This window comes from Balaenoptera physalus, assembly GCF_965194825.1.
Source record: "Balaenoptera physalus genome assembly, chromosome: 6".
NCBI classification, from domain to species: Eukaryota; Metazoa; Chordata; class Mammalia; order Artiodactyla; family Balaenopteridae; genus Balaenoptera; species Balaenoptera physalus.
This window is the reverse complement of record NC_138885.1, coordinates 52,110,033-52,398,390: the sequence shown is the minus strand read 5'-3', so window position 1 is coordinate 52,398,390 and position 288,358 is coordinate 52,110,033. Positions and strand designations below refer to the sequence as shown.

The following is a 288,358-nucleotide window of genomic DNA, read 5'->3' as shown; positions in this document are numbered from 1 at the left end:
ATTATATACCTGTAACTTATATAATATTGTACAGAAACTATACTTCAATAAAAAAAGACATCCAACAACAACAACAAAAAGTATACAGCAGTTACTCTCCCAGCAATAGCATCCTGGCCTTGCCCATTACACACAGCAGCTTAGTGCTAGATCTGGTGCAGGCAGATCCTGGGAGAAGACTCAGGTGGCAGCCCAGCTCTCAGGTGGCAGCACAGCTATAACAATACCTCCACCCACAATGCCCTAACCCCCAGTCACAGCCTATTTCACACCAGCCTTGCCTTAGATATGGGTCATACACAGAGAAAAGGACATGACCTTGGGCTGCTTCTGAGCAGAACCGCACATGTATACACAGGTGGCACATAGGTCCTCTGTGAACACATGGCCCTCACTTGCTTCAGCAATCACCTCCTTTGGACCAGGGCACACACTCAAGGGCTATGGAGCATGATTGAATCTGACCATGAGGGCTTCTAATTCAATAATTGGGGGGCAGATCCCACCCCTGACAGGACAGTGATAGCAACAGAGGAGAGGAAGCCCCACCTCACATCCTGCACAGGCTCTAGATACTACAACACAAACTACACTCCCTATCAAGGGGATAACAGCCAGCACACCCTGAGGAAAGCAGTGGCTGGCATTCATGCCAAAACCAGACCTCGCACCAAAAACATTGGCCATGCAGTCTACACAGGTATGCTCCCACATAAGAAACACCCCTTCAAAACCACAATAGATAACTGTTTCTCCTAAAGTTTACAGAGACAGAGAAACTTAAGTGAAATGAAAAGGCAGAGGACCTACTCCCAATTAAAAGAACAAGAGAAATATCCTAAAAGAAGAAATAATGAAACATAGCTCACCAGTCTACTAGACCATGAGTTCAAAAAGGAGGTATTAAAAACACTAACTGAATTAAGATCATCAATATAAATGCAGATCACTGTAACAAGGGACTAGAAACCATAAAGATTAACTCAAAAATAGACAATTCAATTATAACAGAATAAATGACACAGAAGAACAATAAGTGATCTGGAAGACAGGATAATGGAAATCATCTAATCAGAACAGCAGACAGAAGAACAAATTAAAATAATGAAAGCAACATACAAGATCTATGGGATAACATAAAAAGCACAAACCTGCCCATAACAGGGTTTCTGAAGGGAGGGGGAGGGGGATCAAAAAATGTATTTCAAGAAATTATGGCTAAAAACTTCCCAAACCTAAAGAAGGAAACAGATATCCAGATACTGGAAGCACAGATATCCAATACCAAGTCATATCATAATTATAATGGAAAAATTTAAAGACAAAGGATTCTAATGGCAGCAGGAGACAAACAGAGTCAGTTACAAGGGAACTTCCATAAGATCATCAGCTGATTTCTCTGCAGAAACCTTGCAGGTCAGAAGGGAGTGGCATGATATATGCACAGTTCTGAAAAAGAAAACCTGCAACCTAGGATACTCTACCCAGCAAGATTATCACTTAGGAGAGAAAGAACTTCTCAGACAAGCAAAAACTAAAAGAATTCAGCAATACTAAACCTACCCTAAAAGAAATATTGAAGGGTCTTCTCTAAATGGAAAAGAGGCAAGAATCTATAGGAAAGAGAAAATCAGAATAGCAAAGGAAAATATACGAGAGCGTTGAAGATCACTTGAATAAGCCAATACATAGATTTAAAAATTGCATAAATAACTATAACTACAATAAACAGTAAAAAGATAAGCATGAAGTTGCAAAATAAGATATCAAAATCACAAAATGTGGGGAAAGGGGATATAAGAATGTAGATCTTTTAGAATGTGTTTGAACTTGTATGACTATCAGTTTAAAGCAAGTAGATATAGTTATGGGTTAACATACTTGACCTACACGGTAACCACAAATAAAAAACATACAACAGATTCACAAAAATCAAAAAGAAAGGAACCCAATCATACTACAAAAGAAAATCAAACCGTAATGGGAAAAACATAAAAAGTAATGAACAATGAACTACAAAAACAACTAGGAAACAAGGATTAAAATGGCAATAAGTACAAACCTATAAATAATTACTTTAAATGTCAATGGACTAAATGCTCTGATCAAAAGATAGAGTGGCATATTGGATTAAAAAACCAAAACCTTGCAATATGCTGCCTACAGGTGACTCCTTTCAGGGTGAAAGACACAGCCTGAAATTGAGGGCATGGAAAATGATATTTCATGCAAACGGAAATGACAAGGAAAGCAGGGATAGCATACTCATCTCAGACAAAATAGACTCTAAAGCAAAGGCCACAAAGACAGATAAAGAAGGGCATTATATAGTGATAAAAGGATTACATTTGTTAACACATGCACCCACGATAGGAACACCTAAATACATAAAATACTAACAGACATAAAGGGAGAAATTAACAATACTATTGATACAATAATAGGAGACTTTACACCCCACTGACAACAATGGACAGACTATCAAGACAGAAAATGAATAAGTCAACAGAAATCTTCAATAACACATGAGACAGTTGGACTTAATTGACATCTACAGGACAGTACATTCCTCCCCACCCCCAAAGAATACAAATTCTTTTCAAGCGTGCATGGAACATTCATTGTTCAAACAAACCTCAACAAATTTAAGAGGATAAAAATTATTTCAAGCATCTTTTCTGACCACAATGGTTTGAAACTAGAAATTAACCAAGGAAAAATAAGAACACATGGAGACTAAACAACATGCTACTAGAAATGACAAAACCAAAGAAGAAATCAGAAAATAAAGACAAATGAAAATGAAAACACAAATTTCCAAAATCTATGGGATGCAGCAAAAGCAATTCTAAGAAGGAGGTTCATAGTGATACATGCCTTCCTCAAGAAGCAAGAAAAATTACAAATAAGCAATCTAACCTGCCATCTAAAAGAATCAGAAAAAGAATAACAACCAAAACCAAAAGTCAGCAGAAGTAAGGAAATAATGATCAGAGAGGAAATAAGTAAAATAGAGATAAAAACCAATAGAAAAGATCAATAAAAACCAAGAGCTGGTTTTCTGAAAAGATAAAGAAAATTGACAGATCTCTAGCCAGGCTCACCAAGAAAAGAGAGAGGACACAAATAAACAAAATGAAAAATAAAAGAGAAGTAACAACAGATACCACAGAAAAATTGTGAGAATATTATGAACGGTTATATGCCAACAAATTGGACAACCTAGAAGAAATGGACAACCTTCTAGAAACATACAGCCTGTCAAGACTGGGTCAAGAAGAAACAGACAATTTGCACAGACTGATCCCTAGAAGTGAAAAATAATCTGTAATTAAAGAGCTCCCTGCAAACAAAAGTCCAGAACTAGATGGTTTCACTGGGGAATTTACCAAACATACAAAGAAGAAATTATACCTATTCTTCTCAAACTATTCCAAGTGACTGAAGAGGAGAAACAGTGCCAAACTCATTGTATGAGGCCACCATCACCCTGATACCAAAAGCAGACAGAGACACTACAAAAAAAGAAAATTACAGGCCAATATCTTTGATGAATATGGATGTAAAAATCCTCAACAAAATATCAGCAAACCAAATCCAACAGTACATAAAAAGGATCATACACCATGATCAAGTTGGATTCATTCCACAGTGACCAGTATGGCTCAATATATGCAAAAAAAAAAATCAATGTGATAACACCACATTAACAATAGGACAGACAAAAACCACATGATCATCTCAATGCAGAAAAAGCATTTGACAAAATTCAACAAACATTTATGATAAAAATGGGTATAAGGGAACATATCTCAGCATAATAAAAGCTATTTATGACAGACCTACAGCCAACATAATACTCAATGGTGAAAAGCTGAACGCCTTCCTGCTAAATTCAGGAACAGGACAAGGATGTCCACTCACCATTTCTATTCAACATACTATTGGAAGTCCTAGCCACAGCAATCAGACAAGAAATAAAGGAATCCCAATTGGAAAGGAAGAAGTAAAACTGTCACTGTTTGAAGATGACATGATACTGTATATAGAGAACCCTAAAGTCTCCACACAAAAGCTATTACAACTAATAAATGATCAGCAAGGTAGCAGGGTACAAGATTCATATACAGAAATCTGTTGCATTTCTTTACACTAATAATGAAATATCAGAAAGAGAAAGTAAAAAAAATAATACTCCTGTTTAAATTGCATTAAAAAGATAAAATGCCAGGGCTTCCCTGGTGGTGCAGTGGTTGAGAATCTGCCTGCCAATGCAGGGGACATGGGTTGGAGCCCTGGTCTGGGAGGATCCCACATGCCATGGAGCAACTAGGCCCGTGAGCCACAATTACTGAGCCTGCGCGTCTGGAGCCTGTGCTCCGCAACAAGAGAGGCTGCGATAGTGAGAGGCCCGCGCACCGCGATGAAGAGTGGTCCCCACTTGCCGCAACTAGAGAAAGCCCTCGCACAGAAACGAAGACCCAGCACAGCCATAAATAAATAAATAAAATAAAATTAAAAAAAAAAAAAAAAGATAAAATGCCTAGGAATAACCTTAACCAAGTAGGTGAAAGACCTATTCTCTGAAAACTATTGAATATTGATGAAGGAAATTAATCAAAACAGTGCAATATTGGCACAAAACAGTTATATAGATCAACGGAACAGAATAGAGAGCCCAGAAATAAACCCACGTACCTACAGTCAATTAATCTATGACAAAGGAGGCAAGAATATACAATGGAGAAAAGACAGTCTCTTCAACAAGTGGTGCTGGGAAAGCTGGACAGCTACATTTAAATCAGCAAAAGTAAAATATTCCCTCATACGCTCACACCATATACAAAAATAAACTCAACATGGTTTAAAGACCTAAATATAAGACATATAAGATATGATAGCCTAAAACTCCTAGAACATAGGCAAAACATTCTCTGACATAATTCATACCAATATTTTCTTAGATCAGTCTCCCAAGGCATAAGAAATAAAAGCAAAAATAAACAAATGTGCCCTAATCAAACTTAAAAGCTTTTGCACAGCAAAGGAAACCATCAACAAAATGAAAAGACGACTTCTTATTAAATGGGAGAAAATATTTGCAAATGATGCGACAAGGGATTTATCTCCAAAATAAGAAAACAGCTCATATAGCTCAATATCGAAAAAACAAACAACCCAATCAAAAGATGGGCAGAAGACCTAAATAAACATTTATTCCATAGAAGATCTACAGATGGCCAACAGGCACATGAAAAGATGTGAAACATCACTAATTATTAGAGAAATGCCGATCAAAACCACAATGAGTTCTCACTTCACACCTGTCAGAATGACTATCAAAACATCTATAAATAATAAATGCTAGAGAGGGCATGGAGGAAAGGGAACCCTCCTATACTGTTGGTGGGAATGTAAATTGGTGCAGTCACTATGGAAAACAGTATGGAGGTCCCTTAAAAAACTAGAGCTACCATATGATCCAACAATCCCACTCCTGGGTACACATCCAGAAAAAAATTAAAACTCTAATTCGAAAAGATGCACCCCAATGTTCATAGTATCACTATTTACAATAGCCAAGACATGGAAACAACCCAAGTGCCCATCAACAATTTGCTTAAGAAGATTCCACACACACAATAGAATATTCCCCAGCCATAAAAAGCAATGAAATATTGCCATTTGCAGCAACATGGATGGACTAGAGAATATCATAAGAAGTGAAGTAAGTCAGACAGGAAAGACAAATATTATATGATATCACTTAAAGGTGGGATCTAAAAAATACAAATGAATCTATACAAATAAACAGAAACCTGTGGTTACCAAAGGGGCAAGAGAGGGGTGGAGGGACAAATTAGGAGTATGGTATTAACAGATACAAACTACTATACATCAAATAGATAAGCAACAAGGATTTACTGTATAGCACAAGGATTTATATTCAGTATCTTGTAATAATCTGTAATGGAGTATAATCAGAAAAACAAGTTCTGGGGATGTAATGTGCAGCATGATGACTAGTTACCAGTACTGTATCGTATATTTGAAAGTTGCTAGGAGAGTAAATCTTAAAAGTTCTCATCATCAAAAAAATATAAAAGTGTGAGATGATGGATTTTAACTAAATTGTGGTAACCATTTCATAATATGTACATATCAAATTATTTTGTATACCTTAAATATGATGTTATATGTCAATTATATTTTAATGAAACTTGTGGGGGGGGGAGATAAAAACATTGAATCCAGCAACATATATTCTGAATCCAGCAATATATAAAAATTAAGTTGCATTTCAAGAATGCAAGTTTGGTTTATCATTCAAAAATCAATGTATTTCATTATATTAAAAGGGTAATAAAACACCATATGATAATTTTAGTAGGTATGGAAAACGTATTCGACCAAACTTAACACCCACGCATGATAAAAACTCTCAGAGGTGGGAATAGAAGAGAATTTCCTCAACCTGATAAATAGCATCCATAAAGAGCCTACAGTTAATATCATACTTAATGGCAAAACACTAAGTTGCTTTCCCCCTACGACTGGAAACCAGACAGGAACATACCTTTCTATCTCTTATATTTAACATTGTATAAATGGTCCCAGCCAGGCAATAAGGCAAGAAAAAATAAAAAGCACAGAGATTAGAAGGGAAGTAGTAAAACTGTATTTATTCCTAGACAACATGATAATGTAGACAGAAAATTCTAAAGCACATACAAATAGCCACTACAATAAATGAGTTTAGCCAGACCAATTTACAATAATCAATTGTATTTTTACATACTAGCAGCCCACAGTTGGAAATAGAAGTGAAAAAACAGTAAGTACCACTAACAATAGCATCAAATAGCATCACATTTGAATATTACTGATGGGAATGTAATACCCCTCAATTCTACTCTCAGGTATTTGCACAAAAGAATTGAAAACATATGCCCATATGCAAATAGCATAAAAGACATTTATACTTATATTGGCAGTAAAATAAAATTAAAAATAAACTTAAGGGATATAGAAGTATATAAAATAGAAAGTGAAAATATTGCCTCTCTCCCCAATTTCATTTTCTAGATATATCCACTGTTAATAGTTTGTCAAATCATTCTAGACTTTAATGTATACACACATACATAATACTCTTATACAACCTGTTTTATCACAGCACAATATAGCATGGATATTATTTGTGTTAATAACTTTCTTTCCAAACAGCTCTTGATGTACTGTAATTTACTTAATAGATTTAAAATTTTTTTTCAAATGTTATATATATAATTTGCATATGTATGTAATATGATGCTATATATATAATTTGTTGGAAGGATAGACGCCAAAATTTTTAACAGTAGCTATTTTTTATATAATTTTTAAAGATTACTTTCCATTTACAGTTATTTCCAAAATATTGACTATATTCCCTGTGTTGTGTAATACATCCTTGAGCCTATCTTACATCCAGTATTTTGTATCTCCCACTCCCCCACCCATATATTGCCCCGCCCCTCTCTCCCCACTGGTAACCACTAGTTCGTTCTCTATATCTGTCTGCTTTTTTTTGTTATATTCAGTAGTTTGTTGTATCTTTTGGATTCCGCACATAAGTAACATCACACAGTATTTGTCTTTCTACGTCTGACTTATTTCACTTGTCATAGTGCCCTCCAAGTCCATCCATGTTGCTGCAAATGTTAGAACTTTGTTCTTTTTTATGGCTGAGTAGTAATCCATTGTGTGTATGTATATTACATACAATGTGTGTATATATACCACATGTTCTTTATCCATTCATCTGTTGATGGACAGTTTGATTCCATATCTTGGGAATTGTAAATAGTGCTGCTATGAACACTGGGGTGCATGTATCTTTTTGAATTAGTGTTTTTGTTATTTTTGGATATATACCTAGGAGTGGAACTGCTGGTCACATGGTATTTCTATTTTTAGCTTGAGAAAACTCCGTACTGTTTTCCACAGTGGCTGTGCACCAATTTATATTCCCACCAGCAGTGTACAAATGTTTCTATTTTCCTTTTCTCCACACCCTCACCGACATTTGTTATTTGTTGTGTTCTTATTGATGATAGCCATTCTGACAGGTGTGAGATGACATCTCATTGTGGTTTTGATTTGCATTTCCCTGATGATTAGTGATGTTGAGCAGTTAATAGATTTCTTATTAGACAATTAGGTTATTAGTGTTTTACAAAGCCAAACACGCTTATATATTTTTATATACTTGTGCAAATCATTCTTTAGAAATCTTAGAAATGAAATTTTAAATTCTAATAGCTACTGGCAAATTGCCCTTCAATATTTTGCTAAGTACACACCTATGAATAGCATTATTATAATGCACAAGCAAATGTATTTATTTTTCTTCACTGCTCAACTTTGAGAAAGTTTCTCTCTTTTGCTTACAGCTGGGTTAGTTAGGGAAGGCTAATGGCACACACAATCAGCTTCTTTGTAGCTTCAAGTTCAAGATCCCAGTCTTAGAAAACTAAATATCTTTTGTAGGTGTTACTTATTGAGCATTTCTTGTTCCAAATATTCAGAAACATCTGGGGGACCATTCTTTTAAAGGTGAAATTCAAGTTTAAGACTAGAAGAATTCATTTTCTTGATTTTAATTTTATCCTCATTGTTTAAAATTTGTTCTTTTATCTACTGATTAACTTCAGACTAGTGCAATCTTTCCTTTATGCACTTACTTCACTAAGAATGGAATTCTCTCCTTTATGCACTTAGTTCACTAAGAATGGAATTCTCTTTTCTATAACTAACCATTGCTAAGAGCTAAAGCACCATTCAAAATATCCTGGCTGGAAGAGTAAGATTTTCAACCAGGTGGGAATGGTAAAAAAACAAATTAACTTATATTAATGGGTGCTAATGGGCACTTATAATGATAAGAAATTGGTTAAAACCACTCTCCATTTCCCTACTGTGTGCAGAACACTGATAGACTTTAAACAGACTGTGTACTTTATCGCCCAATTAAGCATTTGGTAAATGAGATCAGAATCTTCAGTAGACTGAAGCCCTACAAAAAAAAAAATCACTTACATGAGCTCTTTCACCTTAAGAGAAGGTAACTACTTAAAGCTCTTGCTCAGCAGGTGGTCAATGCAGGAGTCTTGTCTATCTTCTTTTGAGGGTTCAAGACCTTTATGGGGTAGCAGATGAATATTTGCTTTTGCTTGACCAAAGCCATAAGGCTGCTTGGAATGTAGGTTGGGATACTCAAGCACAGTTTTTATTATATGGTCTAAACTCTTAGAGCCCATACTCATGCATCTATTAGATTATAGCATTAAGTGATGGAAATACTACTTTACGTTCACAACTTGTGTAAGTCTTTGGGATTTGTCATACCCTTTCTTCCTCCTGACAACCCAGGAGGACCTGATGTCCAGCTTCCTCAAGGAAAAGCGCTATATTTGAATTTGAAGAACACTTAATATTAAGGGGAACTGAAGGTCACTCCAACATAATTGATTTTGACTGAGAAGTTAGAGCTCCTTGATAGACTGAAGTTTGAGGGAACTTGACTTTCTCAGTGCCTCACCTGACACAGTCAATTTAGAATTCATGCCCCCACGGCAGAACTTCCTGGTAATGTTTCAAGGTTTTATATATCAGGCTCTGTACCACTTGATAAGCCTCTGAAAGAAAAGACTCCAGGTAGTGGTGTGTAGGTATAGGTGTAGGGGAGGAGGGGCAAGCAGGAGAGGGAGAAGAGGAGGGGCACAGAGGTGGGTGGTGGTGGTGGTGCTGATTTAACAGCTCTATCAGGCAAATATCAACTACCATTAAATGTGGGCAGTAGCTCAATGCAGAAGATTCTAAATTGGGGTCAGAGACTGAAATCTAACAACAGTGCTGTGTAGTATAGAGACTTCTGAATTTGTTTTTCTTAACACAGTGAGAGACTCATCACTAAAGCATTTTCTCTTTTACACATGCAATGACTAATTTTTATTCAAAAAATTTCACTCAACGTATAATTACTGGGTCCCTGCTCTATGCCAGGCACTGAAGTATACAATGGAAGTGGTCTCTGCTCTCATAGAGCTTAGAATCTCGTGTTAGAAAGATACCTTTTTATAGTTACAAATGGAAGTGCTAAAAAAAAAAAAAAAAATTCAATCTATAAAGTAAAGGATGAGCTCCCTGGAGGAAGTGATGTTTGAGGGAGTTCTGAAGGAAGAAATAGGGTTTAATCACATACATGGGGAGTTGGAGGGGGAGGGGAGGGATTTAAACGTGAAAAATAGCCAGTGTAGCTGGGAGTGAGTGCTGGGACCAGGCTAGCCCAGTGGGCATGCAGGCCTTGCAGTCATGGTAAGGGTTTTGTTTATACTAAGAGTAGTGGAAACCGACTAGCTTTTGTAGTGAAAGAGTGAGATTAGGTTTAGCTGCACTACAGGAGACTGGATTACTACCCCGTTCACTCATTTTCTTCTCCAAACCTTTATGAAGAACCTACTGGTTAGGTACTGCAGTTAACCAAAATGTAGAGCATATAACCATGCTCTTGAAATGCTCAGTCTAATTGGAGAGACAGGCATGGGTTTGGGGGTTTTATTGCAGCTGTAAAAAAATTACCACACATTTAGGATTTAACATAATTTGTTGTCTTACTGTCCTGGAGGTCAGAACTCTGAAATGGATTTCACTGGGCTGAAATTAAGATGTTGGCAGGCTCATGGACATTCTGGAGGTTCTAGGGGAGAATTGTTAATATTTTCCCATCGTCCCACTTCTAGAGACTACATTCCTTGGTCTGCGGTTGGGCAACTCCGACCTCTGCTTCCGTGGTCACAGCTCTTCTGACTCTCCTGCCTTCCTCTTTCCCTTTTAAGAACCTTGTGATCTCACTGGGCACACCTGGATACTCTCGTGTCTCAAAATCCTTAATTAATTCCATCTGTAAAGTTCCTTTGCCATGCAAGGTTACATACTCACAGGTTTTGGGGATTAGTTCACGGCCATCTTGGGGGAGGGGCACTATACTTTCTATCACAGCATGTAATTAAGTGATGAACAAAAGGCTGACAGGGAAGGCTGAACCAAGACAAGGATGTCTCTCCAATTTGCCTTATTTTTGGTAGTTACCTAAGAGTACACTGCCATGATTCTGCAAAGGACAGTTTCATGTTTTAAAAAGGAAACATGAAGACCTATTCTGAATATTTTTATATCTTAAATGAAAATAAATCTGTACAGAATTTTTCAAATCATCACTACAAAGAAACAAGCCTAATTGTTGTGGTCTGGTAAACAGAAAATTTCATCAGGGTTTTTGTCTAGCTCCTAAGTGTAAATTGAATAGAGCACTGAGCACTTTCCAAACTTTAATGCATTTTCAAATCTGGTTTAAAAGCTGATTCATTACATCAGGAGTGCAACTTGAAATTTTGCTTTCCATTATGCTCTCAGGTGATGTGATGCCGCTTATCCGAGGACTACACTTTGAAAAAAGCAAGGACTGACATTTCTGTCAAAAATCCTCCTAACATGCACAAAGAGTGTGGAGTGCATAACTTGGGAGAGAAAACAGTCATTAGCTCAAAGAATACAGTAAGGTGTGTGCGTTTGTGTGTGTGGTGTGTGTGTGTAGATGAAATAAATTGTTAACTAGTTATACTATTTCATTTGGAGGAAGAGCTTAATATCCATGCAGTTTCTTAGGACCAAGGATCAAAAAATGGAGAAAAGTTTCTTCCTGTGAACTTACCTCACCTGAGTTAGAAAACTGGGAAGATTTCATTCCTCTAAAGACTATTAGAGGCAAACACTTTTGTCTTACCGAACCTGCCTGATATTTGAAGCCGTGGAGCCAGTGATGTGCCAGCACTGGCAGGAACAACTGATTGTGAAATATTCAGCAATTCTGTGAGCTGGCTGTGAATCCACTGGTAGCTTGATAGATTGGTAGATTGATCCCTGGTGGGAGTATTTACACCATGGAAATTGATAAGTGCTACAAACAGTGCTGGCTTGCTTTCTTGCTTTCCCTAAGGGAGCTGGTTTACCAGCATACCACTGCCACAAACCCACTATTTCTTTTAATTTGTACATTGTAGCAATGGCAGGTGATACACTGGGTCTAGACTCAGCCTTTCTCCCTAGTCTACCTGCCTGTGCACCCTGTAAATGCAACTCTATGTGTGCAAGTAGCTTCACATGGCATCCTCTAAGTCCGAACTTCTCCTAGTTTCCCAGAGCTGAGTTGTTATTTGGGCTAGAAGTGAATGTCTCAGAAGTAATTTAACGTACTTAGAATCACAAACTCCACTTGAATTTTTAGACTTCTCTTTTTTTTTAGACTTTTCTTGTGAGATGCTCCAAGGCATCTTGGAACAAGTCATTTATCTACAAATCACTTCTTTTAGAAAGAAAGTTGGGCCAGTCATGTTATTTTTTTCTGCCACTAGTGGTCTAATCTGAAGAGGAACAGCTGAGAGGGAGCATGCAAAAATTAAGCCAGTTGGGTGTGCATGGGAAAAGGGGGCCCTAGGGTGTAGCTGGAGCAGGTGAAAATAGAGTTCCAAGGATGTGGTATTTGTGTGTGTTGGGGGAGGGATTGTGAACAGGGATTAACAGGTAGGGAATGAGGTGGAGGGATAGAAGAAAAGAAACAAAGGTGATAGTTTTCCAGGAGGCCCAATATTAGTTGGTTAAGCCTCAACGTTTGTGTATTATTATTAACCAATTACTCCGGTACTAGGCAGTTTTATGAAAATTATCTAATTTGATCCTTTCTTCTCATATTTACAAGTTAGTTGAGATGGCAGCAGTATCCTTATTTACTGATGAAAAAACAAAGTTTAAGTCACAGACCTGGTATGAAGCCAAGCTCAGACAAGGAGTGGGCAAACTACAGTCTTCAGGCCAAATATGGCCCACTGTCTGTTTTTTTGAATAAAGTTTTATTGGAACACAGCCATTCCCAACTCTATACTGTTGCCTGTGGTTCCTTTTTGCCCTGTAACAGCAGTTGATTAGTTATGACAGAGAAGTCTTGACAGGAACTGTATAGCACACAAAACCAAAAAAAGCTCTGCAATCTGGCCCTTCACAGAAAAAATCTGCTGACCCCCACCTTTAGATCCCAGATCCCACTGTGCCAGCTGAGTCAGTCTGATTGATGCCAGTAGTGTACAGGACCACAAACTTGACATAATTTTAGGAGTATTACAGACCTCTGGTGCAAAAACAATACCAAAACAATACCACAGTAATAGCTAAAATTCCTACCATCAATCACTTCTGGGAATTAAAGCATGAAAGGTTTTATTTAAAATATTATCTAGGGAAAAATAGTAACTTAAGTGTTGGTTTTTAACGTTCTATGAAATAAACCTAATTGATTTATTTATTAACCAAGAGGCAGGTATGTCCTAAGTGAAGGGGCCATGAGATGGAAAGTTTTGGTGGGACAGGGGATGTCATCTAAAGCAGCATGGTGAGAGTCTTGAGATGAAAACCAAGAGAAACAAGCTCCTTGGTGGCCCAACAATCAGTGTTTATAAAAACATGAGTTAAGCATGGCCTTGGAACTTTCTAGGGTTATAGAAATATTCTGTATCTTGACCTGGATGATGGTTACATGGGTATACATATATGTTAGAAAAACCAATCGTTAAGTTGTATACTTAAGAGCTGTGCATTTTGCTATATGTTAACTAGACCTCAATTTTTTTTTAAAAAAAAGAATACAAATGAGAGAAGATTGTCATTGGTGGTCAAAGAAAGCATCTGATACATTAAGAAAACATTTAAATTAGATTTTCTTTACTGATAAATAAGCAAACCTCATCATCTGTGAGACACCATATGCCCCCACTCAGATCTCACATCTGGTTAACCAGTATGCCTAAAGTTACAAGGGTCTGGAAATTTATCACACCTGATAAAATAGAGCCTGAATAAATATATTAATATAGTTTAGTTATTGGTCTTCCAAAAAGAATAATAATATTAGCTAACATTTATTAAGTTATGTGCCAAGGAATATAGAATTTAGCATGCATGAACTCATTTCATCCTCACAATAACCCTGGAATATAGATACTATTATCATCCCATATTATAGATGAAAAAATTGAGACACAGTAAATTGTCTAAGATATACTAAATCTAGGCAGATTGGCTCCAGAATTGCACTTTTTATCACTTTGCTATATAGGCTCTCAACAAAAATGGTCATTTCCTTTGGAATCCAAATTTACATAAGGACTATAAGATTATCTTTTTATTGAGAAACATGGGTTTGCTTCTACCACCTCCAGGTCTTCATTTGGTCTCTGGATTGTACTTAGTAAATATGTAATAAATATTTGGCAATTAAATTAAAGTGCATGTAAGACATGACATCAAAAGCACAAGCAACAAACACAAAAATGACAAGTGGGACTACATTAAATTAAAAAGCCTTTGTAATTAAAGGAAATAATCAACAGAGTGAAAAGGCAACTGATAGAATGGGAGAAAATATTTGCAACCATATATTTCATAAAGAGTTAATATCCAAGATTTATAAGGAACTCCTACACCTCAATAGCAAAACAAAAAACAAATATCCCAATCAAAAAATAGGCAAAAAACTTAAATAGACATTTCTCCAAAGAAGACATATAAATAGCCAACAGGGATATGAAAAGATTCTCAGCACCAGTAATCAACAAAGAAATGAAGATCAAAACCATAATGAGATATCACTTCACACCCATTAGGATGGCCATTATAAAAAAAAAAAAAGATGTGTTGGTGACGATGTGGATAAATTGAAACCCTTGTACATTGTTGGTGGGAAGGCAAAATGGTGCAGCCACTTTGGAAAACAGTATGGAGGTTTCTCAAGAAATTAAGACTAGAACAATCATGTGATCCAGCAATCTCATTTCTGGGTACATATTGAAAAGAATTGAAATCAGGATCTCTAAGAGATATATATACTCCATGTTTGTTGTCCCATTAGTCACAATAGCCAAGCTATGAAAACATCTTAAAAGTTCATTAATGGATGAATGGATAAAGGAAATGTGGTATATTTGTAAAATAGACTATCATTCAGCCTTAAAAAAAAGAAGGCAGTCGAGCCATATGCAACAACATGGGTGAACCTGGAGGACAGTATGCTAAGTGAAATAAATCAGTCACAGAAAACCAAATATCACATGATTCCACTTTTATGAGGTATCTAAAAATAGTTAAACTCATAGAAACAGAGAGTAGAATGGTGGTTGCCAAGGTCTGGGTGTGGGGAGGGGAAAAGGGAGAGTTGCTTTACAAAGGGTATAAAGTTTTAGATATGCCAAATGAGTAAATTCTAGAGATCTGCTGTACAACATTGTGCTTATAGGTAACAATACTGTATTGTACACTTAAAAATGTGTCAAGAGGGTAGATCTCATATTGTGTTCTTACTACAATAATTAAAAAAAGAGGATCTGTCACTACTCAGTAGTGACAGATTAGATCATTCCATTTACTCAAAGCTTTATAGCTCTTCCTTTGATGTTCAACATTCCTCTAAACTACAATAGGTAAATTCTCTCTCTCTCTCTCTTTTTTTATCCCAGTCTTCCTTTTTTTAGCTCCTTGTTATACCTTATCTATAAAGGATCTCAAATTTTTAGAAAAAGTTTAACAATAAAGCACACAGGTGAATCTGGGGAATTACGGAGCCAACAGCGTTTAGTCAGCCCTTAAAAGCCTATCTCAAATGTTACCTCCTTTGTGAAGTATTCCCCAAATCTTTAGGCAGGATGAATCTCTCCTTCCTCTCTGTTCTTACAGCTCTGTGGCTATTGACTTATGTTGGCATTTATTACATGTGTAACTCCACATAGAGAGGAAGTGTATCATAACCAGTCATATCTCAGAGCCTAGCACATCTGGCATGTAGTGGATGCTCAATAAATATTTGATTTCTGAATGAAGGAAAACACTTTCAGAGGCGCTTGGAAACTTTGTGTTATTTTGTATACAAAGTAGCATCCTTAAATTGAGTGGCAACGGAAACTGACAAGTACAATAAGATTAGGCAATGGCTGATTGCTAATTAGCAGTCTGCTCTAATAGTCCTTGCATTTGTTTGGTTACTAAGCACAAATTCCTCCCCAAGAAACTCACAAGTGATTTTTGAAGTCATCGACATAATTTTTTCAATGTATTTATCCATGGATTCCCCCAAACCCCACCTCCAACCAACAGTCTTGAGGAATCCACCAATGTGTTTCTCAGTTTAATTCCTATAGTACTTGACAGATGAAAGCATTTTATAATTTGATTTCCTGTTCCATTCATCAGTCTAAATATTTGTGTTTAGGTTTGAGTTCTGGACATTTCCTTAGACCATTCTACCAAATGTCATTGAAAGAATTACTGGGCTTGTACATCTGCTACCATTCTCAAACCCCTGGCTGATCTTTTGAACTAATTACAGCCCTCTTTCCTGCAGCTTCTGAAACCTTTTCAACACATTGCTCAAGATGGTCACTACTAAATAAACAGATGACGCCTAGGCAGTGTTTAATACCCACTTAAATACCCAAGATTTAACTGCCCATACCACTGGGCTGCCTTCCAAGCCATGTTTGCACAACCATTGCGCCTCTCTCTCTCTCACTTTCATTCTTTCACATGTACCTGAACCACCTAAAAACCCTCAATCTGAAACGCTACAACAGTTATCAAGGTTTTCATTGTCCTGGGGCCTTGAAGTTTTCCCTACCCTTTCAACTGTTAGAGGTCTCAAGGCCTCGGTCTTTTGCCTGGACTTTGGGCCGCTTGCATTCCTCTCTCCCTGAGTATTATTTTTTCCTCCCAACATGACACAGGATTCAGAAGATTTGGTTCTTCCTCTCAGGCTACCAAGGTCTTACAGATTGAACTTTAGTAAGTACAATTCCCTATGCTTCTGAATCTATAGCAAAAAAAAAAAAAAAAAGTGTGAAGACTCCTAGGAACCATTAACAGAAGTACCTAGAAAGAATCACCCTCTTCATTAGCACATTATTATTATGAGTTCCAGATTTGTTGGTGGTCATGATAGGAGCTGGGTCCCCAAGGAAATAACATATTCTCAAGAGTGGGGTCTTTGATGATGGAAAATACCTAAAAGATGGACTAACTCATATCTTAAGATGTGTAACATCCCTAACTACAACTCTCCATTCTTTTACCCATGTCTAAAATCTGTGGTGACTCTATGTACAACCTGAAACTCAAGGAATAGCCATGTTTAGCTGTGGGTTGGCATGAATTAAGCTAAAATGAGTAATTTCAGGACTGTAACAACACTTCTTGACTCTCCCTTCCCAGGGCTCCTTTTCACTGAGAAACCGCTCTTCTCTTATCCCAGGTGATTAAGCGTATCAGATTGACTGAGTGATCTAAGGCACCAGACTCAAGCCCTTCTTCCCATGTGATTAACACGCAGTCAATCATTCTCTGTCCATCATGACTGGTCCACAAAGCAGGCCAGCAGAGTTCCTCTCAGACGCTTCCTAAACATGGGTGCTAAGAAAGAAGTTTCTCTAATCTGATATGGAAAGTTGTACCAGCCACTTTATAAAACTTGAATTGATGCTCGTAATGTCCACCATGCAGAGAAACCCACCAAAAAATCAAACCACTATATAGAGTAAAGCAGAACCAAGAGATAAAGAGAAAGAAATTCCTGATGACATTATCTGAGCATCTAGATCTTATCATACCTGACCCATTCTATCATTGAACTTGTCAATTACATTGGTCAATAGAATTTTTTTTTTTTTGGCTTAAAGTAGTTTGCAATGTGTTTCTGTCACCAGAAAAAACCTGATTAATATATACACATATTTGAAATATATATTATGTATGAAATATGATCTTGAAATTTGGGGAACCCAAGTTATACCCTAAAATATGCTCATTGGAGCTGCCACTATATTCCAACTTACTGCATCTAAACGACTCCCCGGAGTTCCTACCACCGAAGACCTAAAGATAAGCTAAGAAGCAAAAGCAAGAACCACCTTAATTAATTCCTATTCTGGTTAGGTAGATCCACCTGTCTCTTGAATGAAGCCTTCCTACCTCCTTTATATTATGTCTAAAGCCATCAACATCCCTATCACTAACATGGCACGTACTCTTCTACTTTATACTTAACCCGAAAAAAAAGATGTGTAAAAGTTTGCATATTAAATGTCCTGCTCTCAGCCTTTTGCCCCATTTGGATTCCTGAGCACTGGCAGCCTGTCATATACCCTTCAGGTCAAAGATTAAAAGAGTTTTCTCTAAGGAATTTGACCAGCCAAGAAGAAAAGTCTTTGAGATGATGTTGAAAGCTCTTTTAATTAAATATTTCACCCATGCACAGAGAGCTTTCAATCAGCTTTTCAGAGTACCGTTCTTATATATAATTAGCAAACAGCTGGAGAGCAATGCCAATACAAATACAGAGGTCAAAACTAACAAGAAAAAGATAAACATAGAGGAAACAAAGACTATTTTTATGAAGAAGAAAACCTAGAAAACAACACATGAGCTATAATTGATATCCAGAGGATTTGAAGACAAATGCTGCAAGCATTGAATAAGATCAGGAATGTGTGTGTGTGTGTATACATACATACATACATATATTCAGAAACAACAACAATAAAATTTCTTTGGAAATTTAGATGAGGGTAGAAATGAAGAAATAGAAAGACTCAGAAGGTGGGGCTGAGGAAACCTCTCCAAAAAGTCAGGCAATACGACACAGTATGGAAATAATGGAGAAAACATAAGACTTCAGGAAGAATCCAGATAATCCAAAATCTGCTTAACAGGTGTTACAGAAAGGGAAAACAGAGAAAATGAGGAGGGGGAATCGTCAAAAAGTAACTTGAGAAATTTTTCCTAAACTCAACATCATTTTCTAGACTAAAAGGGCTCATGAAAAGCTCAGCATGATGGAAGCAAAAAGACCCACACTGTATCAGATACCTCTGATGTAAAACATCAGATCCTCTTGTTTCAATTACTGTTATGGCAACCAGATCTGCCAGGCTCCAACGAGGTTCACATGTGTTTCACCTCAAGCCAGTACTGCATGCCTCCTGACTTCTTCGCTGAGGCTTTTCTATCGGCACTAAAGAGTGGGATGTTCCAGAACCCTGTTTGAAGCTCACACAACCTCAACTTTTTCTTACCTGGAAAACCAGTGCTAAAACATATGAAGATATATCATCATGGAATTTTAGAACGCTAGGGATTTGAAAAAAGCCTAAAAGCTTCTGGAGAGAAAAAGAAATAGATCACATGCAGAAGATCAAATATCACAACAACACTAGAAAGCTAGAAGAAAATGAAGCAAACTTTCCAAGTTCTGAGGAAAAAAATTTCCTATAACCAGAAGCAGAAAAGGCATTTGATAAAATTTAACACCTATTTATGAAAAAATTCTTAACAAACAAGGAAGTGAAGAAATATTCTGAGTCAAATAAAAAGTATTTATAAAAATATAACCTGCAAAACTACTGATCAAATATGCAGGTAAAATAAGGGCATACAACTTCACAAAAAGCAAACATATAACAAAGCAAAAAAATTTCTCACATATCTTTTCTCAAGTAGTTACCAGAGGATTTGATCCACCAAAAATGAGGTAGTAAACCAAGAAGAAAGAGAACACAGGATACAGGAAAGAGGGAATCTAAACCAATAGACAGGGAAATGTAATCTCTAGGATGATGGTAAAGGGAGATGTCAGGAAAAATGTACAAAGGACTTGGATGACAACAAGACCAAGTAAAAGCAGGTCACAAGGCTCTAGGCTCTAGAAACTTCTTCAATAAGATAGAGCTAGAATACCTGAAGTGTTCAAACATAATAAGAGGGTAAATATACAACTAGAGGAGGTTTTGGAGATAAAAAAAACAAGTAAGTTATCAACTCCAGGGAACCAAAAATGTGTGCAAGAAATAAAAATAATCATAGTATGTTATATGTTATATGGTCCAGCTATAAAAAACACTCACAAGCCAAAATAGTATAAACACTGAATATTTATCCAACCAAAATTATGGTATAATGATCTTGGGAAGATGGAGTGATGGGAAAGTTTTATGCATGGAGTAAAGCTGAAGAATGCAATAAAGAGCCAAATCTCTGTATTCTCCAGTAAAAATTCAATATTAAAAACAAAAGTCTCAAGAAACAGCAACATAAGCAAAATGGAAGTAAATATGAAAACAATCAATAGAAAGATGTGGAAGTGATTGCCTTTGGGAGTGAGCACTGGGGTCAAGGACAGGGGACTGCTATTGTTTTGTTCTGCTCTATAAAAACATTGGAAAATTGACTCTTTAATCTCTGTGCATGTATAACCTTGGATAAACATGAAAATTTGGACTTCTGCTTTTAGCCATTAGGAAGAAACAAAGTTTGGACTTACTGTCAGGCCATAGTCAACTAGATAGTTGAGCAAAATATATAAAACAATACTTCTCAGATATTAAACAACAGGAAGCACAGGCCTGTGATAGCTGAGGTATGGGAAACTAATAAAGGTGAATCCTATGAGTCCTAGGAGTTCTGCCTGGAGGTAATTTCCCAAACTCAATGCAGAAAGAGGGAAACCCAAAGACTCTAGCAATCTCACTGGGTAGAGGAGACCATTCCGAGTTCAAGGAGTCTGAGGGAGCTTGAGTATGTGGGGAAGAGTAATGGAGAGAGAAAGATAAAAGGCTTTGGAAATATTCATAGGGCCCCCTTTATTGTTTGGCTAAATATCAGTCTGTACATTCATAGGGTGAAATTCTACAAGTGTGCAAAGAAGAGCTTTTTAGGGGAGAACAACTGCCAGGGAGCTGCAAGCAGAACAACTCCAGAGTTCACACATCACTGGAAATATTTTGAGTTCACAATAGCCAGGGTAAAAAGTCCTTATTAAATAGAAAAAGCATTCAGTAGAGACCACGGAAGACTCAACCCTCAGGTGTGGTCTTAGCTAGCCATCAAGTGAAGACTACTCTAGACATGCCTTAATAAAGTCTTAAAAAATAACCCTTGAAAGAATCAAATTTATCTGCCAATAACCTAAATGATTACCAGAACAAAGCTCAACAAACACATTTTGAAGGTCAACAACAAAATTCAGCACTCAAATAACATAAAATTTACAATGTTCAGAATCCAAAAAAAAGAGAAAAAAATCACTACACATGTATAAAGAAGAGGAAATACAACCAATAACCAGGAGGAAAATCAGTCTATAGTAACAAATCTAGAAATTACAGAGATGTGGAATTAGTAGGCAGAAACTTTAAGACAACTATGATCATTATGCTTGAGAATTCAGAGGAAAATGAATACAAAGAGGAGGGAAATAGAAGATATTAAAAAAAAAAACAAAAAGGTACTTCAATAAATGAAAACTATAGGAGGTTCTAGTCTGTTCTGCCTCACAGCACCCACCCCCCTTACGCGGTCACACTAAGCTAGCGCCGGGGCCAGGGATCCGGCCGCAGCCTCCGCTGCGCCCGCCGCCTCCGCTGCGCCCGCCGCCTCCGGACCATGGACCCCCGCAAAGTGATTGAGCTTCGAGCCTTCGTGAAAATGTGCAAGCAGGACCCGAGCGTTCTGCACACTGAGGAAATGGGCTTCCTGAGGGAGTGGGTGGAGAGCATGGGGGGTAAAATACCACCTGCTACTCCTAAAACTAAATTGGAAGAAAACACCAAGGAAGAAAAAACAGATACTAAGAAGGCGGAGGAAAACATAAAGACAGAGGAACCATCAAGTGAGGAAAGTGATCTAGAAATTGACAATGAAGGTGTGATTAAACCAGACACTGATGCCCCTCAAGAAATGGGAGATGAAAATGTAGAGATAACTGAGGAGATGATGGATCAGGCAAATGATAAAAAAGTGGCTGCCACTGATGCCCTAAATGATGGTGAACTACAGAAAGCCATTGACTTGTTCACAGATGCCATCAAGCGAAATCCTCGTTTGGCCATTCTGTATGCCAAGAGAGTAAATGTCTTCATCAAATTACAGACGCCAAATGCTGCCATCCGAGACTGTGACAGAGCTATTGAAATAAATCCCGATTCTGCTCAGCCATACAAGTAGCGAAGGAAAGCACACAGACTTTTGGGCCATTGGGAAGAAGCTGCCCATGATCTTGCCCTTGCCTGTGAGCTGGATTATGATGAAGATGCTAGTGCAATGCTGAAAGAAGTTCAACCAAGGGCCCAGAAAATTGCTGAACATAGGAGAAAGTATGAGCAAAAACGTGAAGAGAGAGAGAGATCAAAGAAAGAACAGAAAGGGTCAAGAAGGCTCAGGAAGAACATGAGAGAGCCCAGAGGGAGGAAGAAGCCAGACGACAATCAGGAGCTCAGTATGGCTCTTTTCCAGGTGGCTTTCCTGCCGGAATGCCTGGTAATTTTCCATGGAGGAATGCCTGGAATGGGAGGGGGCATGCGTGGAATGGCAGGAATGCCTGGGCTCAATGAAATTCTTAGTGATCCAGAGGTTCTTGCAGCCATACAGGATCCAGAAGTTATGGTGGCCTTCCAGGATGTGGCTCAGAACCCGGCAAGTATGTCAAAATAGCAGAGCAACCCAAAGGTTGTGAATCTCATCAGTAAATTGTCGGCCAAATTTGGAGGTCAAGCATAATGCCCTTCTGACAAATAAAGCCCCTGCTGAAGGAAAAGCAACTTAGATCACCTAATGGATGTCGCAGTACAAACCAGTGTACCTCTGACTTTCTCATGAAGAAAGCTGGGGTGCTTTGAAGATAATCCCTACCCCTCTGCCCCAAATGCAGCTGAAACATTTTACAGTGGTTTGCCATTAGGGTACTCATTCAGATAATGTTTTCTTACTAGAAATTAAAAATTTTAAACAATTTTTAAACCTTAAAAATATTTAAAACAAATTAAAAGTGTGTGTTAATCCCTACATTTTTCTTTACTAATCATTTTGGTTTTTTCCTTTGAATTAATTAGGCAAGGAAGATACTTCAGTATGGAAGATTTATTGTTCAAGTTTGAGTGAAATAAAGATTTATTAGTGGGAGGCAAATGTAACATTTAAATAGATAAAGTTTGAGTTGGATATATGGTCACTGAGGCATTTTGATTTGTCTTTTTAATTGCTTTATTATTATTATTTTTAATGATTTACTTCCATGAAACTATTGGGACCACCAGTATTGCAGTAGGACCTGGGTTAGGGACTGGAAATACTTGTTAGGGCTGCAGTAATCTTAACTACATTTTATATAATGTGTTCCTTTGTGCAGATGCATTTAAATCTTACACTGTGGTGAAAGGATGATTTTTATACTGCTGCAGTAAAATTGGATTATTTAGCTCTGTTCTTGTCTGATATCTAAAATAAATGTTTCATATTTCCACATAGGGGAAATAAGGGAATACTTTTCTTTTTGTATTTCTATGTTTAAAATGTTCTTTTCAGATCAAAAAATGCCCAACTCTTTGTCTGCTTTCTACTTGTTTTCACATTTTTTCCCTCTTACTCTTCTTGGTCCTTTTTCACTAGTATCATCACTGCTATCATCATTCACAGCATAATTATGCAAACATATTTAATGATGGGTTTAATTTAATATGTAATACAAATAGTGGCTATGTAGGGTAATACCCATAATAGCTGTAGTTTCTTACTTGGCCAAGAGACTTCATATTTAAGTGTTAGATTTCCTCTTTGGTGAAATCTTAACATACCAATAGCTGTTGGAAGAAGGGATTCCCTTTGGTGTTTGGTCTCCTACTTAGGAAATACCTATTGCAGTTAGAGTTTATCTTGTAGTATTAATTTTTGGAAAAGTTTGAATTAACTGATACACAAAGAGGGGAACCTAAATTCCTAATCCAGCATGAACTAAAATAATTGATGAGATTCATGGTGGTTCTTCATTGTGGAGTTGTCAGCATTGTGAAAGATGCATTGTTCCATTCAACTCTTAAATATTGCAGCCATGTCCCCACCTCTCCTCATTCCTTCCCTCTCCTCCAAGGATAAAGAAAATGATAAATTTTCTGTTGTACATCCAATTCTTATATTAAATGAGGCTAAGTCCAGGCACTGTACCAGGAATTGCTAGGTTTCTACTTATTATCTTCCAATATAAAGTGCTAGTTTAAAAGCAATTTCAAGGGATGAGACCCTCTGTACTTTGCTTATTTGAAGAATCAATGGTAGGAGCAGTGAAATAAATTCCATGGAATACATTTCTGAAATCATAAGTAAGTTGATTCAAGTTTTTACCCTTTGCTGTACACAAGCAGCTAGAAATGCATCTGTTAAGTGAGAAAAGCTGTATGCTGACTGAGCATGCTTTTTAAACCCTTTAAAAATACTCAGCATATAAACTTGAGTTTGAGCTTGCTGGTGTTCTTTTTGTTAATATACGTTCTCCTTTCTCAAAATTTCCAGTGTGTGCTGTAATTCAGAACCAGCTGCTTCTGGATTTTTCATTTGATTTACACATTACCTAAGTACATTCTAACACTGCACTTATTACCATAAGTGGGTAAAAGTAAAACTGGTCTGAAAATGTATCCTGTGCTTTTTATACTTTTAAGTTAATACAAATACAAAGTACATCTTCATTTTTGTAGAAACTTAACATCATTTCTAAACCAGACATGTTCTTTTCTTGTGCCAATAATGCTACAGGAAGGAAAAGTAAAGGACGTTTGTTCTGCTAAAAAAAAAAAAAAAAGAAAACTATAACATCTAAAATAAAAACTTTGCTGGATAGAATTAATGGCAGATTAGAAACTGGAAAAAAAAAAAAAGAAAATATAGTGGACTTAAAGAAAATGCAATATAAATTCTCCAAAATGAAGCATAGAGAGGAAGAAGACAAGAAGAAGAACAACAACAACAACAACAAGGGTCTAACATGACATACATGTGATTGGAATCCCAGGAAGAGAGAAAACCAAAAACCAAAAACAAGGGGGTGGGGGCAGAGACATGTGAATATGTAATGGCCAAACATTTTTCCAAATGTGAAGAAGACTATAAACCTAGACACAAGAAGCTTGATGATCCCCAAGCAGGACAAATATAAGGAAAACCAAAGCACATCATAATCAAATTGCTTAAAAAAAAACAGTGATAAAGGGGAAACCATTACCCAGAGAAAAAAGTGATTATGTAAAGAGGAACAAAGATAAAAATTACAGCAAGTTTTTCATCAAAACCTATGAAATTGAGAAAACAATATAACAACATATTTAAGTTCTGGGGGAAAGTGTCAATCTAAACTTCTATACCCAGAGAAAATATCTTTCAAAAATGAAACACTTTCATGTAAGTAAAAGCTGTGTGAAGGCATTGCCAGAAGAACAAGAAAAAAATTATATCAGCTGACAACTTAAATAAGGAGGACCAAAAATGGTAAATGGATAGATAAATAGAAAAATTATTATTTTCTCACTAAAAAAATTTTAAAGATAGCTAACTGTTTAAAGTAATAATGAAAACAATGCATTTGGAGGCTTACAATGAAAAATGTTTAACAATTATGTCACAAAAGAGAGAAGAAAGGAGATAAGTTATACAGTTCTAAAGTTCTTATGTTATATGTGAAGTTTTGTGATTTAGTTTGAAGACAGGCTGTGTTAAGTTTAAAATGCATATTGTAAAGCTTAGAGCAAACACTTTAAGAGACAAAACACATGGGTATAGCTAATTAATCAGTAGTGGGAAATAAAATGAAAGACAAATAATAAGGAATTAATTGAAAAGAAGGTAGAAAATGAGAAATAAAGAACAGAGAGGACAAAAAACAAATTGCAAAATATTAGATTTAACCTCAAACGTATCAATAAATACACTAAATGTAAATAGTTTAAACTCTACAATTAAATGTCAGAGATTGTTGGACTGGATAAAATAAAGCAATATTCAACTATAGGCAGTTTTCAACAAATTATCTTATATAAAGACATCAGTGGGTTTAAAAAAAAAGCATGGAAAAGGTATATATTGCAAATAGTAACCAAAACAAAGCTGGAATGGCTAAATTAAAACCAGACAATGTAGACTTCAAGACAAGGATCATTGCAAAGGGTAAAGAGGTTTCTTTCATAATGATAAAGGGATCAATATTTCAAGGATATAGAATAATCTTAAATGTGCATACACATATAACAAAGCTTCAGAATATATGAAGCAAAAACTGAAAGAAATGAAAGGAGAAATTAAAAAACTCACAATTACAATTAGAAACTAAAAACTCCTCTCTCAGTAACTGATAGAATATGCAGATATAAAATACTTCAAAAACACCATCAAGCAAATTGACATGAATAAAACACTTTACCAAAAACTACAGAATACACATTCTCCTTATGTGCACATAGTTGATTCACCATAGTAGACCATATGCTGGGCAATAAAATGAATTTCAATACATTTAAAAATGATTGAAATCATACAAGGTATGTTCTCTGAACAAAATAGTATTAAATTAGAAATCAATAATTAAAATTCCCAAATATTTGGAAATCACACAATCCATTTATAAGTTTAAGAAGAAATCATAAGAGAAATTAGAAAATATTTTGAATGAATAAAAATGAAAATACACATATCAAAATCTGTGGGATGCAGTAGTATTTAGAGATATGCTGTCCAATATGGTTGCCACCGGCTACATATAACCATTTACATTTTAATTTTAATTACTTAAAATCAATAAAATAAAAATTCATTTTCTTGGTCACACTAGCCACATTTCAAGCACTAAATAACCACATGAGGCTACTTACTTACTAAGTAGTACAGAGAACAGTACCACCAACACAGAAATGTCTATTGGCCAGCACTGTCTTAGAGAAAATAATCAGTCATTAAACGATTATTTTGGAGAAAAAAATGTCTGAAATCAATTATCTAAACTTATCCTTTAAGAAACTAGAAAAAGTACAGCAAAGTGAACTCCAAATAAGGAGAAAGAAGGAAATAATAGAAGGTGGAAATCAATGAAATAGAAAACAAACAACAAAAAATCTCAATGAAATGAAAAGCTGGTACTTTGAAATAATCAATAAAATTGATAAACTTGTAGGTAAACGGAACAAGTAAAAGGAGAGCAGACACAAATTACCAACATCAGAAATGAAAGGGGATTTTACTATAGATTCTTTAAAAGGGAACATTATGAACAAATTTATGCCAATAGATTTGACAAATTAGAGAAAATGAAAAAATTCCTTGAAAGGCACAAATTTCCAAAACCAACTCAAGAAGAAATAGAAAAAACTTTAAATAGCCTTATATCAGTTTAAAAAATTGAATTCCAATTTAAAACCTCTCCAAACAGAAAATATTATCAAATTGAATCCAGCAATATATCAATGGGGTAACATACGATGACCAAGTGGTATTATTGCATAAACTCATTTTAGAAATGCATAACATTTTAAACATCAATTGATATAAATCATATTAACAGAATAAAAGAAAAAAACATATAATTGTATCAGTAGATGTAAAAACAAGCATTTGAAAAATCTTAATACCAATAAAAATTCAGCAATCTAGGAATAGAAACTTTTAAGCCAAATGAAAGGCATTTGCAAACAACCTACAGCTAACTTAATGGTAAGAGATTAAATATTTTTCCTCTAAGATGGGGAATAGGACAGGATATCACTCTTACTAGTTCTCTTCAATTGTTGTATGAGAGGTCCTAGCCAGTGCAACAAAACAAACAAACAAACAAATAAACAAGAGCATACATATAAGAAAAGAAAAAGTAAAACTATCTTTATTTACAGATAATATCATTGTCTATGTACACATACTAAGAAATCCACATAAAAAAAATCTCCTACAAGTAATAAGTGAATTTAGCAAGGTCTCAGGAAACAGTATTAATACACAAAATCAATTGTATTTCTTTATTCTAGCAATAAACAATTAGGATGTGAAATTCTAAAAAAAATTAAACATTTAAAATAACATACAAAACATTGAGGAGTAAATTTTTCAAGAGATATGCAAGATATCTACACTAAAAACTAAATTATCTCACTAAGAGAAATTAATAAGATCTAAATAAATGAACAGATACATTATGCACTGATAGGAAGACAATATTTTTAAGCTGCCAGTCTTCCCAAAATAGATTCAATGAAATCCCAGTGAAAATCAGAGCAGGCATTTTTGTCGAAATTGACAAGCAGATTCTAAAACTCACGTGGAAATGTGAAGGACCTAAAGTAGCCAAAAGACTATACTGTAAAAAGGAAAACAGTTTGAGGTCATACACACATCTTATTTTAAGACATTAAAAAACCATGATAAGAGAGTTTGCTGCTGGCACACGGATAGACATATAGATTATGGAACAGAAATAGCCTACAGAAATAGACTATATATATATACATATATATATATATATATATATATATACACACACACAGTCATACAATTTTGGACAAAGGTGACAAGTAATTCAATGGAGGAAAAGAAAGTTTCAACAAATGGTACTAGATTTGGGTATCTATATGCAAAAAAAAAATGAGACTTGTACCTTATATCACAGTAAAAAAAAGTAAATTGGAATGGACTATTGGCCTAAATGTGAAACCTAAAAAATGTAAAACCTATACCACTTCTAGGGGAAAATATATGAGAAAGTCTTTGCCATCTTGAAGTAGACAAAGATTTTATAACTCAGACACAAAAAGCATGATAAAAAAAAAAAGTAATAAATTGGTCTTCATCAAAATTTAAAACTTCTCTGTGAAAAAATGATCTAAAGAAAAATGATAAGATGACAAAAATTTGGAGAAAATATTCACAATACATATATCTAAGAAATAATTTACATTGAAAATACATGCCAAAATTATAAAACTCAGTAATAAGAAAAAAACCAATTAAAACTGACAAAATAGTTTAACAAAACCATCACAAAAAACATACAAGAGCCATTAAAGCGTGAAACATTAGTCACCAGGGAAATGCAAATTAAATCACAATAAGACACTTTCACTTCACTCCTACTAGGCTAGGTAAGTTAAAAAAGACTGAGAATGCCAAGTGCTGGAGAGAATGTGGGGCAACTGAAACTTGCACACTTTTTTTAGGTGGAATGCAACATGATATTGGCATTTTCTTATAAAGGTACACTTAACATATGATACACTTAACATATGATTCAGCAATTCTACTGCAGAAGAAATGACAACATATATCCACACAAAGACTTGTACATAAGTGTTCACGGTAGATTTATTCATAATAGCCAACAACCAAATGCCCAACGTCTGGTAAATGGAGAAACAAATTGTAATACATTCATAAATAGACTACTGCACAGCAATGAAAAGGATCAAACTATGGTGCACACACAACATGGATAATCTCAGAGACATTATGTTGAGAGAAAAAAAAAAACAGAAAAGAATACACACTGTAGGATTACATTCATATGAAACTCCAGAAAAGACAAATCCAATCTACGGTGACAGAAAGTAGATCAATGGTTACCTATGCTGGGATTGTGAGGTGAGGGTTGACTAGGAAAATGTACAAGGCTACCTTTTCTGATGATGGAAATGCTCTATAACTTGATTGTGATGGTGGATCCACACGTATATACACTTTTCAAAACTCATCACCTGCACAGTTAAAATGTATGCATTTTATTGTATGTAAAATGGACCTCAACAACATTGATTAAAGGACTAAGTTAAAATTGAAAGGGTGTGACAAGTGGAGAGACAGAAAAGGAAGATGAAAAACAATGTGTGAAATAAGAGGAAAAAATATGACTGGGTTAGGAAAAGGAAGAGAAAAAAGTAAATTGAAGAAAACAAAAGGGTAAAATGGAGGGGGTCTCAAATTAACTCTTATAGCATTCACTTCTCTGGGCTTGGCCCTTTACTCTTTCCCTAAATCCTCATAACACCTTGCATGTTAAAGATAATTACCCTCATTTTATTGATATGGAAACTGAGACCCTGATAGTTCAAATGTTTTTCCATATTTTCCCATTGGCTCCCGAACTCTGTCTACTCTATGTTACTAACATCCTTTGGCAGTCAGTTTTCATTGGGTGGGTTCTCCAGATGCCGAGATGGAGTTTGCATACAGAGTATTTATCAGGGATCAACCTCTGTGAGAGGCAAGAGGAAGAAGTAGGACTGGGCAGAGGGAGAAGTCAAACTATAGTGCAGGCTCAACAAAGCCTCTGCCAGCACTGGGGGAACACTGCAGAGTATAAGGACCCTCAGAGTCTGCCACGTGGCATTTGCTGTCACGCAGGTCTGTGGGAGGACACCGGCCTTTCACTGAAGTGATTCCAAGACAAGAAAGGAAGGTAAAAGGAATTATATTAATGACTATAATAACGAAAACAGTAGTGAATATGTTTTATGTGCTAGGCATGGTCCAAAGCATGTTTTAACTCATTGAAAACTCACAACAACCCTCCCCCAGGTACATACCATTTTAAATCTCCACTTACTATTTAAAAACTGAGGCAGAGAGAGATTTAGTGTCTAGTCTCAGGCTATACAGTAGAAAGTAGAGATACTAGGACAGGGTTCCATAGTCTGTCCTCAGACTGTGCTCTCCCAGCGTCAGAAAGACACCCAGCCCTTTTCGGCGACATACTCTAGATATACTTGATCAAGTGCTACCTGGAGTCTCATAGCTCCTCAAAGAAAAGCCTCTTATCAATAGCCTCAGGTCGCTCTTCCATCTGAAACAAGAACCTTCTAATTAAATACATCTTTCTCCTCAGGCAATTGGTTCCCGAGCCACTTGGCCTTGAAGGCAACATCTTTGCACATAGGAACCTCCTACAGAAAGGCTTTCAAAAGTGAGGGAAAAGTTCTAACTAAAGCAAAAAGCCACCTTGAGGAAAACCAGAGTGAATTTATTTTTAATTTGAAATGAAGGGGTTTTGGGTGCTGATACTCTGCCTCCACTAGGCCCAGATTGGTCTGTAATACAATCTGACTCTTGAATACTTAAAAATAGAGATAATTGAACGCCCCACGCTGTGATGTGAGGCCTTTAAATTCAGTGCTGAATTCAGTGGTAGGAGTGCTGATTTGCATTAACTTAGTCATGCCCACCTCATCAACTTAGGTAACTGATGTTAGGTCCCTAGAGTTTCCTAGGAACGCTTAGGTTCCTAGGAACACACTAGACCAGAAATCAGACTTAGATTTTATTCCTACTTCTGCATTTAAGTAGTTCTGTGACCTTAGACAACTCACTCAGCTTTTTGGGTTTCAATTCCTTCATCCACAGACTTTGGGGCTTGGATTGAATAATTGTTAATTCTGCAATTCTCAGAGATCAAACAGGGAACTTATAGAAGGCTTGAGTATAGGAGCTAAAAGGCTTTAATTGGAAAACTGTCCTTCCATAAAATATTTATCTGGGGCTCGCTTCATAACTACAGGGGCACAATCCCTGCTTTTACCCACAATAAGCCTCTTAAAGCAAACAGTCCTCAACATTCTTATGTTGAGATAAATGAGTAACAGACAAGCCCTATAGAGAGAGGAGTTGGCACATTGTCAAGAAGCAGCATGATTTGTGGGAAGAGTGAGAATTGGTAGAGCATTCTAGCAGAGCTCTGCCATAACTTAACTTACCTTCCTCATTGTTAGACAGGCTTCATGATAACTGTGTCCTCCCAGTAGAAAGGATCAGAGAACAAAAAGAAAGAAGGAAAAAAAGAACTCTTAGGGAGTAAATTTTGCCTATAAAATGATTTGAGCTCAAGAACAAAGAAAACAGAGTTTGCTTCAATAAGTGTAGGATGTATTTTGAATTCACTAGATTTCATTCACCTAAACAGAAGGCATGTATAGAGCATGGCTACCTTCAACTCCAAAGAAAATTAAAGGGATAAAAGGGAAAACTGGATCGGGTCTTCTATAGACCAGCTTCCCCATTTTACTGTTAGGGAAATTGATGGCCAGAGAGAGAAAGTGACTTGTCCAGATTTATGCAGAAAATTAGCTACAGGTCTATTACTAGGACATGAACCTACATTCATTTATTTATTCAACAAATATTTATTGGCCCCTAGATGGGAAAGACCCTATCCCACTCTTGTGGGGAGGCAATCAAAAATCTCATACATAAATGTAGGGTTAGAACTGTGACAAGTTACCTAAAATAAGGCATACAATGCTATGAGAACATATAATAGAATCTGGCCTGCCCATAGACCCAAGGAACTCTTCTTTGAGGTTTAAGCAGGCAAAGAGGGAGGAAAGTAAAGTGTATTCCTAATAGACACAATAGCATGAATAAAAGGCCCTGGTGCAGAAGGAAACATGGCACGTTTCAGAAGTTTAGAAAAAACAAAAAGCTGAAGCACAGAGAAGGAGGGGAAGGATGGCAAGAGAAAAGACTGGAGGGGGACTTTGAAGGTAGACCATGAAGCTATGAAGGTCATGTTCATTTATTCATTCATTTACTTATTCATTCTTATATCACTGATTTATCCATTCAACAATTTTTTTGAGCATCCATCAAGAAACAAGTATTGTTCTGAGCACCGAAGTTTGAACAATGAACATAATAAAGTCCCTGCCATCATGTGGGTTACATGGGGAGAGAGACAAACATAATAAATAAATAAATAAAAATATAATGTGTCAGGTGGTAACAGGTGCCATGAGAATAAATGAAGCAGGGAACAAATAATGGTGGTGTGAAGTGCTATTTTACAAACAGTGACAGGGAAGATTTCGTTTTTTTTGTTAAGATAAATTTTTAGCAAAAGGTAGAAGTAAAGGAGAGAACCATTTAGCTATATGAAGAAAGAGTGTTCCAAGTAGAGGAAACGGCTCAGGCAAAGGTCCTGAGGTAAGAACATACTTAGAATATTTAAAACAGCAGAGAAGCCAGTGTTCTTGGAACACAGACAGGAAAGGGAAGAGGGAGGATCTGAGACGAGATCTTAGAGGAGCAGGTTATAGGGTCTTGGAACTGAAGTAAACTCCTTGACCCTGACTCTAAATTGAATGGGAAGTCCTTGGAGCATTTTGAGCATAATAATATGATACAACTTATGTTTGAGAAGGATCACCCTGGCAGCTCTGTGGACATAGACTGTAAGAGGGTAAGGGTAAAAAAGAGAGAGAACAGCTGGGAATCTAGATTAATAATCCAGGTGAAACATGATGGTGGCTTTGATGGGGGTGGTAGTAGGAGTGGCGAGGAGAGGTCAGATTCTGGATGCGTTTCAAAGATCGAGACTACATGATATACAAGTAAATTGGATGAAGGGTGTTAGACAAAGAAAATGAGTCAAGGATAACTCCAAGGGCTTGACCTGAACCACAGGCTGAATGGAGTTGCCATTCACTGAAGAAGGGGAGGCCACCAGGCATTTTAAGTTGGGGAGGGGGGGATAGCCTGATCACACATGTGGGTCCAGAAGATCACTCAGGCTGCAGTACGGAGAATGGGTTGGAGATGAACAAGGGTGGATCTGAGGCACCTAGATAGGAGGCTAAATAGGTAGTGCAGACAAGAGAGTCATTAGTGGACCATCCATGAAATTTTTTTGCTATTTTAACAGCTTAATTTAGTAGTTATAGATGTAAATTTATGAATACTAGAAAAAATAAGACACACCAACCCTGTGACTTCAGAAAATTGCTAGGAACAGGGAAATATAGTACCTTAAGTTTGATCTAAGAAATAGATTTAGTAAATAATGGGATAGTTGGTACTTGGAAATGGAAAAAAAAATGTGATAGCGGTACTCAGACACTAAAATTTGAGGAAAATAGACTATATTACACTGCCAGTTTGATAAGCCTCATTGGTTAAGTGAGGTTTTTTTGGAGTGAGTCACACTTTGGGATATACACCCAGCACATAAGCTAAATTATCCCACACTGTCTTGGGAAATTTCCTTTACTTGAACTGCAGCCATGCTTATTCGGTGTGACTCAGTCACCTGGGTATGGCAAATGGGACCAGGAAGGAGCCAATGAGATGCTCTCTTCTGGAATTCAGATTTATGATAATGACAGCAAGCTAGTTTCTGTGGATACACTGAATGAGAATCTGTAAACCCAGGAGCTGGGGGTGGTTGTTGGCTGTTCTGTGGTCTGGAGAGGCAAAGGAAGCTGGCCTCAAAGAGAAATAAGAAGGAAGCAGATACAAAGAGAGATAAGAGACAGAGAGGACTGAAAGATTTTCAGTATCTCATTCTTGTCTTCTCCTGAGGCCCAGTAGCCTTTCTGTATTGGATGCCTGAGACATTCTTTTATAGTGATAATAAATACAACTTTTAAATTTAGCTCTTTCAATAATTTTTCATACTTGCTACCAAAGTGTTATACCTAATGGCTATTTCCACAATTTAGAAACAGAGGATAGAAGCTTTTTCTTTAGAATAAAGAACCACCTAGGGAACTCCTGGAGTTCCTGTATCCAAACTCATCACTCCAACAAAAAGAAAGTTTTAAGTTGTCCAGTTTGGGGATAGAGGATTCACATGGCTTTGAACTAGCTTACAAAACCAGTAAAAAGAATGAGTCTAACAGACAGAAGTAAGCCAACACTGGTTGAGAGAAAACTTAAGAGAAGATGCCACAGTAATTCCATTTAGGAAGAAGAAAGAATGAGAGAACCGTAGAAAGAAATCAGTGATGAGGTTTCAAAGAAATTATTTTAAAAGAGAAATTTTATCAAAATAAGTTTAAAAATTATTTGCAAACATTCAAAAATATCAGAAGACTTCACAAAAAAATCACTGTTTGAATTCCCACATTGTATGAGAGTAAGGGAAATCATATCAAATTGAGAAGTCTATTCCCAGATGAAGCAATCTTTTGATATTTTTGCTTAAAAAATGCTATAAAGTATTGTATACTAGATTCCCTCACCTCATCCCTAACACTACCTTATCCTCCTCTGCTATGACCACTTTCTCTCTTCTCCCCAAAAATCTCAAAGGGAAAAAAATGTGTGGCTGACAGAAATATGATAGAGCCCACCAGAATGTAAGAAATTGCACATAGAGAGAAGATCAAGGTGGTGGAGCAGGAAGACATGGATCTGACCTCCCCCGACAAGCACCTAAACATTACATCTACCTATGGAACAATTCTCACTGAAAACTAACTGGAAATTGGCAGACAGATTCCTGTACAACCAAGGTTGTGAGAAAGATCCACACGCAATCTGGGAGGAAGGGAAGAGAAGAGATCAGGTCAGGCAGGACCTGTGACCCTGGGAGGGGACTCAGAGGAAAAGGGAAATTACACAGGTGGAGAGCCTCCCTGAGGAGTGAGTGGTTCAAGCCACACACTGGGCATCCCAGTCCTGGGGTCTGGCGCAGGGAAGACAAGCCCCCTTGGCTGGTGGGCCTAACAGCAGGCTGTGGGAAACCTGGACTCCACTCCTGAGGAGCACGCTTACTTGCTCCCGAAGCGGGGCAGAGAGGGCGGGTTGAAGACTGCCCGGGAGGCCGGCCACTTTCCTGGGGCTGCCCTGGTGTGCACGCCAGCCCGAGCCGAGCAAGTGCTCCAGCCTCACTTGCTTCACGATGCAGCTCAACACGGGTGTGAAGGCTCAGCTGTGAGACTCGGTGGCAGCTCAAACCCAAAGCAGTGTCTGAGTAGGGAGAGGCAGCCTTTACTGGTGCGTACACTGGCAGCAGGCCAGAAGCAGCCCTGATCTCCCTCTGTGGCCAGACCACCACAGCTTGCACTCCAGCTTACCCTGAGAGCCCACACAGGCCTTGCCTGCCCTATAGTGCAGCTCCAAACCAGGGCAGGGGTGGCAGAGGCTGAAAGGAGATCTCAGCTGTGAGTGACAAAGAAGGCTTGGACCCAAAGCAACGTCTGAGCAAGGCAGGGGCAGCCTTTACTGGTGCTTACACAGGCAGCACATCAGAACCACTGTGGGTCTCTGACCCCAGCTGGACCACCAGTCTGCACCCCAACCCGTGCTAAGCACCCACACTGGCCCCTCTTGCTCGGGGGTGATGGTGTCGGTGTTAGGAGTGGGGACAACATACATTTAAAGGGAACTGAGCCAGCTCGGAACTGACCCTCAGGTCTTCTGCCCCAGCAACCTGGGACCCAATCCCACCCTCAATAGGGCAGTGATGGCCACTGAGCAGAGGGGAAGCCTCACCTCACACCTGGTTCTGGCCTTAGTCCCTCCATCTCCAGCCCTACCTCCTACCAAGGTGACAGCTGCCAGCACACCCTGAGGAAAGACGTGACTTGTGTTCATGTCAAATCCAGCTCTCCTACCAAAGTCACTGGGCACATACAGACTGAATAGGGACACACTCACATAAGGACACAACTTCAACACTGCAATGGTAACTGTTTCACCTAATTTCATAGAGACAGGGAAAGTTAAGCAAAATGAGAAGAATGAGGAGTTTGTCTCAACTGAAAGAGCAAAGGAAAAAAAACCCTGAAAGAATAATGAAACAGAAATAAACAATTTACCAGATAAAAAATTCAAAACATTTGTAATAAGAATGCTAACTTAATTAAGGAAAATAATAGCTTAATATGGTGAGAATTTTAACAAAGAACTAGAAAATATAAAAACGAACCAGTCAGAACTGAAGAATACAATAACTGAAATGAAAAACACACTGGAAGGAATTAACAGCAGACTAGGTGATACAGAAGAACTCGTAAGTGATCTGGAAGAAAGAATAATGGAAATCAACCAATCAGAACAGCCAAAAGAAAAACAAATTAAAAAAATGAAAATAGTTTAAGGGATATCTGGGACAACAGCAAGTATACCAATATTCACACTAAAGGGGTCCCAGAAAGAGAAGAGAGAGACAAGGCAATCAGAAATATATTTGATAAAATTATGGTTGTAAACTTCCCAAACCTAAAAAGGGAAACAGATATCCAGGTACAGGAAGCACAGAGGACCCCAAACAAGATGAATCCAAACAGACTGACACCAAGACATATCATAATTAAAATGGCAAAGTTTAGTCAAAGGTAAAGAGAGACGTCTAAAGGCAGCAAGAGAAAAACAAAGAGGCATATACAAAGAAATTCCCATAAGGCTATCAGCTGATTTCTCTGCAGAACCTGTAGGCCAGAAGAGAGTGGCATGAATATATCCAAGGTGCTGAAAGGGAAAAACCTGCAACCTAGGATACTCTACCCAGCAAGACTATCATTTAGAATTGAAAGAGAACTACCACATGATCCAGCAATCCCACTCCTTGGCATATATCCAGAAAAGATGAAAACTCTAATTTGAAAAGATATATGCACCTCAGTGTTCACAGCAGCACTATTTACAATAGCCAAGACATGGAAACAACCCAAGTGCCCATCAACAGACAACTGATTTAAGAAGATGTGATAGATACACAATACATTATTACTCAGTCATAAAAAAGAATGAAATATTGCCATTTGCAGCAACATGGATGGACCTAGAGACTATCCTACTAAGTGAAGTAAGTCAGACAGAGAAAGACAACTATTATATGATATCACTTATATGTGGAATCTAAAAAATAATACAAATGAATCTATATACAAAACAGAAACAGATTCTCAGACACAGAAAACAAATTTATGGTTACCAAAGGGGAAAGGGGGGAGGGATAAATTAGGAATATGGGATTAACAGATACAAAGGACTATTCATAAAATAAATAATCAATGAGGATTTACTGTATAGGACAGGGAATTATATTCAATACTTTGCAATAACCTATAATGGAAAATAATCTGAAAAAATATATAACTGAATCACTTTGCTGAACCCCTGAAACTAACACAATATTATAAATCAACTATACTTCAATAAAAAAATAAAAAATAGAATTGAAGGAGAGAGAACTTCTCAGACAGGCAAAAATTAAGAGTTCATCAATACTAAACCTACCCTAAAGGAAATGTTAAAGGGTCTTCTTTAAGTGGAAAAGAAAAGACTATAACAAGAAGTAAGAAGTTATAGGAAAGGAAAAATCCCACTAGTAACGGCAAATATATAGTAAAGGCTGAGAATCAACCCCTTAAATAAGCTAGTATGAAGATTGAAAGACAAAAAATTGTAAAATCAGCTATGACTATAATAATTAGTAAAGGGATAAACATAGAAAATATGACATTAAAAACACAAAATGTGGAGGAGGGCAGAAAAAAATGTAGAAATTTTAGAATGTCTTTGAATTTAAAGGACTACCTGCTTAAAACAAGTAGATATAGTTACAGTCAATATATATAAACTGGTAACCACAAATGAAAAACCTACAATAGATACACAAAAACTAGACAGAGAGGAATACAAGCATACCACTAAAGAAAATCATCAAACCACAAGGGAAGAAACAAAAAGAAGAATAACAGAGAAGAACCAAAAAAAAAAAACCCCAGAAACCAAGTAATAAAATGGTAATAAGTACATCCCTATCAATAATTACTTTAAACGCCGATGGATATATATACAATGGAATATTACTCAGCCATAAAAAGAATGAAATTCTGCCCTTTGCAACAATGTAGATGGACCTAGGGATCACTATGCTTAGTGGAATTAGAGAAAGACAAATACTGTATATTATCACATACATGGAATCAAAAAAAAAAAACAAAAAATGTATATAACAAAACAGAAGACTCACAACTATAGAGAAAAAACTAGTAGTTACCAGTGTGAAGAGGGAAGGGGGGAAGGGCAAGATAGTGGTATGGGATTAAGAGATACAAACTACTATGTATAAAATAAATAAGCAACAGGATATATTGTACAGTACAGGGAAATATACCCATTATTTTGTAATAACTTTAAATGGAGTATAATCTATAAAAATATTGAATCACTATGCTGTGCACCTGAACTTAATATTGTAAATTAACTATACTTCAATTTTAAAAATTGCAGGGGCTTCCCTGGTGGCGCAGTGGTTGAGAATCTGCCTGCCAATGCACGGGACACGGGTTCGAGCCCTGGTCTGGGAAGATCCCACATGCCGTGGAGCAACTAGGCCCGTGAGCCACAACTACTGAGCCTGCGCGTCTGGAGCTTGTGCTCTGCAACAAGAGAGGCCGCGACAGTGAGAGGCCCGTGCACCGCGATGAAGAGTGGCCCCCGCTCGCCTCAATGAGAGAAAGTCCTCGCACAGAAACGAAGACCCAACACAGCCAAAAAAATAAAAATAAACAAATAAATAAATTTAAACAACAACAACAAGAAAATTGCAGACAGGTTATAAAACGTAAGTCAATGATCTATTTTTCCACTACAGGTAAAATTCACATATTTTCTTTTGTTCATCAAGATGAAAAATAGAAATGAAAGAAAAACAATGAGTTATGTTGCTTAATTGGCATAATAAGATTTAACAGTTTATGCAGAATTTTGAAAATTTCCTATTAAAAAAAAAATCCATCTGAGAAATACCAACCAAAACAATTTTTTAAAATAAAATGTATTTAGGGAGAGATCTATCACAACTGCATCCAGTGCTTGTGCCTTGCCTGTGACGGGCCGCAAGGACGGGATGGAAGAAATGGTGGGGTTACAGCAGTCCAGGACGGGCTGGGGCTAGGATGGTGCAAGACTGAGGGATGGGATAGGATGGGCTGTGGAGTACATTTCTCCATCATTTCTTAAAAGCTGAAAATGCAATGTTTCGTTTGGAGGACTACAAAATAGGTAGATGTGAACATCCAAAAGGCCACACTGTGAAAATGGCTGCATCAAAACTTCTCCTGCCCATTCCACTAGGTAGTAATTAACAGCGGGACCACGCGGAGGTTGCAGTCCGGTCAGCAATAAGATAGAACTGACTCTCACATGTGTTTTATTTTGCCCGCACAGCATTTTTCAAAAAGGTGATCACCATATTTTAAAAACGTGGCAGGACGGTGGCCATGGAAGTCAGAATCCGCCAAGGGTAACAACTCACCTGCTGAATCAAGTAGCCCCGAAAATGGATGGCGCTGGAGCGTGGGGCCCACACCCGCCACTGCTGCTGGTCCGAGAGGGCAGGAGCGGGTCGCGAGCGGCGATGCGGTGTAAGGCGCGCGGGGGCGTCGGCGTCCTCGTGCGTGCGTGCCCCTCGCTGCGTGCCCCGCCCACCGCCGCCGCTGCTGCCGGAAGCCCCACGGACGCTAGGCTGCTACTAGTAGGAGGGCTGCAGCAGTGAGCCTTGAAGCCTAGGGCATGGGCTCCAGGTGGAGCCGCCGCAGGTGCAGATCTTGGTGGCAGCAGCAAATAAAAAACAATAAAAATTAAAAAAAAAAAAGCTGTGAAGATTTCAATATAAAATTTGGATTTTAAACTTCTCTTGGAAAACAGAATATTGATACTCTGGGCCCTTATTCTCAGATGACATTAATTGACTGGATCTGAGTATAGGCTGCCGGGTTTGGGTGGGGCACTCTCCCTTCATTCCACTAGGCACCAGGGCTCCATTTTGGCTCACTTCTCTCATTTCTGCGCCTGCCTGCTTCCTCGAGGCACCTCAGTTTGCAAACGCCTGGCCCAGAGCCTAGAGCCCTGTGGTGAGGGATGTAAAGATCCCGTAAAGTGAGGCAGCTGCTACTTTTTCCCAAGTATGTAACCATGTGATGGTTCAGTGATGCCACATCTTCCAATTTTTCAAGCAAAGTTGGAAATTTGTATTTTTATGTAAAGCCTTTCAATTTTTAAATACGAGTTCATTCTTTTCACGTTGACAACCAAATAAGACACATCTGTGAACCATCAGCCTATGCCTGCCGGCTTGCCATTCTTCCCTGAACTGTAGGACAGAAGTCTGCATCAGAAAGCCCATGATATTCTAGCTGCCCTACGTTCGCTCCATTTCCAGAAGTGCTGGTGTAGAAGTCAAATTGTGGTTTTCCAAGGGCAAATATAGTTCAATTGAATTCAACAGGCACATTTACCAAGCATTCACCGTATGCAAGGCTCTGAGCTAAGCACCATGAAAAGGGTAGATATACAAATGGGACAAGGCCACATACCACCTTTAAGGAGTTGTCAATCAACCACATCTTTGACACCACTGACAAATAAGTAGAGTTTGTGTTCAGCTACCTTGCTCCCTCATTCCAGTATTGCTTTTCCCTTATGGAGCTCCCACAGATGCCAGTGTTCTCTGTTACTCTGGTGCTCCTTTCTAATGCTTCACTACTATTTCTATTTCTGCTACGACTACTACCATTAGCAGTAACCACTACAGTACACTACAAGTACCACTACAACAAGTATTACTACTCCTACAACTACTGTTACCATCATATAGTGTGTCTTTGTGTTAAGCACTTTATATGAACAATTTCTAATGTTCACACAATCCTAGAAGATAGGTCCTATTATACCCATTTAACAAATGGCACAATTAAGTTAATCAACTTTGTTGAGGTCACACACAGTGTTATATTGTGATTTACAATAAGAAATATATATTTGGTCTTCATCCCCATTCCTGATACAGAGCTCCTAAAATCTTTGGAATTTCCTGTGATGAGAGCAATAAAAATGACTTTTGTTATGTGAAAGTGGTGACTTTTGGAAAGCACCTGAGGATGGGGCAGGTTGCCAGTGGAGTTAACCATGTGGTTAGAAGTTTGAAAATTTCAGTCCACCTCCCACCTGCCCACACACGTTCTGTCACTTGGAAGGAGAGAGGGGCTGGAGATTGAGTTCAATCACCAATGTACAATGATTTAATCAATCATGCCTATGTAGCGAAGCTTCCATAAAAACCCAAAAGTACAGGTTTGGAGAGCTTCTGAGTGGGGGAAGACATGAAGATGCAGGCCCAGAGAGAGCATGGAATCTCTACACCTTTTCCTTGTACCATGTCTTCCATATGGCTGTCCTGATGTATATCCTTTTATAATAAGCCAGTAATCTAGTGAGTAAAATGTTTTTCTGATTTCTGTGAGCCATTCTAGCAAATTAATCAAACCCAAGGAAGGGATCATTGGAACCACCAATCTACAGCCAGTGGGTCAGAGGCACAGGTGACAACCTGGATTTAGGATTGACATTTGAAGGGGGGTGGCAGTCTTGCAGGACTGAGCCCTTAACCTGTGGGATCTGATGCAATCTCCAGTAGATAGTGTCAGAATTGAGTTGAATTGTAGGACACCCAGCTGGTGTTTGGAATTGCTTGGTGATGGGGAAAACCCCCCACACATCTGAATGTAATTGATGAACCATACCATAGTTAGTAATTAGCAAAAATGGGACTAAAATACAAGTCTGTTGGAGACTCCTGCATCTGAGTGTCAGGACTGATCTTTACAAAGTGGTAGCTCTCTCTTAGGACTGAGATTCTGGAATCTTAGAATGTTCTCCTAACACAAGGGTGCATTAAAATTAATCCAATCACTTTCAGTGCCAGGTTCCACTCTCCTTGCTATAATGCAGCCAGAACGATTGTTGTGAGACACAAATCTGGTCATATCACCACTTGCCCTAAATATTTAACAGCTTCTCATTGCCTTCTGCATACACACCTATCTCCTTCATATGGTTTATAAGTAGGCTGACCATATGACCCACTTTCCTGGAATAGCTTCAGTTTTTGCTTGCTATTTCAGCATAATTATTAACAGTCTTTCACTCACAAATGTGTCCTGGTTGGTTGGTTGATAGATTGTAAGTTCATCCTATTTATAAGACTTTTCATTGTTTGGGTTTTGCATATATCTCTAGTCTTATCTCTCACCATTTCCTCCTTAAAGTCTCCGTCTATCTCATTAAATGCCTTTCCATTCTCCTGACACACACTCTTTCTTTATCTTCCAGACTATTGCCCATGCTTCTCTTCTCCTGGGCCACTTTTCATCTTCTTTCAACACTGTTCATTCTTCAGGTTGCAGCTTAGTTCAGTTGCACGTCTGTCTTGCCATCACTCGGAGCACCAGTATTCTTGCCCTCATGGTCCTTAGCACATTGAAGCTCAATTATGTATATATGTGTCCGAAGCCACCACTATACCATAAACTCTATGGTGGGGATCATGTCTGTTTTGTTCATGTTTTCCCCAGGAGTTACAGCTATCCCATTTGCAAAATAGATGCTCTGTAAATATTTGATGAGTAAATGAGTGAATTTGGATATATGAGAATGCCTAGGAGGGTATCAACACATCTAGGCTCTCAAGTGTGGAGTGGGGATGTATAAGGGGTTTAATAGTCAGCAAAACAAGGTGCAGGGCCATCTGTGTCACTGTGAGGTGAGGTACAATGGGCTTCACAGTGCCCTTCAGGAATATCTTTTCTCTTTCTGGCTGCCAAAAGAACATTTTTAAGTGTGATTTCACCTGTATCAACAAAAGACTGGTGGTTGAGGCATGAGCTCACAGGATATAAACTTGCCTTGCTCCTTTTCCACACCTAGGTCCCTTATTCTGCTAGGGAAAACTCAAAACGAGCACAAGGCATGTTTTATGTACAATTGTAAAATGGTAGGTGACTTGGTGTTCTTGCACATCCGCTTCTCAGGTCCTGTTCATCTACGGCACCAGGCTAAGCTTCTGAAAGGGATTCTAAATTTTCCATGAGGATATTCAGAGTTTTGCTAACTGGTTGCTCTCTTGGTTGTATTCTGAACACATTTTTCTTTTCCTTGATTAAGCATGGGTAGAGCAGGGGTCTGGAAACCATGGCCAGTAGGCCACATCTGGCCTGCTGCCTGTTTTTGTAAATAGGTTTTATTGGAACACAGTCATGCCTAGTCACTTAAATTCTGTCTGTGGATACTTTCTTGCTATGATGGCAGACTTGAATGGTTCCAACAAAGACCCTGTAGCCCACACAACTTAAAATATTTACAATTTGGCCTTTTACAATAAAACCTTGCTGACCCCTGGCCTTGTGCCCCAATCTGGGTCACCTTGGGAAGAATCTAGGAGCTTGCTACTCCAAGTGTGGTCTGTGAATCAGAGACAATTGCATCCAAAAACTTACTATGAATATAGAAATCTTGGGCCCAACCCCAGACCCATTGAATCAGAAACTGTATTTTAACACGATTTCCAGGTGATTTATGTATACATCAAATTTGGAGAGCACTTATCTAGGTTCCTCTGGAGACTGAGGAGAGCCCTCAAAGAACTCACTCTTGAGAAGACATTGCCTCTGAGATACGCAGAAAGTTTAGATGGTGGCCTAACGTTTATAGGTTTCAGGAGTATCCTTATGCTAACATGCCGTGCTTCAGAACCTCAAGGAATAAAACCTCAACGATGGAATCTTAAAACTATGGAAACTGACAAGGTGAGTATTTTGGAGCCAGAGAAACTCCAAGCACTCCTCAAATCACACTATTCAGTAGCCACATACTTTGACTTTGAAGGAAGCCAACCCTGAGCATTTTTTGAATCCAAGAGCGACTCTGGGGGATTAGTGGTGCTGGTGAGAAGCAGTTGCTGTTTTATTACACGCCTCAGTGCTCCATTTTATTGCAATGACAAAAATACCCACTCTCTCTATGTCTAGCTCACTGTTTCTGATTTCTTTTCCCCCGTGTCTGTAGTTGGTACTATTAGCTTTGAGGGAGAGAGGCAAGGTGAATTTTTTTAAAGTTATTTGTTATCCAAAATGCGTTTTGGTGGCTCTAAAATGAAAAAAATGTCACGTGAAAAACGGCTATTTTGCTATTGCTCTTGAGACATCATGCTGGGGATAATTCCTGGAACCCTGTAAAAATCATATTGAGCTGTGAGACAGCGTGGCAGTGCCTGTTCCAACAAAAGAAATAGGTTGATTGCTATCAAACAATGCTTTTATGTGAATACCAGTGAAAGCTGTAGAATATTCTGTAAGTTACTTAGTGGCAAGGCAATGAATGTCTCCAATAGCACATGGTGTTCCTCTTTAGAGCAGATGTGTTTTCCCTCCCCAAACAATTCAAAATAAAATCTGGAGTCATGGACAGAGAGTGCTCTTTTGTTGTGGTAATTGGGCGGTTCTAGTGTGTCAACCTGGGAAATTTAATAAATCTCCTCATCAACTTCATCACTGTAACGTTTTGTCACAGTGAGGAACACACAAGAAGTTGGTTTGGTTTGCCTGTTTTTGTTGCTGTTGCTTTGCCCAAGATTTTTACTTCACTAACCTTGGATTCAGATTCTTTGGTCGAAGAGCAAAGAACACTCTAAATTTATTAGCTTATTAATTTGGTTAAAGTACACTTTGTATATTTTGGAATCTGAGAAGAATAGTCCTAATCACTCTCAATTCAGCACTGTAGCGTGGGACAGTGTTGGTTTAGGAACCATGTTTTTAACGTCATCTATTTCTGACCTTACTGCACTCATTTCGATAGCTAGTCATTAATACATTTGATTGATTTTGATATTGTTTTCTTTATCTGACTTTACCATTTCCCTGATGCAGATTCAAATGAGTCAGTTAAAGTAAAAATTGTGTCTAAAAGAAAAAAAGAGAAACAGAAGAGATTTGGATACTCCAATATTGCTGGTTGTATAGATTCATTGAAGCAGGCTTTCAGCTGGGTGGGGTTGAGGATGCTGGTCCAAGAGGGTGAGTATCCCAGCCACTACACCATGCTGCCTTGGGTTATGAGTGGGTAAAAAGTCTTCCTTTATGAATTCATTGTCCACAAGTAATGACTAAGGTAACTAATATACAGTGTGCTAGGCACTATGCAGTGTCGGCAATACAAAGGTAAATGAGTCACTGTTTTTGCCCTCAAGGGGACCCATACCAAATGGGAAGATATGGATTTCATTTTTCAACAAATTTGAGTTGTTGTTTTTGTTGTTTTGAATCTCTTTTATTGCTTTTACTTGGTTTTAAGAGTGTACTTGCTGGATGGCTCGTGCTGAGTAGGACCTGTGTGAATTGGCTTAGGCAGAGCCTTTGCCCTGAATGTTTACACTTCATGACAGATATAATAGACATGGAGATGACTGCACAAGTGTAAGGCAATGACAAATGTGCTCATTAGCAATGAGAGCTAACTGAAGAATCTCAAATTTTGAAAAATAACATTTATCCAATAAGTAAAAATAAACCTTAGAGTATCCAGAATAGAAGCCACTGAGCCTATTTACTAAAGCTCATGTGCTTTATTTGCAGGAAGACAATTCAGGCCCTCACTTTCAACCAGTTTATTCTTATCTCACACAGAATTTTAACACAATTGGATATCTGCTTGCAGCTTATAGTACATTAAAAAAGAAACTTGTTTATCTTTTGGCATTGGATGAACAAAAGAAGAGATTAGATTACCCCGAAAAAACTTATTAATAATTTTGCTGAAGGCTGATTTTATCCACTGGAACTGGGAGATAGTGCAGAAAATGTATTTAAAAGAGTTTAAAACAAACACATTTGATTTGGCTTTCCCATGAAGCGCATGACTGAGTTTGTCTGTTTTCAAAACCACCATACCTTTTATTGAGAGTAACTGCATCCTTTACCCTTTTGCTCCATTCCCTCTCATTTTTCATTGGTTGGTGTGCATGGCTCTTGTGTGTTGATAGCCCCAGTCAATCATTAACTGCCGAGTTTCTGCAAACTCAATGAGCGTGGCTTTTAATCTTACACCCCCTCACAGTTTCCCATGGACTTGAAGTGGAAAACATCAAGCTAGAGTTTCACCATCTTTTGGCAAAACAGTATTTCCTGGAGTCTTGCCTAAGTTGCTTCATGTTGTCAGTCACTAGACTAGGCTTCTCCAGGGAACAGTTACTCTAATAAGAAAGGAGGCCCTAAGAGGCAAAAGGAAACCAATGGCCACACTACATTCAGGGACAAAATTGCTAGCCATCTTGGCAGTGTGATTATGGATCTTGGCTTAAGAACTTCCATGTCCAGGTGGTACATGAGTTACTTCGTTGACTTGTGAAGAGTCTTTTTTTTTTTGAGTATGTGACTAAATATTTCTGAGAGTGGATTTATAAATAGTATCCGATGATGGCTCTGTTCTTGAGAGGGAAAAAGAAGAAGTGAAAAAGGGTACCAGGAGGACTTCATTTTGTCATTTTGAAGAATTATAATATGTTAGTTACCTAAGGAAAAGTGGATCTTTGAAAGTGAGATATCTGATATAAATTCTTGTTTTTCTTTGAATAGTGTAGGAAAGGGATGTGTAGTGTTCTTGTCACTTTTAAGAATTACGTAGGTGGACACAGAGTAATGCAGAATCTTGACCAAGGGTAGCAGAGTAAGACAAAAATGGGGAGAGCCAGAAATACAACACAGATCTCTTGACTAGTGTTTACATGTTCTACAGGATAGTCTCGTGTTTTTATAACTCGTTTTGATAAGTTGCCCACTCTTTAAAGGTTAACATTTTATGACCAGATGACTGAGAAACATCTGTCTCTGAGTCAGGATGGTAAGAGAAGCACAGTATGAGGGATACCACTAGATAAGAACAAGACAAGGAATAATAGACTTGGTATCACTCTCAAAGAATCTCTATGTCTAATGAAAAAACTTATATTTGATTCTTTTTCAGTGCTTCTTTTTGAAATCAGACATTTAAATTTAATGTAATTTTGTATTTAAAACAATTAATAGAATTGGGGGTTTATTTATCCAGTGATTAAGTGTCTAAGGCGCAAGTGGCCTTAAAAGTGATAAACATAGATGAGACTTACATTACAAAGTTCCTCAACTGAATCTCTCTTTGACCACTCTGTATAATCACATTTGTATTTTCTAGAATTTTATACAGTTTACAGATGATCCAAATATTTTTACCTTACCTTTTTCTTTCATAATGTTCAGTTCATAAAATCATCATCACCACCACCACCACCACCACCACCACCGTCAGCCTCTTCATCACTGCCCTTATTATTTTTGAGAAGATGTTAAGCTCTCGACACATATTAACTCATTGATATCTCCCAATAATCCAATGAAGTAAATATTATTACTATCTTGATTTTCCTGATGAGGAAACTAAGGCACAAAAAGTAATTGGCCCAAATTTATACACCTAGTATATATCATTGAGGACAGTCTTTTAAACATTATTCTATAATGCTTTAGGCCTAGTGAGACCTTAGGGAAATTTTAATTTAGCCCCTTATTTTGCAAAATGAGAAGCTAAGGACCACTGTGAACTGACTTTCCTTTGGTCAATTCTCGGCAGAGCTTTGATTAGTACTCACATTTCCTGATTTCTGGTACAAGGATCTTTCTACTATTGTACTTTGCCCTTAACTTCGAAGTACTACAATCTTCACCGGAATGTCCACTTCACAAGGGGAAAAATATAGAAACAAAAGCACTTTGCTGTTCCATAAATAAAATGTTTGGTAGGAATGGAGACTTAGTCTATTGATTAAAATAGGATTCTTGGAATATTTTTATACTCATTGCTACCTGTGAGGTCCTGTTAACCTGGATATTTCATGGCAGGCATAGAATATTAACCATCTTTAGCCTTTTAGGGAAGCGATTTTTATCACCAGTGTCCTTAATTATGAAGGGTTGTTAAGTCCAGTTTTCTTATACCCATTCTCTGTAATATCATTCACAAACGAGTCACGTTGAGTTATACTGTAAAAACACATAGTATACATTTCTTATATCTAAAACAATGAAGTTAAATAACCACATCCCTAGAATAAAGTTGAACAGTACTCGAGTAAGTTTGAATGGGATTTGATTTGCCTTCTTCTGTCCTTGGAGAATTTCATAACTATCCAGGAGTAGTTCTTTAGGCATATGCAAGATAAGTGACTTCTTTTGAAAATGCAAAACTCATTGTTGGTTAATATCTGTTAAATACAACTAAAGATTCAAATACACTGAAGAACAAATGGAAAACATGCTTTCTGCCAATTAATAGCTGGCATTCTAAAAAATCTGAAAGTGAAGGTCTTCTAGTATTTTGGGGTACTCAATTGTATTTAATTATGAAAACTATAGAACATGATTCTTCTTATAAACTGTATTAATTACAGAACAGATTTCTGTATTAAATTGAATTAATTTTAAACCTTCTTTGTGGTAAGGAATTTGGATTATGAAGTACCCAAAGAACTTCATTATGAGGCAGCTTCACTTATAAGCAGGGCATCAATCTACCTATTTTGCTTTTGAGCAAGACTCAAACTTATAGGTAAAATATTCCCTTGGGGTAAAGCAGATGCCTTCAGAAGCTGCATTAATAACTATTTGCAGTAACTGTTTATGATTCATGAGCTAAGCGGGGTTATTTTCCTATGGCTCACCAGACCATCTGTAAATTGGCCTGACACAGAGCTTCAAAAGAATAAATAAACAGTAAAAAATTCAGAGTTAGAATTGAGGCTGTTTTCGTAATGTGAAATCCCAGTTGTTGCTGTTTTTAACCTAATCAAGTACTTTTCCTTTTCACTGAGGTCTGAATGTTGACTGTAGGTTAATTTCAGCATATAAACCTTAACATATGGTAAACAAGTAAATATTTATTTTACATACACTTCCTAAGGTTTGAGTATATTGCATATATTAAGTAAAAAATATGCATGTCATTTTAAAAATTGTCTAAAAATTAAAAATTGACAAAAAAGGAGAAAATATGCATGTCCAGGAAACCCAGAAAAATAATAAAGTAATAATAAAATTAAAATAATAAAACAATAATATATATTATAAAATAATAATATATATATAACCACCAGGTCCCTGACTTCTCCATTTTTGAAATACAAATAAGGTCTCAATGACTTTAATTATATGGATAATTGTTTAATTATCTAAATGTAAAGAGTATATATTTATGATAAATGTAACACATGACCCTGTACAATTCAAACAACACAGAGATGAATAAAAAATGAGAGTGATTACCTACCACTAGCCTCTGTTTTTCAGGTATTTATAGAGTGTAAAATTCTAGGCTCTCCTTCACAAACACATCTAGATGTGTGCATATACATACACATATGTAGTCTTTGTTTTATAGACACTGGGACTTATTGTATGGTAACGTTTTTTAATCCTAAAAGTGAACAACCATGTATAAAGATTAAGTGTTTTAACAGCAGTGCATTATTCCATGCATTACCTTTTAAAAAATTATTTCCTTGTTGATAGGTATTGAGGTTGCCTTCAACATTTTTTCTATAACAAAGCTTCCTGTTGAAGATATCCTTGTAAATGTCCCAGTAACATTAATCATTACAATTTTTTTAAAAAATTTATTTGTTTATTTATTTATTTTTGGCTGTGTTGGGTCTTCGTTTCTGTGCGAGGGCTTTCTCCAGCTGTGGCAAGCGGGGGCCACTCTTCATCGCAGTGTGCGGGCCTCTCACTGTAGCGGCCTCTCCCGTTGCGGAGCACAGGCTCCAGACGCACAGGCTCAGTAGTCGTGGTTCACGGGCTTAGTTGCTCCGCGGCATGTGGGATCTTCCCAGACCAGGGCTCGAACCCGTGTCCCCTGCATTGGCAGGCAGACGCTCAACCACTGCGCCACCAGGGAAGCCCAATCATTACAATTTTAATAAGTAAAATTTATTCTTGATTCAAAGTTCAAAAGGTACACATGAGTATATGATAAAAAATCAATCTCCTTCCTACTACTATTTCCCAACTACTCAGTTTCCTTCCTTTTCTTGTGAATCCTTCCAGAGATTTTCTGTGTATGTGCGTGTGCGTGTGTGTGTGTGTGTGTGTGTGTGTGTGTGTGTATACAAAATTTTCCTCCATATATGCTGTCATAATCTATATACTCTTCTATACCTTGCTTTTAAAAAATTTTTTTATTGGAGTATAGTTTCTTTACAATGTTGTGTTGGTTTCTGCTGTACAGCAAAGTGAATCAGCCACATGTATACATATATCCCCTCCTTTTTGGATTTCCTTCCCATTTAGGTCACTACAGAGCATTGAGTAGAGTTCCCTGTGCTATACAGTAGGTTCTCATTATCTTGCTTTTTAAATTCATAATAGATCGGTCTGTTTAAGCTGCTTATTTCTTTTTATTGACGCTGAAGTATTCCCTTGTATGGATTAGTGTAATTTATTCATCTTTTTAAATGTTAAGTAGTCCCTTATTAAGTTGTTTCCTACCTTTGCTATTACAATAAAGTGAATATCTTTATATGTATACAATTTTCACCCAGGTGATTGTATATCTGTAGCATCATACTTAAGTGTGGAATTGTTGGATCAAAGAGTATGAGCAATTTTATTTTGAAAAAGTTAAAATTGCAAGCCTCCTTTGTAGAGAGATTGTATCAACATACTTTTCAACCAACAATGTATAAGAAATATACATTTTCATAATTCATTTTACATAATGTATTTTCCCTTCAACTCTGTCCAACATAGTTTCTCTTTCTCTCTCTCTCATCATGGCCAGAATGGTAGATGAAAATGTAACCTCATTATGATTTTGTTTACTACTTTTTTTTTTTGGGCCAGCCGTGCAGCTTGTGGGATTTTAGTTCCCTGACCAGGGATCGAACTCGGGCCGGTGGTAATGAGAGCTCAGAGTACTAACCACTGGACTACCAGGGAATTCTCTGTTTACTATTTTTAAAAAGTATCAGTGAGGCTGAACAATAATTCATATATTTAATAATCATTTGTATTATCTTTTCTATTAATATTTATCTTCCATTTCTCCCAATCTGATTCTTAGATTTTCCTTATTGAGTTACGTGAACTCGTTACATTTAAGGCTATTGGTTGTCTAATAGTGGTGTTGGTTGCAAATTCCCACCCTCTCCTCCCCAAAGTTATCATTTGTCTTTTGACTTTTGGTCATTATTGCAATGTAGAAAGTTTTTATTTTTATGTAGTAGAATTTATTGTCTATTTTTAGTGGTTTCTGAGTGTTTTCTTTAACATCTTTTTTGGAGTATAATTGCTTTACAATGGTGTGCTAGTTTCTGCTTTATTAACAAAGTGAATCAGTTATACATATACATATATCCCCATATCTCCTCCCTCTTGCGTCTCCCTCCCACCCTCCCTATCCCACCCCTCTAGGTGGTCACAAAGCACTGAGCGGATCTCCCTGTGCTCTGCAGCTGCTTCCCACTAGCTATCTATTTTACATTTGGTAGTATATATAAGTCCATGCCACTCTCTCACTTCGTCTCAGCTTACCTTCCCCCTCCCCCTGTCCTCAAGTCCATTCCCTATGTCTGAGTCTTTATTCCCGTCCTGCCCCTAGTTTCACCCGAACTATTTTTTTTTTTAAGATTCCATATATATGTGTTAGCGAATGGTGTTTTTCTTTTTCTGACTTACGTCACTCTGTATGACAGACTCTAGGTCCATCCACCTCACTACAAATAACTCAATTTGTTTCTTTTTATGGATGAGTAATATTCCATTGTATATATGTGCCACATCTTCTTTATCCATTCATCTGTCAGAGGACACTTAGGTTGCTTCCATGTCCTGGCTATTGTAAATAGAGCTGCAATGAACATTTTGGTACATGACTCTTTCTGAATTATGTTTTTCTCAGGGTATATGCCCAGTAGTGGGATTGCTGGGTCATATGGTAGTTCTATTTTTAGTTTTCTAAGGAACCTCCATACTGTTTTCCATAGTGACTGTATCAATTTACATTCCTACCAACAGTGCAAGAGGGTTCCCTTTTCTCCACACCCTCTCCAGCATTTATTGGTTGTAGATTTTTTGGTGATGGCCATTCTGACTAGTGTGAGGTGATACCTCATTGTAGTTTTGATTTGTATTTCTCTAATGGTTAGTGATGTCGAGCATCCTTTCATGTGTTTGTTGGCAATCTGTATATCTTCTTTGGCGAAATGTCTATTTAGGTCTTCTGCCCGTTTTTGGATTGGGTTGTTTGTTATTTTGATATTGAGCTGCATGAGCTGCTTGTAAAGTTTGGAGATTAATTCTTTGTCAGTTGCTTCATTTGCAAATACTTTCTCTCATTCTGAGGGTTGTCTTTTCGTCTCGTTTATGGTTTCCTTTGCTGTGCAAAGCTTTTAGGTTTCATTAGGTCCCATTTGTTTCTTTTTGTTTTTATTTCCATTTCTCTAGGAGGTGGGTCAAAAAGGATCTTACTGTGATTTATGTCATGGAATGTTCTGCCTATGTTTTCCTCTAAGAGTTTTATAGTGTCTGGCCTAACATTTAGGTCTTCAATCCATTTTGAGTTTATTTTTGTGTATGGTGTTAGGGAATATTCTAATTTCATTCTTTTACATGTAGCTGTCCAGTTTTCCCAGCACCACTTACTGAAGAGGCTGTCTTTTCTCCATTGTATATTCTTGCTTCCTTTATCAAAAATAAGGTGACCATATGTGTGGGGGTTTATCTCTGGGCTTTCTCTCCTGTTTCATTGATCTATATTTCTGTTTTTGTGCCAGTACCATACTGTCTTGATTACTATAGCTTTGTAGTATAGTCTGAACTCAGGGAGCCTGATTCCTCCAGCTCCGTTTTTCTTTCTCAAGATGGCTTTGGCTATTCGGGGTATTTTGTGCTTCCATACAAATTGTGAAATTTTTTGTTCTAGTTCTGTGAAAAATGCCATTGGTAGTTTGATAGGGATTGCACTGAATCTGTAGATTGCTTTGGGTAGTAGAGTCATTTTCACAATGTTGATTCTTCCAATCCAAGAATGTGGTATATCTCTCCATCTGTTTGTATCATCTTTCATTTCTTTCATCAGTGTCTTATAGTTTTCTGCATACAGGTCTTTTGTGTCCTTAGGTAGGTTTATTCCTAGGTATTTTATTCTTTTTGTTGCAGTGGTAAATGGGAGTGTTTCCTTAATTTCTCTTTCAGATTTTTCATCATTAGTGTATAGGAATGCAAGAGATTTCTGTGCATTAATTTTGTATCCTGCTACTTTACCAAATTCATTGAGTAGCTCTAGTAGTTTTCTGGTAACATCTTTAGGACTCTGTATATATAGTATCATGTCATCTGCAAACAGTGACAGCTTTACTTCTTCATTTCCAGTTTGGATTCCTTTTATTTCTTTGTCTTCTCTGATTGCTGTGGTTAAAAATTCCAAAACTATGTTGAATCATATTGGTGAGAGTGGGCAACCTTGTCTTGTTCCTGATGTTAGTGGAAATGGTTTCAGTTTTTCACCATTGAGAACGATGTTGGCTATGAGTTTGTCATATATGGCCTCTATTATGTTGAGGTAAGTTCCCTCTATGCTTACTTTCTGGAGGGTTTTTATCATAAATCGGTGTTGAATTTTGTTGAAAGCTTTTTCTACATCTATTGAGATGATCATATGGTTTTTTTCCTTCAATTTGTTAATATGGTGTATCACATTGATTGATTTGCGTATATTGAAGAATCCTTGTGTTCCTGGGATAAACCCCACTTGGTCATGGTGTATGATCCTTTTAATGTGCTGTTGGATTCTGTTAGCTAGTATTTTGTTGAGGATTTTTACGTCTATGTTCATAAGTGATATTGGCCTGTAATTTTCTTTCTTTGTGACATCTTTGTCTGGTTTTGGTATCAGGGTGATGGTGGCCTCGTAGAATGAGTTTGGGAGTGTTACTTCCTCTGCTATATTTTGGAAGAGTCTGAGAAGGATAGGTGCTAGCTCTTCTCTAAATGTTTGGTAGAATTTGCCTGTGAAGCCATCTGGTCCTGGGCTTTTGTTTGTTGGAAGGTTTTAAATCACAGTTTCAATTTCAGTGCTTGTGATTGGTCTGTTTATATTTTCTATTTCTTCCTGGTTCAGTCTCAGAAGGTTGTGCATTTCTAAGAATTTGTCCATTTCTTCCAGGTTGTCCATTTTATTGGCATATAGTTGCTCGTAGTAATCTCTCATGATCCTTTGTATTTCTGCAGTGTCAGTTGTTACTTCTCCTTTTTCATTTCTAATTCTGTTGATTTGAGTCTTCTCCCTTTTTTTCTTGATGAGTCTGACTAATGGTTTACCAATTTTGTTTATCTTCTCAAAGAACCAGCTTTTAGTTTTATTGACCTTTGGTATTGTTTCCTTCATTTCTTTTTCATTTCTTTTTCATCTGATGTTTATGATTTCTTTCCTTCTGCTAACTTTGGGTTTTATTGTTCTTCTTTCTGTAATTGCTTTAAGTGTAAGGTTAGGATATTTATTTGAGATGTTTCTTGTTTCTTGAGGTAGGGTTGTATTGCTATAAACTTCCCTCTTAGAACTGCTTTTGCTGCATCCTATAGGTTTTGGGTCATGTGTTTTCATTGTCATTTGTTTCTAGGTATTTTTTGATTTCCTCTTTGATTTCTTCAGTGATCTCTTGGTTTTTTAGTAGTGTATTGTTTAGCCTCCATGTATTTGTGTTTTTTACAGATTTTTTCCTGTAATTGATATCTAGTCTCATAGCGTTGTGTTCGGAAAAGATACTTGATATGATTTCAATTTTCTTAAATTTACCAAGGATTGATGTGTGACCCAAGATATGATCTATCCTGGAGAATGTTCCATGAGCACTTGAGAAGAAAGTGTATTCTGTTGTTTTTGGATGGAATGACCTATAAATATCAATTAAGTCCATCTTGTTTAATGTGTCATTTAAAGCTTGTGTTTCCTTATTTATTTTCAATTTGGACGGTCTGTCCATTGGTGAAAGTGGGGTGTTAAAGTCCCCTACTATGATTGTGTTACTGTCAATTTCTCCTTTTATGGCTGTTAGTATTTGCCTTATGTATTGAGGTGCTCCTATGTTGGGTGCATAAATATTTACAATTGTTATATCTTCCTCTTGGATTGATCTCTTGATCATTATGTAGTGTCCTTCTTTGTCTCTTGTAATAGTCTTTATTTTAAAGTCTATTTTGTCTGATATGAGAATTGCTACTCCAGCTTTTTTTGATTTCCATTTGCATGGAATATCTTTTTCCATCCCCTCACTTTCAGTCTGTATGTGTCCCTAGGTCTGAAGTGGGTGTCTTGTAGACAGCATATATATGGGTCTTGTTTTTGTATCCATTCAGCCAGTCTATGTCTTTTGGTTGGAGCATGTAATCCATTTATATTTAAGGCAGTTATTGATATATATGTTCCTATTACCATTTTCTTAATTGTTTTGGGTTTGTTATTGTAGGTGTTTTCCATCTCATGTTTCCTGCCTAGAGAAGTTCCTTTAGCATTTGTTGTAAAGCTGGTTTGGTGGTGCTGAATTCTTTTAGCTGTTGCTTGTCTGTAAAGGTTTTAATTTTTCCATTGAATCTGAACAAGATCCTTGCTGGGTAGAGTAATCTTGGTTGTAGGTTTTTCCCTTTCTTCACTTTAAATATGTCCTGCCACTTCCTTCTGGCTTGCAGAGTTTCTGCTGAAAGATCAACTGTTAACCTTATGGGGATTCCCTTGTATGTTATTTGTTGTTTTTCTGTTGCTGCTTTTAATATTTTTTTCTTTGTATTTAATTTTTGATAGTTTGATTAATATGTGTCTTGGGGTGTTTCTCCTTGGATTTATTCTGTATGGCACTCTCTGTGCTTCCTGGACTTGATTAACTGTTTCCTTTCCCATATTAGGGAAGTTTTCAAGTATAATCTCTTCAAATATTTTCTTACTCCCTTTTTTTTTCTCTTCCTCTCCTGGGACCCCTATAATTCGAATGTTTGGGCATTTAATGTTGTCCCAGAGGTCTCTGAGACTGTCCTCAATTCTTTTCATTCTTTTTTCTTTATTCTGCTCTGTAGTAGTTATTGCTACTATTTTATCTTTCAGGTCACTTATCCGTTTTTCTTCCTCAGTTATTCTGCTATTGATTCCTCATAGAGAATTTTTAATTTCATTTATTGTGTTGTTCATCATTGTTTGTTTGCTCTTTAATTCTTCTAGGTCCTTGTTAAACATTTCTTGTGTTTTCTCTATTCTATTTCCAAGATTTTGGATCATCTTTACTATCATTATTCTGAATTCTTTTTCAGGTAGACTGCCTATTTCCTCTTCATTTGTTTGGTTTGGTGGGTTTTTACCTTGCTCCTTCATCTGCTGTGTGTTTCTCTGTCTTCTCATTTTGCTTAACTTACTGTGTTTGGGGGTCTCCTTTTCGCAGGCTGCAGGTTCATAGTTCCTGTTGTTTTTGGTGTCTGTCTCCAGTGGCTAAGGTTGGTTCAGTGGGTTGTGTAGGCTTCCTGGTGGAGGGGAGTAGTGCCTGTGTTCTGGTGGATGAGGTTGGATCTTGTTTTTCTGGTGGGCAAGACTGTGTCCTGTGGTGTGTTTTGGGGTGTCTGTGAACTTATTATGATTTTAGGCAGCCTCTCTGCTAATGGGTGGGGCTGTGTTCCTGTTTTGCTAGTTGTTTAGCATAGGGTGTCCAGCACTGTAGCTTGCTGGTCATTGAGTGGAGGTGGGTCTTAGTGTTGAGCTGGAGATCTCTGGGAGAGCTTTCACCGTTTGATATTATTTGGAGCCTGGAGGTCTCTGGTGGACCAATGTCCTGAACTTGGCTCTCCCACCTCAGAGGCACTGGCATGACACCTGCCCAGAACACCAAGACCCTATCAGTCACACAGCTTGGGAATTTCCTGTTAGTCCAGTGGTCAAGACTCAGCTCTTTCACTGCCATGGCCCAGGTTCAATCCCCCGTCAGGGAACTAAGATCTGAAAGCAGATGGTTGCTATAATGACAAGATACATCCACACTGGTGTTGATTGAAAGGAACATATCTCAGAACTAACAGAGGCCACAGAGGATGGATATCTTTGGGAATCTTTCTTTCCTCCAACTTTTCTGTCCTTGGTCCTGGCTGTGGACCCTGCAGTGCCTCGTAAACTGTCTCTCATCCTTCAGCGTGGTCTGGGAGTCCCTGGAGAACACAGAGTTAGACCGAAAGATGAGAGTGCCTTTGTAGAAGTCCACAAATCCTGTAACGTAGTTCCAGCGTAACAGGCATATGGCCCTTCACCTGCGGCTGGCAGCATGGCTTGCCGAAATTCGAAGTTCGCGTGTCTGGCGAGCTGGTTCAGCATCCAAGATATATTTTTTAATAAGCTAAAATAGGGACTTCCCTGGCAGTCCAGTGGTTAAGACTGGGTGCTGCCAATGCACGGGGCACAGATTCGATCCCTGGTTGGGGAACTAAGATCCCTCATGCTGCATGGCATGGCCAGACACTGAATCTGCCATCTGCCAGCACCTTGATCTTGGACTTCCCAGCCTCTCCCGTTGTCCGTCTTTGGTCAGCCAGGGCGGAGACATGTTCCTGCCCCTATGGCCCGAGAGGCTGCGCAGCGACTGCCTGAGTTTCGTTTGATAATTAGAAAGTTCATGTCATCTTCCAAGTTGTTTAAAAAAATCACTTGATTTTTTAGCACTTCTACAGATTAATATTTTTTCACAGTTAGATCTTATGTCCATCCAGAAATCCATATCAAGTTTCAAATTTACTTATACTGATTTAATGCCCAACTTACATGACACAAACCCCTACTTAACTAGATTTGAGGACCTCAGCCACTGTGTTAGTGTCCTTCAGTTGTTTTTTGGATATTCTAATAGGGGTTATTTCATGAACCATCTGACATGAGACAGGATAATTTCTTGGCTATAATTATAGCTTCTGGAATCAGACAGATTTTGATTTGAAATCTGGTTCTGCTACTTACTAGCTGTGGCATCTTCAGAAAATGTGAGTAGTTGCTGAAGGTCATAGCAGTAATAAGGCTTACATCATAAGATTACTGGGAATATTAATTGAGATGATACATGTCATCCTGATACACCTAATTGGCAATATTTGGCATGATTATCATCATCAACATATTAATGTGATTATTAATAATTAATAATAGTGTTATTATTGTTATTATCATTAAAGTCAGTTTGCTGGGTAGAACCCCAATTGAGATAGCTTCCTCTGCTGATCTAGAGAGAGCCCAAGTGATGCCAAACATAAACATAGTGGGAATGTCATTGTTTAAGGTACTGTCTCTAAACATGCCATACTCCCAGAGCCACATGATTTTAGAGCTGGATTATATGGAAAAGTAGATCTCCTAATTGTTGACTGCACATTGCCACATGGGCCCTGAAGAACCTGGCTTGTCCACCAAGCTTTTCAAGAAGGCTGAAGACCCACATTCATCTAATTATGAGATTCAAACCCAGGCCAGTAGGCCTGGTGAGTAACCGGTATAGAAAATAGAGAAGAGGGACTTCCCTGCTGGTCCAGTGGTTAAGAATCTGCCCTCCAATGCAGGGGACATGGGTTCAACTCCTGGTCAGGGAACTAAGATCCCACATGCAGCAGGGCAACTAAGCCTGCACACTGCAACTAGAGAGAAGCCCACGCACTACAACTACTGAGCCCGTGCACCACAACTAGAGAAGCCCTCATGCTGAAACTAGAAAGAAGCCCACACGTCACAATGAAGACCCAGGGCAGCCAAAAAAAAAAAAGAGAAAATAGAGAAGAATAGTATATTTATAACCCTGAAAGAGGTAAAACTTTCCTGGGATTCACAAAATTCAGAAGTTATAAAGGAAAGCATCAACTGATTTTAATATTTAAAAGTTCAGAATTTCTGTGCAATAGATGTCAAAATTAAAGTCAAAAGACAATTGTCAACCTGACAAAAAATTTTTGCAACATATGGACATAAAATGATATCAGCCTTAATATCTAAAATTTCATGCCAATTAAGGTGGGAAAAAACAACCTAATAGAAATTCAAGAAATTACAAATGATTAATAAACATGTGAAAAATGTTCAAATGCAAATTCAAACAGAGATATATTTTTGCCCTTAGATAGACAAACATTTAAAATATTTGTAATAACTAAGAGCATATAGGTACATTGCAGGTAGAATATAGTTTGGGAGTAGCTAAAAAATTATACATTCACTTTGAACTGGCAGATGCCACTTCTAGACATCTTTTGTACATACATGCGTGCACTAAGATATAGGATTAAGAGAATGAATTGCCACATCATAAAAAAATATAGAAACAATCTAAATATCCATCAATAGAAGAATGGTTGATATGGAATATTATACAATGGTTAAAAATCATGTGGTAAATTCTAACAAGGAACGGTTTCCCAAACATACTGCTGTATGAAAATGCAAGTTGCAGAACAAAATGTATAGTGTGATTCCAGAAGTGATAAGAAACCCTCCAGACAAAAGTATATATAGTGTATATAGCTATGTAGAAGAATGCCTGGAAAAGTCATACCTAAATGTCAGTTTAGAGTGCTTCTGATAAGGAAAGTGGGCTCCTCTGAGGAGAGGGAGGTGGAGAGGTAGGGGAGAGAGTATGGGAGATTTTCACTTTTTATTCTCTATATCTCTCTGTGGTTTAAAGGTTTATGACTAGAATGCATTCAAGTACTTGTGTATCTGAAACTTAACAAAAATGACATCATGGTTATCCTTACACAGTACTGCTTGCTGCAAAGTTTAATGGAATAGTTACTTCTAAAATCTCACTTAAGATGATTTATATTTTCAGAATACAGTTGGAAAACCAATTATGAGATCACAAATAATCAGGGTGTATAACAGGATTGCTCACAAACCACTAAATTTAGGACTGGCTTTGCCAGCAGCACATGTTTTAAGATAAGGCCGAAGTCCTTGTTAGAGCTGGTGCCTGTTATAATGAGGTGATTTTGCTGACAAACTGCACCCAGCCCCATCATACTAAATTCTGCACTGCAGCAAGTAGTGTTACATTCTGGGATGGGCTTTCTTTCTCTGCTGCAATCCTACTGAACTTTTGCTCTTTAACATATAAGAAAAACAGTGGCAGAATGAAACTTCCCTGGTATCATTAAAATTGTGAAACTGACTTACAGTTGTTTGGCAAAGCCATTGCATAAGAACATAATCTTTCTTGAAATTTCATGAGAAAAGGCTTGATGCCCTAGTACTCATGAATTTTCTGCCTCTAAGAATGGCCTTTTTGGTCTGTCATTTGTTTTCCTGCTTTTGACAAAGACAGGGATCCACAAAATATTTCACTTTCCTCTTGTCTGTACACACTATCTGCAGAAGCAAAGCAAGAGTGAAAACACCATGGTAAACAACAGTGATATTCATCTGTAGTAGCAGGGAATGAAGAAGACTGTGACAAAATAGTAAGTGCACGCCCCATCCAAAGAGGCAGCTTCGTTCATTTCCAGCTGGTTGTTATCATGTTGGAATGGAAGTCCAGTGTTGCAGATTTTCTAATTTTTAAGGAGAAGCCAACAACAACAAAAAATTCTGAGTTTATGTGGTTATTAAATATTGGGAAATATAAACTATAAATACAAAATATAATGTGCAAAAATCACTTAGCCAGCCCTGTAAAACATATGAAAGCCAAATTTAGCTTGTGGACCACCACTTTGCAACTCTGGATTCATGTCATTATTTTTGTCCTGAATGCTCTGCATCATAGGTTCCCAAACATGGCAGTGCAAAAGGATTCCCTATGGAAGTTATTAAAAATCCAGACTATCAGGACCCATTCAGTGTACTAAATTTGTAATTACATTTTTAACAAGTTCCTCTATTGACTGTATACAGCTTGCCCAACAAGAGCTTTTGGATAGCTGCCTATCAGCTACAATTGAAATAGCAGATGAAATCCATCTTGAATGCAAATTGCAATCCATTAATGGTAGTTGCCCAGGGCACTGATTTGAGGAGGACTGTCTGACTGTGACCAGGGTCAGTGGGGAGATTGATGATCTGTTAGTGATGTCTACCTTGGGCATAGACAGAAATGTGGTACATATGCAGTTTCTTTGCTGACCATGACCAATTAGTTAGGATCTATTCTTTTAAAAATAATATTTAAATAGCTCCAAGATGTAGCCTCACCTTCTTCTCTAGTCTCATCATCTACTATATCCTGCCTCATATGTGAATCTCCAGTAACAAAGTATTTGTTGCTTCCCACATGTGTCGTTCTGTTTCACTGCTCTGTGGCTTTGCTCCTGCACTTTCCGTCCCTTACCCCCTCCCTTTCTGGCTGACTCTACTCCCTGGATAGGGCTCAGCTTGGACATCTTCTTCCAGAGGAGGATTTTTCTGACTTCTTCTCCCTCCCCCTTTATTTCAGGATGGATTAAGTGCCTTGTGCTTCCTCATATGAGTGTCCTAAGAATATCTCCATCATGGTATTTGTTTCATATTATTAAAACGATCAGCTTACACTTGACATTTCTTCCCCAAATTTGAAGCTTTCCCATCTTGAATGTTTTATTCATATATGTATAAACACACAATATATCATCAATTGCATAACTAAACTACATCTGGTATCTCTGTAGTGCTGAATTAATGTTTATTAAATTGAACTTAGCCATTTTTACTATGGATAGCCTTATATTATATATATTTGTATTGGAGACTTACCCTTCTTGCTGAATCTTATCTTGCTTAAGGGCAAAGTACCTAGAAACATAGATGTTAAAAAATGTTGAAGCGTAGAAGAGCCTTAGAAATTATCTTATTAATATATTTCTCTTGTAATTATACACAAGAGGAAAATGAGGTTAGGAGAGGAGAGAAGCCTATGTGGTTAAGCTTAGTTTCTGGAATCATACTGTCAGGGTTCAAATCCTGGTTCACCACTTCTTAGCTATGGGAACTTAGCTGTAAATTCTGAGCTTCACTTTTTTTGATGTGAGGATGAGGCCAATAATATTAAGTCCCTAAGAGGGATAATATGTTGTTTCAATGAGAAAACCCCTTTTTTATGCTTGGTAAAATTCCTATCATGTTGCAAGGACTAACTACATGTTACTTGTTGTAGTTTGCCCCTAAAATACATAGTAGTTAGTGAAAGATCCAGAAGAAGAACCCAAGTTTTCTGACTTTCATTCCAGTTACGTTAACAGTTTAATTAATCCTCTACTATGGCGGACTACATGTTTCCCAGTTTTGGCACTGGCCTTGCCCCCCAAACACCTAATACTTAGCAAGAGGGCTAAGCAATGAGGGCGTTTTGCTGGAGCCTTTAAAAGTAAGTGCAAGGTAAAGGGAAAGCATTCTTAAGCAAAAACAAAACAAAATGAGAACAATGACAGAAAGTTGGACTAGATGAATAGACAAATTCTTTTTCTCACATGTAATATATTATGCAAAACATTTACATAAGCCACTGAATACATTTCAAGTCAAGTTTGCTTCGGTGGTTTAAAAAAAATCATCCAAGGTGAGTTGAAGGGAAACATGTCTGGCTGTGTCCTCTCAATGCCAACGTGCTTGTAAAATGGCGAGCATTTGGGAGTCCTTGCTAAAATCATGACAATCATTTGAGCCATAATCATAGTGAATAGTGTCAATAAATTATTCTTTTAAACATTGTCTGTAGCATTACATAATGTTCAAGTTCTTGTTTTTAAATCAATTCTACAGGATTCTCACTAATCTAAAGAAACCAAAAATATTTTACCATTGTAGTGGGACAACCAATTGCTCATCAATTCAGCTTTGTATAGAATGTTCTATTCAATGTAATGTCTGGCATCCATTTCCTTGCCTTGCCTTCAATATCCTCTATCAAGGCTTTAAGACGTTATTTAATGTTAGACATGCTCACTGGAAACTGAGCATGGCTAGTTTAGTTTGATCATATATATAATCAAATTAATCAGTTTTTAATAGATGGTTTTAATGGATATGTTTTTAATATATATTATTTTAAAATTAATCTGTTTTAATATATAGCATCAAAAGTTTTTTGATAATTCCAGTATTGAAGTTGACAGAAATCATTGTGTTTTTACTGAAAACAATAATGCTTAACTATAGATTTAGATCAATATATCGTAGGAACCTAAATCCTTTAAAAAAAAGGGGTGTATGTTATCTGTGCAGAGTTGAGGCTGGCACGGTACCTTGGTTCTTTATGACAATGTGATCTACCAAACCAATGCCGAGATTGCCCACCTCCAATTCTTTTGTTAATGAGTAAGAACTGTGTCATATTCCTACCACAGGACAAAGGGGAGTAACTTAGACCAATGATAATTTATTCCACAGGGCTGGACACATTGCAACCAACAAATCAGAAGGAAGGGAATAATGAGCAATGGGGCAGTAACCAAAGGTGTGTGCTGCGTCACCTCTAGAAATCAATTCGAAGAATAGATCCTAGTGCTAGGATGATGAGTGTTATCTCACACCACGATGGCATTCCTAGTGATCAGGCATTCATGTTCATCAACAGCTTGGAGGATAAAGGTGTGCAGAAGTAATAACTAACATGAATTTAGCTGTGGTAGTAAGATACATACCATTTAAAACTACTCTAGTATCTATGCAAATATGATACATATTTAGGGAAACTTTTATTATTTCAGGCCACCAACTAGTGCTAGTTAATAAAGAGGTTTTAGTTAATAAATAGGATTAGTGTTACACCAAGAGTTTCAGTAAATAATAGTTGTTCCCAAACCTGGCTATGAATCTGAATCACATGGACTTGAGAAATTCCAAGGGCTTGTGGGATAGATGAAGAGGTATTAGTATGAAAGGTGGAATGGTCCAAGGTATTTGTAATTTGAGCAATAAAAAAGCTTTGAGATATTTTGTGACCTATAGAGTTTAGAGTAACACTGTATGAAATAAACACGCCTGCCCTGAGCACACTGGTATTCTTAAAAGGTGAATAAAATGTACTCAGGTGTGAATAGAAATCTTCATTAAAAAAAAATGGAACAAACTCGCTTGTGTTTGCCTCTATCCAGTGGTTCTTAACTTTCTTGGTTCAAGGGCCTCATTGAGAATCTGAACAAGGTTATGGAACACTTCCCAGAGAGATGCACATTTACATATTCACGCAATGCTTTGAATATTAATACCCCCTTTTCTAATGTTCTTGGTCTTATTAGAAAAACCGAAACAGCATAACTAATAACTAACAACAGATACAATTGAGCAAGTCCTTACCAGTTTTCCAAGTTCTACCTAGATCTACTGAATTAGAAGCTTCAAGGGGCTCAAAGATATGTAATTTCATAAAGTCCTTTTGTTGTTTCTGATGAAGTTAATTGGATCCCTCTTGATTAGTCAGAGAAACAAGGGCTTTAGAGTCAGACAAACTTGAGTTAAAAATCAAAACTTTACATTCAATGAACAAGGGTAAGTCATTTAAACTCTGTGAGTCTTAGTCCCTCTCACCTATAGAATGTGAAAGGTAGCTGTCCTCACAAGGGTGTGGTAAAAATAATATGAGATAATGTATGACAGGCTCAGAGCATGCCCCTAGCATATAGTAAGCGCTATATGCATCTTTTCTTTATTGTAGGTACTCATAAGGAGCCTGATTTGTTTGCAGTGAGGATATTGTCCTAATATTAAATAATTACTTGAGATAAAAAATTCAGAAAACAGAAATCGTGATACTAAAACAAAGATAAAATAACAAAGGCAAGAGCTGGAGATGGCTTTTATTTGAGTCACATAATGTATAAACATATTAGCAAGGCAGAGCTTCAGAAAACAAAGCTCATTGCTCCCCAGATGCACAGGTCTCATCTTTAACCTTAATTTTGCAAGGCTTTTGGAAGGTTTCCAGTTCCTAAAGCTGTTAAATTTTCATGTCAATATAGTGAATTCTTGGTTGTGTGAAAGGAGACACAAGTGTTCAGAATGGTTCTGAATTGGGAAAAGGATAAAATAAATCATGTTTTATGTCTAGCAACAAACAAATCTTTGAACATGATGCAATAAACACTGTAGAGAAGAGTTAAGATTTAGAGATGTACCCTGATGGTTTGGTCAACCAAAAAAGAATATTCTTATTGAAAATGTTAGCTTTAAAAAGGATAAAAATGGGGGGTCTGGGTTAGGCAAAAAAAAAAAAAAAAAAAAAAAGAACAGTAACGGCATTGGGTGAAATAACTGAGAAAATGCAAAAGGAGGGAACAGCCAAAAACAGGGAAGCAGTGAGGACTGCTGGCATTTTGGGAGAGATTTTAAAGTAATTTTGCATAGCTCAGTAACTTACTTGAGAGGTTTTCTATCGATTCTTAGGTTAATGTATCTTTGATCTATCCAAGGATCTAAGAGATGGGTCAGGACAGTTAAGGTCAACGATGGAGTGTCCTGAAATAGAATCAGATCACTAAAAGAGCTTAGTGACCCATGAGGCCACTATTGTCTCTTAGAGAATCAACATATGAGATAAATATTTGCCCTGAGCTGGTGAGTGTCCTCTCAAAATGTTGAGTGCGGAGCTGTGGCTGTGAGTCAGTACTTTCACAGAGAACACAGCCAACACGTGTTTGCTTTTTTGCCATGGTCTTTACATTTTCCACCCATGGACTTCACTGAAAATCTGGCAAAAGATTTTATATACCCTTCCTAGAGAAACTGTTTACATTTACATATAAGCATAGTTTTTTGTTGTTTGATCACCACTTCTCTAATGTTCTTGGTCGTCTAGGGAAATACAAACAATGTAACAAGTAATAATACCTTCAATTATTAATTAAGCTAATAATAACTAATAGTTACTATTAATTAAGTCCTTACTATGGTAAGGACATTGTGCTAAGCCCTTTATATGCATTACCTCATTTAATCCTCACCTTGACCCTATGAATTAAACAATATTATGGACCCCATTTTATAGATGAGAAAACTGAGGCTTAGAGAACTTAAATAGCTTGCTTAAAGCTCTACAGCTAGCAAGTGGCAGAGCCTGGAATCAAACTGAGGTCCGTGTGGTGCCAGTGCATATAATCTTAAACACTGCTTCATAATACCTCTAATTTTTTAATAGAATTTTTTTATAGGCACTTAAGATCCCATATTCCAACCTGGGCTCTAAAAGATTAGTGAACCTTCTGAATTTATACATTGTGTGCGTGTGTGTGCAATGTTTGTTTTTCTGGAGATCGATAGCTTTAAGCAGATTCCCTTAGGATATCTCATCTAAAACAGTAAAGAGTCAGTTATCTAGCTCTGTCCGATTTTAGCTGTGGATTAAGTTAGGCCATCATAGAGCCACATATTTGGGCCACACTGACAGTCTTCCCTCCACTTCTGTCATCTCACAGAATTGCTGTTATTGAGCTATTTTTGGAATAATGCCCTAGTCTTGAATTGAAGAATACTGCCAGAAATAGATGTATAAAATCTACGACTGCATTTGCTTTAGGAATATTTTTGAGTATATTTTAAATATACTCAAATATTTTAAATATTTAAAATGTTTAAAAATACCTCCAGTGTCTTCTAAACGAAACCTCAACCAACAAATTACTTTTAGAAGAGAGAATATACCTTCCTTATGCATAATAAATAAAATAATGATGTATCCCTTTATGCAAAAGCCAAAATTTCAGACTCAAGTCTGCAATCCAACTTTAGTACTTCTGGAGGGGTCTTTGGCTTGCATATTTGAATTTTACCTCACCCTCAGTTATAGTCATCTACTCTGATTTGCATTTTCCCTTGTTTTGTGTGTGTGTGTAAATAAATATATATGTTTCATTCCATGAATTTTTGTTTTTGGCGGGAGAAGGATTTATTACTTGCAGCAAGTAGGGAGAACACAAGGGTTCTTTCCTGAAGCAGTGTCTCCATTCCATGAATTCTTGTAAAGTTTCTGAAATTCTTTATGGAACACTGAGGAATATAAATTAATAATTTAACTTTTCCTCCTTCTTCCTTTTCTATCACTTCATGCCTAAAAAGAGGCAGAGCTTTAAGACCTTGCAAATATTTGTTCTTTAATGCCTTAAGCGTCAACGATCATTTCAAGGAAATGATCCCCAGTTAGGGCAAAATAGCAGATTAAAATAATACAAATGCCTTCAATGACAAACACTTTTCTTACTGATTAACTTAGCAGAGGACCATATCTTGCTTCCCTCCTCCCCTACAAATATTTTCTCAGGCAAAAATGGATTTCTTTCATTGACGACTGGATTTTCTGAGAAGTAGCTGTATTGTAGCTATTTTGTGTTGTGAATCTAATGAAGCCACATGGTTTAAACCCAGATTTGAAGGGGCAAAGTTCTCTTCCGGTTGTGTATACTTGAGTACCTGAATGTGAAGTCTAGCCCAGTGAAAAGATCAACACACCAGCTCAGGAGTTAGGTAATATGCTGGTATTTATGCATAGAGTTAACGTTTTGCTCAGGAAAGAACTTTGAATTTTCTTAATCAGTTAAAACAAGTAATTGGTTAAGAGTCTAAACCTTGGTGCCATAGAGCATGATTCTTGAAAACATTTTAGGTCAGGTTGAACCAATTATGAACTCTGCTGGGAGACTGTAAAAAATCAGGAAAAATTTTAAGACAGCTACAGTGGGTGTCTGTCCTGCAAAAAATGTATACAGAAAATCTTTTCCACTGCCTTGCATACCAAGAGAACTCAAATTTTTGCTTCTCACCAAGATCAATCTTATAAACCCTACACTTATATATCTCACTACTGGCTCCTCAGCTCTAACGCATGTCTCATCATTTCGAACTCAGTATCTGAAGTGGAATTCATACACATCCAACCTGACTCTTTGTTTTAAGTATAGTTGATTTACAATGTTGTGTTAGTTTTAGATGTACAACAAAGTGATTCAGTTATGAATATATATATATATATATATATATATATATATATATATACTTTTTCAGATTCTTTCCCCTTATAGGTTATTACAAAATATTGAGTATAGTCTCTGTGCTATACAGTAGGTTCTTGTTGGTTATCTATTTAATATATAGTAGTGTATATATGTAAATCCAACCTGACTCTTCTCAGTGTTCCCTCCCTGAGTGAATGGCCCACCCAGGGCAGGCATCAGAACGCTGAGGGATACCTTGAATCATTCCTCTCCTTTCCTGTCTCCCCCTCCTCTTTCAACAAACTGCTCTTTTTTCTGTTTCCTTTGTCAAAATTTGTTCCTGCCAAGAGTCTTTTTTCAGCCAGATGACTGAGCAATCCTCCTGGCTAGTGACCTAGATTTCACTCTTGCCTAGGCACAGCCCATTCTCCGCATTAGAAGCTGGAGTGGTATTTTAACATTTCAATCTGATCATGCCATTTCCTTTATTGAAAAATTCCAGTGACTTCCCATTACTTTAAAAATTAGGATCCAAATCCTTAATGTTGCCTAAAAGGTGCCCACCTGATCTGAATACATCTTCAGACTCATCTCTAGCATTCGGATTTCTCTAAAACCAAGTGCCTACTTGCCTTGAGTCTTTCATACACACACACACACACACACACACACACACACACACACACACACGCAAGCACTCAACCCCTAACTAATTTCTATTCTACTTTCAAACTCTGCTCAACACACATCCTAACAGAAACTTTCCTTGCTACTTCGGACAGATTCACCCCATTGTAATTTTTAGAGTACCCTATATTTGCCCTTTCTAGTACTTATCACAATTTAATTAATTCTGTAACTAGTTTTTAAGATCTTTTTCTTTTGTTTGACATAAATTTCAAAAAAGTAGATGACATTTTTTTTTTTTTACACTATATACCCAGTGTCTGAAATTAGTGCCTTGCACAAAGTAGGTATTGGGTGAATTAAGTAATAATTGATGAACCACCTTGTGGGTTAGGTACAAAATGCCACTCTAAATAGTTATATGATTTTTACCTTGTGGAAATGATTAAACATTAATGCTACTAACTAGTCCTATTTCCTTTGGGAAGAAGTCAATTTTAAACACAATTTTTAGTAAAAACTAGGAAAGAAGAGGATGGACATTTACATTGACTGCGTGCTTACAATGTAGAATGGCTTTAGATCATCAAGTGATACTAATTCTAGTGTAATTCTCACAATTGCCCAGTGAGAATTCATGAGAAAAGAACAAAGACCCAAAGGATAACTTGACCATAGTTACACAGTTATCAAATGGCAGAGATGGCAATAATTCAAAGGTTTCAACAAAATAAGTCCACTTTTTGGAAATAACAGGACCAAATGTATCTTCTGGTGTATTAACACTTGTTAACAAAGGAGAGGCTGGGATCTAGGTGTATTTGACTCAAGTGTCAAGAAACCATTTCCATCGCATAACGGTCACTCCATTTATGGAATGAACGAAGAAAAGGCTCTTAGCAGTGGTGCTTTGATATACACGCTGAAGATATATTAATTGCCCATAAAACTTATAACTAAAGTGAAACTTTGGGGCTTTGTAGGAGCCGTCTAAATTAAATCAAGATACAACGTAGCAAGTTTTCCATCTGCTTCTATGCCATGTGCTATCAGATACTTTGACCTTTGAGATTTATGAAAGAGTACGACAAAATCCTGTTCTCCAGTTTGTTTATCCTAAGGACATCACGGCTTCAAGGTCTTCCAGGACCTTGAAGAAACAGATGACAACCAGTTGTCCACTTCTCTGCCTCTCTGGTATAGTCTGGGCTTGATCTCTTAATAGATAGCTGCAGCAGGGTAATGGGACAGGCCACTCTCTTCAGCGAAATGAAATTCATATTTGGTGCTTTTGATTGCAGACTTGACTGTCAGTCATCCACAAAGAGCTACGTCTGGTGCTGCAGTGAATTGGGTCCTTGCTACTCCGTGTGTGTGTACATGTGTGTGCACCTGAATGTGTATCTCTTTTGGTGCTTTGGATTCTGATATGGTGCTCCTGTGAAGTGGTAAGGTCACACCTATGTGGGTGGGAGGAGAGTAAGTGGTCTCACTTTAAAGAGTTGGATATTCCTGGAGTCAATGATGTGGTGAAGAGGAGGATTCTCGGAGAAGAATGAACATTTAGAAGGTGGGCTTCAGAAAGGCAAGAGGGAATGTCTGTTGCTCTCTGGGGTCAGCCTCCCCCTAAATAAGATGGCCTCTGCTGAACAGGCCACAGGGAAATGAGTCTGGAGCTGAGGGGGGGAAACGCCTCTCTAGGAGACCACAGGAAAGAACATGAACAAACAATACTTTATGAACTATGTTGCCTGGTCATATGTTCCTATCTGGTTTTGTTTCCCTTGTTATTATATCTGAGCTTCAAGTGGAGTTCGTTTCACTCCTCCAGCCTTGCATCAACTCCAGGACTAGGAATTTAGAGAGCAGCTGTGCTCCACATCAAGCTGTAGTATTACAGGTGAACTTTTTCTTCTATTTATGTCCCCATGTCCCCACTCTCTGGGCCCACGTGGTGGTGGCAGAGTTGATTACTGAGTTGTTTATCCTTCAACCTCTTCCCTACATGACAATATTCTCGCCATTGAAACCTCAGAACGTATTAGACTTGAGTTATTGAGCAAGATTCTGGGCTCTTTAGAGGAATATCTTTAGATTCTTCTATCTAGTAAGTTTCTCCATAGCCCTCAGATTTCCCCCTAATCATTGCTGTTTTCTGAAAGTCATGTAAGAAAAAATTTTTTCTTCAAAAAAAAAGAAACACTTAAAGGCACAATATACAAATATACAGCTATATATTAGCCTGATAGAATTTTGTTCATTCTGAAATATAATTTATCAACCAATCACCGTACAATTTCAGAACGTTTCTTGTTGGAATGGGTGGGAGATTAGGAGCCCTTTGTGTAGGACAGAGGGGGCAAAAGAGGAATAAGAGAGGCTAGAAATATCAAAGACCAGCTGAGCTTACTTTGCCTCTTTTCTTGGAGTGAGGTTAATTTACTTTCAACTGGTGGAGCCCTTTTGCCCAGAGTGGGAAGAGATAAGCTATGAGCCAACTTGGTTTTCAGTGATGGACCAAGTATTGGGTGACTTTTTCCCTCAACCACAGCAGTTTCTTAAGAATCTGGTTTCCAGAGAATTCAAAAAGAGAAGTATCAATGTATTTTACATCTCTATACAATAGATAGGAGAAGGGGCACACCAAGAAAATAATGTACCCCATCTTCCAAAATGTCATGGTTTGCTGTATGTTTGATAATCCTAATGTAGGAGTCACTTTAAAGGAAATGAGTGGGTTGATAATGACTTATTATGAACCTCTAAGAGCAGGACACATGTGGGGTCCTATCACAAGATAAGCACCCTATTTGGCAGCAGTAGTTAGTAAAAGCTACTGGGTCACATAGACAATCCAACAGCAAGTAATTGAGTTTGGATTATTTTTGAGATCTCCCAGCATCCTCTGCATCACTCTCAGATTTACTCCTCTGGAGCTTTGGGCAGTAATCTTTCTATCATTGTTCTTTTTGGTTTCTTGTCCTGTTAGGTTATAGAAAAATCCCTGACTTCTCAGTGTAGGAACAAGAGTCTCACTCTTAGGGGATAGAAAGTGAGTACTTCTGATAACTATTTTTGGGCTTTTGTCATTGGCAATCTTTTTTATTTTGTGCATTTTATGTTTTACAGCCAAAAGTAAATAAATAAATAAATAAATAAATATTTTTTAAAACCTGATGCTCCGTTCCCAAGCCTTCCTTGAAGCTACAGTTAGGGTGAAGAAAGCCACAGCTAGTGTTCAGATGCAGCAGCAGGAGAGATCCTAGCAGAATCATCCACTGTCCGGCCTCAGGGTGTTGATGGTGTCAGATGCGCTGTCTGTGCCCACTGGGGGACAGGGCAGAGCACCTCAAAGGCCAGTCCCCCTGGGTGCTTATTATGTGCCAAGTTAATTTCAGTTGCCAATGTCAGAACTGCCAGTGTTAGAACTAGCAATACGTCTTACTTAGGTAGCATTCTGTTACATGTACACATTTCTGCTATAAAAAGACCCCTCTGGCTGAAGAGTCCATGAGAATAGATTGGAGAGGAGTGGATCTCAAGGAAGGGGGACCAGTTAGGAGGCATTTTTGACATTTCAAGTAAAAGAAGATGATTTGCGGTAGGATGGTCGCAGTGAGATGGAAAGAAGTGAAAAAATTTGAGAGATTTTTTATAAAAGTTAGAATCCGTAGAAACTACTGGTTAACTGGATGTAAAAGATGAGACAGAGGGAAGTGATAAGGGGGAAAGAAACAGGGTATTTGTCTGGGGTTAAAAATAACTGTCCTTTTTGAGTGATTTACTCAGGAAGGGATGGATTTGTACTGAGTCATCTAACTCTCTTACCTCCTTGTAACCTCACTCTGGTAGAGTATAATTACAGGCCCATTTTAAGGAAATGATCCAAGTGGTGGAGGCTTGCTTACTTGGAACTGAATCTCTGACCTGTCTTTTATAGATAGAGCCTGTATTGAATGCAGCTAATCAGCTCAGCACACTGACATTAGCCAGTGGAAGAGAAAACAGACAAAGTGTGAGTTTGTTGAAAGACCATATTAATAGTATTAAAAGCATACAAAAGTCAGTGAAGGGGGTGCAGTCATTTTGGAAGGTGGTGAAAACACATAGTGTGAATACTTTACAAAGACATTAAGCTTTTAGCAGTGGCAGTCGAGCTAAGAAACTGTTTGATATCCCCCCATTATCCATGTCCATAGAGTGGGGTCATTATTTTTCTTTTTTATGAGACTTGAGCTGTCTCATGAGGTAGACACTTTGAAGGTATATATTGTAGAATCTCAACAAAGTTCCTAAAACACATGACTATTTTCATGGGATAGAATTAACAACAGACAAGAGAAGAAGGACCGAAGTGAAACTAAAATTTCCCAATGTAAAACTTTCTGGGATTAAGAGATGAGATGAGTGGAGGTGAGTGTGTCATGCACTTCTTTAGAGAGGATGTGAGTTTAGGGAAGGAAAAACGCAGTAAAATGAGAAAAGATTAGACCTTGACAGTATGTAGCAAATTATCATAGTATGCCTCCTCACCATATGCCTGTTCCATGACAAGTTCATGTTCCAAGATGAAATGAGAAATTAAGATGCATGGCATTCATGATTCTGGGAAGGATAATAATAAAAGAAACCTGTATGATAAAAAAAATCCTAAACAACCACACCCAACCAATAGTCGTTTTCAAAGTTCAGTTATTACACATTTACTTGCCTTATTCATTTGGAATGTTATTCTGCAAATGTATCAAATCTTTACAATTTGTACCTGTTTCCCTGGTTATGTAAGATTTACTCACCCAAAGTCTGTTTTGCTGATGGGTTATGAACTCCTCAATTATTTGTTGTTTTTGTTTTCCTTTGGTGATGAGAATCCAGGAGTCATGATGTAATGTTGCTATGGTAATGAATATGTACAAATAGATGACTAAGGGTGGGGGGAAGCTTAAATCTTTAGAAACATATTTGCATGTAAATTTCTTTCCAGTGAAATTTTAAAAAATTTCACATGTAAATTTTTTTCTGTTATGTACAAAAGTATGAAAGATGTACTATATTATATCGTATCTTGAACAATGCAGTTGTGCTGCTTATATTAAGTAACAGGAGTCACTCAATATGCTCCAAGGAGTATTTTCTTAATAATAGTTCATTTTAAAAGATATTGGATTAAAACTGGATTAATTTCCATAGGTGTGTTTATGTGTGTGTGTACAAATAAAGTATACTCTTAAGTAAAAATTGGGACACATTATAAGGATGAAGCTCTTTTCTTCAAGCCTATCAGAAATATTTATAGTTGCCTAAGAATATACTTTTCCAGCCATTGGAACTCAATACATGCTGAGTGGTTAACTCATTACTTCAAAGCTGCCATAGAACTGACGTTGGAAGAAGAACATGAGCTTAGGACAGAGGGAAATGGTATTTGGAGATGTAGTTTAATATAATCCTACAAGTTATGTATTTAGATTTTGACATATTAACCTTTGTTTGTTGTATCACAGAACTTTGCACCAAGATATCAAGAGTTGCTGCTTCCTTCATTGGCTGGCCACATGTTGACTGGCAAGGTACTTAACAACACTTGGCCTTTTTATACTGTGCTTAAGACAAAGGTAATGATCTTTTGCAATTTGAGGAGGATTCATTAGACCAGCACTGTCCAATAGAGATAGAATGCGAGCCACACATATAATTTAAAATTTTCTAATAGCTATATTAAAAAGTAAAAAGGAATAGGTGAAATTAATTTTAGTAATATATTTTATTTGACCCAGTGGATCCAAAATATTATCATTTCAACATGTAAGCAATATAAAATTATTAATGATATATTTTACATTCTTATTTTGTAGTAAGTCTTTGAAATCCAGCATGCATATTATACTTACAGCACATGTCAATTTGGACTAGACACAGTTCAAGTGCTCACTACTCACATGTGGCTGGTGGATAACATAGCAGACAATGCACCATTAGACTAAGAGGAAAGTGTTGAATTTATTTAGAATATTGAAGTTATTCAATATCAGACTTCTTGGGATAATAACCTTGCTTTTTTAGAAGATGAGAGCTTTCCAACTTGCAGGGAAATTGCTTACTGTATTCAAGAGACAAAATAAATATGTGGAGGGTAAATACCTGACATTAGCATAATGCCTTACGGTTTGACAGTATGTTCACATTCACTACCCTTTTTAATCCTGTCGTGGTTCTGAGAAATAGGGAGGAACAAAGTTCCACTTACTTTTGAGGAAGCAGGCCCTGATCTTTAGGCTCCAAGTCTCATGATCCAATGGTAGATCACAATCTAGGGTATAGTTACCAAATAATGAGCAAGCCAAGTCAGCCAAAATATAATGTGTTCTAGCATTTTCTTTTCTTTTTTTAAAAAAAAGCATCTGTTTTGTGGGTGTCTGGAAGGGCTCAGGCTTGTCCCAGATCTCCTTTTTTTTTTTTTTTTTTTTGATTTATTTGTTTGCTTGGATCCAGAAGGAAATGAGAACAAAGTCTTTTTATGCTTAGGAATGTTTTGATTCATACAAGGTGGTGGTGGTGGGGTGAGATCCTCAAGACTGTCATTATCATGCATCAAAGTCCGACAAATATCCCACCCCCAATACCATGACTCTTTGATTAAGTCAACTGCATACAGCATTTCAGAATAGGTCTTCCATAGATGTGCTATTTAGAGCTAAAGTAGGTGAAGAAGCAAGTAATATCTCTTACTCTAAAGCAATTAATTTATATGACGATCGCTTTTCAAAGAGGCCCCTAACAGCAGCAATAACACCAGCACTGGATTCTTGGCTTTTTGTGTTGTTCAGTTAAAAATAATCCCATTCAGATTGACATATACACACTACTATATATAAAATAGATAACTAATAAGGACCTACTGTATAGCACAGGAAACTCTACTCAGTACTCTGTAATGGCTTATATGGGAAAAGAATCTAAAAAAGAGTGGATATATGTATATGTATAACTGATTCACTTTGCTGTACAGCAGAAACTAACACAACATTGTAAATCAACTATACTCCAATAAAAATTAAAAAAAAAATTCCATTCACTTTAATGTACAAGCTACATACCTGGATTGAATTTAGGCTAATTTCTATTAATTGGTCATGCTGCCCTTATATTTTCAAACGCAATCCACATGGGAAGCACACTCATTTGATAAGCCCCAGGGATTTAAACAATACCTAAAGTGTCTAATGCAGTACTTTCATTCTTCACCTCCCCTTAAAGCTTGTGTATGATTCCAACCTGCCCCTCAGTTTTTCAACTGCTGAAATTGTAGTTGCTAAGTATTTTGCATAGGATGGGTCCTCTACTTCCTTCTAAACCTGGATTACACATTGCAGATGACCACATCACCTGGTGAAGGTAGTCCAGCTTCGGTCGCCATTCATGGGGGGAGGGGGTCACTTGAAGGCGTCAGATTAGAGATGAAGTTTGTTAAGCCAAAACTATAGGTAGCCTAGGCAGTGAGGCAACTGGTTATTTCCAGGGCTGGACAGAGAGGGCGCCCTTCCACAGACGCGCGCACAGCCAGGACGTGGCGGAGTGAGGAGCCAGGAGGAATACCCAGGATGTTTCAGGGCTCAGTCTAGTTAGAAAACCTTTAGGGCACTGGACGACAAATGAGTGTTAAGAGACCTGGACGCGTGGATCTTCTGTAGGAGACTATAGAGCGGACCAACAGGAAGCAACTGCTGCAGGGTTTAAGTCTTCCTGAAGTCTCCGTAGGGCTTTCCCTCCTGTCCCGACGCCCTTCTCAGCGTATCCAGTCTTGGGGACTTCGCGCCACCCCACCTGCTTTCTTTGCCTCCCCCTGCGCCCCCCCCCCGCCCCCACCTCTCTGCGATCTCACTGCTTCTCCTGCGGGCCGCCCTTGCCCGCCAGCCGGGCAGCGGCAGGCCCCTTGCGGCTGCCGGAGGGCCCAGGGGGCGGAGGCGCGGCAGGGGCGGGCTCTGTCGCTCCCCCGCCCCCCTGCCAGCCGGGCTGCCGGGGCCAGTGGCTGGAGCGCCGCGCACCGCCAGCCGCGGGGGCGGGGGATGGGGGAGGCAGGGGAGGGGGGCGCCCGCGCTGATTAGAGCCAACCGCACACTTCAAAAGGGTGTCGGGCCGTGCTTCCCGCCTGCGCCCCGGGAACTTCAAAGCGGCCCGCGCTGCCCCGGCCGTCGCGCTCCGCTCCGGGGCCTCGCAGCCCGGGCGCGGCGCCTGGTGGCCATGACCCGAGCGTTCCGCGCCGCGCTTCGCCAGGCTCTCCTTCTCGCCGCGGCCGCCGCGCTCTCGGCAGGTACTACAGGCGCCCCTTTCTCCGCGCCCGCGAGGGTGGGAGCCGGGGGCGGTCTGCGGGTGGGCAAGGGGTGGGGAAAGAAGGTGCTCCGAGCGAACTGACCTTCCTCGGGGCGGAGTGCGAAGCGCCAGTTAGATTGAGGGGGCGCGGGATAGGGCGCAGCGTGGGCACCTGAAGTCGGCCAGCGGGGTAGACAGGTGTGTTGGGGATGAAGCCACCAGGAGGGGGCAAGAGCTCCAGGGACGTTGGGGTATGGGATTAGGGGTCAGGTGGGTGACACATTTGGGGGCAGATTGTAGCGGAGGGAGTGGGAGAGTGTTTGTGGGTGTGTGCAGGGATGGGAGTTGGGTGGTACCGTGAGTTCACTCTGCAGGGTCTTGGGGGACGCTCCGTGCTGAGCTCCGGAGAGCTGAGCAAGGATGACGACACGGTGGTGGTGGGAGAGTGGGGAGTGGTGGTGGCGATTCAGTCTGAGTTTTAGGAGATGAGGGATACCTCAAAAGCCGCTGGTGCCAAGCTCTGTAGGCGGGAGTGGGAGCTTAAATCTGCGTGGTTTGCAAGGCACAATGCTTTCGAGGTATGATCTTTACTAAGAGTTGCAGGAAAAAAAATTTCTGGCAAGAGTCCCAGCGTTTATGGCAGGTCTGTGCTTTGATAAGCTAAATAGAGCCCTCGGCCCAAGCTAGAAATTAAACATTTCTTCATAATGTTTACTAGAAACTGGGGCAAATGCATGTAGTGTGCTATGATGAAAAACCCTTTAACTCTAAAATTCTTTTCATTATAACATTATTCTGGGTTATGGAGAGAGACCGGGAGCAGATTCCTTGCTAACTCATTCTTTAAACGTGTCAATCAGACATTTAAGACATTTGCACATAAAAACCGGGTGTTTTTCCGTAGGACTGTACTTTGTCTGAAGCTGATTTTGATGCATTTTTGTTTTCTCCGATGACAGTCTGTTTGACATTAATAGCTATACTCCAGGATAGGTAGTTTTCCTCTTAGTGACATGTGCGGGAGAATGTTTTGAATAGTATGATTGCTGTCACGTGCAGATTCAGTGTTTCAGATGGTCTGAGAGACTCACCAAATACAATATTCAAATGAAAATTTGATTGTTGGAAGTGATCAGTTGATACAATATTAGGATGAAAACATTTCGGTTATCTTTGAAAAGGCACAGCCTTTTAGGAAGCAGTTACCCAGAGACTTGTCAGGAAGATGATGGGATAAAGGGAAGTATTTGCATTCAGAGTTAGTAAATTCATCACTGGGAAGAACGATGACTATGGGAAGGTCTTTATGAGAAATGGGCAGAAACTCCACTAACTTGGAATACTCAAAGTGCTCTTGATGACTTAATAGAATTTACACACACAAAGTCTTCTGGAGATCACAGTTTTAACTGGACACCTGTGAAGTTGCCTCTGAAGGCTATCTGTACAAACCCTTTTTATTTCAGGGAGCTAATAGCTTTGTTGCAGACATTTAAAAAAATACTCAATTATTTTTTATCTAGCTTGAAAGGTATATTTTGTTATATGACAGAATCTTTAGAAGATTTCAGAGACCCTGGGCACAGCAACATAGGAAACACATGCCCTGCCTGCTATGTTCTTAAAAAGGCATGGAAACTTTTGACATTGAAATGTGCAAAAAAGAAAAAAAAAATAGATCATCCATTCAAATTTGATTGTTTCCTTAAAATTTGAAGGCTAAGAAAAATTCCTGATATGGAGATAATGTGGCAATACAGTAGAGAAGTATGTATCAAAATTGAACTTTAACAATGAACTTTTCTATGTAGAATGCAATCGTTTTGAAACCTGTTTAAGAAATTTTACTCCTCTTTGTGTCCCACAGGAAAAAAAAGTATATTGCAATCTACATTTTTGATTCTTATTTTTTTATACGAATCTTTGATTATTTGATAGAGGGATTCAATGTAATTAATTAATTTATTTATTTATTTCATCTTTTAAATTGTTTTTCTCATGTGGTACCTTCATTATTTTTGACCTGGTCACTTTTACAAATTGCATTGTTAATCATATTTACCATGTTTTGGAGATGTACATGCCATTGTTGACATGTTATATGAGAAGTTGCTCTTGACAGTGTCATAGCAAAACCACATGACAGTAAACACTGCTTTCCAATTTGGCTCTGTCGTGCACCAAGCCTAGGACCTTAAATATCTGAAGATATTGATGGACCAATAAACCCTTTTTGCTTTGGCTGTTCTTCCTCAGCATCTCTAGCACCTTAGGCATGTAAAGCCTTGACAGCAGAGTAGAAATCATTGCTCCTTGGTGAGAATCTCAGAGGGTAACCGCTGGTCTGGTGGAAACTTAGAGAAACTATTTATTGGTCTGGACTGGCTAAAAAAATTAGGCTGCTCTGTGTTGCTCTAATTATCTAGTTTCTGGATTCCTTGATGTTGAAAAGAAAGACCTGACATGACCTCACAACATTTATCATGTGTATCAAACAAATAATTGCCAGAAAATGTCCTGGAGTTCTCAAATTTGAAGCTGGACTTCGACATTATACAGATTTACACATTGTATATTCTCTACTAATTTCATGAAACTCCTTTCTCTTCTGGATGGAAAGAATTATTAAGAGTCCAGAAAGCTAGATGCTGTTACTGTAAAGGTGAAAAGATAACTGTTTCATTTAATAACCAGAGCGGGGTAGGGGTTTCAGGTAATGAGTTTTTTTTTCTTTTTCGCCACTTAACAGCAGTTAGCAGTTCCTACTATACATTTTAAACTGTGCTGGAAGTAAAAGTGAAAGCCTTGGCCTGAGTTTATAATGAAAAAGATGTTACCTTTGCCCTTCTTTAAGCATAGTCATTTATTGGTTGATTGACCCAAGTGTAGCAAGAGGCTCCCTGGTTCCAAAAAAGAGACTTCTTTGGACTAGGAGAAACTCTGTGCAGAAGTCCTTGGGAGCATATTTCTTCATTGATTGTACTGCCTGAACCCGTTTTCTAGCCTCAAACTTACAGAAGTGTAAAATAGATAGTTCCTCCGATTTTCTACAATGACGCAAAAATACAGGATTCGAGGTGTGAGAGTAAGAGGGGAGCAAAGGATGACGCCAAATTTTGACCCAAGCAATAGAAGAATAGACCATTAAGTAAGGTGAGGCTGACTGCAGGAGGAGCAGGCCTGGGGAGAGGTGAGGCATGGTGGTGGAGAGCTGGAGCTCAGTTTTGGGTATGTTGAGTGTTAAATGTCTCGTAGGTACTGGGGTGGAGATGTCATGTGAGCAATTGGTTTTATGAGTCTGGAGTTCAGGGGATAAGTCTGACCTGAAGATTAAAAATCTAAAGCCAAGGGCATTTACAGATAATTTTTTTTATTTATTGATTTTTTAATATAATTTATTTATTTGACTGCATTGGGTCTTCATTGCTGCGCGTGGGCTTTCTCTAGTTGCAGTGAGCGGGGGCTACTCTTCGTTGTGGTGCGCGGGCTTCTCATTGCGGTGGCTTCTCGTTGCAGAGCACGGGCTCTAGGCGCGTGGGCTTCAGTAGTTGTGGCTCACGGGCTCAGTAGTTGTAGCTCACGGGCTCTAAAGCACAGGCTCAGTAGTTGTGGCGCACAGGCTTAGTTGCTCTGTGGCATGTGGGATCTTCCCGGACCAGGGATCAAACCCATGTGCCCTGCATTGGCAGGCAGATTCTTAACCACTGCACCACCGGGGAAGTCCCTTTAGATATTTTTAAAAGACACATTAAATAGAGTCACAGATTTAGTGAATCACAGCATGCCCAGTTAAATTGAATTTCAGATAAACAACAAATAATTTTTTAGTATAAGTATGTTACAAATATGACATGGGACATACATATATTAAAAATTAATTGCTGTTTAATTCTAGTTTAACTGGGTATTCTGTACTTTTATCTGGCAACCCAACATTAAGTAAATATTGTGGTGAGATGAACTGCTTCAGATATATGTATTCCCAGCTCTTGCATTAGAAAATACACTTATTTTCTAGTCCTCATCTCTTAAAACTTCTGTTCTAGCTTTGCTACCATCCCCATGTGTATCTCTGAATAGATCACTTCCAAGTCTTAGCACTGAATGTCCTTCTGAGTCAACTGAGGGGGATACCCAGCCTTTCCTAATCTTACTTTAGTACCTTACCATAAAAGGATGTGTGAAAAAGAAACAATACTCTCTAGACTCTCTGCAAATGATTTATTGTTATGTGAAAGCAGTTGGTTTTGCCCAAAGTTATGGTCTTTTGAATGTGATTGTTGCTTTCAAATGCATTTTTGGAGTACAGGGGGACTGGTTCCAGGACCCCCGGGATACTGAAATTTGAAACTTGAGGATGCTCAAGTCCCATATGTAAAACGGTGTGGTATTTACATATAATCTACGTACATCCTCCCATGTATTGTAATCATCTAGATTACTTATAATACTTAATACAGTGTAAACACTATGTAAATAGTTGTAAATATAATGTAAAACCTATGTAAAGAGTTACCAGTGCTTGGCAAATTCAACTTTTGCTTTTTTGGAACTCTCTGGAGTTGGCTGGTTGTATCTGCAGATGCGGAACCTGTGGCTACAGAGGGCCAGCTATATTTTCCTTTTGAATAAACATTTTGTATTTCTCTTTAAAAAACTTCTGGGCAGCAGCTGAGATCCAGTTTGTTGTATTTTTCTTGGCAGAACTTGCATCTCTTATTGTAAATAAAAAGAGGTTAAGAAGAGAGGAGAACGACTAGAGAGTCACACAGGACCTGATAATCTGACAGTTTATGGTTCCAGAGCACCTTCCTAAAAGAATGATCTTGAGTCCTTCAGGAGAGGGACAGGGATACATAAATATCAGCCAAAGGATGTTTAGTTCCTGCTCTAGCTAAGTCTTGACCTGCTACCAAATAATTAGCATTGGCTTCATTTTGAGGTTTGCAGGGGAAAATGTCCTATAAGCGAACAACTGTAGGCATGGATCATTAAAAACTCAAACAGATATGTTCACATGAATATAAAGAGTTTATTTTAATAAATAAACAATAGGATTAATTTTCAAATATAAATGGAAAACAGAACTAAATAGGAAAAAAAGGAAAAGTTCTAAGCACAGAGTGTGTATCATCTATCATTCCTTATCTTTTATATCTTTTTCTGGATTTTTTTATTGATTGGGATTTCATGTTTAAAAATTTTCACAGCTAATAGTAAAAATCTCAAGGTTTATCTTTACGTTGTTTAAGAAATTGGGATAGGACTTCCCTGGTGGCACAGTGGTTAAGAATCTGCCTGCCAATGCAGGGATCACGGGTTCGAGCCCAGGTCTGGGAAGATCCCACATGCCGCAGAGCAACTAAGCCCTGGTGCCACAACTACTGAGCCTGTGCTCTAGAGCCCGTGAGCCACAAGTACTGAGCCCGCATGCCACAATTACTGACGCCTGCATGCCTAGAGCCCGTGCTCCGCAACAAGAGAAGCCACCACAATGAGAAGCCCGCACACTGCAACGAAGAGTAGCCCCCGCTCACCACAACTGGAGAAAGCCCGCATGCAGCAACAAAGACCCAATGCAGCCAAAAATAAATAAATAAATAAATAATTTATAAAAAAAAAATTGGGATAATATTGGGATATGTTCATAAATGATATAGAAATTCCAGATAGATGCACAACTATATGAATGTACTAAAGCCATCAAATTACATACTTTAAATTAACAAATTGTATGGTATATTATTTTATCTCAATAAAGCTGTTAAAAAGTAAATATAACAATAATAAAAAAAAGAAATTACTCTTTTGCTAAGGGACCTAGGAATACCTAAATACTGTCTTGGTTCAGCTGTGCTTCTCTTCCAGTCTAAGATGGTTTACTAAGGGGGCCATCTAGAAAAGGGAGGGAAAATAAGGCAAAGTAACTTTTTTTTGTTGTTGCCTGGTACTTTGGCCACAAATTGCATGGCAAAACTCTAATATTCTCCCTTTTTCTAAACTTTTAACAACTAAATAGCCTAGGATAAAGAAAGGGGGGTTGTGATAAGTCAGAATCCTGGATCCTGACACTACGCTACCAACAAAAGGTCTTGCAATGCATGGATGAAGCCAGAGTGACGAAGCAGGGGACCTCTACCTCCAGTAGCTCATGGTAATTCAACCTTCATGGCAGCTCTGACAGGAGTTCCAGGCCATAATCTCAGGGGTGACTGCTAAGTGGGGAAAGGTGGAAAGTCTGGGGAGATAGGTGGCTGGTTCTCTTCTATGAGGAAGCAGGTCCTGCCCTTCCCACGCTTGCTATGAAAAGAAGTAGGAGACAGGGTCATGACCATGAGCCCTGTGCCTTTCATGTTCTTTGAAAGCTGGATCCCTGAAGCGCGTGGGTCTCTTGGTTCCCTGGGACCCGAACAATACAAATCACTACTCCTCTCACTTAGGGATCCAGCAAAAAGTAAGAGAGGGAGGAGGTGAGTAGGAGTGTGAAAGAGACAAGGAAGACTTTATTTTCATAGAAGCCAATACTCCATTATTTTTCACTCTTTTGCCTTATCATGTGGCTCTTGAACTCATCTGCTCTGATTGGCCAACCAGGCTAACAAGGTTCGATTCTGTCCTGATGCTTGCCTTTTTCTCCTCTAGAATAATTTCCCTATTCTGTAGTTCTCTTCTGTTTTTTTAGAGTAGGTATGTGAAGATGCTGTTTCTTCGGAACTGTTTTAAATTAATCCCCTCAAGAATTCATGGGTGAATCATTCAGTATGACTCAAGAGCCTGGCTTATTAGTTTTTTTTTTAAACAATTTAAATTTGCCAGTGACTTAAGCATCCCAAATTAGATCAGTCTACTTTTTCATTAAACTTTTCACATCAAGAAAATGATTAGGTTCTCTAATTTTGAAAGTGAAACACATATATTTTCTTCTAATCTGTTTTATCATTCTTATCTCATGCTAAGGTAAAATGACAGAGATAGATGCTACATCTCTGTATGCTGATTAAATTCCTTATAAATTTTTCATTCAATGCCATGATTGAATTAATACTTTGGTCAAAAACCAGATTAGAAAAAAATCTAATCCATCAGGATCCGGACAATCATCATTTTAATGCAAAATGTTTAGTTTCATAAATGCATGCTTATCTTAGACATGTTAACTCAGAGGGTGGTAATCCAGATTAACACAGCTTTCAGGAGCCAGATTGTTTTCAAACAGAGCCAAAATATATTAAAGAATATTAACTCATCACATCTCATAACTTTATCTGATGACGTTTTCCTGGCCTGATCCCCTAGAAATGTGTTTTTTCCTTCTTTCCATTCCCATTATTTCTCTTCAAGAGTAAAGACCTACACTGTGAACCTTTGCCTCTCTAAAATCATAGTGAGACTGCATTCTCACTCAAATTCCACTTGGAATCAAGCATGTGTATTTCCAGGAAATAGACAATACACTCTAAATTTGAAACACTGAAAAAAGAATAATTATATGATTAGCAGAAGATTCCTTACAGAATAATAAATGCATAGTTGAATGAACCTCTCTCCCTTTTATAGCTGTTCTCTAGATACAGCTGTTCTCTAGATATATTATATTAGCTATATTATATTAAAAGGCATTGCTTTTTTGCACATAGAAGAAAGTTGATTTTGTTAAAACAGCTGGACCTCTTAAAAGGATTGAGAGTTACTGTGACAAATCAAGATGAGATGCTCCTTTAGAATTATTTTTCCTGAACTCTCCTTTGGATATTGTCTTTATCATAGTTTTTCATAATATTTCCTTATTACCTTTTTAATACCTATAGTATTTGTAGTGCTGTCCCTTCTTATATTCTTGACATTGAGAATTTGAATATTCTTTCTTTTTCCCTTGATCAGTCTAGCTGGAGGTTTATCGATTTTATTGATTCCTTTCAAATAAAAACTTTTGGTTTTATTGATTTTCTTTGTTTTTTTTTCCTTCAATTGTTTTCTGCTCTTATCATCACTATTTCTTTTCTCTACTTACTTTGAATTTAATTTATTCTTTTTTATTCTATCTTCTTAAGTTGGTACCTTAGATCAAGAGTTGACAAACTTTTTCTTAAAGGGTCAGATAGTACATATTTTTAGTCTTATGGACCCTACAGTCTCTGCTGCAGCTACTTAATTCTGCCATTGTAGTATAAAAGCAGGCATAGAAAATACATAAATAGATGTTGCTGTGTTTCAATAAAATTTTATTTACAAGCCAGTGGGCCATAGTTTGCTGAGTCTTTCTTAAGTCATTCACTTAAGACCTTCCTTCTTTTCTGCTATAAGCATTTAAAGCTCTAAATTTCCTTCTCAGCAACTGCTTCAGCTCATCCATAAATTGTGCTGTATTGTGTTTTTGTTTTCATTGAGTTCAAAATATTTTCTAGTTTTTGTGATTTTTCTGGGACCTGTGGGTTATTTAGATATCTTTTGGTAGATTTCCAAATATTTTGGGAATTTCCAGATCATTTTGTTATTGACTTCTAATTTAAATCCATTGGGGATGAAAATACATCAGCTGTATGATTTCAGTTTTTTAAATTTCATTTTTATTTGTTTCAGAACCTAGCATGTGTCTGACCTGGTGAATGTACCATGTGCACTTGAAAATAATGTGTATTCTGTTGTTGTAGGGTGGAGTGTTCTATAAATGTTATTCAGGTCAAATTGCTTAACATGTTATTCATGTCGTCTATATCTTTACTGATTTTCTGTCTTCTTATTTTATCAATCACTGAGAGAGGATTGTTGACATCTTCAACTTACATTTGAATTCAGCTATTCTTCTTTTCAGTTTTTCCAATTTTTGCTTAATGTATTTGAAAAGTTTGTTAATGGGTACATACACATTAAGATTATTATGTCCTTTTGATGTATATTCAGCATTAGGAAACCACTTGCTTTATCCCTGGTAATATTTATTATTATGACATGTTTTTCTTTATCACTGGCAATATTCTTTGCTTTAAGGTCTACTCTGTCAAAATTAATATAGACATCCCAGCTATGCTTAATATTTGTATATCTATCCTTTTTTTACTATTAATATAGCTATTCCAGCTATCTTGTGCTGAATGTCGGCATGTTATAGATTTCCCATCCTCATATTCTTAACTTTATGTGTACATATGTATACACACATACATGTTTACATGTACATATACATATATACATATGTATATATGTATGTGTGTGTTTGTGTGTGTGTATAGATGGTTACTTGAAGAGAGCAAATGGTTAGGTATTGTTTTTCATCTAGTCTTCCATACTTGTCTTTTAACTGTAGTGTTTAGACCATATACATTTAATGCATTTATCAATGTGGTTATGTTTAAATCTGTCATCTTATTATGTTTATATCTCTCCTTCTCTTTCTTCCTTTTTTTTGCCTTCATTTAATTGACTAAATGTTAGTATTCTATATTATTTCTAATACTAGTTTATAAGCTACATCTCTTTGTTTTTAGTGATTACTGCAAGATTTATAACATCCATCTTTAAATTATCATAGTTTAATCTAAGAACATTATTATCATATTCTTCCATTTCTGTCTCCTTGTCCTTTGTGCAATTAATCTCATATGTTTTACTTCTAAATATTTTATAAACCTTGGGACAAGTTATTATTTTGGCTTTAAATATTTAATTTTATTTATTTATTTATTTGTTTTTAGTTTTATTAACTTTTTCATTGAAGTATAGTTGATGTAATTACCTTTAAGTGAATTAAAAAATGAATGTAGGGACTTCCCTCGTGGTGCAGTGGTTAAGAGTCTGCCTGCCAATGCAAGGGTCACGGGTTCAATCCCTGGTCCAGGAAGATCCCACATGCCACGGAGCAACTAAGCCCGTGCACCAAAACTACTGAGCCTGAGCTCTAGAGCCTGTGAACCACAACTACTGAGCCCTCACGCCACAACTACTGTAGCCTGGGTGCCTTAGAGCCTGCATGCTGCAACTACTGAGCCCACGTGCTACAACTACTGAAGCTCGCGCGCCTAGAGCCTGTGCTCCACAACAAGAGAAGCAATGAGAAGCCTGCACACCACAATGAAGAGTAGCCCCTGCTTGCCACAACTAGAGAAAGCCCACGCACAGCAACGAAGACCCAACGCAGCCCAAAAAAATAGAAGAGAAAAATGAATGTGGTATTTTGCATTTACCCACCTATTTATCATTTCCATTCATTGCTCTTCATTATTTTATGTTGATCTGAATTTACAACTGGTGTCACTTTCTTTCAGCCTGAAGAACTTCTTTTAACCTTTCTTGTAGCTCAGTTCTAATGACAATACATTATTTTTTTTAATTTTATTGGAGTATAGTTGATAATAATGTGTTAGTTTCTGCTCTATAGAAAAGTGAATCAGTTATACATATGTATATATCCACTCTTTTTAGATTCTTTTCCCATATAGGTCATGACAGAGTATTGAGTAGAGTTCCCTGTGCTATACAGTAGGTCGTTATTAGTTATCTATTTTATATATAGTAGTGTGTATATGTCAAGCCCAATCTCCCAGTTTGTCCCTCCCTCCCTTTTCCCCTCTGGTAACTATAAGTTTGTTTTCTACATCTGTGACTCAATTTCTGTTTCGTAAATAAGTTCATTTGTACCATTTTTTTTAGATTACACATATAAGTGATATCATATGATATTTGTCTTTCTCTGTCTGACTTACTTCACTTAGTATGGCAATCTCTAGATCCATCCATGTTGCTGCAAAATTATTTTGTTCTTTTTTTATGGATGAGTAATATTCCATTGTATATAGGTACCATATCTTCTTTATCCAGTTCTAATCTATTTTTGTTTTCTGGAAAAGCTTTTATTTTCATATTTCTCAAAATTTTATTATTAAGCTTTTCATACACCAGAATTGAAAGAATTTTATAGTTACTACTGATACATTCACCAACTAGATTATACTTGCTTTGTCCATATACATCCATTTATCTCTCTATTCATGAATACATATTATTTTTGATGCATTTTTAAGTAAATTACAAATAGCAGTACACTATTCTCTAAATACTTCAGCATGCATATTATTACACAAATTCAATATTTGCGAACACTTGCAAACACAACACTATTCTCTTTTGTGAAACATTTTCATATAATGACATTCACAAATCTTATGTGTGCATTCTTGGTGTTGAGAAATGCAGTCATTTAATCTTCTTCAAGATGTTAATGTTAAACATCACCACAACGAGTTTCCTCACGTCCTTACCCAGTCATTTCTCAATGCCATACTCCCAAAGGCATCTGTTGTTCTTATTTTTTTCACCGTAGATTAGTTTTGGCTGTTGAGTGTGTTGCTTTGTAAATGCCAATTAGGTAAAGTTTGTTGATAGTGTTGTTCACATCATCACATTTTTACTGAGAGGGGAGTGTTAAAAATATCCTACTGTGCTTGTGGATTTGTCTCTCTCTCCCTTTAGTTCTGTCGGTTTTTATTTCATGTGATTTGAAACTCTCTTGTTAGACACATACACATTTAGAGTTGTCTGTCTACCTGATGCAGTGACTATTTAATTACTATAAAATCTCTCTCTTCATCTCAGTAATACTCCTTGTCTTGAGTCTATTCTCTCTGATATTATTATAACCATGCTTCATATTTGCATGTATATTTTCCCCATCCTTTTACTTACAACCCATCTGTATCTTTATATTTGAAGTGCACCCTTTGTATATAATGTTCAGTTGGTTCTTGATTTTTATCCTTTAACGATATGACAAAATCTGTATTTAATTTGATGCAGATATTGCATCAAATTAAATGGTTAACCCATTAACATTTAGTGTAATTATTGATATGGATTTAAGCCTACCATCTTGCTATTTGTCTCTCTTTCTATTGTTCCTCTGTTTCTGCTCTTTTGCCTTCTTTTTGTTTGATCATTTTTGGGGCATAGTCCATTTATTTCCTTTATGGATTTATTTACACTCTGTTTTAATAATTGTTATTTTTAGTGTATCTAGAGTAACCTAAAATTAATAATAATAAATTAGATTACTTTAGACCTAACTGTATTCTTTCTTAACTTAATGTTTATTTTGAGTCAATCTTGTACTATTTCATACTTCACTCTTTATACCTGACACTTCATTCTTCCTACTTTATTTCCCTCTTTATCCCATGACATCTCCTACTTTAATGTAAAGACCATATAAAAATATGATTACATTTACCAATAGTATGATTATATTTGACATCAACCAAAAGTTATTAGAAACACAAATAATCAAGGAAAAAACCTTACTGTCCAGAGACAGGGCACTCAACAGAACCTGGTTTAGATATGATGCAGATATTGGAACTATCATACAGGGAATTAAAAATAACTGTGATTAAAAGCTGTGGTGGAAAAGGTGAAAAATATGCATGAACATCATTTGCACTCTGAGTGCCATCCCAAGTGAAAGAAAATTGACAGAGTGAGGCACCTTTATTGATAAAGGCTTGTTTTTTCAAAGGATTAAACCTTAAATGACAGAGCTTGGTTTATGAGTCCTAAATGGAAAAGGCTTCCCAAACAGGTGTTGAATTCCTCCCTAGTCACAACTTGCTCAGCTTAATACATGCTTCTTGTATTCCCTGAAGTGCCTGAAAGATTTTATTTTTAATTTAGTCTTTTTGCTTTGAAACAGGCTTCATTTACTGTGTGCTTTTGGCATTATTTATTTTTTTCAATTTTATTTTCTAAAATACTGTTGTCCTAGATTCTACTCTACCCTGGAGCCCATTTTTATGTTTTAAAACTGATTAGGTGGTTTATTTCATTTGTTTGCTTCTGTTTCCTGATTTTATGTTTAGTAGAAATAAAGCACCATGTTAGGGTATGCCTGATGAGAAAAAAAATATGCATGAACAGACGTGGCATTTTAGCAGAAAGATAGAGTGTAAGAAAATGTCAAATGGAAATGCTAGATATGAAACATGAGAGGAAGAATGTTCTTGATGTGCTTATCAGTAGACTTAACACAGCCGAAGAAAGAATCATGAACTTGAAGATGGAACAATAGAAATTACCTTATAATTATGTAATTTTACTATTATAAAGTCATTACACAAAAGTGGAATGTGTCAGGAGGTAAAGAGGGAAGAATGAAAAGAACAAAAACAGGGCATCCAAGAGGTGTAATACAATATCAAGTGGCATAACATGTGTAAGTGGAATCAGGTGGAAAAGAGAATGGTATAGAAGAAATATTTGAAGAGATTGATGAATAATTTTCCAAATATAATGAAAGACATCAAATCATCAATCACAGAGACTCAAAGAAGCCCAAGCAGGATAAATCTCTCTCCTTCCAAACCCCACACTATTAGACATATCATATACAAATTGATCACATTCAAAGATAGAGAGTAAATCTTGAAGGAAGCCCAAATAAAATAGACCTATAACATACAAAAGAACAAAGTTAAGAATTAAAGCAGACTTCTCATCAGAAGCTATGCAAATCAGAAAACAATAAAGTGACAACTTTAAAGTACAGTATAAAACTGTCGACTCAGTATTCCATACCACATAAAGTTATCCTTTTAAATGAAGGAGAAACAGACATTTTCAGACAAGTAAAAACTGAGAGAACTTATTACCACAAGACCTGCACTACAAGAAATGTTAAAGCAACTTTTTCAGACAGAATGAATACAACATCAGAGACTTGGATCCACAGAGAGAAGTAAAGATCTCTGGAAATGGCTAAAATGAAGATAAATATAAAATAAATTTTTCCTTAACTTTAATCACTCTAAAAGATGATTGACTCTCTGAAACAAAAATAGTAGCAATTCTCTGTGAGTTTATAGCATATGTATGGATAAAATGTATGACAGCTTCAGCACAAAGGATGGGAAGGAGGAAATGGGAATATACAATTGTTAAGTTTCTTATATGTGAAGGGTTATATAGTATTATTTGAAGTTATACTGTAATTAATTAAAGATGTATATTTTACAATCAAGGGCAATGCCTAAAATAGTAAAGTGTAAATTAAAATATTAAGGTATAAATGAGAAACCAATAATGTACATAAAATAAAATAAAAAATTTTAAATCCCAAAACATGATGGCAAAATGGCAAAGGCACCAAACACAGATGGAACAAATAGAAAGAAACTAGCAAGATGGTAGATTTTAATTCAACCATATCAATAATTACATTAAATGTAAGTGGTTGAAATACAGTAATTAAGATGAGACTATCAAATTGAAAAAACAAACAAGAACTAACTATATGCTGGCTATAAAAAACTCACTTTCAATATAAGAAATGCACTTTAACTATAAAGACACAAATAGGTTAAATGTAAAAGAATGAGAAAAGTTATACCATGCAAACAATAATCATAAGAAAACTGGAGTGACTATCTTAATAACAAAATTGACTTCAGAAAATGGAATGTTGAAAGAGATGTTCCATAATCATAAAGGAGATAACTAATCAAGAAGATATGATAATCTTAAATGCGTATGCACCTAAATACAGAACTTCAAAATTCCTGTAACAACAATTGATAGAACTGAAAGGAGAAAAGACAAATCCATAATTATATTTTGAGTCTTCAACACTCCCCTCTCATAATTGATAAAATAAGCAGACCAAAAATTAGTAAGAATATATAAGATCTGAAAAATACTTTTAACCAACTTGACTTAATTGACATTTGTGTAACATTCCTATCAACAGAATATACATCATTTCAAAGTGCACATAGAATGTTAATCCACATAGATCATATTGTGGGTCATAGAACAAACCTAATAAATTTAAAAGAATTTAAAATATATGGGGTATTTTCTTTGAACATAATGGACGTAAACTAGAAATCAACAACAGGAGCCTATCTGGAAAATCCCTAAATATTTGGAAATTAAGCAATAAACTTCTGAATACTCATGGATCAAAGTAGAAGTCAAAAGAAAAATTAGATAATATTTTTAATGGAAAGAAATGAAAACACAACATGTCAAAAACTGTGGGCTATACCCAAAGCAGTGATTAGAGTGAAATTTATAGGAACAGCAAATAAAGCAAACAGAAGGAAGGAAATAAAGGTAAGAAGAGAAGCCTAGGAAGTTGAAAATAGAAAAACATTAAAGAAAATCAAGGAAACCAAAAACTTTTTTGTTTTTAAAGATCAATAAAATTGGTTTACCTCTATCTAGGTTTACCAAGGAAAAGGGCAATACACAAATTACCAATGTCAGAAGTGAAAGACGACATCACTATAGACCCTACATACATAAAAATAAGGGAATATTTCAAACATTTTTATGCCTACAATTAGGATATTTAGATAAAATGAGCACACTTTTTCTTAAATTAATTTTTTTATTGGAATATAGTTGATTTATAATGTTTTGTTAGTTTCTGCTGTACAACAAAGTGAATTAGTTATACATATGTATATATCCATTCTTTTTTAGATTTTTTTTCCCATATAGGTCATTACAGAGTATCGAGTAGAGCTCCCTGTGCTGTACACTAGGTTTTTATTAGTTATCTATTTTATATATACTAGTCTGTATATGCCAATTCCAATCTCCCAATTTATCCCTTCCCCCTTTTCCCCCTTGGTAACCATAAGTTTGTTTTCTACATCCATGACTCAATTTCTGCTTTGGAAATAGGTTCATTTGTACCATTTTTTGATTCCACATATGAGTGATATCATATGATATTTGTCTTTCTCTGTCTGACTGACTTCACTCAGTATGACAGACTCTAGGTCCATCCACCTCACTACAAATGGCATTATTTCATTCTTTTTTATGGCTGAGTAATATTCCATTGTATATATATGTACCACATCTTCTTTATCCATTCCTCCATCAATGGACATTTAGGTTGCTTCCATGTCCTGGCTATTGTAAATTGTGCTGCAATGAACACTGGGGTGCACGTATCCCTTTGAATTATGGTTTTCTCTGGTTATATGCCCAGGAGTGAGATTGCTGGATCATATGGATCCAGCTGGATCATATGATCATATCTCTGTTTTTATCGATAGTTTTTTTTAAAGAATCTCCATACTGTTCTCCATAGTGGCTGTACCAACTTACATTCCCACCAACAGTGTAGGAGGGTTATGAACACATTTCTTAAAAAGTACAAACCACCAAGGTTACTCAAGAAGTAACTGAATAGTCAAAGGAATTTATTTCATAGCTCAAAGCTTGAAAACTTTTATCAAAGAAGTATCCAGTCCCAGATGGCTTCACTGGTGAATTCTATAATACATTTTAAGAAGAAAAATGTCTATTTCCACAAATTCTTTCAGAATATGGAAGTAGAGTGAACACTTTTCAGCTCGTTTTGTAAGATCAGCATTACACTGAGACCAAAACTAGGTAAAGATATCTCAATGAAGAAAACCTACAGACCAGTATCTCTCATAGAGATGCAAAAAATTCAACAAAATATCAAATTGAATTCAACAATATAATAACAGGGTAATACATCATGATCAAGTGGGGTTTTACCTGGGTATACAAGGCTTTCAACATTCAGAAATCTGATATTACAATTCACCATTTCAGTAGCCCAAAGGAAAAAAAAAAAGACAATATCAATAGATGCACAAAACCCAGATGACAACACTCACATCTATAATAAAAACTCTCACCAAACTAAGAATAGAAGGTGAAATTCCTTAACATGAGAAAGAGCTTTTTCAGAAAACTTATAGCTAACATTGTACTTATCTGTGAAAGACTGGATGCGTCTCACTAAGTGTGGGAACAAGGCAAGGATGTCTGTTCTTACTACTTCTAATAAATACCAAATGTAAAGCCCTGGCCAATGCATTAAGATAAGAAAACTGTATAAAAGTCATATGGATTAGACAGGAATAAACAAAAATTTCTTTATTCACAGATTATTTGATTTTATATGTAGAAAATACTAAAGAATCTCCAAAAAATTATTAGAACCAATAAGTTCTTATTCAAGTTCAAGGTTGCATGATACACAGTTAGTATAAAAAATCAATTGTCTTTTTATATAGTAGCAATGAAAAATTAGAAATTGGAAAAAAGGAACCATTTACAGTAGCATCTAAAAATCCATGTAACATTTAGTTATCAATCTAACAAAATATGTGAAAAATCTGTATTTTGGAAACTGTAAAACACAGTTGAAAGATTCAAAGACCTAAATAAATGGAATGATATACTATATTCACAGAATTGAAGGCTCAATGTTGTTAATAAGTCAGCTATCTAAAAATAAGTCTATAGATTCAGTGTAATCACAGTCAACATCCCAATCAAAATTCCAGCAGGGATTTTTGCAGAATTCACCAAACTTTAAAAGAAAATTACTATATATGGAAAGGCAAATGAGCTAAAAGAACCAATCAGTTTTGAAAAAGAAGAACAAAGTTGGAATCTCACAATGCTGATTCAAGGCTTATAAATCTACAATAATTAAGACAGTGCATTACTGGCAAAGGAGAGAGGAATATTGATTAATGGAATAGAATAAAGAAATGAGAAATAGATCCACACATTATGATCAATTGATTTTTTACAAAAGTATAAAGGCAATTCAATAGAGAAAGGACAATCTTTTCAACAAATGATGCTGGAAAAATAGGCAAAAAAAGAGAAAAGAGAACCTCAAAACATGACTGACATGGTTATAATTGTTAAGTCAGAATGGGTAATAAATGTAAAAATAACATCTAAAACTATAAAAACTTCTAATAGAAAACATAGAAGAAAATCTTGTGATCTTGGGTTAGACAACATTTTTTAGATGAGAGCACCAAAAACGTGATCCATAAAAGAAAGTATTGATAAATTGGACTTTATCAAAATTTAAAACTTCTATTCCTTGAAAGATGCTGTTAAGAGAATGAAAAGACAAGCTGAAAGCCAGGAGATAATATTTGCAAGACACATATTTGATAAAGCACTTGAATCAGAATATATGAAGAATTCTCAGGACTCAATAACAAGGAAACAAAGAACCCAATAAGAAGTGGGCAAAAGACCTGAACAGGTATAAGGAAGATATCTGAATGGAAATAAGCACACCAAAAAATGAGGAAACGCGTATTAAAACCACAACATGCCACCACACACCTGTTCCAGTGGTGAAAAAAACAAAATAAAACAACAAACAAAAAGCAAGATGAAAATACCAAGTGCTGTCAGGAAGGCTGAATACGTAGAACTCTCATACATTACTGGTGGGAATATAAATGGTATAGCCACTTTGAAAAACACTGGTATAAAGTTAAACATACACTTTCTGTAAAATGTAGTAATCCCACTCCTAGATATTTAGAGAAGAGAAATGAAACATTTCATATAAAAATCTGTATATTAATGTTTATTACAGACTAGTTCCTAATCAGCAAAAACTTGGGAAATATATCCTTTAACTAGTGAATGGATCAACAAACTCTTGAACATTCATTCAATGAACTTTAAAAAATTTAAAAAAAATTTTTATCGGAGTATAGTTGATTTACAATGTTGTGTTAGTTTCTGCTGTACGGCAAAGTGAATCAGTTATACATACAGTTTTAGATCCTTTTCCCATATAGGTCATTACAGAGTATCGAGTAGTGTTCCCTGTGCTATACAGGAGGTCCTTATTAGTTATCTATTTTATATATAGTAGTGTATATATGTCAATCCCAATCTCCTAATTTATCCCTCCCACCCTCTTCCCCCTCCCGGTAACCATAAGTTTGTTTTCTACATCTGTGACTCAATTTCTGTTTTGTAAATAAGTTCATTTGTATCATATTTTTTTGATTCTGCATAAAAGTGATATCATATATTCGTCTTTCTCTGTCTGACTTACTTCACTTAGTATGATAATCTCTAGGTCCATCCTCATTCAATGAACTTTTGTTGTATGCAACAACATGAATGAATCTCAAATGCCTTCAGGCAAATGGCAGAAGCCAGAATCAAAAGGCAACATTCATTTGACATTCTAGAGAAGGCAAATGTATAACAGAAAACATCATTGTTTGCTATGGGCTGGGGTAGCAGGAGGAGCTGTCTAACAAGCTGTATAGGAAATTTGGGGGGAAATTTGAACTGCAGTTGTCAAAACTCATAAAACTGTATACTAAAAAGGATGAATGTTACCATATGTAAATTACACCTCAATAAACTGGACCCTACTTCCCAAATTGGAATGCATGTGTATGAACTAGGAAGTCTTATATAAATCAGGAAGTCAGCAGATAGTTGTTCAAATTGGTTAATCAAGAACACTCTATTTTTAGAGTTAATGCCCTAAGACAGTATCCTAAAAACAAGAACAAAAATAGTTAAAAATGGGTGCCTCTGGGAAGTGAGGCTGGACAGATTCTTTTCATTTTAATTCTTCCTATACTACTTTTTTTTTTGTCACGTGCATTTATAACATTGATTAAACAAACAAAAAATAAAAAATTACAAGTAATTGATTTACTTTTGTTATATAACTTCCATGTAAGTAAGGAATGTCTGTACATATTAAAATGTTTTTTGTGTGTATCATCTTCAGTCTGTAAAATGGCATAAGGTAGACAGAAATGAAATCAAATTAGGGTACATAAGCCTGTGTTTCATTCATTAGCAGGGAGTAGTGATTTCTTCTCTTAGCAAAGGAAATTGCAACTGAGGGATGTTATCCATACACAGATAAAGCCCGTTGTAAATGTGGCATTGCTCACCTGCTTTTTTAGGTGAAAGCATTTGGTTCAACTTGAAAGGTCATTTATCACCTACAAGAGAGCACTTATGGGCTGCTTTGGCTCTTTTTGTTGGTTTACTATAGCATTAAGCTTGCTTATGGAGAATTTTGCTTACATCTGCAGTCTATACACAGACCCATTAATGCATTAACAAACCTTATTTTGCTGAGTCAGGTTAGAGGTACCCCTTGTTTAATACAGTGTCATGCACATAGTGGGCAGTCAGCATTTTCTTGATTGTCTTCTACACAGTCAGAGAAAGTCACCATGCCGGTTTTGACCCTCTTCTAAGACAAATTAAAAGATGAGAGGAAATGTTATAGAAAGATCATCAGGCTACGCTAGTCTGTTGGTTTATGTCCTCGAGATCAGGTAAGATTTCAGTGTAGAGTGGGAGTCATTATGTGATATTCATATATCTGAATTTTCAGGGATAGCCCTGCTTTCAAATATGCTAGCCTATTTTCAGAGCACAAATTACAATTTTTGGACTTGAAAATAGTGTTGCTGTAAGCAATGGGGTAACATGGCAGCACACATGTGGGTGAATACCAGACCCTGCCATCAGTGTTATTTTAAAGGCATAGGCAGAAGAGCTGACTGAAGATATCCCTATGATATCCTCAGGGACTCCCTATGAACTAAATATTTTAACAGAGCAAAAAGTGATTTTAACAAAATCTTTTTGTTAGTTTCTGATTATAGCATTAATATGTGTTCATTGTAGGAAATTAGGGAAAAGTGTTGAAAAATGTAAAAATCATCTTTAGTTTGATACCTCAGAGATAACCGCTATTAATATTTTGTTTTATTTCCTCCTAATCTTTATTTCTATGTAAATTAAGATCATATCCTAGATGTTTTATGACTCTACTTTTCATTTAATATCTATAGTGAGCTACTCTAATGAAATATTATTAAAACCAGAGTATTATGCTGTCATATGTATTATCAAAATTTATTTAAACACTTTGATTTGGGGATATTTAGGTTATTTCCATTTTTCACTTCTGTGAATAATAATTCCGCAATGGAAATTTTAAATAAAATTTTGTTTTTTTGATTATTTCATATAGAGGAAGTGGAAATACAACCGCAAAGATCATAAACGTTTTTAGGACTCTTGAGACAAATATGTCAGATTGTACTCCCAAAAGTTTGTACCAAATGATACTCCATCAACTGTGTGTATAGGTGAAATTAACTGATCCCCTCTTGTCATTTCTGGTTGTTATAATTTACAAAATAATTATAAATAAAAATTATGTCTTTGTATTAATTTCCTGTTTTGATTATTAATGAGATTAAAGCTTTTCATGTTTATTGACAGTTTTTCTTTCTCTGTTCATCTTCTTTGTTCATTTTTCTATTGACATATTTGTCTTTTTCAAATTTATTTGTCAAACTCAAGAAATCATTGATTGATATGTGGGAAAAAAATTAGTGTAGCAACCAATATGAGAGTTAACATTCTAGATACTTCTACTCTTTGATCATGCTCAGATGTCAAAGTTTTGGGGTTTTTTTAAGACAAAAAAAGTCTATTTCGAGTTACAGCTGCTGATTTTATCACCTTAGTGCTGCAGTTTCACTACCAAAGAAAAAATTAATCAAAGCCAGAAAGAGTTGTCAGAAACACAGTTATATTCAAGGAGTATGGTTTGGGCTTTGAATGTTGAGCTCTGAACAGCTTATAACTTATAACAGCAGGAACTTAATTTTTAGGTTTTTTGTTTTAACATCTGTGTGTCAAATGTTTTATATAAAATATCTCTTTTAATCACAAAAACCTTGTGAGATTGGAGTTACTATCCCTGCTTCCCCAGCGCGTAGTCACATTTAGAGAGGTGAAGGAACTTCCCGGGCCATGCAGCTGGTCTAGCAGTGGCTCAGGTTTTCAGCTACAGATGTGGAGTCTTCTGAAGCACAGGATGCTTTCCCTACACCTTGCTGAATTCCCACAATGTTAAACTTAAATGAACAGAGCTAGAAAGATAAGGGTTGTTTTTATTATTTTGCTATAGTTTTTTGTTTTGTATCGTTTTACACTGGCTTATCACGACAGTAGCAGCAAAACTCAGGACGACCTGCCTTAGACTTTCCTTTCCTTTTGGCTTAATATGAATTCTTTGAGGCTTCTGAAGTCCTCTAATTTCTTATATTTCTTCACTTTTATGTCTTGAAATATATTTGCGTAGCTGAAAAAAGCAAGCAGTTATTTTGTTAATAATGCTTTGATAAACAACAGGAAAACATAATTCCAGGGAAAGCCATGTAACGCACCTTCTATAGCAGCTATGATAATCCCTAGAGGTCTGATAATTACATATATTTTAAAAATTATGAATTTAAAAATGTCATCTCCCACTCATCAGCTCCCACTCCTACCCATTTTCTTTGAATAGAGGAAGGTAATGCTGCCCATTTCATGCTTGTACAGTATAAGTTCTTCACAGTATCCAAGCTAAACCTTTGAGTTTTGGGGTCAGTGTTGGAAAGAGGCCCAGTGGGATCAGCCTTAGAGAAAACTTTCCTTTTAAATCACTTGCCCTCCTCTTCCCCTTTCAACTCTTCACTTGCCACTCTATTTTTAGTTACAGCAGCTTCTAACTTTGTATAGTTTCCTTTTATTTCTAGATTGAGAATTATCTATTCCTTACCATATCTGATCATAGAAATGAAGAACTGTGGATTGTGATAAAAATTTCTGACAAGTGAGCCCTTAAGAACTCTGAAGACTTTAACTTTTCAATTTTATTTGCCACTTTCATTCTAAACTTGAGACCATTTTGTCTCTTTTTCTATCTGCATATTCTTTTAGTCCTGTTGTTTGACTATTAATTATTAGTTACATTTTTCTTTATTGATTATTTTAATTGCCTCCTTTAAATAAGTCAGAACTTCCTTAGCTTTTAAAAGTTTATCTTTGTATCAACTTTCTGTATTTTGTTCCATTTTTTATAAGTAGATGAAATATTTCACATGTTCCTATTCTCCTTTCATGACCAAATTCTCTGTGATCCTCTCCCACTTGATTTCTATCTTCTGTACTTCATAGAAATTGAAAAGACAATACTAGCTTTCTATGACTCAGTGGACTTCCAAAGTATGAACTCTGATTATACACTTCAGTCTTTAGCAGAACGATGCAATAGTCTCCTGAACAGGTTTCTTCGAGAACTAAGATTCTAGGACAACGACTTCTTTGTTCTCTGAGTATGCACTCGCTCACATTGCTCTATCTCATACTGCATAGTGGCCATCTATGCATTCACCTCTTGGAGTCATAGATCTTTAGAACTGGGAAGGACATTAGAGGTCATCTAATTGAATTCTTTCTTGGATGGATCAGTTGAGGTCGCAGAAGCCTCAAAGGCCATGTTACTAGAACTAGGATTAACACCCTGCCTCCAAAACACACTGAACTGAATCAGAACTCCTGGGCCGTTCTTTTCTTTACATAGTTTCATTTCTGCGTACAACAGAGTAGCAATCTGTGCTCATCACTACAAGATATTGCTGGAAATCATATCCTGCAGGAGGTGGTTATAATTGGTAATAATGTCTCATGGAAACAACATTAAAATTATATGGTGTGTTCCTGATTAAGAGCTCATCATCAAGTAAATCACAGATTTGAGAAGCAGTATATTGAACGCAGGTCTGTAATCATTTTAAAAATACCTTCCTCCAAGTTCAATAAAATAGACCTAAAAGTACAGGTTGATTAAATACAGTGTTAATATCTGTGCCCCAATACTGGTGGAAGCATTTACAAAGTGAATCTTTGGCAGGTGAGCATTTGCCTAGAGTGAGCTCATTGAGTTGAGCCCAGAAGGCCCAGCAGTCTGTTTTCTGAACAAAGAAGTCCCTTGTTAGCCAAACACTGTGCTGTCTCCCACTATTAGCTTTCTTTGTAGCTTGGCATGCGTGGCTTTTATTATTCAGCTTTATTCAGTTTTTTGGAACATTCCATATTGAATAAAAATAGCACTATGGATGGCTGCCTCTTGCGTTTAAGGGAACATTCCTATGTGGATTGTGGCCATTGATCATGAACAAAACAAAGTACAGGAACAGGTTGAACACTCAAGTTCCACTTTCTGATGCACAGTTCACCCCCAGATGAACAATCTGTATTAGAAAAAGACAAAAGAAATGTAACGTGATAAAATACAATTATGTTTTTCAACATTTGAAAATTTTAAAAGATATCCTTGATCTTATTAAGGTCTGTCCTTAAACCTGTGATTTATGTCCTTCCTTACTTCATTGGTATTATAATTCCTTTTAATTTTGGAAATGACGGTAATCGAGTGTGCTTTTTTTTTTTTTAATGTTCTTCCTTGGGAAAGCAAAAATTTAGTTCAACCCTTGATTATTTAGTTCAACCCTTGATTGAGTCCCAAAATTATTTTCGAAATTTTACAGGTGGGTGATATCCCCAAATCTGGTAACCACTACTATCAAGTGTGATTTTATGTGAACATCAACATAGCTCTATGGGCAATGGGATCTAAATGAATACGCAAATAACAATAAGTATTACAGACTTAATTATCTATTTTTCTTTTATTCATTTTATTTCCAATGTCAAATAATAGAAAACTAAGGGTGTCAGATTTTTATGTTTAGTTAAAAGAAACACGGGTTTTAAAAATGCTTGAGAGGGGCTTCCCTGGTGGCACAGTGGTTGAGAATCCGCCTGCCAATGCAGGGGACATGGGTTCAAGCCCTGGTCCGGGAAGATCCCACATGCCGTGGAGCAACTAAGCCCGTGCGCCACAACGACTGAGTCTGCACTCTAGAGACCGTGTGCCACAACTAGTGAAGCCCGCACACCTAGAGCCTGTGCTCTGTAGCAAGAGAAGCCACCACAATGAGAAGCCTGCATACCGCAACAAAGAGTAGCCCCCGCTCGCCACAACTAGAGAAAGCCCGTGCGCAGCAACAAAGACCCAACGCAGCCAAAAATAAATAAATAAATTTATTCTTTTAAAAAATGCTTGAGAAACGCTACTCGGGAGCGGAGGTTATTCTGTAAAAAGTAGCCCACATCCTCTCTATGCTGCCACTAGATGGTACCCGGGATCACTGGGAAGGCATCTCTGGAGTGAGACTCTCTCTGGGCAGGCAAAGGGTGAAGCCAGCCGGAGCTGACTGGGTCCGGAATTCACTCATGCCAAAGCCCGGCTGACATCCCAGGGATCCGGGCAACCCGAGGGAGGACCTGCAAACCGTTCAGGCGAAGAGGAGGTGGAAGTCCCCAGGCCCTGTACTGGGGGAGGGCTCTGAGCCCCAACCTGCAACTCCAGGGACGGTGACTGAACCTTCCCAGTCAGTGCCAGAAGAGCCAAGGGGCCCTTGGGAGGGTGGTGCCCGGGACACTGAGATGCTTGGACTGGGAATGTAGTTCCATCTGGGGAATGGGTGTGACAAGAATATATTGGCAAAGTGGGGACAAGTTAGTGCCCATATATTTCAGCCCCATAACAGGAGCTATTTCCCCACTGTCCAGTGGGTGAGGACTGCCATGCTTTCCCCAGGCTGGTGGGGCTGGCTGGAGGGTCTTTGAGGACTGCTGAGAGTGTGGGGTGGCACTGGTACTCTGAATGGGGGAGGGGAGGAGACTGGGGATGGTGAAGAACAATTGTGCTTCTCAAGACTCACCTAAAAGGAGCCTTCCCTATCCACCCCTGCCCCCTCCCCAGCTGAATTAAGCAGCGCTCAGCCTCTGTGTCCTAATACACTGTGTACACATCTCTGGCTCCGTTTTCCACATTATAGTACTGTCCTTTAACACTGCAATTTCTTTAGGGAATGACCTTTTTGCTTTCCTCCATACCTCCTTTCCTTAGCTCTTACCATAGTGTTTGACACGTAATAAATACTTGTGATGGTTAATTTTACGAGTCAACTAGACAAGACCATGGTACCCAGTTTTTGATCACCAGTGCAGATTTTCTTGTGAAGTTATTTTTAAGATGAGATTAACATTTAAATCAGTAGTCTTAGAGTAAAGCAGATTACCCTCCGTAATTGGGTGGGCCTCATCATATCAGTTAAAGACCTTTTGAGGAAAACTAAGGTCCCAGAAGAAGGAATTCTGCCTCCAAAACATTTTTAGACTTGAGTTGCAACATCAACTCTTCCCTAGGTCTCCATTCTCCTGGCCTATCCTGAAGATTTGGAATTGTTAACCTCTACAATCCAGTGACCAATTCCTTAGAATAAATTTCTCTTTCTCTCTGTAGATATAGGTACAGATGTATAGATATACATATACACATACGTGTGTGTGTGTGTACACATCCTACTGGTTCTGTATCTCTGGAAAACCCTAACTCATACAATATCCTTTTTGTTAAAGTCTAGTTTACATTTATCACCATATACTATCACAAAATTTTAATTTTCAGATTCTACATGTAAGTGAAATCTTATGATGTTTGTCTTTCTCTGTCTGACTTATTTCACTTGTCATAATGCCCTCAAGGTCCAGACATGCTGTCACAAATGGCAAGACTTCATCCCTTTTTATGCCTGAATAATACTCCAGTGTGTGTGTGTGTGTGTGTGTGTTTGTGTGTGTGTGTGTGTGTATGTGTATACCATATTTTCTTTATCCATTCATCTGTTGATGGACACTTAGGTTCCATATCTTGGCAATTGTAAATAATGTTGCAGTGAACATTATTTACATATATAATGTTCATATACCTTTTCCAGTTTGTGTTTTTGTTTTCTGTGAATAAATATCCAGAAGTGGAATTGCTGATTATATGACAGTTCTATTTTAAATTTTTTTAGGGACCTCCATACTGCTTTCCAGAGTGGCTGCACCAATTTATATCCCCATGAACAGTGTACAAGGTTTCCCTTTTCTGCACATCCTCACCACCTCACTTGTTTGTTCTTTCCTTCTTTCTTTTTCTTTTTTTTTTTTAAACATCTTTATTGGAGTATAATTGCTTTACAATGGTGTGTTAGTTTCTGCTTTATAACAAAGTGAATCAGTTATACATATACATGTGTTCCCATATCTCTTCCCTCTTGCATCTCCCTCCCTCCCACCCTCCCCATCCCACCCCTCTAGGTGGTCACAAAGCACTGAGCTGATCTCCCTGTGCTATGCGGCTGCTTCCCACTAGCTATTTTACATTTGGTAGTGTATATATGTCCATGACACTCTCTCACCCTGTCACATCTCACCCCTCCCCCTCCCCATATCCTCAAGTCCATTCTCTAGTAGGCCTGTGTCTTTATTCCCGTCTTGCCACTAGGTTCTTCATGACCTTTTTTTTTTTTTTCCTTAGATTCCATATATATGTGTTAGCATACTGTATTTGTTTTTCTCTTTCTGACTTACTTCACTCTGTATGACAGACTCTAACTCCATCCACCTCATTACAAATAACTCAATTTCATTTCTTTTTATGGCTGAGTAATATTCCATTGTATATATGTGCCACATCTTCTTTATCCATTCATCCGATGATGGACACTTAGGTTGCTTCCATGTCCTGGCTATTGTAAACAGAGCTGCAATGAACATTTTGGTACATGACTCTTTTTGAATTACGGTTTTCTCAGGGTATATGTCCAGTAGTGGGATTGCTGGGTCATATGGTAGTTCTATTTTTAGTTTTTTAAGGAACCTCCATACTGTTCTCCATAGTGGCTGTATCAATTTACATTCCCACCAACAGTGCAAGAGTGTTCCCTTTTCTCCACACCCTCTCCAGCATTTATTGTTTCTAGATTTTTTGATGATGGCCATTCTGACCGGTGTGAGATGATACCTCATTATAGTTTTGATTTGCATTTCTCTAATGATTAATGATGTTGAGCATTCTTTCATGTGTCTGTTGGCCATCTGTATATCTTCTTTGGAGAAATGTCTATTTAGGTCTTCTGCCCATTTTTGGATTGGGTTGTTTGTTTTTTTGTTATTGAGCTGCATGAGCTGCTTGTAAATCTTGGAGATTAATCCTTTGTCAGTTGCTTCATTTGCAAATATTTTCTCCCATTCTGAGGGTTGTCTTTTGGTCTTGTTTATGGTTTCCTTTGCTGTGCAAAAGCTTTTAAGTTTCATTAGGTCCCATTTGTTTATTTGTGTTTTTATTTCCATTTCTCTAGGGGCTGGGTCAAAAAGGATCTTGCTGTGATTTATGTCATAGTGTGTTCTGCCTATGTTTTCCTCTAAGAGTTTGACAGTGTCTGGCCTTACACTTAGGTCTTTAATCCATTTTGAGTTTATTTTTGTGTATGGTGTCAGGGAGTGTTCTAATTTCATACTTTTACATGTACCTGTCCAATTTTCCCAGCACCACTTATTGAAGAGGCTGTCTTTTCTCCACTGTATATGCTTGCCTCCTTTATCGAAGATAAGGTGACCATATGTGCGTGGGTTTATCTCTGGGCTTTCTATCCTGTGCCATTGATCTATATTTCTGTTTTTGTGCCAGTACCAAACTGTCTTGATTACTGTACTTTGTAATATAGTCTGAAGTCGGGGAGCCTGATTCCTCCAGCTCCATTTTTCGTTCTCAAGATTGCTTTGGCTATTCGGGGTCTTTTGTGTCTCCATACAAATTGTGAAATTTTTTGTTCTAGTTCTGTGAAAAATGCCATTGGTAGTTTGATAGGGATTGCATTGAATCTGTAGATTGCTTTGGGTAGTAGAGTCATTTTCACAATGTTGATTCTTCCAATCCAAGAACATGGTATATCTCTCCATCTATTTGTATCATCTTTAATTTCTTTCATCAGTGTCCTATAATTTTCTGCATACAGGTCTTTTGTCTCCTTAGGTAGGTTTATTCCTAGATATTTTATTCTTTTTGTTGCAATGGTAAACGAGAGTGTTTTCTTAATTTCACTTTCAGATTTTTCATCATTAGTATATAGGAATGCAAGAGATTTCTGTGCATTAATTTTGTATCCTGCTACTTTACCAAATTCATTGATTAGCTCTAGTAGTTTTCTGGTAGCATCTTTAGGATTCTCTATGTATAGTATCATGTCATCTGCAAACAGTGACAGCTTTACTTCTTCTTTTCTGATTTGGATTTCTTTTATTTCTTTTTCTTCTCTGATTGCTGTGGCTAACACTTCCAAAACTATGTTGAGTAATAGTGGTGAGAGTGGGCAACCTTGTCTTGTTCCTGATCTTAGTGGAAATGGTTTCAGTTTTTCACCATTGAGGACAATGTTGGCTGTGGGTTTGTCATATATGGCCTTTATTATGTTGAGGAAAGTTCCCTCTATGCTTACTTTCTGCAGGGCTTTTATCAAAAATGGGTGTCGAATTTTGTCGAAAGCTTTCTCTGCATCTATTGAGATGATCCTTCAATTTGTTAATATGATGTATCACATTGATTGATCTGCGTATATTGAAGAATCCTTCCATTCCTGGAATAAACCCCACTTGATCATGGTGTATAATCCTTTTAATGTGCTGTTGGATTCTGTTTGCTAGTATTTTGTTGAGGATTTTTGCATCTATGTTCATCAGTGATACTGGCCTGTAGTTTTCTTTCTTTGTGACATCTTTGTCTGGTTTTGGTATCAGGGTGATGGTGCCCTCGTAGAATGAGTTGGGGAGTGTTCCTCCCTCTGCAATATTTTGGAAGAGTTTGAGAAGGATAGGTGTTAGCTCTTCTCTAAATGTTTGATAGAATTCGCCTGTGAAGCCATCTGGTCCTGGGCTTTAGTTTGTTGGAAGATTTTTAATCACAGTTTCAATTTCAGTGCTTGTGATTGGTCTGTTCATATTTTCTATTTCTTCCTGGTTCAGTCTCGGCAGGTTGTGCATTTCTAAGAGTCCTTCCATTTCTTCCAGGTTGTCCATTTTATTGGCATAGAGTTGCTTGTAGTAATCTCTCATGATCTTTTGTATTTCTGCAGTGTCAGTGGTTACTTCTCCTTTTTCATTTCTAATTCTATTGATTTGAGTCTTCTCCCTTTTTCTCTTGATGAGTCTGGCTAATGGTTTATCAATTTTGTTTATCTTCTCGAAGAACCAGCTTTTAGTTTCATTGATTTTTGCTATTGTTTCCTTCATTTCTTTTTCATTTATTTCTGATCTGATCTTTATGATTTCTTTCCTTCTGCTAGCTTTGGGTTTTTTTTGCTCTTCCTTCTCTAATTGCTTTAGGTGCAAGGTTAGGTTGTTTATTCGAGATGTTTCCTGTTTCTTGATGTAGGCTTGTATTGCTATAAACTTCCCTCTTAGAACTGCTTTTGCTGCATCCCATAGGTTTTGGGTCATCGTGTCTCCATTGTCATTTGTTTCTAGGTATTTTTTGATTTCCCCTTTGATTTCTTCAGTGATCACTTCGTTATTAAGTAGTGTATTGTGTAGCCTCCATGTGTTTGTATTTTTTACAGATTGTTTCCTGTAATTGATATCTAGTCTCATAGCGTTGTGGTCGGAAAAGATACTTGATATGATTTCAATTTTCTTAAATTTACCAAGGCTTGATTTGTGACCCAAGATATGATCTATCCTGGAGAATGTTCCATGAGCACTTGAGAAAAATGTGTATTCTGTTGTTTTTGGGTGGAATGTCTTATAAATATCAATTAAGTCCATCTTGTTTAATGTATCATTTAAAGCTTGTGTTTCCTTATTTATTTTCATTTTGGATGATCAGTCCATTGGTGAAAGTGGGGTGTTAAAGTCCCCTACTATGCTTGTGTTACTGTCGATTTCCCCTTTTATGGCTGTTAGCATTTGCCTTATGTATTGAGGTGCTCCTATGTTGGGTGCATAAATATTTACAATTGTTATACCTTCCTCTTGGATCGATCCCTTGATCATTATATAGTGTCCTTCTTTGTCTCTTGTAATAGTCTTTATTTTAAAGTCTATTTTGTCTGATATGAGAATTGCTACTCCAGCTTTCTTTTGATTTCCATTTGCATGGAATATCTTTTTCCATCCCCTCACTTTCAGTCTGTATCTGTCTCTAGGTCTGAAGTGGGTCTCTTGTAGACAGCATATATATGGGTCTTGTTTTTGTATCCATTCAGCCAGTCTGTGTCTTTTGGTTGGAGCATTTAATCCATTTACATTTAAGGTAATTATCGATATGTATGTTCCTATTCCCATTTTCTTAAATATTTTGGGTTTGTTATTGTAGGTGTTTTCCTTCTCTTGTGTTTCTTGCCTAGAGAAGTTCCTTTAGCATTTGTTGTAAAGCTGGTTTGGTGGTGCTGAACTCTCTCAGCTTTTGCTTGTCTGTAAAGGTTTTAATTTCTCCATCAAATCTGAATGAGATCCTTGCTGGGTAGAGTAACCTTGGTTGTAGGCTTTTCTCCTTCATCACTTTAAGTATATCCTGCCACTCCCTTCTGGCTTGCAGAGTTTCTGCTGAAAGATCAGCTGTTAACCTTATGGGGATTCCCTTGTGTGTTATTTGTTGTTTTTCCCTTGCTGCTTTTAATATATTTTCTTTATATTTAATTTTTGATAGTTTGATTAATATGTGTCTTGGTGTGTTTCTCCTTGGATTTATCCTGTATGGGACTCTGTGCTTCCAGGACTTGATTAACTATTTCCTTTCCCATATTAGGGAAGTTTTCAACTATAATCTCTTGAAATATTTTCTCAGTCCCTTTCTTTTTCTCTTCTTCTTCTGGGACCCCTATAATTAGAATGTTGGTGCGTTTAATGTTGTCCCAGAGGTCTCTGAGACTGTCCTCAGTTCTTTTCATTCTTTTTTCTTTATTCTGCTCTGCAGTAGTTATTTCCACTATTTTATCTTCTAGGTCACTTATCCGGTCTTCTGCCTCAGTTATTCTGCTATTGATCCCATCTAGAGTATTTTTAATTTCATTTATTGTGTTTTTCATCGTTGCTTGGTTCCTCTTTAGTTCTTCTACGTCCTTGTTAAATGTTTCTTGCATTTTGTCTATTCTATTTCCAAGATTTTGGATCATCTTTACTATCATTATTCTGAATTCTTTTTCAGGTAGACTGCCTATTTCCTCTTCATTTATTAGGTCTGGTGTGTTTTGACCCTACTCCTTCACCTGCTGTGTGGTTTTTTGTCTTCTCATTTTGCTTATCTTACTGTGTTTGGGGTCTCCTTTTCACAGGCTGCAGGTTCGTAGTTCCCGTTGTTTTTGGTATCTGTCCCCAGTGGCTAAGGTTGGTTCAGTGGGTTGTGTAGGCTTCCTGGTGGAGGGGACTAGTGCCTGTGTTCTGGTGGATGAGGTTGGATCTTGTCTTTCTGGTGGGCAGGTCCACATCTGGTGGTGTGTTTTGGGGTGTCTGTGGCCTTATTATGACTTTAGGCAGCCTCTCTGCTAAAGGATGGGGCTGTGTTCCTGTCTTGCTAGTTGTTTGGCATAGGGTGTCCAGCACTGTAGCTTGCTCGTCGTTGAATGAAGTTGGGTCTTGATGTTGAGATGGAGATCGCTGAGAGATTCTTGCCATTTGGTATTACGTGGAGCTGGGAGGTCTCTTGTGGACCAGTGTTCTGAAGTTGGCTCTCCCACCTCAGAGGCACAGCCCTGATGCCTGGCTGGAGCACCAAGAGCCTTTCATCCACATGGCTCAGAATATAAGGGAGAAAAAAATAGAAAGAAAGAAAGAAAGAGGATAAAATAAAATAAAATAAAACTATTATAATAAAAAATAAAAAAAAAATTAAGAATACATTTATTAAGTAAAAATTTTCTTTTAATTTTTAAAAATAGACTTATTAATTTTTTATAATAAAAAATAAAAAAATTAAGAAAAAATTTATTAAGAAAAAATTTTTTAATTTTTAAAAATAAAAAATATGAAAAAACTTATTAAAAAATTTTTTTATTTCTAAAAATAGAAAATAAGGAAAAAATTATTAGGAAAACATTTATTAGGAAAAAAAATTTTTTTAAGTAAAAAAAAAAAAAAACAAAACGGACGTACCTAACCCTAGGACTAATGGTGAAAACAAAGCTATACAGACAGAATCTCACCCAGAAGCATACACATATATACTCACAAAAAAAGGAAAAGGGGAAAAATTAATATATCCTGCTCCCAAAGTCTACCTCCTGAATTTGGGATGATTCATTGTCTATTCAGGTATTCTACAGATGCAGGCACATCAAGTTGTTTGTGGAGCGTTAATCCGCTGCTTCTGAGGCTGCTGGGAGAGATTTCCCTTTCTCTTCTTTGTTCATACAGCTCCCAGGGTTCAGCTTTGGATTTGGACCTGCCTCTGCATGTAGGTCACCTGAGGGCATCTGTTCCCCACCCAGACAGAACGGGGTTAAAGGAGCAGCTGCTTCGGGGGCTCTGGCTCACTCAGGCCAGGGGGAGGGAGCGGTACGGAGGAGGCGGGGCGAAACTGCGTGGCAGAGGCCTGCGTGACGTTGCAGCAGCCTGAGGCATGCCGTGCGTTCTCCTGAGAAAGTTGTCCCCGGATCACGGGAGCCTGGCAGTGGCGGGCTGCACCGGCTCCTGGGAAGGGCGGTGCGGAGAGTGACCTGTGCTTGCACACAGGCTTCTTGGTGGCGGCAGCAGCAGCCTTAGCGTCTCCTGCCGTCTCTGGGGTCCGCGCTGATAACCGTGGCTCGTGCCCGTCTCTGGGGTCTGCGCTGATAGCCGCGGCTCGCACCTGCCTCTGGGGTCTGCGCTGATAGCCGCGGCTCGTGCCCGTCTCTGGAGTTCATTTAGGCGGCACTCTGAATCCCCTCTCTTTGCGTGCCGCGAAACAAAGAGGCAAGAAAAAGTCTCTTGCCTCTTCGGCAGCTGCAGACTTTTTCCCAGACTCCCTCCCGGCTAGCACCAAAGCCGGAGCCTCAGCTCTCAGCCCCCGCCCGCCCCGGCGGCTGAGCAGACAAGCCTCTCGGGCTGGTGAGTGCTGCTCGACGCCGAGCCTCCGTGCGGGAATCTCTCCGTTTTTCCCTCTGCGCCCCTGTTGCTGTGGGATCCGCGCTGATAGCCGCGGCTCGCGCCCATCTCTGGAGCTCGTTTAGGCGGTGCTCTGAATCCCCTCTCCTCGCGCACCAGGAAACAAAGAGGTAAGACAAAGTCTCTTGCCTCTTCGGCAGCTGCAGACTTTTTCCCGGACTCCCTCCCGGCTAGCACCGAAGCCTGAGCCTCAGCTCCCAGCCCCCGCCCTCCCCGGTGGCTGAGCAGACAAGCCTCTCGGGCTGGTGAGTGCTACTCAGCACCGATCCTCTGTGCGGGAATCTCTCTGCTTTGCCCTCCGCACCCCTGTGGCTGCGCTCTCCTCCGTGGCTCCGAAGCTTCCCCCCTCTGCCACCCGCAGTCTCCGCCCGCGAAGGGGCTTCCTAGTGCGTGGAAACCTCTCCTCCTTCACGGCTCCCTCCCACTGGTGCAGGTCCCGTCCCTATTCTTTTGTCTCTGTTATTTATTTTTTCTTTTGCCCTACCCAAGTACGTGCGGAGTTTCTTGCCTTTTGGGAGGTCTGACGTCTTCTTCCAGCGTTCAGTAGGTGTTCTATAGGAGCAGTTCCACATGTAGATGTATTTCTACTGTATCTGTGGGAAGGAAAGTGATCTCCGCGTCTTACTCTTCCGCCATCTTGCCCAGACCCCCCCTTCTTTTTTTTTTTTTATAATAGCCATTCTAACAGGTATAAGATGATATCTTCTTGTGGTTTTGATCGCACTTCCCTGATACAAATTCTTTAAATTCTTTAAAGTTGCAACATTCTTTTAATAATGATTTAAAAAACATTTTTAGCATCTGGGAACTTGCCATAAAATAATTCACTTATCACCTTCCCTGGTGGCGCAGTTGTTAAGAATCTGCCTGCCAATGCAGGGGACATGGGTTCGAGCCCTGGTCCAGGAAGATCCCACATGCCGCGCTGCAACTAAGCCCATACGCCACAACTACCAAGCCTGCACTCTAGAGCCCACGAGCCACAACTACTGAGCCCACATGCCACAACTACTGAAGCCCGCATGCCTAGAGCCCATGCTCCACAACAAGAGAAGCCACTGCAATGAGAAGCCTGTGCACTGCAACGAAGAGTAGCTCCTGCTCACCACGACTAGAGAAAGCCTGCATGCAGCAATGAAGACCCAATGCAGCCAAAAATAAATAAATAAATAAATTTAAAAAATAAAAGATTTATGTATTTTTTCATACCACAATCAAATTCCACATGAATTTAATGGTTAAGTGTATAAAAAATCATTAGGTGGAATAAAATATTGAACATTTAGAAAACATCTGGATGGGAGATTTTTCAAGCTTGAAGGCAAAGGAGGAAAGTGCCAAGTAAAAGACTGGTAATCCAGAGGAAATATATATATTTTTTCAAAACAATGAAGATGGTACATTAGGAAAAAAGCAAATAAAATGAAAGTGGGAAATGTTATATGTGACACATATGGCAAAGGATTTCTATCTTTATAGACAGCTCTTTCAAACTGGGAAGTTTTAAGATTTATCCAAGAGATAAATGGTATGGACAAAAAATTCACCTAAGAGAAAATCCAGAGGAAATATTAAAAAAAATTTCAACCCCATTAGGAGGGAAAAGCAGATTAAAATGTGATGTAACGTCCATCTGTCATATTATTAAGTTTTTAGTGAGAATATCTAATGCTGAAAAATGTATTGTGAAATAGGTACTTTCATAAGGGCCAATGGAAATCTTAATTAGTACAACTTTTCTGGAAGGCTGTTTGACAATTCTATCAAGAATGTCAGATGTTGTAATTTTTGGGGCTCTAGGAAATTAAATTTGGTTAAAAATTAATCCACAAAGATGTTCAACAGTGTTATTTAATTGCAAAAATTAGAAACAACTGACACCTAAAAGTAAGGAGAAGCTATATGCCATCCATTTACATTAATAATAGATCTATCAATACCATTGAATGACCATAAAGCAGATATTATAAAGCTCATGATGTAATGCTGACAGACTTAAAAAGCAGCACTTAAAATTGTGTTTATAGGTAGAATTCAACTGTGAAAAACTATTACAGAAAAAACTAGAAGAAAATACACCACAATGAGAATATTATAGGGTTTTGAGTTGTGTTATGAATTTAGCTATCTTATATTCTTCTGTACTTTGCAGTTTTCTACAATTTTTAATTTAATACTTGTTAATTGGGTTTTTGTCATATGCCATACCCTCTTCTAGTTGTTGGGGAATATGATGATAGATAAGGCAGGAAAAGATCCCTGTCTTCATGAAGTTTTCATTCTAGTGAGGCTGATATAATAAATAAGCTAATTACAGATTGCAGCTAAGTACCAGAAAGGATGGAGAGCAGATGGTCTGGCAAGAGGAGTCTGTGAAGATTTCTCTGAGGTGGTGATGTTCGAGCTGAGATCTGAAGAATTAGAAGGAAAGGAAGAGCATGACAGGCAAAGGGACCAGTCTGAGCAAAGACAATGATGTGGGAAAGAACTTGTTATTTAGAGCTATAACGAGGAGACCAGTGTGTCCAGGAGGATTAGTTATAAGAAATGAGGTTCGAGGATTGAGAAGAATCCAGACTTACTAGGCTCTTAGGTCATAATAATGATTGCGGATTTTGTTTTATCCTAAATGTAATTGGAATCCATTGAGAGTCACTCTTCTCCTAGGCAGAAGACAATACAAAATCTCAGGACTTGAAGGAACAGTTTGATAAGGAACCACTTAGGCTGCCAATGTAAGAAAACTTCTCAAATTCAAAAAGAAGTATATGGGAGGGTAGCAGAAGACATGTGTCCTGTGATTAGGAACAGCCTTTTCTTTGACATGGTGCTTTGAGATGGGAGACCCCAAACAGAGTCAGTGCTTTTCTTCCTTACATGACTACAGTCAAGGTCTAAAGTTGTAATCGTGTATATACTGTGATTTAGGGGTTAGTCAAGAGTCTGGATGTCAAGATCAATTCAGAGAGGCTTTGAACTTTCCTCTACTTCCCCAAAATATCATGCTGACATCGAAAAGAACATTAGATTCTCCTATGATAAATATAGAGCAAGATAAATCATCTTTAATATTGACTGGAGAAGTTTTGTTGGATTACAAACCAGTAGGATCCACTCGCCCACTGAAATATGTGTGTGGATTTGGAGGTACAAACCTGTCCTTCACTGGGTTCTCATATTTCTAACCCCAGCTCTCTATCTATGATAGATAGGGTAACCCAAAAATTACTTATATTGAGAACTGTGACCTGAGCTCAGAGCAGAAGAGGGCTATAAAATTGGAGGGGTCTTTAGAAATCTAATCTACTTCCTGACCTTATGATATATCGGATGAGGAGTCTAAGATGCGGAGAGGTTGAGAAATTTGTCTGAAGTCTTAGGTGGTTTATGGTAAAGGTGGGCTGAAACCTCAGGTTTCATTTAGTGTTGCTTTATTTTTTAATATTTATTTATTTTATTCTATTTATTTTATTTATTTATTTATTTTGGCTGCGTCGGGTCTTACTTGCAGCATGCAGGGTCTTCGTTGGAGAGTGCGGGATCTTTCACTGTGGCGTGGGCTCTTCGTTGTGGCACACGGGCTTCTCTCTAGTTGTGGCACAGGCTCCAGGGCGCATGGTCTCTGTAGTTTGCGGCATGTGGCTCTCTCATTGAGGCGCGTGAGCTCAGTAGTTGTGGCACGTGGGCTTAGTTGCCCCTCAACACGTGGGATCTTAGTTCCCCGACCAGGGATTGAACCTGTGTCCCTTGCATTGGAGGGCGGATTCTTTACCACTGGACCACCAGGGAAGTCCCTTTAGTGCTGCTTTTGGATTGAGGACATTCAGAATGGCTAATATTAGAATTCAAGATGTGCTGGACTTTTCCTAAATTGAGCTCTACAACTGGAGGTGAAAGCGGTTCACCTAGATAGCATCCCTCCTGTTAGGGTGGTTCTGTTCCTCCTCAGCCATGAGGATGAGGCCTTCTGGAACACGGAACATAATGGCCACTTGTACAAAGGAACGGTTTTCTGTTGTGCTGGGTATACATTCCTATATTTTAGGAGTTATGAATTTCTTTGGATACGGCTGGGCAAATAGAATTTCTAGAAGTTGAATTTCTGCTTAAGGCTCATTTAGCCAAAAAGTTTGCTTTTATATTGCCCATATTTTATTTATTTATTTGGCATCTTTATTTATTTATTTGGCATCTTTATTGTAATATTGTAATACATCTTTATTGTAATTATAATAATATAATATTGTAATAAGGCTCATTTAGCCAAAAAGTTTGCTTTTCTATTGCCCATATTTTATTTATTTATTTGGCATCTTTATTGTAATATTATTTATTTGGCATCTTATTGTAATATTGTAATATAATTGCTTTACAAGGTTGTTGTTAGTTTCTGCTGTATAACAAAGTGAATCAGCTATATGTATTCATATATCCCCATAACCCCTCCCTCTTGCGTCTCCCTCCCACCCTCCCTATCCCACCCCTCTAGGTGGTCACAAAGCAGTGAGCTGATCTCCCTTTGCTATGCAGTTGCTTCCCACTAGCTATCTATTTTACATTTGGTAGTGTATATATGTCAATGCCACTCTCTCACTTCATCCCAGCTTACCCTTCCCCCTCCCCATGTCCTCAAGTCCATTCTCTACATCTGCATCTTTATTCCTGTCCTGCCCCTAGGTTCATCAGAACCATTTTTTTTTTTAGATTCCATATATATGTGTTAGCATATGGTATTTTTTTTTCTCTTTCTGACTTACTTCACTCTGTATGACAGACTCTAGGTCCATCCACCTCAATACAAATAACTTAGTTTCATTTCTTTTTACGGCTGAGTAATATTCCATTGTATATATGTGCCACATCTTCTTTATCCATTCATCTGTCTATGGACACTTAGGTTGCTTCCATGTCCTGGCTATTGTAAATAGTGCTGCAATGAACATTGTGGTACATGACTCTTTGAATTATGGTTTTCTCAGGGTATATGCCCAGTAGTGGGATTGCTGGGTCGTATGGTAGTTCTATTTTTAGTTTTTTAAGGAACCTCCATACTGTTCTCCATAGTGGCTGTATCAATTTACATTCCCACCAACAGTGCAAGAGTGTTCCCTTTCCTCCACACCCTCTCCAGCATTTATTGTTTGTAGATTTTTTGATGATGGCCATTCTGACCGGTGTGAGGTGGTACCTAATTGTAGTTTTGATTTGCATTTTTCTAATGATTAGTGATGTTGAGCATTCTTTCATGTGTTTGCTGGCAATCTGTATATCTTCTTTGGAGAAATGTCTATTTAGGTCCTCTGACCATTTTTGGATTGGGTTGTTTGTTTTTTTGATATTGAGCTGCATGAGCTGCTTGTATATTTTGGAGATTAATTCTTTGTCAGTTGCTTCATTTGCAAATATTTTCTCCCATTCTGAGGGTTGTCTTTTCATCTTGTTTATGGTTTCCTTTGCTGTGCAAAAGCTTTTAAGTTTCATTAGGTCCCATTTGTTTCTTTTTGTTTTTATTTCCATTCCTCTAGAAGGTGGGTAAAAAAAGGATCTTGTTGTGGTTTATGTCATAGAGTGTTCTGCCTATGTTTTCCTCTAAGAGTTTTTATAGTGTCTGGCCTAACATTTAGGTCTTCAATCCATTTTGAGTTTATTTTTGTATAGGGTGTTAAGGAGTGTTCTAATTTCATTCTCTTACATGTAGCTGTCCCATTTTCCCAGCACCACTTACTGAAGAGGCTGTCTTTTCTCCACTGTATATTCCTGCCTCCTTTATCAAAGATAAGGTGAACATATGTGTGTAGGTTTATCTCTGAGCTTTCTACCCTGTTCCACTGATCTATATTTCTGCTTTTGTGCCAGTACCATACTGTCTTGATTACTGTAGCTTTGTAGTGTAGTCTGAAGTCCAGGAATCTGATTCCTCCAGCTCCGTTTTTCTTTCTCAAGATTGCTTTGACTATTCGGGGTCTTTTGTGTCTCCATACAAATTGTGAATTTTTTTGTTCTAGTTCTGTGAAAAATGCCAGTGGTAGTTTGATAGGGATTGCATTGAATCTGTAGATTGCTTTGGGTAGTAGAGTCATTTTCACAACGTTGATTCTTTCAATCCAAGAACACGGTATAAGTCTCCATCTGTTTGTATCATGTTTAATTTCTTTCATCAGTGTCTTATAGTTTTCTGCATACAGGTTTTTTGTGTCCTTAGGTAGGTTTATTCCTAGGTATTTTATTCTTTTTGTTGCAGTGGTAAATGGGAGTGTTTCCTTAATTTCTCTTTCAGATTTTTCATCATTAGTGTATAGGAATGCAAGAGATTTCTGTGCATTAATTTTGTATCCTGCTACTTTACCAAATTCATTGTTTAGCTCTATTGCTTTTCTGGTAGCATCTTTAGGATTCTCTTTGTATAGTATCATGTCATCTGCAAACAGTGACAGTTTTACTTCTTCACTTCCAATTTGGATTCCTTTTATTTCTTTTTCTTCTTTGTTTACTGTGGCTAAAACTTCCAAAACTATGTTGAATAATAGTGGTGAGAGTGGGCAACCTTGTCTTGTTCCTGATCATAGTGGAAATGGTTTCAGTTTTTCACCATTGAGAACGATGTTGGCTGTGGGTTTGTCAACATGGTCTTTATTATGTTGAGGTAAACCCCCTTTCCAGAGGGTTTTTATGATAAATGGGTGTTGAGTTTTGTCAAAATCTCTTTCTGCATCTATTGAGATGATCATGTGGTTTTTCTCCTTCAGTTTGTTAATATGGTGTATCACATTGACTGACTTGCATATATTGAAAAAATCCTTGCATTCCTGGGATAAACCCCACTTGAACAAGGTGTATGATCCTTTTAATGTGCTGTTGGATTCTGTTTGCTACCTTTTTGTTGAGGATTTTTGCATCTATGTTCATCAGTGATATTGGCCTGTAGTTTTCTTTTTCTGTGACATCTTTGTCTGGTTTTGGTATCAGGGTGATGGTGGCCTCGTAGAATGAGTTTGGGAGTGTTACTTCCTCTGCTATATTTTGGAAGAGTTTGAGAAGGATAGGTGTTAGCTCTTCTCTAACCGTTTGATAGAATTTTCCTGTGAAGCCATCTGGTCCTGGGCTTTTGTTTGTTGGAAGGTTTTTAATCACAGTCTCAATTTCAGTGCTTGTGATTGGCCTGTTTATATTTTCCATTTCTTCCTGGTTCAGCCTCGGAAGGTTGTGCTTTCTAAGAATTTATCCATTTCTTCCACGTTGTCCATTTTATTGGCATATAGTTGCTTGTAGTAATCTCTCATTATCCTTTGTATTTCTGCAGTGTCAGTGGTTACTTCTCCTTTTTCATTTCTAATTCTATTGATTTGAGTCTTCTCCCTTTTTTTCTTGATGAGTCTGGCTAATGGTTTATCAATTTTGTTTATCTTCTCAGAGAACCAGCTTTTAGTTTTATTGATCTTTGCTATTGTTTCCTTCATTTCTTTTTCATTTATTTCTGATCTGATCTTTATGATTTCCTTCCTTCTGCTAACTTTGGGGTTGTTTTGCTCTTTCTCTAATTGCTTTAGGTGTAAGGTTAGGTTGTTTATTTGAGATGTTTCTTGTTTCTTGAGGTAAGATTGTATTGCTATAAACTTCCCTCTTAGAACTGTTTTTGCTGCATCCCATAGGTTTTGGGTTGTCGTGTTTTCATTGTCATTTGTTTCTAGGTATTTTTTGATTTCCTCTTCTATTTCTTCAGTGATCTCTTGGTTATTAAGTAGTGTATTGTTTAGCCTCCATGTGTTTGTATTTTTTGCAGATTCTTTTCCTGTAATTGATATCTAGTCTCATAGAGTTGTAGTTGGAAAAGATACTTGATATGATTTCAATTTTCTTAAATTAACCAAGGCTTGATTTGTGACCCAAGATATGGTCTCTCCTGGAGAATGTTCCATGAGCACTTGAGAAGAAAGTGTATTCTGTTTTTTTTGGATGGACTGTCCTATAAATATGAAGTAAGTCCATCTTGTTTAATGTGTCATTTAAAGCTTGTGTTTCCTTATTTATTTTCAATTTGGATGGTCTGTCCATTGGTGAAAGTGGGGTGTTAAAGTCCCCTACTATGATTGTGTTACTGTCAATTTCCCCTTTTATGGCTGTTAGCATTTGCCTTATGTATTGAGGTGCTCCTTTTTTGGGTGCATAAACATTTACAATTGTTACATGTTCTTCTTGGATTGATCCCTTGATCATTATGCAGTGTCCTTCTTTGTCTCTTGTAATAGTCTTTATTTTAAAGTCTATTTTGTCTGATATGAGAATTGCTACTCCAGCTTTCTTTTGATTTCCAATTGTGTGGAATACCTTTTTCCATCCCCTCACTTTCAGTCTGTATGTGTCTCTAGGTCTGAAGTGGATCTCTTGTAGACAGCATATATATGGGTCTTGTTTTTGTATCCATTCAGCCAGTCTATGTCTTTTGGTTGGAGCATTTAATCCATTTACATTTAAGGTAATTATCAATATGTATGTTCCTATTACCATTTTCTTAATTGTTTTGGGTTTGTTTTTGTAAGTCTCTTGTGTTCCTGCCTAGAGAAGTTCCTTTAGCATTTGTTGTAAAGCTGGTTTGTTGGTGCTGAATTCCCTTAGCTTTTGCTTGTCTGTAAAGGTTTTAATTTCTCTGTCGAATCTGAATGAGATCCTTGCTGGGTAGAGTAATCTTGGTTGTAGGTTTTTCCCCTTCATCACTTTAAATATGTCCTGCCAGTCCCTTCTGGCTTGCAGAGTTTCTGCTGAAACATCAGCTGTTAGCCTTATGGAGATTCCCTTGTATGTTATTTGTTCCTTTTCACTTGCTGCTTTTAATATTTTTTTCTTTGTATCTAATTTTTGATAGTTTGATTAATATGTGTCTTGGCATGTTTCTCCTTGTGTTCATCCTGTATGGGACTCTCTGCACTTCCTGGACTTGATTGACCATTTCCTTTCCCATATTAGGGAAGCTTTCAAGTATAATCTCCTCACATATTTTCTCAGACTCTTTCTTTTTCTCTTCCTCTTCTGGGACCCCTATATTTCGAATATTGGTGAGTTTAATGTTGTCCCAGAGGTCTCTGAGACTGTCCTCATTCTTTTCTTTCTTTTTTCTTTATTCTTCTCTTTGGTAGTTATTTCCACTATTTTATCTTCTAGGTCACTTATCCGTTTTTCTGCCTCAGTTATTCTGCTATTGATTTCTTCTAGAGAATTTTTAATTTCATTTATTGTGTTGTTCATAATTGTTTGTTTGCTCTTTAGTTCTTCTCGGTCCTTGTTAAACGTTTCTTGTATTTTCTCCATTCTATTTCCAAGCTTTTGGATCATCTTTACTATCAGTAGTCTGAATTCTTTTTCAGGTAGACAGCCTATTTCCTGTTCATTTCTTTGGTCTGGTGAGTTTACCCCTTGCTCCTTCATGTACTGTGTATTTCTCTGTCTTCTCATTTTGCTTAACTTACTGTGTTTGGGGTCTCCTTTTCACAGGCTGCAGGTTCACAGTTCCCATTGTTTTTGGTGTCTGCCCCCAGTGACTAAGTTTGGTTCAGTGGTTTGTGTAGGCTTCCTGGTGGAGGGTACTGGTGCCTGTGTTCTGGTGGATGAGGCCAGATCTTGTCTTTCTGGTGGGCAGGACTGCACCTGGTGGTGTGTTTTGGGATGTCTGGGAACTTACTATGATTTTAGGCAGCCTCTCTGCTAATGAGTGGGGTTGTATTCCTGTCTTGCTAGTTGTTTGTCATGGGGTGTCCAGCACTGTAGCTTGCTGGTCATTGAGTGGAGCTGGGTCTTAGCATTGAGACGGGGATCTCTGTGAGAGCTCTTGCTAATTGATATAACATGGGGTCCAGAGGTCTCTGGTGGACCAATGTCCTGAACTCAGCTCTCTCACCTCAGGGGCTCAGGCCTGACACCCGGCCAGAGCATGAAGACCCTGTCAGCCACACGGCTCAGAATAAAAGGTAGAAAAGAAAGAAAGAAAGAAAAGTAAATACATAAAGTTATTAAAATTAAAAAGAAAATAAAAAAAAGAAGACAGCAACCAAACCAATAAACAAATCCACCAATGATAACAAGTGCTAAAATCAATACTAAAAAGAAAAACAGACCACAGAACCCTAGGACAAATGGTAAAAGCAACCTTATACAGACATAATCACACAAAGAAGCATACACATACACAGTCACAGAAAGAGAAAAAGGAAAAGAAAAAAATATATATATAAAAAGAAAGGAAGAGAGCAACCAAATCAATAAACAAACCTATCAATGATAATAAGCTCTAAATACTTAACTAAGATAAACATAAAACCAGAAACAAATTAGATGCAGAAAGCAAACCCCAAGTCTACAGTTGATCCCAGAGTCCACCTCCTCAATTTTGGGATGATTCATTGTCTATTCAGATATTCCACAGATGCAGGGTACAACAAGTCGATTGTGGAGATTTAATCCGCTGCTCCTGAAGCTGCTGGGAGAGATTTCCCTTCCTCTTCTTTGTTCGCACAGCTCCCGGGGTTCAGCTTTGGATCTGGCCCTGCCTCTGCATGTAGGTCGCCTGATGGCATCTGTTCTTCGCCCAGACAGGAGGGGGTTAAAGGAGTGTCTGATTCGGGGGCTCTGGCTCACTCAGGCCGGGGGGAGGGAGAGGTACGGAATGTGGGGCGAGCCTGCAGCGGCAGAGGCCAGTGTGACCTTGCAACAGCCTGAGGTGTGCCGTGTGTCCTCCCGGGGAAGTTCTCCCTGGATCACGAGACCCTGGCATTGGCGGGCTGCACAGGCTCCTGGGAGGGGAGGTGTGGATAGTGACCTGTGCTTGCACACAGGATTCTTGGTGGCTGCAGCAGCAGCCTTAGCGTTTTATGCCCGTCTCTGGTGTCCGCACTGATAGCCGTGGCTCGTGCCCATCTCTGGAGCTCTTTTAGGCAGTGCTCTGAATCCCCTCTCCTCATGCACTCCAAAACAATGGTCTCTTGACTCTTAGGCAGTTCCAGACTTCTTCCCTGACTCCCTCCCAGCTAGCTGTGGCGCACTAGCCCCCTTCAGGTTGTGTTCACGCAGCCGACCCCAGAGATCCCAACCTCTCCCTGGGATCTGACCTCCAAAGCCGGAACCTCAGCTCCCAGCCCCCACCCTCCCCGGTGGGTGAGCAGACAAGCATCTCAGGCTGATGAGTGCTGGTCGGCACCGATCCTCTGTGAGGGAATCTGTCTGCTTTGCCCTCTGCACCCCTGTTGCTGCACTCTCCTCCATGGCTCTGAAGGTTCCTCCCACCCCGCCCCAGCCCGTCTCCACCAGTGAAGGGGCTTCCTAGTGTGTGGAAACCTTTCCTCCTTCACAGCTCCCTCCCAGAGGTGCAGGTTCCATCCCTATTCTTTTGTCTGTTTTTCCTTTTTTTCTTTTGCCCTACCCAGGTACGTGGGGAGTTTCTTGTCTTTGGGGAGGTCTGAGGTCTTCTGCCAGCATTCAGTAGGTGTTCTGTAAGAGTTGTTCCACATGTAGATGTATTTTTGATGTATTTGTGGGGAGGAAGGTGATCTGCACATCTTACTCCTCTGCCATCTTGAAGGTCCTCTGCCCATATTTTATTAAAGCTACTTTCTTTTTCTATTCTATTTTTCCTTACCATTAAGAAAGGAAAATGTTTTGAAATGACCATATGACAAGAAAATAAAATTTTGAAAAGGAATAGAAAGGGTCAAAGAGTTTCCATTGCCCTGTCTAGCTTTACTTCACAGACAGTAGTGCCAGTTGTTCCGGCTCCTTTCCTGTTGCTGTCCTTTTCATATTCAGCACACTGATGAGCTTGAGTTGTTCTTTTTTAACTCAGAAGTCTGCAAATGATGAAAGGCAGCAGGTCAAACCTGAGACAGTTTTCTGAATTAAAAAAATGTTTTGCATTTTATGTCCTGCTCCCAAATTAGGGAAATTGAATCAACTAATTTCTGGAAAAGAGGAAAAGGTATGTGTCAGAAATTTATGTAAGGCACTGGCCAATAAATGTTTTAACATATAGCACCCGAATGTAGGAAACCAGTTTATTGAAAATAGTATGTAATTCAAAACAACTAATATTTCCCAACCAAATATTAGTAAGAATAGCACACAAACACAAGTGATACATTTGGTTCTTTTTTGTAGTCTTATGGTCTTTACATTTCTAGACACCAGGGTGTGCTTGACATCACATGTAAATATGGATGAACATTTATTTTCTGGTTGATTAGAAATATGCACATCCTTTGCTTTCATATGGGTAACAGATGTCTTGTGGGTAACAGATGTCTTGGCTTTTATAGACTAATTGGCAAAAAGGGGGAAGAAGAGGATAATTAAAAGGGTAGGAGGAGACACAGAAAAGTGCAATCTTCCTTGTGGGGAAAATCTAATAGACCTCCTTATTACGGGTAATTACCTCCTTCTTCAACTTCATTTGCTATCCCTTTCCATATGACTCAAGTACAGTATAATGGAAAAGTATAAAATAAAGAAATGTAAGTCTGACCTGTTGTCTGCTAACAACCAGTTTTATCCTGTCATAGAATATTCCAGTGTAATTGACTCAATAACATAATTTTTTTAAAAAAACAAAATATGAATGCATGTCTCATCTCTAATGGCAACCTGTGTTTTAATTGGTAACGCTAGGGATCTATGTTCAGTCTTGCATTTTTCATTTCCCACCAATCCACTATGTGCAAGACTGAATATGTTTGTAGGTTGTGTATAGATATACATCTTAGGTTCGTTTTAGCTTGCTGTTTGTTCTCTGTCAGTGCTACAGTACAGCCAATTGACTTGGAATAAATTAGGACATTTAGCAATTGTTTGAAGCCATTATCATCAACAAATTCTCAGTTTTGTCAATGTTTTCCATCATGCAAGATTTAAAGTAAATGTGTCACTTACTATGTCTTAACTGTATCACTTTGGTCTGTATTATTCTTCTGATTGGTACCTTTTACTTTAAATTGAAGGAGATTTTTATAGCCTGTTAAACATCAGTGAGAATCCACGTTATTCCTTGATAAGAACTATTATGTAATCATTTTTATAAGGAGCTAGTAATACTTCCAAGAGAAATTATCAGATTATGTACTTAGAAACTTACACTTGATAACAAAACTTAAACAAACTGAAAGGTAAGTTTATTTATGCTAGATGTAAGGCACAGGATATTGACTTTTATTTGACCACTTGTCTCCTCAGAAAATATGTAGGTAGAATTTGTTTAAAAAGATAATTAGGACAATAAAAATCAAAATATCAATTGTCCATTGTTAAGTAATTATTAATTTCTTTTTGCTGTATTAGAATTAAATTTTATTCTAAAAATAAAATATTTTCTTGTATATAAAATATAAATTTTATAGTAAGTTATATTTTATTCACCATTGCTAGAAACTGGTGAGGTGGGAGCATGGTTTCTGTACCCATCTTTTTTTTTTTTTTAATATCAGCTTTGGTAGGATAGAGACAGCATTGTTTGAGTAGTCTGATGACTGCCACATAAATTCAGTCACTTGATCTTTTTGAGCCTCATTTCATTATCTGTAAAATGGAGAGAGTGGCAAATAATTCCCACGGTTGCACTGGGAATTATACTCAACGATAAGCACACATGAAACTAACATATGTTTAGTTATTGAGTGCTTTATGGTTGTCTCCTCTCATTGGACCCACATCCCTTAGTTACTTGCCTTGATTTCCAGGCTAGGCTTCTCATGGAAATAGAAAATTCAAGGAGACTCGGATGAAGAGTCTAGTAACAAATGGTTTGAGACTATGTGTCAGGAGAGTTATTCTTCCCAACTTCAGCCCCTTAAAATATGAGATTGAAGAATAACCACAGTGGGGTAGGTTTTTTAATTGTAAAAGAGTTTTCCATATTTTGTAATTGTAAATTTCCGTAAGTTGTAAATTCATAAAATTGTAAAATGTTGGCACTCTATGAGACTTCAGGATTTCTAGACCCACTGCCCCTCTCCTGGTTAATTTCCCATTTTTCAGAGGAAGGCACTGAAGCCCTATAAAGTTAAATAGCTTCTCCAAAGTCAATCAACAAGTGAGTGACAGAGCCAGGACTGGAAACTTGGTCTTTTCCTGAAATCTTTATCTGTACTATCATAAGACCACCCTTCTTTGTGACCACTGGGGATCTAGCCTGGACCATTAAAAGAATAAGAGCATTCAACTCACTCAGCCGTGCAGAAAGAGATGCATTTCTTTGTTATGCTTTTTATTTTTTATTTTTATTTTTATTCTTTATTGGAGTATAATTTCTTTACAATGTTGTGTCAGTTTCTGCTGTACAATGAAGTGAATCAGCTATATGTATACCTATATCCCCTCCCTCTTGGACCTCCCTCCCACCACCTCGCCCATCCCACCCATCTAGGTCATCACAGAGCACCAAGCTGAGCTTCCTGTTCTTTATAGCATGTTCCTGTTAGCTATCTGTTTTATGTATGGTAGTGTATATATGTCAATCCTAATCTCCCAATTCGTCCCACCCTCCCCTTCCCCCACTGTGTCCACATGTCCATTCTCTAAGTCTACGTCTCTATTCCCACCCTGCAAATAGGTTCATTTGTACCATTTTTCTAGATTCCACATATATGCATTAATATCTGGTATTTGTTTTTCTCTTTCTGGCTTACTTCACTGTATGACAAACTCTAGGTCCATCCACATCTCTACAAATGACCCAATTTCGTTCCTTCTTATGGCTGAGTAATATTCCATTGTATATATTTACCACATCTTCTTTATCCATTCGTCTGTCATTGGACATTTAGGTTGTTTCCATGTCCTGGCTATTGTAAATAGTGCTACAATGAGAATTGTGGTACATGACTCTTTTGGAATTATGGTTTTCTCAGGGTATAAGCCCAGTAGTGGGATTGCTGGGTCATATGGTAGTTCTATTTTTAGTTTTTTAAGGAACCTCCATACTCTTCTCCATAGTGGCTGTATCAATTTACATTCCCACCAACAGTGCAAAAGTGTTCCCTTTTCTCCACACCCTCTCCAGCATTTATTGTTTGTAGATTTTTTGATGATGGCCATTCTGACCCATGTGAGGTGATACCTTATTGTAGTTTTGATTTGCATTTCTCTAACAATTAGTGATATTGAGCATCTTTTCATGTGCCTCTTGGCCAACTGTATGTCTTCTTTGGTGAAATGTCTATTTAGGTCTTCCGCCCATTTTTTAATTGGGTTGTTTGTTTTTTTGATATCGAGCTCCATGAGCTGTTTGTATATTTTGGAGATTAATCCTTTGTCCATTGCTTCATTTGCAAATATTTTCTCCCATTCTGAGGGTTGTCTTTTCATCTTGTTTATGGTTTCCTTTGCTGTGCAAAAGCTTTTAAGTTTCATTAGGTCCCATTTGTTTATTTGTGTTTCTATTTTCATTCCTCTAGGAGGTGGGTCAAAAAAGATCTTGCTGTGGTTTATGTCAAAGAGTGTTTTTCCTATGTTTTCCTCCAAGAGTTTTAAGCCCAGAGATAAACCCACACACATATGGTCACCTAATTTATGACAAAGGAAGCAAGAATATACAGTGGAGAAAGGACAGCCTCTTCAATAAGTGGCGCTGGGAAAACTGGACAGCTACATATAAAAGAATGAAATTAGAACACTAGCTAACACCATACACAAAAATAAGCTCAAAATGGATTAAAGACCTAAATTTAAGACTGGACACTGTAAAACTCTTAGAGGAAAACATAGGAAAAACACTCTTTGTTATGCTTTTTAAATGGTCTGTGCACATTAGTTCATTCAGTCTTTCTTTATGGATTACAAATGTATTTTGATTGTTTCATAGGACCACCAGCTTTAACTCCTCCAGTAAAAGAAGACAGAGTCACTAATATTTGCATAGTAATTCCTATGAACCAGGCATTATTCTTAGGACTTTATGTAGATTAACTATTTTATTTTCCGTAATGACACCGTGAGGAGGTATATCTCACCTTTCATATGAGGGTGTGGAAACACAGAGGAGCCAAGTAATAGCCAAGATTATTACCAGGATTTGAAGGCTTTGGTCAGATTTGAATCAGAAGATGCTAGAGAGAGGGAGATTCCACTGTCAGAAGATGCCTGGGTGGATGGATCTTTATTATATGAGCTCTCTTTTATGCAAGGAGAGTGACTTAAAACATTTCCAAATCACCTAGATTTTATATATCTAGCTCTACTGAGTCCCAATCAGTCTACATTATTAGGTTCTACCATAGCACATTAATATCAACAAAAGATTATATTTATTTATATTGATAACCACTAGAATAAATAGAAGAGTAAGCTATTATGGTTGATCCAATGTTGATAAAAAAAATGGTATTTTATTTCATGATTGTAAGTCCCTTAGCATGTAGTAATAAAAATGTTTGTAGGGATGGTATTTTACTGTTCAAGAACAATTATCAAAAGAAGAGATAATTTCTATTGATCAATATGTGGTTTGTTCTTTCTTACACATGCAGTTATATAGGAATATTATCTATATTGCTTACATTGGTATTTGAAGTTGAATATAAAAATGGCCATTTATGTATCAAATATTTTACAGGTATAAAATCAGCTCCAATTTGAGTAATTAGCAATTTAAAGACTTTAATTTGAGAAAAAAATGATTGCATGGAAAAACGTTGGACATTCAGAAATTGCAGGGTGCTGTTACGATTTAACAAAACCTTCATTAAAGTGATGATACAAAAGGCTTATTCAGCATTGTTCTATTTAAAAATAATTTAAATAAAATTTGAATAAATTACTCACAACCACTGGACTATTCCAGTGGTTGACGTGATGACAGATATTTAACGTCAGAACAGAAGTACTCTACCACTTTGAACATGTGAGTTAACGTGGAGTGTGTGTGTATATGTGTGTGTGTGTTTATTAAGTAGGGAATGTTGAGAAAACTTGATAAGGAAACAGATTAATTTAGCAAAGTCTAATTTTTGAATGTTTTATTGATGCAAATATATTAAATTCTACGATTGATGTGTTTTGCTCTACTGAATAGATGTGTTCATTAAAAAAAATTGCCCGAAGGTCATGGTCTATGTTCAAATGACTCTCATTCTGAGATGTATTCTTTAGTGAAGAGGGGGAAGTATAATGGCTCATCAATGCCTTAAAGGTAACTGTGACGATACAATAATGTTAAAGAGTCACAGAATATAAATGTGAAGAGTCACACTATTTCTTAAAGCTGTAAATATCTATGGTTTGGTTTGTGTTTAGCACATTCACTTAACAGTTTAAAGGAGAAATTGTAAATGAACAGAATACACTGGACTGTTCAGTTACTCAGCTCCTGTAACAACACTTATGTTCTACAAGTGATGCTGGACAGCGCCCCTAGGTTGCTGTGTTACTGTATCCTAGCATTTCATAGGAGCTATTGATTTAGGAATGAGCTGGTTGAGCTTAAAAAGGAGGGATTTACACCATGGATGAGAAAATTGTTTCAAAATATAGTAGCAACTGAAGAAATTGCTTGTAAAAATATAAGCAATAGTAAATGATGATTGGGCAACCCTTTCGATAAAACACATTGCCGAGAGGGAGGAACAGCTTTAGCATGTGTTTCTATCTAGTACTATTTAAACCCTCTCTCAGTCTTCATAAAGATTGAATTTCTCTATTCAAGTATTATGAAATAAATTTGCATTATAGCTTCCTAAAGATTGTTGCCTTACCTTTTCCAGGTTTGAAGTGTGTTTGTCTTTTGTGTGACTCTTCAAACTTTACCTGCCAAACAGAAGGAGCATGTTGGGCTTCCGTTATGTTAACCAACGGAAAGGAACAGGTGATCAAGTCCTGCGTCTCTCTCCCAGAATTAAATGCGCAAGTCTTCTGTCATAGTTCCAACAATGTTACCAAAACGGAATGCTGCTTCACAGATTTTTGCAACAACATAACTCTGCACCTTCCAACAGGTAAAGGGTTTATCTTTGTTCATGCCAAATTTCATTGTACTCTTGGAAAGTTATATACACATGATAGAAATCAAACTATTTTATGTTTCTTTAAATAAGAAAATCTGTTTTACAGTTCTCTCTCTCCCTTTTTTTTTTTTTGGTAAAATTCTCTAGAGCCTAGTTGAGGTTGATTTTTTAAAAATTGCACAAGACTGTCAAAACATTGACAACAGCATAACAATTTTGAAGAAATCTGTACACATGAGTTGTATTTTTTGAAGTGATTAATGAACCTAAAGTAAAATATAAATTTTTATGGAGTCTCTTAAAGGAAAGAAATTAAAATGTATACCAAGAAAAAAAAAGAGAAAAAAGAGGAAAACAAAAATAGTAGATTGCCAACTTTTATGGAGACAGAATCTTTTTTTCATGGGTAACTTCTGCATATCTTCTTTGCCCACACTCAAGTGAGAGCACTCATTAACAGAAAGACAGATAGAATGGAATTTGACCCTTCATTATTGTGCAAATATATTCTTGCCTTTCCCCCAATTTCATGGAGTTTTGTCCTAATTTACAAGGTACAAAAATCTTAATCTGGCCTTTTATCAATAATCTGGAGTCTGAAATTTTGGGGGCTAGTAAGAGGCAAGTAATTCAAATTAAAAACTAATTTATGACATGAAAATGTCCTGCTTGTAGATTTTCTTTAGTATGTTAATATCTATACAGAAATACATATTCTTCCTCACAAATGAACATTTACATGTACTGTTATCCAATCTCAGATGTTCGTATATCACCATATTCTACTATAGTATTTTTAACCTATTATTATTTTTAATAAATTAACTGCCCTCCCCCTTTTTTACTGGAGAACATTTACTTTATGCAAAAACTTGACATTACTTCTACAAATGAAAAACCAGTTTACTTGCCATTAATAAAAGGTAACTAACTCAATAAACAAACAAATGTACTGACTGCATTACAGTTAGGTATTTTGTATTTTCTTTTTCTTTAAAAGAGAAGACAGTGGTGTTAAAGACATACTAACGTGAAATGAGTCCTTTTGATACATAATCAGAAAAACTAAGAGAACTAGAGGAGAAATTCTTGTGTGATTCAATGTTATTTAGTATCATGTTGGTTTACCACTCCAATTAATCTCAAGAACCCTTAAAAATCATTTCATGAACCACCCCTAATACTTGTCCCATTCTTTGGGAAACACTACTCTGAAGCATTATCCTATGTTACAACCTCAGAAGTCATACTTGGCATATTTCATCCCCCAAAGCTACTAGGAGTCTTAGATTTTAGACCACAGTTATTTTGTCTCAGATTCCATAGACTTCCTTGGTTTGATAGTGATCTGGTATCTATGCTGATACCAGAATTTTTCTTTCCTTATATCTTCTCCCCTGGTTTTGGTGGACCAGAGAACCCTAAAATGAAGGTCCCCTATATTTGATGCTGGTCTTCCCATGACCAAGATCCAAAAGATTAAGGAGGGGAAGGAAAGTCTCCATGTTAGGCTGTGGCAATGACCTCTTTAATGTGTCTTCTCAATAAAGAATTATCCATAAGACCATGTTCTGCCAGTCAGTATGGATACAAGACAGCACTTTGACTGCAACAAAAGGTCTTGGAGGACAAAATGGTTCACACACAGTTGGGCAAATTAAAGGTGCTTAGCGCAGCTAGGATATGGGTCCTTCCCAGCCCAACTCTAAACTCTGCCTAACTACTGAGATGCCTATGTTCTACCTTCAACTCCACTTGGGAACCAGACTTTCTTTTTAAAAAATCAATTTTATTGAGGTATAATTTAGATATAATGAAATGCACACATCTTAAGTGTACAGTTTGATGTGTCTTGGCACATACATTTATGTAACTGCCAGAACATTTCCATTACCTCAAAATGTTCTCAATCGCCACTTTCACCAGGGCCAGGAAACTGATCTATTTTCTAATAGCTGTAGATTAATTTTTACTGGAGTTTCACATAAAAGGAGTCCTATGGAAGATATAATTTTGCACTTGGCTTCTTTCACTCAGCATGTTTTTGAGATTTATTCATGAAGTTGGGTATATCAGCAGCTTGTTTCCTTTTTACTGCTGGGTAATATCCCACTGTATGTTTTGTTCTTTTTACGCTTTCATCCACAATGGGTATTCAGGTTGTTTTCATTTTGGGACTGTTATTAACAAAGCTGCGGTGAACAATTGAGTACAAGTCTTTGGAGATATGTTACCTTTCTCTTGAGAAAATACCTAAGAGTGGAATTGAATGGTCATATAATATCTATATGTTTAATTTATAAATCTAATCTCCCAAATAGTTTTCACACTGCTTATACCATTTTATATCCCCAACAGAAATGTATGATAGTTCCATTTGATCCATATTTTTGCCAGCATTTGGTATAATCAGTCTTTTTAATTTTGGCCATTCAAGTGATTGTATAGTGGTATTTCATTGTGGTTTTAATTTGCATTTCCCTAATGACTAATGATGATAACTTATTTTTTTCTTGTGCACATTGGACATTTGTGTTTCTTTCTTTATAAAGTGTCAAATATTTTGCATATTAAAAAAATTGGGTTATCTTCTTTTTTTTTTTTTTATGTAAATGATATAGAATTTTATTTAAAATTTAATCAATAAAAACAGATTTTAAAATTATAGAAATTACCATGCTTTCCCATAATAAACATTTTGTTTAAAAGTCTGCTTTCACATAAAAATGTTTATAGAATGGAAGAAAGATCTCTTCTTTGAGAGTTCAGATTTTCTGAGTTTCTGATGTCAAAAACCTTGCTACTTTTGGGTAGCTACAGTTTTACACAGTTGAAACTTTGGTGTCTCATCTTTTCTTTTCTTTTTTTTTTTTTTTTCACACACACACACTGTATTTTATTTTTACAAGAGATAAATAGACTGACACCAAGCATTGTACATGGATGACCACAACAAAAGCAACAATGATTGCAATTACCAAACATGAAACACACTCATACTATGTCATAATATTGACATTCAGTCCAGTAATCCTCCACTGTAACAGCTCCTTTACTTTGCAGTGAAAATTGATTTGTATATTCTTTGCCTCTGAGTCCTTGTGGGATTTTTTTTTTTTAATTCAGACAGAAAGTCACAAAAATTATACTCATCCTCATCAGTTCACTCAGTCCCATGTAATTAATTGTTTTTTTTCATCTTGATCTTTTGTTAGCACTTTTATGAGTTCATCAGTTTTTCATCAGAGTTCTGAAAATGCTTATTCATTCAGTTCAGCAGTACAGTCAGTTACCAGAAACCTGTACTTGTCAGAGTCTTTTCCATGAATTTCTTGAAGATGAAACCCTTTTATAGGAACATATTTGCAAAATCATCAGAGTACACCCAGAACTGTCTGTAAATGACAAAAGACTTAAAAATGACCACGGTAAAAGATTTGATGAAAGTTCATAATAATGCAGTTGACAAGAAAATTAGTTATTTCTGAGATATACATTTTAAAGTAATAACTAGGATTATTACTTATAACATTATACCAGAACATATAAGATTTTTAGAAATTTCATGTAATGTCTGAAACATTTATATTAACATATTTCCATACAAATACAAATATAAGATTTTTAGGAATTTCATGTAATGTCTGAAACATTTATATTAACATATTTCCATACAAATAACCCAATGAAAGTTTAGTATTAGTTGTTTTGTTTGTTTTTTTATACTGCAGGTTCTTATTAGGCATCAATTTTATACATATCAGTGTATACATGTCAATCCCAATCGCCCAATTCAGCACACCACCATCCCCACCTCACCGCAGTTTTCCCCCCTTGGTGTCCATATGTCCATTCTCTACATCTGTGTCTCAACTTCTGCCCTGCAAACTGGCTCATCTGTACCATTTTTCTAGGTTCCACATACATGCATTAATGTATGATATTTGTTTTTCTCTTTCTGACTTACTTCACTCTGTATGACAGTCTCTAGATCCATCCACGTCTCAACAAATGACTCAATTTCGTTCCTTTTTATGGCTGAGTAATATTCCATTGTATATATGTACCACATCTTCTTTATCCATTCGTCTGTTGAGGGGCATTTAGGTTGCTTCCATGACCTGCCTATTGTAAATAGTGCTGCAATGAACATTCGGGTGCATGTGTCTTTTTGAATTACGGTTTTCTCTGGGTATATGCCCAGTAGTGGGATTGCTGGGTCATATGGTAATTCTATTTTTAGTTTTTTAAGGAACCTCCATATTGTTCTCCATAGTGGCTGTATCAATTTACATTCCCACCAACAGTGCAAGAGGGTTCCCTTTTCTCCACACCCTCTCCAGCATTTGTTGTTTGTAGATTTTCTGATGATGCCCATTCTAACAGGAGTGAGGTGATACCTCATTGTAGTTTTGATTTGCATTTCTCTAATAATTAGTGATGTTGAGCAGCTTTTCATGTGCTTCGTGGCCGTCTGTATGTCTTCTTTGGAGAAATGTCTATTTAGGTCTTCTGCCCATTTTTGGATTGCGGTGTTTGTTTCTTTGATATTGAGCTGAATGAGCTGTTTATATATTTTGGAGATTAATCCTTTGTCCGTTGATTCATTTGCAAATATTTTCTCCCATTCTGAGGGTTGTCTTTTCGTCTTGTTTATGGTTTCCTTTGCTGTGCAAAAGCTTTGAAGTTTCATTAGGTCCCACTTGTTTATTTTTGTTTTTATTTCCATTACTCTAGGAGGTGGATCAAAAAAGATCTTGCTGTGATTTATGTCAAAGAGTGTTCTTCCTATGTTTTCCTCTAAGAGTTTTATAGTGTCCAGTCTTATATTTAGGTCTCTAATCCATTTTGAGTTTATTTTTGTGTATGGTGTTAGGGAGTATTCTAATTTCATTCTTTTACATGTAGCTGTCCAGTTTTCCCAGCACCACTTATTGAAGAGACTGTCTTTTCTCCATTGTATATCTTTGCCTCCTTTGTCATAGATTAGTTGACCATAGGTGCGTGGGTTAATCTCTGGGCTTTCTATCTTGTTCCATTGATCTATGTTTCTGTTTTTGTGCCAGTACCATATTGTCTTGATTACTGTAGCTTTGTAGTATAGTCTGAAGTCAGGGAGTCTGATTCCTCCAGCTCCATTTTTTTGCCTCAAGACTGCTTTGGCTATTCGGGGTCTTTTGTGTCTCCATACAAATTTTAAGATGATTTGTTCTAGCTCCGTAAAAAATGCCATTGGTAATTTGATAGGGATTGCATTGAATCTGTAGATTGCTTTGGGTAGTATACTCATTTTCACAATGTTGATTCTTCCAATCCAAGAACATGGTATATCTCTCCATCTGTTGGTATCATCTTTAATTTCTTTCATCAGTGTCTTATAGTTTTCTGCATACAGGTCTTTTGTCTCCCTAGGTAGGTTTATTCCTAGGTATTTTATTCTTTTTGTTGCAATGGTAAATGGGAGTGTTTCCATAATTTCTCTTTCAGAATTTTCATCATTAGTGTATAGGAATGCAAGAGATTTCTGTGCATTAATTTTGTATCCTGCAACTTTACCATATTCATTAATTAGCTCTAGCAGTTTTCTGGTGGCAGTTTTAGGATTCTCTATGTATAGTATCATGTCATCCGCAAACAGTGACAGTTTTACTTCCTCTTTTCCAATTTGTATTCCTTTTATTCCTTTTTCTTCTCTGATTGCCGTGGCTAGGACTTCCAGAACTATGTTGAATAATAGTGGTGAGAGTGGGCAACCTTGTCTCGTTCCTGATCTTAGAGGAAATGCTTTCAGTTTTTCACCATTGAGAATGATGTTTGCTGTGGGTTTGTCATATATGGCCTTTATTATGTTGAGGTAGGTTCCCTCTATGCCCACTTTCTGGAGAGTTTTTATCGTAAATGGGTGTTGAATTTTGTCAAAAGCTTTTTCTGCATCTATTGAGATGATCATATGGTTTTTATTCTTCAGTTTGTTAATATGGTGTATCACATTGATTGATTTGCGTATATTGAAGAATCCTTGCATCCCTGGGATAAATCCCACTTGATCATGGTGTATGATCCTTTTAATGTGTTGTTGGATTCTGTTTGCTAGTATTTTGTTGAGGATTTTTGCATCTATATTCATCAGTGATATTGGTCTGTAATTTTCTTTTTTTGTAGTGTCTTTGTCTGGTTTTGGTATCAGGGTGATGGTGGCCTCATAGAATGAGTTTGGGAGTGTTCCTTCCTCTGCAATTTTTTGGAAGAGTTTGAGAAGGATGGGTGTTAGCTCTTCTCTAAATGTTTGATAGAATTCACCTGTGAAGCCATCTGGTCCTGGACTTTTGTTTGTTGGAAGATTTTTAATCACAGTTTCAATTTCATTACTTGTGATTGGTCTGTTCATATTTTCTGTTTCTTCCTGATTCAGTCTTGGAAGGTTATACCTTTCTAAGAATTTGTCCATTTCTTCCAGGTTGTCCATTTTATTGGCATAAAGTTGCTTATAGTAGTCTCTTAGGATGTTTTGTATTTCTGCAGTGTCTGTTGTAACTTCTCCTTTTTCATTTCTGATTTTATTGATTTGAGTCCTCTCCCTCTTTTTCTTGATGAGTCTGGCTAATGGCTTATCAATTTTGTTTATCTTCTCAAAGAACCAACTTTTAGTTTTATTGATCTTTGCTATTGTTTTCTTTGTTTCTATCTCATTTATTTCTGCTCTGATCTTTATGATTTCTTTCCTTCTGCTAACTTTGGGTTTTGTTTGCTCTTCTTTCTCTAGTTTCTTTAGGTGTAAGGTTAGATTGTTTACTTGAGATTTTTCTTGTTTCTTTAGGTAGGCTTGTATAGCTATAAACTTCCCTCTTAGAACCGCTTTTGCTGCATCCCATAGGTTTTGGGTCGTCGTGTTTTCATTGTCATTTGTCTCTAGGTATTTTTTTATTTCCTCTTTGATTTCTTCAGTGATCTTTTGGTTATTTAGTAATGTATTGTTTAGCCTCCATGTGTTTGTCTTTTTTACGTTTTTTTCCCTGTAATTCATTTCTAATCTCATAGCATTGTGGTCAGAAAAGATGCTTGGTATGATTTCAATTTTCTTAAATTTACTGAGGCTTGATTTGTGACCCAAGATGTGATCTATCCTGGAGAATGTTCCATGCGCACTTGAGAAGAACGTGTAATCTGCTGTTTTTGGATGGAATGTCCTATATATATCAATTAAATCTATCTGGTCTATTGTGTCATTTAAAGCTTCTGTTTCCTTATTTATTTTCATTTTGGATGATCTGTCCATTGGTGTAAGTGAAGTGTTAAAGTCCCCCACTATTATTGTGTTACTGTCGATTTCCTCTTTTATAGCTGTTAGCAGTTGCCTTATGTATTGAGGTGCTCCTATGTTGGGTGCATATATATTTATAATTGTTATATCTTCTTCTTGGATTGATCCCTGGATCATTATGTAGTGTCCTTCCTTGTCTCTTGTAACATTCTTTATTTTAAAGTCTATTTTATCTGATATGAGTATAGCTACTCCAGCTTTCTTTTGATTTCCATTTGCATGGAATATCTTTTTCCATCCCCTAACTTTCAGTCTGTATGTGTCCCTAGGTCTAAAGTGGGTCTCTTGTAGACAGCATATATATGGGTCCTGTTTTTGTATCCATTCAGCCAGTCTATGTCTTTTGGTTGGGGCGTTTAATCCATTCACGTTTAAGGTAATTATCGATATGTATGTTCCTATGACCATTTTCTTAATTGTTTTGGGTTTGTTTTTGTAGGTCCTTTTCTTCTCTTGTGTTTCCCACTTAGAGAAGTTCCTTTAGCATTTGTTGTAGAGCTGGTTTGGTGGTGCTGAATTCTCTTAGCTTTTGCTTGTCTGTAAAGCTTTTGATTTCTCCATCAAATCTAAATGAGATCCTTGCCGGGTAGAGTAATCTTGGTTGTAGGTTTTTCCCTTTCATCACTTTAAGTATATCATGCCACTCCCTTCTGGCTTGCAGAGTTTCTGCTGAGAAATCAGCTGTTAACCTTATGGGAGTTCCCTTGTATGTTATTTGTCGTTTTTCCCTTGCTGCTTTCAATAATTTTTCTTTGTCTTTAATTTTTGCCACTTTGATTACTATGTGTCTCGGCGTGTTTCTCCTTGGGTTTATTCTGTATGGGACTCTCTGCGCTTCCTGGACTTGGGTGGCTATCTCCTTTCCCATGTTAGGGAAGTTTTCGACTATAATCTCTTCAAATATTTTCTCTGGTCCTTTCTCTCTCTCTTCTCCTTCTGGGACCCCTATAATGCGAATGTTGTTGCGTTTAATGTTGTCCCAGAGGTCTCTTAGGCTGTCTTCATTTCTTTTCATTCTTTTTTCTTTAGTCTGTTCCGCAGAAGTGAATTCCACCATTCTGTCTTCCAGGTCACTTATCCGTTCTTCTGCCTCAGTTATTCTGCTATTGATTCCTTCTAGTGTAGTTTTCATTTCAGTTATTGTATTGGTCATCTCTGTTTGTTTGTTCTTTAATTCTTCTAGGTCTTTGTTAATCATTTCTTGCATCTTCTCAATCTTTGCCTCCATTCTTATTCCGAGGTCCTGGATCATCTTCACTATCATTATTTTGAATTCTTTCTCTGGAAGGTTGCCTATCTCCGCTTCATTTAGTTGTTTTTCTGGGGTTTTTTCTTGTTCCTTCATCTGGTATATAGCCCTCTGCCTTTTCATCTTGTCTATCTTTCTGTAACTGTGGTTTTTGGTCCACAGGCTGCAGGATTGTAGTTTTTCTTGCTTCTGCTCTCTGCCCTCTGGTGGTTGAGGCTATCTAAGAGGCTTGATGGTAGGCTCTGGTGGTGGGTAGAGCTGACTGTTGCTGTGGCGGTCTGAGCTCAGTAAAACCTTACTCCACTTGACTGTTGATGGGTGGGGCTGGGTTCCCTCCCTGTTGCTGTGGTGGTCAGAGCTCAGTAAAACCTTAATCCACTTGACTGTTGATGGGTGGGGCTGGGTTCCCTCCCTGTTGGTTGTTTTGCCTGAGGCAACCCAACACTGGAGCCTACCCGTGCTCTTTGGTGGGGTTAATGGCAGACTCTGGGAGGGCTCACGGCAAGGAGAGCTTCCCAGAACCTCAGCTGCCAGTGTCCTTATCCCCACGGTGAAAGAGAGTCACCACTCGCCTCTGCAGGAGACCCCCCAACACCAGCAGGTAGGTCTGGTTCAGTCTCCCCCAGGGTCACTGCTCCTTCCCCTGGGTCCCGATGCACACATTACTTTGTGTGTGCCCTCCAAGAGTGGGGTCTCTGTTTTCCCCAGTCCTGTCAAAGTCCTGCAATCAATTCCCACTAGGCTTCAAAGTCTGATTCTCTAGGAATTCCTTCTCCCGTAGCCAGACCCCCAGGTTGGGAAGCCTGACGTGGGGCTCAGAACCTTCACTCCAGTGGGTGGACTTCTGTGGTATAAGTGTTCGCCAGTCTGTGAGTCACCCACCCAGCAGTTATGGGATTTGATTTTACTCTGATTGCGCCCCTCCTACCGTCTCACTGTGGCTTCTCCTCTGTCCTTGGACGTGGGGTATCCTCCTTGGTGAAGTCCAGGTTCTTCCTGTCAATGATTGTCCAGCAGCCAGTTTTGATTCTGGTGCTCTCGCAAGAGGGAGTGAGAGCACGTCCTTCTACTCCGCCATCTTCAAGTTATGCCCGGGTTATCTTCTTATGGTTGAATTTAAGAGTTCTTTATATATTCTGAATACAAGTCCTTTATCAGATATGTATATTATGACTATTTTCTTTCATTCTGTGGATTGACATTTTGTTTCCTTGAAGGTGTCTTTTGCAGAGTAGAAGATCAAAATTTGATGAAGTATATTTTATCTTTTTAAAAATTATTAATGGTTCACATATTTCATGTCCTGAGAAGTCTTTATCTATCCAAAGGTCATAAATATTTTCTTTTATGTTTTCTTGTAGAAATTTCAACAGTTCAGCTTTTACATTTAGGTCTATGTTCAATTTAAATTTAATTTTTTGTTATTATTTGAGGTTAGGTGGAGTTTTATTTTTTCCACATGTATATGAAGTTGTTCCCAGCATCATTTGTGGAAAAATCTATCCTTTCAATTACTTTGACCTTTTGAATGAAAATAAAGTGACCATGTATATGTGGGTATATTTCTGGCTCTATATGTCTATACTTATGTCACTATCAAACTTTCCTGATTATTGTAGCCTTATAGTAAGTATTAAAATCAGGTCGTATGACCCCTCCAACTTTGTTCTTTTTCAAAATTGATTTGGCTATTCTAAGTCCTTTGAATTTCCATTTAAATTTTGGAATCAGTTTGACAATTTTCACAAATATATGATGATGAAATTTTTATTAGATTGAGTTGAATATGGATTATTTGGAGAAAATAGTCATGTTAATAATATTAACTCTTTTGATCCATGAACATAGTATGTTTTTCCATTTATTTAGTTTTTCTTCAGTTACTCTTAGTGTATTGTAGCTATCAGAAAACAGGTCTTATACATATTTCCTTGAATTTATCCCTAAGTATTGCATGTTTTTAGATGCTACTATAAATGGTAGTTTTAATATATCAATTTCTAAATGTTAACTGCCAGTATATGAAAATAAAATTAATTTTGTATATTGACCTTATATCCTGTAAGCTTGTGAAAATAACATATTAGTTCTAATAGCTTTTTAAAAAATTCTTTGGCATTTTCTACATACAGAATAATCTTATCTGTGAGTACAGACAGTTTTACATCTTCCATTCTGATCTCTATGCATTTTATTTCTTTTTCTTGTTTTTTTTGCACTGGCTAAGATCACTAATATGATGATGAGTAGGCGTGGTTAAAGATCCTTGCCTTTTTCCTGGTTCTAGGAGGAGTGCACTCACTCTTTTACCGTTAAGTATGAAGGTTTTTTTGTAGATCCCTGTTATCAGCTGAGGAAATTTGCTTTTATTGCTAGTTTGGGGAAAGTCTTTTTTAATTAATTAATTTTATTTTTATTTTTGGCTGTGTTGGGTCTTCGTTTCTGTGCGAGGGCTTCCCCCAGTTGCGGCAAGCGGGGGGCCACTCTTCATCGCGGTGCACAGGCCTCTCACTATCGCGGCCTCTCTTGTTGCAGAGCACAGGCTTCAGACGCGCGAGCTCAGTAGTTGTGGCTCACGGGCCTAGTAGCTCCGCGGCATGTGGGATCTTCCCAGAGCAGGGCTCGAACCCATGTCCCCTGCATTGGCAGGCAGACTCTCAACCACTGCACCACCAGGGAAGCCCGGGAAAGTCTTTTTTAAAATCATGAATGAATATTAACAATTTTCAAGTGTTTTCATGGATTTATTGAGATTATAACACGACTTTTCTTCTTTAGTCTACTGATATGATGGATTATCTTAATTGGCTTTCAAAGATTACTTGTAACAGGGAAGGTATGTATTATCTAGCCAGTTAATTAATATGTCTACAAAAAATGCTATGTGACATTTAATTGATATCAAATTTCTTTACATAAACTAAAAATTTGTTTCTTTTAGTGACATGGGTATGGTAAATTGACATTGAATTGAGTAAGATTGCATGTGCAGTCATCTTGTGTTAGGTTGTTCTCTCTGTGAGGCAGCACTGAATGGTTATTAGCTGTGTTTGGAACAGCAGCTGTTGGAGAGGAGTTGGGAACCTCTAGGCTGAGCAGTGATACAGCCAGTGCCAAGAACTCTGCTGTTTTTGTGTCATCAGGTGAGTGTGATTGATATCCCCTGCTCTGCCTAGCAGGAATTTATCAATTTCAAATGTGATCACATGTATATGAAATATATAAAAGCACTCTGAAAAGTAGACAGTGTGATATTTCCACAGTACTTAATACTCTGCATCACATTCATGGGTAAAATGGTAGAAGAAAAGGTTGAGAGGTGACCAGAACAGGTTGGAGAAACTCTGGGACTTCCCTTTTCAGTTCCAGCTGAAAGCTAAGTGGATCCTTGCCTCTTGGCTCTTTCATTCATCACCCCAGACTGTGGTGTCATTTCTGGATAACTGACTTCATGTAGGTACAGTAACCCACTCTTGTCATGTTTCAGCTGGCTCTTTTCTATCCTTAGGTCCTGTTTGTGATAATTGGGCTCTTGCTTTGTTTCTTTGTGACAAACTTCCTACCTTGAATACATCTCGTGACTTTTTTCTCCCCCCTTCCTCTCCCTGATGGTGTCCTAGTAACTCAGCAACTGGAGCTCTGTAGGCACAAACTCTTGCCCTCCTAAAAATCCTCTTAAGTGTTTGATTCTAATTCTTAAAACCTTAGACTAGTGGCTTTCGTACAGCTTTCCATTGTGACACACAGAAAGAAACACATTTTATATAATTTCCCCCAACCCACATGCACACACATCTGAAACAAGAATTTCACAAAATATTCTTACCCATAAAGTGTACAAGGTACTCTGTGCTCTTTCATTAAGTAAAAATGCTGATCAGACCCCATATATTGTTTACATATATACAGTTTAAGAGAGACTGATTTAGTTGATATTTAAAATGTGGTAATTTTAAATGCAACAAGGACATTTATTATTTTAATTAACTAGTTCAACAAACTATTAAGAATCTGGTTACTAGTTTAATTTACAATGTTTTTCTTTTAAATGGCCTTTTAAAACCTTCTTACCCATTCATTTATAATACTAAATTGGATTAAAGTTGAATTAATTCAGATCATTGTAAGCAAGATTTGATTAAGATCACATTAAATTTGATCACTTGCCCTTAAAAAAAAGTACTTCCTTGTTTGACATTGCATGTGGGTTTAATTTTCAGGAGTTAATTTTTTTGATAGAAGTAATTTTATAGTTTAGTAGAAATATAACATCAGAAAAATTGCTCGTTTCCCTGAAGCTTATTGTAGTAGATATCTTTGATGTCACTGGAGTGACCTTCCAAGTTCAACTATTATCACAAATATTTAGAGGGCTTTTTTCTAAGTAAACTTGAAAGGCAACAACCATTTCCAAAAACAGGCATGTGTTTGACTAGTGCTTGGAGCTCATGTCTCTACTAATAGTAAATATGTTGTTATTTTCATTATACGAACATACTGAATATTTAAATATTACAATTAAATATAGGCTATGCAAATCAGTTAAGCAAGAGAAACATATATATTGTTTGTAGTGTAACCTAATTTCTTATTAACTGTTTATTTTTAGACCAGATAAAAATAGCTCTTTTAAACTCCAAAAATATCTGCCCACCTTCTGGATTCTACTTATCTTGCCCTGACTCCAGTGACTTTAGATCTAGTACTCTCAGGCTTCAGTAAATTTCCTGCACAGTAACTCATGCAGATTGACCACTCACAGCTTCCTCTGAAATTAGGATAGAAGCCACTTTGGTGGGAAAAATTCACCTCAAAAATAAATGATGTATTCTTAGCTCTTCAAGAGCATTTCCATTTCAATTAAAAAAAGACTTATTTACCCAAATTAGTGCATACTTTCAGGGTGGAGGATGGGGAGGGGGATTGTTTTCAGGGTAAACAAACAAATAATAAGTGAAAAAGTTCCATTCTTTTGGAAAATGTTCCAAAAGATGTTTAGGGTGTGTGTCCCTATAATGGGTTCTTTCTGTGAGCCCTCTAGTAAGTTCTCACAGTTTCTTTACTGATTTTGTGTAAGTTGGGCCTTCTGTATCTATTCTTCAAGCTTCTTAAACTGTTTTCCCTATATTTTCTAATATTTGAGTCTCTGATAATTAATTAATACTATCTACAGCTTCTATGAGCTTGAATCTGCTGACTCATATTCTGGGTGGCTACTTTCCTTGCATGTTTTGTAATTTTTGATTGTGAGTTCATGTTTTGAGAATCATATCTGGAGGAAACTTTTGATGCCTGTATTTAAAATATATTCCTCCAGAGGAGATTTATATTAGCTACTGCCAGATATCTGGAAGTGCTACCAACTCCAACCTATTCAGTGTTTTGATTAGGTTTCTTTGGCCAACATATAGCATGAATTCTGGCTCTAAGCCTGCCTATATGGATGCACACTTATGGTGAGGACCTCTCAGAGACAGTTTTTTTTTTTTTCTCTACCCAAAGTCAAGGTTGAGACAGACATATAGATGAATATACACCCTGTCTCTCTCTGCAGAAGGTTTCTATTTTGTTTTATTTTCAATGTAATGCTATTCATATTTGACTGATTTATACCAGGATCTCTGATCTGACCTTTCACAGTTTCAGGAACCATGTTTTATTTCCTGATCTTGTGATACAATCTGATAAGCTAAGCACTTAACTACCAAGAACTGGCAGATGCCTCCAGGGTAAATGGCAGTCCCTGTGCTCAGATACCTCCTTGGATTTGCATTTTATTTTTGGCTGCTGAGCAATTCATTTATTTTCCTACCAGGTTAATCATATAATAGAAAAAAGAGTTTTTCATTTATATTTTATTCAGCATTTTTGTGTGTGCTGTACTAAGAAGGGCTCTGTGGACATCTAAAGTGTAACTTGGCAGAAGTGGAAACTCCAGGATGGTTTATTTTTGAAATGATGCTGGCATAATTATCTATCCATCTGGAAGAAAACAGGGCTGTACCACAGTGTCATACCATATACAAAAATAAATTACAGCTTGATTAAATATCTAATTGTGAAACATAAAACAATTTAAATGTCAGAGGAAAATTTAGGAAAAAAAAGGATTTTTATGACTTTACAGTATGGAAGCTGTTTTTAAGTAAGACAGGAAATCCAATTGCTATAAAAGGAAAAGACAGATATAATTGACTACATGCAAACTAAAATAAAAATGAATAATAAAAGATAACATAGATAAAGCCATGATAAATGAAATATGGGATAGAAATATTTGTAGCATATATGACTGGAAAAAAAATAACTATTTAAAAGATAAAGAGCCTCTGTGTATGTGTGTGTGTGCATGTGCACATGCCTTTGTACATGGCAAGGGAGAGAGTGGAAAGAGAGAGAAGGAGAGGGGGTGCTAAATGAAAAAATGGGCAAAAAACACACATGGAAATTTTACAGAAGAGAATCTTCAAAGTGGTCAAGTATTGAAAAGATGTTCAACAAAACTAATAGCTGGGGAGATGCAAATTAAAACAACATACTATTTTTTTCCACCCACTGGATTGGTAAAAGGTAAAGGAGGATGTTTTCAACTAAAAGTATCAGAAACTTAGATAATATCTTAACAAGTGAGGGAGTTCACAGCCTCAGCATGACAAGAAATCTGGAAGTAGGTTCTTTCTATGATTTGTTAACAAAGAGACTCAGCAGTGTCAACAGCCTACTTCCAGTTTTCTTTTTTTGTGAATTGGTGAACACCATTATTGTTTAAGACATTATTATCTAACTTTCTGATACTCTTATCTGGTACATTTTTTTCCTCATGTGTATCTGCTTTTTCTAACAAGGGAAATGTTGGGTTTTGCTATTAGCAATCTCAAGATTCAGGGAAGACAAAAGTAAAAAAACATGATTTGCTCAAATTGGATCGTCTAATAGAAACCGCCATGTTTAGTAGAATTATCAAAGGTCTCTTTCCTTATTGCAAGTTTAAACCAGACGTAAATACATCTCCTTCCAACCCCAGGGAGGAGGCTTGGGTTTATTACTAAGCAGAGCAGGGGAAAAAAAGAAATAATGAAAAGCAACAACTTTAAAACAAATGAAAAAACCTTATTCTTGAGAAGCTGTGGACATAGCATAGCCATCACATGGATTTTAAACCTGAGTTTCCATTGTCTGAGTGGTACTCTCCAGAAGAAAAACTTTTTTAAAGTATACCCAGACTAATAGTGTCCCCAGTTGCCTGCCAGAAGAAAGTTCAAACTCTCTGGAGGAAGGCACTTTAATATTAGGTCTCAAAGAGACACAACAAACACTTTTTCAAGGACATGAGAAGTACATAATGAAGATCAAGCACTCCAAGCTTACAGGGGTTCAAAACAGCATGAGCATGAGCCAGTAGAAGAGAACACAAAGTTTCATATATTGGAATTATCAGACAATAATTATAGAGTAGCTATTCTATGTTTAAAGAAACAAAAGGCAAATTTGAAAACATTTGTTAGAGAATAGGAAATTATACAAAAATGACCTAGCAGATTTGAACAATATTGAAGAAAGCTTTTTAAAATTAAAGATACAATAACAAAAATTAGAAACTTAGTGTATAGGTTTAATAACAATTCATATAACAACAACTGAAGAGAGAATTAGGGATCTGAAATACGGGTCTGAAGAAACTATTTTGTATTCAGTAATAAAGAAAATACATGATGGAAAATATGAAAGAGAGGGTGACAAACAGAGGAAAGTATAAGAAGGTTTGATATGTGCTTATACATATACCATGCATATATTACACTAATAAAAATGTTGACATATTACTAGCAGGCAAAATTAAGTTCAATGAAAAAAAAATTACTAGAGTTAAAAAGTTCACTTTTTAATAATTAAAGTTTCAATTTACCAGGGATGCTTTTTTTTTTTTTTAATTTATTTTTGGCTGCATCGGGTCTTAGTTGCGGTACGCGGGATCTTCGTTAAGGCATACAGGATCCTTCGTTGTGGTGCGTGGGCTCCTCACTGTGGCACACAGTCTTCTCTCTAGTTGTGGCGTGCGGGTTTTCTCTTCTCTAGTTGTGGCGCATGGGCTCCGTGGCACAAGGGTTCCAGAGTGTGTGGGCTCTGTAGTTTGCGGCACACAGGCTCTCTAGTTGAGGTGTGTGAGCTCAGTAGTTGTGGCACGCGGGCTTAGTTGCCCCGCAGCATGTGGGATCTTAGTTCCCTCACCAGGGATCAAACCTGTGTCCCCTGCATTGCAAGGCAGATTCTTTACCACTGGACCACCAGGGAAAGTCCCCACCAGGGACTCTTAATAAATTTAAATTTCTGTGTACTTAAGAATATGGTCTCAGACTTTCCTGGTGGCACAGTGGTTAAAAATACACCTGCCAATGCAGGGGACACAGGTTTGGTCCCTGGTCCAGGAAGACCCCACATGCCGCGGAGCAACAAAGCCCGTGCGCCACAGCTACTGAACCTGCACTCTAGAGCCTGTGAGCCACAACTGCTGAGCCCATGCGCTGCAACTACTGAAGCCCACATGATCTAGGGCCCGCGTGCCACAACTACTGAGCCTCCGTGCTGCAACTACTGAAGCCCATGTGCCTAGAGCCCATGCTCTGCAACAAGAGAAACCACCACAATGAGAAGCCTGCGCACCGCGAGGAAGAGTAGTCCCCGCTTGCCACAACTCGAGAAAGCCCGTGTGCAGCAACGAAGACCCAATGCAGCCAAAAAAAAAAAGGAATATGGCCTCAAAAATAAAGAAAATATTTACAGATCTATAAGGAGAAATAAAGAAGTCTATGATCTCAGAAGGAGATTCACCACTGTCTTGGTAATTGATAGAATAAGTAGATTTTTTTAAAAAACCAGCGAGACTACATAAGGTTGAAACAACATGATTTATGAGCAACCTAATTTTTAGAAAATTATAATGTAAATTATAATAGTCTTATGACATATCTGTAAGGAAAATTTCAAAGCCCAAGACGTTCTACCACAAAATTCTGCTAAATTTCCAGGAACAGATAACTGTGTAACTGTTACACAAACTCTTCCAAAACATGGACAAAGAGGAAACACTCCTTAACCTATTTTATGCATAACCTTGATATCAAAACCCAACAAAGACAGTACGTAAAAAAGAAATTACAAGCCATTCTCATTTGTGAGCATATATGTAAATATCCCAACTTTAACCTGTAACAATACAGGAAAAGGGATTCTGGGAAGCACAGTACAAGGACAGAGAAAGGATTATTTGCGAAATCAGGATAATGATTACCCTGGAGGTTGGGAAAGGATATGATCATGTGGGGTATCTCCGAGTTGGGGAACAGGTAGGGGGTAAGGGGACTGGTGATCCATAGGGGTTTATAATTATTTTTATGCTCAGTGTATATGTTGTATGCACTTTTCTGTATATTTATTATATTTCACAACAAAAGGAAAACAAAACATCAAGTTTCAAAGTAACTTTGTTTTTGGCCACACCGCGCGGCACGAGGGATCTTAGCTCCCCGACCAAGGATCGAACCCTCACCCCCTGCATTGGAAGCACAGAGTCTTAACCGCTGGACCACCAGGAAAGTCCCAAAGTAACTTTTGAGTATGGGTAAATTTATGAAAATTACACATTCTCCTAACATTCGGAGTTGATATCGGAGAGCTAACCAGCTGAGGACATTATTTAATTCTTTCCTTATAAATTTGTATACTGTTTGTTTTGTTGCAAATGTGTTCTTTTTCTAATGAAAAAATCCAATGGGTCAAAGTTTGCTAAGACTATAAATGTTTCAAAGACATCTAGTTTCCTCCAATACCCATTTAGTAGCAGGACCTAGACTGAGCTGGGTGTACGGCTGTCCCTGCAACTGACAGTATTTTCAGCTCCTCTTACCGGTAGGTGTGGCGTTAAGTTGTGGCTAACGAGTTGACTGGCAGTGTTTTGGAGGACTTCTGAGAAGACTCATTTAAAACAGAACTGGCACCTTATTATGCCATCCTCCATCATGCTGCCTGGATGTAAAGGATGGAGTTTAGCAGCTACCTTGGACCATGAGGATAATACCTACATGATAGGGATGGAAACAAGGGAGATGAAAGGACCCTGACCAAAAACTACATGGAGCCAACCTGCTAACATTGGACTATCCATCTTCAAATTTCTTTTACATGAAAGAGAAAAGGAAACTTCTATATAGTTTCCTCTGTCATTAGTAGCTAAATCTAATTCTAATGAACATAGAAACAGCAAAACAAGTCATTGAGAGTTCTACCTGCTTATTGGTTGTACCTGACCCACAGACAGGTTTCATTTGATCTACATAGTTTCTGGGGAAAAAAAGTGAGTTTCTTTATAATGTTAAACATTGAGTCAGTATAAAAATCCAGACATCTGGCTTATCTTGAAAAAATCAGAAGATTTGGCATTCTTGAAGTCTCCCTCTTGTTATCAGTTGGCGGAAGCAGAAGTGACTGATTTCCTTCTTGGGCATGAGCTTTCCTTGTTCATTCATTCACTCATTCAATACCTACTGAACTTATATTCACTGGCCTAGAGTTCCTACTATCAGTAGTTTAGTATATTTTCTATTTTAATATAGTTGAGTTATTCTGTTTAATATAATTTTATGTCTGACTTTCCTTTCTTATTATTAAAACATGTCTTTCCTATGTGAAGGAATCACATTTTGTGGCTTGTTTCTTTCATAGTGGGTTGCATTGTGATTTGTAACAGAAATGATTTCTGGTGACTCTAGGTGACATCAGAGACATGCTCAGAGAAATAGTGGTGATGTCAAATAGCATCAAGAGCATTCTAAAATTGTCTGTGAAAATTCATCGAGGATAAGGTCAGGAAACCTGGGCTAGAGAAGCCTCTTATTTATAGGGTTAATTTTTATAGGAACTGCTATTTAGTTTATGCGTGCACTAATTACCACCCTTCATATGGAAATAGAGTATTCAACAAAAACATTCAAGTTCTGGGTATCTTTGTTCCCATTTTGCTGCCAAAACATACAGTGCTTGAAAGGGTAAGTGTAATAATAATTTCTGATTTTTCCTTTTGGAGTTCAATACACTATTTTAATACTATTGTATTTTTGACTAATTCAAATAATTAGTTTCAATAAAGAAAATACACGCACAACATTAAAATGTGGGTACTTTCCTAATTAACCTCAGTACAGTTTTCACCGTCCTGTTCTCAATTGTGTAAAGAAAAAAAGAACAATTTATTATTTATATCAGCTAGGGTAGATGAACAATGCATATTGTTAGGCACATGTCTAAATTAGACTTTAAGCCAAACTGAAGGAATTACATTTGAAGGAAGATAAAATGTGAAAACATTAGCATTGAATTTATCAAAATTAATCATTTTAAAGCATGCTATAATTATAAAAATTTGCAGACTCAGGTAGTGAATATTATTCTTTGGGGAGCTGAAAAGTCTTGCTATCTTAATCCCTTTAAAACATCCATTGTTGTCTCAACTTTTATGGTTTTCTATTTTAAATGTAAATTCATTGCTCTAGGCAGTGTAAGGTGACATCAACATGCTGAGAAAGACTCATGGGACCCCTTGTGGAATTGCTCTGCCACCACATGAACAAATCCATTTGTAGCTCACTCTCTGAGGATCCCCCACACACCTGACAGGTGTGCCAGACAGGGATTTTTTTCCCCATAAGCTGAAAGATGCTGTGATTTTTACATTTTGAAAAGTCCATGTGAGCTCAGTACATTACATTTTGAAATATAAGTATACAAAAAGTCAAACCTTGTACTTTAAATGTTTAATATAGGAAGCATTTCTTGTCTCAAGGAACAAGTACACTGATTTTAATTATGAAATTTTGTTCATAGGGATTAATAGGAAATTGAAAGTACAATTTATAACCAATTCTAAATTGAGGATTTTACACTATGTAAACCCTACTCTTCTCAGTTACATAAATACTATTACCCGTTTACTCAAATATTTCTCAGGTGATTATCGTATATAGGATGTTGAACTGGGTCAAAATATCATTGTCTCATGTCAGTCTTTTCCAAATGGACAAGCTGCTTTGTGTGAATGTGTTAGCTGAGGGAGAAATTCTATTAGCGTGAACTTTAGGACAGAGAAGTGTAACTTTTCTTTGTCATCAATATTTTTAAGTGCCTTCTTTGAACAACGCCCTCAGCTATGAGATAGGGTGCTTCTCCCAAGGAACTTTCATTTTTCTTACGTAAAAGTTTGGCTTAAAAAAAAATTAAAATATTCTTCGAGTAATTACTATCTAATTTCTTTATAGATATGTATTATTCAAGAATACACACTACTATATATAAAATAGATAATCAACAAGGACCTACTGTATAGCACAGGGAATTCTACTCAATACTCTGTAATAACCTGTATGGGAAAAGAATCTGAAAAAGAATTGATATATGAGTATGTATAACTAAATCACTTTGCTGTACACCTGAAACTAACACAACATGGTAAATCAACTCTACTCCAATATAAAATAAAAAATTAAATAAATAAAAAAAGAATATGTGTTTTGATGACAGATTAAGAAACTGATCTCTGGTGCATGCCCTAAAATTCAGAAAAACTGTGAAGCCGATTTGAATTCTTCCTACATTGTATTAATCTCACCTCTGCTTGAGTCAGAGTTCTTCCTACCCCTTATGCCAAAGATTATACTCTTCAATCTAACATTCTTATTTCCTTAATATATAAAATCATTGTTATTTTAAAATTCAGGTGCTGGTGGACAAAAGAAGATTTGAGGCTTCTCAGTGTTCTTCCCAGAAAACTGGCAGCACAAGGGGAACTAGCCAGGAAATATTTTGATGTGCGGTGCTCTCTGCCTGTTACACACGCATGAAATCAGGCCAGATGTAGACCTTGTATACTAGTAGCCATTTATAGATTGAGCACTGAATGACGGAATGGCCCATCAGTACCTCACCTGATATGGTTAAAAGGCAGAAATAATTCTCATGTTATTTCTGTCACTGTCATGGTTCAGTTGAATATCTAGATTAGAAAATATTCTGCCATTGTTCAGTACTTGAGGTTCATGTTGATCAGAAACAACCTGTTTGGCATGATTATTCTCACTCTGTGAAGAAGGGGGACCATTTCCTTCCCCCTATAGTGAAGCATGTTGGAGGGATCTAACCAAATTAACTTATAACTGCATTTTTCCTGGTGACATTTATAAATATAAGGGTCACTGTGAAGAAGTAGGAGGCTAGGACAGGCTCTCGTGGGTGGTGGTGGAGGGCTCCCTGTAATCAGGAGTAAAGAATTACATGGAAGTGTTAGACAAATAAAACTGCGTTTGTGACTTAACTCCTTGGACCCGTTCTACTTCCCATGTGTGTGTTTCACACATGTAAAGTTTTAGTTACATATTCTTTATACTAGACTGATTCATCATGAATGGAACTCTTCATCATGATCTTTTTCTTATCTGCCACATCTCTCGCTGCTACATAAAGTTTTCTCCTTATTTTTACCAGCCAAATTGCTTTGGAATTGTACCCTAGATGGGTCATGTATTCCTTAGTAGATTTTAAATTCCACAAAGATGTGGACTGTGCCCCACTCTCTGCCCCCCATCCCAGAGAGTTGTTCTCAGTGCAACATTATACACACCAATCCCTTTGGTTCCAGGTTTTGAACCAGTTTAGTAAAGCAACAAGAAATCAATTAGAAACGTATTTTCATTACCATCAGGCAAATGTTTGAGATAATGGTACCCATATTTCTGGGTGCTTTGAAATGGCAGGTAAAGGAGAAGATTTGGGAGATTTCTCATTGCTTAACATGTCACTCTGTTTTTGACAAAAGAAATCATTCCTGTTGAGCTAATTAACAAGGTAGCTTTGAATATCTTAGAGGTAATGTATTTCTTTTTTCTGTTTCAGCTGCACTTATTATTTCCACACTTTTCCCCCCAGAAACCTGTGAACTAAACAAAAAGCTCTTTAACTGAAGTCAGAGGTCATAGAAGTTTATAGAGTATAGAAGTTTATAGGGTACTTCACCCTGTACATCACCATGTCATTCAGTTGTTCCTAGTGGCATTTCTTCTGGTGCCAGGACAGAAACAGACCTATCAGAAAGCATCTCGAGCAACACAGTCTTTTTGGTTGCTTTATTCTGAGAACATTTCAAAGCCACAAGCTGGAGAAACAAATGCTTCCCTTTTCCTGGGGTGGGCGGGGGGCGGGCGGGTGGTAAGGAGGCAGTTGAAGACTTGATATTTATACATTCATGGATTCAACCTTGCAATAATAGCATCTTTTCACTTGGGGAAAACTTTTAATAAAAGGAATAGGAGTGGTTCAATGCTAAATTAGTTTGTGGTTTCTTTAGGGGTGCTTTGGACCCTCTTAAATTTATGTAGCTACTTGCTATAGCAACTTTTGGGAAGGAAGCACTAACCTTGAAATGGTTCGTAAAAATTCACTTCGTCTGGATGAAGACCTCTGTTTTCTTTGCTCAAATTTGTTTTTAAACAGCTGTCCAGCCAGTGTATATCTTTTCAGTCACTATATCCTCATTTTCTGTACATCGCTCCATTGTAATATATCAGTTTCTAGTCAGTTGAATGCCATTCAAATACAGTGAAGAAATATACCTTTAAGTTGAACACAAATATACAACAGGATTTTTGTGCCAAAGGTCAATATGAGTTATTTGAAGCCACTGATCAAGTCCACATCTCTCCTCAGTTCGAAGGCATCTCCTCCTATTACCGTATACTAAAGAAATATAAATTAATTAATATGAAGGTCATATAAATCTCATAAACATCAATAATTTTTCATACTTTTAATAAAGAAAGAGAAAAGGTCAGCAGGGGAAGAAACATGGAGATCATGCCCACATTTTCTCATCTTTTTCTTTTCATCTTGAGATGTTTGCCTCCCTAAAGCCAGAAATAGGAGGTGGCGAGGAGGTAACAGGAACTATCCTGGGAGAAACTGAGGCATCTAAACTGGTTCTGAACTTCATTTGGGCAGTAGTAACCACCACTGCTTTCACAATCACCAGTTTCACTCCTGTCTCTAGGGAAAGTTGCAAATTCACAAAAATACTTAAAAAAAATTTCTCCTTTCTTTCCTTTTTTCTTCCTTCCTTCCTCCCTCCTTCCTTCCTTCTTTTTTCCTCTCCCTTTTTTTGTTCTTACCTTCTTACAATCTTTCGCCTTTTGTATGATTCCCTCCAGCTGCACAGAATCTTCCACCTCATACATTCCCTTCTTCCTGGCTTGTTAATACCTCCTTCCCCTGCGTCATCTTTGTTTAATGGACTGCAGAACTTACATAGGGGAGACTTTTGTAAGCTAGACTCTCATCCATGTGGGCTAGTGCTTGTCTCTTTTTTCCCAACCTCTTCTATTTAATTTACTAGAGAGTGAAATAACTAGAGTTAGCAATGCAGAACTCCCAGACCTCACTTTTGGGATTAACGTATGCCACCACGGAGCTGCTTATTCCATGGAGAAATCACCTCAGTTGACACGGTCTCAAAAATTGGAAATTATCAAATAATAAAAGTTCTCCTGGGACTTCCCTGGGGGTGCAGTGGTTAAGAATCTGCCTGCCAATGTAGGGGACACGGTTTGATCCCTGGTCCGGGAAGATCCCACATGCCACGGAGCAACTAAGCCCGTGCGCCACAACTACTGAGCCTGTGCTCTAGAGCCTGTGAGCCACAACTACTGAGCTCACATGCTGCAAGTACTGAAGCCCGCATGCCTAGAGCCCTGCTCTGCAACAAGAGTAGCCACCTCAATGAGAAACCCGCGCACCACAATGAAGAGTAGCCCCCACTTGCTGCAACTAGAGAAAGCACGTGCACAGCAATGAAGACCCAATGCAGACAAAAAAATAAAAATAAATAAATAAAATAAAATTATAGAAATGGAAAAAATATTTAAAAAAGCAAAAAACAAAAAAGAGTTCTCCTATGATCAAGAATGTAAAATCTGTTAGAAAAATTAATATTTTCATCCGAGATAACTTATTAAAATGTATTCTTAACTGCACTACTGTCTTTCTACCATGACTCATTGGGTGTAGACCACAGTTTTCTTCATTTGTCTCCTGTAGAGATTACAATCAACATTTGGTTTAGAAGATAGTTTTACAAATGTTTGCCTTAAAAATTGCTCAGTGCTTAAGGAGCTCTTTCTGGATGGTGTTGCTAGCTTTTTGTTGCTGAGTCATCTTTTTTTCTTACTAACTCGTTTCAGTAAATTTGTTCACAAAAGTAGAAACATTGCCCATCTGTAATAAACATCCCTGAGAGCAGTAGCCATCACCAGAGCAGTGCACTTTTATAGATATTATTCTATTTTCAGGCTTGCTGACCTTTCGCCTCTTTATTGGTTGCCATAGTGATGATCTGAGCTCTGCTTAATAGAGCTTTACTAAAATGAAGACAATCAATAAGCTTTTTAACAGTAATGTTTATATTGATAGTTCCTAATAACATGTATCAAAATAAAATTTAGCCATATAAATGTATCCAATAGTGGAGTTTTATTCTTAAAAACATGTTTAGGTACATGTTTATGTAAGTTGCAAATGGTTAAGTACATTCTGTGGCTTTCTTAGAATTCCTGGAATACCTTTGTGAGGACATAAAAATATGGATGCAACTTGAAATGTAGATTAGAAAGATTATTATGAAGTGGATTATAAAACTTTTTTATAACAGCAAACTTCAGAAGTGCAACTTCCATGGTTAATGATTTCTCAGCCAAAGTCAAGTCTGAGACCTCTTTTAGCACCTTGTCCTAAGAACACTCAAGCCCAAGCTGTCCTCATATGCACCTGTACAACTTCTAATGATTTCAGAGGAATCCTGCAACACTCAGGAGAAGGAAAGTTGGTGATCTGCCAAAATTCACCTGGCAAAGGAGAAGAGCATGAAATATGTTTGTTTCCAAAGTTCACTTAACAGTTTTAAATATTTTACTCATTGGTAGTAGATAGACTACTATTTTTAGGCTTATAGTGAAACTTTTATGAACACATCTTTGAGGAATTTGATTCTTTTTCCTTTAGAATTAAATAATATTTGTTTTCAAATTATGTTCACATATTCTGGTTAACATGTTGTAAGTAAAATTCAAGTACATTTAGCATAATAAGCTCTCTTGGATTGTCATTACCAAGAAGGAAGCCTGAGGAGTGACTTAATTCTTCCTCTCATTAAGAACTAGCATATGTTCTTTGGAAGAAATCAGATGATAAATAAGTGAATCTGTGATGTGCCAGGTGGTGATAAGATCCAGGAAGTTAAATAAAACAGGACAAGGGTACAGAGAGTAAACAGGGAATGAGAAGGAAGTAGTATTTTAGATAGAGTTGTCAGCCAAAACCATCATCTCTGCCTGGATTATTGCATCAGGTTTCTAATTGGGTTGTAGGTATTTTCCAGGTAAACATCCTCGCCGCAGACATTTTTGCAGCAAACAGTTTTTGCCATATAACTAATTGGCCGTAAGGTAATTTTGCCATGAAAGATGAAATAACTGGTTGACAGTTTGGTTTCATTTCTCCATTGATAGAGTACTCCTATTTTTATATTAGATAAATCTTAGCCCTCATAATGGTCTCTACAGTGATGAGTAGATGTGCCGATCTTAAAATACTGGATGATAACAATTATATCGACTTGATAGAAAAGATGGTAATAAATTACTGGAAGTGTGAAATAAGAGAATGTAAAGCCAGATTGCATACGATACTAGAAAATGATAACATATTGGTTTGCAAATCCTTCGGTGATTTGAAGGTGCAGACTTGAACCCACATTTCCCATGCAACTTTGGAATGTCTATCAATAGACATGTGACAATTTGCCAAGAACAAACAGCAGCATAGAGGCGTTCATAAAGCAATACAAAGCTCAGTTACAAGTATGCATCCTAGCATTTGGAAACTGATACCTCTCTTAATTAAGGAATAAATTTTAGCAAAAAAGTGTGATGCTGAATGAGGAGATGAATCAACAAGCAAAAAAAAAGGTATAAAATACTATGAACGAAAGACTTGGAAGACAAGTGCTTAGGTACAACTCATTAAGTAAAATTAGTCATTTATGCAGTATCACCGTGAATCTCTTACACATTTTAAATGTATTCAAATATTTTGTATTTCACTATAAAGTCTTTTAAATTTTGTTATTCATTTTTCACTGTTTCATTGTTTCCTTTTTTTTTTTTTTAAAAAAGAATCATTGTAGGAGTTTTTTTTTTTTTTAACATCTTTATTGGAGTATAATTGCTTTACAATGGTGTGTTAGTTTCTGCTTTATAACAAAGTGAATCAGTTATACATATACATATGTTCCCATATCTCTTCCCTCTTGCATCTCCCTCCCTCCCACCCTCCCTATCCCACCCCTCTAGGTGGTCACAAAGCACAGAGCTAATCTCCCTGTGCTATGCGGTTGCTTCCCACTGGCTATCTATTTTACGTTTGATAGTGTATATATGTCCATGCCACTCTCTCACTTTGTCACATCTTACCCTTCTCCCTCCCCATATCCTCAAGTCCATTCTCTAGTAGGTCTGTGTCTTTATTCCCATCTTGCCACTAGGTTCTTCATGACTTTTTTTTTTTTTCCTTAGATTCCATATATATGTGTTAGCATACTGTATTTGTTTTTCTCTTTCTGACTTCACTCTGTATGACAGACTCTAACTCCATCCACCTCACTACAAATAACTCCATTTCATTTCTTTTTATGGCTGAGTAATATTCCATTGTATATATGTGCCACTTTTATTTTTTGTTATTTTATCTTTTACAGCAGAATTGCCTTATGGCCAAGTAGTTATTCAGCCAAAATGTTTGTGGCAAAAATGCTTACCATGAAAATACCAGATACATTGTAATTGGTTTCTTAGCTTTTACTTTTGTGCCCCTAGTGTCTGTTCACACAGCGGTCACTCAAGATATAAGTTAGATCCTATCTTTTGTCTGTTCAGAACCCTGTGACAGCTTCCACTTGGAATACAATTCACAGTCCTTTCAGCCTTGAAGACCCCACATGATATTTTTCTTTTTGACCTCCCTGACCCCATTTCCTTCTACCTTTCTCCTCATTTACTGCACTTGAGGCAAAGATTGTTCCTGAACACTCCAAGTAGGTCTCCACCTCAGGGCACCTCACACTTGCTTTCCTTCTGCTGGGAACATGCTTCCCTGAGATACTTCTCTTGTAGCTCCCTGCCCCCTCCTCAGAGTGGCCTTCTGTGACCAGTCTCTCTAAAGTAGTGTCCCACCATCACTTTTTCTCTTTGTTCTGCTTTCTTTTTCTTCATAGCACTTATGATCTCTTGCTTTTGTATTACATACCCATCTGTGGTTGTGTGAGAACATAAGCACCACAGAGCAAGGATTTGGGCTCTCTCACTCACTGCTCTATCTCCATCACCTGGAATAGTGGCAGCATATTGCAAGAGCTCAGTAATTATCTGTGGCTAAAAGAATGAATGTGCCTTAAGGATGGATTGCTGAAAAATGGCGAGAAAAGAGTAATAAAATGTCAAATGGTTTGGAGGTTTTAAAAAGGATTGCAGGTGCTAGTGCTTTCCATGATCCTAATTCTATCTTCCATTGTCACCTAGCAGAACGGAACTGCAACTGCATCCTCACCTCAACTCCCTTTCCCCGCCTTTGCTTTCATCATAGAGAGTCTTCACCCACTAACATGAGTGCATACTGTGTAGCTGCACATTATAGATGTAAAATTTTGGTGATCGCATTTCCAATTTCTAAAATACTTAACGTGGGTTAACATATGGTCATGTTCTTTCTTTTTTTAATTACAGCATCACCAAATGCCCCAAAACTTGGACCCATGGAGCTGACCATTATTATTACTGTGCCAGTTTGCCTCCTGTCCATAGCTTCACTGCTGACAGTATGGGCATGCCAAGGTCGACTGTGCACCTACAGAAAGAAAAAGAGACCGAATGTGGAGGAGCCCCTTTCTGAGTGCAATCTGGTCAATGCTGGGAAAACTCTAAAAGATCTGATTTACGATGTGACCGCCTCTGGATCTGGCTCTGGTATGTGCCTATTGTTCATTTTTCAGTAAGAAAAACTCTATGTAAAAATAATACCCATTTTAACAAAAGAGGGCCCAAATATTATTAATTCCATTGTTTAAAATGCTTGATATGGTACATGGTAAATTCTGGCATGGAAACTCCTTTCAGGATTTGATGAAGAGTAAAAACTGTCCTGGCCTAAAAATGAAGTCTTCTCGATTGCTTTTTGTGCCTTTAGGTGTTCAGATTCTCATTTTCACATGCCTTCAGAATTTATTTCTGAAGCCAGAAAGAGTTTCTTTTCTCTGCCCTCTCCCACATTATGGTTAGTAATAATCATTGTTGCTGTCTTGGTCATGTTTCATGGGCACAAAACAGTTGCGGGGCTTAAGCAGTTGAGTTCTGGGGAAAACATATTAGTTATGCAAAGTAGCGTTCTTTTCTTGTGATCATAAAGGTCTTTGGAATCGGTAGGCAACCCCTGGGATGTGTGTTTGTGAAGTTAATAAGGAGCTGACCTGAAATTAAAATCAAGAATGTGGTCTTAAAGCATAGAAACGGAAGACGAAAGGGAGCATTCCTGGGCTGGCTTGTGCTCCTAAGGTTATATGACAACGCTTTCCCTCTTTAATGGAACTTCAGAACCCCTGATGAAGCAGTTCAAAATACCAGGCTGTATTATGGCTTAAATGAGCCTTTCTCATAGCACAAAGCATCTGAGGGCTTTTTGAGTTTCCGACGACAGAAGAGCGTTGACCCCCGACCCACATCCCGTAATAATAAACTCCCTAAAATGGCAGGGGACTCCCAACTTTCATGTATAATTCCAGAAATCCTGTCAGCATGTGGTGTTGCAGAAACATGAACTAGGGTAAGCCTAATTGAGTCATTTCAGTCACCCCTGCATCCCATCTTGCTTTGGAAAGATCATTAAGGATGATCACTCCAAACAGATTTTGAGGAACTCCCTTGACCGTGGCCTTGGGGAGTGTCCAGGCAGGCACAATTAACAAGGGCAGATGACAGAGGGTTGGTAGCACCTATATGGGCATCCATATTTAACAAGAAGCAGCTTTGGACTCAGAAGTATTTATCAGAAAAGAGGGGCCTAATTATGTCATCCAGAAAGCCCAGATAGTTGGCTGCTTCTGGGGGCAAGATCGCTTGCTCACTGACCAAAGCCTCAATGTTTACACCATCATTGCACAAATCAGGTGGCATGTTTTCAAAGGAGGAATACTGGAAAGAGTATCTCCAAACTGCAAAGTTTATAAAACTGAAATCCAGATTAAATTGTTGGATAGAAAGTTGACATTTTTTCTTTAAAAGTAAAACTTACTAGGATTTAATACTCTTTCCTTCCTTGAGTGTTACCTTTTGGGGGCCGCTGTGCCCTAACTTCCTGAGCCCTGGCAACATTCTAGGCTTAGAATATAGGCACAGAAAGCTCTGATTTGTGCCAAGTTCCTTGAAACCTTATACAATTTATTAAAAGGTTCAAGTGATTAAATAACCATCTATTTAATCCCCACCAAAACATTTCAGTTCGTATGAAGAGGTAAGGCAGAAATATGTGTTTTGGAGCTACTTCTTGACTATACTTAAGATTGACCAAGGATTTCCCTTTCAAATAAAAGTAATGGAGATTTTATAACTGGAGACTGAATATTTAGTTTAAGAAAGCGGTTGTGAGCCAGGGCATAAAATCAAAAATTAACATTAAGTTTTTTGGTATTTTTGTGCATCTTGAAACCTAAAGCTGGACTTATTGACTGCTGAACCTTTTCCTCTTTAGATTATTCTAAGTTCTCTCTTAAAAGAAAGCTGTAAATATACCCAAGCATGGATGATTTCTTTAATGATCAACTTAAAATAGTTCTAGGCACTTTTCCCCGAAGCCAGCTGCATATGTTTGCCAGTGACCACTGGCTAACAGTAATGGATGGCCATACTGCCTTTGATCATCAGGGAGAATGGGTCCATGTGTAGCAAGGCTTCTGTCACAAAAGCTCACCCATAGGAAGGAAATCAGGAGTTCTGCTTCCCCTCTGCTTCTCTTCCCTGGGCAGCGACCTTAAGCAAGAAGCAGCTTTGTCAGATGTTGAGAGACAAAAATTATGAAGCATATCCCGACCTGGTCAGGGACAGATTTCAAAGAGATATAATGTTTGCAAGAGAGGAAAATGGACTGGTGTTTGACTGGATGGTCTTTGAGAGATCATGGTGTCTCAGGTGACTTCTAAGAGGCTTGGTAGGTTTCTGCTTTCCTGTCATGATATAACACTACTGATGGATGGTGACATTTCCATCAGTCAGGCATCAGCTTCTACAGCCCCTGGTAAAAAAGAGTAGCATGGACCTGCAGGGAGAGCCAAAGTCCATGTGCCTTCAAAGGAAATCTCTAAGTGTGTAACACAAAAATTACTCAGATTATTTTTGGTGGTTGCTTTGAAATATGCTGAAGCAATTTTCATTGTTTTACTGCCTCAACTTAATTGCTGTGCTGAGTACCTTAGATGAAATCCTTCTTTGTCCCCGGTCTGAGGCATTGATTATGTGCCTAATCAATTTGCAGTTTGAAAACATAGGCTTATCTAGTTCTCTAGCCAATTGTTGTTGTTGTATTGTTGTCGTTGTCAATATTGTTGTGATTGGTCGTGGTGATGCTTTTGTGAGTTTGTGTATGCAAGACGAGGGGAGGGAAGAGAGAGAGATTGAAATTGTACTTTGGCTTAATAATTGTTAGTACAATTTTCATTGTGTGGCAAGTAGTGAAACTGACTCTAGCTTACAAAAATATCCTGGATAGTTTGCTGCTAGAAATCTTTCCAACTGGGGAGGACTGTAGTCATATCCACTGAATGGTGAGAGCATAAGAATTTGGATTGAAAAACAGTGTTTTAGTTGTAGGTCTGACTTCCACTTATTCCTGGGCAAGTTTTTGACTACCACACAGCCCCAATTTTCTCATCTCTAAATGACAAAGTTGAACCAGATGATCTCAGAAGAACTTTCTGGCTGTGAGGCTTTGTGACTAATTGTTGAGACCCATAATAGCAAACTTATAGTCTGTGCTTATTTAGTCATGGTGGGTGGTTCTCATGAACATGAGAACATCTGAATAAACTGTGGCTCATTTCAGGAGTAGAGGTCGAAGCCTACAGGAGCTTACAGGGCTATTGCTATAAGGGTTTCCCAGCCATCTGAGTACAATGACAACTAAACATGACTTTCCTGAATAAATTATACTGTGACCTCTTTAGCTATTTTCCTTCTAATTATAAGAGTAATAAATATTTATGGAATATTGTGGACATTAAGAAAATGTAAAGAATTAGAAAGGAGAATATCACAATTTACTTCACCCTGATTCCACTAAATAGAAATACCCATCATAGCATTTAGCATATATTCTTTTCAGTGTTTTTCCCGTGAATATTTCGAATAGCTAGATACACTTATTTAGATGGATAGAATTTGCTATGCTATTTGTCTTTAACAAAAGTATTTTTTCATTTAACAAAGTATGGTTTTTATTATAGCAGAAGTACTTTCCTATGTCATTAAGAAATAACTCTTCATAAACAGCATCATTATTTTTGGCTCTAAGTAATCCATCCTTAGACATAATGTTAAGGGCAAACCATTATTGAGCATGTAATAGGCCAGATACCATGCTAGGTGCTTAACGTGCTTATTAATTCTCAAAGTATCCCTATGATATAGGTAATATTATTGCCCACAGGTTTTCAGGCAAGGAAGCTGAAGCTCAGAGAAGTTCAATAATTTGCCCATGATTACCATGTGGCACAGATGAAATCTGAACCCAAGCCTTTCTTATCTGTGGTCTCAACCTCTGCACTGTACTTAACAATTTTTCTATTATCAGACACTTTTCCTTACTTTTTCTATAAGTAATAATATATTAAGTATCTTGACATAAATTTTTCTGCATTTTTCATTAAATCTTTAGAATAGAATTCTAGAGGTAAAGTTATTGGTTCAAAAGAACCTAAACATTTTACGTACATTCAGAATATATTTTCTTCGACTTTCTTTTATTCCACAGAAAATATCCATTTGATATTTTCTATGACTGTACCTTGCTTTTAGTGTAACATGATTGCCTCACTTCATCATTGAATTCGATTCTTCACTTTCCAATTTTAACTTGGTTTTTAAAAAAATTCATAAAGAATTCCCTGCATTCTTGGTTGTACTAGGAATCATATATTTTATTTTAGAGGCTAACAACTTATGCTTTTTAACCTTTGTGTATTTAGTAAACTGACTGGCTTCAATGTGCAAATCAGAGAGATTTGCAACAATTTTGGAAAATTAGATATCTGCAGTGGCAGGCTATATTCAAGAAATTTTTATTTGTGAATATGAGAAGAGAAATCATAGTAAGAATTTGGAGTATTTTTTGAGCATGCTTTGACTAAATTAAAGTGTGGTATAATGGTGCTTATTTCTTCAAAATCAGTAAAATTACTAAAGTGGTTAAATGTTTGCTTTTTTATGTGAAAATAATGGTCATCATGACAGTTGTTTTCTGGCAATTACTTGTTTTTAATCATCAATTTCATCTTTTCTTTGGTTAGGTCTGCCTCTATTGGTTCAAAGAACAATTGCAAGGACGATTGTACTTCAGGAAATAGTAGGAAAAGGTAGATTTGGTGAGGTCTGGCACGGAAGATGGTGCGGGGAAGATGTGGCTGTGAAAATATTCTCCTCCAGAGATGAAAGGTCTTGGTTTCGAGAGGCAGAAATTTATCAGACCGTTATGCTGAGACATGAAAACATCCTTGGCTTCATTGCTGCTGACAACAAAGGTATTTTCAATCTAATTGGGTCCAGCAAATAAAATGTTATGTCTACTATCAGAGGAGAATAAATAATCTCTTTGTTTTAATAAAATCTACGTAAAAGTCTGATTTCTTTTTTGAGGAAAGAAAATGCTTTCCTCTTCTCCACAGATAAATGTGCAATAAATGTAAAATAAAGCAGGGCAGACGAGTGATATGAAGTCATGATGACACTATAGCCAGCTTGATATTTAAAATATTTGATGACTGGTATGGCACAGGAACTAACCAACCAGGACAGAAGCTTCAACTGGAACAGAGTCCTGGGGGAACCCTGCCATGCTAGATTTTATCCCTTTAGTTGCTGGGTCATAAAAAGATCTGGAGGCATCTTGGGGGTTCAGGAGTTGCTTTGGGTGTCTAGGGCAAAGGAATACCATTGGACGTTTTGAATAGCAGCTGTTAATTAAACAGGACAGAAATATTTCAATATTTTGATAACTGGTACAAAGATACCAACGAATGATAGTTGAATATTCATCTTTGTTAGGACTATACTTTCATCTGTACAACAGATCTCAACTCCAGGACTCTAGTTTTCTATGAACATTATTAGAATGGTGGCAAGCAAGATAATTTTAGTGAAATTAATGTACTTTGAGTATGGTTTATATCGTGAGGTTTAACATTAACAACCCCAAATAATACTGCTTTATGAGATTTGTGGAATAAGACAGACCATCAACTTTTTGGTATTTAAATCAATAGTCATAAAATTTTCTGTATATGCCCAGTAATCAGGGACTGGATATAGAGTCTGTGGATTACCTATGCTCTCTTTCTTCTTTTTGCATACCTTTTACTCATTTAGCTGTGCAACAGTTCCCTTAAAGGGAAACAGGGAACAAAGGTGAGCAAAACTTGATCCAGTCAATTATTTTTTTATTTGAATCAGTAATACTCATGAAGAACTTTGGAGAGGTGGAGATTGTAACCTCTATCTAGCCACAAACTATCTGTGGCTATCAGAAACCTACCATTACCTAGGAAAATTTAAAATCTGTGGTTATTTCTATTTAATATAAGCTTGATCATGAAAGTATTTATGATTAATTAGATGGCCAAAGAGAAGCTTAGTGTTATTATACATTTTGGCCATAGTTATGTTTGCTGATGATTTGTCTTTTCTGATTTGCCAGGGAGAAACTGAATAAAGCCTAGTAAAGCCAGGGAGAAACTGAGCTTAAAAAAGAAAAAGGTTCTTTCCAAATTCTTAACTATACTATTGAAAATGAAACATTTCTTATTAAGCTGTTAAGAACTTCTACTTTTTCTTCGTAACATTGAGCTAAACTGCTGGTTAGCTTAATTCGCAATGTTATGAAAGCAGTCATGACTGTCGTTATACAGATCGTCCTGATAGAGCTAATTTAATCATGACATTTATTGGATTATAAAACAATATGCACAAGGAAGATCACCCTTGACTGTCTCTTCTTCAGTTTAACTGGTCTACCTGTGTCAATGGCTTACTTGTCAGTGGCTTTGATTCCAAGTGGTCTCTAACATCACTTTCATTTTCATGCATTTCTATATCTTTTGCAACATTTACAGTTTCACCCTTTAGTTTAGTCAACTGTCTGACAAAGACATTGATACGAGAGGGCAAAGATAGCCACTGGTGTTAAGCAGGGAGAGAGGTGTAAGTGTTAGTTTTATATGTGGTCAGTTTATTAGTGAACTTTATCATGTTATGTTGATTTTTGCATTCCTAGGAAATGTTATCACTACCTAGATTTGGAAATTAAATTCTTGGATAACCAGGAGCTCTTGTACATAAAGCACTAGGTACAAAGATACCTTAGCAAATGTTCTTTAATTACAGTTCCCTTTCACTGAGCATCAAAACTGGTCAGGACTTCCCAGGGCTATTGTAGACATCTGATTCTGAAAGCTAAAGCTAAGTCTAGGGACTCTAATACCTAGAGAAATTTTAGGCTAATTTCTCTTCTGCTAAAAATCTTTTATAAACTGGATTAGCCTTTGGTTAAATAAGGTAAATTATTTGAAAAGTTCTAGTAATTGTGTTTGGCGCTTATATTAAGCTTTGAGGGAAATCATAAACTTCATATTTTGAATGGTGAATAATATGAACATCCTTGGAATGTTAGAGCTTTTGTGATAGTAATAATACTTTGTGTAAATTTGTTATATTTTTGTTTTTCGTTGGTACAATCTTTCTTAAAAGCTCAAGAATAATTTATAGCACAACGCTGAGCCTAAATGCATCTCTCAGTAGTTTCTGCCATAATGTGGTTGCTATTACCAGCAGGTATTGATATAGAGGGAATAAGAAAGGAGTAGTTCAGTTGGTAGAATCACTGCCTCACAGCTTCCTATAGCGATGGTGGGTACATGTAACAGGTTCTAATATATCAATAGGAATTCATTGAGAATTTTCAGCCTACTAACTTGGACTGTAAGTATTATCACTGAAAGAATTAACTTTGTTTTGTTAACAACACAGATTTGCTTTAAACACTGACATTTGTTAAAAGCTTTTGGCTTCTTTCTCAACATAAACTTACAGCAACAAAATAACTTTTTCCTGTTAGATAATGGAACTTGGACTCAACTTTGGCTTGTCTCTGAATATCATGAACAGGGCTCCTTATATGACTATTTGAATAGAAACATAGTGACAGTGGCTGGAATGATCAAACTGGCACTTTCAATAGCTAGTGGTCTGGCCCACCTTCATATGGAGATTGTTGGTACACAAGGTATGTATTTTCTTTCTAATTTTTTTTCTCCTTGAATATGAGGATAGAAACACTAAGTTGTATTTTAGTGTTCAGCTGTGTTCTAGTTTATTACAAACAATTATCAAATGTAAAGTAACACTAAAGGTATTTTATAAAGCTGAAGGTTTTGTCATGATATAGCCAACTCTCATCTACATACTTGTCATTTTGTATACTATCCATAACAATATTTTTATTCCTAGTGGCTCTATCTTTGCTATTTACAATATGTACCTGAGAGATCTTGCTTTGGTGGCAAATGCTCTATTTTCAGAGAATACAAATGATTTAACTGTTTACCTTTGATAATTAAAATAATTAGAAAGGGTTATTCTGACCTTAAAAAAATACTTATATATCATGTACTTGAACGCCAAATAATACACACTGTCTCGTCTGTTTATTGAGTTAATAGAGAATTGGCTCTAGAAAGTCAGTCTAGTCACCATAGTGCTTCTCAGATTTGGATCCATGATCCCTTTAAACTCTTAAAGATTATTGAGGACCCCAAAAGTTTGTATATGTGGGTTATATCTATTAATATTTACTATATTAGAAACTAAAATTGAGAAATTTAAAAGTATTTATTAATTTACTTAAAGTACAATAATTAACCAATTAAATATTAAAATAAATAACATAATTTTTAAAAGTTACATAATTTTTGTAGTACAAAAGCCAATCTAGCTAAAATAATGCCATTTTACACTTTTGCAAATCTCCTTAATGTCTGGATTTTCATACCTGTTCTTCATTCAGTCTGTCCCAGTATGTTGTTTTTGGTTGAAGTATGTAAAGAAAATGTGACATCACACAGATATGTAGTTGGAAAAGAGCCTTAAGGACCCCCAGGGATCTTTGGGCCACATTTGAGAACTGCCGGTGTAGGGTGGTAGAAGTTTGAAACTTGTTTTGTAAGAGAATATTTGCTATGTTCTTATGTGGACGTAGCAATGCTAATACTTTCCCTACTTATTCAGCAAATATTTACTAGTGGTTACTAAATGTCACCTAGTTTTCTAAGCATTGGAGGCATGGTGATGTGTAAGACATAGCCACTGCCCTTATGTAGCCTACAGTCTAGTTGGGAGGGACAGAGAATGCATATGAATGACTAAGATAATTTAGATAGTGATAAGGGCTATGAAGAAGGCAAAATGGGATAGTCTGATGGAGGATGACTTGGAATGTAGAATGGGGATCAGGGAAGACCATTCTTAGAAGATAACATTTGAGCCAAGTCTTCAAGATGACTCCTTTCAGAGAGGTTCAATCTCCAGTAATGAAAAAAGTGAATATGTTTACCTTATGCTTCATAGGTAAACCTGCTATTGCTCATCGAGATATAAAATCAAAGAATATCTTAGTGAAAAAATGTGAAACTTGTGCCATAGCAGACTTAGGGTTGGCTGTGAAGCATGATTCAATACTGAACACTATTGACATACCTCAGAATCCTAAAGTAGGAACCAAAAGGTAAGATAACTTACTTTGGTAGCATACTGAGACTTATGACTGCCCCATAAACATGAATGCCTGGGATATGTGTATAGGGAGGTGGGTGGCAGATCCAAAGTGGGAAATCATTAGGCCCAAGAAAGCAAGAAGTCTTCTCTGGGTCACCGAGAAATCAGCAGCACAATGGTTATAAAGCAAGAAGAGTTGGCATTTGGTCATATAGAAAGTAGCTATTTGTGTGGGGAGTCCAGTGGAAAGGAATGGTGGAAGTGATGGTGATAGATTATTTTTAGTGTGCCACATCTGAGAATAGTTTTCCTACAGAGAGGAGGAAAAAAATGTTAGCAGTGTATAGCTCCTCCAAAGCCTTTATATCAAGACTTCATAAATGAACTGAAACTCAGGGCTAGTTCTATACATTCAGGTCCTAACAACAGATATAGAATCAATACACTGAACTAGATAGATGAGGGACTCTATATAATATTCTCTCAATATTTAAAAATATTATGTAACATATTTACCTATAGTTGTACTTATCCTTAAGTCTCCCCAGTTGATGTGTATTAAGGTAATATGAGTTTGGACACAATTCCCACTTTCAAGGAACAGAATCTCTGAAAGTTAAGAACAAGCATGATTTATATAGAGCATACCACACGTATGTCAGGACAGGCCCATTAGTAATGGGATTCCTGGTGTTTTCTTATTATAGCCAGACTGTGGCCATATGGCCAGCATACTTCCGTTTCCTTTCATTTGAATTTCAGGATCTGTGCTACTTTGGCATAATTCCAGGTTTCTTGACCTTGAAATCAGAAATAACCAAAACACTTTCCTGGAGTTGTTAAAGGCCCTTGAGAGTAGAGAATTTCTAAGCTGGTATAGTTGGCCTACTAGCCATATTTGAGATTCCAGGCCAATCCCTCTGAGTCCTTCACTTTGTTCCCTGGGAGACTTTAATGGGGCCCCAGAAACACTTCAGGACAGTTTATTCAGACTGGGCAGCCCTAAGGGACCTCTTCTTTTTTCCCTTTAAAAAGCAAGTTTTAACTTGTCCATCAGGCAAGCCTGGGATGCTGGATTCCTTCAGAGAATCTAAAGTTTTTAAAAGATTGGGGAGAGTATCGCATCCTCACCTCAATATTCTGAGAAATCCTCGAAATATCCCTAGGACAGCTAGGCTCAGTCAGGCCCCAGGGACTGTAGAATTTTTGATTCAGTCCTATTCCAGCAAGGCTGTAATTTTATTGGAGCCAATATATAATATGAATACATGTCTTGGAGCCAATGTATAATAACACTGTTCATTCAGAGCAAGTATTTGTGGAGTGACGCTGAGCACTGAGTTGGAGTACTGGGCCCACCATGATGAATAGGACATACTCCTTGCCCTCAAGGAGCTTTCTTGGCTCCAAACTACTGGAAGTTGAGTTCCATCTTTCCTATTGAGTGCTTTCCAAGTATTTGGCTCCTGGCCCAGAGGCTTTAACGCTAGGATGATCTCTAGGTCTATTTAAAATGTTTTTAAAATTATCGTTCAATAAGTGTATTATTTAATTTTATTCTATTATAGTGGCTCAAATCAACCTGTAAATTTGATGTAAACTGCCTTAACATATTGTATATCAGGATTTATTAACATTGTGTTTTACTGGACTGCTATAAAATCATACACAGAATCTGAAGTGTGCATGTTTTTGAAGGTACATGGCTCCTGAAATGCTTGATGATACAATAAATGTGAATATCTTCGAGTCCTTCAAACGAGCTGACATCTATTCTGTTGGTCTGGTTTACTGGGAAATAGCCCGGAGGTGTTCAGTCGGAGGTAAGATTTTGGAAATATTCTTTGCGTCTGCCTTTCCTTGATGCTCTAATTCAATGCACTATATTGAATCGTTTCTAAATATTTAAGAGATTACCTTTTGGCGATATCTTTCCCGTGGCAAAAGTGGAGCATTTTGAACAGAACGGAGATTTTAGGTTGTGATTACCGCTTAGTTCTCCTGATAATTCTGATTTCCATAATAATACTTTGCAAAGCACTTGAAAATCTTCTTTGAGCTGTATTCCTATTTTATATCAGAAATTAAACCCAAGGAAACTAAATGACTTGCCAAGGCCGCAGGACTTAAATTGAAGTCTTCTGGTTCTCAGGCTTTTCTTGTTCATTTCTTTCCGGTGATGATGAATGTGCGGGGATTAAAGTGGAGGGCAGAGGTAAGCAAAGCAACTTCCTGACTCCACTGCTCCCAGCAGTTTAGAGATTAATAGGAAGATTAGAGATTAAGAGGAAGAATTTGGGAAGATGAAACCCTGTAAATGCAGTCTGATGGAGTTGTTTCATCCGTGGAGAAAAGTTAAATCCTGGTAGAAAATGATTTAGATTTTTCAGTTTCAAGTGAGACAGACTTAGTCCTAAACCTTGGTTTAGCAACTTCCTGAATGTCTGACTTTAGGTGAGTTATATGGTCTCACTTTCCTCATCTGTAAAATGAAGATAATAAAACTGACCTCTTGGGCTTTAAGGGTTTAATGGACTAATTCAATTAATTCATGTGAAGCTTTTTGTAGAGAGCCTGCTCATAGTAAACATTCAATGAAAGAACTGTCATTATTAAACCACTGTCAGTTTTTGCATTTTGTATTGATGTCATTTTGCCTTACATCAATCTCATTTTTAAAAAAATGAAAAGCTTAAAAGCTTAAAATTATATTTGAATGAGAAAACATGCTTTCCCCCTTTTATTCCTAGGTTAGATAATAAAATATTCAGGAAGATGAAACTATTCATAGAAGCAATAGACTTAGAGTGGTGCAGAAACAGAACATGGACACTGGAATCCCCAAGCCTGGGATCGAGTTCCAGATCTGCCACTTACTAGCTATGTGACCTTGAGAAAATTCATGACACTCTTTGTGCCTCAGTTTCCTGATTCTGTAAAGATGGGATAATATGGTACTTTCTTTAGTCAGTGCTTTTGAGGAATAATTAGTTAAAACATGTAAAGGGCTTAGGAAGGTGCTTGGTAAATAGCAAGATTCAAACATGTTATTATTTTTTTAAATTTCGTACTGATATTTGTCTAGATTTGCTTTTAGATTTTTGTCCTTAAATTTTCTTCAACAGTTGAAATAGTAATTTAGTTAACATGATTTGAATTTCATTTTCTAAATTTTGCCAATCTTAAATATTTAAATTAAAAGGACTATAGTTTAATTCAATTGATTCTGTAAGGAAATTCTTGAACTCAAGTAACATTCTGATAATTAAGGTCAAATCTTTGTCTATTATTTGAGACTCTTTAAATATTAACCTTCACGTTGAACTGTTCATCTTCAAATACTTTTGGCCATTTCTCTGGAACATTCTCAGATGTAGTAGCTATAAAATCCAAATGTAAAAAACTCAGCTCTTAAAAGATTGATTAACAATTTTCAAAAAGAGAAAGCTATTGTGTTTTGAAAAGGAGAAATATACTTCATTCATGGAGAAATATACGTCATTCACAGATCAGTGAGGCTTGCTATAAATTTTGTAATTAGGTATTACTTCTGAATTGCACAATGGCATTTTATGTAAATCAAAATTTACATAATTTTCATAATATAAAATTATATTTTTATAATTAGTAAAAGTTATGTAAATGTAACATAATATTTTATATAAAATTGTATATGTATAATGTATAATTATATAAAATTATATATTTTGTACAGTAATTACATATACTTTTGTCTCATATAATATTTAATTATCAAAATTATATAAGTTTTCATAATATAAAATTTCATAAACTTATATAACTATTCAACTTAGTGCTTTAAACTTATATCTTTGGTTTTACAATGATACATAATTTTAATAAGCCTGATTTTCCAGTTTTCCAGGGTCCCACTTGTGCCTAGAAAACTTAATTAGCATTATTTTGAAATAAACATCTTTGCTTATTATTCACACTGGGAAATTTATTACACAACTTTTTTATAGGAATTGTTGAGGAGTACCAGTTGCCTTATTATGACATGGTGCCTTCAGATCCCTCAATAGAGGAAATGAGGAAGGTTGTCTGTGACCAGAAGTTCCGACCAAGTATCCCAAACCAGTGGCAAAGCTGCGAAGTAAGGCTATGTTCTTATGTATATTTTTCCATTATAATTTTGAGGTAAGTATCAGGGTGGATTTTCAGAGACCATAGTCCTTCTCTTTATCTAGGCATCCAATTCATTTCATGTATGTAGGTATATGTCTTTGTATAAGCTTCAGAAGGATTTTATTCCCTTTAGCTGTCAGTATCATAATGCTAAGTTATGTGGCAGGAGCAACCTTGACATCCCAGTGACTTCACACAAGACTCTATTTCTTGCTATGCCAAGTCCCCTACAGGTTAGGCAACTTTCATTGGAATCTGTGCTCCCTGTGGTGATGCAGTAATCCAGGTGACTTTGATCTTGCGATGCTGCTATCTCAACACATAGTTTCCAGAGGTCTAGATCAGGAGAAGAGAGGAGCTGGAGGGTCACACACTGGCTCTCTAATACTTTGGCTCAAGTGACACATTTCATTTCCACTCATGGTTCATAGACCAGAACGAGTCACACAGTCCCATCCAGCTGGAAGGGAGCTGGGAATGTTGGGAACACAGGCATATTCGGTGGGTAGTCAATGTCTGTGCTACACAGAATATTACAATTTCAGTCATCCTTAGAGTCAATAAATTATTCTTAATCCCTAACTTGCTGAAGTTTGAGTTTATTCTCTTCCATCAGAAAAGCTTCCCCATGGCAGGGACCATTGTTGTTTATCTCCTCATCTTGAACCACACATGTAGTAACCATCATAGAGCAGACATATTGCAATGTTTGTTCTGCCTGTGTGAAGAGAGAGATTTCTCTAGCTCCCACAGGAAGTAGAAGGGAAGGTGGAGGAAAGACTATAAATCATCTAACTAGTTCCACAACTATTTTAATGATTTAATATCCCCCATCCCAATTATGACTGTTTGTCTTCTGCCATATTTAAATGTAATGCTTGAGGCGATTTTTTAGGTGACATCTTTTTAGTTTTGGCTCTGTCATATGTCATATCTTATACAGTTACTTTTTTCCTCATTTTTCCTCTCCTTCATGTTTCACTCAACTCGTTTCCTATTTAAGGCAAGATTTATGTCCTGATATTTCTATTTTGTGTAGATAGCTTACCTACATGCTCATTTTAGAAGCAGAATTTGAGGCATTTATAAGCAAATTGAAATTAAATTAAAATTTTTTCTGATAGTAACCATTTCATGCATATGAGAGGATATTAACATATATGTAAAGTTATATGTAAAGATAATAGAATTCATGACCAAGTTTAAAAATTAGAACACCTCCAATACCTTTGAAGACTCCTCACCCCTCTGAGAGGCTACTATTATAACTAATCATTTTATTATTGCTTTGCTTTTCTTTAAAATTTAGCCATACATATATATATATATGTATATATATATATGTATGTGTATATGGCTAACTTTTGTTTATTTGTGAAATATATTAATGACACTTACTATAGATATTCTTTTTAATTTTTTTTTACTTTACCTTATATATGTATAGCTATAATCTGTTTATTTTCATATCTGTGTAGTATTCCATTGTATGGCTATAGCACAATTTCTTTTTTTCACTCTACTGTTGATTGTCACATGTGTGATTTTTAGTTTCTTTTAAAACAATACTGTTGTGTGTGTGTGTGTGTAAAAATTATTTCTTTAGGGTATAAAACTATAGATTCTTTTGGAGTACTTACATAGATGATCATATCCCCAAATAATGAGAGTTCGGGACTCATACTTTTCTTATTGCAGTTTCTAGGACTTCCAGTATAATGTTGTGTGAAAGTTATGATACTTTTGCTCCTTAAAACTTTGCATGTCTTACCTTTGACACCTTTTTTTATATTAGTTTTGTTTTTTATTGTTTGTTTTGGTTTGGGGGTTTTTGTTTTCTTTTTTTAATTTTCTTTGTTTTTTGTTCTAATTCTGTGAAAAATGCCATTTGTTTGTTTTGTTTTGCTTTAAATATACTTTTGCTTTTTACTTATGTTTAGACTTTTCTCTTTGCTTTTTAAAATGTAGTTTATTTTTTAAATATTTTATATCATTTAATTCTAGCATCTAATGTTTTGATAGGTTTGATTTTCCTGTTTGTTGTTTTGACTAACTCTTGCTTATGATACTTTATTTCCTCATCTTGTGAATTTTCACTATGAGCTCAGGCTTACTGCAACATTTTAAGGCTAAGGTTTGATTTTTTCTTTACCAAGATCAAAGATTTAGACAATTTTCTTCACAAAGTTCCTTCTAAGACCAATTCATCCTTACAGTCTGGACTTTGTAAATGTCTTGATCTGACACATTCTGTGTGCTTTGGGCTGTATTTCCTGTCTTTCACATGTGGTCCATCAATTCTGAAATTCTAGACTGTGAGATCAGCAGATGCCATCAGAGCAACGCCTTGCTTCAGTGGTTTCTTATACCTCTCTGGATTCATGCATTCTCATTGTTTTCCCCTCTGAGTATTTATCTTATTTATTTACCAGTTCACTTATACTGGTTTTTTTTAATTCAAAATTTTTGATATTAGTACTTAGATCATTATTTTATTGTGGCATAATTTACATATGATAAAATGAATAATTCTTAGTATACAGTTTGATGACTTTAAAAAAAATGTATACGTGTGTACTTACCATGCAGAGCAACGTAGGGAATTTCCAACCCATCCCTTATCCATTTTTGTCTTTCATGTCCTTTCTTAGAATATTTTAAAAGATAGTCATTCTACCATATTCCCAGAATTTTCAATTAAAAGAGGATTAATAGCCTCCTTCTATAGGATTAATATCTGTGTTTTGACAGGATTTTTAAAAATATTTAAATTCCGCTACAAAGATTTTAAAGAAAGTTTATGTTTTCTGAAAGCCCAAGGGCAGAAATTGTTAGCTTTTTTATACATAACATATATAATTTCTTAATTGAAAGCATGTTATTTTCATGCAGCTTGAAGGAAGAGGAAAATTTTCATAAAATGCATACAAAGATTAATTATGTTTCAAAGATTACGATCATCTCAAGAAGATAAAGCTATTCAATCAATTTCACTTACTCTAAAAGGATGTGTGTAAGGTGGCCATATTCTCTTTCCTAAAATTACATTCAACAGAGTAGGTGGAAGACAAATAAACAACTAATCACTAAACAGAAAAGACTAAAACAAATGAAACTGGTCCATCATTTCACATTATGCTAATCAAACATGACCTTAAAAATGATAGTGTAATTCCATAAACCAAAATGCCACTGAGCAGAGGCTTCCTATCATCTCCTATAGCTACCTTCAAGGTCCACAAATGATGGCTTCAAATCATCTAGCAGATCAGTGGGCCCTGTGCCTCTGCCTGAAGCCAGAGGAGATCGCCTGGCCCCTTTCTGGGAGGAGACACCAGGCCTGTCTGAGAGGAGACACCCTGGTCTCCCTAGGAGAGGAGGTGCCCTGGTCTCTGTTTGAGGGGAGACAGCCTGGGCTCTGTCTGAGGGGAGAGCCCTGGTCTTTCTATGCTAGAAGTTGACCTGGTCTCTGTCTGAGGGGAGAAACTTTTTTCTCTGTTTGAGGGGAGAGCCTGATCTTTTACAGAGAGAAGTCACCTTGGTCTCTGTCCATGGGGAGACACTCTGGTCCCTCTCAGGGGAGATGCCTTAGTCCTTGTCTGAGGGGAGACAGTCTGGTCCCTTTCTGAGAGGAAACGTCCTGGTCCTGGTCTGAGGGTAGATGTTCTGGTCTCTGAGAAGAGACACTCTAGTCTTTTTCTGAGAGAAGTCACCTTGGTCTCTTTCTGTGGGGAGATGCTCTGGTCCCTCTGAGGGGAGATGCCCTGGTCTCTGTCAGTGGGGAAATACCCAGGTCCCTTTCTGAGAGAAGTCACCCTGGTCTCTGAGAGGAGACACTCTGGTCTTTTTCTGAGAGAAGTCACCCTGGTCTCTGTGTGTGGGGAAACACTCTGATTCCTTTCTGAGGGGAGACACTCTGGTGCCTTTATGAGGGGAGATGCCCTGGTCTTTTTCTAAGAGAAGTTCTCTGTCTGGGAGGAGAAGCCACGGTCCTTGCCTGAGGGTTGATGCCCTGGTCCGCGTCTGAGGGGAGATGTTCTGGTCCCTTTTTGTCTGGAAACGCCCTGGTCCTTGTCTGAGGGCAGATGCCCTGGCCCTTGTCTGGGGGGAGATGCCCTGTTCCTTGTCTGAGGGGAGACACCCTTGACAGGATTTTTGAAGTGATTTGGCCCTGATCTCCTTCTCATATTGATTTAAGTTTACTATTTCTGTATCAGAGCTTAGCATCGATTCCTGTGTTTGTGGTTTTTCTTCTCTCGTACTGTGTTTTGTGCTAAAGACTTTGATATTTTCTCTCTTAAAGGCACTCCGAGTCATGGGGAGAATAATGCGTGAGTGTTGGTATGCCAATGGGGCAGCTCGCCTAACCGCCCTTCGGATTAAGAAGACTATTTCTCAACTTTGTGTCAAAGAAGACTGCAAAGCCTGATGATGAGAATTGTGTTAAAAAGAAATCTCTCACATCTTTCTTTCTCATTTTTCCTTTTTATGTGAATTTTTTGGCCTTTGTTTTGTCATCGTTGCTGTTGTTCTACCTCAAAGATAATGCAGTGCAGTATTTAAGTGCCCAAAGGCACCATGAAAAAATAACTAAAGTCAAGTATGGGCTGGAGTTGACTTCATCCACTCCCCATGTTGTCTTTAATTTTATTTTGAAAAGCAACACATCAACTCATCCTTTTATTTAAGAAACATATTACAAAAGTGTAAAATAAGCTATAGGAAATAACAAAAGTTATTAAGGTTTTATTTTACTTGAATCAGGAGCACATGAATGAATAGAAAAGAAAATATAAAAGCCCATTGTTTTTTCCTGAGATGAAAACACGTTTATTAAAAATGTGGACTGAGGATGTTATATCTAAACAAAACTTTAGATCATAGAATCTGTGGTTTTCTCTCTAAACAGGATCTTTTAAAAATTAAATATTGCTCTGAACTTTAGGATACAAAACATGTAAAAGTAGTGCTGCTCAGGTGGAAGATGGAAGGGAGATCAGATCACTTCCTTGCTTTCTCCTTCCCTGTTCTTCTCCTCTTCATAATCCACCACCACAGCAGCCCCTGAGGCAAACAGTTGGAAAGTCACTAAGGTTGTTACTTTCTCTTATTTTCAAATGAGACACCTGACACCTTGAGACACTGACAGATGTCCCAAAGTCACATAGCTAGTGATAGAGCTGGCACTAGGTCCAAATCTTATGATAATCCACATGGTAGTTAGCTAGCTTCCTACTTTCCCTTTAATTCCTATAGTATTTTTTCTCCCTATGGAGAAACAACATCTTTCATGATGGAATTTGTGGTTTAGTCAAACAGAAGACAAATTAAGTTATTTTGCAGAATCATAATGGATCTATATGAACTCTCAGGACAATATCCACTGACATTTTCCTCATAGAAATTCCATAGTCACCCTATTTGTTAGATGAGTTTTAATGTTCTCTGAATACTTCCAGACATTAATCAGTCATAAGGTCATAAATTGTCAGAGATGTCTTTAAGATGTATTGCAGAGGTCCCTACTACTTTTGTACATATACATTTAGAAAGAGAAGAACAGAAAAGGAAGAGGCTACTAGGGGATATTTTGAGGAAAAATTAAGAAATCTCTTAAATGAAATATAATAACCAAACCCAAGCAAGGGTTATCAGTAAAGAGATATTCCCTTACCCTTTCAAAATGAGCAATGGGTACAGAAGGCTCATGATAATTTTGCTTCTATTCTATTTCCTGTGGAGACAAAAGTGATGCATTCTGAATAATACATGGAACATTAAATATTTCCTTCAAAACTATAATTCTGCTTTGGTGAAGGAAGATTTAACATGGTATCGTTTATTGTTCTAAAACATTGTTTCCTAAACTCTGTTCCTTAGAATGCTCTTCTGAGATGATCAAAGACCAAAAGTGTTCTTTGATAGATTCATAGAAAGTGATACCGCATATTAGCATATTATGTGCTTTGAGGAGTCTAGCAGTAAAAAAATGTTACTTGAATTTCTTTAAACTGGATTTTCCAAATTATTTGACCAATGGAACTCTTTTATAAAAAACAGGGGAAACCTTTTACTAGCCCACATTTTAGTTTCTACAAAGCATGACTTGGGTAACAGTGTTCTAAAGGATATACCTGTGTATTATCACATAGAGCACAATCTAGTGATCACACTTCATTCCACTATGGAAATCTGTTACTAAACCCATCTTCATTTGACTAGGATGACATATCAAAGGCAAAAATCTGACAGCTGTGGTTTGCATATACCTTCATTCTCATTCATGCAATTATCCATTCATTAAAAAATGTGGGGCACTGCATATCTTCCTTGCCACAATTTTGGGTTCAACAGGGAAATTAAAAGGTGGATAGGTTCTGCCCTCAGGGATTTTAAAGTCTAATTTGGGAATGGGAACAGGGATGTGGGTGTGTAGGGGAAGTAACTTGACAAATAGGTATAATACAAGTGAGGATGTCTTGAATTCTATATGACCGTGGGTTTCAAAAATTGCTCTCAATTTCCAACACATTTAGAAAGTATCTTTATTGGTTATTCGAGACAATCTAAATTATGTAATCAATTTTTTAAAGTGTATATGGGAAGGAATTCTAAAAAGAGCTTCTGTGAAGGAGTAATCTTGCTTGTGCTTGTTACCTTGGTTTCTCATAGATTGTTTCTGCATATGTGAGAATGAAATTATTTATTTACTATGATTGTACTATAGTTTCATGAAAACAAGAGTAATATTTCCTCTTTTATTCACATACGATGGGTGAATATACTTATTTAATTTTTGAGAGAGGGTGTTTTATAATCTCCATTTTCCTTGACATTATGTTTTATAATCTATTTGAAGGTGTCCAAATATAATTCCATATTTTTACTGAGTCAACTTTCACTCTAGAGAAATCTGTACATTTTGAGATATTTTTCTTGTTTTTGTGTTTGTTAACTATAACTCCTAAATGAATAGTCTTATATTTCGATTTCCAAATGCATTTTTAAAGAAAGAGGGTAGGTTAACATAAATTATAAGAAAAAGTTACAAGTTCTAATTTTTCCTTAACTTTCAGAATGATTATAAATAGAAAATGCTCATTTACAGAACTATGATGCAGTTTAGAGCATTAGGCAAATTTACTGTATATAACCTGTGCTGTTAAACTTTATATTATTTCTTTTTAATGGAGTCATTGTGTAATATTTATTTCTTTTGAATTGTGTTACAAGCAAAAATATTCTTCTTAGGCTCAAAGTGTCAGTGTTCTTTGCTCCTTTCAAATATTTTGGCTTTGGGTATAACGTGAAGCTTGGGAAAATGCTATTTATGAAATTTCAGTACTGTATGAAGTGGTGATGGGATTTATATGCAGAATCACTTCCTTAAACGAAGGGAAACATCATTTGTTGTCAATATTTCAGCATGAACTTGTTGCCTTATAAGCTAAGCATTTAAGTGTGTAATTGGTACAGATTCTGTTGTGTGCTTTCTTCTGTCTAAAATATTTGGCATGTCACATCTAGAATTCTTAATTTATGTTCTGACTTGAAAGTTAAGTGAAACATGACTGTGTCGTGCACTATTTTAGGTATAGCACTTGCTTCTCATCTTTATACTTTCAATTAACTTTGCATTTTAAATTTCCATGATTATATGAAAATAGTAACCTGATTGCAGTGTCTGAAGACTTCAAAAACAGCTTTTATTTTAAAATGAAAATCTACAATAGATTCACTAGGTTAGACGTTCCATAAAAATTTATTATTTGTAATATTTCTACCTTAGTAGAATTAGTAAATGAAACGAAAGAAACCTACTTCTACTATGCTGGAATTTTGCCACCATGTGACTTATTGGGGCAGAGAAAACTCAGGGCTATCTTAGAATTTATGCAAAAGTTCCAGGGAATCTACTTAGCAAATCATCTGAAGGCAGGGAGCTCACGTTTGCCATTATATAAAGTTCAACTTAAAATTACTTAGCAGGGAATAGTTTCTGATTAATTATTTAAAATAAATACAGAAATGTAATTCATTTACAAAAATTTATTTAAAGTATGGACATTTTATTTCCCACCAGGAAATTAAGAAAGTAAAAATAGCAAATGAGTGAAGGTGATGGCAGTTGATGTCTTCAATAATTGTTCCTTTAAATAAATTTACAAGTACAACATTTTAAGTTATTTGGAAATGTTTAAGAATTAGTATCTTAAACTGGTGTCATTGTGGTTTTTGAAGAGATTCTAAATATTTTTTCTTTTGTGAAACATATTCTTCTATGTTTGATAATGTTTTGCATTAGCTCCCTCCACAAGCTAATACCTACATGGACTTGATGCATTATTTAGTGAAGACAGTAATCCCCTTGCTCCCGAGGGCTTCTTCTAAACAGAAAAAAATGTCAGTTGGATTACAAAAATTTCATTAAAATGTTAATATTAAATAGAATTTCTATAGTATAGACAATTTTTCAAAGTGTTTTAATACAAATTTTCAGATATTTGGCTTTCTTTTCTCCCTTTAGCTTTTCTTTTATGCTTCATTATTTTTCTCACCTCCTTTTAAAATATTCCCTCACTGTCTCCCAAAATTATCTTTAGTCTCTAACCAAAAAAAAAACCCCCAAAACTAGCTACTATTTAACTTAATCGTTTTACTATTTAGCCTTCTAATAAAGGGAGAATCCCTTCGTGGTCTAAATTATTTTAGAGGTGTCACAGACAAAAACCAAACCCAGTATTTGGGAATTGTAAAGGATGTAAGGGATTTTATAATTCAATTCCCGTATTTTGTTAAATGAAGAAACTGAAGATCAGAGATTGAATGACCGCTAGTTATTAGCAGAACTAATGTGAGAAGCCAGTGGTGACGCTTACCACACTGCCCTGCCACATCCAACATTTACTAATTAAAAAATAATTAGCATCCATCTACACCTACGTTGAATGTAAACTAACATGCCATTTGATGGTGATGATCAAATCCCCCTTCTCTTTTTATTTCTGCTAAAATATTCTGCTCACTCATGGTGAGATCAGTGAGAAAAACTAAAATAGGCTAAGGAAGAGTTGTAAAATAGTTGTCCAGCTAGGTAGGCGACCACTGGAGTGCTGAATAAAATTTAGAAATTGTGAGAATATAGAATTTCTTAGTGCAAGTAGTGATAAGAGATTCTTCATGACTTCTTTCTATAAGGACTCTTCTTTATATGCATTGTAGTGGGAGTGAAAGATGATTTGGTAGTTGAATGTGGGACCATGTTTAGTAGCACATTATCTTACTTCTTTCTTAGTTTCTCATTAGTTCATCCTCGGCATTCACATTCTTTCAGTGCATTAAAAAATATCTTTGCTGGATTTCATCAATTCCAATCACTGTTCTTTTAGTATTCTAGCTCCTGTCCAGATTGCTACACACTGAACCTCTTAGCAAGATTTTAATTTCCCATATCCACATACGAGAGCTTTCATCTCATGCCTTCTCTGGTACTTTTTCATTTGGCATTATGAAGAGTGTATTTGTTAATGGCAGAGAAGACTTTCTTTTAAATTTTAAAAAGACTAAGCAGTCTAGGTATATTCTAGCTTTTAGCTAACATACAAGGGATGTCTACTTTTGCCTTAATGATAAATTCCACCTAAGACGTGGATTGGACAGAGAATGTGAAATATATGTCCCATAATGTGATTGCTAAATTTCTTTCTGCTATATTTCATACTATTGCTTTGTTTTGCTTTGACTGTCTTTTAAAATTAAGCCATTATGCCATATGGTTTGGAATATAATATTATATTGATGTTAGGTAATAATCCCTATTTAAAAAGTCCCTCTATTAATATAACTTCCAGGATACTTCTTAATTAAGTTGTAGATTAATACAACGTTTGGGAGAATATGAGCTCTATCTAATCCTAGATTTTAATATTTTCAGATATGACTAATTTTTTTTTATCATTGGTCAGTGTTATCCTACAAGAAGTTTTTCTCTCCATAACTAACAGTTTTAACTGCTAGATTTTTACTCTGGGCTACATGAACCTGAATACTAGCATAGCCACTAAGAATCCGACTGCATTAGGGAAATTAACCTTACGCTGAGTGTCACCAGATCCAGCTGGGCGTGTGCTTTGCTCGAATCCTCTCAGCTGAGGGGTAGGTAGGGGCTGAACTCAAACCTGCAATTGCAGAAATATTTTTATAGTTTGCAGAAAAGCACCATATTAGCTTATATAGCTTTAGAAATGGGCCTGCTTACACATCTTCAGAAAATGAGAACTAAAACTTCAAAATGGTTCCTGATATCTGCAAATTGAGAACTTGGAAAAAAAATACTTTAGATTTTCATCCTACATTCCCAAGAGAGCAAAAGAGATTGCATGTTTATCTTGTTGATTTAATTTTTCAACCCAGACAATAGATAGCAAGACACATGGACCCTAATTTTTATATCTCCATTGAGTTTTTAATTCCACGCCCAAACCTATTCGCTGACTTTGCCTTTAAAAAGGCACTTACATGCCTAAATTCTGCCTAACTAATGCAGGATTAGAGTGATATTTACCAGTATCTCCATTTCCTCCAGTAGGCTAAATACAAGTAGTTAAATATTTTTAAAAAGCCAGCTCTTTTTTCTCTTTATATAAAGTAAGGTTATTTTAGCCAAAATACTAAATTCTAGTTCGTTTCCACAATGACTAGTGTTAAGCTTTTGTACTCTTCTGATCCTAGACTGGAGAAAATTATTCAAACTTAATCTGTGTTTCAGATTTTAAAATATCCTAAAAACAGAAAATCAGATTCAGATCTCAAAAAAAGTAATTTTGGATTGACTTTCAAAGTACTAATACTAATTATACTTTTCTTTTGGTAGTGTGACTTTTCTTATACCTAAGAACATATTACAAATGTCAAAACCATTGCATTTTGACATTGCAAAACATGCCTTGAACTCTTGAACTACTGTGAAAAGAATCACTGTTGTAAAGACATTGTAAGCTAGCTGAAATTCTTAAGAATGTAAAAAGATATTACCTTTCAACAGACAGGCACAAATGAATGTATATAAGAAATATGAAGAAATAAATTAGGTTTTAAAATGAGAAATAGGCAATAAATTGTATAAAATATGTAGATGGAAATTTTAGTAGTTGCAATTTAATCATTGATGCTGAAGAGAATTCCAAATTCCGAAGAGAAATGAATGATATTCAGAGGTTTCATTAATTTCTAGCCTGTGGAAATATGCATTTTATAGTAATATATGTATACTTATTTTGTTTAAAAATAACAGTATTTTAGAATTTAGTATGAACTCAGTGATAGCCTTCATACCAAATGTTTAACTTTACCAAAAGCAAGTCATAAAAGTATTTATTTTAAAGCTTTTAAAAATATTATTGCATAACTTTCAGTTGCCTCCAGATGTAAATAGGTATCTGCCTAAATGTTATATTTTTATGTATGCATTTTCCAAAAATGTATTGTTTTGTAAAGTGGCAAAGATAATAAATTAAGCACTCCTTGAACTTGTTTCTGTGAAGCATATAGAGCTCTATTTTAAATAAAAAGAAAAAGTGTCATATTCCAGTTTCTATACAATTATGTTCTATTATTTTAAAATCATATTTATATTTGCATGCAGTATCTGGAGGGGGTTTTGGAAATTTAAATGCTGGCTCCATGGGCACTGGAATTTTCCTTCCTTCCTTCCGGGAAGAGACACTTGCTTCTTCAACGGCTATTTCTCTACATGAGACTTAGGACAATAGCCTTTGTTTTCTTTTTCCTGTAGAGTAACAGGAAAAATATTTGAGCTGGGTTGGCCTGCTTTCAAGCCTAAAATAGCTTCCTTCACACTTAAAATAAAAGCCTAACACTCATGAGGTCTACAAGCACCTTGGGGATATGGACCCTGGCAACCTGTCTGCCCTTATTTCCGGCATCCCATTATCTCCAGCCCCAGCTGTTCTGGAGACGCCTGCTTCTTGCTGTTCCTTGAACTTGCCCTACACATACCTGTCCAAGGGATTTGCTCTATTTCCTCTGCCTGTTCCTGCTCTAGACATTTGTATGGCTTAAGTTTCTGTTCGAAAACCATCACACCAAACAGACCTTTCTTGCCACCCTTTCTAGAGCAGCACCCTTTGTCATTCCATCCACTCGGTCTGTTTTATTTTTCTTTATGGCATTCTGCATTAGCTGGCATTATATTATATCATGTGTCTTGTAGTATATAGAATCATGGTGACTAAATCCTTGAGCACTAGAATTAGGGGTAATTTCAGTTAAGTTTGAAGATGTAGTTTTAAAACATTAAGACTGATATATTGTTTTGCACAGTGAGTAATACTGTATGGAATGCATTAACTCCCCCCCTCCCCCCAGAAATGTCTGTAATAAAACCCAATCAAGAATAGTTTAGCCAAATTCATAGTGGCTGTTCCAGACTGACATTATGAGAAAATTAGGTTGTTTGGTTTATATTTCCAACCCTACAAAGATTTTTCTAGGACTTAGCATAAGAGAAGCAGAACCCTGCATTGGTTTTATTTTTGGTGTGGGTTCTGAAGTTCTTTTGCTTCTTCATTTTTTTCTCCATTTGGGGAGCAGTTTTGTTGATATGTCCTCATTATCTTGCATTAAGTGGGTACTAGCCAGATTTACAAGCCAAATATTCTTGCTCAACAATCATTAAATCAGGTTCTCATCTGGCTTCATCATTAGCTGCTTCTTGGAGTTGAGGAGAAAGGCAAAATATATTTATTTTACATCAACCTAGATTGTGAAACCTATGCAATAAATAAAACAAGTGGTTTAGTTTCAGCAGCACTAGTGTTAGTATTTTATCCTCAGCTCTAATTTTGTAATAACTTTTTAGCATTTGATTTTTTAGCACTAATGTGTGCAAAAGTTGAACATTCACGCTGATGAAATGATTTACCTAATGAGTGAACTTAACAATTGAAGAGTTACCTTTCTTCCCTTAGGATGGATTCCTGGAGATCAGGGAATTACTAAATCCAGGCTGTTTTATGGGATGTTCTAGAAGAGATTTATGACTTTTATGACTTCTAGAGGAAATAAATGTATGTTCAGTTAAGGAGGGTTATGAAAACTTCAATTTGAATAGTTTCTTTAAAATTATTTAATAAGAAACATTTTTCTATAGTTTTTTTTAATGCTATATCTAACAATGTTTAATTAAAATCGCTTCTATAATTAAAAAAAGTTAAAATTATTTTCCTCTCATATATTAGTCAACAAATCTTTATCAAATATTGCTGCTGCATAGTATCGTAAGAGTCATTGTAGGTGGTGCTAAGAAACCAGTAAGCTCCTGCACTTAAGAAGATAATCTATTAAGGAAGACATAGCATGTACATGAATTGCTATCTAGCCTTAGAAGCTAGTAATACAGAGAAGTCATAAGGAAGAAAATTATTAAGTCTGAGTGTGGGTACAGATATCAAATGATAACAAAGACAAAGAAATGAAGTGTGAGTTAAGCTGGAAGAGTCAAGAAAACTACCGAACTGATACTGTAAGATGGGAAAGATCTGTATAAGTGGAATAAACAGAGAAGTCCTTGGTAGGAAAAAATATCTGAAAGTCAGGAATGCTCATGGCAGTGAGTAAACACGGAACTAGAATGGAGGGTCTGATGAGGGTCAACATTTAAACTTGATTCTGCCTTTGAGGGAGACTGAAGGGTTTAAAGCAGCAAAGATAATGTGACGTTGGTATTTAATAAAGGCAGTAAAAGAGTTATCTTCTTAGGAGATTTGTCAAAGTAACCTGAAAATCCTACCATTACCTTTCTTCCCTAATTGGTCAATATTTAGAGAGAGCAGACTGGTGAAGAATTTCAAGATAAGCTGTACGGTTGGTGTCATGTAGGTGTCTCTATATGGTACTTTTCCCCTACTTTTTACTGTGTCTTAAAAGAAAAGCAAATTTTATTCACAAGGAAGAGAAAAATTAAATGAAAAATTATTAAAGATAATTAAAGATTTCATCTTTAGTAATTTAGTTTTATCACAAATATGACCCAGGGTATTTTAAAACACACACACACACACACACACACACACACACACACACACACAGAAACAATCATCTTAAAAAGTCTTTCTTGTAATTTTATCTATGCATGAAGAAATTTCCAGGTGCCACTGAACTGTGTGCAGTAAATTTCAAATATAATCAAATTCGGTTTAGAAATACTAATGGTGATTTCATAGAAGAACACTTGCTTCAGCAACTTAGGAAATTACACTTGATTTTCTTTTGAGTGTTACTCAATTGTGCTTGAAATTGTTCATTTGAACTCTTCTAAACAAGAAGCAGGTGGTTAAATGTGGGCGCTGTTTCACATTTACACAAAACATTCCAAACACAATGCACTTTTGCCATTTGAATCTCAACCAGCTCTCTCTTCTCTCTCATAGCCTGTCCTTCCTAGGCCATTTGATTTGACCTCACTACATCCCTGAAGGGAGAATTTGTTCAAAAGTAGTTACCTGCTAGGAAGCATCAGACTATTTTTACAATCTTCCACCTAAAGCTTTTAATGTGGCAACTGCTGGTTACTGAAGCAGTTTAGGAAAAAAGGAACTGCTGAGTTTGCCTTTTATTTTCAAATGGAGAAACACAAGGTGACACAATCGCATGAGATACAAGTGAACCAGAAATGAGGAAATACAGCCTAGTTTTCTGCACAGAGCAAAAACAAGACTTTCAATTCTATACCGCAATCTGGATCTTTGCTTTTATATAATATGTGAACTAGTTTATAAAATGTGCTTTTCTCTAAGTCAGCTTTTCCTTTATCAGAAATGCATGGGTGATATCATGAACCTCTTACTGAGAATCCATTTGCTGAAGAGTACTTATTAAATAGCCCAAATTTATAATCAGGTAGGAAGATTACATTCACAGAAATTCATAGAAATACATAGACGTAGCTATTTCTTTATTTCTTCTTTCCTTTCTGAAACAAACTTCTGTAGGATATATTCTCTCCCATCTCCCCTCTCATGCATTCCTCAGTCCACTGTAATAGACCTTTTTTCTCATTGCTCCTCTAAAATATCCTTCTCTATGCTCAGGAATGACCGTATATAGCCTAGTGCAGAAAACACTTTACCCTTTTCTTTCTTAGTCCTTCTAGGATCTTTGACACAGAATGTCCTCTCCCAGAATTATTTTTCCTTATTTTCTGAAATATCATTTTCTTCTGGTTCTCCTCCTACTACCTCTTTTTCTCTTTTTCAGTGTTCTCCACAAAGTTTCTTTTCTCTGTGTGTCCCTAAAATGCTAATATTTACCCAGGATTCTGGCTTTGGCTCTTTTCAGCCTAAAAATTCCCTTTTGGTGATCTCATCTGCTCTTTTTCTTTAACAAACCTACACATTTGTTCCAGACTTCTCTTCTAACATCCAGTCCTAATTTTTAGTTGCTTCCTGATGTATCCACTCTGATGTGCTACAATTACTTGACTCAAATGTCAAAATGTCCTTTTTGTATCTGACTTCGTTTGCTTAGCATAATGTATTTGAGAATCGTTCATGTCGTTAGATGTATCTGCAGCTTGTTCTTTTGTATTGCTGGGTACAATTCTATTGTATTAACATATCACAATTTGTTTATCCAGTTACCTTTGGGCATTTGGGTTTTCCAGTTTGGAGCTATTATGAATAAGTCTGCTATGAACATTCATGCAAAAGTTTTATTGTGGATATGTATTTTCGTTTCTCTTGGGTAAATACCTAGGAGTGTAATTTCTGGATCAAATGATAAGTGAAAACCATTGTCCAAAGTATTTGTACCGTTTTATACTCTCACTGTCAATGTATGAGGTAATAGTTGCTCCCAACTTTTTCATTTTAGCCTTTCTAGTGACAATGCAGTAGTATCTCCTTGTTATTTTTTAAAATTTAATTATTTTAGTTATTTATTTTTGGCTGCATTGGGTCTTCGTTGCTGCACGCGGGCTTTCTCTAGTTGCGGTGAGCGGGGGCTACTCTTCGTTGCGGTGCACGGGCTTCTCGTTGCAGTGGCTTCTCTTGTTGCAGAGCATGGGATCTAGGCGCACGGGCTTCAGTAGTTGTGGCACACGGGCTTAGTTGTTCTGTGGCATGTGGGATCTTCCCCGGCCAGGGCTTGAACCCGTAACCCCTGCATTGGCAGGTGGATTCTTAACCACTGCACGACCAGGGAAGCCCTCCTTGTTATTTTAAATTGCAATTTTGTGATGGCTAATGATATTTAGCTTCATTTCCTGTGAGTATTGACTCATATATTGGGAGGTATGTTAAAATATTTTGCCCATTTTAAAATCGGTTGTTTGTTTTCTTATTGTTGAGTTGTGAAAGTTCTTTATATAGACTAGATACAAATATTTTGTCAAACTGAACTCATTTTCTTCATGACAAACCTGTGCTCTTGCCTATGATTCTCTTGTTCCACCCAGTAACCAAGTCCTATTGTTTCTAGTTCCTTACTATGCCTATTCCTCCTCTCCATCTTTATGCCGCTACTGTTTTAGCTCATTTCTACTCTTTATGTTTCCTCCTTTCCGGATAACATTAGCAATAGTTCTAAAACATAAGTATGATGGCTCTAAATCATAAAAAGTAGAGGGCAAAATCTCATTCTCCTTCTTTCTGCTTATCAAATAGGAATAAGCAAGTTCTATATACTTTGACTAACAGATCCTTGGAAAAAAGAACATCTTTCCAGAAGTTGGCAGTATTCCCCCTTTGCAGATGACATGTTGTCCTTGCTACTGGAATCAGTCTTCTGAGCCCAAATCTAGTTTACTGATAGTTTTGTCCTGAGTTGTCCATACTCCAAATGATTTCTATCCTTTTTAACTTATTATTCAATGTATTGTTTTATGGTCTGGAATATGGTTTATCTTGGTGAGTACTCTGTGTGCACTTGAAAACAATATGAATTCTGTAGTTTTGTGTATAGTGTTCTATAATAGTAAATAAAGACACATTACTTGATAGAGTTTTCAAGTCTTTTTAAACTATCTGATTTCTATTTTCTATCAGTTACTGAAAGAAAGATGTTGAAAACTCCAAATATAATTGTGGATTTGTCGGTTTCTGCTTTCACTCAGTCAGTTTTTGTTTATGTATTTTGAAGCTGGTTTTAGGTGCATTCACATTTAGATTTTATGTCTTCTTGTTAATGGATCCCTTTATTATTATGAGATATCTCTTTTGAAATCTCATAATATTCTTATTCTGAAATATGCTTTGTATGATATTAATATAGCCAATGCAGTTTTCTTGTAGATTGTATTTAAAGTGGATTTCTTTTACACAGCATATAGTTGGGTCTTACATTTTTAGCTAGTCTGATAACCTCTGACTTTACAAAATTGGAGTGTGTAGACCATTTATATTTAATATAATGATCAATATATTTAATTTTAATTTATTACCTTGCTATTCTTTTGTAGTTTTCTCATCTGTTCTTTTATTTTACTTTTTTCCTTCTTATTTTATTTTGAACTAGTTCACTACTTTTACTGTTCTAATTTATTTCCTCTATAACTTAGTGACATCTCTTTTTTTTTTAAGGGATCACTGTAGGTTTTACAATATGCAAATTTAATTAATTTATCCTAATCTACCTTCAAATACTGTCGTATCAGTTTACATATAATGTAAGAATTTTACAAAATATATTTCCATTTTCTTCCTCCTTTGTGTTTTTATTGTTGTACAATTTACTTCTATATATGTTATAATTTCACAATATATTGACTTAATTTTCACTTTAAATGGTCGGTTATGTTTTAAATAAATTAAAAATCCTTAAATGAGCACTATTTTTTCATCATATTTACTATATCTGATGCTCTTGATTTCTTTGTGTAGATTTGAGTTTTAATCTGAGGTTATTTTCTTCAGTCAGAAGATTTTCCTTTAACATTACTTATATAGCACCAAATTCTCTCAGCTTTTGTTAATCTGAAAATACCTTTCATTTTTGAAGAATATTTTCACTGGACATAGAAATCTAAATTGCTTTGTTTTGTTTGTCAGCACTTTAAAGATGTTGTTGTGTTATCTTCTAGTTTGCATTATTTCTGATAAAAAGGTCAGTGGTAATTCTTGTCTTCCTCTGTTTTATCATGTTTTTTTGCTTTTTTCTTCAAATAGGAGGCTTCAAGTATGTTTATATTAGACAACCTGATATTGTTCCATTGGTAGCTGAGGTTCTAATCATCTTTTTTCTGCTGCTTCTTTTCTGTGCTTCAGTTTGATTCATTTCTATTGCTTATGACTTAAAGTTTATTGTCTCTTTCTTTTGCATTTTCCAGTCTGCTTATATACCTTTCTAGTGAAATTTTCATTTCTGATATTATGCTTTTTTCAGCTCTAGAAGTATTGTTTGGATCTTTTATACACCTTTTCTTTTCTCATTATTTTCATGTGTACTTTTATGTGTCCTTGAGCATATTTATAGTAGCTGTTTTAAAATCTTTGTCTTCCTTTGGGTCTATTCCTTTTAACTGCTTTTTCTCTTGTTTATAGGTTATATTTTTCTTCCTCTTTGCATGTCTAGTAATTTTTTATTAGAAGCTGGACATTGTAAAGGCTACATTTAGTGAGTGTCTGGATTTTATTGTCATCCTTCTAGGAGAGTTGAAGTTTGATTTAGAAGGCATTTAAGGGGCTTAGAGAATAGTTTTATCCTTTCAAATCTTGTTTTCAAGATTGTTTTGTTAATCTAGCTACTTTTGTTAAAGTAGCCTAACTCTAGGGCTAGTTTAACACTATTACAAAGGTGTGACCCTCCTGGGGTTTCAACTGAATGCCCCAGGTTTCAGTAAGCTCTCTATACACTGCCTGGTCAGTACTCAAACATTTCCCAGTCTGTGTGAGCTCTGGGAATTGTTCAGTTTACAACTTCTCGATAATTGTTCTTTGCCTTTTCTCATCAAGATTCACCTAAGCATGCACTGCACTATATTTGGCAAAAGACTCAAGGATACTTCTTTGCAGACATTTGAAGCTATTTCTCTGTGAAGCTCCCTCCTGTTCTGCAAATATGAGTTATCTTAGCCTTCTCAAACTCCAAACTCTATCTCCTCAATTTAATGAGCTTGGCTCCTCCTCTCTCCTCACAATCCTCCAGGAAGTGCCTCTAGGAAAAGATCCTGGGCAATGGTGGGGCTGCCTGTTTCATGTGTTTCCCTCATTTTAGCAATTATAATCCTGTGCTTCCTATTGTTGGATGTCTGAAATATATATATATATGTAAATATATTATATATAATATAAAATATATAATACTCCATGTATAGTTGACCCTTGAGCAATCAATGTTGGGGTTAGGGGTGCCAACTTTTCATGCAGTTGAAAATCCGCATATAACTTATAATTAGTCCTTCATATATGCAGTTCCTCCCTATCTGCTGTTTGGCATTCAGGGATTCCACCAACCACAGATGGTGTAGTCCTGTAATATTTACTAGTGAAAAAAATCCTCATCTAATGAAGCCACACAGTTCAAACCAGTGTTGTTCAAGGGTCAACTGTATATTACACAAGTATATTTACATATCTATTTCACATACATATTGTGCATATATTTCATTCATTTCAGATTTTTAACTCTTTATGGCAGGGAGGCAATTATGGCACCAGATGGTCTGTCATGGATGGAAGCAGAAGTATCTACTTTTATTTTTTAAGTTTTTGATGTATTAAATGTGTTTTTCGAATTACTTATCAATAAGCTTGTCTATTCTGTGGACTAGGTCTTTTGAAACTGAATCAAGTAGAGTAACTACGATAAAATTTTGGACAGGTACAAGTCATTAAGCCGTGTTTATACTAAAGGGGGCAGGAACAGGGAATAAGAGAGAGAGAGAAAGATCACAAGGGCTTCACAATCATTTGTTCATATTGAGGAGTTAGTATAGACAGATGGTGGGAGGTGGAGAATAATAACTTTGAGGTACAGACTACTTGTAAGCAGGCAAGCATTTCCAAAATTGTCTCTGCAATGTTCGATTTCATTGCAGAAATAGCTTGAAAATAATATTTTCTAGCATGCTTATGTTACTTGGATCTTTAGTTTTAGATCGCCATGAAATTTGCAGTTTTTACAGAACGCTAGAACAAAACCATTGATTATTATTCTAAATGAATGTAGGTAATTATATATACTTTTGACACTTCCATCTTATTTCTGACAGTTACAAGTTTTTCTTCTCTGGAATTGGGGGTTGGAGTGGCAAGTGCCTGACATCCTTCCTAATATAACGCTTATATTCCTCTTTCTTACTACCACTTTTCCTTCTTTTCCTTTCTGATTATGTGTATTTTTCCATTTCCCACTCTAGTTACTCAAGAAGCAGTAGATAATAGGAATTATAGTGGTGAGGACTGGTTTAAAAGGGGAAAAGAATTTTGCTTCATTACTTCCTCCTTCACATGGCTTGGTCACCTTTGAATCATGACCCATGTGAATCTAACTTAATGTCTTTTGAGGCTAGATTCATGAAACCAGAGCTTGTTATCAAAATTTGAGAACAAACAACTCTAGGGGCAGGTTGACACAGTCCCCAGTGACTTTCAGTACTATCATAATGTACGTTCTTTGATGCCCACTCTAAAGAAATAGTAATGCTGAATTACTGCAAATTGACTCTGGTTTCAGTTAAGAGAGCTTATTTAACACATAAAGAGACAATATGTGTTTGCTTGAGACTATATAATACATATCATTTAGATTAAAAAAAGATAGGAAATTTAACTTTTTTGTACCAATGCTCCTTTTTCCTTCTGTTAATTTCTCTAAATGAAACACCTGTAAAACTGACTTCAGCATTACAGGAAATAGGTCCCTTTTCCAAAAATGCAATTTTAAAATATTGTACTCTATAATACAGATCATAGCAATAGTTCTTAATTGTATTTGTTTCTCGTCAATGATATTTTAAGAATGTGATGTGTTCTCCCCATATAAAAATTTTTACACACACAAACACTCACAAGATTCAATCCAAGGTGTCTTTAAAGACCATGAATATATCCCATGTTAAGGCAGTATTCTGGATGAAGGTAGAAGAGAAATGTATGTTTTGCTTGAGACAGAGAACTGATATGTGTTGAACATTTACCTTTTTTTTAAAAATTTTATTTATTTATTTATGGCTGTGTTGGGTCTTCGTTTCTGTGCGAGGGCTTTCTCTAGTTGCGGCAAGTGGGGGCCACTCTTCATCGCGGTGCGCGGGCCTCTCACTATCGCCGTCTCTCTTGTTGCGGAGCGCAGGCTCCAGACGCGCAGGCTCAGCAATTGTGGCTCACGGGCCCAGTTGCTCCACGGCATGTGGGATCTTCCCAGACCAGGGCTCGAACCCATGTCCCCTGCATTGGCAGGCAGATTCTCAACCACTGCGCCACCAGGGAAGCCCCATTTACTTTTTTAATGTAAATTATTTCATTTATCTCCTTTGAGGCAGACTGTATTTTCCGAAAATGGCAATAATTTTTTTTGGTCTCACGTACCCTTCCAGAACATTGCTACTGTCCCTTCTATGGAAGCTATTTCTCTTCCACTTGAACTTATGGGGCCTGTGTGACTGTCTCAATGAAAAGAATGCAGCAGAAGTGACATCCATGACATCCATCCGTGTCATACAAGGTAATACATCTTCTTATTGGCTCACTATTTCTCTAAAAACGTTCACTCTTGCAATCCAACCACCTTGTTGTAATGAAGCTCAGGACACATGGAAAGATTACATGTAGGTGTTCTGGCTAGCAGCCCCAGTAAAGATTTAAGCCAACAGTCAATATCAACCAGCAGGCATGTGAGTTAACAAGCCTTCAGGTGATTCCAGGCCCCAGCCTACAAATCATTTGCAAGAGTTTAGTCTACCAGCTGATGTCCCAAACATCATGGAGCAGAGATAAAATGTGAATTCAGTCATCAGCCTTTAAGCTGCCCCTGCTAAGGCTGAGTTGAGCAGAGATGAGCAATCCCCACAGAGTTTTTCTCCAATTGCAGATTCCTGAGCAAAGTAAATGTCATTCTTTTAGGTCATTGAGTTTTAGGGTGGTTTTACAGGCAGGAGTAAACAGTTGGAACACATTTGGGTTTCAGGAAGTAACATACAGCCAAAACTAAAGCAAATATATGTGGAAATAGCTCTTGGACTAGGACTCAGGCAGAAATGAGAAGCATCTTTAAGACAGTGTTAGTGCAATCTTAAAGGGGTCAAGGAAATCAGTAGAGGAAGCCTCATGGATCTTAAAATAGCTTTCAGTGAAGACTTAAAGGAAGAGGAAAATGCTGGAAGCTGGAGGAAAAGATACTCTTGTTATGTAGTGAAAGAAAGTTTAGCAACAATGTCTCCTGCAATAAGGTGGAAAATAAGAAATATACCTATTTTCTAGCTAAGAAGAATTGCCGAAAGAGGGTTGAATGTACTTTGCCTCTTGTCTGCTTCTAGCTGCCTGTAGTAAAATGCAAGGAAGAAAGATGAGCTAAAGAAAGAACTGTTATATATAAAGTCTCTAGGACTTGCTGGGTTGGAAAAGAAAACTGTTTCTCATTCCCAGGCTCTCCAGATGGCAAATGATACTAAAATTAAGATGTGGCTTCTGAGCAGAGATCAAATCCAGGGTGCTGTCAGGAAAATGTGGTCTAAATATAAAACCTTTTGTTAAAGCCTCATAAAGGTTTTAGATAGTGCCTTACAGACCATTTCAAACAGACAAAAGGCCCTCTAGGGATCTTAGTAGGTGCCTCACAGATTCATTCTATACAAACAATAAGCTTTTTAAGAATCTTAAAGGAGGTGGCCTTAAAGAGAGCTCAAGTGAGAAAAAGGCTTATCCCAGTGAGATTTGGACATATTTCTATTCTCTAATGGGGTGGATTATAAATTGATTCATAAGAAACCCACAAAGTGTTTAAAGGAATTTTATCTCCTTGTACTGAAAATGATAGAGATAGTACAACATGAAAAGATATATTTGGACCCCTCAAAATCTATGGACAGTAAGCAGATTAAAAAACCACTCAACTGCAAAGGTAACCTATACTGTAGGGAATAGAAAAATGAGTCAGTGTTTGGAAAGAGCCCAAAAAGCAGAGCAAAGAGTCATGGAGAATTCCTGGTAGTAGGACTGAGCACTAATCAGGGAACTGGTAACATGCACCTGGCTGTATTTCAGAATTGTTATGAACCAGTGACTGCTGTGTTTCATCTATTTTACCTTTTTTGACTATGAGTACATTTAATGGTTTTCCTCTGTCTAACACATCATTGCATCTCAGGTGTATGTGGAGTTGATGAATCATGTCTTTAGTTCACAGATCTGCAGATCAAGAGGAATGGCACTCAAGGTGCTTAACCCAAGGAACCACACCCAAAAAACTTGATCAAACTTAGATGACAAGATCCTAAACCTCAAGTCTAAGCCTGATGAGCTTGGGAGAGAGGTCTTGGGGAAGAAAGTGAGTGTATTTTGCTTGTGGAAGAGATGTGAATTGGTATGGCCTGGAAGTTAATCATGGCATATTTTAGTTTTCAAGAGCAGCCTCTACTCTACTTTTGGCCCCAAGTGATCTTCCAGAACATTGCCACTCCCCCATTAATGGACTATATATCCCATTCCCTAAAACCTGGCAGACCTTAGTGGCTACCTCAAAGAATAGATTGCTATAAAAAGTGATGCTGTTTGGCTTCTGAGGCTAGAGCACAAAAAGAAATAGAGCTTCCACCTAACAGCTCTTTCTCTTGGAATGCTTATCTTTGGAACCCCATGTTGTGAGGAAGCCCAAGCTACCGGGAGATGTAGATGTTCTGACTGACTGCACCAGCTAAGGGGTCAGACCACAGCCAGAATCAATTGCCAGACTTGTGAGTAACTAAGCCTTTTCATGATTCTAGCCCTAGCCTTCAAGCTGCCCCAGCTGATACTAAGTAGAGCAGAGATGAGCTATCCCTACCAGACTCTGATCATATCACAGAATTATTAACAGAATAAATATCATTTTTAAGCCACTAAATTGTGAGGTGGTGTGTTATGCAGCAATAGATAACTCAAATAACCACCAAGAATACTGTAAACTAGGTATGATCATCAATTTTTACAGACAAGGAAATATGCTGACAGCCACATAGCACATAAGTGGAAGAGCTGAGTTGTGGATCTCAGCGTGCCTAAATCCACAGTTTGAGTTCCTTCCACTCTTTGAAACCCTTCTGTAAAAGGGCATAGGTTGACCAGAAAGACATTGAGTTGAACTAGATTGAGCTCTAGACTGAGAAGATTGAGCCCAGCAGAAGGAAGATGAGATTTGTAGCCTGCTAAATGTAGAGGCCTTCCTTGAAGACAAGATACATTTTGCTGTCAAAAAATTTATAGTCAAATTCTGTTCTTACATTTATGAGTTTTTGTGTGACCGCAAACATGCTATATAACTTCCCTGTGTGCAAGTTTCCTCAATCAGGAAACGATGATATAATGTCTGTCTTGTAAAATTGTTGTAAGAATTACAATTTTTTGTATGAAAATAAGAGAAACTATTATTATTAGTCTGACTATCTTACTGTAGTCATCTGAAAGTCCTGGGGGAATATGAGTGTCATACATCTACTGCTCTTTGACCTTTGATCAAAATGTCAACACTGAACCTGGCCATTGTCCCTTTCTCTTTGGAAACACTGCCATCTCTTTCCCTAGTTTCAGATACTCACTGCCCTCTGGGGCTCTAGCTATCAGAAATCTGCCACTTCCCCTAATCCTCAGAAAGTTTCTTCATGTCTCCTTCCCCTACCACAAACTTTTCTGCCTTGAATTTTAGCTAAAATAGGTTATTTATTTAATGACATTCAGGTGCAAGTGAGGCTTAACCCTGTAAGACCTTTGCACTTTAAAAGAACAGCTCATTAACTACTATGAGTCTCTACTTGGTAGAATTAGTGGGAGAGACAATTTTTGTTCCCAGAGTTCTTGGCCTACTCTCTCTTTCCTCCCACAATAAGCAAAAATATTCCTGAAAGTTACTTTGTAACCTCTCTGCACTCCTTTTGTAAAACACTCTATATCCCAACAGGGCCCAATAGAAATGAATTTGTTGCCAACAGGGCCCAATAGAAATAAATTTGTTGCCTGAGGAGAGAATCGAGGTTGGCAGTAAGAACACAAATGAACTCTATTTTAAAGTTACAATTTCTTTACTACCTTTCACTCTCCTCACATAGTGGATGGAGTTGGTTGGGGGAGGAGGCTACCATTTATTGACCGCCTTGAAGTACTTGATGTAGCTCTCATTGTATTCCATTGTTTGCTTGTGTATTTACTGTCTGGATTAGCCAAGCCTTATTTTCTTAAAAATATGTTCATTATTAGTGATTATTTGAATCCTGTGGGGGGGCAGGAGAAAGGGATATTTATGTTGTTCCTATGACTCTGGAAAGGTGACTTCACTCCATTTTGTTTGACACTGAGCACAAAGCACTACTCTATGCGATGCTGTAGAGGCTCATGAAGTAGACATTACAGAGAACAAAGTGTATAACTAGAAGGTCTTTGGAACAGGCATTTGGTTCATTCTTTAGGAAATATGCAAGAGAGGTTTTTACAGTTCAGGCCAATGAGGGAGATGAAGAAAGAGAATAAGAGTAGATAGAGCTTGTATTGTATCATACATATTTTTATCAATTCATACTCTCCCCAATATACATAAAATAAAACTTAGAATTCATTATAATTTAATAAAGATATAAAAAAATTTGTCCTAAACAGTATTGAACAGCCCCCATCCAAATCTCTAGCTTCATTTCTAGTCAATATAAAGTTGTCCACTTCATTACATTCCCTTTGGATTTATTACTTTGAGGTTTCATTTTGTTCAAGTGCTCTGTCTTATAATAATTAAACCCACAATTTTATTATGGTAACCTTCCACTTTCTTTAGCATCAATCTTGTTCCCTTTGATCATGGATTCCTCTGTCCAGGGCTCTTGCTTCATTAATGCCACTATATGGTGCTGGTACCTCTTCTAGTCTCAAAGGCTGGCTGTGTATCAGACTTTCCTGAGGAGTTTTGAAAATTATAGATTTCTAAGGCCCATCCAGAGCTACTGCATCATAATGCTTTTCATATCTGTTCCTTCTTTTTCATTCTCATTACCACCCAAGTCCAAATCTTCATTTGCTGGGTTGTTGCAATTATTTATTAATTGTTGCCTCCAACTAGTCTCTTGTCTCCCCAAGAATGCCTTTGCCAGATTAATCTTCCTAAAATAGTGCATCACACATATTGTCTCAATGTTCAATAATTGTTAATGTATCCCTCAGGAATATAATCAATTATCTTTAGGGTGGCATTGAAAACTTCTACAATTTAGCTTCTACATACCTTTTCAACGTACTTCAGTCCTTATCTGACTTGACTTCCCACCAGTACATGTCTGATGAATCTTTCTGTCTTAGTTTAGACTCCTATAACAAAATACCATAGAGTGAATAGCTTCTTAAAAAACAAATATGTATTTTTCACAGTTCTGGATGCTGGGGAATCTAATATCAAGGTGCTGGCAGATTCAGTGTCTGGCGAGATCACTCTTCCTGGTTTGTAGATGGCTGCCTTCTTGCTGTATCCTCACATGGCAGAGAAGGGAGCTCTGGTTTACCCTCCTCTTCTTATAATGGTGCTGATCCCATCATTGGAGCTCTACTCTCATGGCTTTATCTAAACCTTCCCAAAGGCCCCACCTCCTAAGACCATCACATTGGGTGTTAGGGCTTCAACATATGAATTTTGGGAACATAAAAAGATTCAGTCCAGGAATTCCCTGGTGGTCCAGTGGTTAGGACTCAGTGCTTTCACTGTCATGGCCCTAGGTTTGATTCTTGGTCAGGGAACTAAGACCTTGCAAGTCATGTGGCATGGCCAAAACACATTCAGTCCATAACACCTTCCTTCTTACTAAAAGACTTTCTTCCTATGATTTCTTTCATATCATAAATTCTTTCTTAAATTTTATGTTGAAATAATTTCAGACTTTCAGAAAAGTTGCTAGTATAAACACTTCCTTATTACCCTTCACTCAGATTCTCCGTGTTAACATTTTACTATATTTGCTATAACATTTTCTCTCTCTTTCATCCATATATATATAGCAGACATGATGCTTCTTTACCTCTACCTGCTTCAGTATGTATCTCCTAAACACAAGGACATTCTCTTAGATAACCACAGTAGTATAATGATCAAAATAGGAAATAAACATTGATACAATATTATTATCTGATCTACAGAAAATGTGGATTAAGCAAGGCACAAATGAAAGAACATATTTTCAAAATATATGTATATGAAAAAGCCTTACACTGAGAATATAAAAAGAACTCTTATAATTCAATTATAAAAAGATAAATACTCCCTTCCCCACTGGGACAAAGACTGGGACACCTCCCAAAATACTGACAAAGACTGACAAATGGTCAAAAAGCACATGAGCAGGTGCTCAGTATTAGAAATGCAAGTTAAAACCACAACGCGATACTACCACACACTGAGTAAAATGCCTAAAAGCATAAAGACAATAGAAAACCCCAAATGTTGTGAAAACGTGGAGCAACTGGAGCCATCATGCATTCCTTATGGTTATAAAATTATTCAATCACTTTGAAAAACTGTTTGGCAATTTCTTATAAAGGTAAATATAGGTTTTCCTTATGACTCAGCACTTCCACTCCTCTTTAATTATCTAAGAAAAATGAAAACATACGCCCACAAAAATATTGTAGAGGAATACTCATAATATCTTTATGTATAAAAACCAATAACTAGAAACCACTTAAATGTCTATGTCTAGAAGAAGAGATCATTAATAGTATATTTATACAATGGAATAACATTCACAGTAAAAGGAGACATACCACAGATAAAACTATGTGATGAATCTCATAGATGTGATATTGAGAGCAAAAAGCAAGAATAAAAACTATATAATTTAATTTACAGAAGTTCAAAATATATGGTGACAGAAATCAGAACAGTGCTTGCTGTGGCAGAGAGTGTACCGACTGGAAAGGGTCATGAGAAAACGTTCTGATGTGATGGAAATGTTCTATGTTTTAATTCTAATGTGGGATTTTTAGGTGTATACGTTTGTCAAAGTTGATTGGCTCATGTACATTTCACTGTGTCATTTATATTTTCATAATAAATGTAAAACAAAAGTTGTGAGTGGGGTGCAGTCGAACTACAGGGATATGTTGGAACACAGGTCTACTAGCAGTGGAGCTACTAACATCTCTAGATGGAAGGCCTGGGTGAAAGCAGAGAGTTCCAAAATTCAGAAGAAGAGTGAATTCCCTACAACAGGCTGGTGAACTGACTTCAGTCAGGGACATGGACAAACTCTGGTGAATTGCAGGGATGGAACCAGTGAAATAAATAATCAGAACTCTATTATCCTCTATCCCTTCTATTTCCTGCTAGGACTTTCCATTGGTTGTACATTTGAAAGCAGAGGGCATGAGAACACTGTAGATATAGTACTTACAGGTCAGCTTCCCAGGGGATCGAGTGGGGAGGAGAAGGAAAGAGATTAGATCTTAAGGGAAAAACAGAAGATACCTGGCATATGCCTTATTTTTACACAACTTCAAAGGGCATCATTTAATTATCATAATGGTGGCTTGGCCAAGAGATTCTACAGATTGAGAGAGATCTGAGTGAGTTGAGAGTATATGAAAGAGAGTAATTGCAATAATTGATTCTGGAATTTAATCTTTTTAGTAATGAAAGTGAGAATATGATGGGATGAGGGACAGTGCAACCATGATTGAATCAATGGAATACAGGACCACATAGGGTAAAACAATTATTGGAGTTGTAGTACTAGGAGGAGTTTTTGCTAATGAGACTATGGAGGGATTTCAGTTAATAGTAGTGAAAGGTCAGGTGTATGTCTATGGGAATCTGTGGCTAAGGTAACCGAACACAAAATGATTGAAGGAGAGGAAATCAAGGAACGAAGCAACCAGGAAAATGGAAGGATTTTCTGCACATATATTGAAATAATCAAGAATTATCACAGGATGGAGAAAACAACAGAGAAGTAAGAGCTAAAAGTTTAAAAAGAATGATGAGGAGGGCCATAGATGATTGCAGTAAGGAGGAGAAGTGGGTGGTATAGTCTGTTAGCTTGAGTCATCCTCAGTGCTTTTCTCTCAGCCCCCAGAGTCAACCAGTCATTAAATCCTGTCAGTCTATTGCTTTTCTCAATATTAGCACCACTCCAGTCACCCACTGGGTTTTTAAAAAAATCATTTCTCCCTGTTTCAAAGCATTAGTTTTCTAAATGGGTTTCCACTAGCTACTTTTGCCAGTCTGTTTTCTTTGCTGCAATCAGTGAACTTTTCTTAGTAAATATTGTCATGTCATGCAATTCCCCCCTATCTTCCTCTAATCCAGCACTTATATTTTTTTCAGTGGGACTCCACTGCTTTTAAGATTAGGAGCAAATTCTTTCAGGCTTCTAACGAGCCCAGATGATCTGGCTTCAGGTCTATTTGTCTAGTCTTATCTAGCAACATGTTCCCCCATCATCTCTCTGTGCACCAGTCACACTAGCCTTCCTGTTCTATCCTCCTGCAGGGTCTTTGCATATATATGCATCTTGCTTTGCCTGGGGTGTGTCCTCCTTCACCTCCCTGTGTTTCACCAGGTTAATTAGCAGTCTTCAGTTAAAGCTCTGTTCAAATATCACCTACTTAAGGAAACCATTTCAACATCTCCCAGACTGAGTCTGTAGCTACACCCTTTATATAAGGAACAGTATGAGTGCTTCTTAAGGGAGACATTCAAAGGAGTATCTCACATGGGAGACATTTAAAATTTATGTTGGCTTCTCCTTTGTTAGGGTTGTACTCAGCTAGTTGCCGAGATAGAAGGAACCGATTGATATGAAAAAGAGAATATCCTTAAAGGAGTCACAAATGAAGTCTGGTTTAATGACATGGTTTCGGCATACGAGTCTAGTGGAGAACTGGTTTGGGCAAGTGTGTAACTTTTGCTGGAAGCTCCCTCAAATGCAGCCTTTGTAGCTTAGGGATTTTGATTCCACTTTGAAGGATGAAAACGGATTTTGAGCTGCAGTTTGTTCAATGTGAAACGGGTTCCATTGGATCTAAACCAGCAGGGGCACTGCAGTGTAGGAAAAGCCTGGTGCCTCCAAGTAACAGATGGGCCTTTAATAGCGACACTCTGTGGTAGCAAAAAGCACCAGCAGTAGCGGGCCTGTTGAGTGGTCTTCAATCCTTGATTGTCATTAGAATCATTAGGAAGCTTTGAAAAGATACCAAGAGTGGTGATGTTTGAACAAATCTATAAATTTACTTTAAAAACTATTTAATTGTGCACTTAGAGTATGTGGATTTATAGTGTAAATTATGCCTTGATAAAGTGGTAGAAAGTATTAAAAAAATGATACTGTTGCTTGGCTGCACTCTTCAATTATACAAGAACCTCTGGGGGTAGGGCTTGGACATTAACAGGTATTAAAACTCCCCAGGAAAATTTAGCAATCTTTAACAAAGGTACATATGCTTTTACTTTTTGATTCAGTTCTGTTTCTAGGAATTTATTTTGGAGACCTATCTCTAGCAATACAACGCACGATATTATTCATTTGAGCATTGTGTGTAAAGGCAAAATATGGGAAACCATCTAACTGTACTATGATACATCCACACGATAGAGAGCATTATGCAGCTATAAAAAAAGAATGAGGAATACCACTTCGAACCCCCATGTAGTGATATCCAGGATATGCTTTCATATGAAAAAAAGCAAAGTGCCAAAATATATCTATAGTATGATACCCTTCAAGTAAAAATGAAGGGGACAGAAGAAATTATACCTATATCTGCTCATTTGCGCAAAAAGGAATATGGCAAGGATAAATTAAAAACTTTAATGTGATTGGTTACCTACAGAGGTGACTGGGAATGGAGCAGGAAGAATGTGGGAGAGGGAATGAGTAGAAGGGACGAGAGGGGACACTTCTGTAAACACACCTTCTTGTAGAGTTCTGACTTTGAGAACCAAGTAGTGGTTCACATATTAACAAACAGATAATTAATATTAACCAGGATGTGTGGGAATCCAAACAGAATACAAATGATTACTAGTAAATGTACTAGAAATGAATACCACGACCATAACAAATGGGATAAAAAAGAAAATAACAAACCTAAGTAATATTGAAAAACAGTATTTTGAATATAATCTACAAGGCCAAAGTCAAAAGTGCTACACACAAATATTGTACTCTTTTTAGTAAATTTGTTTTTCACAGAGGTATATATATTAGTAATTCTGAAATTATGTGTATTCTGAAAGTGAGTAAATAAGTAAATAAATTTTGTAGAATGAAAGCAGAATTATCACTGTCAGAGAAAGGGGTTACAACTGAGGAAAGGGAGAAGACTAGAGTGAACCTCAGGTATTAGCATTGTAGGTATCAGTTTCACTACTAGTTATATATATATACATAATATATTATGTAATATAGATATATTTATTTATAATAATTTTCTATAATAATTATGTATATATAATATATATGGGGGAGAGAGAGACAGAGAAAAAGGGAGATATAAAAATAGATACAGATGTACATGTAATTGTATATGTATACATGTATATATTTCCTTGCTCTGTTCACTTAGAAAACCTAGAAGCAATGACACCCCAGCAGTAATGAGTATACCTAGTACCCAGAACTTGGTTTTTAAGTGCCATTTTTCAATAAAATGACTGAATCCAGGGCTGGGTGCAGAAAGCCTAAGGTAATCCTTGATCATCTTGTGGTACCAGAAAGTAAGTGTTCAATAAATCATGGGAGCATATTGAAAAGTTTGGACACCAACCTGAAGTAGCTCAGTTGCCAAAGCTGGGATAATTTGGGTAACAAAATAAATAATGATAATATTGGACTATAACACACTGAATAAAATAAATATCTGTGCGTCTGTACTGATTAATACAGATGATTGACTACATAAATAAATACAGCAGAAAAGACTGCTCTTCATTGCAGTAAAATCCCCATCAGTAAATGTAGAAGGAATGGTGGAAATATAAAATCACCATTTCGCAAATGCCCAGTAATAGTTGTCATAGGGAAGACTCAATGGATGCTGAAATCAGTAGGCAGAAACATAATTAGAAACAAGATATTTGCATAATCTCAGAATATCTCTCTACAAGATACTGATTACAAAGATAAAGTAGTATCTCTACAATGGAGAAACTTGGCAGACACCAGTGTAAGTGACCAAAGTTAACATCACCAATAATGTGATACGTTGACATCATGGATTTCCTGATAGGAGGTACTGAAAAGTGCACAACATCATTTCTTGGTGTTCTTCCAAAAACACATAACTTTCATGTAACTATGAGGAACCATCAGACAAACCCAAATTGAAGAACATTTTATGAAGTGTTCGTACTGACCAGTATTCTTCAAAAGTGTCAAGGTCATGAAAGACAAAGAAAATAAAAGGCTGAGGAACAGTCCCAGATTGGAAGAGACTGGGTGGGATCGTGGATTAGAGCCTGTCTTGGGGGTGGGGAAGCTCTCTGGAGAGCCAGGTAGGATTTTATGCTATTAGAATATAGGTGATCTCTTGCATAATTAAAGAGATGGGGTCAAATGAATAATCCAGGAAGTGCTGCTGGTCATAGAGTTTAAGAATGCTCTTGTAGCACCCTGTACTTCTCCAGTGCAGCATTTATCAAGTTGCAATCCTGTCTGTCTCCCCTATTAGAATGTAAGCTCCATGCACACAGAGAGGTGGCACGTCTATCTCTTTCACCGCTCTGTCCCACACATTGCCTTACACATAGTCAGTGTTCAATAAATGTGCTGAAAAATATAACCTTAATCTTCTTTTGCTGGTCAAGCCCATGCAAACACATTTTGTCTTTCACTTTGCTCCGAGTAGCTGCACTGGTTGGAAGGCTCTATCCACTGGTGGCTGAGGGCTTCATTCCTTTATTTAATGCTTCCTCTTCCTTCAGGCTCAATGCAAGCCCCATCTTTTAGTGGAGAGCATCTTGGACTTCATAATTTATTTATTTATTTAAAATGTGGGATCTTAGTTCCCTGACCAGGGATCGAACATACACCCCCTGTACTGGAAACGCGGAGTTTTAACCACTGGACTTACTTCAGGTCTTACTTCTCTCACCCTCCAGCCAGAAACCCACCTCCGTCTTTCTCCCTCTCCAGGTTTGTTTACTTCAAGAGTAAAGAAAGGTGTTTGGATTTTTAAGCAATGATTTTTCAAACTTTTTAAAATTTGTTTTGCTGTTGTTGTGATTATTGATGAAGGGATTGTTTATTTGCTTATTTTCAAAGGCCCCTTTTCTTTAAAGGAAATCTGTATGTAGTGTCCAGAGGTGTACATAAATAATAACGAGGAAAGATGGAATTGCTCCACTGGGGGACATGTGGAGAGAGGAGTGTGTGGGAGAGTGATGGAAAGCCTGCGGAAACAGCATCCCTTCCCCAGCCACCACCCGACTCTGGAAACCTTTGCGGTACCAACGACAAAGTTCCAGTCCATAGTTTGAAAACTCTAGCAGATTGTTGCAATTTTTCTACCACCTTCAGAAGCCCTGGTTTATCCCTCCTGTGAGCTGTGGTTCTTATCCTTGCTCCCTTCCACTTTGCATTGACCATGCGACTGCCTGGGGTAGGAGGAACGGGCAACACATTTTTAGATCCAAGACCTGGTATAAAACCTTCACCTAGTATTTCATTTGGTGAAGATTTCTTGATGATGATCATTGGGGCTGGGATCTCCAGAAACTTCTTAGAGGACGTGGCCCCTGAGTTGGGCCTGGGGAGAGAGAGAGAGGATTTGAATTAGCAAGCAGGGGGTCATTAGCCCCTATCAGTGGGGACTGTGCAGTAATGACAGGCAGGGGAGGGCAAACAGTGGGAAGTCATGAGAAGTTTTGAAAGACAGAGAGAGATGGTAGGTGCAGGGTGGGCTGAGGTGGACGACCTGAGACAGGACATGTGAGTGTAATAGCCCAGCTGTGACCTCAGACAGCCTAAAACCAGAAACAGAAATTATCATGCCACATTTTAAATTAATTCCCTAGTGTAGCCTCTTCAGAAAGATATTTCAGGAAGATAATTGGAATTGGCTGGTTTCCAGGTATCTTAATTTCAAGTCCCAAACAAAACATGGGCAACCTCCAAGGCAAAACTTTTCCTGACATTTCCGAGGCCACATCCCACAGCCACTATTCGCAGCTCAAGCGTACACCCTTTATCAGATCCAGGTGAGAAAATGATGATTGCTCTAAAGGTAGAACACTCTCTACCAAGCAGTTGCTCTGGTTTGGCTGTTGGCACCAGCTAGCTGGCTGTTGGTGGAAGCATCCTGCCCTCTGCTGGATTTGGCAGGAAAAATGAATTTGCATTGCCTGCTAAAGAATTAATGAAGGTTGAAAGTTTGGGGTTTTATGTGAAAATAAATATTTGCTTGCATGTCGATGAGGTCTAATTAATCAAGGAGTGCATCCCCTGGATGACATGTGGCTTTCTTAGAAGACTTCCAGGTATCCAGGAAAAAAAATAAATCTTTGTGTATCATATGCATACCTCTTGCTCAGTAAACAGGGGTGCAATGTTGGCATTTTTAAAGAAATGTAAAGAATCAAAGCTGCATCTCTAATAATTTTTAAAGTATTCACATGGTATATGACAGGAAGAACTTTGGGAGAACCGTCAGACTGCCCGGATTTATATATTAATTCTGCAAGTTACTAAATCTATCTGAGACTCAATTTCTTCATCTGTAAGATACGTATCCACCTTATAATGTTGCTGTGAGGGTCAGATGAGCTAATAAGGAATGAGAAAGCACTTCACTGTGCCCACTGAAAGTATGAGGTCTTAAATATACGTGCTATGCACAGGTTCACACAAGAGTACACACACACACACACACACACACACACAAAGTAGAGGCACACCTCAGTGATATTGCAGGATTGGTTCCAGACCACTGCAACAAAGCAAATATCACAATAAGTTGAGTCACACAGACTTTTTGGTTTCCCAGTGCATATAAAAGTTATGTTTATACTGTAGTCTATTAACTATGCAATAGCATTATGTCCCCAAAAAATGTGCATACCTAAATTATAAACTACTTTATTGCTAAAAAGTGCTAACCATTGTCTGAGCCTTCAGCGAGTCGTAATCTTTTTGCTGGTGGAGGGTCTTGCCTCGATGTTGATGGCTGCTGACTGATCAGGGGGTGGTGGCTGAAGGTTCTGGTGACTGTGTCAATCTCTTAAAATAGGACAACAATGAAGTTTGCTTCCTCGGTTGATTCTTCCTTCCATGAACGATTTCTCTGTAGCCTGCAACGCTGTTTAATAACATTTTACCCACAGTAGAACTTATTTCAAAATTAGAGTCAAGCCTCTCAAACCCTGCCACCGCTTTATCAACTAAGTTTACGTAAAACAGAACACACAAGAGTTCACACAAACGTACAAACCAACATTGTTCAATTATTGACTTCCTGAAATGTATTTGGGTAAAACTAGAAAACAGATCATCGATATTTCAAATCCAGAGAATGAAAAGAAAGCAGGATGCCCTGCAAATAATTTTTATAAAAAACTCTAGAGACAGAACGTTTTTACTAAGTAGAATTTATCTTCAACTGCCTATCACTATGTTCTGTACAACCTATAAGAACATCTGTTTTTCTCACTTTCATAAAGAGAAAAATGGCAAAAATGAATTTGAAGAATAATCTTTTACAGAATTATAATCCCTCCCTTTTCTCCTTTCCTCTTTTTTCTTGGGCCCTTCCCTATCCTTCTCTTCCATTCTTCTGTTTGATTTGAAACCAGAAATAAGTAGCTTCAGCTAGTATTGTCACTGCTGTCAATGGTTAGCTATTTCTCGTCCCCTGTAGCAGTTCCATAAGTCTGTCGTTTTCTCTTCAGTGTTATTATTATAATTGGAGTAGAGTATGGTCCTGGCTCATTTAAAGGGTAAAAAGCTGAATGACAATGGTGTTGATATTACTGTAGTAGCTTTTTAATAGAAAAATAATAGATTTTTTATTTCATTGATGTTATTCTCTTTATTAGCAGCTCTGCATAATAAAGGGTTTTTAAACATCCCATTCGTGCTTTCACTTGAAGAGTAAACCCAAATTTAATTGATCACCTTGCCAGCCTCAGTAAGTGCTATATTGATGTTTTGTAGGAAATTCTACTTCAACAACGATTTAGTGCTAGTTGCTGAACATATGAAGAAATATCTCTACATATGAGATATCCATGAGATATGCAGGCTTTAGTTACATACTTATATAAATAAATACGTGATAAGCTAGTGGTGTGGAAAATGGGGAAGAAATAGCTAGAAGATATCATTGGATCTTAAAATTGAACAATTTTCCAGGTGGGCAGAGTGAATATATGCATGTGTTAGAGTGGGTGAAGAGCAGCCTTCAATAGAGAGGGTTCCAGGTAAGATATAGTGAAAATTATGAATATCTGTGCAAATAATGCGGAGATGAGGCTGAGGTTGGACTGGTACTTTGGGGCCCAATGCAGAGGCTATTAAACTAATAAGATATAGAGTTTGAATTCCACTGGGTATGTGTGTAAACTAATACACTTGAGTGACGAATTAATATTATACCTCTGTGATAGTCTGTTTAGTCAGAGAAGTGTTTATGAGAGAGGGAAGTTGGGTTTTAAGTAGTGTTATAATTCCCTCTGCCTTTCAAAATATGTGTAAGTTGCTGCATGAGGACTGCAACAACCTCTAAGTTGGGTTAGTGAGTGAGTCTCAGAACAGACTAGAATCCTTATCTTGTTTAAAACACAACAGCTTAAATCCCTTTTGAATCACCAGAAAGTCACACATTTTTAAAAAGCAGCCTCTTTGGTCCAGTTAGTCTTAGATAACCATATACCTTAAAATATCTAGAGTCCACTGCCTAAGGAGAAGTATTTACAAATGTCACTTTCTATGTCTGACCTGCTGTTTTGTCACATAAAATAAAAAAGAGATCAGATAAAGGCTCTCCACTTCACCAAATATGCTTGCTCATCTGCTTAATCATTTTTAAAAGTCAAATTATTTATATAAGCTGCTGGAATGATATTACTGATATTAACCTTTCTTGTCTGCCTATAGTAATTCCACAAACTTGCAAGAGACATGTTGCTCAGGGTAAAGCTTTGTTCATGGCATCTTAAAAGAAAGCACTTTGAACTGATATTCCCTAATCCCTATCATCATAATGAGATTTACATGTAAGTTACAAAATGTTTCTTTTGTGTGTTTGCTCAGCACTTAGCACATTATAGGCATTCTGAAGGATGGAGCACATTCCATTAAACAATTTGGGCAAAAATAAAGTGTAAATAAGTGTGATAAGAAAAGTGTAGCCAGGTTCTTAGTGCCCTGATTGTGCCAACAAGAGGCCATAGACTAGCATAAGAGCCTGGAGGAGCACAGATCTTGGCTGCCTTGCTTGTTTCTCTACCGCCAGTGCCCTGCACATAGTAGGTACTCATTAAATATCTGTGGTCTAATGAAACAATGAATAGACTCCCTTTCCTCAAGACCTTGCTTGCAGTGGTTACCTTAAGGGCATAATAAAGTAGTAATTGCTCCATGACTACTTGGTCTTATGAGTTAATGTTTGCAAAGCACTTTGAACTTCTTGGGAAAAAGAATGGTGTTTTTTTTGGCACCATTTCATGTTTGCAGTGGCACCCAAATTGTTCCTCCTCCTCTTCCTCCAGCTGCCCACGCTGTGCCCTCCCCCAGCTCTGTGCTGCACCAGGATCTCCCAGAAGGCAGCCACACCGCTCTCACTGCCTTCTCCCAGCTGTACCTCCAGCCCTGCAGGACAGGTAGGGACAGAGCAAATGCCAGAAAGATTTCTTTAAGACCTCGCAAGAGACTCTGGAAATATGGAATTTGGGTTGCTTTTAATAACACTTAGAGCAATTGATGCATAGAGGGATGCAGATTCTTGGTCAGCCATGGAAGAAGCTATTGGGACAGGCAGGTTGATCTGTGAGGATACATCAAACTAGATCCTGAAGGGGAGATAGAGGGTGTCAGAGAGGCAACTGGGAGCATGTGCCAAAGCAGCTGGTTTCTAAAGTGTATATGATTTTAGACACACAATACAGAACCTTGACTAGTAACTGGCAGAAAATACTAGAGTTGTTTTTAGAAGGGACTCAATAAGACAAGATGTGTTTCTTTTACATGGGTAAAAATTTCAACTGTTATGATTACTTTCCCTATAATTTTTAAAAATATTTGATGATGAAAAACAGAGATTCTATCTCACAATAGATAATCATAGGCTGCAATGTTTTCCAATGTGTTTATTGCTATAAAAATTGCCTTGATTTTTAGAAACTCAATAATTAAACAGTTCAAATGTGATCTGGGAAACAAAAGCTGTTTTCTATTAAGAATGGTTGTCCTTTATGAACAAATTCTAGAAGAAGAGTTTTTTTTTCTTTTTCAGGTTACAATATATGAACTTTCAACTGATCACACACAATGCATATCTCAAGGTAATTCAGGGAAAGCCGGTTACAGGTGCAGAATAATTAGAATGACTATCAGGGGCAGATCTTGCCTTAAAGGCAGGAACAGATCCTATTTTCCACAACTTTAAAATGACTTGTTTTCCAAACCAAATCATGATGTTTTCTCTGTGTGTGGAAAATTTTCCATGATGCATATTTATATGTTAGTTGCTGTATGCGTGCAAATTTGCTCTCTCTAGAAATTGTTTCTAGGGACTGGAAATGAATGTTATATGGATAAAAGCTAACATGGTTTTCTATTGAAAAGATAGACCGTGTAAATGATGCCTGCTTTGCTTTAAAGGGAAAACTCAGGTAAGCCTGGTTTAGTTGAACAGCATGAAGTCAACCAAAAGTCTCAAATTTTGTTCAGAATAAATTATGGAAGTTCCTTCCAATTAAATTGCAATCATTATTAATCTGAAAACAAAAGCAAGGGGAATAAAATTTGTAGTTAGTTTACAGTAAGTAGCATTTGAAACTCTGAAAGCTTAGCGTCCCCGTAAAAGCCACATGTGAAACATTTAGATGGGAGTGACTCCAGATAAGAAATGGTTTCTTTCTCCACTTAATTCATTATAGAATGAAGAACCCTAATTTTCCATTTGTACAGGGCTCAAGGATCACATAGGCATTACTGAATTTTTGTTGTTTCTCTCTGTCTTTGTAACATATTTGATACTAAACAGTTTGTCCATGTCCTGGAATAAATAGATGGGAACCCCCTTCAGGAAAGATGAGGAGGTTAGCATGAGTTAGGGTGAGATCGAATTTCCTTTTCAGAATGTCAGTGTCTTGTTGCATTGCAGGGGCTGTAAATTCATCTACAGCAGACTAGAGGACACCTCATATGCTCTGGTGTGGAGACCAGGAGGGACCTCTGACTGAGATTTGCCAACTAAGCTTCTATGGTAAGTCTGACTTTGAAATATGCGGTTGATTCTCATTATGTTCTTGTCTTTGATATGGGGGAGGGGAGGAAGCAAACGAGTTTTAATGAAGTGTTTTATAATAAGATAAATAAAATATTGACGGAATTATTATTGGGAATTCCTTATTCAAGTGTTTAATGAGTAAGCTGGTTGGCTCTTTCTGGTTTATTTCCTAAATATTTTGGACTTCTTGTTTTTACTAGGTCTCTCTTTTTTGTTGATATTCTCGTTACTGTGTCTCTGCTACTTTTTCTGATAGCATATGGTCAGCAGATTTGATGACAGGGATGTCTTCTATCAAGGCAAAGGTTGAATTTGTAATATCCAGACAACTTTTGGTAGTAGTTAGAAAGGTCCAATAAAAACAGGAGTGTGACGTTACTGCAAGAAGGGAAAAATAGAAGAGGCTGATTTAGAAAGTTGAAGGTTCTTATTAAGAGAAAAGAAAAGAGGGAATTGGTAAGAAGCCAAGTTTAAATTGGCTGAGTGCTAGAGCTCAAACACAATATTCTAATGATGAAGACAGGGTAAGGCAGCTAATGGAAATTTACCGTGTGTGTGTGTGTGTGTGTGTGTGTGTGTGTGTGTGTGTTGTGTGTGTAAGAGACAGGGAGAGAAGACTTGCTTATTTTCTTATCTATATCCACACTAGCCTTTCTGAAGACAGGGACTCTCTTCTTAGCTCTGTACAATCTGCAAAGAATGACAATTAAAAAACATATATTGATCACGAAAGGTATTTCTTTTTGTAGCTGCTACAAAAAAAGGTCCACAAACTAGTTGCTTTTATGTGCTTTCTGTGGGACAGGCCTGAATAAGGTAATCAGAGCTCAGGCAGAGGCAGCTGGAACTTAATCAAATAAGTTGCAGCCAAAAGGCGAGCTGTGAGCAGCAGATCACAGAGTATTCCCTCAAAGCCCCGTCAGGGTAGTCACGCTTCTGGGTTAGACCACCAGGGGTCAGGACATTGTCTCCAAGAAAGCTTTGTTAAAGGACACTTTTGGTGTCAAAGAAGAAAGACACAGGGCAGTGGATCTCAAACTTTTTAGAATGAAAAGTGTTCAAAGACTAGTTCCAGGTTGTCACGTCTAGTGATTCAGATTAAGGAAGTCATCAGTTGGGGTGGGACGGATATCCCTGGGAATCTTTACTTTGTAAAAGATGTAGGTGTTGGAGGACGTCACTTTTGAGAAAAAAGTGTCAGGTTTCTCTAGCTTGTTGATCTCATCACAGGACTGTTGGTTCAGAACCCACCAGCCACCTGGCTCTGAGAGGGACTGAGCAACTTGGATGAAGAGGTAATCAATGCCTGTGCCATGCAGACAGGGTTTGAATCCCCTGTGGCTTTGCGCAAAGTTTTTTCCTTCTCTGAAATTCAGGTTCCTCCTTTTAGAAAGAGGAGAACCCTATTGTCTACCTCATGGATTTAAAGAAATAATGCAAAAAAAGCACTTAGCAGAGTGACTGGCACATAACAAAGCAATTAGTAAACGTTACTTCTTGTGGTGGGGAGAGAAGGAAATGTCAATAAGTCCTCTGAGGCCAGGAAAATGGTGTGCAGCAGACAGAGCAAGGCAGGACCAACCAGGAGGCTAGTTCTAAAGATATTAGATCCTAGATCGGAAGATGAATAAACATGAGCTTGGGAGACAGAATTTCTCACCATTACAAATGTTTCCCAAGAATGGTAATGAACAACCCAGATGGCACAGTTAATTGGAATGATAATTGATCCCCAAAAAGTATTTAAGTCAATAGTTTAATTGATTGTCCTTGGGAAAACCATTATAAGAACATCTAAAAGGGAACAGAGTGAAATGCATCAAATTCAGTGATTTGTTCATCTCTGCCGCCCACCCTACATAGAAGGATTAATGAATGAAGAGAAAAATGGTCAAAGGGAGGAAGGAAACAGGGACCGCAAATCAAATAGACTGTCATTAAATGAAATCCTTTTCTGGTAATTCAGTGGGATGTCGGTGGTACTGAACCGGCTGGCTTGCTTGCATGTGGCTGCTGCCAGTTACTCTCCCAAGATGACGCATGAAGAGTAGAGGAAATGGGACTGATTACCTTTCTTAAAAGACAAAGATGAAATTTATCAGCACTTGAATGTATGCTACGGCTGAACCAGCCAACAAGTTAATAGATGAGGGATATGGACCGGTGGGGGTGAGGTAGGATCAGACTGTCTGCAGGCAAATCATTTAGCTCTTTGGGCCTTACTTTCCTCTCTAAATGCCCTTCTAGGCCTGATACACTGTGATAAGGCAGAGATGGTGGGTCAAATCCCAACACTTTAAACATTTCATTTTGCATTTTTCACACCTGGAAAGTAGTCCCGAACTAGGGTACCTAAGTTATCACCAAATGCTAGCTATTTTGAGGAATTTTGTTTATCCTGAACTATGAATTTTTTAGTGTTTTTTTCCCCCATAGTTCCAAATTTCAACTTAAATATGTTTTTACCAATGCTGTTAGTTCTCTGGATAAATAACTATGATAATAGAGAGTAATGATAAATAGTGAAGAAAAAAATAACAGAAGCCACTAGGTTTTGAACACCTATCATCTGACAGTTATTATGCTCATCACATTTCATCTCTCATCCTTATACTAACCTTGTTAAGTTGGCGTTATTGTGGCCATCTTCCATGAGAATTCTGAGAGGTCACAGACATAGCAAATAGCAGAGTCAGGATTTGAATCTAGTCTTTCTAATTCCAAAACCCATGTTTCTACTCCTTTAATATACCATAAATCTGCTGTACTGAGTGCATTCATAATAATCCTGTATAGTTTCTCCTTGATTCAGAGTCTCCTAATTTTTATTCAGAAAGACACAGACATAGAGAATGGACTTGAGGACACGGGGAGGGGGAAGGGTAAGCTGGGACGAAGTGAGAGAGTGGCATTGACATATACACACTACCAAATGTAAAATAGATAGCTAGTGGGAAGCAGCCACATAGCACAGGGAGATCAGCTCGGTGCTTTGTGACCACCTAGAGGGGTGGGATAGGGAGGGTGGGAGGGAGACGCAAGAGGGAGGAGATATGGAGATATATGTATATGTATAGCTGATTCACTTTGTTATAAAGCAGAAACTAACAAAAAAAATCTGGAGACTTGGAAAAATTATATATGTATTTGAAATTAAAAAAGAGAAAAAGAAATACAATGCAAAGTGTGTTAGTGTCCTACTCCTTCACTTCAGTTATGATCACTTTAGTGGAGCGTTTCTGTTCTTAACGGCAATATTATATTATTTTGTTTACTTTGAGTAAAGAGTTTACTGATGAGTCTGAACTTGCCTGAGGAGTCTGAACTTGAAGGAGATAGTGGCTCCAGTCATTAGTTATCCAACTTCTTTATCCCAATATTGGGGCCTTACAGGCCATATCTAGGGTAAGAGAAAGACTTGCCCTCAATAGCCTGTTACATTTGTGCACTCTTGGGGGCAAAAATTAATTGGTATAAAATATAAGACTTCTTATCTGTGAAGGACATTATCAAGAGAATGAAGAGACAAGACACAGACTGGGAGAAAATACTCATAAAAGACATATCTGGTAAAAGACTGTTATCCAAAATATACAAGGAACACTTAAAACTCAACAGTAAGAAAATGAACAATCTGATTAGTAAATGTGCAAAAGATCCGAAACAGACACCTCATCAAAGAAGGTATACAGATGGCAAATAAACATTTGTAAAGATGCCCAACATCATCTCATTAGGGAATTGCAAATTGAAACAACAGTGAGATACCACTACACACCTATTTGAATGGTGAAAATACAAAACACTGACAACACTAAATGCTGGCCAGGATGTGGAGCAACAGGAACTCTTATTCATTGCTAATGGGAATACAAAATGATACAGTCACTCTGGAAGACAGTTTGACAGTTTCTTACAAAATTAAATATATTCTTACCATAGGATCCAATTGCACTCCTTGGTATTTACCCAAATGAGTTGAAAAATTGTATCCGCATTATAACCTACACATGAATGTTTAAGCAGCTTTATTCATAATCACCAAAACTTGAAAGCAACCAAGATGTCCTTCAGTAAGTAAATAAAGTGTGATATGTCCAGACAATGGAATATTATTCAGTACTAAAAAAATGAGCTAGCTATCAAGCTATGAAAAGACACGGAAGAATCTTAACTATATATTACTACTAAGTGAAAGAAAGCAATCTGAAAAGGCCACAAAATGTATGATTCCAAATTTCAACTATATGATATCCTGGAAAAGGCAAAACTATGGAGACATTAAAAAGATCAGTGGTTGCCAAGGACTGGGGGGACAGAGATGAACCAGTGGAGAACAAAGGATTTTAGAGCAGTGAAATTTGTCTGTGTGATATTACAATGGTGAGTGCATGTCATTGTATACTTACCAAAACCCATAGAATGTACAACACCCAAAGTGAACCCTAATGTGAACTCTGGACTTTGGGTGATAATGAGGTGTTAGTGTAGGTTCATCAGTGGTAACAAATACACTGGTGTGGAATGTTGATGGTGGGGAGGCTGTGTGTGTATGAGGACAAGGGGTACATGAGAACTCTCTGCACTTTCTGTTCCATTTTGCTGTGAACCTAACACTACTGTAAAAGATAGTCTACTTAAACATTAATTTATATTGAAATATTATTATAAACAGTCATAGGTGGCCAAAATAGAGAAGTCTACTTTCTAAATGGATAACAGATTTTCCACTTTTGTGTGGGACTGAGGGATGCTTTGTTTTATGACTCCTCCCCTTGGACAGTGAATGTCTAGCAAATGATAGATGCATTCACTCTTCTGCCTCCTCTGTATTTTATGGTCATCGATACTGATCCTGAAATGACTAGGCAGCAGCACAGGTGGGTGAGTAGAGACCCTTCTTCCTGGAAGCCTTCTCTTTGATAGCGCAGCTACTTTCAAGGCCACAGAAAACTGCACCACACTTACTGTTCTGAATGATGTAACTCTACAGTGACTCATTATTACCTAAAAAAACCAGCAGTCCCCCAAATTTGGGATTCTGTTTTCCTAGAACATTCATTTCTGTGTTCACAATTTTAGTTGGTCTTTGAACCAGGTTAAAAGAAGCAGGGAAAGACAGAATTGAAGCTGGCAAATTTGACATGGTATAGCAGCTCTGAGAAATGTAGCCCCTTGGGCAAACTTCACATTTGCCTATTATGTTACTTTTTCACATTTAGCTATAGACACCCATTCTGTGCCTCAGTCTCTCAGACTACCTTCTATCAAAATAAGAGGTTGTGCCCAACTAATAAAGAGTTAATATTTGGAAATCTTCTAGCTAGGTGTTAAGAACATGTATTTCTTGGTGGTGGTATGATAGGTGATTTAAAATTATAGTTATGCATTTTCTGAAAAATGTTCTTATAATAGACATGCATTTTTTATTATCAGAAAAAATTAATCTATTTTCATTTGAAAATAAAGGTTATCTAAAAGAAAAACAGATAAAGGAGGTATGACAATTTTGAAAGATGAGGGTTACAAGAAGGACTTGCACTGCTAACATAGAACAATGACAACAGTAATAGCCAATACTTCTGTGGCACTTTCTACGTGCCAAGCACTGTTCTAAGTTCTTTATTCTATTAATCAATTTACTCTTCATGACAGTCTCATGATGGAAGTAATATTGGTATGCCTATTTTACAGATAAGGAAACTGAGTCACAGAGAGGCCATAACTAGTCTATTGTTAGATAGCTAGTAAGGGGTAGAGTTGAAATCTGAGAACAAGCACCAGTACCAGCTAAAGATCAGAGCTATTAATATAATAAAGATAAATAAGAGAGAATAACGAAAAGCTTAATAGGATAAATGAAGCACCATATATCAGTGAGATAGGGGATGGGTAATTTAAAATGCTATTTTGGGGAAACTGATTATTTAGATTAAATAAATTCAGTTTAGTGAATTCCCCTAAAATAATTACCCATTTTATTCTAAATAGATTAAAAAGTTAAGTCTAAATAGCTAAACCAAAATAACTTGGAAAAAATATACTTTAATATTTATCTGATCTTTAGATGGAAAAGGATTTTCTAAACTTAAAAGCAATTAAGGAAATCACAGAGGAAAAGATTGATGGATAAAATAAAAAAGTTTCTGAATGTTATACACCAAATGAAAAGATAAACAACAACTAACACATTAAAGAAATTGCGGTTTTTCATACATATCTATAAGAAAATCACAAAAGAGGAAACAAATTGTTAACAAAATATGAAAAATACCTTCTTTTGTAATATAAGAAAGGCAAATTTTTCAGAAATTCAAATTAAAACAAAAATTAGGTAGCAGTTTTCACAGAGCACATTTTAGCAAATATTTTTAACTGATAATAATCAAGGTTATCAGGAGTTCTACAGGATGGATGGACGATTTCATGTTGAAATTTTCTGACAATAATTTAGCAACATCCATCGAGAGCCTTAAAGACAGCCATATTTTTCAAACCAATATTTTTTCATATAAGAATTTGTCCTAAGAAAATGGTTATGTGGACAAAGATTTATGTTCACATTTTTATAACATCATTAATTTCTAATAGTGCAATATTAGAAACAATGTTTAATAAAATTGAATTTGTGGGTAATGAGTGGAAACTATGGTACAGCTATAGGATGGACCATCACACCACAATTAAAATCATGTTGTGAGTAGTTCTTAGTGAGAAAAGAAAACAGTTACTAGATAATGCTTTGTGTAATAAAAGAGGATATATAATTATTTATACATAATTGTCTCATCTAGTTAAAATTAATAACAATAAGAAAAGGACTAGAAAGGTCATGATAAATGTCCATGATGATAATTGGTGACAGAAAGGATTTTTTTTAAAATTTATTTTATTTTTATTTTTGGCTGTGTTGGGTCTTTGTTGCTCTGCGCGGGCTTTCTTTAGTTGCGGAGAGCGGGGACTACTCCTCGTTGCGGTGCGCAGGCTTCTCATTGCGGTGGCTTCTCTTGTTGCGGAGCACAGGCTCTAGGTGCACGGGCTTCAGTAGTTGTGGCTCGCGGGCTCTAGAGCACAGGCCCACTAGTTGTGGCACAAGGGCTTAGCTGCTCTGCGGCATGTGGGATCTTCCCGGACCAGGGCTCGAACCCGTGTCCCCTGCATTGGCAGGCGGATTCTTAACCACTGAGCCACCAGGGAAGCCCCGGAAAGGATTTTTATATTTTACAAACTGCCTAAAACAAACAGACATAATAATTAGGAAAATAATTTTAAGTAAGAAAAAAGAAATACAGGGTGCAATACAGAGACAAAGGATAAAAGGGCAGATCATTGAAAATGGTGAAAGGCACATGGATATTATCTCAGATCTGATATCCTGGCAGAGCTGGAATGGAGCATAGAGCAAATAAATATATTGGAAAAATTAATGTTTTTGGCCAGCTCCTTCAGAGTACCGGAGTCAATAGAACAACCGCAAGGACAGACCTCTGCTTCTCGCTCAACCACTGGGAAGCCAATCCATCCCCTGGGATATGTTGATGAAAGTGTTTTCTTAAAACAAACTAGTTTTCTGCCCAAACTCATGTTTTTACAGATGTCATGTAGATTTTCAAATTTACCTCTAAAATGTCTGGTTAAGATGTTTTCAAAGAAATGAGTCTTGGAATTCAGTCTCTAGCATTTTCTCTATATTTTGTTTAAGTCCAGGAACATGCTTTCCAATTCATGCTATATTATAAATTTTGAGGAAGCAGCAGCAAACGTAGATGTAATTTGTCTATTAACTGTTGCTTTTATTTCTCTATAGTCTAAAAATACAGAAGTTTCCAACTTTTCCTACGCTCACATCAATTGGCCTCCTCTGTCTTGGAGGCATTTGAAGGTCTAAGTATATTCTTAAATGCTTTTCTCCCCTGAAGTTGGATGTGTTTATCTCTTGGCTGTAGGCTCTGCACCATGGCCAAGAGAATTTACTTCCCTGCATTTTCAGTTCTCAACTGGACCTCTTGGTTCTAATCAAACCCTTCCAGAGTCAGGCTCTTATGTGCTTGCTCTCAGCATATTGGATCCCTGATCCACACACTCAAGTTTATAAGTTCAGCTTCTATCTCCTCAGATTACTCTGGGATCTCATCCTGTCCTCTCTTGCACTAACTAGCCTGCCCACCACCACCTAACCCCATATTCCAACAGTGAGTGACCATTTAGGTAGGCATGATAGAAAAGAATGTGTTTTTTTTTTTAATTCCTTCTTAAGAGAGGTATCAATGTTTCTTTGGTTAAAACATGAACATAATTATTTATGTCTAAAGAACTTGACTAGAAACAAAGTGTATTTAGAGTTGTGTTTTCCATTGAGTCATCGTTGAACTATATTATGTAGAGAGGAGAATTTTCTTTCCCCTCAGACTCAGTAAGATTCCACGGGGTTCTCCATCAACCCAGGATGTGACATTCTGGTTGTTGGATCTCCAAAGAGTGATGTCACCGAGTCCCAGGGCATTAATCATCAGAGCATATGTAATGTTTTGCTGCTTTGCTCTGCTGAGCCAAGGAGATGATGCCTGTGAATTCATACTCCTCCACCCTCACTTTGTTTCATCTCCTATCTCCTCTTTCTCTCTGAAGGCAGTTTTGCCTGCCACCAAATACTGTACCCCAACTGCCAAATTTTTAAACGCAAGTGGTGGTGTGCCTATTTACAGGAGTATCTCATCACTTGAGCCAGTTCATCTTTCAGTGGGTACACACCTACTGGTAGTTCAGCTATGATTTTGGCTGCTGCTTTGTAAATATAAAAGTCGCAAACAATTGTAAAATGCTAATCTAAAGTTGGAATGTCTATAGGTAGGCTCAGATGCCTCTAGAGTCACTAAGTCTCTTTAGAAGTGTGGAGCTGTATTAGCCTGCGGTTTTACTCCATATCACATAAGTCCCTCTCTTCCCTCTTGGAATTCTTGTTGCTATTAACCTCTGATGTAAACCCTTCCACCATTGCTTCCACCTCTAGCATTCAATCATTCTTTTAGCAAATATAGAGAGAGCACCTACCATTGCCTAATTACCTCATCTTCAAATAACATCACATTGGGTATTAGGGTTTCAATATATGAATTTGGAGGGGACATAAACATGCAGTCCATAACACAAGGCAAGCAAAGGGTCTTCTTGAGGCCAAGTGGGCCCCATTGGTGGAGAAACAATGTCAGACTCCAGAGTCAGCAATCAGTGGGGAGGCCTGAATACTCCATCCTGGGGCAGAGGTGTCATTAGGCATTAATTTTCTGTTTTGTTTTGTTTTATTTTTTGTTTTCGTTTGTACTGTTTACTGAGTGTTGGTTGTTATGGGCTTAGAGTTGTTAATTCTTGGCCAGAAAAAATGATCTGAAGTATTGTAGTTGAAACCACCCTGGTTGGGGACAGGGAGACAGGTGCTTTGATTATCAGATCAACGCAATTTACATCAGCAGTTCCTATGTAACCCTGCAAATATACTGATGCTTTGGTGCTGCTATAAAAGTTTTATTAGTAAAAAAAGCATTTTTATGAAAATAATTTTTTACTTATTGTAAGAATACATAAAATAAGAAAGAACACAAAAACAAATTTAAATTTTTACTCTCTGTGCTATGTGGATAGATAAGAAAGATTATAGAGATTCCTTACTTCAAGGGGATAAAGTTAGAGCAAGTGTCAAATTGGTTCTAACCAGGTCACTGAAGAGGCACTTTCAGTGATGGAGGAAGAGGTATGGCCTGGGAAGCTACGAATAGAAGGTGTATTTAGCTATAGGCCATGGATTAATGGGGCTCTATTTCTTGTTTTGAAGTACTGTCAACCTCAATAGACTTCTCTTTTTTCCTTCAGCTTTACTGAGGTATAATTGACAAAGCTGTAAGATATTGAAATTGTAAAATGTGATGATTTGTTATATGTATAAATCATGAAAGGATTCTCCACATTGAGTTAATTAACATATCCATCACCTCACAAGTTTACCTTTTTTTTTTTTTTTTTGTGAGAACATTTAAGTTCTACACTCTTGCAAATTTCAATTGTACAATACAGTGTTATCAGCTATAGTCTCAATGTTGTACATTAGATCCTCAGACCTTAGTCATCTTATACTGAGTAGCCTTCTTGTTGAAGCACCACTGGTGCTAAAGGCGTGAGATAAAAGGGTACTTAGAAGATATCAAAGGGAATCACTTCTACTTCTTTTTTCAGAATGTTGCCATAGACGGAGACATGAAATAGAAGGGGAAATTGCCTGGAAAAGGGCTGTGGCTGACTGTTGTATCCCATAAATCTTGTTTACATTTTTTTTTGTTCTTGGCTTGGACCAGCTTTCAGAAGTCCCAGCTAAGTGTTGTCACAAAGTCTTTATAGGTAAATTTTTCCCCTTCAAGAACTTCACATAGAGCTAATTCGGGATGCTTCATGCCCCTATACAATTCTACCCAATGTATCAGCAAGAGTTTTGAGTATTCAATTTGTCCGGTCCACACTCCGTATTCATTACAATTCACATACACACATTTGTTCATATGCACTACACAGTGATGGAGTCAGCCAGATTTTGTTTGTTATTTAGCCAGTCTCATGGTTTATTTAATCTCATCCCTGTTTATATCAAAAGGGATTTAAATGGCTAAATTTTAGTAAAATGCAACCATTTGGCTCTTGACATTTAGCATGGTTTCTCTTTTCTTTGGAAAGTTTTACTTTTTTGGGAAGAGGGTTAATTCATTGTGAGTATAGAGAATTTTCTTGCAGTTGAGAAGCTGGAATCATCTTTAAGTTAAAGAAAGGAAAATAGAGATAAAAAAATTTTTCTGAAATGCCAGTAATTTGAATGAGGTAAAACACCTAGTTCATAAGAAAAAACATTAAGTCCAGCCATCTTTAAGGAGCTGTAATAATATTTTATCGGTTTCTAAGATACTTAGCTAAGTTAAACCAAACAGGAAACAACAGAAGTCCTTGAGTCAGAGAGGAACTGCTCATTAGTCATGTGACTTAGCAAGCAGAGCAATGATGCCACTACCCTGAAATCTACAAAACTTAAGACAACTCATTGTCGATTATGAAATACCATGGTTATGCTCTCACACCATGTAATCTCATGGACAACTTCACCTCCTCCGTTTCCTTTAGACAACTCCAGCCCTTCAGAACTAGATCACATTTTCACAAACTTTTTAGAACATGGGACACTCTGGGGAGGAAGAAGATGACTTACAACACTCCATCTTTTGGGTGACCTACTCCATACTATGTATTGATAATTTGAATGGGAAAACTATATATGAGAACAAATGGAAAGATTGGTGTTCCTTTGCCATAGTTGAGATAATAACCGGTTTCTCAAAATACAGGGAGAAGCTAAACGTTAGATGCAAAATTACTGTAAACACCTAGTCTCCTTGGCCTCCTATGGAAGGCAGTCATCTGTAATATACAGACAGCTTGTCACACTCAATGAAAACCATGAAGGGGAAGAAGAATGGGGAAGTGGGGTGGAAAGTTTTAATTTAGTGGTCTTTTAACATGTTGGAAAATGTAAGTCAATGTGGCATTTGCAGAAGTTCTAACATTGTTATCAAAGTCATCTTATATTCTCTCTTGTAATGGCACGTAAGAATGCCGGTTCCTTTTTATCCTTTAATCTAAGGAGGAGAGAGAATGTCTTTCTTCCTAAAGCCACTGTCTGATTCTGCCACTTGTGACCCTGTGTCCACATGCCGAGCCAGTGCTCAGCCACTCAGGATATCTTATTTTCATTAATATTTATTGAGTGCTTGCTACTGTGTCAGGTACTTCTACAGCACTTTAATTTTCACAAAAACCATATGAGGTTGGTACTGTTTTTATATAGATGTGAAAACTGGGACACAGAGAGAAAATGCAGTGATTCCCAGCAGCTTGGTTGCCTCCTGTCCTCATGGGGTCCCTAGCACAGTCCTCATGGGGTACCAGCAGCACTTGTTTAGCTCTTTTCCTCTTTATTTCATCTTTATTTTACAAATTAAACTGTTTTTGAAGCTACAAAAGTAAGTGCATGTGTAAGGTAAGGACTAAAACATACAAAGAGATAGGGAAACAAAAAGAAGACTTCCATCCCTTACACCCAAGGGCTACTCCATAGAGGTAACTATTATTAATTTTTTATGTATTTCAAAATTGTCTATGCATAAATCAAGATATATACACATATGCATACATATTCATTTTAGTTTTTGGATCCCTTAAGGTACTTGTGTCATACCTTGACATATTATAGTTATTTGTGAACATATTTATTTCCCTGAATTGACTGTAAGCTCTCTGAGGTCATGCTATGTGTGCTGTCCTGGTTATGTATTGTTAAGTAACAAATAATCCCAAGATTTAGTGGCTTAAACTAAAGACAACATTTATTTTGCTCACAGATCTGCCATTTGGGCAGGGCTCACTGGGAAAATCTCACCTTTGCTGCACTCAGCATCAGCTGGGGTGGCTCAGAGGCTGGGGGCTACAATTACCTGAAGTCTCAATTGTTCACGTGTGTGGTGTTTGATGCTGGCTGTCAGTGAGACCTCAGATGAGGTGGCGGCTGGGACACCTACACATGGTTTTTCCATGTAGCTGCTTGGCTTCCGCGAGTGTGGTGGTTGGGTTCCAAGCATCCCAAGAGAACTATGCAGAAGCTGTATTTTCTTTTATAACTTACCCTTGGATGCCACATAACATCATTGTTGCAGTAGCCATGGGCTTACCCAGATTCAAGGGGAAAGAATGTATACCCTGCCTCTCAAAAGTCACATTGTTAAGTAGATTGTGTGGGATAAGCTATATGGGTGAGGCCATCTTTGGAAAATACAACTTGTTACAAGTATCTTTTTATTTTAGATCCATCGCTCTATTGTCCAAACGTTTATTTCCTATATTTGTATACAGTAGGTGCTCAATTAATGTCTAGGAGATAGAATTGTTGAATCCAGATTGGGAGGAGGCAGCTCTTTGCACTGCTCTGGGCTAACAAGGGAGGGGAGGTGGTGGCTCATGCTTGCGAATATGCTGTCCATTATCTCAAAAGGGTATAAGATCTCACAAGGGACAATTGCTAGGGGTTACTAGGAAAGGTGCTTATGAAATGATTCCCTTGGGGTAGCTAGTAGATGCCTTTGAGCTGTCTTCTTTGTCCAGGAGGTCTCTGAGAAGTGCCATTTTGATTGTGAAGGGGAAAGAGGGGCCAGTGCTAGGCTCAGTTTCATGTGAACAGATGCACTGAAACTGTGCATCCTCTAGGAACCACGGTCAGTGCGTAAAGCCCTGCCCCTTTCTAGTGAAGCTCACCTGCACTGCTCAAAAGTTTTGCATGTTTGGCAGTGGTTAAATTAGTATGAAGGTGAAACTCTGGGTAGGAAAGATGAGAGCCAAGTGTGAAGGCTGTGTCTTATTTAGTCTTAGCCTTGGGGGGGATAAATATTATAGGTGACTATCAGAGCACTGACAGTATCTATGTTGGCCTTCTGGTACTGAAACTAGTCTGTAACACCAGCTGAGGTCTGGTTTTGAAAAACACGTTTCTTGACCAAGCCAAGCAAAGTAAGCTGTGCAAAAGAGAGAGGTGGAGATAGGATGGATGCCCTTGTTCACAGAATTTGTTTCAGAACCCATTCTTGTTACATGTTATTTTGTCTTTGTTTCTCCGTCATCTCCTCTGAACTACCCTTCATCTTCTCACACTTGGTTTCCTCACTCAGCTCTCAACCTCCTCTGCTCACTGGAAATTGACATATTAGTTCTCTCTTGGTGTCGTTTGAACTGACACCTAGCTCAGACCAACTTGGCCCCTAGGAATAATCTCTGACCCCCACCACATGCACACGTACAACTGTACTGCACATACTTGTGGTCTTCCCTGAGAGGAGTCTTAACTGGGGCATGCAAGCTCCAAGGGCTCTGCTCTTCTTCCCATTTTGGCTTCGATAGAGTTGGAACAAGCAGTCATTAAGGTTCAGTGATGATGCAAGGGCTTAGAACCAGAGATACAATGGAAAAAAAGCTTGTTGTACTCACAATTAAGTGTATTTGGAAAACTATCAGACAGACAAGGTCAACGTCTTTGGCTAAATACGTCTGGCTACCTGTAGAAGCTTTCTGTCATGTTACCTACTGACATCTCCACCCAAGTGGATATCCTGAGTATTGCTTGACTCCATCCCCCCTTTAATTTAGTGCTAAGAGGGGAGGTCAGGTGGTGGCTTATGCTTTATTATTATTTTTAACATTTAAACTACTTTAAACCATTGCTTTTGAATAGGTCATTAAAGGCCAACCTCCAGCTGCCTACCTATCACTGACCAAGTTCTTCCCCTATTGATAAAATTCTTTGGTAGAGCATAACCTCTTGGTAACCACTGGGGGTTGCCTGATATAGGAAGAGAAAGCAACTGAAACATGAATTTCACGACAGCCTCTTGATACTCAAGTCAGATTCTCTGATTGGACATTGGTCTAAAGGGATGGTCAGACACAATTATCTAGTCGAGTTCAGGGTGTACATTTAGTGTGGCTTTCAGAATTACTGTTTTTGGAAAGCTACAGAATCTTGACACTTGTTGAGTTGCCATTGAAAATGGCTTCTGTAGTGTGGGCTAAAGAGAGAATTAGATTTCCCAGTGTGATTTTAATTTTTGGACGTCAGAGGTTGAGCACAGTTTGCTGGATCTTGACTGGAGTGGTGGCAGTGAAATTCAGATCAAAAGATGGAGCAAAATCATTAGGCTCCTTGTCATCACTGCCCATCATCCTTCCTGTTCCCCAGGATGGTTCAGTCATCATCTCCCTCTATTGCTCCTCATATCCAGGAGGCACAAAGTCCTATTGCTTATTCCTCTCCAGTGCTTCTGGCTTCTACTCTTTCCCATTTTCCCCCTCTAGTTCAAGCCTTTATTGCCTGTTTCTAAGATTATGGCATTAACTGAACTGGTCTTTAGCTTTCTCCCTTCAATTCTCTTATAACCCAATGCCAAGTCAATTTTCCTAAAATTCCTATTTAGTTAACTTATGCCTCTCCTCAAAAAATGAGTGATTCCCTTCGGCGTTCCCTGGTGGTCCAGTGGTTAGGACTCGGCGCTTTCATTGCTGTGGCCCCGGGTTCAATCCCTGGTTGGAGAACTAAGATCCCACAAGCCACGTGGAGAGGCCAAAAAAAAAAGTGATTCCCCTTTGATTTTTTTTTTTAATTTTTATTTGAGTATAGTTGATTTATAATGTTGTGTTAGTTTCCGGTGCACAACAAAGCGAATCAGTTATACATATGTATATATCCACTCTTTTTAGATTCTTTTCCCATATAGGCCATTACAGAGTATTGAGTAGAGTTCCCTGTGCTCTACAGTAGGTCCTTATTATTTATCTATTTTATGTATAGTAGTGTGTATATGTCAATCCCAATTTCCCAATTTATCCCTCCCCCTGCCCCCTTATCCCCTGGTAACCATAAGTTTGTTTTCTACATCTGTAACTCTATTTCTTCCCCTTTGATTGTTGAATCAAGTTCAAATTATTTGGTATAATAGACAAGGGGCCTTACCCATCCAGCCCTAATAAAGTGCATGGTAGTTATCCCTTACTAAGCATCCCACAGTCCTGAAACACCAGTCTCATTACCAATCTCTGATCAGTTCTCTCTCTGTGTTTTCTCTTAATGGCTCTCCTTAATAAGCTCATTCACATGGGAAATGTTGATTCTTTCCTGGCCACCACATCTAACTATTGGAATTATACTGATTCTTTAAATTTCTCTTTGTCCTTCAATGGCAACTCCTATGCCACCTCAAGAAGAAATAACTCTTTCTCTTCTGTCTTCTTGAAGTGCTTTGTATCATTTTCTGTCTTGTAAGCTATGGAAGTGGGCATGTTGATTTCTTACCAGACTGTAGGCTCATGCAGGGCTGAGATGAGGTTTTAATAACTTCAGCATTGCTTTCCCTTAGCTTAGAGCCAGGTAGGTAGTAGACCTTTGCTAAAATTTGTTGTTTTGAATCGAATTTTCACAGATTCTCTCTGGGTAAAAGTTACATCTAATTCAGACCATTAACTCCAGTTTTTCTGTATGTAAAGAGTGTAAAGCAAGGGGTATGTAAAGAAATTGTATGATTGGTTTTGGTGTCTAATTACCATGATTATATTTTCTAAACCAAAAATTTTAAATGTGATTTATTAAAGGATATCAAAGAGATATACTTGCCCAAGGACAATAGGGTTGTTTCCTCAAAAATTGGATGTACAGTGGTTATTCTTATGTGTTAAAGCTTATCAACTCTAACAACTCTCGTAGACAGTAACTCCAATTATAAGTAATGCCAGTGGTTGTTTACCCAATATGCTGACATGGGGAGTCTTTAAATACTTTGCTATATATGCCTTATGCCTTTGTTTTCTTCATCTGTTTTTAGAGGTGAGCTCTGTCATGTGGTAGGTTTATGAGAAGAGAGAACCTCTAACGTGTCTTTCCATCTTCAACTATACTAACAAGAGCCAACTGATGTGTAGGCTAGTATGAGAATTAGGGTCACAGAAAATTGCATGTTAAAGTCTTAAAACTGCTATTTTTAAAGAAAAGCTCTTTCTTGTGATTTTTTGTTTCAAATCTTTTTTCTGTTATATTAAATGTTATAATGTTCAGAATTGATTCTCTTTGCACCTCAACAATATTTAGTTATCCTGTTTTCAGTTTTGAAGTGTGTCATTTTTCCACCATACCTTCAGGTAATACATACATATATATTTTGGTAATGTTATTCATAATAGATCTGATTTTCAGTCCCCACTACATATTCAACTATTTCTTTTTGGCACAGAGCTTCCTTTGAGGCCAGTCAGAGCTTTGTTCATAGATGAAATGTGCGGCAGGATGGGGGACGTTTCCCAACTTCCTTTCTCTCCGACTCTTTCATCATGTGTAACAATGTTTTCCATTCTTCTGTAGATAAGAATCTTTTTGTGAATTTTCTATATTTAACACCAACACCAAGTGCTGTTAAGCAACATCAGCAGTTCTCACCACACCCACTCAGATTAAAAGTGAGTTAAAGACAATTAGGTTAGTCTGGCAGGAAATGTGACCCCATAAACTGATAAGTTTTGATAGTATCTTTCAGTCCTTGTAGATGCAAACAGCGTGTTCTCTTCTGCAAATGCTAGGAGACAGACTAAGGCAATTTCCTTTTTACCTCCTGATTTTGTTGATCTTTTTGTTGTTGTTTTATGGTGTTTTGTTTTTGTTTTTAGAGAATAGGATATATTTTCTTTTTTCCACATTCTTGGTCATTTGCTTGATTTCTTAGGGTTAGATGGGTGCTTGATGATACTCACTTCTTCCATGCTCAGTTCTTTTTTTTTTTGGCCGTGCCACACAGCATGCAGAATCTTAATTTCCCGACCAGGGACTGAACCTGGGCCACGGCAGTGAAAGCACCGAATCCTAACCACTGGACCACGAGGGAAGTCCCACATGCTCAGTTCTTATATGTAGTCACTGGGTTTCATCCAACCCTCTTCCCCAGATGTCTTGCCTAACTTTGTAGAACTTAGGAAAAAGACACTTTACAAATTCCCTTGACAATACATGCTAATGTCAAATGGTCTTCTTTTCTGGAAAGTACCACCTCAAGTAATCATCTGAAGAGTAATGACCAGGTTGTTCTTACTGGGATATCTGAGGACGTCAGTCATGTCCTCTTTTAGATAATCAAAAGACTGATATCAAGTCATTTATCTATCATGCTTTATCCAAACCCTGTCATTAAGGTCTTAGCTTCTTCCTGATTTCTTCTCTGAATCACCTCCCAGATATCCACAACCTATGAAAGACTAAAATTGGGGTTTTCTTTATTCTAAAGTTATTTTCCATATTGAAGTTTCTTCTACATGAAATAAACTCAGTGAAGGAATTTTGCTTTTTCACCAACTAGTTCAGCTCCAACTCTTCTGGTTAAGAACCTCAAGGACCAGGAAGATATACTGCTGTGACAACTTTTAATAAAAGGTCATACTGAGTCCTTCAACTTAGTGTCTTCATATACATGGGATGGAACACTTGAGGACAGACAGTATATCTTTTCTAAATATTCAGTTATAAATTTTTTGGTAAACTGATCTAAAGGACCATCCCACCACCTCCTGCCCAGAGTAATTCTGTTTTGGAATTAACTTATTTCTTCTAACTTATTTAGAATAAGTTTCTATGTGTTTTTGGGCAAACTGAATACCCTGTTTCTACCTACGTTTCTTTGTCTATAAATGAAGCAGAGGAATGGGATTATGCCAAGGATGTTTCATACTCATATCATACTTGTTGATTTTGAGATTGTAGAACTTCATTGTGGATAGAAGGGTGATGTGAAGGGACAGTTGGACAAAAAGACATGAATTTTGAAGTTAAAAAAGAGTTTGGGAGTCAAATAGGATCATCTTTGCCCTGCTGAGAAAGTCTTCACCATAACTCAGGAAGAGTCTTCAACCTTCTCTTCCCCCTGCTGATTTTCTTTCTTCTTCTCCTTTTTTCTCTCCTCCTTCCCCTATGCTTTTCTTTCTTCTTCTTTCTTCCCATTTTATTCTTCCAGAGGAAAAAAGGCATACTTTTTCTAGGCAGCACACTTAGGATGTTTTCGCAATGACTACCCCAAATTCTTATTCTTACGTACACTGATATTGAACAAAAAGTCTGTGACAATGTCCACATGTATTTTAAAAACTTTATTAGGTGTATATTAAATTAACTTTGCATCTCCTTAGCTTTCCACCTGAGACAGAAAGGGCTCAGTGGATAGAATATTTATTAGAGAGTGAGATTCCTTATATCCATGATATTTTTCCTTCCCATGAAAAAAGGTCATGCTAATTCAGGGTGCATATTTTAGTACAATGGATTTTTTTGCTTTAACATATTAATTTTATTTTCTAATGAAATTCCAGTTACCATGATTGAATCTGTATTCTATCTCCTTTTCTTTCTACCTTAAATAATCAAGGACAAAAAAAAAGTCTTAGATTTATTTAATTTAGAAGAATAAGTAAAAAGAAAAGCAGTTTCATTTAGAGTTGTTTTATCTTGGACTTTTTTCCAGGTTTTTTTTTTTTTTTTTTGCTTTCCTATAATTATGTTTTAGTATTGAGAGTTATTTTTTGTCAGAGTATATTTCTAGCAATTTAGTATAATGTTGTAAATCAGTAAGAGTCTTTAAAAAATTTGTCCTGCCAAGACTGTGAAATACATTCCTACATATTCATTTTTGAATTGATGGATGGATGACAGGCAGTAGGCAGCAGGATTGAGTACTAAACGATTCTTGTGTCAGGCTTCAGAAATCTTAGCAATCTGATCTGTAGCACATGAAAAAGAGTAGGAAAAGAGCAGAAACAGAAATATGTATGAGAATTTGGTCTAAAGTCAGAAAATAGCAGCAAAGAATTATTTTTACTAGGAGGAATAGAAAGATAGTAAGTTTAGAGAGCTGGAACTTTTGATACCATTACAACAAAATGAACTGATTATTTTGTATTTTATTGAAAAATTACTTGTGCCATGTTGAAATTTTACAGATTAGTTGAAAGACCATAAAAATGATTGAGAATTTGGATTTATGAAGAAAGGTGAGAAAACGGCAAAGTGGGTTCTAATGATGATCTTCCAGTAAAAGGTAGTGTGGTTTGGCAGGAAGAGCATTACTCTTTGAGGTAGGAGACCTTTGCCTTGTTCTACAGCTGCTCCCAATGACCCAAGTCGGTTTACCTCTTTGCATCGAATTGTCCATATTAGTCAATGAGGGCATTGGTTAATTTTTAAGGTCTCTCCAGCTCAAACTTTATAATGGCTTCTCATCTACCAGATATGTGGAACAAGAAGAAATGTACAGAGTGTATGGTGTTAACCTTGGTAAGAAAAAAAATACTGCACTTTTAAAGCTAGGGATGAAACGTTCATAGAATTGGGGGAAATTTTATTTAATCTATGATGTTGGCATTTGGGTTCAATGTTTATCTTCTTTCCTTCCCTTTGTAAAGCCCATTGTGTCTTGCTTATTCTTAGCAGTTCAAATACCAGCTGTAAAAAAGAAAAAAAAGAATGTAAATAGAAAAATTAATGCCAAGTACAATTTCTTCTGGGGAGTCTACTTGTTTCCTCCCAGCCTGCCCTACTTTTTTTCAAACCTGGTTTGCATGCCAGTTTTGTGTGTGTCTTTGCAAACTGTGTTAGAGTTTCAGCAAAAAAAAAAAAAAAGTGGGGCTAAAAAAGGAAATAAAAAGAAAGGCAATCACAAAATTAAATAAAACTAACAGACTTTCAGTACTTAAAAGCAAAATAGCAGAACTGCATTCCTCTCCACACCTAAAACCTTCACAAGCCCATGGAATCGAGTAAATAACTAACTACTTCTTCCTTGGAGAATGACAAAGAGGGGTTCAGGGTTTGTTGAGCAAGGACTAGACAATCTTCAAAGTCCCATGCAGTCTAAAGTTTCCATGACATGATTCCTGCCTCTAGGGAAATCGCATTCCAAAAGTGGAGGAAAGGGGAAGTCACACTAGGGCAAGGTGGTTCACTTGAAAATGACAAAGGCTGTTTTACTTCCTAGTGTGTCCCTACCCAACCCCCCTAGCCAGCATTGCGGATAAGTATACTCTTTTTCCTGGAGAGTTCACTAATTTAGGGGGTTTTTGTTCCAGTTGCTTGAAAGAGTGAGCCATGTTTCAAAAGCCAAACCATTAAGCAAAGGATAGCAAACAGCAAGCAACGGGTTCAGTGGAGAGTGACAAATCAATATTGCTATGCACTTGTGAACTCTTTACTATTTAAGGGAATTTCTACCCTTTGAAAAATAAAGTCATCGGTTAGCAGTAATTGGAAAATGAATCAGTTAATCGTAGTGAACACCATTGCTCATGTTATCCCTGCATTTTATTTTATCTTTTTAAAGGTTCCTGGCTAATTCTTTTTAATTAAAAAAAAAAATTTATTTATTTTATTTTTATTTTTGGCTGCATTGGGTCTTCATTGCTGCTCGCGGGCTTCCTCTAGTTGTGGCGAGCGGGGGCTACTCTTCGTTGCGGTGCTTGGGCTTCTCATTGTTGTGGCTTCTCTTGTTGCAGAGCACGGGCTCTAGGCGCGTGGGCTTCAGTAGTTGTGGCACGTGGGCTCAGTAGTTGTGGCTTGCCAGCTCTAGAGCGCAGGCTCAGTAGTTGTGGCACACGGGCCTAGTTGCTCCACGGCATGTGGGATCTTCCTGGACCAGGGCTCGAACCCGCGTCCCCTGCATTAGCAGGCAGATTCCTAACCACTGCACCACGAAGGAAGTCCCTATCCCTGCATTTTAGAAAGAATATTTCAAAAACATCTATTTTGAAAAATCTACTTTAAAAGCTAGTTAGTAAATTGACTCTCAAAGCCAGGGAAAGATGGGAGTCAGTAGCCTGGCAAAAAAACACCTTACAACCCTTGGTTCTGGGAGTGAAATCTTGGGTCTGTTTTCTGGAGTCAAGAGGGAAGGAAACATTCCCTACTTGGTTCTGTATCGGTATGTAATATGTACAGAATTTTTGCCAGGTGTGTAAGACAAAATATGTGACATAAACACACTTGGCCCTTATGATAGGTATTATTTAGGGAGATGAAATGCAGCAGCATGAGAAAGACTAGGAAATGTTAACAATCTTCTTACCAGGGAGGGGAAGTACATCTTATACACGTATGGTGGAGTTGAATATCACATCATGGATAGGAGTGACAGATCGATACAATCTGGCTTTTCCTTCATTCAGTTTTTTAGCTTGTAGCTGGAAGCCAGGGTTATATTTTCCTCTCTTTGTTCCTCCCTCCAAGCAGTTGCTATGCTTTCCTTCCGTTGCTCAGCCATGTTCACTGTGTTTCTTTGAGGTCCTACTGAGAATTTTAAACAGTCCTGGCCAGTAATTACTGTCTCTCTCCAGATGCATCTCTTACACAGACTTCATTTTTATTCCTCTCCAGTCTTATGGAGAAGGGCGGTGCTGAAATTCTCTGTGTTACAGAGCTTATCTGCTGAAGTCATACTACTAGCGAGAAAGACATAAAGTGCTTCCTTTTCTCTTCCTGCAAAATGGCATTATTTTTCCTTGCTTCTCTCTTTCCTGTAAAATGGTGATGATACGTTTTTCCTGACGCCGCTAATGCAAAATACAGGTATTTTGTAGATTACTTACACCCTGGTTCCCCCCCTCTCTGACTCTGAAACTAACGTTTTATAATTTCCACTTTGCACTTGTTCTACTTGGTCTAAAAAACACAAATTGGTCGGGACAGTGGCTATTTCACCTTTTAGTGCATTCTAAACATGTCTGGTGTGTACCTCTACCACGCTTCTGAGTGTCCCACCGAGTGAGCGTGCGAAATAGCTTGAAATAAAATTCTTAATTTCAGTAATTTTTATTCGGTCTGACTCCCTCCGTGTCATCTCAGAAACCGCCATGTGACATCTAATCAACGAAATTACCTGTTCCAAAAATCTTACTTATTTGACATACGTTAATCCAATTTTTACTAAACCAAGATGTTCAAGTCTGTGAGGGTCACAAATAGATATAAATTGGGGTTCCTGTCCTAATAGGAGAATGGCCATGCAAGTAAATAACTGGGTTATATGGTGATGTACCAAGGGTTATGTGAATGGGGCAGATACTAAATTTTATGGGAGTTCAGTAGTGGTAATGAGATATTTTGGCTGCTGTCAAAAGGGAATACTTCACAGGGGAGGTGGAATTTGAACTCAGCTCTTAATAGCAGAGGGGATTTCAATGAATAGAAGGGAGTTTTAGGAAGAGGGAATAGTTTAAAAAAAGATGCAGAGGTATGACAATGCTAGGTATGTTCTCAGGAGGAAGGCTATTATATCTTGGCACCCCTAAGTCAATTTATTTAGATTAAAATTTAAGACTGGAACATTAGGTAAGAATTAGACTGTGGGTAACTTTTAATACAAGGCTAAGAAGTCTAGACTTAATTCAGTAGGCATGGGGTAGGACATGATTAGATAGTAATAGTTAGGTTTGGGAGACTCTATATTGGGAGACCCGTTGCCTGCTATTGTATGTGTCGAGGACTGAACCCAGGGCCTCAGCTTGGAAGCAGCAGGTGGTCATGGAAAGGAGGAGACAGATGTTAGACATTCTAGAGGCAGAAGGACAAAACGTGAGGTCCAATCAATAGAAAAAGAAAAGTCTGAGATAAATGAGATGCTAGGCCGTGTTCTGCTCTACAGGGCTGACTGGGTGAGTCTAGTTTAATGTGTGTACATCTTGGGGTACGGAGGGGAATATGTATTCGGAGAAAAGAGCCCTGACTGCACTTCTTCATGTTGTTGCACCTCTACTTTACCCTTTACATTTCTGAAATTAAGATGCTTCTTACCATCTATGGGCACATTTAATGTGAAAGTTTTCCTTGAAAGGTAGTTAGTAAATCAATGGTGAATACTGCAATTGATGGCAACTTATCATAATAGAAATAAAGTTTAAAAATATATATTATTACTGTATTGGATTTTTCCTTTCAAACTGCCAAATTACTTCATTCTCATTATAATTAAGCCAAACTACCCAGTAAATATAATTTACATTAAGTATTAAGCACACAGTAAATATTATTCATCAAATACCTACATTGCCCAAAGAAAAGAATCACTAGGAGAATAAATCAACTGCCAGAGCTTTGGGGAGATTATGGATGTATTCATCAAATGCGTACCGAGCGGCTCTTATGAGAAAGTCACTCTTCTAAGGGCAGGAGGGATACAAAGAGGAATGAGAAAGAAACTCTGTCTTGGGGTAGGACTGGGGGCTTACAAGTTATTACAGAAGAAAGGCAGGTGCACATAATTTTCACAGGGCAAAGTGTGATTTATCATAAGAGAGGTCCTTTAGATGTACTTCGGTTGTTCTGGGGAGGTGATGCTCATATCTGCTTGGGGATATCAGGCAAGGCTTCATGAAGGATGTAGCATTTAAACTTGGCCTGGGAGAATGGGTAGGATTTCTACAGATAGAGGTGAAATAAGTGAATCCAGGTGAACCATGTGTTATGAACAAAGGTTAAGTTGGAAAGAACCATACATATTCAGGGAGCACAGCAGCCCAGGGTAGTTGCAGGGAAAAGTGTGAATAATAATAATAACAATGATTACAGGAAACATTTATTGAGCAGTTACTATGTGCTAGGTCCTGTTATACTTTATTTGGTGATATGTAGAATGATTGATCCCATTTTATAGCTAAGGACAGTGAGACCAGGTCAGTTTATTAACTTGCCCAGGGGTCTAAGAGCTCAAGCTGAACCAGATGGCCTTATTCCTTTCATAAGCAGTGTGCTTGTAAGGGCACACACAGGAATATACAGCTGTGAAAGAATGCTGGACACGGGTTAGGGAGGGTACTGTAAACTATGTGATGGAGTCTGAAGTTTACTCTGTAGCTAATGTTATGGCATTCTCTGGATTTGGAACACTCTGCCACCTCCCTTTTGATGTGTGTAATAGAATCAGAGTGTGTAATAGAATCAATGTGTGTAATGGTCTTTAGAAATACGGTACCAGAGGAGGGTAGGTTGTGTGTCAAATTTGAGCAGCCTCCAGGGGACATTTAAAACCCTTAAATTGTTATAGGACTTTACATTCTCAAAGATCTTTTTCATTCCCTATGTCATTTATTTTGATCCTCAGATTGATGTGGCATTTCTCCCTGCATTGGGTATATGGGGAAACGTACCCCACATTGGTACTAACTTTGCCTAAGCAAGCCCCAGGGCTGATAGATGGTGGAGCTAGAGAAGGAAGCAAGATCTTCTGGAGCTTAGATCATTGCTACTGCCTTTTCCTCAGACCTCTTTTCCTTTTACTGGTTTTACATCAACAATCCCCTCTTTACATTCAGAGGTGTAAATGGGTCTACATACTGTAATTGATGGGTTTGCTCAACACTGGAAATAAGTACTCCTTATTAAGTAGAAGATAGTATCCTTGCCCAACAAGAAAAATGGACCAGTTTCTGGCTGACACAGGCAGGACAACATAGTCAGGTGCTTGGTCAGGAGACAGTAACTTCTGTACTTTTCCACTGATGAGGAGGGAGGTGTCCTAGCTGCTGCCTCTTGAAACAGTGTCAGGATTTCATGGAAAATTTCCCAGACTTCTCTTTTGGGAACTAGGCCAGCTGTCCAACTATCTTAGGTTAAATCATTCATTTCACAACCTTTCTGACCCCCCAACTCTGCAGCTTATTAGTGAAATAGAATGTCCACAGTGCTTGGCTAAAGAGAAGGTGTCACTATTTCTGAATTCAGCACAATTCTTTGTCATATATTTGTATATTAAGTTTCAATACTGGTTATTTCAAAGACCTTCCACTGTGTTTTGAGTTAATATCCTGGCCAATGAGGTGCTGAACAATCACCTATCTGTTCTTGAGATTGACAGCACATTGCACTTTTAATATTGTCATAATATCTCTAAATGTAAGGAAGAATAGAGAGTGTATGTGTTTCCTAGCGTATGAATTTCCTAGTTACCGTGACAAATTATCACAAATTTAGTGCCTTAAACAACAGAATTTTTTCCCTCACAGTTGCAGAGGCTAGAAGTCTGAAATCAAGCTGTCATAGGGCCATGTTCCATCTAAGACTCTGGGTAGAATACTTCCTTGCCTCTTGCTGGTTTCTGGTGGTGGCCGTTGATAGTTGGTGTTCCTTAGTTTACAACTGTAAAGCCTACAATCCAAACTGCCTCTGACATCACGTTGTGTTCTTCCTGTGTGTCTGTTTTTAACATGGCATTTTTCTCTTCTTATAAGGACACCAGTCATGCCAGATTAGGGCCACCCTAAGACCCCATCTTAACCTGATGACATCTGCAGAGACCCTATTTCTAAAATGAGTGACACACAGATACCAAGGGTTAGGACTTCAACATATCATTTGGGGAGATACAATTTAACCTATAAGATAGTAAGCAATAATTGGCACTTTTCCTTTTTATTATGGTTAATTCTATACAGATAATAACATTTTATCTAGATTGTAAAATTCTTAGGGGTATGAGTTGAACTATAGTAGAGGGAGTACTGTTTTGTTCTTTGGTAAATTCAGAGTGGTTGGTAGAATCACTGTTTTAATTGCTATCACACTGAGACATTTTTTTTCTCTATCTTTCCTACCAGATTCTGATCTCCATGAGGGCAGGGGTCGTACCTGGCTCATCCGTACAGTGTTAGCACAATCTGGGGAAGGCAGTTTTGCATAGTGGTTAACCTTGTCGTTGGAAATGGGTGGGTTCTAATCCCAGCTCTCCTAGGTATCAGCTGTGTAATGTTAGGCAAGTGTTTTAGCCTCAGTATCCTCATCTGGAAAAGAATGAGAAATATAATACTATTCTCATTGTTTTATGGGATTAAACTCTTTAGCACATTGCCTAGCTGTTACTATGACTATATTCTCAATAAATATTTGTAGAATTGAGTTGAAGGAGACCAAGTAGTCCAGCCATAGTTCTGCCATTAAATTACTGTGTCTCTTTGGCAAGACTTACATTTTCTAGGCGTTATTTTTTTAATCTGAGAATTAAGGGAGTTCGATGAGATGGCTCTGAGGTTCCCTCCAGTCTAACATTCTGTAAGTTCAGCTGGTATCTTCTGATGACTTCCAGAATATATGTATATAGTTTCAGTTCTATATATAGTTGATTCTATTCTAACAAACACTGTGATTACCAAAGAAAGATGTATTGTTAGTGGTTTATCTCCTGTACTTACTACCTTGTGCTATATTTGTTTGGCTTTATTATTTTAACTCAGTAAAGTTAAGAAATACTTACTGATGCCCACTGTTAGTCTCTGTGCTAGGTTATACATAGAAGTGACAACTATACTCTTCTTCCCTGTGTTACATTTGAATATCAAAGAAATTGAGATTGCATATCGTTTTCTGAAATTGTAATTAGACAGGGATAGAAAGAAAGTAGGGGATTCTGATGTTCTAAGAAGTTACCTTATTGCTCTTCTGTACTTCCTTCTGGTGCACACACATTTCCCGCTACCCGCCCCTGCCACCTTTCTAGACTCTGAAAACAAAAACGGGGAAGGTGAGGAGCATTCCATTAAGCTGCTTCCTGCTGGCCCTTCTCTGCTGATTCTCTTGCTATTGTCAAAGGCAAGTCTCCAACAGGTGGCAGGGCCGATCCAGGCAGCTCTGGGGGGTGAGCAGATTGGAGGGGTGTCTACTTAGAGAACTCCAGGGTGAAAGCTCTCTTTGGAGCTGTTCCGTTTGGATGCAGCCTGTTTAACACCTTTATCCATTCAGTTAGGAATATTTGGGGCCTCTCTAGTAGATAGCATTTGAGCTGAGATTTGACGAGAGAGGCTGAGAAAGAGAGAGAGAAAACAAGACAAATGAAGACTGGTGGGGAGAGCAGTGATTCAGGCAGAAGGAAGAGTGAGTACAAAAGCCCTGAGGAGAAACTGCTTCTGTTGGAGGGTTAGAAGGAAGGCCAGTGTGACCAGGATGTGGTCTGATATGACGCCATAGGATCTACAAGAGCATACATGACCTTAAATGACAGGCTAAAAAGTTTGGATTTTATTCAAAGGCCAGGGGGAATTTATGTACATCTCAAGTAAGTATTTTGTTGTTCCAAGTATTACACAAAATTCCAGTCCCAAACAGGTTTCTTGCTTTCTAAGAAGCTACTTTCTAAAGCACCAAAGCCCTTCTCAGTTCTGTGGGGTGGCTCTGCCCACTCCCATTGAGCAAGTTATGTAAAAGCTGCACCCTGAGTGTGACGCAGGGTGCTAGTTAAAGGAAGAGGAAGGAACACTGTCACCTCTTTACCCTGAATTTTGATAAAAGATTTAGATTTTGAAATGGAACTGTGTGTATGCAGTGGGGGAGGGTGGAGGTAATGATGACTAATGAGAACTCTTAGGCAGTTGATAACTGCCATTTGAGAACCACGGATTTCAATAGGACAAACCAATGCTCTTTGCTTCCATAAGAATTAGCGGAGTGATTGCATTACTCTCCTTTACTGTACTATTTCGTGGAGACTTCAGCAGTCCTTTCTGAGGAGGAATTTTGCTTGGCTGGAAGAAAATGATAAAGAAATATGAAAGAATTACCTAAAAAATCCCATTAAGCAAAATAAAATTTTAGCCTATAAACAAATGGCAAACATTCAGTAGATAGACCAATAATTCTTATCAGTAAGCATAAACGGTATGAAGACCTAGAAAATCATAAGGTATTATCAGCAAAATGTGATTGGCTTTTAAAATTTCTCTGTGAGTTATTAATATTTTAAAAGTTGACCAACTAGTATAAGAATGCATACTTATTAAAAAAGGTTCAAACCATATATATAACAGAACAAAATTTGAAAGTCTTCCTTCACAACCCTTCCCACTTTCTCCCTCAACTCGTTCTCCAGAGGTAACCACTGTTAACAGATTAGTATATACAGATCTTCCTCGACTTACAATGCGGTTACGTCCAGATAGACTGAAAATATTGTAAGTTGAAAATGCATTTGATACATCTAGCCTACCGGACATCATAGCTGAGCCCAGCCTACCTTAAATGTGTTCAGAACAGTTACATTAGCCTATAGTTGGACAAAATCATTTAACACAAAGTCTATTTTATAATAAAGTGCTGACTATCTCATGTAATTTATTGAATACTGTACTGAAAAACAGAATGGTTGTAAAGTGTATCGTTTGTTTACCCTCATGATCAGGTGGTTGACTGGGAGGTGTGGCTCGCTGGCAGCCCAGCATCATGAGTATCTTCCCCCATGTTGCTAGCCTGAAAAAAGATCAAAATTCATAATTCAAAGTATGGTTTCTACTGAATGCCACTTTCACACCAAGGTAAATTTGAAAAATCCCAAGTCAGACCATCTTATGTGGGGAACCATCCATATTATGTAGTCTTTTTTATGTCCGTATGTGTCACTGTACATATAGATACGTGCTCTTTCTTTAAGAAAAAAGAATAAATGGGAACATATTGTGCACATTGTTCTATCTTTTCCCCTACTTTATCTGTCTTAAAAATCTTCATGCACGTAATTGTTGATTTTATACTTTCCAGTGGGTGCCGAGCATTCCATTGAATTAAATTATCATAAGTTATGTAGCAACTTCTCAACTGATATACATTTAAAACTTCAATTTTTCACAATTTCAAACAATGTCACAAGAAACATACTTGTTTTCTGCACATGTAAGAGTACTTCTGTCGGATAAATTCTTAAAAGTAGAATTCCTGGAATGCATTTTTAAATTTCAATACTGTCAAATTACCCCACTAATAAAGTTTTATTGATTTATATTCCTACAAAGTGCTAAAAGCCCATTTACTTGTAACTTCACCAGTACTGGATATCACCAGTTTTTATTTTTTGTTCATTTTTTGGTGGGCAACAGTTAGTTGCCAATCTAACTGTTGTTTCAAGTTTTACTTTCCTGATTACTAGTAAGTTTGAACATCCTGTAATAAGTACATTGATGATTTGAGCTTTCTCTGTAAATTATCTGTTCAGAGCCTTTAATCATCCAAAAATACTTTTCTTCAAAGAATAAAGTATTCCTTATGTATTATGGCCTTTAATCAATTATGTATCACAAATAATTTCTTGTTGTCATTTAGCTTTAACCTATGTATATTATAGCTTCCACTGAACGGAAGTTTGTTTTTTTTTTTGAATGGAAGTTTGTTTTTTTTTTTTGAATGGAAGTTTTTAATATTTATGTTACTAATGCTCTCTGGACTTTTCTGTATTGTTAGGAAAACCATTCCCAATCTAATCTTACTAAAATACTCTATATTTTTGCTATTATTTTGAATATTTAAAATTATTTTTATACTTAACTCCTTAAGCCATCTGGAATTTATTATTATAATGTAATAAAATACTATAACTTAATTGTTTCCACACGGGTACCAACCCATTTATTGAGGGGGTTAGTCTTTTCCTAATGAATTAAAATAAGTTAATGATATGGTAAATTTCTGAATATGCATGGATATGTTTTGGGATTCTCTATTCATTGACAATATTTGATTTGTCAGTATTCTTTTCATTGACCTATTCTATTTGACCGTACAGTCCTAACTCTTGTAATATTTTCTGATACCCAAGTAGGGTAATTTTCTCAATGCTCATCCTTACCTCTATCCCCTACCATTATTATTTTCAAATTTTTCTTAGCTCGTCTTGTGCACTTTCTCTTTCAGATGAGTGTAAGAATGTATGTCAAATTTTATAAACAAGCAAGCAAACAAACAAAACCTGTGTGGATTTTGAATTCAGTACATTGAATATTTTAGAAAGTTTGGGGACAATAGACATCTTTACAAGAAGGACTCTTCTCATATGGGAACATGGTATTTTTTCCCTTACTCTGGACTTTATAATGTTCTTCATAAAATCTTAAAAATGCTTGCTAAGTTCATTCCTGTTTTATGAATTTTTGGCTATTTTGATAGTGTTTCTTTCCTCCGATATTACCAGTTCATATCATCCACTGCTGCTGTATGAGAAATTTATTTCTTTTTATATGTTACCCTTTGAATCTTACATCTAGGAAAACTATCTTATTAAGTCTGTTCTTCAGTGGATTGTCTTGGATATTCTAGTTATGCAACCATATCACCAACAAACCTTATAGTTTTGTCTCTTTCTTTACAAATTCTATACTTCCTATCTGTGATACGAACAACAGTGATCAGTGGTGAGGGCTATTGTCATCTCTGCTTTCCTTCTCACTGTAATGGAAACACATTTCAAAACTGAAGATGATATTTTGTGGGTGTTTCTGGTAGATACCTTTCATTATGTTAAGAAACTTTTCCTTCTATTCCTCATTTATTTAGGATTTTTCAAAGCAAAGATGAATCACGCTAGTGTCGGTGTCTATTGCATTGAATTTCTTCTTTCATCCAGAGATTTAGTGACTTCTGTTAGTATTTTATATCCTAAAGTTGAAGTATCCTTGTATTCCTGGGGTACATCCTACTTCGTTGAGAGGTATTATTTTTAATACACTATTGGACTCAATTTGATATTTTAATTGTATCAGAATTAATAAGTGAGATTAGCTTAATTAGCTTAATTTCTTCCCTCCCTTCTTTCCTTCCTTCCTTCCTTCCTTTCTTCACTCCTTCCTTCCTTCCTTTTTTCCCTCTATATATAGTTTAGGATCAGATTAATTAGCTTTAGAGAATGCATCTTGTTTTATGCTCTGGGACAATTAATATAAAATTTGTATTTATCTTGAAATTTTTGTATAGCACTGATAAAATAACCTGGATCTAATCTCATGATTTTTTGACTACTTTGACTGCTGTAAAAGATTCTGTCCACATCTTTCAGATCACTCTTATAGAAGACTATAGCACTTTGGAATATGGGTTAATAGCGCAAAAATTTTCTGCCAGTTTAGTTTTTCTTCTTTGATGTTTTAGAACAATATTGTTGAATTCACTTTGTTAAATATCTACTGCTCTACTCTTTTCTTTTTCTTAACAAACATTTACTGAACACCTATAGATATAGGACATGAGTGTAAATTTAAAAATAAGAGATGGGCCTTGTGCTCAAGGTAATTAGAGGAAATTAGTGTAGAAACAGACTTGTGTACAATTAACTATAATCTAACAATAAAATATTAAGTCTTAAAAGAATGATCTGAAAAAAATGATATGAGAGTGAAGGCAGATACCACATCCTGCCCTCCGTCTGCAGCACACAGTGGGGTATTGCTCCAGGACCTTGCTTCAGATGTGTAAGATCCCCCATCCATTAAACCATTGATGTCTCTTAAAAAGGGATATGACATTTCAGAGATGAAGTTAGGTAAGAACTTGAAATTCTTTAATTTAATTTTACTTTTAATTTTATTTTATGGACAATGAGGGACTCCTGAAATCTTTTGAGCAGGTAGATAGCTTGATCTGGTTTCATTTTATTATAAAATAAAGGGGATGATGAAGGGGAAGACAGCTTCAGGCTATTATATTTGTCTTAAGGTAAATTCTATAGAAAAGAGAAGTTGTAAATAGTACAACACCTTTGTAAATCAAGGTTTGAGGGTTGAAGTCACATTTGTACGGAAAGATTAGTTTTTCGCCACATTTTGTCACAAAGGATACTTTTGATCAGGGATGTTATTAAAAATATTTAATAACTAGTATGACACAGGTCCTGACAATCAGAACAGGGAACTGACCAATCAAAATAGACCAAGTCATAAATATGTAATTAACAAGTGTGACCATACCAGTATGTACTGGCTGAATGTCAAACTTGCCTTTGACCCCAATTTTACAGCCATGGATCTCATGATTTGAAATATTCTACTTGTTAAACACATTTCATAAATTAAGTAAAAAAATAATTTATTTTCCAATTTCTTAATTTAATAATAGATTTCTATAATTTATATTGGCTTAAGATTAGTATCACACACACACACATTACATAAATGTCTTTATAACTGACCATATTTTTAGTTGCCAAAGTCTCTAGCACTCCCTTTTGTTTTACACATATATGTTATATTATTTTACCTACCTGAACCCAGACGGCATATGTGTTTGTAATCCCTGATTTAGATCTTTTTATGTCTTTGGAGACATCATTTTGTTCATGTCATTATCCAATTCCAATGGTAATGAGTCATGCTGTGATAGGGTTTTAAAAATTTCTGAGGTGGCTCCATCTCTTGAAGCACTGTTAACTCAGAAGATTTTACAATTTACATTTGGCAGGTTCTGCTTGAGCTGAATTCACATTGACTTCCATTTTAGTTCAAAGACTTTCTGTCTCTAAAATTCTACTATTGACTTTCCAAATGATTTTGAAAATGACAATTGAATTTTTATACTATGCAAAACTTCTCATTTTGATTTTTGTTTTGAATCTTCCTTCTACTCATATACACTGCTCCTTCTCTAAAATCAAGTCTCTTAAAACTGCATGTCCCCAATCCCCCCACCCCCCAGCCCATAAAAGCATCTGTGATCTTGAGTAATTCATGATGGTACCCTTGGCCCATATGCATAGGCAGGAACCAACTGGCAACATTCTTGTGCCACCTTGGTCTGCCTATTACTTTCATGCCCTCCTCATGCCTCCCCTGGGACCACTTGCTGATGCTGTGACAAAGTCCAGTCTAAGATATGGCCAACTTTGTGCTCTAAATGGGCTGGTCTTCCCCTCCCATTGTTCTTTGTAAAGGTGATGGACAATTTTAGTGAGGAAAAAGTAGTGGAAGGGCAACCAGAAGAATGCTGAATGGTCACAGACCACGTGGCAGATATAATGTCTTTTTGATTACCATTAATGAGCTAAGATGTACATTGGGGAAAGTACATTCCAAGGACTTCGTGAGAGGACCTTATGACTGGATCCTGTAAGTCTTGCTTAAATTCACAAGAACTCAATGTCCGCACGTCCTGACTTTTACATTGTACTGACCATATTAAGTAGGCTAGTGGATGGCAAACAAATGACAGAATTTGGGGAAGTTTTTCTTTTTCCTTTGAAAAAAAAAGGCAGATGGTGTTTTGAACACAACTTGCCATAGAACATGAAAGCATAAGAGTTCTGGCTGTTTGAAGGAGAAAAAAAAATAAGTCGACTTATTTTAATGGTATAAACTAGCTTTAGGTTTTCTCAGGGGCTTAAAGAAAAGAGCACTGAGAAATGGGAGTGAACTGCAAGATAGGGTTTGTGTAGCAAGTACCTCAAACCACAGAAGTCACATGGGCTCTTTCTGCTTTGCTACTTTTGATTACTTGTCAGAGGGTTATACTTTTAGCTTCCCCCAGCCTGCAAGGCCACTCAACCATGTGCTAGCTGGAGTAATCTTTATTCACAATGTCTTTACAAAGGCTCATGCAACAGAGCAGCAATGGCAATTTCGTGGAGTACTGCACTGGTCCAGCGTATAGCTCATACCCCACACTCACAGGCAGCTTTCCCATGGATGATAATAGAAGGCTTCAAATGCTGGCAGATACTGTGGCTACTTTGCCTCGGGGAAGAAAGCAGGTATGATTGCTATTTTGTACCTTTTAGAGTGTTCATGTTCTCTTGAGAGCAGAGTGATATGTTTGTCTGACTGCATATTAAAAATGTTATTTTAGCTGCTTTGGAATTAGTGGCTCAGAGTATGGGTGAGGAAGGAGGTGAGGAGCGCAGAGAGCTCCTGCACTAATCCTTAAATCTTAAGATTTCAGACTATAAGACAACATTTTTAAGGCAAAAGTTAAAAGAAGATTGTTTTTCTCACTGGAAGAGGTATTCAGGTAAAATAAAAATCATTGAGCACATCAACTTGAAGATGGTGTATGTAGACACAACCAGTTTGAGAGTTATTGTTCCTTTTTTCTTTTTCCAATGTCTCCCATTGATTCCTTCCCTCCCAGCCTCTCTCCCAGTCCTTGATAGTCATTTCAGTTCATAATCCAATGAGAATACTTTTTTTAGGGCAAATTTTATTGACTAAATTATCTTCAGTTCTGGGGCACTGGCACATACCTCACACTATTGGGAATTAAGACTCTTAACGGGATAAATGAGCGCAAGATCCACCACTTACTAGCTGTGGAATCTTGAGTAGAGTCGCTTTCTTCTCTAAGATTCAGTTTTGTTTTTTCTAAAATGAAGATAATAATAGAACCATCCAGTGGAGCTCTTCTGCGGCTTAAGTGAGGAAATGTGCAGGGCTTAACAGAGTGACTGACATGTAGTATGTGCTCAATAAATATGCTATTATTTTAATTTTTATTGAAAAGTATTTCCCTAGAGAGGAAAACTCATTTGGAAAAAATCCATGTACAACTGGATTTATTGTGAGTTTTTATTTCATTTTTCAATTTCCAGCTAGTAAAAAAAATTTAAACCAAAACACCTCTTCAGATTTTGGTTAAATAACTTGCTATAATGCACCACATACATATCTGAATACAGAAAATATTAAGAATTGCTTTAAAGCATGAATTTTTGCCCTTAAATCTTGTATGCACATCATATGTTCCTCTTAAGCCTTCTAATTTCAGGATTAGAGATTTACAGCATAGTGGGAGAGTCGTGATCTTTTTTCAGTGATGTACATAGCTGATTCCTTGGTATTTTTCACAATGAAGATAAGGGAATAATTTGTCATGGTTTGGATGATTGATCCTTTTCAATCCAAAAGTGCCTTTATGACATTGTTTAACATAATAATGAATATTCCTATCAATTTACTGTCTGAAACTAAAGCAACTGTGGGAAGTACCAAAATCTCTATTCACTTTTCATATGTACAGCAGTGTAGGGTGTACAAAGATGAGAAGGACACTTTTTCCTGGCCTTATAGGGTTTACAGTTGAGTAGGCAGAACCAATAGGCATTATACAACATAAAATAACATACCTGCTCTAATCCAAGTACATGTCTTTGAATACAACCTTGAGGGATAGCTATTCCAGATACTGAAGGGTATTCTAGAGCAAAGGAATAATTAAAATGCCACAGCACAGATCTTGGGGCTCTTAGGGCAGTTTAAGTAACAACACATTATTGTGTTAGGTGGACCTGATGAGAGTCTGTGTGGGAGGGGAGGGGAGACCTCAGAGCTGGGCTGCTTTACACAACACTTGGACACTTCCCCTGAGGAAGTAGTAATTCGACCAGCACAGGGAAACAACTGAGCATGATTGAGTAGAAGGTTTTAGGAACCTTAGTGGGGAAACGTGCTTGTCGGTAAGTGGGTAGAGACTGGCAGTGAGGGAGCAACTTTCGTAGTTGGAGAAAGAAGATTCGAAGGAATGGAGAAGAGACTCAAAGGCTTGGCTGTGAAGGCAGTGAAGAAGGAGGAGACACATCTGGTTTTAAGCCTGAGTGAAGGTAGCATGAACTAAAAAGAGGAATCAGTAGAAGGCTATTGGCAGAAGATAATGAGAGGGATGTAGGCATATGAGATGTACATGAGTGTGTGTGTGTGTGTGTGTGTTTGTGTATAATCTGTATAATATCTACACGTACACACACATTTCCACACCAGTTATTTTATTCATATGTTCTCATCTTTTTTAGTTCTTCTCTTTTCCCTTTTCTCATATTCTTTCCCATGCTAAGACTTTTCCTATTCAAACAGCTTTTTCTTACTGTTGTGAGTTTTACTTAAGAAACAAAAAAGACAAAACAAAACATCTTGTATACGATACTTCTGATTCTGTACAATTATCATCAGTGAGGCTTGATGCAAGTTTATCCCAACAGTTCAGAATTTTCCGAATGGACGTTCATTTCCCTTAACTGGTTTTTTAGAGAATAATCACCTATTTGGCACTGACTGAACTGCAGGCAACAAGATCCCCGTGAGGCAATCCCACAAGCCGGTGTTTCTCTGCCCACTGTTATTTTCAACCCTTTCAGGGCTGACGTCAACAATTCATACTTCTTGTTATCATTGGCTTTGCTTTCCGCAAAGCCCTATCTGGTTAGCCAGGGTGTTTATACTCAACATTATTTAAAAACAGATTTCTGTGTGTTTATATGATCTCAATACCTTTATTTTTAGGAGGTGACACACTCTCAGTATGGCTCTTACTTCTGAACATGGTTTTAGAAAAAAAAATCTCTACAATGGAAAACGCTGTAGGAAGGAGACAGGACGAAGTAACGTCATCTTGATGAATGTGACAATGCTAAAGGAGTAGCCATTGGACCTTACACCCACTCTCCCAAGGGTAGTAGGTTGTCGTTGGAAAGTAGTTTTCACTGAATGCTATAGTGAAAACCTGATAAACAGAGGCAGAAGCCTGAATGTGCATTAGTGGGACCATAGACAGACTCTCTTTGCCTGGTTTTCTTTTGGTTATCGAATTATTACTAAATAGACAACTTCTGGAAGGGTTATTTCACTTATAAGTTCAGGTACAGAATATTGTGCTAAACCTGGTAATGCATGTATATCTGGGATGGGTTCTGCCCTTCAGAAGCTTTTACATTATTTCTGGCTACACACCCATCCGTTACCAAAACTCCCAAGTGTTCCTGACGGCAAGATATTTTGATCATTTAATGAATACTTTTAGTAGAAAACTGTTAATTTCACTACAAAAGAATTGGAAAAGTATTCTCTAATCCATACCGTGGTATGCTTAGAGACAATATCCAAAAATATTTTCTTGAAAAGGAGGTTCATGGGCCCACAATGAGACTTTCCCGAGAAGCCGCAACATTCTATTTGGGTTCCTTAAGGGCACTTAAAGTTAAAAACTTGAGTTCAGCTCTATTATTTTGCTAATCTTAGAATATTTCTGTGGAGCCCTGCTATCCTAAGGCTCCTGACGTAAAAAGGAAAAAAAAAAACGCTGTGTTCATGGAAGAATTGGGGAGAATGAGGCAGGGGACTGGAAAGGGAGCAGTGCACATAATTTAGGGACTTTTGAAACAAACAACAAAGACAAAAATACCTCGTCCGTGAATAGGTATCCTCCCCTCCCCCACCCGCAACAGTTTCAGGAAATGAGTACACAGTGGGGGCAGGAAGTAACAGGCTGTTACTTAGCAGCAGAAGTGGCTACAGTATGGAACTACCAGCTCCTCTGCAGGGCTGTCTGTCTGGCTCTGCGGCAGATTATGCCTAGTTTTTGCAAACTGACAGCTGAAGTATTTGGTCTTGGTTTCCCACTAAAGAGGGGCATTGTGAATCATTGCATAGCAGCAAAAATTACATTTTTAACCTTGATGTCTAATCTTTTAAGTCATCTGACTAAAACCAAAAGAGACTGATCCTCAGCCCTACCCCAGGCATCTTTATTTTAGAGGCTAGCAAGGGGTTAAGGAGCTTTGTCTACTCAGCAGATGTAATTGAACGTGTAGTTTGCAGCCCTGCCAAAAACTGCTAAACCTAGATTTCTCGTATTAGATAATGTGTAATAAAAGACAGCTGTTGCCAGCATATGCTGTTCATTGCACACCAGTTCCTCATTCATGAGTTTTGGTGTCATCCCCACAGCCCTATGATAAAGCTCAGGCTGGGAGGGCAGTCAAGGGAGCAGAGACTCCACTGGTCAGATTCTAGAAGAGGGCTGCTCAGTCCAGAGAAAGGGCTGCAGGGAAAACTTTTTCTAAAGTGTAAGACCTTTGGTAAGACCTCAGACGTACTTCTTGTCACTTAGGCAGATAGTTGGTTGAACCCTGAGAACATTCCTTTCCACATCGCCTGAGTCTGACAGCCCAGATCAAAACCAAGTAAGCATTGTGTCAAGACGTGGAACGTGTCAGAGAATTTGATGGTGCTTAATTTATTTAAATTGTTTTTTATTTAAACGTTAGGTGCCTATGACAGGCTCATTGCTGATCCAGAGTGGAAACTAATTCATCATTTGATTTAGCCTGAGTTTTTCCTTTGTGTCACTGATGACCCGGATCAGTCAGTCCACAAGAATTGAGTATCTGCTCTGCATCTCACCTTGTGCTAGGCAGATATTTCCATATTAATCTAGTCGATTAGCTAGACAGAAAGGTTAGACCGAGAGAGGTGGGGAAATTTCCTTCTCTATAGAAGTCTGGGATTTGTCATGTGGACTTTAACAATTTTATATTTGAATCTACCTAGAATAATTTTTGATTTAGAAGGCAGGTTAATGGTGGAAGAGATGAAATCTTGAAGTTCCCAGCAATGCTATGATTATTTGCTTAGCAAAAGGGTGTTTAAAATTGGTGAAGGAAGGCTCAAAATTGTAAGGATTCATTAATTTTTGCCACCATTCATTCATTTAGCAGTTGTGTATTAAGGCATTACTGACTTACTTTGTTTTCTATTAGTCCTTTTTCTATGGTTCTTGTTGTTTTGCGATTCAGGTGTTTGGTTTTTATCATTGTTTTCTTTCATTTTAAATTTTACTTCATATTTTTAAATGTCTACCCTTGAGCTTTTCCTATGGATATTTAATTTAATGAAGGACAAAGTTGAAGACTCTTTTACTTTAGATCTCCCACCACCTCTTACTTGCTCGTATTGTAGTCTAGTAGTTTACTTCTGTTTGTCTGTTTAGCTGTTTTTACGGTTCCACTCGACTCCAGGCCCTGTGATGGGTGCTGGGGTAGAAAGTAAAACAAATACATTCCCCAAGAGACCCAAAGGATATGGGGAATTATGAACAGAAGTGAGGTATTTAATCCAATCTGCCCTTCACATAAATACACATCTATGCCTCCACATGAATGAATATGTGCATGAATATGTGCATTATCTGATGAATATTGACAGCAAGAGTAATAATTTTAAATATAAACCCTAGTTATGATTTACAGATAGCATAATTAGGTATGACCTACCTAAGTGCTTTACAATCTGAAAAAAGGATCAAAGCCAAGCAAATGGAAATAATGAAAGTAGTAGTAAGAAAATGTGAGTACAGTATAACAGAGAGATTGAGAATGCTTGGGCATATCAAATTTACTGCTCTCTTCCACAAGAAGGCAACCTACTGCATAGCTGAATGGTCCCCACCCTTGTTAATGGTACTTATCAGGACAAAATCAGGCTGAAACAAACCATACAAACTGTTATAGGTCTTCCACAGTTAGTCCTTATAAATTGAAAATAGATACTTTTTAGCAAATATAGAGAAGTTTGTTTTTTTTTTTTTTGGTTCTGAGCCTTCCTATTGCAGTCTTCAAGATGATATAAATGATTTGAAGTCCAAAACTGACAAGAGAGGAAAATATAATTAATTTACATCAAATTGTTAAGAAGAGATCAGGTCTTCATTACGTTAACATTACTGACCAGTGGCCAAATTCTGAACACTGAGCCATTCCAGAAAATTTGTGAGAATGCTGGCATTTTGTACTTGGTAATTCAAATTCCTTATAGTGATGTAAGCTTCTCCACTAACAAATGCCTTAATGAAGATTTAATTTGTGCATTAATTTATTCTACTTGTTTTTCTCCTGGCTTTTATCCTCTATTTTACTTTTATTTGTTTGGACTCCTGCATTGATCTCCTGATATTTTCTGTAGTCATTGACATATGAGAAGCATAATAGGTTGCCAGTTAAATAAACACCATGGGTTAACTAGTAGCATGAGCTTATGTTTTGGAGCCCTGGACAAACACTTGAGAAAGAGCTAATTAACATTTGTTAATTCCTAAGCAAATAAACAAAACAAAAAACACAAAAACTCACTATAATTACCTTAAAAATAAGATGCCACTTTTTGTTAACTTTTACTTTGTTTATAATGGTAGACTGTATCCTGGAAGCTTATGTTTATATGATCTTTTCCCAAAACATGCAGAGGAGTAAAGGTGATGTCATTTATATACCATTTACACCATTCTGAGGTTCCTTTCCTTTCTTGGCTGGAGATCTCACTGTACTCTTTTAAAACTATTGCAAAAATAAATCATTAAAACAATTGAGGTTTTGAGTCTCTGATTTCACCCGCATTGTGCTTCTGGGTATTAGTTAGTTCTTTAGAGATGATTTTATCCTGCTAAAAACAGTAACATATTGAACTATTACAATAAACAGTAATTTCATCAGCATCTCCCCAAACTGTCAACTATTTGGGTTTTATATGCCATTCCATGGGCGTTATTTTTCTTTGGATTTCAGTGTGATTATAAATTGCTGTGGTTAACCTTTCAGAGGCTATTTTAAATACAGATTAGATATGAAGTTCTTTTTGCAAGCTTTGGAGCTTTGCCACATTACATTAACTCTTTTGCCATGGGGTATTATTATGGAAGCCTCATGTAATCTTTCAAGTGGACTAGCTGAATGGTCCCTTTCCCAGCTCTCCTTTGCTATCGCTAGAGAATGGAAATTATGGCCTTTCCATAACAATTTCCCAGGAGCTGGGCCAAAGAAGGTGATAAAAAACAAACTCCTTTGTGATATAGAACATTTTGCAGATGTGTCTTAAGGACCTTTCAATAACTGTGTGCTTGTGTTTTTCAGCTTGCTCTGACGAGATCAAGTTCTTTAGGTGACTTTTCCTGGTCTCAAAGGTAAAGAAATTAATTTATTTTTTGGTTTCTCAGCAAGATATTTAGGAACACAGCTTTCCAGGCTGTTGATATCACACACACACACAGAGTCATATATACTTCAGTTTACATAAACATCAGCTATTTTTTATTGACAGCTATTTTTAATGATAGGTATGTGCCCAATGTTATACTTTGATCTTCATGCCTAAGTTTTTTGTTTTTTGTTTTACAGAAAGCTTGTTACTGTGGAAAAACAAGATAATGGAAAATTTGGGTTTGAAATTCAGGTGGGCAGTTTTCAGATTTTCCAGACTTTTAATGAAGAAAGTGGCACCGGTTATGTCATGATATTTGCAGACGAAGAATGAAGTTGGGCTTAGAGAACGATGGAGGCTGTGACTTGTTTTCAATGTTTTTGGTAGTTTTTCAGTGTGTTGGGTACCATCAAGGGAAGAAAACATTCAAGCGGATAAAAAACCCACCCTGAGACATAGTCTGCTTCTTGTTTGTAGTTGCTTTAGTCTTCTGGTAGATTTGAGACTGATCAGAAATTCTTGATATCAGCCAGCTCATAAATAAGAGAGCGATATACTCCTTATAATGTGCATTTTATATATTTGCATTAGTGATGTGTTTTTTTTAACATCTTTATTGGAGTATAATTGCTTTACAATGTTGTGTTAGTTTCTGCTGTATAACAAAATGAATCAGCTATATGTATACATATATCCCCATATCCCCTCCCTCTTGCGTCTCCCTCCCACCCTCCCTATCCCACCCCTCTAGGTGGTCACAAAGCACCAAGCTGATCTCCCTGTGCTATGCGGCTGCTTCCCACTAGTTATCTATTTTACATTTGGTAGTGTATATATGTCAATGCCACTCTCTCACTTCGTCACCCTTCCCCCTCCCCGTGTCCTCAAGTCCATTCTCTACGTCTGCGTCTTTATTCCTGTCCTGCCCCTAGTTTCATCCGAACCATTTTTTTTAGATTCCATATATATGTGTTAGCACACGGTATTTGTTTTTCTCTTTCTGACTTACTTCACTCTGTAGGACAGACTCTAGGTCCATCCACCTCACTACAATTAACTCAGTTTCGTTTCTTTTTATGGCTGAGTAATATTCCATTGTATATATGTGCCACATCTTCTTTATCCATTCATCTGTCGATGGACACTTAGGTTGCTTTCATGTCCTGGCTATTGTAAATAGTGCTGCAATGAACATTGTGGTACATGACTCTTTTGGAATTATGGTTTTCTCAGGGTATATGCCCAGTAGTGGGATTGCTGGGTTATATGGTAGTTCTATTTTTAGTTTTCTAAGGAAGCTCCATACTGTTCTCTGCAGTGGCTGTATCAATTTACGTTCCCACCAACAGTGCAAGAGGGTTCCCTTTTCTCCACACCCTCTCCTGCATTTATTGTTTGTAGATTTTTTGATGATGGCCATTCTGACCAGTGTGAGATGATACCTCATTGTAGTTTTGATTTGCATTTCTCTAACGATTAGTGATGTTGAGCATCCTTTCATGTGTTTGTTGGCAATCTGTATATCTTCTTTGGAGAAATGTCTATTTAGGGCTTCTGCCCATTTTTGGATTGGGTTGTTTGTTTTTTTCCTGTTGAGCTGCTTGTATATTTTGGAGATTAATCCTTTGTCAGTCGCTTCATTTGCAGATATTTTCTCCCATTCTAAGGATTGTCTTTTCATCTTGTTTATGGTTTCCTTTGCTGTGCAAAAGCTAAGTTTCATTAGGTCCCATTTGTTTATTTTTGTTTTTATTTCCATTTCTCTAGGAGGTGGGTCAAAAAGGATCTTGCTGTGATTTATGTCATGGAGTGTTCTGCCTATGTTTTCCTCTAAGAGTTTTATAGTGTCTGGCCTTACATTTAGGTCTTTAATCCATTTTGAGTTTATTTTTGCATATGGTGTTAGGAAGTGTTCTAATTTCATTCTTTGACATGTAGCTGTCCAGTTTTCCTAGCACCACTTATTGAAGGGACTGTCTTTTCTCCATTGTATATTCTTGCCTCCTTTATCAAAGATAAGGTGACCATATGTACGTGGGTTTATCCTGTTCTGGGCTTTCTATCCTGCTCCATTGATCTATATTTCTGTTTTTGTGCCAGTACCATACTGTCTTGATTACTGTAGCTTTGTAGTATAGTCTGAAGTCAGGTAGCCTGATTCCTCCAGCTCCATTTTTCTTTCTCAAGATTGCTTTGGCTATGGCAACATTTTTAAACTATTATTTGAAACACTTAAGAACATTTGGCTCTATGTGCATATTGTCTCATGCTCTAGGAAAATTTTAACTTCTTTATGGATTTCTATTTAATAGCCTAAGAATTTCATTTCTTATTTGCTGTCTGCTTTTCATGGCCATATTTGCTAAGGTGGTGAGTTAGGTCAAATGAAGTCTAGTCTAATTAAGTGCAAGAGAAGTAGTTTAAGTATTACTGTGTTCTTTTTCCATTACACTTTTGCATTTCTTTTAGAGGCATTTTGCATAACCATATCCTTATACTGCACATCAGTTTTTATATCTTAACTTTGGTGCTGCATTCAGAAAACTTTGGTGACTAAATATCAGCCCCACAGTTGTAAAGTCAGTGTGTTTTAAGATTAGGAACAGGAAGCTGCTATGTAAGATGTGTTTTATAAATAAAGAAACAAAATGGAACTCTAGCTGCAATGAATATGGAGAAGGCTCTAGGAGAAAAGAAGAGACCTCCTTTCCGAACTCTTCTACTTTTGAATTTGGTGAAATCTCTAATTCTTCCATCAGGTTTTAGAAGCATAGTACTCTCTCTTGTTCCTCATTCACATGAAACACTCCCTATTCTGTTGTAGAGACACTATGCTTTTTGTGACCACTTCTTTTCAAATGAGATTAACCCCAAGGATGTGCAGTGATTGCTACTGAAAACAGGAGCAAAGTCTACTCACTTACTCTTACTTAATGTAACCAGTGAGGATCTCTTCTCATTTTTCTATAGACATGTCACTGCTTCCCCCATGTTTCTCCCTTATACCATAAACACTTACTCTACATGAAGCAAGAATCAAAACTATCATTAGTAGACAGCCGGCTATAGTGCCTTGAAACTTTGTGGATTCACGTGAGCTAATGGCTTCACCTCTGGACTGCAGCATGTCTGTGTTATCTTAGTGATGCAAGGATCCACTCCTCTGCAAATTCCCTTATGGTGTATGCTTTCCATTACCAGCTCTACACCATAACCTATTCTCTAGTACTCATAAGATTTGTAGTAGTCATCAAATAGGGGACATGCTCTGGGAACATTTTGAAGACCAGATAAAACCTCATGTACCCTTATTGTGCCCCCATCATTAACACGTATTTGGGTCCTGGTCTACCAGGTGCAGGGCATGCTGGGAGAGAACAAGTCCACCTCCTCTGGTTTCCATGGGTGCTAGTTTTTTGCTGCTACAGAGAGTAATGTAGTAATTTGGCAGGAACACAGACCTTAGATTCATGTACACCTGAGTTCATGTTCTTTCATTACTTAGTAATGTGCCTGGTTCCAGTAGGAGAGCAGCAAACGACAAGTGTTAGAATGAAGGCTATCAGGCATGAGAAAGGCAATGTACTTTTGTGTCTCTAGGAAATGATTGAGCTAGAAGACTGGATAAAATAGAGAAATATCCAACTAATAATTTCTTTCCAAAACTTGGGGACCTCTGCCTTTCCTTCTCTAAGCCACAAATTTTACACCTGTTGCAAACATATACACAGGTGCAGGCTACATCAATTAACATGTTTTCCCTTCACTGTACCCACCTTGCTCCCTGGACATGGAGGGTAGATTCTCACTGATAATGAGAATCATTACAACAGTGGTTTCCCAAAGGAGGGTCTGTTATAGCTTTAGTTCATGCTCTCCATGAACCAGACCACCCTTCCATCTCTGGAAGGGCCCGGGCTGTGGCAAGAAGACTCCCTGGCAGAAAAGCTGTTAAAGGGATCTCTGGCATAGATGGAAAGTAGATTACACGATCTCTAAAAGTCCCCTCTATCTTTAAGATACGGGGATTCTAAATGCCTTGCAGAGTACATAGAAATCTCTTAGGTTAACAAAGTCAAGTTTCTAGAATTTTGACTGACTTCTGGTTCTGCTGGTTCTGGAGCCTGTAGGTCTGTAAAATCAAAAGGAATGAACATCGGGCATTCATTTCTCCACAGGGAAGCAGTACTGGAATGTCATTTAATTTTAGGAAACAGATGTTTAGAAGACTTACTCAACTCAGAATGCTGATTTTGATTCTAAATGCAACGAGACCTCATAACTTAAATATGTGAGAAAGAAAAATATAGGTCCTTGGGCCACTCTATTCGCCGAACATTTGTGCTGTGTTCTTGGTACAAATCGAAAACAAAACAAAAACAAAACCAAGCTGCTTTTGCCAAATTGAGGCCAGAGGCGAAGCATAACTTTTTCTAATTTAGTCGAGTGGCTAATGAATGAGTAGTCAGGGCGGATGTACCACCGAGCGCTCAGGAATGAAGGTAATTGAGTCAATCATAGTGCTTTTGAATGAATACAGGGCAGATTGTCATTATTTGCAGAACTCTGATTTAAAATAATTATTGTTGGCATATCTCCCTTGCTGGATGTGTACTGTTTCATACGCTCCTGTAGTAAGTACTTTAGCTCGGGAGAACCACATAGAGATTTTTCTCTCTGCTCTTGGCCATTATTGTCTTAGCCTATTGGGAAAAGAGAGACCAAATTTTTCTTGTTAAATATGCAATAATGATAGCATCAGGTGGTCTCTTAGGCTTGAAAGTCTTAAAGTCTTAAGCCAGTCTTATCCTACTTTCTTTCTTAAGCCAGATGTATTTTTTATGAATGGAGTCAGCTACAGCTTGTGTGGGAGAAGTGTAAGATTGGTACTTAGATTTAGTTTATATTCAGAAAAGCTTCCCAAATTGTTCTTTGTACTTATCTGTTATGCTGCTTAAGGTAACTGATACCGCTTAATATTTTTGTAACAAATAAGTTTTTTGGTAATGGTAATCCTTTTTATATTTGGTGATGGTAATTATGTATCCCTTTAATTTTACAGACTTACAGGCTCCAAAACCAGAACACCTGCTCTTCAGAGATGTGTACCCTGATCTGCAAAATCCAGGAGGATAGTCCAGCACACTGCGCTGGCCTGCAAGCTGGTAAGTTAGAACTATGCTCATGGTAGGAATTATTTAAATAGCAAGAAAAATAACTTTTTTGACAGTGAAGGTCAGGACATGATTGTTGCTTTGAATTTCCTTAACTCCTTTATGTTGCCAAGGTTTGGGTCTTGCTTGTTTTGTTTCATTCACGGGTCAGGAAAGATTATTTAACCAACCGTTTTAACACTCATTTATCTTGGCATCTCCCAGGTGATGTCCTTGCAAATATCAATGGTGTGAGCACAGAAGGTTTTACCCACAAACAAGTGGTTGACCTGATCAGATCATCAGGAAACCTGCTAACGTAAGTTTCCGGCTGCTTCCCGTGGGGCTTCAAAAATGTTACGGTCTCTCATCATGCCTGTTGAGTGAATGAATAGGCTTTTTGTTCAGGATCACAAGAAGGGAGGCAGTGCACCATAGCTTGGGGATTGGGTACAGACATTTTATCAGTTCCTTTTGTTTCTCAAGGTTTCCACAAACTTGAACATGTTGTCAACATCTGAAGTCAGAGGACATCAATAGCCCAAACATCTGAGTGGGCGGGATAGCATTTTTTAAATTTTATTTTTAATTCAAATTCAATTAAACTGGCACACATTCTCTTTGGACAGAGAGGAATGGGTCCAATTTCCATGGCTGATATAATCCTGTGGTTAGAACAAATGAAAGGTCAGAAGGGCTGAGTTTTTTCCTCTTCTACCACCAGCCAATTGTTTTTCTCTCCTAGTGTTCTGTTTGAAAGAACAGTCTGCCTGGCCCTCCTGCCCTGCAACACACACACATCTGCTACTATTCCCAACTTACTAATGGGACATTTGTTTCCCCAGTTAGAGATTCAACTGACATTTCCACCCTTAGTACCTAATAAGACCTTAGTAATTAGTTAAAAGATGGGATTCACACATTCACTAAAACGATATTTACTGAGCAAATACTATGTTTCCAGCTCTGTGATAGGCTCAGGAGAGACAAAGGCTCTTCTATGGCTTTATTGTGGAAGGAGATAGGTAAGAAGAGCCTGCCAAAATAAGTAATTTTGATATTTCAGTTATTGATAAGTGCTATAAAGAAAGTAAAACAAGAAATGGGATAGAACACTGAGTGAGAGGGCTGCTATTTTAGCTTAAGTGTTTAAAGTGGTCCTTTCTGAGAAGGTGAGCTTTGAGCTGAGAGCAAAATGAAGAGAAGGGATGGTTAGATGAACTGGTGAGAACATTTCAAGTAAAGGGAGAAGTCTCTGAGTTCTCAAAGTGGGCTTGGCATATTCAAGGGATAGAGAGGAAGCCAGTGTAATTGGTGGTTGGTGAATTAGGAAGGGAATAGTAAGAAATGAAGACAGAGAGTTCTCCAGGGAGCAGAGTATGGGCCTCGCCAGCCAGGCTTAATAGTTTTAGAATTTATTCTGATCATCTCATTTATTCTTCACAGAAGTTAGTTATATTCCTATTTATAAACGAAGTGACTCAGGCTGAAATGAGGTTTAGTTAAGACCAACCATCTAGTAAGTGCCAGGGCTGGGATTTGACCATCTGCTCTGGATGCCAGGCTCTGTTCTCCAGCTACACCACAGCTGCTCCTCGTAAGCTGCCAATAAAAAATCTGCTGGACACTGTTTAGTGATTCTAGTCTAAAACTTCAAAGGATGTTTTTTGGGGGTTTGTGTGAGAGTAGTTTTGAAAGATGACTGGTGGCGGTAGAGGACTGAGTCCAACTCTATGGAGCCTATGAGTTCAGGGTAAAGGATGGGGCCACTTGAGCTCCAGAGAAACTTGAGTCTATAAGGTAGGAATCATACCAAGTCCAGGAGAATATGCTGGTGATTAGAAACAGACACCTATATTCCAGATGGGTAAAGTGGGCAGACCTCAGGTGGATAATTAAAGAGTATTGGGTGGAGACAATCGGAAATCCAGAGATAAGGAAAATGAGAGACTGTTTGTACAGATACTGAAGAGAGCGGCCAATCTATGGCTGCAGTTCTGCCCACAGTCATCTATTGCTTGGGCAGGTCAGGTCAACATTAAAGTGCCAGATAGATTCATAGGGATTGTCACTATCGCCCAGAGTCAAGACCCGCTAATGAGAAAGCAGACAACGTGTTCTCTTGCTATCATCTCATTATCTTGGGTATAATGCTGTTGGAAATAGAGGGAAACTGGTCTCTGCATTTAATACTATTATTTTACCATGCCTTGAAAATTTTCTTGCATCTTTATAGAGTTACAGCTTATTTATCAGAATGAATTTGAACCAATATTTTTAAAATGCTTAGTTGTATAACTCACATATCATATTTATCTTATGCAGATTGATGGCATCTAACTTGAGCCCACAAATCAAATCAAATCACTCAGGATAGAGCAAGTCTTTTTATTTTTATAAGGACATTTGGTATAGGGAGAAAGAACACCATTAGATGGATAATTCTCAGATTAAAGTTTGTACACTTAAAAGGTTTTGAGATGAGAGAGTCATATGAAAGTTATTATCTCATAGTAGTTCTGATGCTATTTGTTCTAGTTCCAAAATTAAGGCAATTTACAGAGGTAAAATTTCCTAGAATCTTAGGGAAGAAAGGATTTTCCCTTGTTTCAACAAATAGCTTCTTGATTCCATTGTTTGAAAGTCCGTAGTGCCTGTTTTCATTGCTGTATCCCTCACTTTTAGCACAATGTCTAGAGTCTGGTACATAGTAGATGCCCAATAAATTTTCACCAAATGAAGGAGGTGATTCACCCAGACCACACAAGAATAGGTTCTAGCAGAGAACAACCGTCATTGCCATATAGGGGCTTCTATAAAATGAGCTACAGTTTACAAATAAACCAGAGTCTTTTCTTTCAGTCACCCTCTCAAAGAGAGTATTTATTTTCCATATTCTTTCTTTGAATGTTGTCAGAAGGTTTGGCTTACATCCAGATACTTGAAGTGCCGTGAGAATGGTAACATTTACGTTGCTTTTTAAGGATAGTCTGTGCTCAAAGTGTAGTACTCCATAAGGATGGTACTTGTTTGAAAGAATCACTCATGCTATTCCCCTCCCCCTCCTTTTTTTCTTAAAACAGGATAGAGACTCTTAATGGAACAATGATTCTCAAAAGAACAGAGCTTGAGGCAAAGCTGCAAGTTTTAAAGGTAATTTAATTTAATACAGTGAGACACATTTTTCATCCTTGAATGTGAGTGGTAGAATAAAGATCTATTTGAAGAATTGAGATAGCCCTTGAAGATGAAATGTCGTGATGAGACTAAACTGCTGAATTATCAAGAGCCATACAATTACCTTTGCAGGAATATTAAATTCCACAAACCAGGGCAAATCACTTTTTTCCTTCCTCCTTCTGCATGTCTATGAGGCTCAGAAAGGCAACAGGAAGGCACATCACCTGAAGAACTTTTCATTAATGCACCTGTGATCTCTTTCAATTTACATTTTGCTTGGAAAAAAACAAAGAAGTAGAAGCTGTCTTTTTGTCATTTTCCCAAGTGCTATATATGTGTGCAGGAGGGCCTGGGATTTTTGTTTTTCTGTTGTCCTCCTCTGCGTCCTTTCGATTTGCCTCGTTCTTACTACAAAAATCACCTCCCTCTACTCCTGTGGCTGTCCTTGAATCTACTTTCACTGGCAAATACACTGTCAACTTTGAAGAGGAAATTAAAGTTTACAGGAGATAGTGTACAGTGCAGGATGTTCCGTGAAAATTCTCTAGACTATTTGAGGGTCTTAAAAATCTCTGTTTCCTAGACTGGTGAGGTTCTGGCAGACCATGAAGTCTAGGCCCTCGCTCATGTGCATCTCAGGATGCGCTCAGTTATTGAGCTCAAGAGGGTAGAGTTAGTATATTCCTACTTTATCTTTTATTCCTCCCTTCCACCACATTTAATTCATCAACAAGACCTGTTTTCTTCTTTGTCAACATTGGTTTTATATTCTTGTCATTTTGCTTACCCCTGTGATCTTTTGAATCAATTTATAAAATTCATTGGAAAAAAATCCTCTTTAGACTGTGATAGTAATTGAATTGTATTTATAGAATAAATGATATCAATCGACGTTTTTATGGTTTTCGCTTTCCTTACTTCAAACACAGGCTCTCTCTTTCCATTCAGGTCTTTTATGTACTTCAAAAATATTTTGTAATTTCTTCATACATTTTTATATATCTTTGATTATATTTATTCCTATATACTTTCTAATTTTTTTGCTATAATAAATGTGGTCTTTTACATTTTCAACTGCTTATTGCTATTGATTTTTGTGTAAAGTTTTAAATCCAGGAGTCTTGCTGAACTCCCTTTATTCTAGTAATATGTTTGTAGATTCCCTTGGATTTTTTTATATAAACATAATATCATCTGAAAATAATGAAAGTTTTGCCCCTTTACTCCCAATTATTCAACTAGTTTATTTTTTCTTCTCTTACAATATTGGCCAGGACCCTCAGGATGTTGTAAATAGTGAGTCTTATTCTTCATGTTAAAAGGGGTGCCTCTAACATTTTATCATTAAATTTTTGTAAGGAGTAAATAGTTCTTCATATTATATTTAAGTTTTTTAAATTGTCGAAAGTTAATTTGTTTCTGCAAAAGAGAGAGAGTCTTAGTGAACATCATTTTCAGAAAAGTAAAACTGGCTTTTTCAGGCTTTTGTAAAAAAAAAAAGGAAAGAAATGTAGAATATAAACTAGTGATGTTATTTAAAACATAAGTGAAAAATAGGTTTATGTTTCATGGAATAAAGAACTCTCTTGCACAACACATATTTGCATGCTTCTAAGCATTTTCTGTTCTTTGAACATTTTCTCTTGAACTTTTAATATACATACTTTATTATTTTTTCTAACCTAGAAAATTTTCAACATCTCCATCCTCTCCCAGAACGTCATGAGGACCTTAACATGTTTAAATGCCCATTTAAGGCTCCATCTTCCTTATTATTGCTTACTTTAGAAAATTCTATCCATTTTTAAAATGAAAAAGACTGGCTTTTTTTTCTTAACAGCTGGTAAACAAGTATACCAACCAGTGAACTGTTGGCCTTGCCCTTGTTTCTTGTATTCTGTTCTTTACCTCCGGGTTTACTTTCCTTCTTGCTGTAGTATTATACTCCTTTTAGTGAGGGTAGGTGGGTCTTTATTGAAAAATATCTCTTTCACTGCTACTATAGAGTTTTATAGATAATTGAATTATTCTAAGTTGGTGTTTTGTCTCCTTAGCACTTTGGATGTATTGTTCCTTTGATATTTTGTTTATGAGGGAGCTCCTAATTGTTTATCCTTTGTAAGATACTCTGCATTTTCTATATTTTCTTCTAAAAGTTTTAAAGCTTTTTAATATCCAAGTCTTTAATTCATTCAGAATTAATTTTTGTATGTAGTATGAGATAGGATTCCAATTTTGTTTTATTTTTTTCTATTTGAGTACTCAGTTCTCCCAGTACCATTTATTTTATACAGTCCTTCTTTTTCCCCAACGGACCTGCAGTAAAACCTCTATTTTTAAGCTAGTTCCAGATACGAATGGATCTTACAGGTTTCCAATTCTGATCCATTGATCAATTTGTTTATATCAAACTCAGCTATTGTACCTTTGTAATACATATTGATGTCTGAATGGGCAAGCTTTCCAGGTTATTCTTGGCCCTTTGATTGTCTGTATACATTTTAGAATCAGATTGTTAAGTTCTATGAATGTATGTTGGAGTTCTGATAGATAATACGGTTTTATATAGATAGATCAATTTGAGGAGACTTGACATCCATATGGTATTGAGTTTTCTTACTGACAGACTATCTCAGTAAATAATTTTTAATTATTTTCTTTGTCTTTCCATAAATTCCTATAATTTTATGCAGATAGATCCTATGCAGCTTTTATTAGATTTTTTCCTTTGTAAAGTGATTTTTGTTCTTATTATAGTTTCTTTATTAAAAATAATATTTTGATTGAGATTAATGTGTAGATGTGTGAAATCAATTTTTCTGTGCTGTTATATTCAAACACCCTGCTAAACTATATAATTTCTAATAAATTACAGATTATTTTGAGTTTCTCATGAAGGTAATAACTATCTGTTGAGAATGATATTTAGCTCTTTTTCTTATTTTGCTACACTGGTTAAGGCCTATAATACAATGATGGATAGAAACTAAAATAGTAGGCATCCTTGCTTTGCTTTTGACCTTAAAGGGAATTCTCTTGATTCTTTCCTGTCTCTACGGTTATACTTTTCAGGATAAGGAGGCTCCCTTCTACACCAAGTTTTCTGGTAGTTTTTACAGTGCTCGTGTATTAAATTGTATCAAATACTTTTTTTCTGTAAGTGTTGAGGTGGTCTTCTCATTTATTTATTTTTAAAAATCTGTCAGTTTGGTGAATAACATTTAAAGGTTTTCTAATGTAAAACCACCCTTGCATTTCTATAATAAATCCAACCTGGTCATAATTTATCATCTTTTTTATATACTTGTAGATTTGATTTGATAACATTTTCTTTAGCATTGTTGAGGGTAACTTCATCTTACAGGTAGAATGGCCTGTAATTTTCTTTTCTCAGACTATCTTTTTTAGTTTTGGTATCAAATTTACTGGACTCTTAGCATGAGGTGAGGAGTCTCTTCCCCTTTTTGCCCTCTGGTAGAATTCTTGTAACACTATCTGAATCATCTGGGCTTGTGTTTCTTTTTGATGTGAATACTTCTAAACTCTGTTTCAGTTTCTTTATTAGCTATAAGACTGCTCAGGCTTTCTGTTTGTGTTTGTTTGTTTGAGCCAGCTTTATTGAATGATGTTTTTGTTAATAAAGTTTTAAAATTTTCAAATTTATTTCATGAAGTTGATAATAAACATTCTGTTCTCATCTTTTTCTTTTCTATCACAGCTGTGTTTGTGTCCCCATTTTCATTAGTACTACTTTTTATGCCTTCTTTCTATTTTTTTTTCCCTTGGTAATTCTCTCTAGAGGATTTCCCATTTTTAAGCCCTTTTCAAAACCCAGTATTTCAATTTGGGGCAATTTTTCATCTTTTGCTGGTTGCTTTTAAGGTGTTCTTTTGTCTTTCCTGATTTACAGTTTCACCACAATGTGATTAGGTCTGGATTCATTTCTAAATTTATACTGCTTGGAACTTGCAGTGTCCTTCCAGCCTAAAGACTTATGACTTTCTTCAGTTTTGGATAATTATCAGCTTGACTTTTTTGAATACACCTTCCTCATCATTCCCTGGATTATCTTCTGAAATTTCTGTTAGACATATTTCAGAGTCTTTTGATTTACTTTCCATGCTTCCTGACCACTTCAGATTTTGTATCACTTTATCTTTTTTTGTTATGTTATTTTTTATTGAAGTATAGTCGATTTACAATATTGTGTTCATTTCAGGTGTACAGCAAAGTGATTGAGTTACACATATATGTGTGTATACATCTACTATATCTATATTCTTTTTTTCAATTCTTTTCACTGTTATGTTATTTTTGAATTCCTTAGTAATATCTTCAGTAATGTTGTCTGTGTTCTGTATAGAATGTGTTCTTTCTCTTGAGTTTTAAAAGTTAATTTTTTATTTTCAAATGTTCTTTTTCGTGTCTATCTCTTCTTTTCTTCCTTTGTTTCAAATTTCTTGTTCTTAGGAACATCACATCTCTCTCTCAGAGGACTGTAAATATTCTTATTTTAAAGTCTTTGAACACCTTTCTATTTTTATTTTGTTTGTAGAGAGTCCATGTACTGATTATCAGTTTTGTTGTCTTTCTTATCATTAAACTTCTGTGGAGCTCCAGAGTCTGGATTGCCCATTTCCCTGGGCCTCTCCCTTCCACTCAGTGTGAGAGTTGGGCAGTGGCCTGTGCTCTGCACTTCAAGGCTTCCGGTCTAAAGCCACGTCTGGCAGCTTGGATGCCTTCCCTGGGGGGCCAGTGTGCTGCTCAGTTCAGGTCATGAGGCTACATTTATGTGCTCCTGCCTCTCTGGGTACATGCTCTCCATGAGCTTTAGTCGCCCTCAACAGCTTTGCTCGGCTCCTTTTCACAATGGTGGAGCTTCAGCCAAGGTTCTTCTCTCAAGCAGGAAACTTGTCTTTGTCTCTGCCTCACATAATTGCATTTAAACTATCGCCATAGGGTCCAATTTCCTTGTGACCTCTTTCTTTTTCTCCAGGTCCAGAAGACTTTTGGGTTCATTTCTGCTCACTTTCTTTCATTTCTGTTCCTTTTCTAATCTTGAAATTATGAGATTTCCAGCTCATCTCTTGAGCCAGAAATGTCTGGGTCTGACCTATTAACCAGAGTCAGGTTGGCTTCCCCTTTACACAGTGACATTTAGTTTGTGCATCCTACGTGTGCATTGTGTCCCTCAAAGACTCTTTGTGGGGCCATAACCTCTTCTTTAGAAACAGTGGTGCCTTCTGAGCTGTGTTTTCAGGGATTCCCTTTCTCATGGCCTATGATTCAAATGTTTAACATGAAAACAGCACATCTAGTGGGCTGAGGGACCTACTTTTTAATCCAGCTCTGATATTTACTGGGTTTGTAGCCCTTGGGAAATATTTTGCTACATTGAACCTTTATTTTCTAATCTGGAAATTTTTAGGACAGTTAGAAAAATTAAACAGCATATTATCCATGAAAGCACTATAAAAGTAGTAAAGTGCTATGGAAATGTTTAGCTATATGTCTCATGTAGAATGAAAACGTTGAAGATATGTTCAGCCAAAATATCCAGTCTGTGATAGCTGAGTGTTGTTTCAGGAAGCCATCCTTTCATTTATTCGTTTAGCCAATATTTACTGAGCATCTGCTATGTACCAGGCACTGAGCTAGGCACAGTGAGGTGACGTGATCCAGTAGGATTAAATGTCACATGTACTTTAATTTTCTTCTGACAGTGAGAGGTTAGATTTGTCCAAATACACTACTGTGATATTAATAATAGGCCGACTCTGAGGAAAATAAGGAAGCTTCAATATAGACTAAAAACTCTTAGTCACTTTGACACATCTGCTCTTTGCATTGGTGTTTTCTTGGTTTAAGTGACGACATACTTAGATGACTGGGACAAATCAACAGATTTGACATTTAAAAACCTTGACTTTCACAGAAACTGTTTGGCAAGCTCTAACTTCGTATTTCTGCATAGTAAGTGCAGAAATACAACTTCCTCTTCTCCCTATAATTAGTTTTGAGCATCAGTCTATCCTTATGCTCCCCAACTAGACTCTATTCTCTTTCAAGAGATAAACCTCTTTAAGAAAGAAAAAAGGGCTTGGTATATATGCCAGATCCCTGCTAGTTATGTACTTCCTGGTTTCCTAACTCTGACCTTCACGTGACCACAGGTTTACAAGAGCTGTAATTCAGGTGGCCCAGCAGTCTCATAGCCAGGTAGACTATATTATAGTACAGAAAGAACAAGAAATTAACTGAGCCAGGTATTTTATGGCTTTGACTCATTGATTGCATATTATATTGACAACCATAATGATTGCTGCTAAATGTTACTCTTACCAAGGCTTGGAAAATCCTGCCCAGTGATTGTTCAATCCCTGAACTGAGGAACCAGCCACTTTCCCCCTTAAACACTTAATGACATTCTTGTAAAATTTCCTTTTCCTTCAGTCTTCCCGTTCCAAATGTGCTTTTTTTCCCCCTCTTCCTTTTTAGCCTTCATCTGCCCCTTCCAGACTGATTTGTACAAAGGACCACTTGTTTCCAACTAGGCTGGCTGTCCTTCAGGATAAGTGTCCCCAGGCAAATCTGAGCTGTGCTTACCTGCTGGACTTGCTGTGGGGACCTGAAATGGCAAAGGAAGGGGTGGAGTAAAGAACAAAGAGGGGGAGGGAGAAGGAGCCTTTTTGCCTTGTCAGATGCTTTCTGCTTGATTGACTTTTGATTCCAGTCTTTGGGCTAGACCAGGCCTCACGTGCAGTCGTGACCATTACAGCAGCCGTTTCATCCTTCCCTGGGCCACTGCTCTCATGTGCGGGGTAGCCAAGGAAGGAAGCAGTTAAGAAGTCAGGGCGCTTACAGGGTTCTAAGTTTAGCCCTCCAAGGAAGCCTTTTAGAACTAGTCAGCTTCTCCTTTTGGGTATAGAAAATAAGTAGATATCCAGCAGAAAAGACTATTTTAGTGCCCCAGGCTTATAGAATGATGGTGGTATTTTTTTTTTAATTGAAGTATAGTTGATTTACAATATTGTGTTTCAGGTGTACAGCAAAGTGATTCAGTTATACATATATATTTTTTTCAGATTTTTTTCCATTACATGTTATTACAAGACACTGAATGTAGTTCCCTATGCTGTACAATAAATCCTTGTTGTTTACTATTTTATGTATAGTGGTGTGTATCTCTTAATCCCATACTCATAATTTATCCCTCCTCCCGTTCCCACTTTGATAACCATAAATTTGTTTTCTATGTCTGTGAGTCTGTTTCTGTTTTGTAAATAAGTTTATTTGTATCATTTTTCAGATTCCACATATAAGTAACATCATATGGTATTTATCTTTCCTGTCTGACGTACTTCACTTAGTATGATAATCTCTAGGTCCATCCATGTTGCTGCAAATGACATTATTTCATTCTTTTTTTATGGCTGAGTAATATTTCGTTGTATACATATACCACATCTTCTGTATCCATTCAAAATGATCATGGTATTTTTTGAACATTTACTAAGCTGTACCCACTGTTCCAACCATTTTACATTTACTAATGCATTTAATCCTCATGACAATTCCCAGGTTTAGGTTCTGTTGGTGTTCTCATATTGCTGATGGAAGAAGCCTAGAGTGTAAAGGCTTGCCGAAACAGCTAGTAAATGGACACAAACCTAAGCAATCTGTTTCTCTAATATTTTTAAATAAAAAATATATAAATATCATTGTTTCTACTATCTGTTATTTCTATTGAAATGACATCATTGTTTCAACTTGTTGGTGATACTAGATTATTTCTTGAGAAATTAGTGTTCCCTGTATTCTGCTTTTATACAGAAAAAGAATCTTTCAAATGAATGGGAGGGATTGTTAGTGATAGAAAGAAATGAAAAAAAAATTAATGACAAATCTCAACACCTGGAAGTAAATTGCTATCTTCACTGGGGTTTCCAAATAATTAGCACTTTTCTTCTTCTTTCTCAGCAAACCTTGAAGAGAAAATGGGTGGAGTTCAGATCTCTGCAGTTACAGGAACAACGCCTGCTTCATGGTAAATGTGATTTCCTGTTCAGAAACCACACTTACATTTCATTCTTTCAGTATTTCTGCCTCTAAATTGTTTTAAGATTATCATCATTACAAGAAAAAAATTGCCTAGCATGGATTGAGAATAGTAGTCTGTGTTTCTTTGGCATGGCTTTTGGAGTGACCACTGTATTTGGAGGAGGGGTAAGTCATCATCACACCCCCTCCTCCATGCACATAACACATGCACATGAAAACATGGACACACGTGCATGTGTGCACTCGCTCTCAAGAGGAACCTGGGGATTTTAGAAGAGTAATATGAATGATTGCCTGATTTTCCTACTACTTCAGCAGATGAATTAAGTTCCTGAGAATATCTACGGTTCAGGGGCTGGGTAGTTCTCAGAAACTCTTGAAGCTGGGAATGGTAACATGCTTCTTGGGTGGAGCTCCTATTATTTGCTCAAATTGTGTAAGTTACAGTAATGCAGAGAAATCCTTCTTCATGGCCCTCAAATCCAAAACAGAAATATGAAGGATCATTATAACAGTAAATGCATGGCTCTTGCTGTTGTGTACATTCTGAAAAGAAGGGTTGAGTTTAAAATTTGTTGACTTGGCATTTGCCATGTGACTGGTATAACCTGAGGAATGAACTTGTAGATACAAATAATTCACTGAAACCACTAACTGTGTGGGTGTGAAATATAGGTTGTATCTTCTTCAGATAACACAGAGCTAACGTCTCTATTTATAACCTTAGAATATCTGTTTGTTAAAAGTGATAATCTGTTTACAGAAGAAGGATACATTTAATTCTTAATTAGGCACTAATGTATGGCTTAGAGGCTTGTGTCGAAGTTCTGTTTTTTTCAAAAAATGAAACATGTATGAGTTACTTCTCTTTTCTGTGTTTCTAAATTAATACTCTTAAAAACATATAGCAGGCTTTGTTGGGGGGTCTGAAGTTTGCTAACCAGACAGAGGCACACATTTCTGGCCACTTCCTGGATTTCTGTAGACTTGAGGGTGTTTAGAATATCTTTGCCTCTACTTCTGGAGCATCCTGGAGTGGAGATGGGGTTTGGTCTGGTAAGTGTAGGCAGTTCTATGGCTTTATGGAAGTGGCCTTGTATAGACACGATCCTTAGTTCAGAATCAAGGAGTTTGACTTTTCATAGGTCATTGTTGTACATATTTTTTGAGAGATTGAAGGAGTTCTTTAGCTTACTTTTTCTAGACCTACAATAAATATCCAGGGCATGAGTTTCTACAAGCCAATTGCTCGCCAATCAAAAGAAATTCATCAACTTGTTGGGAGATGAAATAAAATAGGTTTTGTTAACAAAAAGGAAAGCATTATAACTAGTCACCACAGGGCTGGCCCTACTCAACCTTGCAGATCAAATGGAAAAATAAACAGTCTCTTTTTATAGTGTCAACCAAGGACAAAGGAGAGCAGAAGTAGAGATTATCAGCACAAAATAAAACAATTTCTGAGTGTGTAATGTTCTATTACTTTTCCTGAAGCAAAGTCATCTTCTAATGATGTTTTTCTCATGCTAGTATTACAAATAATCTCCTTTCTTTTAACAGCATGCTAACCAACTCAAATAGTACAGAAACAAGTGGGATATGAACAGGCTGTTGGTGTGAGATTAAAATTTGAGTTTGGAGAGCCCAGATGTAGGTTATAAAAGGTTGATGAAGAAATTCAGCTAAGCAGATAACATTCAATTTCTTCAAATGAATTATTACTTATTTTAGGACAGGGATGTTTTCTGGGTGCACTACCATTTCAAAGCATTTAAGTATTAAAGGATTTTCTAAGAATCAACTGGGCATATCAAGGCTGGAAGATATCCTTTCTGTTTTAAACATCTTTGAATTCTCTAATAATCAGCCTACAGGGGCAGGTTTTATAACTGTGTTTCCCATACACTTCAAGTGATGTTATAATAATTTTACAATTATTAAAAAAAGATAGTAACTAAAAATCAGAGGAACTAAAATAGAGAAAATCCATAAGAAGCATTTCCCCAAGTATATTCTTCGGAGCCCATTTCTATGATAATTTTAATAAAAGGTGGCATGGTCACTTCAATATAAGAAATGATTCTTTTGGAAATTCATAAGTCACACTGGCATACTGTTAGATGAGTTGAACTGTTCTCATACGAAGAATCTTGTTTCAATTTACTTAATCTAGCATTACCATTTTTGTCACCATGGAACCCTTTTACCTGGAAACTAGTTCATGAACAGATAGTTTGAAAAATCGTACTATAAGGTTTATTGAATGGTCTCATGAACAGTTACTTACTCATGCAAGTGAAAGTTTAGTGAAAAGTATTATTTACCCTTACTCTTTCTTGTGCCCTTCAAAGAGAAATTTGGTGTATTTACTTGTAAGGAGTGATGCTCAGATCCATTTCATAGTAGGCTTTGTTATCTGCTTTCTAGGTGATGCAGCTAACTGCCCAAGTTTGGAAAATATGGACATAGATGAATCAGCTTTGTTTGGACCGCTGCCTGGTTCAGCTCTCCTGGACCGGAGTCGATTATCCAGTGAGAGCAGCTGTAAGAGCTGCCTGAGTTCCATGACGATAGACAGTGAGGATGGGTACCAGACATGTGTGTCTGAAGACTCGAGCAGGGAAGCCTTCAGCCGGCAGACAAGCACAGATGATGAGTGTTTTGTCCTCAAGGATGGGGATGATTTTCTGAAGAGGTGTTCTTCGAGGAGGAACCAGAGCATTAGTTCTGCTAGTAGTGGGTCCATGTCTCCCTTGTGGGAAGGCAACTTCTCAAGCATGTTTGGGACCCTGCCCAGGAAAAGCAGAAGGGGAAGTGTCCGGAAACAGCTCTTAAAATTCATCCCTGGCCTTCACCGCGCTGTGGAAGAGGAAGAGAGTCGCTTTTAATGGGTTATAGTGTCCTTTCATATTAGCTTATTTCATAAATATCTTCAGATTCATTTAGACCAACTCCACCCAGCTTAGTGGGAAAGTGAAGATGGCTTGCAAAACTGACATCCCATTTCATGGCAATAGTGAACTTTATTTAAATTTTTGTATCATTATGTTTGCTCCTTCAATCATTTTTTTAACCAGAACAACTCAAGTTCTAAGCAGGCAGTAGGAAAATTAAGTAATAGATTAGAAAATATAACAAATTAACACAAGTGCCTACTCATTTTAATGCTGCCTGTGAAGGCAAGAGTAAAATTTATTTTCTAGATTATTCATGTGAAAAGTTGAGCACTTTTTGGAGTCAAGTGTGAATAAGAAAGTGACAGAATATAATTATTTGGAATACCTTCTGTAGGTTAATTGGTAGGTTACAAAACTTTATATTTGCTTAAGCTCAGTAGCCTTTGGGGGGGCTTATTAATAGGCAATTTTGAATGTTTCTGTTCAAATCTATGAAAGATTATAAACAAAGATGATCATCAGCCCTTTTTTACATCCACAATGACAATAAATCAGGAAGTATAAGACTTAATATGGGGGTTTAAACTTTATGAGATCTATGGAAAGATGTTATCTAAGATGGGTGCTAAGGAAGACTATAATAAGTCCTTTTTTATTGGTAGCCTAAACAAAATAGATGAGGATGTCATTCTTACCTAATTCAACTTTTGTTCTGCCTAAACATTGATGACAAGTCTAGCACTCTCAAGATCCTACAGCCTTGTGATTTTTTTGAACAAATGTCTAAAATTTGAAAAGTTAGTCAGGAAAAGTATTTTCCTCCTATAGATTTTTTTCCACATTACTCCTCACTTTATATTATATATTCCAAATAGTTATTGCCTCAGCACTCTTTTGTCTATTAGTTATGTTAGTATCACATTACTTCTAGCCTTTCAATCATATTTTTATTCAATACCCATTAAAGTCCATGATTTCTCTGTTGTGGTGATAAAGCTGCTCATTACCTATATTCTAGGGTAGATAATCTGGACAATGCAATAAATAGTCCTTACTGATTTTAAATTGTGTGTTTGTGTGTGTGTGTGTGTGTGTGTGTGTGTGTGAGATAGTTGACTTTGAGCACAACTGATACACTTAAACACTTAAATAAACTGAATAAAGAGTGAGTCATTTTGAGAGAAAAAAAAAGAAGTGAAGGTAAGGAAGCTTGTAGGGTAAGAAATAAATAATAAAATAAAATAGAAAAAGATTTCTAATTGAGATCTGCTTCCTATTAAGTCTCTGAATTCAGAAGTATCCAGTGGGCTCTGCTTGAGAATCATTCATGTGAAAAGCAGAGCTTTCACAGGAACAATAACAATCTTGTCCATCATTTACTGAATGCATAATAGGTTATAGATGCTTTCCATGTGATCCTGGAAATAACCCTGTAGAGAGATGTTAGGCATACAGATAAGGAAGCAGGTATTGGGAGAAGTTCCCACGGTCAGTGGCAGTGCTGATATTGGAAGCCAGTTCTTCCCAGCTCTAGCTTACCTGCTTAGTCTCTCTAGATATTGCTTACCCTTTTGCTGGTTCTGTGTAGTTATCACCACAGGACTACCTCCTGCCCCAATCCCAGGAAAATTTAAAATGCGCAATTGTAGATATCGCATGAATAAGGATATTGTAAATAGGAAAAAAACATTCCTATTTGGTAAATAGGAAAACAAACATATATTTAGGGTGACTCTTCCTTCTCGCTTCCACAAGCAAGTTTTCAGATATAAGCACATTAATAACTGCATGGTTAGCAGTACATTTATTTTCAACAAGGGCTTGCAAATCAATTGTGATTTGATTGATACTGCTTATTTCTCATCGTAGGCTAGAATTATCATGTTAAAGATCTGCTTACATGAATGCAGCATTATCTGTTAATCCTATTTCGCCAAGTCAAGGGGAAAGAAATATCACATTTATTTGAGGAAAGATGACTTTAAAGTCTTCTACAATGTGAACAATGTTTCAAGAACTACCACAGTTCATCTGGAAAAGCAGACAATATGTCATTTGCTTTTCTGTGGTTTTAAGTGTTAAATATAGTGTAATACTTTCTTACAGTAAACATCAAACCCTAATTGGTACAGGGAAGAAACACACAGCATGTTTTGCTGTAGTCTGTGATGAGCAGAATTAGAGTCAAGAATTAGACATGTTCAGGAAAAAAAGTTAAGCACTTTTTAACCAAAGTACAGGAAGTAAGGGTATGTCATGTTTTGTGTGTTCACAAGTTGTATGAAAACTCTTGTTTAGTGGAAATGTGGGTAAATTTATCATAGCACAGCTTTTAAGACTGAATCTGACCTCAGTGGGGCTTTAGAAGATTTCATTTCTCTAATTTTCTGGTGCATAATGACCACAGTGACTCACTTTGCTGTAATTTACTGGGAAAAGAAAAATGAAGAGTTTTTTTTAACCCCAAAGTTGTCAAATATGTAATGTTGGTGAACTTATTAATTGATAATTTGTTATGAAAATGCATTTTTCTAGTATGGCATTGATTGATAAGCCAAATTTGAATCAAGCCTATTGGGAATTACTCTGTCATGTGACTAAAAGGAACACCATCATGTCAAACAGGTTGGAACCATATTTTTTTAAATGAACTTTTATTTATTACTTTCTACTTTTCAATTCTTTTATATCTTAGTTGCATGATACAAACAGTATTAAAAATCCCAGTTTGAACTGAAAGTCAAACTTGGACACAGTTTGTGTGACTAATCATAAAGTATAAATATTTATGGATGTATACAATCTAAGCACAGTAAATAATACATAACAACTATACTATCCTTCAGATCACAAAATTATTGGTGCTTTATATCCATTTCCTTACAGAACTATGGGCAATAAAATAAAAATTTGACACCTTTTTGAAATAAAGAATGCTATTCTTCAGTGTCAGAACTTTCTGCTCTCTCTCTCTCTCCCTTTACTTACTTACTTTAAATGAAATGGTTGTTTTAAAAGAAGATTAAAAAAAATCTGGGTGACCTCTTAACACCTACCTCTTTGCGGTTCTTAAGAGGCATTACCTACTTAATTGAAGCTTTGCACTTGTGTTAGCTTTCTGTTGTTGTTTGACAAATTACGGCAAACATAGAGGCTTAAAACATATTTATTATCTCAAAGTGTGGGTCAGGAGTATGGGCAAAGCTTACCTGGGTCTCCTCAGTGTCTCACAAAGCAGCAATCACGGTATCACCCAGGACTGAGTTCTCATCTGCAGGCTTTATTGGGGAAGGATTTCCTACCACAATCCCTCAGGTTGTTGTCAGAAGCATTCCTTGTGGCCATAGGTTTCATTGCAACTTGCTTATTAAAACCCAGCAACAGAGAGAAAGAGATACTGCAAGCAAGACAGAGACCTAAATAATGCAACGTAACCAGACTGACATCACGGCACCTTTGCCATATAATAGAACATAATCACAGGAGTGACATCCTATCAATTGTGGTATATTGTTTGTTAGACACAATTCACAGGAACCACCCACACTCACAAAGCAGGGCTTACACAAAGGCATGAACATCAGGAGGTGGGGATCAGGGGCTACCTTAGAATCTATTCACAACACTATTCAAGGAGTTCACAGATTGATAACTTAAGATATTGAGTCTTTTCTAAACTTCTTTGAGCAAAAAGAAATTGTGAATGTCACAATTTTTAATTTTTATAGAGAGAAATGTTAAGATTAACGACCTTTGAAATTAAAGAAACTGGCCAAGATTGTATAACTAGCCAAAAAGCTGAATAGGAAACTGTATCCAGGTCTGTTATTGACCGCCCAACTTTGTCCCCCAAGTGCATGAAATGATAGAAGATTTTAAAAGAATATTAAAGAGTGAACCAGTTACTTGCTTCCAAATTCTGCTCAGGGAATCTGAATGTATTTAAGTGAATTCAGTGATTGACATGCTGGACTTTATCACTTCTATGTGGGTGCATCTTTGTGAGCAGACGACACGAATTCCACAGAAAAACAAAACAAAACTTTCATAATCAAAACTACAAAGCACAAAAGGAAATGATCAACCATGAGCAAATGTCAGGTGATTCCACAAATAGCAGAATTATTAGAACTTGAGAAAATAAAACAGTTTGAAAGAATATAAAAAATGTATATCTTAGGAATAAAGGATAAGTCTCACAACTTGATAAAGAATATCTACAAAAAACCTACAGTTAATATCATAATGTGAGAAACTGGATGCCTTTTCTCTAAGATCAGTTACAAACTAAGGATGTCCTCTCACCACTTCTATTTACCACTGTACTGAAAGTCCTATTTAGTTCACTAAGACAAGGAAAGGAAATAAAAAGTATACAAATTAGGAAGGAAGACATGAAACTGACTTTGTTTTCAGATGGTATGGTTGTCAATGTGGAAAATCCCCTCAAATCAACAACAACAAACATTCTGGAACTAATAAGTGAGTATAGCAAGGTCACAGGACACAAATAACTATACAAAGTCAACTGATTTCCTATATACCAGAAATGAACAACTGGGATTTGAAATTCAACAATCAATATCGTTTACAATTGTACCAAAAAAAAAAAAAAATGAAACACTTAGGTATAAACCTGACAAAATATGTACAGAATTTATATGTGGAAAACTCTAAAACTCTGATGAAAGAAATCCAAGAAAATCTAAATAGATATTCTGTACTCATGGATTGGAAGACTCAGTAGTGTTAAGATACTAATTCTTCCTAACTTAATCTATAGATTCATTGAAATTCCAATCAACATTTTGCAATCATTGAGAAACTAATTCTAAAATTTATATGGAAAAGTAAAAGACCTAGAATAGCCAATGTAATACTGAAAAAGAAGAAGTATAAGAAGGAGGAGGAGAAGAAGAAAGTTGGAGGAATCACAATACCCAATTTCTAGATTTCCTATAAATCTACAATAATTAAGACAGCATGGTTTTGGCAAAAGAATAGACATATAGATCAATGAAACAGATTTGAGCGCCCAGAAATAGACCTGCACAAATATAGTCACTGATCTTTGACAAAGAAGTAAATGCAGTTAAATGGAGAAAGGACAGTATTTTCAAAAATGGTTCTTGAACAATTGGACATCCATATGCAAGACTTTACACATTTCATGAAATTAACTCAAAATGAATCATAGACCTAGATGTAGAACATAAAAGTATAAAAGTTCTGGACAATAACAAAGGAAAACATCTAGATGTCCTTGGGTTTCATGATAAATTTTTTAGATACACCAAAAGGATGATTTGTGACAGAAAAAGTTGATACATTGAACTTTATTAAAATTAAAAACTTCTGCTTTGGGAAAGATACTGTTAAGAGAATCAAAAGAAAAACCATAGACTGGGAGAAAATATTTGCAAAACACATATTTGAAAAAGAACTTGCATCCAAAATATCAAAAGAACTTTTAAAATTCAAAAATAAGAATACAAACAACCCAATTAAAGCATGTTCAAAAGATGTGAACACATCTCCGAAGATAATATGTAGGTGGCAAATAAGTGCATTAAAAGAGTTCAATATCATTTGTCACTTGGGGTTTACAAGTTAAATCCCAAGTAGTAACAAGATACTACTACATGGCTATTAGGATGACTAAGATCCAGGTAACTAACAATACAAATTGCTGGCAAGGATGTGGAGTAACAGGAATGCTCCTTCATTGGTGATGGGAATGCAAACTGGTACAGCCCTTTGGAAGACAGTTTGGCAGTTTTTTACAAAGCTAAACATAGTCTTACCATATGATCTAGCAATTGCACCTCTAGGTACAGGCATACCTTGTTTAATCGTGCTTTATTTTATTATGCTTCACAGATAATGAATTTTTTTTTTTTTACAAATTGAAGGCAACCCCACATTAAGCAAGCAATATCAGCACCATTTTTCCAACTGCATTTGCTCACTTCTGTGTCACATTTTGATAATTCTTGCAATATTTCAAACTTTTTCATTATTATTATATTTGTTATGGTGATCCGTGATCAGTGATCTTTGATGTTCCTATTGTAGTTGTTTTGAGGCACCACAAGCTGTGCCCATATAAGACAGCAAACTTAATTGATAAATGTTATGTGTGTTCTGACTGTTCCGCCAACCAAGTGTTCCCCCATCTCTCCCCCTCTCTGAGACACAACAATATTGAAATTAGGCCAGTTAATAACTCTACAATGGCCTCTAAGTGTTCAAGCAAAAAGAACAGTCACACATCTTTCACTTTAAATCAAAAGCTGGAAATGATAAAGCTTAGTGAGTAGGGCATGCTGAAAGTTGAGATAGGTCAAAAGTTAGGTCTCTTGTGCCAAATAGTTAGCCAAGTTGTGAATGCAAACGAAAAAATCTTGAAGGAAATTAAAAGTGCTACTGCAGGGAACACACGGATAAGAAAGTGAAAAGGCCTTATTGCTGATATGGAGAAAGTTTGAGGGGTCTGGATAGAAGATCAAATAGCCGCAGCATTCCCTTAAGCCAAAGCCTAATCCAGAGAAAAGCCCTAACTCTCTTCAATTCTATAGAGGCTGACTGAGGTGAGAAAGTTATAGAAGAAAAGTTTGAAGCTAACAGAGGTTGGTTCATGAGGTTTAAGGAGAGAAGTCATCACTGTAACATCAAAGGGCAAGGTGAAGTAGCAAGTGCTGATGTAGAAGCTGCAGCGAGTTATTCAGAAAATCTTGCTAAGATGATTAATGAAGGTGATTGCACTAACTAACAGATTTTCCATGTAGACGAACAGTCTTTTATTGGAAGAAGATGCCATCTAGGACTTTCATAGCTAGAAAGGAGAAGTCAATGCCTGGCTTCAAGTCTTCAAAGGACAGGCTGACTCTCTTGTTAGGGGTTAATGCAGCTACTGACTTTAAGTTGATGTCAAAGCTCATTCACCATTCTGAAAATCCTAGAGCCCTTCAGAATTATGTTAAACTATTCTGCCTGTTCTCTATCAATGGAACAACAAAGCTTGCATGACAGCACATCTGTTTACAACATGGTTTACTTAATATTTTAAACTCACTGTTAAGACCTACTGCCCAGAAAAAAAGATTCATTTCAAAATATTACTGCTTATTGACAATGTGCCTCGTCACCTAAGAGCCCTGATGGAGATGCACAATGAGATTCATGCTGTTTTCATGCCTGCTAACACAACATCATGGATCAAGGAGTGATTTTGACTTCTAAGTCTTATCATTTAAGAAATTCATTTTGTAAGGCTGTAGCTGCCATAGATAGTGATTCCTCTAATGGACCTGGGCAAAGTAAACTCAGGAAAAGAGCTATCATTCTAGATGCCATTAAGAACATTTGTGATTCATGGGAAGAGGCCGAAATATGAACGTTAACAGGAGTTTGGAAGAAGTTAATTCCAACCCCTGTGGGTGACTTTGAGGGGCTCAAAACTTCTGTGGAGGAGATAACCGCAGATGTGGTGGAAATAGCAAGAAAACCAGAAGTAGAAGTGGAGCCTGAAGATGTGTCTGAATTGCTGCAGTCTCATGATAAAATTTTAATTGATGAGGAGTTGCTTCTTGTGGGTGAGCAAAGAAAATAGTTTCTTGAGATGGAATCAACTCCTGGTCATGATGCTGGGAAGACTGTTGAAATGATCACAAAGGATTTAGAATATTTCATAAACTTATTTGTTAAAGCAGCAACAGGGTTTAAGAGGATTGACCTCAATTTTAAAAGAAGTTCTACTGTGGGTAAAATGTTATCAAACAGCATTGCATGCTATAGAGAAATCATTCGTGAAAGGAAGAGTCAATCGATGTGGCAAACTTTTTTTTTGGTCTTATTTTTAAAAATTTCCACAGCCACCCCTACCTTCAGCAATCACCACCCTGACCAGTCATCAGCCATCAACATCAAGGCAAGATGCTCCACCAGCAAAAACATTACAACTCACTGAAGGCACAGATGATGGTTAGCATTATTTAGCAATAAAGTATTTTTAAATTCAGGTGTGTACATTGGTGGGGGTTTTTTTAGACGATGTTATTGCACACAATAGACTACAGTATACAGTAAATATAACTTTTATATGCACTGGGAAACCAAAAAATCATGTAACTCTATTTATTGAGATATTCACTTTATTGTGGTAGTCTGGAACTGAACCTTCAATATCTCCCAGGTATGCCTGTATTTACCTGATTGATTTGAAAACTTATGTCTACACAAAAAAAACACACACAAATATTTGTAACAACTTTATTCTCAATCACAAAAAAATTGGAAGGAACTAAAATGTCCTTTAATAGGTTAATGGATAAACAAACAGTGGAATGTTATTCAACTATTATAAATATGAGCTCTTAAGCCAAGAAAAGACTTGATGAACCTTAAATGCATGTTGATAAGTGAAAGAAGCTAGTCTGAAAATGCTACATACTGTATGGTTCTACTTATATGACATTCTGGAAGAAACAATACTATAGCAATAGTAAAGAGATCAGTGGTTCGCAGGGGTTTGTGGGTGGTGTGGGGGGGTGGTGTGTACGTGGAGAAGGTTGAATCCATGGAGCACTCATGAGTTTGTGTGTGTGTGTGTGCGTGTGTGAAGAGGTAGGGGCTTATTGAAATACAAACATTCGAGAACATGTAAGATAGAAAATGACCACAACATATACAGACACTTGCTGCAAGAGGACTTCTGAGGTATTTACCCACTGCCTATGCTACCCATGTGCTATCACATTTTTTCCTGGTTAAATACAATAAGATGGGGAGGGGAAGGGGACAGAGCGGCCCTGGCCAATGGCTGCCATGTGACCTCAGGGCTGTACCGTCAGATGAGCTCCTCTTGGCCCAGGGCCCCATTCTGGGGGCACCTGCTGGCGCTCCCACCCTCGGGCTTTCAGGCTGACACCCTGCTGTTGCTCTTGAGGGCAGCGAGGGCTTGCTGACACTCATGAGTTTTATAATGTTCTCTTAGTCTACGCGGGCTACTGAAATAAAATACCACAGACTGTGTGGCTGAAACAAGAGATATTTATTTCCTCTTAGTTCTGGAGGCTGACTGCCCAGCAGAACCTTGGGGGTAGGGAAGCTATCTGAGGACAAAGAAACCATCTGCAACCCAGGGAGACAGCTCTAACCAAAAACTGAACCCTCCCAGAACTTGATCTTGGACTGGATCTGGAACCAGCATCCAGAATAATGAGAAAACAGATTTTTGTCATATAAGCTATCCAGTCTGTGGAATTTTGTTATGGCAGCCTAAGCTGACTAAGAGTGACAAACTAATCTGTATGATATTGTACCAGTAACTGTGGATACATGACACTATGTGTTTGTCAATATCCACAGAACTTTCAGCACAAAGAATGACTCAATGTATGCAAATTAATAAAAACCAACTTAGGAGTCTGGGGGATCCCAGAATTGAATGCAGAATGTGACAAGACAATCTAACTGTATTAATAATGTATGCAACAACCTACTTAAGAAAGTGGAAGGAAAAGAAGCTGACCTAAGTAACTCTGGAAACGACTTAAGTCTGTAAAATTAAAGGCAAAAAAAATGATACATGGACGTTTGTACTCTAATTGAAACAGTTGTTTCCCATGGGGGTACCAGTTAAATATTCTGATACTGGTATACATGTATATTGGAATCGAACTATTAATAATTAACTGGCTGATTATGGGAACCAGGTTTTTCACTGTTACAGTGAGAGTTTACAGATAAGCAATGGAAGAGGTTAGAATGATCCATATGGAAAAGGATTAAAGCTGGAGACATCAGAATTTAGTCACTCTAATATTAATATAGATACGGATGGTTACATAGAGAAATACTTATAGATATGTTATATACATGGGTTAATATACACACATGTATTAACTTGCTCTGTCAGCTGAGAGGGCCTAGAAGCAATATCCTGATAGCAGTGAGCACACCTAGCGCTAAGATCTTGGTTTCTAATACCATTCTCCAATAAAAGAAACCAGCATTCTTCGTAAAAAAGACTGATTCTAGGACAGGGACAGAAAATGTACAAGAAGAGCCTGGAGTGTCTTATAGTGCTAGAAAGTAAGAAAGTATTTAAAAAAACAAAAGGAAAAAAACCTCACAATGATGGGGATATATTGAAGGGACACAGGAGCCAATTGAATGAGCTTTCAATGGCCAAATATGGAACAGTGTGAGCAACAAAATAAATAAAAGAGTATTAGATTATAGCCCAAAATATAAAATAAAATCTCCTTGCATGAGTCCATCCACATTAATATAAATAGATGACTGAATAAATAACAAGTGGGGTGAAGAGACAAGTCTCCTGTGCAGAAGGATTCCAGGTAATTTATGTAGTTACTCTACCCTCAAGGAGGTGGAACAGAAGTCCCCATTCCTTAAACAAGGTGACTTCCTTCCAAGGAGTACAAGGTAGGAAGGGGAGAAAAGTAGTAACTCTACAATATATACTCGAGAAACACTACTTCAGTCAGATGATCAAGATCAACATCAGTAGTGACAGGGCATGTTGATAGTATGTAGTAAGATACGATATAGTAAGAATGGTATTTACCTCTGTGCTCTTCCTCCCCTGAACCTATACCCTGAGTCTAATAGCAAGAAAAACATTAACAAAAAACATAGTTAAGACATTCTACAAAATACCAACCAGTAGTTCTCAAAACTGTCAAAGTCATCAAAACAAGTCCGAGAAACTGTTGTAGCCAAGAGAAGCCTAGGTAGACATGATGGCTAAACATAATGTGGTATCTGAAGAGCATCCTGGAACAGAAAAATACATTAGGTAAAAGAAATTCTGAATAAAGTATGGACTTTAGTTAGTAATAATATATCAATATTGGTTTGTTAAGTATAACAAATGTACCATACTAAGATGTCAGTAAGAGGGGAAACTGGGTGCAAGGTATATGGGAACTCTATATACTATCTTCTCAATTTTTCTGTAGATATAAAAGTATTCTAAAAAATAAAGTTTAGTAAATATAAGGATTTTGAAGTTGATTAAAGAGAATAAAAAGGATAGAAATCATAGTGGAATAAAAATAGTAACATTAATTGGGAGGATATAAATAAATATAAACACATTTCTTTTCTAAAACATTGTCACTGAAATTAAATCTTCACAGTGGGTGGAACAGCATATCACACATAGGTACAGAGTGAATTTATGAACTGAAAGATGGAGGAAATTATGTTAATGTAGAGAGAGAGAGAGAGATAAAGAGACTGAAAGTATTAAAAACAGGTTAAAGACAAGGCAAAGAGAATGGAAAGCTCCAATACACATCTAATGGATATTCTGGAAAGATGAAATAGAGAAAATGAGAGAGGGGTAGTATTTGAAGATTTGATGATTAAGAATTTAGCAGAATTGATAAAAACCCAAGAATGGCTTGATCAGGGCAAATAAAAATAAATACACACTCACACATTATAGTAGAACCATGGAACACTTAAGCCAATGAAAAGAATCTTAAAAGCAACCAAAGAGAAAAGAGAAATCACAAGGAACAATAATGATGTTGACAGAATCAAGTTTCTACATCTGTAACAGAGAGGAGACCTACTAAATTCCTCATGTAAAGAATGCCACTTTGTGATATCTTTTGTGTGATTTCCTACTAGCCTTTCCTAGGGGCAGAATTTAACTTAACCATTGGTGGCGCACATGCTTTTCCTTCTTTCTTATATTTCTGCAGTTACTAGGTAAGGAAAATATTTATTAAAGGGACAAGGATTTGAATATATGTATGTAAAAGAATACGTATATTCAATCTTTACTTGTTTCTTCAATCATCCAAGTCAACAAATAATTTTTGAGCTAATTCTAATTAATGGGAGCTCTTAGAAAGTCAAAACAACTAAAAATCCCTTATCTCAAAAGGTAGAGTTCTGTCAGAAGACACATATTGATATTATAGCATGATAAATTCATTTTTTTTTTTTGACTGCACCATGCAGCATGTGGAATCTTAGTTCCCCAACCAGGGATCGAACCCTTGGCCCCTGCAGTGGAACTACGAAGTCCTAACCACTGGACCGCCAGGGAATTCCGCATGATCAATTCTAAGGTAAAGATATGTAACGTAATTTAAGAACTTATACAAGGGCCACTTAACTCAGACTGGAGTTAGAAATGTGATCATTATTTTTCATAAACCCTTCGGGGGAGTAGTGCAAAGAACTTCACCTGGTTATAACATTAAAGCAGACATATGACAAAGGAAATTACAAAGTTTTAATCTAAGCAAATCACTTGGATTTGAAGTAAGCTTTCCTTTTCTTCACAACTGTGCCAGTTTGGTGATTATGACTTGAGAGGCTTCTGGTCAGGTCACAAATTCATTATTGATGAAAGTGTGTGCTCAGGCTGAAGAGCAGAGCAGGTGGAATGGTACCCACTTTCCTTCCCAACGACCAATGAAGAGAGTGTCTTCCTTTCTCGCCACACTCGTTTCCTACCTGAATCTCCAAATACCAATGAACCAGTTAAACCAGAGAGGAAATGAGAAGAGGAATAGTGTTTGCACTGTTTGGTGAGTGAAATTCTGTAATTGTCTTGTCCTCAAATGCCCAGAATTAAGTAACTAGGTCGATATATCTTCAAATCTAATCGACTAAACAATGCAGTTTACTATTATAATATTGCTTCAATATAGTAATTCTACCATTCTTGACCATCAATAACTAAGTGGATTTTTAAACTATTTTTAAATATAAAAAAATAACGAAACCATAGAAGATGATCATGGGTATGAGTCTGATCCTAGCTAGCTGCACTTGAAGGCACGGCTGTCATTTCCTCACCACAGTGTGTGACACTTTTATTTAGTTTTAAAACTGTAGACAGAGCCACTGATTCAAAACAGGATGTGGGTAAACAGTTATGCATAGGAGTTGCTGGACTAGACATGAGCTAAGATAGTGGTTCTGAAACAGCATCTTCAGACCAGTGCTGGCTTGCTGTGTAAGAATCACCTGAGAAACTTGTTAGGATGCAGATTCCCAAGCACCAGATCCCAGAGAGTCTGTCAAATAGGTCTGGGCGGGGTCCAGGAATCTTCCTTTTAAGCGAGCTCCCCAGGAGGTTCTCACACAGATAGCCAAGGAACCACACTTCGAGAAACACAAGAAGCTTACAATTTCTCTGCCAGCTCTGGTCGTGTTAAAGGGCTACATTGAGTGATAAAGAGAGAAGTATAAGAAAAAATTATGAGAAATCTAAAAAACATTAAAAGTGTCTTTAGAAAAAAGCTACCTCCTAGGAATTTCCTGTTTGATTTCCCATCAGGGCTGTGTGAAATCTTTACCCTTTCCAGCCTCTATTACCCCTCATTTTCAGTGAGTGACACTAACCCTTACTCCACTGCAGTGGAAGTCTTCTGAAAGGAGCTTCCTTAATTCCCTTCCCCCATTGACTTCTGTCTCTCTTTCCCTTTGCCCCTGTTTCAGAGATAAGGTACTGACTGAAGTGAATTTATGTTTTTCCCATCCCTCACATCTTTTTTACTTACCCACGGATTTCTTCCATTAGGCCCATAAAGGTTTTCTATTTTTCCTTATTCTGAATTTAACCAGTTAGACCTGCTTTTCCAGCATGAAGTAAAAAGAAGATCACGTCTCTTCAATACTTAATTTCATGAGTCCACGATCTGCTCAGCTTCGCAGGAGGAGATTTTCATTCATGGATCCTGTTCTGCCTTCTTTCCTAAATTCCCTGAGAATCGAGGGTCCTTACTGGGTGGTGCTTCCAAACTTCCTGAAAAGAGAAATGGAGAATTTGAAATGCCACTAGTGGGCCCAGGTTCAGTTACTGTTCTGCTACCGTCACAAAATGTTGTTACCGAAATCCTGCCCTGTAGAGTTCAAGGCACTGACACCATTCCTACTCCTGAGCCTTCAAGATCTTGGTATTTCTTGGAAAGAAGCCAGTCTAGGTCATCTGGTATTTAATGCAGCCAAAAGAATGTGAGCTCCCAAGATGCCAGTTCTTTTAGCTTTTATTCACGTGCTCCATCTTTTGTCTTCAAGACCCCTTTCGTAATGGGATGGCTGAATTGGAAGGAGCTGTGGTCTAATTTTCAAAATGGAGCAACCCCTCTTTGCATGCCTAGCAAGGTTCAGATGTTAAGCAAAACCCACCAGTTGAGACTGATCCTTCCCTTGTGGTGAAATCTCTTTGTGAGCTTTTCTTGTTAGTGGACCTCATTAAAGACAATCTCAATTTATCAGAGGTCTTAAGTAGCTAATTTTAGACTCTAGAGAGAGGAACCAGTATTTCTTTTCTGGCTTCTTGATTCTCCTCCAATGGTGTCCAACTTCGCATACCAAGGACAGCCATTGTTTGCTGATGAAAGGTCCTGTTTTATCTTTACACCTGGGAGGGTAGGTTGCTACTTGTGTTACAACTAGCTAATTAAAGAGCCCTTCTAGTGATTCTTCCCTTATTAACAAAATTATACTTCAAGATAACTTGCTGTCTCCACTTCTAGGCTTAGAGAAATTTGTCGTAATTTTATATGCCTTAAATATATGTGTATATATATGTGATATATGTGTATATGTATATATATGTGTGTATATATATATACACACACACATGCATATGTATACATCTGTATATATGCATCTTGACTGATTTCTTCTTGCATCTGTTGCTGTATCTTTTTCCTTCTGTTAACAACTAATCTTGGAAAAGTGTCATTGACAGCCTTCTAAAGAACAGTGTTATGGTTATTTTAAAATTAAACTTTATTTTCCTCAACCTCTTTGTAACATTTGATATCTGTAATCAGACTCTTTCCTTTATGAAATACTCTGCTCCTGCCTTCTTGATTATTCCTTTTCTGATTCCTCTTTCAGCCACTTAAATGGAGCCATTCCTTAGGTTCTCTCCTCTCTATACTCTTTTCCTTGGGGTTCTCATCTTCTGTTACAACTTCAAATATCACTGCTGTATACCTCGGCCATTTTCCCAGACCAGAATTCCTTGCTCTTAATCTAACCCTCTGACCTTATCTTTCCCTGTCTCTCCTACATATACTGTATTGTAATTGTATTGAATGAACAAAATTTTCTGTCTCTATGACTACAGAGATTAGAGAGGAATGCATAAATGAGTGATGTGGGTCAGGTAAAGACAAATCATTTTGTAACAGACACTCAGCCTCAGTGTCAGGACAACAGGGAAAGGTGGGCACTCAGGAGGTTATGGCCAGGAAGCCAGCTGCTACTCAGCTCCAGTGAATTGTTTTTCAGGTTTTTTTTCCTTCCGTCCCTCCTTCTTTCCTTCCTTCCCTCCTTCCTTCCTTCCTCCCTCTCTCCCTCCCTTCCTTTTCTTTCTTTTGAAAGATTGTATTTAAATACTCAAGAGACTTAAAATCTGTCACAGAATTTGCAGGCCAGTAATAATGAGTTCCTTCCCTTTTTCTGTCATCGGAGTTGGCACATGAGCCAACTCTGGGTAGAAAGATACATTGAACTTAGAAGTGGTATATTGCCAGGCCAATATTGAGTTGACGTTCACTGCTTTTAGCAAAATCTTTGGATTTTAATACATGATCATGTTTGCAGTATCTATGCTAATGTTACAATTCGAGATTGTAAATCCACATGCTTTACTTTTGTGCAATGGGAGGTTTTTGATTGTTGCTATTTTAAGGGGAAGAATTTCACATTCAAAATGGTCCAGAAGACATTTATTGATGTTTTTGCCTTAACAACAAAAAACTTAAAAATGTTGTGTATGCATCACTACGCATGGAACAGACAAAAATTTGGCAATCATTTTAAACTGATAAGAACAGATACTACACTTGATCTTAGCCTAAAGGCCAAGAAGCGATGGCAGTCATTTTAGAAAGGCAACGGAAGTATGTGTGCCCTTTGGGTTTATTTTGGAAACAAAAAAGAATTGGAAAATGTCAGGTTTACAAGAGCAGAATCCCCTTGCGTGGTGCCAGAACAGGGAACATGCTTAGCAGGAATCAAGCGCGGATTATGGACAGTCCTCAAACGAGAATGTTCATGAGCATAGTTGCCTGGCAGTGACAAAACAATTTTTGTGCTGTTATTAAATCAAATTAAAAATGTTCACAGTTAACTCCTCTTCGCTTCCTCAGAGGTATTTTTGTCAAAACTTTGGTGAGTTTTCTTATAGACCTTTGTCTGGCCATTGATATATTAAATTGTGGTTTTAAAATATATATATATATATAATTTATATATGAAACTGTACTTTTTAATATCTAAGAAAATAAAAATGTTTAATATACTTATATAAACTGAATTATACCATATATAATGCTCAGCAACTTGATGTTTTAAATTTCATTAGTCCACTTATTTTTGTAAAATTTACAATCAAGTGTTTAATATCTAAAGCCCTTTAAAATTTATGTTACCTTGAAATGTTTTCTTCTAATTAGCATTTTAACTCTCTTAATGAGTCCCTTGCTTATGCTAATGATTTCCTGATTTTCTTCTTCCTTGTCTATGTTAGTTCCAGATATCCAGTCACTCCACTCCCACCCCATCCTCCTTATCCTATTTGAGGTTTAAGATTACCCAAAACTTTCTAGTACTCGTTATGGTCCTGACTCTTAACTGAACCATTTTCCTCATTGTAGCCTTTTGGTCTATCAAGGTAATACTAGCCTTAGGGTTGAAGTGAGGAATGTCTGCTCTTTTTCTATCCTCCCAGAGAGTTTCTGAAAGGTTGGCATGGTCTGGTCCTTGAAGGCTTGGTAGAACTCAACTGTAAAATCACCTAGGTCTACTATTTGCTTTGCAGAAAAACTTTAAATTTTTTTATTTGATTTTCTGTACTAATTTTAGGATAATTCTGTTTCTTCTTGAGACACTTTTAATAGTTTATGTATTTCTAGAACTCTGTTCATTTTGTGTAACTTTTCAGAGCCTTTAGTATAATATTTTTCATAGTATCATTTTATGTTCTTTTTAATCTCCACTAACTTTCTGGTTATGTTACCTTTTAAAAATCCTAAGATGTTTTTGTCTCTTTTCATTGTCCTTCTTCAATCTTGGCAGAGCCTCATCTATTTTACCAGTCTTTAGAGAATAAACTTTCACCTTTGTTGAATTTATTGTATTTCTGGTTTTGATTTTATTAACTTTTGCTCTTTTAAAATTTTCTCCTTCCTACTACTTTCTTCAAATTTAGCCTACTGTTATATTTCTGATTTCTCATGATGGATTTGTATTTTCTAAAGTAATAATTGAAGGTCATAGATTTCTTTCTGATGACTAGTTTGGATGCATCCCACAGGTTTTGACAAATATTTGATATATGTATTTTTTTATTGTTGTTTAGTACTAAATATTTTAAGTTTGCATTATTACTTATTTTATAAATGAGCTATATAGAA

At 37.1% G+C, this 288,358-nt stretch overlaps 2 protein-coding genes and 1 pseudogene across 9 annotated transcripts; all 3 read left to right on the top strand.

Moving 5' to 3' along the window:
- Nucleotides 1-19,678: 19,678 nt before the first annotated feature.
- Nucleotides 19,679-24,999, top strand: LOC309662372 (hsc70-interacting protein pseudogene; annotated as a pseudogene). Its single transcript has one exon. The product of its transcript is annotated as a hsc70-interacting protein pseudogene (transcript).
- Nucleotides 25,000-77,325: 52,326 nt separating this feature from the next.
- Nucleotides 77,326-199,126, top strand: ACVR1C (activin A receptor type 1C). The gene is made up of 9 exons (XM_082465093.1): nucleotides 77,326-77,397; nucleotides 128,783-129,013; nucleotides 157,461-157,700; nucleotides 162,287-162,517; nucleotides 165,106-165,273; nucleotides 166,614-166,770; nucleotides 168,459-168,583; nucleotides 170,747-170,877; nucleotides 175,213-199,126. Exons 1-9 carry the CDS (start codon nucleotides 77,328-77,330, stop codon nucleotides 175,336-175,338), a joined length of 1,479 nt encoding a protein of 492 aa, XP_082321219.1. The 5' UTR covers nucleotides 77,326-77,327; the 3' UTR covers nucleotides 175,339-199,126.
- A 5,055-nt stretch (nucleotides 199,127-204,181) lies between these two features.
- On the top strand, nucleotides 204,182-273,765 carry CYTIP (cytohesin 1 interacting protein). 7 transcript variants are annotated; one of them, XM_082465160.1, is made up of 11 exons: nucleotides 204,182-208,292; nucleotides 208,788-208,898; nucleotides 210,404-210,505; nucleotides 244,497-244,656; nucleotides 251,575-251,624; nucleotides 251,839-251,893; nucleotides 256,704-256,806; nucleotides 257,020-257,113; nucleotides 259,878-259,947; nucleotides 267,955-268,021; nucleotides 270,463-273,765. In XM_082465160.1, exons 4-11 carry the CDS (start codon nucleotides 244,501-244,503, stop codon nucleotides 270,921-270,923), a joined length of 1,056 nt encoding a protein of 351 aa, XP_082321286.1. In that variant the 5' UTR covers nucleotides 204,182-208,292; nucleotides 208,788-208,898; nucleotides 210,404-210,505; nucleotides 244,497-244,500; the 3' UTR covers nucleotides 270,924-273,765. The 7 variants fall into 7 exon arrangements, with proteins under 7 accessions (XP_082321286.1, XP_082321285.1, XP_082321288.1 ...); XM_082465159.1 differs by having other exon boundaries at nucleotides 204,182-208,898; XM_082465161.1 differs by lacking the exons at nucleotides 204,182-208,292; nucleotides 208,788-208,898 and adding an exon at nucleotides 208,923-209,909.
- Nucleotides 273,766-288,358: the final 14,593 nt, after the last annotated feature.

Excerpts from the sequence above, each read along its gene's own strand:
- ACVR1C (XM_082465093.1), top strand. The coding sequence starts at position 77,328 with ATGACCCGAGCGTTCCGCGCCGCGCTTCGCCAGGCTCTCCTTCTCGCC. Across the intron at positions 157,701-162,286 it reads CGCCTCTGGATCTGGCTCTG|GTCTGCCTCTATTGGTTCAA; the intron begins GTATGTGCCTAT and ends TTCTTTGGTTAG. Across the intron at positions 168,584-170,746 it reads CCGGAGGTGTTCAGTCGGAG|GAATTGTTGAGGAGTACCAG; the intron begins GTAAGATTTTGG and ends ACTTTTTTATAG.
- CYTIP (XM_082465156.1), top strand. The coding sequence starts at position 251,288 with ATGAAGTTCTTTTTGCAAGCTTTGGAGCTTTGCCACATTACATTAACT. Across the intron at positions 251,486-251,574 it reads CAGGAGCTGGGCCAAAGAAG|CTTGCTCTGACGAGATCAAG; the intron begins GTGATAAAAAAC and ends TGTGTTTTTCAG. Across the intron at positions 257,114-259,877 it reads TCATCAGGAAACCTGCTAAC|GATAGAGACTCTTAATGGAA; the intron begins GTAAGTTTCCGG and ends TTCTTAAAACAG.